At 36.4% G+C, this 288,358-nt stretch overlaps 1 protein-coding gene across 1 annotated transcript; it reads right to left on the bottom strand.

The window, feature by feature from the left end:
* Positions 1-120,798: 120,798 nt before the first annotated feature.
* SNTG1 (syntrophin gamma 1) lies at positions 120,799-265,762 on the bottom strand. The gene is made up of 18 exons (XM_030444688.1): positions 265,758-265,762; positions 257,219-257,336; positions 256,086-256,220; positions 248,195-248,251; positions 240,285-240,342; positions 237,416-237,459; positions 237,269-237,310; positions 215,982-216,084; positions 213,982-214,064; positions 210,972-211,102; positions 205,469-205,598; positions 179,782-179,820; positions 164,315-164,431; positions 161,290-161,361; positions 148,949-149,101; positions 143,088-143,180; positions 132,750-132,860; positions 120,799-120,957 (listed from the first exon to the last, which is right to left on the bottom strand). Exons 1-18 carry the CDS (start codon positions 265,760-265,762, stop codon positions 120,799-120,801), a joined length of 1,650 nt encoding a protein of 549 aa, XP_030300548.1.
* Between the last annotated feature and the right edge of the window lie 22,596 nt (positions 265,763-288,358).

The raw sequence follows: 288,358 nt of genomic DNA, 5'->3' as shown, positions 1-288,358 counted from the left end.
AATCTCACCTGATTTCAGCTTTGATGGCAGGACATGACAAGTAGCTAGATGTTAGGATGTAGCTAGGATATATAGGATGGTCTACCTGACTAGAAATAATATTTACAGCACAAGTTACATCTATTTTGTCAGCAATTGCTACAAAGAAGACAGCCTCTGTGAGCAATGGATTTAGTTATTTGAAGACACTTAAAGCCAGTTCTCTTTCCTTTTCTTTTCCTGCTTGAAAAAACTCGGTTTTCAATAAACATGGCATTAACACAAGAAATTCTTTTTCTCTTGGGAACAAAAAGAAGTACTGTCTGAAAGCAGATATAAGCATTCACTAGATGAGAAGTATTCTTTGTCAATAAGCATCTCTGTCATTATATCCTAATCTGAACTGAGGTATTTGATGACATTTATTTAAATTTAAAGATTCTGATTTTGTGAACCTTTTAGTCACCTTTTCTGAGGTTCCCTGATCATAGTCTCTATTTTTCGGTGATGGATGGAAGACTATATTGTTCTGGACTGTTTGCCCGTTTATCAATAGTAATTATGACAGAGGAGAACGGAGCCTGTTATTTCAAGATTTATGTTTGTTAAAAAGTAAACATGTCTATATTTTTATAACACTATATAGTTAAATTAATATATATATACACATATATATCTAAACATATGTCATCAGCAATAAACATAGCTAAGGTTTGCCATATAGCCAGTAAGTATACTGAAATATCTTCTGCAATGCAGTTTTAGTTCAATTCCGTCAAGGGAATTTGCAGAAAAAACATCATCTTTAAGCTTTCTATTAAGGTTAGATAGGAGAAGAAAAAACCAACAGTGATAACATGTTTTAGGTTGAAGTAAAAACTTCATTTTATGATTTTCAAGTACCATTTAAAATTCCTCCTGTTGGTGAAAACACCAACACAGATGGAGGAGGTGTAGTGCCCTCCATAGCATACTTATCAACAAACATTTCACTATGTTGACTCTCATCTTCATAAATGTGGGCCTTGGTAAGGCAGACTGCTAGAACACATGCAGATCTTCAAAACAAAATCTGAAAGTACAATAAAATTCCCAACAATATCAGAAGACTTCTGTATTTCTTCATGCAAGTTCCTTTGCATGACCAAATTATCCTGGAAGTGAAACCAAACTTGTCATCAGCTACTGCTTCTGTAGCAGATCAGCTTTTAGATGATTGAGTAATTCCTGGTTATAGGAGAACAGCTGATAGCTATGGTACAGTCAAGTCTTCTACAATTATGTTTAAAATTTAAAAACTGTTTTAAATTCTGTTATCTACTACAAATACCATTTTAAGTACCGTTCTGTTACATAATCAGGTTTAGGATTTATCTTTACACAGTCCATCAGATCACAAAATTGTAGCACATGTGAGTTTGTATTTCACTATTTTGATCATAACCCAGATAGTGACATCAGATTTTTCAAATTTAGAGACAAAAATGAAACTATTCTTCAAGACTTTATTTAAACACACATTGAGATTTCATTAATACCCATCCTATGAATCAGTGATGAAGTTAATGAACTGATGAATGTTAGGAGATTACTACTGAAATTTGAAACATTCATGATCTCTGTATAAATATGTAATATTCTCAGTAGAAAACTATTATACTTTAGTCATGGCTGTAAGAAAATCCCAGCCTTTTTCATAATAAAAAACCTTTAACCACTTTTGCTATTTAAAAGCCAAATGTAAAGGAATAACTGGATTTTATTTTTAACTCAGCCTGTTGAGAAATAAGAACACAGATATTAAAATACTCTTTTCCAAAAACTTAGTAGTAATCATATGGCAATTCGAAGAATTTGATTTTGGCAGTTCACATGATCTTGGTCACCAGTGTTAACTGCAAAATTAATTTTACAAGTTCCCAACATGTTATTAATCTTTGAAATTAGAAAACAAAACAAACAAGCTAAAAAAAAAAAGTTACCCTCAAAAATGCAGATTTTTTCCCTGAATGATGAGCCTACTACAAGACTACTGATATGGATTGGTTTAGTAGCATTTTCAAATATGAAATCTTTCTCCTCTTTCTTTAAATCCCAGTGAAATAGTATTGTTCCTGGGTTTCATTTATAGGTGAATAATTTTTTCATATTTCTTATCTGTTAATCAAATGCAAATGCTACCTGTTAATTGAAAATAAACACTAGCTTCTGTACTTTAAAGAGTAAAACAATGCTATTACTTAAGAAATAGTCCAGATGTTATTTTAAGTATCCTCTCATTTTTGTTTTGTAGTGTAACATTACTCTTTCTCTATAAGCTTTTATTCAGTGAATGTCTGGGAGAAAAAACCACTTAAGAAAAAATGCAGCATCCAAGGGCTGAGACAGAAAAAAAACCCCAAAACCTTTTCAAGTCACAGCATTGTGATATTGTCATTAGAGTTATATAAATTTTGTCATTAGAGTTATATAAAGAGGAATACATGTTGGAAAACACCACATCAAATGAGACACACTCCTCCTAATTTTATAAGCAGGAACCCCACCATATTAACTTTTTTCATTAGATTTGCATACTGGAATTTCAAAGTTTACCACTTAAAATTTCTAATTCAGGGAGTTAGTGTAATCACAAAGAAAGTAGTTAGATGTGCTCTGATTTGGCATTATTAAGAGCAATAAAAAAATGTATATCATGCTTTCTATGTGTGATGTGGAACACATAGGGGTGTTCCAGTTTCTGCCTCTCTGTGTCCCTTTAAATCATACATGTTCAGATATTAGGATGATATTAACTCAAGAAGCTCATGTTCCTATTCTATAATATAATTTTTAAAGTTCCTAATTAGCTTGACCTCTGTGTGGAAACCATAATGCCTTGCATGTGAAATTAACCAGTAGCTTCCCTTTCTTTGGAGGTCATAGCTCCACTATTACTGTCAAAACTTTAGCTTTGCAAGACAGAAACAGTTTTTTAAACAATTTTCAAACTCTTTTGAGGCTCTGTGTTTTTAAGGTAAAGTTGAACCTCAGAATAATTTCCTCTGAAGGTTGTTAAATAATTGCATCAAGATTATTAAACTTGCTCAGCACCAAGAATAACATTTGCTTCAACTTTCAAACCATTTATTTGGTAACTTCCAGAAGCTGAAGAATTTATTTAGAGACAGGTTAACAATTATTTAGTTTAACTTTCAAAGACATTACATGGTTTTAAACACTGAAAAGTGCTTATTAAAGTGTAGAAAACTTACACAAAGAATATATAATGTAATATATATATGTTAAGATTAAAAATTCATATATAGTTCTGTTTACTGTTACATCTAATCTGGAGCTACTGTCTCTATATAACATTGCTATGCCATTGGAAATGAGATTCACAGCTCCAATATCAAAGGGAGACAGATTTATAAAGAAATAATAGTTTTGGACTAGTGTACTTTGAAAATTAGCTGAAGAGCAAGTTGTCATTATAGGACCTCACTAAGAAATGTTGGCACTGTCCAAGATTGTGATTCCACAGTAGGAATCTCATGCTTCTCTCCAGTAATGCTGAATTATCATCCTTGGTTCCCTGAGGTGTTACCCTACTAATAGCCAAACTAATTGTGACCTCAGCAAGTTACATGTCTAATCCTTGCTCAGTTCCACCTGGGGTGGTAAGGTCATTTCCTGGCTAGGATAGTGGTAATAAGTGATGCCAGAGGTGCAGGCTGAAGCCTGGCAATTTGCCACTACAGGATTAGCTATTTTGTGATGCTTTCCTTCTTTGAAATGACATCTTACTCCAGAAGCACTGAAATCAGTGCTGACTGAACTTTACAAGAGCCAGAATACCATGATCATGGCTAGTATCTATCATTTTGATGATTTACCCATTCTGCATATTTTGTCACAACATTGACATTGACATTGATTGTCACATCATTAACTTGAGCTATCAACATACTGCGCAAATTTAAGAATATAATCCTCTATTCATTGCACTACATTCAGTAATGTGTAGTGCTAGGTAAGTATGGTATATTACAAAAATTGTCTTCATAACCCATTACCTCATATATTTGTAACATATATATTTGAAATTTCAGCTAGTTTTCATTGCTATGCAAAGTGTTTTTTCAAGTAAATGTTTCCCATTTTCAACATCTATGGTTCTAAAAAATCTATACTTATAATTTCATTAATATTTTCAATTCTAATACCACAGAAATGAATGCTCTTCTTAAAAAAAGGGGGATTGTAGATAAATATGTCTAGCTCTTCTATTTTGTTTTCCTAATTGTTAAATTTATGTTGAATAAAATGTTAATTAGCCTTAATAAATACTCTAAATCTTACCCTGCTTCCTTAAATGAGACCTTTATTGCCTTGATTAACTACCCTATATTTTGTACTGTGAAACTGTTATTGCCAGTTTTTGTTAGGCAGTTTTATAGTCTGTTGCTACAGAAGTTTTGACATTTATGTCTCTATACAGAAGAGATATAACTTCAGGTTGACTTTAATATCTGGAAATGTTGACCTGAATAATAAACGAAAACTGAATAGGAGACTAATTTTATTATTCCTTAAATAGTGTCATTATCACTGTTACCCTTTAATTTGCTTAACAAACATTAAATATACTACAAATGTTTACTATCTTGAACATACAAGCATACATTGTTGACTTTCTTTTAGTGAACTGAGCACACAGAAAGTGGAAACTTGTAATGGGTTTCAATACTATTATTAGATGCTGAAGTCTTTGTTTCCTGTAGAAAGAATATATGATACTGCATCTATTTGCCAGTTGTGCTGATTCAGAAAACAGCAAAATTTTGCAGTTGTTTTGACTCAGAATATAAAATGTTTTGGCTCCATTCTTGTATCAATGTTTTTCATGTAAGACAGATTATTTCTTATCCTTCTGCAAGAGACTCAAAAAATTCTTTTTCCTTAAAATAAGGATAATTTCATTCTATCCATAGGATATTTTCATTCATGCTACCTTCCATGTGAGATAATTCTCAGTAGTTTGTGACTGGCAAATTGAAGCCTGTTGTCATTTATAAAATATAAAATTTATAAAATAAAATTACATTGATTAAGCATCTATATATTGCAGTAATATAAATATTGTGGGATGATATTTCAGCCCTATCATGCATACAATTTAGAATTCCTTGCCTTTATATATTCTAAACTTTATGACTACCATGACAATCAGCCATTCATCTTCTGATTTCTAGTATGCTGAAGTACAAACCCAAGATGCCAAGAGGTGACACTGCAACACTGGCCATAATAACAGTGGAGAATCTCAAAGGTTTCCATGCTTCTTCTGTTGTACGTAGTGAAAAGTGTTGCCTCCAGTGTTACTGGAGGGGCATGGAAAAATGAGAATGTACACTGAAAGAAGAAACCCTGTGAGGACTGTGATATCAAGAATGAATGACATATGTAGGCAAGGCTTAGCAAAATGCAACTGAAATTTATAGAATTTAAAAGTATAGTACAAACAGAATATAAAACAAATGGAAGAATATGCCACCCTTGGGAGCATAAACAATGAGGTCACTAGTTAGGACAGGATGTAACACATATGAAGAGATGAAGACGAACAAATAAGATATACCATGCCAACTGGAGAAAGAAGACAAGTAGAGATTGTGGACGAGGAAAAAAAATTCTAATTTTTCAGTATACCAATATCCACTGGGGATAGACACAAGAATTTTTAAATTTGAGGATGAAGACCTCTTGCTTGAAAGAAATCCAGGACAAAGAGTGTAGCAAACAGGCTTCCATTTGGGCCTGAAAAGTTATGTTTGCCTGAAATCAGCCAGATGATCAAGAGGACATCTTCTGTCCTTAGTTTGTATGGCACTGGACATACAGTGTATTGTTTATAAATCTTGATTTGAAAACTTGTCATTTTGGAAGATTTCAGAATATCTCACTTACTTTCAGTTATCCAAGAGAGTATTAACTACAGTGGGATTCTAGAAGGCACTAGCAAAGATGTCTGCATATTTCCAAATGTATTTATATTTTGTTTGGTTATTTTTAAATTTTTGTTTATTCTAGTCATGGTAACTATGCTGACAACAGACAAGTTAGACAATGCCAAAAAATATTTGGAGAGTCAGAATTTAAAACCGTATAAACAGTAGTTTTCAAAACAGAGTTGATATTCTTTCAGGGATTACCTGTTTATCTTGAAAAAATCATAGAAGCAGCTTACCCTGAAGGAGGAGCTCAATCATACTTATTTATATCAAATGAAAATCAGTCTTGGTATACTACAGCTAGAACACAAAAGGTGGAAAAGTTAGGAAATGTACCATTAGACCATATTATGGGATTCCCCACTTTTGTTTTAATTGAACTACCTGATGAATTAATGTGTAATTCTCTAAGACTATTAGATACTTCTTCATAGAGGCTGGCTGTACAGAAATGTTAGTTTTCATTATTTTTTTTTTTGCAAGCAGTTACTTTTCAAATAGCATTTATCTCTACAATAAAATTAATTCAACCTTCAAACCATAACTTCAAAAAACATGAGTATTATTTTACTTTTTTCTGGGGACTGAATTATTCTTTATAATATGATCTATCTCTACAGATACTATAACTAAAAAAGCCAGAGACATTTCCAATTTTCCAGTATAATCTCTTGGATAAGCATAGAATTTTCTGAGAAGCTGTGAACCATTTATCAAAGACTGTCACCCTGTGTTTTGGCAATACAGATTTTGTTGGATAAGAGAGACTGGCAGGTGCAACCTCGTGTTAAATGTGGAACAAGATAATACCTTTTGATAATGGTACAGACCTCTTATCTTTAAACTGATAACCTATTGTTATGTTAATGAGTACAGATTGGCTTCTGAAATTGGTTGGCAAAGAGATATGAGTATAATTAAAATTAAAAGTCACAATGCTACAAACACATTAATGTTAAGTGTGCAAGACTGAATACCTTCTGGTTTTCTGCTTTTTTTTTTCTTTAATAAAGACACAAAACTTTTTTTAAAAGCTCTTAAGACCTAAGTTGAAAGAATGAAAAGGTAGATGAAGCCCTGGAACTATTCAAAAACTGTAGATGAGGCACTCCAGGACATGCTCTAGTGGGTAAAGTGATAAAGTGATAAAGATAAATACATTTTATTTACTGGGAGGAGAGATGTTAGTGGTTGGGCAAAGTAATATTAGAAATCTTTTCCAACCATGACAGTTCTTTGATTCTGTGATTTTGTCCCTTAAAAGCTACACTTGTGCACTTGTACTCTGCCTGAATATTGAAGTTGCACTCTAAAACATAACTAACCAGCTTACTCAAGATTTTGGAAGAATCTGTTCCTTCTGTTACAACAGCTTTAGAACAATCTTCAAATGTTCTCAGTTCAAGAAAGTAAACAGAAGCATCACCCAGACTTCAGCTGTTTAATAACACCATGAAAACCATAACTAATCCTCTCAGTAATGGTGACAAAGATGACGACAGAAAGTTACCCAGAAAAAAAAAAAAAAAAAATTGATTGTAAAGAAACATTTCTTATTAAAGCCTAACTTCAAGGGTGTTCAAACAGCTCAGTCCATCAAACACTGATTTATCTATTTCAAGCTAAGAAGCCAACTACACCATTTCTACAACTAGCAGGCTGTTGTGACATTGGATGAAAAAATAAGAGTGAAAGCTGACTTGGCTAGAAATATTTCCTCAAAACCTCCTGTTGCTGACTGACCTCAAGGTGCTGGAAGTTAAATTTCATGATCTGACTCTTATTATCTGACTTTCCTCTTAAAAGATATACTTTTTCCCTCTTATGTCCATATGTGCTACTTCTGACTTTCATTCCCATTTTTTCTTCTGCATTCCTACTATTCATATGATTGAATCTCCGAGTTTCTTTTACACAGAATTCTTTGTAATTTTGTTCAGAATTAGGAGAGTTATGACCTACACTGATGTTGCAGTCTTTGGAGCACAAAACCTCCCTCTGACTGAAGGATGATAAACTTGGATGGGTAGGAAGAAGGGCAAACATTTCCATAAATAGGATGAAATTTTTCATCTCATACTCTTGTTGCGACCTTTCATTAGTATCTATGATTGGGTAGATCTTATGATTTATGTATAGCTAAAGGGAGAATTTGAAAGAACATTCATGGCAGAAAAATCACCACCATAAAGTGGTATTTTAGGATTTCACATTAAAAATGTGTTCTGGGCCTGCCTAGGCTAGATTTAACTTTTTTTTTACCAGCCTGTATGGTGCTGTGCTTTGTATTTGCGACTAGTGTTGATAACACTATTGTTGTTTTCTCTAATGCAGAACAGTGCTTTCAATACATCAAAATGTTTCCTCTTCCCACTCCATCCTGTCCCCTTATCTGGATTTTGCCTAGGATGTTGTCAATGTTCTTCATAGAAACTCATATGGTTCTTTGTTTTAGGTTTGTGACCTGAACAGCATTGATAACATGATGATTTTTTTCTTTTTGTTTTTTTGGCCAGGCAGTTTTTATACAACATCAAGGCCTTTTATGCTGCTGCCTTCCTTGGCAAGTTAGGTTAGGGGTCACAAGTAACTGGAAGGGGATACAGTCTGGATAGCTGACCCCAAATGACCAAAGGGTTATTACATACCATATGACATCATGATCAGCAATAAAATTTAGATGGAAAAAGAGGAAGGGAGGGATTCTTGGAGTTATGGTATTTATCTTCCCAAGTAACTTTTATGCACGATAGAACCCTACTGTCTGGGAGACAGCTGAATACCTGCCTGACAATTAGAAACTGTGAATTCGTTCCTCTTCCTGCTTTGTTTTCTTTAGTCCCTATTTTTTCCCCTGTTAAACTGTCAGTGTCTCAATTCACAAGTCTTTTTCCCTTCCATTTTCCCCCTTTTCCCAGGAGAGAGGGGAACTGAGGAAGCAGCTCTATGGGTGTTTCTTGATGGCCAGGTACACTCATCAGGGAAATAGAATAATTACAAATAAACTTTCTTGCCTGTAAATTTTTCCTTCTAACTCTTAAACAGTAAAATACAATTACACCCCTGTGTTGTATTCTTGAACTGTATTTTTTGCTGCACATTTACAGCTTAGGGTATATCACATGCCTTTCCTGCTTTTTCCACCTGTCATTAAAAAGATTCTGCTTCATTAAATCCCTCTTTTTCTTCCCTTTGGGAGACTTACAGCAGCTCAGAATATCCAGAGAATACTGTTAAACAGTGTAGGAGCATTTTATTTATTCATAACCAGACTGGAGGAAGGGCTGTCTGTTAACAGGAGAACATTGATTTCTAGAATATATTTTTTTTTCTAAACCAAAGAATGTGCATAGAAACATAGGATAGAATTATTAATGTTCAAAATTTTTGTAGACCTCTACTGATGTTTATAGTTTTAAGTCACCCAAGAGAGTGATATGTAATGGTCTAATTTATCAATTTTATTATGAAGTTTCAGAGAAATACTCTAAATTTAGTTAACCCTTTTGACTTGCATTTAGATAAACTATTGGCAAAAGTATGTCCACAGACACATTTCAGATGTCAGGCTGATGAAAAGTTAACTTATATCACCACTGACTTTTTTCCTGTCTTCCTGAAAAGCAGTCAGATTCTAATTCTTAATTCTTCACTCTTTTTCATTCCTTTAATCTGATAAAAACAGTTAATTTGAAATATTTTTTGGTTTTTTAGTCCCTCTTATTCAACTTTTAAAGATACAACTAGTTCCAATGAACTAAGTTCCTTTCAATGGTCGGGGAAAAAAAAAAAGGTTTTCTCTTTTCTGTGGGAAAAAAGATAATAAAGTACAGCAGGAAAACAGAAAATTTTTTTCAACTTTTTTTAACTTGTGCAGAACATAATTTATACTGTTTTCTCTTTTTGTGCTTTTTAAACTTTCCCCAACCTCCCTGTTCCTATATCTTTACTCTGATTATTGACGAACAATCTACTTGATTCTTACTAAAGTTTTGTGAGTGGGGCAATTGAAATTCTTAGATATATTTGTCTAGTTCAAAATTTTCACAAGTTACTCATGACTCTGAAAGGAACTTGGGATTAGTACAGTTAACATTCCTCCAGATGGGCATCCCACACTATCTGTATGTATCTTCTGTCTGTGTTGGATGTTTAGTATTCCTCTGATTTTTGAGGGGTTCATATCTAAGAGAACTATTGCATAGTTGATCTTCTCCATGAGAAAAATTGCCACTCTTGTCACACAGTCTGCCTTTCAAGCGCTAAGAGTGGATTTCTACCAGATACAAAGGCATGAGAAAGACCACATTATGTGAAAATTGATATTTTTTTTTTTAACTCAACAGTGTATAGATCTTCAAGGACAACTAATTTGTTCCAGCTGTCATCCTTTCCTGTTAAAATTATTATCTTTTGGCCTACCTTGGGGACTTTTTTTGGGGTAGTCTAAATATGTCTGTCTCCTCCTGTGACCATTATAAATGTAATTTAAGTGAAGAGGAAATCCCATATTCCACCCTAATATATAAAGCGTATAGAAGATGCGTAGTTTCCATTACAAAAGAAAACATCTCCTGTGGGTGACTGGGAGGTCCAGGACATAAGGAAGATGTCCTTTCTAGGGTATATTTAATTAGAAGTTGTTGATATAATGAGGAACCATCTTATTCAAGTTAAACTTGACGAGAAATTGTAACTGGGATTGCCCACAGCCGAATTCACTGGCAGGGTCTTTTTCACCTATCAAATTTGTCATTGTTAACCGTAATGGTAATGTCAATACAGACAGAAATATCTCACACAACACTTAACATATTTTTCTTCAAAATCAGCAATATCAGTCTAAGTATCAGTCTAATATTGGCTAGTCAGAAAAAGAAGGCATAACAAAAAAATCAGATACCAGTTTCAAAATGAGCTTTAAGAATCGAAGCTCTGGTAATATCTTCTTATGATGTTTGACTGCTTGAAGAGGTAAGGTTTTTTGAACTAGGGTTCACAAACCAAGTATTTATCCCAAGCACCGTGTGAAGTAGATAGCTCTTAAAAAAAACTCTACATCAATAAAGTTGATACTTTTTGATCTGTACTCTTTCCTCAAGGGTTTTTACAATGGTAATGAGACCAGTAATTCATTTCCTAACGTGTCTAAGAATAAAAAAGGTTCATTTACTCACACAATATCTCAACTGTAGTAGTCAAAAGAACTCCTAGGAATACAAATTTGCTTTGCAAGTACTCTTCAGCATAGAAAAATCTGTTTTATCCCTCCCTTCCTTTCAGGATTTTCTGAGACTCAAAGAATCTAAAATAAAACCTCAGACTTCAGTTTAAGCAACAACAAACCCTATCCTACTTTGCCTTCCCTCATGCAAATTGAAGTAATGTAGTTTTCATTTTATTGTGTTTTCAGGGACAAAGTGCACTTCATCAAGCCTCAGTTATACGATACCAATTCATCCCTTAGATCGCATTCACAATAGTGATAGTTGCTCAAAGCCTTTAGTTAGATCTTTTATAAAAACAATTTAGGAAACTTGAGAATTTCCATTTGACTTACCAGAGAAAATAAAAACTCACACATAACTATAAGTTTTTGGACTTGGATGGAACAAATTTTTTCTAATTTTGGTTCTTTCCTGGCTTCTTCATGTCATTTGCATAGTGCTGTGCTCTTGGTATTAGGTGATGACTAAATCTCACTGTGTTCCTGATCTTTTTTTTTTTCCAAGAGCCTTCTCCATCTTTTGTTACCTTCAATTCTTTTCCTTATACACAGCCTACTCTAGATCAGTGAATGTTTTCCCCACCTATTTCTGAAAATTCACATATCTAATGGGTGATAAAGCACACTTTTCAGATTTGGCACAAAGCAGAAAAAAGGCAAAATCCTGCCCTGAATTCTTTTAGGGAAGAGTTTTTGAAACAAACAAACAAAAAAGAAACAAAAATTCCCATACTGGGGGGACCGGGGTGGGCTATTTTGTTTTGTTTTCCTTATACAAGACTTTATTTAGCTCATAAGGAAATAGTGGCAACTCACTTAGAGTCCCTCTTGCTTTTTCCTTTCTGGTTATTTCATAATGTATAGCAATCCTTTTTACTGCCAAACCTAAAATCACATTACTGAATGTCCGGATTCTTCATTGTTCAATTCTAAATCTCATAAACTAGATATATTTTAAAACAATGGAGTCCTTGAAAAAACCTCGAATAAACCAAAAATAAACCTGCTAAAAAAGAAAAACAAGAATGCTTTCTGTAATACAAAAGAATTTTGTCCTCCTCATGTCCATATTTCTTATGTAAAACATCTAATATATAGTAGCGGCTCTTTCAAGTGTCCTTACTTAACTAAAACTCGTTATTACTAAAATCATATAAGGCGAGAATGAGCTCTTAATGCCTCATTTAACACATGATGAGAATTATAGGAGACTTATCTGATTTTATACATACAAATAAAGTGTAGTTAGTGACAGAAGATATTTTAAAAAACCTGTAGCTTCTCTGAAATCTAGATAAATATTAACTTATAAATGTCTACCAGCACTTGCTACTCTATTTGGTGCCAGAAAAGAATCTGATAGACTAAGGTAGGATTATCTCCTTAATGCACTAGATAAACTTGGATCCAGAAACAAATTTTGTAAACGGATTAAATGCTTACTCCCAGAAGCATGCTTACTAGACTAAGTAACAGGATTGAAATCCTCATATTTCTTAAACAACTTTGAATTTTTCTCAGCCTCACCCTTCTGCCTTCAAAAGGATAGATAGCTCACAAGTATTTCAGGCTACATTCTGGGGATCTGTCTCTCCAGATGAGATCTTTGTCTGCACAGTGATCATGATTACTGACAATATGTAATCCCTGTGATTTGCTCAATTCCTTTCCCTTTCCTTTCCTTTCCTTTCCTTTCCTTTCCTTTCCTTTCCTTTCCTTTCCTTTCCTTTCCTTTCCTTTCCTTTCCTTTCCTTTCCTTTCCTTTCCTTTCCTTTCCTTTCCTTTCCTTTCCTTTCCTTTCCTTTCCTTTCCTTTCCTTTCCTTTCCTTTCCTTATTTTTTTTCCTTCTCTCTCCTCCTAGCCCCTGCCCAAGTTTCCACAATGGCTTTTACCACTGTTCTTCTTTTTTACAGTCTTCAGTTACTTCACTTAGTCTAAAATCCCATGGTATTCTGGTTGGGTTTTTTGGTTTTTTTGTTTTTTTTTGGTGAAAACGATCTGTTCAGTATACTTATATTTACTGAAATTCCACTTTCTCATTGAAGTGGTGCAGACTGCTCTGTTCACTGAGCCAAGCTGCAACATCAGTACCAGCCTTGCCCTTTATTTAGTTACAAGGGCAGTGGGCCCAACATTCTTGTTTCAATAGTAAATGTAGGAAGCTGAGACAGCCTGGCACTATTTGACTTTGCCTATGGGAGCAGAGAGTCGGGATAACTGGGTACCTTTCTCAACTAGAGAAATACATCCATTTGGGTCTACTAGGCTATATCATATTCTTGCAGTGAAACACTCTTCCTTAAAGCTTCTGGATTAAGTTGTTAGATTACTTTTACCAATGCAATGGTTTAGTTTGATTGATTCTTCTCACACCAATGTTCAAGTGCTTGTTAGCATGCAACATTTTCTTCTTTTGTAGAATAGTAATCTACATTAACACAAACATTTGTGAGGTACAATCTCTTAAAATCAGGCTCACAGATTAATTTAAATTATCAGAGGTCTCTGGAGATCATCTGCTGCAGTCTACTTCTCAAACCAAAGCGAGCTCTAAAGATGGATCTTATTTTGAAGTTAGATCAGGTTTCTCAAGGCCTTTTTGAATCCTGTTTTTGGTACCTCCAAGGATGAAGATTCCACAATCACATTTCCTACTCCCTTATTACTGATAATCCAGGTTAGTTTTTGATGTCTCAGTCAAGAAATTATATATATATATATATATATATTTTGGGATTACACTTCCAGATGCCTACATACCTCTAAAAAACTTTAAACTCCAGTGTATTCACTTCCTGAAGCACAAAGATCACAATTCTGAGTTGCTCTTGTGAGACCAGTCCTCTTCTGGCTTTCTGCTTTCTTTACTATATAGCAGAATAATAGGAAGAAAACATATAATAAAACCCTACAAAACCTACTATGCTAAGAAACTATGATAATATATTATGCTGTCAAGCTTCTTATCGATCCACTTAAAGGGACATTGACCTTTAATATTAATGTGCTTAGCTACAAATGTCATTGGAAAATACTATAATACTTAATCTTTAGTGACATAAAATGTGCATGTCAACTGTTAACAAAACCATGGATGATAGTGAAGAAATGTAACCTTAATTGCATCATCTACCTGTCAGGAGGCTTTTGCCATTAGCTATTTATGAAAAATTGAGATTAAGAGTATTACCAGGCCAAAAGGCTACTGTTCTTCATGAAAAGACATTACTGTGAAATGAAAAATAATTATATTTTTGTTGCAGACAAGAAAGGTGGTTAAATTATAAATTTGTTTCAAGGGATGCTCTTGTTTTAAAAGGAGAAGTTCCAGCATGATACTTTACAGCAGTAAACAGAAAAGGGTCTAATGATTGTTTTATCTGCCTGAAATTTATTTTCTTATGGGATCTAAAGAAGGAAGAAGCGGGAGAGAGGAACTGCTGTGTACTGACCTCAACTCATCCTGATCGCACCCTACTATGTGCAGGGGGAGGTAAGCAAGTCCAGAGGGAAGCTGAGCTTGGGAGTAAAGGAAGGAAATGTGTTGCTTTAATGTTCTTTCCATTTCTTGCTACCTGAATTTATTTCAATTGTGAATAAATTAATTGTTCCCAAGTTGAGTCTGGTTTGTCCATGACAGTAATTGGTAAGCAATCTCTCTGTTTTTTTTTTTCTTCTTTCTTTTACATCAAAAAACAATTCTTAAAGCCTACATATGAAACAGTGTACTACTGAGCTGCTGCTCCTAAACCAAAAACAAAACCCAAGAGAGGTCAGAGGAGGATGAGTTGCAGCAGTGTTCAAAGGATATATGAACACATTGAATCAGTTAAAAGCAATAAATTTTGGATTACCAGTACTGCTTGCCATTTTTTTTCTTTTCTGTTTTTCCACTTACATGTAACTTTAATTTTCTCATTTGGTCGTCTTCATGCCAATATATATTATATTGTCTGAGAAGCCAGTAGGAAGTTAAAAATATTGCCAGTGACAAACATCTTGTTCCTTATTATTATGAAAGAAAGTACTTATCTAACACTACAATGCAGTCATTCTCTTCAAATAAGAAGTTAAAAATGGTCAGTACTGCTAGGTCAAGGTAATGAAAACAGATTAAATCATAATGGCAGTTGAAATGATACACACAAGTGTATCAAATGATACAAACAAGTGAAATTTTAGGACACTGAAAGTTACTTTCTACAGGGTTAACTGGACACTTTAAAAGCTGGCATGTGAGACTTGCTGCAGGGTATGAAAAAGAGTTGGCTGCAAGACAGTTTCCATCTGAAACATGTTGAATAATGCAAGCTGCTCAAGTTCAGTGGCGTGTAAATGTGATATTCATAGTCTGAATATATTTTAAATGACAGCACTGATCATGTGTTTCATTTTTTGAAAATTACATTGAATGTCTCTTATTCCAAGAAGCTACCAGCAAAAATGTTTATGTACTGATTCTTCAGCCATTATTCTGATCCAATATGTTGTTATGACAGGGTAGGTCTTAGAATGGATTTGATGGAGACATCAAGTTTAAAGTAACAAATATAATTTTCTCAAAGTAGCACCATGAATCATAGTCCATTATATGATACAATACAGAACAGGGCTGAACCTAGTGCAGGAAAAGCTACATCAATTGAATTAACATTACTCTAAACGTTTCTGTCATTCCTAATAAAGTAAACCATAGAGACTTACAAAAAACTATTAATGATTTCATGATCCCAGAAGCTCACAGCATGAGCTAATATAAATCCCTGTAGTGCTTTCATTCAACTTTTTTTAAAACCTGCAAGATCTGATAAACATAATTTGTCAAATAATACACTCAGAATGAGAATTTTGTTCATAAATATGTACAAGAACACAGTTATATTTGCTATACTACTAATGTTAGCTGTGCAAAAACTAGAATGACTTGCAGACTGAAGCAGGCACATGAGGTTGTTAGGAAGACCTATTAGACTATAAGAGAACTGTTAGAGACTGTTATCCACATATTAGAGATACTGTGGAAACCTGAAATATTCTCAAGAATGATTTCTTGTTTTCCCTAAAAGGTTTTCTCTTCTGTTTTTTGTAGTCACTCGAAGAATGAAAACTCTGGTTACATCCTAGAGTCAATGCTATACTTAAGATATGAAATCAGTAACATTGCTGGAGGAGCCAGATGCTCAGTTTTCCCACTGAGTTCTGTGGGTTTCAGTACTCAACATTTCTGAAAATCCATTCTCTTTCTTTCACAGTAGATACAGTAGTCATGAGCTTCAAACAGCTTTGGAAGTTTTGAGCTAAAGTGTAATTCTCTTCTTGTCGAAGACTGTAATCTTCCATATTGTATCACTTATTCCTTCCCTCTTTATATAACATTGGACTTTTAGAGAACAAACTATATATAAGCTGATTGAAGAGTCAGAGTGAAATACAGTGTTTCGGTCATGATATCTGCTGTGAAATTCAGCTGTAGGGAGATATAACTGTGAATTGTGGGAGTAGTGGGAGCAGATTTACTTATGTTCACTCCATTTGCTTACTGTCAGTCAGGGCTAAGACACCCTTTAGCTATAACAACAGACTAGGAAAAAAAATAGACATGGTTAATATATAGCTATTCATACATCTTTTGTTGTCTTTATTCAATCCACTCAGACTTTCAGAATCTAGTATGGAAAAGTAAATCGGTGTACTATGATTACCAAGTGCTCTAGGACCAGATAATGGATACTGGGAAGGCTATATAGTATTTCTCTTCCTAAATATGCCTAATAGCACAGTCTGTGGTGTAGCCTATTTTAGCAGGAACATTCTGGAATGATTTTTCCATTTAAGCATAGAGTAAATCATATTTCCTTTCAAACGCAAGGGGGTGACCAGAAAGGAGCTACACAATTCAGGGAATAAACTTACCAGAAATTCAGTACCTCCTGTTCTTCTTGGTTTAATTTTTTCCCCTCTATCTTCTATCATTTTATTTAATCAAACCCTTTTCACTCCACACATTTTTTGCGTATAACTAATTCCAGCTGTCATCTTTCATAGCAGCTACCTGGGAAGAAAAAACATAGAGTCTCAGGGAGCATACTGTGATAACATGTATGGCTCACTGGGCAGCAGCCTAGAAAAAGGTTAATAAAAAAGTCTGATTATCTATCCTTGATATGACAAAAGCAGTTAGAAGACATATAGAAAAAACTGCCTGTAACAAACTATAATCAGGAGCAGTCTCAGGAGGAGCTGTTGAGATTTTAACCTATGGTGAAAAGGTGCAATGGGAGGAAAACAGCCTGTAATGAAGATAGGAAGAAAAACCACAGAGAAAACCTATGAAACAGAAGAGGTCCAGAAATGGTCTCTTGCCATTTATCTTCATTTCTATGACAAGACACCTAAAGAAAAATGTAGGTTTTGCTTTTTCCTCCAAAAGGATATAGAGAGGATCTAGAGACAAATGGCCTGAAATGGAGAGATACCTACCTTGCATTTGTGGAAAATCCTTACTAATTGTGTTATTTGAAAGAGAAAGTGCTCTTTCTTACATTGATGAAAGATCACATATGATGGGAAAGACTGATGGAAAGGCAGGATATGAGACAGGAAGATGCTTATAGACTAAAAGCATATATGCTTATAATGCTTTATATGATTATATATATGAATATATTCTAAAAGGTCGAGAATCCATAGAATCATAGAAGATCGAGAGTTGGAAAGGACCTTAAAGATGATATTGTTCCAACCCCCATCATGGCAGAACACCTCCCACTAGACCAGGTTGCTCAGGCCCCATCCAACCTGGCCTTGAACTCTTCGAAGGAGTCGGCAGCCACAACTTCCTGGACACCTGTTCACTGTCTCACCACTCTCAAATTAAAGAATTTCTTCCTAATATGTAACATAAATCTACCCTCTTCCAGTTTTAAAACATTTTACCTTCTCCTCTCACTACACATCCTTGTACGAAGTCTTACTCCAGCTTTCATCTAGGCCCCCTTCAGATATTGGAAGGTTTCTATAAGGTCACCTCAGAGTGGTGAACAACCCCCATTTCTTTACCCTGTCTTCATAGGGGAGGTGCTCCAGCCCTCTGATCACTTTAGTGCCTCTGTTCTGGACATGTTCCAGGAGCTCTATGTCCTTCTTATGTTGGGGACTACAGAATTGGACACAGTACTCCAGGTAGGGTTTCAGAAGAGCAGAGAAGAGGGGGAGAATCACTTCCCTCGACTGGCTGTCTGTGATTCTTTTGGTGCAGCCCAGGACCTGGTTGCCTTTCTGGGCTGCAGGCACACACTGACAGCTCATGTTAAGCATCTGGTCCACCATCACACCTAAGTCCTTCTCCTCAGGGCTATCTGAAGTCCTTTCTCCTCCCAACCTGTATTCATGCATGGGATTTCTTCAACCCAGATGCAGGATCTTGCACTTAGACTTGTTGAACTTTATCCAGTTTGCATGAGTCCACTTCTTGAGATTGTCAAGGTCCCTCTGGATGGCATCCTTTCCCTCCAGCATGTTGATGTCCACCACACAGTGTGGTGCTTTTATCAAACCTGCTGAGGGTGCATTCAGTTCCAAGAATATGTGGTGATAATGCAGAAATGCCCAAAATTAATAGATACATTCTGCTGAGCTCTTAAATTGACTTTTGTAACTATAGGTTTACTGCAAATTCTCTAGAGAATTGCCTAAATTGCCTGACACTCTATAACCATTTTAAATTGTGTCAAATTAAAATTCAAAGAAAATGTTTTAAGATACACCGTCCTGAAGCTGAAGACAGCCTTTGCCAACATGAAACATTTAGGTGAGTACTAAAGGAATCTTTAGCTGCGAGATGCATGAAAATATAGTTCTACTCATACAATCTGATGCACAAAGTTGTTTATATATTAGATAGTGATTAGTTATTGTGTCCTTCTGGAAGAATTCCAACTGAAAACTTTATTTACATTCTTATTCTGACTCTCAACATGCTTGCATTTTCTCCTTTCCTAGTGTCATCACAAACTAATGATAAATTCAACACACACTAATATTAAAACTAGACAACACAAAATACAACAAGTAACTGTGTCCTCTTACTTAATCGAGCATCTTTTCTAAATCCGAAAAGGAAAGGAATGTTTTGGGTTTTTGTCTGTCCTCTAGAAGACTAAAATCTCATATCTGGCTTCACCTTGATAGTTAACCAATGCTAATTACTCCCTGAACATGGAGGCAAATTACTTTATAATACAGTCACATGTTCCTAAGAGAAAAAATGTCATCACAGTTAAAACATACTAAAGTGTATACTATGTAAAATGTCATTCTTTTCTAATTTAATAGAATTTATGAATACTTTTTGGCTTCTCTTTTGTGGTAGATTCATAAAAGTTCAATTTTTTAAGAACTGAAGTTTATCTAAATAGTCTATGATCTCTGAACTCTTTTTAATAAACAATACTACGTTTACTCAGTTGTTTCAGTCTTGCAACCTCACTTGTCCCACAGAAACTCCAAGGGAACACCTGATAGTTCCACAAGTTAATACAGTTTTCAGAATAAACTGAAGTTAATTTATTCATGCAGGATTGCTTTGAAAATTTTTAATCTAGTTTTAAGTTCCTATTTACTCATTGATGAAGCTACGGTCTGATACTCCAACACAGGGAAGGCTATGATTTGAAGAAAAAGATCTTACAGACATTGGATAGATAATTATCAGGTTTCTCTGTCTGCTAAGAAGGGAGTGGATTTACTTTCACTTGGCTCTTCTTTTAACCTCTTTAAAAAATGAAAAATATACAGGTTTAACTTTGAAGCAATTACCTGATAATTCACATAGAAGATTTATTTTCTTTGTCTCTGAATCTTCTATCTTTTGAAATCTTTAATTAAAGCAAGTTAGCCACTGGGATTCTTATCTAAAATCACTTATATTTGTCTTATTTTGTTCAGAGATGTGACAAAATTTAAGATTGGACTCAGTAAACATAGCCTTGAGGCAGGCTGCAGCTGTGTTAGCTTTCCACCTGAGTCCAATTTTGTAAAAATATCTGATCATGTCTTTAATGTTCCAAAAGTTTAGTATATCAAGGCTAAATCCCAAGAGTCTGACAAGTATCAAGCTGCTTGCTAAATTTTACTGTTGGTTGACTCAAGAGGAATGTAGAGTGATAAAAACTGAGAGAAGTGAATTTTTTGTTCCTTGCATGGAACTGTCTAATTATTTTACTATTGATACCTTACCTAGTTCTTTATTTGCTAGGATTGATTGTACCTACCACTTTTATCCAGAACTGATGATGAGTAGAATCATATTACATATAGAAACCACAGGATCTCAAATGTGGCAAATAAGTCTCTTGACAGAAGTCCGTCCTACCTGCTTTGGTAGTGTACAATGTAGGAAACAATACTGCTGAGCTGGACACACAAGTCTTAAGGACTTGATTTTATTCAGCTCTTACCTTGAATGTTTGCACTGGTTCCTGCACAGTCTTGATAAAATCTTAAAAAAATAATGTAAATAGGAAATTTTGTGAGAGATATTTTACAGAACGAGAAGACAAAATATTATGTAGTTCAATCTATTACCTTGTTTTTATCTCTATCACTGTTGATCCCAGTTAGTTAAGGACAGCCTTCAGCAACAAATTTTGAGGATACAACCTGAGCACAAAACACTTAGGATCATGCATATTTATCTCTGCTAATGAGAGTAAGTGTTCATTAAATTACGTTCATTTTAAATGGCTAAGTCTCGTAAATTGCTTATCTTAAATCATAATTAGGATCTGTGATTAGCTAAGACATTTCAGAAGAGGTACTTGAGGAATCAGTAAAATAGAAAAGATATATATCAAGACCCAATGAATAAAACACTTTGTTTGCACTACAACTCCTAGACATAGAGTGGGAGGGATGGAATAGAAATGTCAATACTGAGTTGAATTTATAACATGACTCCCAATGTCTCAAACACTGAGGCATTAAAACAGTAGCTCTCAGTCTTTTTTTATGGTAACCTCATATTTCTAGTACAAGAGGAAAATATATCATCTTCCAGGAAAGGGAGAATGGCCTGTGAGTCCTTACAGCATTCTCGTGATATTTTAATGCACCATATATCTCAGCATGATGGTACCTGCTTTAAAGTGTAATTACTGTATTGGGATGTATTAAAAAGAAAACAATAAAGCCATCATTTCTGTTTTGCTCGTCTCAAAATGTGTCAGGATAAATACATTCTAATATGAATTAAGTGAAGCCAAATTGGACTATGTTGAACAGGAACCAGGAATTAAACATAAAAGTCTTTTTATATATGGTGAGAATGGATAATATAAGCATTCTCAGCAACAAATTAGGTTTTTGAAAATAAAAGATTGGACTGTAACACTAAGTTTCTTGTCGTTTTTGGTTTTTTGGATCGTTTGTTTTTTGATTATTATTACTTAACATATCAAAGTATCATGCAGGATTTTGCATGTACTAATTAACAAAAATATTGTTTCAAATAAACCAAATTTGCATGTTTGATTTTGAAATGAGTTATATTATGATCAAAATACAGATAAGTATTAATAGCTGAAGAGTCTAGCACAAATTTTGCTGTCTTTTGTATTTTTCTTTCTTGAGTGAGGGGTTTTATTATTCAAAAATATAGTGATTTGTAGTGGAACAAAGCAATCAGACGCCTCTGATTACCGAGAAGTGGGTGTGAGCCGGTATCAAATCCACCTGTGCCCAATTAGGGCAGGCCCCCTATTGAGCATGTGCAAGACCAGGGGGCCAATAAAAGGTGAAACTCACGCCCGCAGACTAGCTCACTCTTGGGTTTAGACGAGAGAGACTGGTAGCTCTCCGAGCAGTTACAATGAGGGTGAGGCTCTCTGTGGAGTCTGGAACCCGGTGCCTTTGGCATTGCAGTACTGGGTCTTAACCAGCTGCGCCACGAGAGCCTCACCTTAGAGGCGATGAGCCCTAGTGGCGCAATGAAGGTAATACCGTGCTCGGAGAGCTACCAGTCTCTCTCGTCTAACCCAAGAGTGAGCTAGTCTGTGGGCGTGAGTTTATTGAGTATGGGATACAGATCTATAAGATTCTGACTGTATATCTAAATATATTCATACAGTACATGTAGGGGATCACATATATGCAAGACACTAAAAAGGAACTGTATACAGATCCCTTCTTTTAACATTCATGACAGAGACAAAAAACTGAGTGCAGCCCAAGTCTAACTTAGAACACAGATGTTGGGGTTCAGCAGCTATTACACATTTGCCAAACATAAGTGCCACAGTATTGGATGTGACATTAAAGAAAACACAAAACACCACAGTTGCAAAGCTCCCAATAGGAGTGCATATTTTTATGTGCACTCAGTGACATGTAGTTCATCTTCTTGTCATTTAGAAAACAAATGATTTAATTTTGTTCTACCTGTTGTTACCTGCTAACTTCTTTCCACCTCTAGAGGAACATGAGAAGAAACTGCAAGAGGTGGTCAACTGCCCTGTTGTTCTGCCAAGATAGAAATAAAAATAATGTTATTCAGTCCTACTTCTGATGTGTTGTCACTGTCCTATCCAATTTTGGTCACTATCAAGAAAATACAATATTAAGAAGAAAACCCAGACCCTAAATTTTTAATATTATATGGCCATTCTTGTTTAACGTAGGAGCACAGTGGTTTTGCAGAGGGAAGCTGAAGTATTGAGAAGGATGATTTCAAAGTTTGATTTCAAAACAAAGACATGCTATGCCACTGCACCTCATCCAGAAAAGGTTGCTACATGGCAGATTCAAAATTTAAACTTAATTATGTCAGAAAAGCATTTCACTAGTTTTGACTGAGCAAAGGTCAGAACTGAAAAAACTGCAAAATGTGAAGGACTTTAGCACTGAAGTGGTCAATAAGGTGAAAGCATATATTTTTCACTCTATGAATGCAAATTCTACTGCTTTAATTAAAAAAAAAAATCAATTTTTCATTTATTGGAATTATTCTAACTCTGGATTTAGAAAGGATATGAAGAAAAGTAAACATATATGTAGCATTTTTCTACCTTAGAATCATAGAATCATAGAATAGGCTGGGTTGGAAGGGACCTCAGAGATCATTGAGTCCAACCCTTGATCAACTACCGCCACAGTCACTAGACTATGGCACTGAGTGCCATATCGAGTCGCTTTTTAAATGTCTCCAGGGACGAAGAGTCCACCACCTCCCCAGACAGCCTGTTCCAATGTCTGATCACCCTTTCCGTGAAAAAATACCTTTGTTAGAGCAAGAATGTTCAATGTTTAAATAAAAAATTAGAAGTGAAAAAGTACATATAAGGAACTATAGCACAATCTCCATGATAACAGAGTTCTCTGTATGATGAAATTAATAGTAGCATGATCTATATAGATTCAGGAGCTGAATGAGGATAATGAAGAGTAGTAGTAAATTATTACATTGCTGTAGTTCTGTGAAGTGGCAGCAGATATCTGTGAGCCAATAGATTTGCTTTTCATGATAACAAAATAAAATTATCTGTAATACAGATTAGCAGCAAATCTAATTTGTTTTGTGTTATCAGTCTCCTCAGGTCTGTGTCATTACCAAAGAGGATGCCATCTTATGCTTTCCTCTGCCATTGTTACTCTGTGAAGTGCCATGATTCCTCTCTGCCCCTTGATTGTACATCAGCAACCTGTGCTCTGTGCTCTCAGTGAGTGGTATGAAAGAATGTAATATTACTTATTGCCCTGTGTCAAGACCCACAAGGTGGGTGCAGGAATGTCACATGTCACAAAGTGAGCTCAGCTCCCCAGATGTGGGTGCCAAACCAAAAATCACATCCCACAGAGTGGGCATGGGTAGAGATCCCCAGAGTCGAGGGGTCAACCCAGGATGATCTGGACTGGATCCCCTTGCTTTCTAAATTCCTCCAGAAAGGAGTCTAGGTGCAGCTGAGCCCAATCCTCCTCCTCTAATTTATCTCTTTCAGCAACCCATTTGGTGAGATGAAATTTGGGAATTCTCTGTGAGATACTCTAGGAGTAAGATTATTACTCAGGAGGTTTGAACAAAAACACATTACCTAAAAGTGAATAAGAGTATAAAGCATGTCAGAATACAACTAGTAGAATTATAAATGATGGTACTTTCAAAGCAATAGATTACAAATAGAAAAACTTAAGGAAATTGTCAAAACATCAGGTTACAACTAACAAGATTTGACAAAGCAATGGGTAATATAACTTAGCAAAGTCGGAAATTTTGTTACCTTATGTGCTGAGATAAGGTTAGAAACAGAGACACAGAAAGAGAGAGAGAGAAAGAAGAGAGAGAAAGATATCACCACCCCTTGGATCAAGGACATGACTCTGACAGGAAGTTGTGATCCTTGGATGGCAGGCACGCATCCAGCATTTCGAGTGTGCCTCTTTCATGCTGCTTTGGCAATATCTTGCAAAGCCAGGGGTTCACTTGGGGCCCTCTGATGAGATGATTGGGCAAAACCCTTATTTCTGCACATGTGCCCTTTTCATTGGCTTTACGGGTGGCAACACAAGATGGCACTCTGCTTCTGAAGGGTGCAGCTTGTCTGCCCTATCCCTTATAAAGTAAGGACAATGTCCTGCCAGTCAGGTGGCTATCCAACAGAGCTCCCCTTGCAGGGACAGTGTTCAGCTGATGGGATAGCCACTAAAGGAGGGGCTGCTCTTGCCAGAATATGACCCCATTTATCAGGGTGGTTACTGAAATGAGAGTCTCTTCTTGAGAGACAGAGAGTCCAGCTGGCTCATGAATGAGAACCCCACCCAAGCACAATTTCCATTTGTCTGGGCAGCTGCTTTGAGACAATCATTCTTTTCAGGATTCTACACCTGAGTGTAGAAAGAGAAGATAACACTGGTACAATGACCCTTTTCTTAGGAATTTTCATCAGTCTTTCCAGGAACTACTTTGCTTCAAAACCTTTTACTGGAGATCAAAGATTAGATATGATTCCTGAGTTTACCTGGAAAAATACTCTCTTTCATCAGCTATTTCAAGTAACTATATGTGTTTGCATGTCTTTCTGTTCTACTGGAAAGAATTTGGAAGATAATAGCAAATAATAGTGCCACCCAGTGACACTTCCATAATGGTAATTTTTTTTTTTCTGCTTGACTGGGAGATAGATTCCTCACTTTAAATTATTTGCTGATTGTTATTATGGTAAATCTGAGTATGAACTCAAAAAGCCAGATTATTTTCCCTCTGTATTGTTACAAATGTTGCTTCATTGTTAAAAATGTTGTGAGATTAATTGCAAGTTGCATAGTTTCGGTGAATCTCATTCTTTTTAAAGCTGAATCTCATCTGGAAAACTTGACAGTGCTCCAGACCTCACTAGTGATGAGTCCCATCTTATTTGCACTCACTGCACATTGCTACTTTTCCTCTTCTATAGAGGAATCTTCTATAGAATCTCGTACATTTCCCATCATAAATTACAGACAAAAACTTGAAGCCTAATTTTGTAATGTACTGGTGCCTCAGCAATAACACTAGACACTTTTGATAGTAAATGAATGACTGATTTTAAACCACTTTAACACTTATCATAAACCTTCACTATTGATTATTTGTTTATATGTTGAAATATATATATATATGTATATTTTCTAGAGGTTTCAAAGATAATTTCTTTCTGTACTTGCCTGCCATTTTGGTAGGATTAATTCCTATACCCTCAAGAAAAAAAACATCCTAATTATTTTTTCTTGTTGAATATAAAGCTGAAGGTAACTGCTTCCGAACAATGCAATACTTAGAGTTTAGTTGCCACTCAGTTTTTCTTATGCATATGATCTACTTGCAGACACTTCCTTGTAAAAAAGTAATTAATTATGATTGGAATACCTGTTGTGAACTGTGGAATTCGAACAGATTGTGTAGCAACTAATAAAAACATGGGTTTTTTTTACTCGCAGTAGGCTTAATTTTTAATTTTGGTTGTTATGCCATAAGCCTTGCCAAGATTCTTCCTTTACTAGTAGGTAACGATTCAAATCAGCCTGTTGGATAACTTCCCTGGGGTTTCTTAATACCTATTTTGTCCACTGCACATAATTACACTGTTATCCAGAGTTAATACGAACATTGCAACATTTAATTAAAACTGTGTAGAACGATTACTATTTTGATTAAACGTAGGTTTAGAACCAGCCAGTTTGTTGGCATGAGCTCAGCATGTCTGGCTTTCTACTAAAAACGTTCATTAAGGTCACATCTGCTTCCCTTGACTCCTTCATCAAAAATGACCTTATTGTTTACTTGTTTTATGGCATAAAATCTCTCAGTGAAGAGCCCTTCATATCTCTTTAGAGTTGTGTTCTTTGGCTTCTTCTACCTCCAAACTGGGAGAATACAGATCACTTCAAGTAAATAAATATACAGCTCATCCCAGAGCAAGAAGCCAACATAGCAACTGAAGTTATCTACAAGTTATTGTTCTTGTATCTGGGAAAAGGAAATTTTAGGGGACTAATATTAACCTGTAAAACTTTTTCCTTTTTTTTTTTTTTTTTTTTTTTTGAGAGCATTAGGGGATAGGGACTGTGGGACTAAATACGCCCTTGCTGTTCTGTCACATAAATCTCTTCTGTTACCCTTTAAAGGTTAGAAATTCCATAAAATGTAATATAAGCATCACTGGTGTACTAATATATTCTAGTATGTGCATGAAGGGAAACTTTACATTCATTCAGCTCAGATTTGATGCATATGTGACTAAAGCTCTTCAGAATATGTCTGGGAAAGTCATGCACAGCAGCCTTACAGTAGTTTAAAAAAAAAACAAACACAAAAAAACCCAACAAAAAAACCTGATTGCCATCTTGCTCTTCGAGTACAAAACCAGCAGGAAATAATCTTTTGTTCTCTCTGCCTCTAAGCCCTCCACACTGTCATTCCTTGCTTTCACCAGTAATTTACAAATTATTACTATGCTAGAGAGTGTGGATGATCACTATTCTGCTATGGTTTTGTAGAGGTCCAATAAAAAATCAAATTATTCCCATTCTAAGAGATATATTTCTATTATTGGTGGTTAGCAATTTGAAAAGTTAGAGTTGGATGGACCTAGGACAATCCCCATTGTACCCAGGTTTCAAAATGGAAATGAAAGTTTCATTAATTGGTGTTTACTCAGAACGGTAAAAAGAAAGAATCTTATATGAAATAAAGACTTTATCACTGCCACTTGTATTCATTAACAGGCATTGTGAGGCTACAGGGCTTTGCTAAACATCCCGGGGATAGCAGGACTCTGGTTTTTAGTTTCACCACACTATTTTTTAACATGCATGTCCTCGTATCACATGCAAGTGCTAATACAGAATCCAGAGTTCTGGAGATTAAAGAGAACTGTATATAAGATAGAGTGTTACTGCTGCAAGTTGCTGAATTGTTTGTACAAATTACCAACCTTGTCCAAAAAATCCCTAAATATCTACCTTGCATGTAGCCCATGAAACTTCTGTCTTCTCCTGCTTCAAGTGGTTTATGAATCTATGTGGGCTGTGATGAATGCTCATCGAGGACAGAACTTCAAAGGCAAAAGTCAGTGCTTGCTCTTACACTCAGACATTGGTTGCTTGACAGAGTCCCCAGTCATATTGAACTAAATGCTTCATATCTCTGAAAGATGAAAAGTCACAGGTCTCACATACCATGTCTGTCAAAATCCATAAAATGTTTGTGCTTGCACCAGCTTTTCTCATATTTAAGATTATGAATTACTCTCACAGGGGCTAAACATGAGATTATTGTCAGGATGCACAAGGACAAAACAGATATATCACCATGGGGGAGCCCTTCTCTTCTTTTTGAAAGATGAGATTGTCTGGTGTTTTCCTTATATAAATAAGTTTTCACTTGGGATATTTATAAAAAAAAAAACAACAACCCTCAGTAGTTTTAAATCCAGTTAACTCTCCAAATATTCTTGATTCCAAAGTTTAAGTATTGGCCCTCTCTAAGCAAGAGAAGTTTTAGAGCCGTTCAGGAAACTGATTGCTAGTTTGCAGCCATTCTTGGACTAATAAGCAGGAAGTTATGAATTAGTCCCTAGAGAAGAGGGTATTACCTCTCCAAATCAACTTCATAGAACTTGAGTTCTGTTTGCTCACATACCAGTACGCTTTGGAAAATTTTTAAAATGATTCCAACAGCAACTTGGTGTGATAACTTCTAGAAGACTACTTATGTTTGTGAAAGATAATAAAGTCAAGACCACATCAGGCTCTCAATCAGATAAAAAAAAGTCAAAAACATTTTTGGCTTTCATGATATTGTACAAATGAGAAAACTATCTTACATGGAAATTGTATTCATCATCTGAAAGTATTCAGTGAAGATCAAAACTAAATCTACTCTGAGTTACATGGGGTGCCAGATGACCTGTAACGAGTCCTGTAGCATCTGGAATGCACATCCATAAGGCTTAGCAAAAGAGTGGGGGATTTGTTTGATTGTGCATAGGTGACAGATACATTACAACAAAATTGGGAAAAAAATAAATGCAAATCTTTAAGAAAGTATTAGAAGGACATTTTAAGGCCACGCTTGCTTTTCATACAACTTGAAAGCCAACTTCTGGGGCCTTTTATTCAAAAGCAGCCCTTAGGTATCAATGAAGCCAACGGAGACAGAAAGCAAAAAATTTATTCCTAGACTGTAAAGCTGTACAGGGAAATGTATTCCAGAAAACATACCCTGGAAAAAATACCCTCCTCATAACCGTAGGTAGTGCGGTGAATTGCACAATAAATTATGCAGTTATTTCTTCACCTCTGAGCAGGTCTCAGTAATATCTTCATTATGACATTGTGATTCTACTCCCAGCCAGTAAATTGAGGTATTTCTGCCCAAATAATACTCTACGATCTAACAGATTAGCATTGTATATTCATCTAGGGCAGTGTAAACATTTCGTATATTAAAGTAACTATCATAGTTACTAAGCTTGTGGGGAATCTTACTTACAATCACTGTAGTAGGTACCAATCATATGCAATTTGCTACTGGAATCATAGACTAGCAGTTTCAATAGCTACTGCAATTTTAAAAATAGACTTGAGGAAAATAGTAAGTACAAAGCATTTCTACACTTTCAGGGCAGCTTTACAGGGATTAAGTCTGCCTTCATTTTTCTACAGAAAATATTTTTAAATTAAAATTTCAACAAAAGATGATTCAAAATTTTTTGTGATTTAATTTCAAGTATGCTCAGAAAACAAGGGTTCTTAAACAGAAAATATTATAATGAAAAAGTATATGTTGTTATTATTACTAATATTATTAGCAGTACTAGTATTGCAAATATTAACTGAAAATATTTTTCAGTCCTCTAAGAATTTTTGAGGAAGAGAAGATACCTATTAAATATCTTCTCATTAATGCACCAAGAAGATGTAGATCAGCACTAATCCAGATTTTTATCTTAATGGAAATGTTATGAAGAGTATTTATTCAGTTAAAAGAGCTGGAGCTAAAAAGTATCAATGTTTCATTTGCTAAAAAAAATCTCAGCTATAACAAAAATAAAATAAAAATACAAAAATACCCCTCCAAAACAGAACAAAAAACCAACCAACAAAAAAACCCAAAGCATAGTCTCTACAAAAATCATTGAGGGGGACATTTTTAAGGAAAAGAATTAAAATTTGTTTAATTTAAAGAAGATTGTGGATATTGTTTTTCTGGAGTAGACACTTTCTATGAGTTGTCCTATAAGTCCCTGGTTGCAGGATATTCTTATCTTATGCCAGGCTACCATCCCTGTCCTGTGTTGACTATGAAGTTAATTGCCTTGTAACACAGATGTAAATAAATTCGTGTGATCATACATTTTTTACTAGATTTTCTGTTTATCAGTTGTGACTTTAAAGACCATGTACTCTTTCAGGAGGTAATGGTGTCTTATGAAGCTATCTGACACCAGTTCACATAAAATACATCCATAATCCATTTTTCATTAAATAAATGAGGTATCTATGCAACTTTTGCAGTTAATTTGACATTTTTTATTAATTTGGAGGAAATTTCCAACATGTTATACCTGAAAGCAAAGCTTACTGAATCATATAAGAGATCACATATTCTTGGCTACACTGAGTGGAGTGTTTTCAAAATCTCTAAGTGATTTCAAAGAAAATGCAGTAAGAAAAAAATCTAAATACTGTATTTTTGATAGCAAAATGAAATTACAATAAACTCTTCAGATTTCAGATTAACATCTGCAAATTTAAGATTGGGATACATTCTATATTAGACTTCATAATGAATTATACTTTGAATAGGGTTTTACTAGAGATGGTAAAAAAGATGTTTTCCACTGAAAGAAAACTTATCTTGCAAACATTAATTGAGAAGAAATAAGTATTATCCAGAGTTCACATCAGAAAAAAATGTTGGAATTCCTCTTTTTAAGCTCTTACTTCTACTTCACCAAAATCTCTTATATGAAAATCTAAATTATTAAGGGCGTTATCAATTATGTTGTGTTTAGTGACTCAAATTTCATCAGTGTTATTACATCTTTTATTAGGTGGAATGCAACAGAGTGAGAAAGGAAGAAGGCAACATCTTGGGCAGGGGAAGAGTGTGGGAGCTGTTGCCAGGGAGACAGAGAAGGACCTGTTGCAGATATTTACTTGTGAGTGTTGGGGGTCACTCTATACAACTGGACAGGGTACCTTAAGGACTTCTATCCAAAAGTATTCAGTAGAAGTGATCCTGCAGTTTTGTATTTTTTTGATAATTGCATGATTCCACTAAAGTCACATGAAATGCAATGGGAGCAAGGTTGAAAAGTGATATGGAAATTTGCATTTCATCAGACAAAATTCAGTAGCATAGAAAATTATGCATATTATTCATAGTTCATGTAGCCACAGACATTCAATAACTCAATTCTATGTGATGTGTAACACAGTTATGCAGTAATAAAATAGGAGAGGATGAGAAATATATAAATGCCAATTATTGCAAAGGAAAAAAGTTGTACTTTACAATATTGAAATTTTAATTACTCTGGAGAGTTTACTAAGTTTTTATTTATTTACTTCATGAAGCAAACTTTGGAGATAAATAATATAAGCTAGATTTCATGTAATGAAGCTTGCTTCCGACTTTCAGAAGAATAGATCTTTACAATCTCATAACTAGGCATATATTAAATGAGCATACCCTGCTATCTTGTGAAGTTCCACAAGAGAAAAACATGATTAAATGTTTCCATTGCTACGTGACTAGTAAATCTAATTTTATTTATAAAGCCTGGTTAAGTACAGAGTCATCATTGTAATGGTTTTCAACTGGATAATAAAATTGAGAAAACAGATTTGTTTCTTTTTTTATCAAAATAATTTTTGTGAGCTGTATTTCAACTGAACAGATGGTGCACACTGAAAAATAATGTTTTGCAAAGTGGCAGGGTTTTTAGCTTTGATAATTTCAAGTGAATATGCACATGTGTTTCAATTTTGATATACTAGCTAAGATCATCCATCTGAAAACTGGCAACCCTGAGATGAGATGAAATGAATAGGAAACTGTAGGTTTGTTCTCGTTCTCAGTTCTGTTGCATTTTAAATAGAAATATCATATTTTTTATTTAATCTCTAATTAAATTTAGGTACTTTTGGCACTTTGTGTTCTGATGGAGGTCAGTTTGCTTCTATCAGAATAGATGAAAATATCATAGCTCTTGCCCTTCCAGCTGTAACAAATCTCCTGCCACCTCATTGTCTGCTATTGCCTCTTTTCTTTTGGAGGACCTCTCTGCTGGGTCTTTAGTTGGAACTGATCACCCATTTTGGCTGATACCTCCTTTTCTATATCCTAGTTTTATCTTTTGCCCCGCATCCTTAATTTTTTTGAACAGGATAAAATAGAAAAAAAGGAAAAGTCTTTTCCAAGAATAAGGTTTCTTGTGAGATCAATGAAAATTAAAAAACAAAATAATGTGGGTTTCACAGCCTTTCATAGTCACAGTAATTGAGCTTGAATGGGACATCAGGAGATTTCTAGTTCAAACCCCTTCTCAGAGCAGGGTCGATACTGAATTCACACTAAGCAGCTTACAGCATTATCCTTCCGTTATCCTTTTAGAGGTATTTTTTTTCATTATAAGCAGTCAGAACTTTCCCCTGTATCAGTGCATGACAATTGTTTCTCACTCTTCTGCTGTGCATGTCAGTAAAGACTCTGGCACTATCACCTCATGCCTTGATTTCACTGGAACAAAGGAGTGACATTTTGGGATGAGAACAGAAATCCATTTAATGCCTTTTATCTTCTCTGGGATTCTGACATAATCATATGCCTAGGAAAGATCTTGGGAGCAACCTATCAGAATATTCCCCAGCAGTTTATGACACAGGAATTTCCTAAGCCACCAGTGATATTTTTGCACCAAAGATCCTGCATGAACCTGGTTTATTCACATTCTCTTGCTGCAAGGACCTCTACAGCTCATCTGTTGTGTGCACAAAGAACCAGCTCCATATATTTTCAACCAACCATCTAATATTTCCATTTGATGACCAGTTAAGGACTAGGAACTCTGCAAGGCACTGAATGATTGTTTTCCATTTACATCCTTTACAGTTTTGCTGGACTGTATTATATAGACCCTCAGCTATCTCTCTTCCAGCCTAAGATTTTAAGTCATTGACTGTTCTGAGATCGTTTCCTGATTTTTTTCCCCTTCCTTGAACATGATGCAAAGGGTTAAACATTCCTAACAGGAACAATGAAATGGCCAGGCATGATGTTGCCAGACAGAAAGTTGCCTGGCAGGGCATTGTCAGCCAGGATACCTCTGATTTAGTGCAAGGGCAAACAGGGGGTGCTGCTGAAAAGCTTAGACAAAAGCTAGACTCAAGTAGCTTTGTTCCTTCCATCAGCATCTCTCAACTTAGTGCAAAAATTCAAGGTCCATAGATAAAAGTACACCCTACAGAAGACTCTGAAGAAGACCTTGAGCCTTCTTCCAAATGACCCTAGCCTATGACCACCAGGAGACAGTGTGCTTTAGAAATGGGTGAAATCTTATGTTAATAACTTCTGGGAGATGATTTGAATTACCCCACTTCTTGTATGGAAATGCAATGTGTATGTATAATTCGTAAGGATAAAAGTGTAACCTAATAATCAAGTGCTGTCTGTGTTTGGAGGAGCAACCCCCCACATACCCAGAGCTATAATAGAGAATACCTTGCTTAATAGTCTTAATCTCTGTGGCTATTGAGTTATACCAAGTTTCTCAGCTTCATAAATTTTCTAGCCAAACTAGAAATGCAGAAGTAAATTGGGATAAGAGGATAAAACCACACAAACTAATGGCATATTTATACATCAGAATAAACACTGTCCTGTTTTCTATGCTCTTTTGGGACAGCTACTCCTTCTGGAGTCTACACCAAAATCTTTGGGATAAAACAGCATAATATTCTGGATTGCAATGGTCTGATTAGAGCCCAGCATTTTGTGTGTAAATTTAGGATTCTGTTTTTCTTAAGAATAACATTTTCGCATTTACATTTTTAAAAATTCTTCAGCCTTTATACTATTCACTAAGTCTCATGGATTCCTCTCAAATACCTTATCACTAGTCTCTACTTATTGTGTCATGGTTTTTAATCTGGGGCTTGGGAGTGTTTCAGCAAAAAGCTTCTCAGGTTTTGTGTGTTTGCAGAAAAGTGTGTGGTGGAATTTTGGATGAGAAGGGAACAATTATTTCTGTAACTTTTAAAACTAAATGTTTGGCTACAATCTTAGACGCAAAAGTCCTTGAATTGTCTGTGTTTACTTTCTTTTAAGCTTTCAGAAATGGACTTTACAATTTCCTTTAGAAGGATTGCATTCTTTACTAAATTTACCATCCTAAAAGAATGTTCCTGTATTTCCAATAAGAGTTCAGCTACATTTCTAATAGATCAGATTATATTCACATTAACTGAGATCACAAAATAACCAAAATTGAAAGGATAACATACTAAAAATAACCAGATTTTTTTTCATTTTGCCAAGTGTGTTTTTAATAATTAATTACACTGTATATTAAGTATATCAACATTTTGGTGAAAGAGTGGAAAAAATATGATTAATTTGTAAAATTGAGACCTCTAGTTTTCTATATTAAGTCTTGAGCAAGAGAAAAGGCTTTTTTACTGTTTACCTACTGTATTAAACAATAAGAGAGTGTTACAATCCACCCAATATATTGGTTGATGTAACTTAAAATTTGCATCCACGAGAACAAAGTGTTGGGTGCAAGCAGAAAGCTTTGTTTGACTAATAACACAGGCAGAGTGAAATAATCTGGTGAAGCTATGGCAAGTATGTTGCAAGACAAAGAGAAAGAAGGAGAGGGAGAAGGAATGGGAGGGCAAAAGATACCACCACCCACAGGTCCAGTGGTGATCTTTCTTCTTCTGGATGCAATTCCAATTCCAGATGGGGCAAAGGTCCAATGCAAGATAGGTACCCATGAATGAAGTCATCGGTGTTCTGTATATGCCATGAGTTTCCCACCACTCAGGTGGCTGATTCAGACTCTGGGAATGTAACCTTCAGGTTTGCCACTGCTCTCAAGGCTGATCCAGGAATCTCTCCCCGCACTGAAAGGAACAGGGTTTTTGTTCAACCTGCCCTCAGTCCTTAGTGATCTATTGCAAGTTTGCCAGGGGTGTCAGCTCACTGCCAGCTCCATCTGGGTTGTGATTCCCCACCCAAACTTTTTAGTCAATGTCTATGCCCCCAGCATTCTGTTTGTCAAATTGCCACTATGAGGCAAAGAAAATTCAGAATTCCACTGAATGGAGCCTCAGAGGTAATGTACCTTTGCATTCATATTTCCAAGTAATATCCTGTCACTTTTACTTACGCATCCTAATTTTAAAAGTTTGCTGAGAAGCCAATATTTATTGAAAAATAAATAAGTGAAGTTCTTGAGATAACTGAGCCAAACAGGATTTATATCATTTCTCAAAATGATGACTGCATTTTTCCCTCAAGTGAATTCTTGTCTTAAGAATTTTGTTCACAAATGCTAGGTTTTTTTTCTCTGTTCAGGTCCACACAAGGTACATGCCTTGGTAGGTACATAGTATGAGAGGTAAGAGTGTTGTGTATCTCCTTTGAGGTTGAAGTTTAGTAGTGCTATATAGTGCTGTGTCACTATTTGTGAACCCAATGAGAATACTATGTGAGGAATTTAATTTGACCTACTGGTTGCAGAAATAGTATTAGGCAATTTGTCACACTTCCTAGTTTTCATTACTTTGATATCATAAAAGTCATCCTTTCATCCATCAGAGATTCCCAGTAGACATGGATGAGGAAAAAGTCATCATCATCTTAGTTGCTCTGATCAGGTGCAGGTATATTGGACTCTGAACACCTTAAATACTTCTAGATTTCTTTGACAGTGTAGTGCATTTTCTTACTTCAGAATATATGGATGGTACAATACAATTTTATTGAGTGAAAGCAAAAGTGAAGTCTTCCTTCAGTGTAACTAGCATGGAAATTTTTTTTTTTTTTTTTAAGAAATTCCCTTGAGGAAGATTTTGATTATCAAGTTAGAACAAAGTTTTCACCTCCTATGATTTTATTGAGTATCTGATTTCACTGAGATTTATACTTTTCTATCTACCACAGCTGCTGAAATTGGATTGTTATCTGAGAAGGCAAGCTTTCTATTTTGAAATGTAACTGCTTGAAGGATGCTTGATTCAGGAAATAACTTGGCTAAAGCTGACTACTCAATACCTATGGGAAAACAAAGAGAATTTGACCTTCTTATTCCCTGTATCTCAAAACCATACAAAAATACAACTTTAGTGAAAACTAATTTATTCATGTTTTATAAATTTTAAGCAGAAGGAAAATAAGGAGAGAAACAAGGTTCCAAATTTAAAGTTGACAGTTTAATAGTTGCGGTTTTTTTTCTAAAACAGCTATATCTTGACTGAACTAAAATAAAAGATAAAGGCACAATTGAATAAAGAACTATATTTTTCCTCTATGCTAGTTTAAGACAACACTAAGCTTAACATGGATTTCTAACCTGCAGCAAATGCTTTGGTTTTTTTGCATTGTGCCAGACTGCATAGATAGAAAGTGTAATCCAGTCTACTAAGTGTACTTAAGCTTCTGAAATCTTAGCAAATTTTAAGCCATCACTTAAAACTTGGTGAGACTACATGCTGCCCTTGAAAGAGTATTAAGCTTTATAAAGAAGATTGGGGTGTGGGGAAACTCCAATAAATACTCTGACACAGTTGATGCCATAAGATGCCCCATCAGCTCTCCCCATATTACGACAGCCACAAGGCCTCTCCATGGCACTTCTAAGATTGAGCGGTGTGGCTACTTACAGGGCTACCAGATTTACCATGAGATGCAGAGGAAAGGAACTTGGGGATTGCACTAGTCCTTTCATGGCAGGTTTAGAAGAGAAGGAAGAGTGGGGAAAGGGAGAGATCAAAATTGCTTGGGAAGGAACAACTGAGGCAAAACCAGGGCCATGTTGACAAGAGGGATGGGTCTTCTGTGAACAGGTTTCAGGTCATTGTGCACTTCAACCTGTGCTCTGCTTGGAATCACTGCTTTCTTGTCTGCCCATTAATCTGCTTTTGTAACTCTGTAGTGGAACAAAGCAACCAGATGCCTCTAATTGCCAAGGAGTGGGTGTGAGCTGGTATCAAGTCCACCTGTGCCTCGTTAGGGCAAGCCCCCTATTGAGCATGAGCAGGACCAGGGGGCCAATAAAAGGTGAGGCTCACACCCACAGGGCAGCTCACTCTTGGGCTAGGCAAGAGAGAGGTCAGTAGCTCTTTGAGCCACAGATTGATTGAGGCCAGTTCCACTTTGTGAGTGGTAGACTTAGAGCATGGCTCACAAGTCTTTATTGCGACACCTAGTTAGACCTTGAGGCGCGGATCCCTAAAGAAAGGTTCGTCTCGCAACATAACTCGGTATCCAGCTCACTTTTTACCCTTGATAAACCCCCCACTCTCCCATTTTGTTGCTTTATTTTATCAGATTTTAGTCCCAGAAATAAACTGAACTGAAAAGGTAAGAACTTTGCAAAACTTTTTGCAACTGGTAGCATCTGTATTTTACAAAGGCTCCTTGAAACATTCAAGCTGGTTACCTCTCAGGTGCACACTTATAGCAGGCTTCAGACAAACTGCCACTGCTTAGTCAGGAAAGTTTTTTCTGTATGAAAGCAAAAGTAATAGTTGAAAATTTTTCTTACTCTAGAAAAACCAAAAGGAGTAGATACAGAATGGTAGTAGGAGGCAGTTGATATTTTATTCACTTTGCAAGCTGAGTTTTGTAACCATCTAATCAGATGTGTAGTTGATAATTTTTATTATATAAATATATAAATAGAAATATTTTTATTTTTGGTCTGTTTAATACTCTGAAATTAATTGAAAATATTCTAATAAAGAGTCTCAAATGGGGTACTTTACATGAAAATCATCTTCATAAGAGACTCAAAATCTGTCTCAGTCATGGAGCAAGACATCTATTAAGGTGATTAATCTGGACTGATCTGCCCCTACATAGCACTGAAGTGGTTCTGAGGTTACCTATGCCTCTGGAAGTGTTGAATCATTCAAACTCAGCAAAGTCAGGTAATACCCACCTGTTAAAGTAATTTTGCCAGTAGAAACCAGATTTTGAACTATAGTTTAGTTACTGGGGAGACAGATGGACAAAAGAATGATACAAGGTTGGTGATGGAGGATAGAATCAACTCAAACTGGGGTTAAATATTTGGAGTTCTCAAGGTAACAGCTACTGAAAAGCAATTTAGTACTCCCTTGCATTCCTGGTGACAAATTGGTTTGACCTTCTATACAGTAACATGGTGTAAAGCTCATGTCAATTCCATGGGTACCTACAAAATAATTAAGAAATAATTAAAACACTGTTGCACAACACTTAGGAAAGATGGTGCTTGTTACAGTACGAGGTAACATTTATTTTTGTTTTGGATCAGCAAAACAAATTTCAACTGTAGAAGGGTCGCGTGCAAGTAGACTTTTATTAGAAAATTGACACAAACAAAATGATAGAGCCAAGCAAAAGAGAGAGAGAGGAAAAGAAAACATATGAGAGAGAGAGAAGCAAGAGAAGTGGAAGAGAAAAGGGCAAGAAAGTGGGAAGAGAGAATGAGAGAGAGAGAGAGAGAGTCCCCACCAGGGGTCCAGCTGTCCAGCGAATTCCTTCAAGATGGAACCGATCCTGGACAGGGGCTGGTGCAAGATGGCAGTGGGACAAGAGATGATCAAGCAGCCACAGCATGGACAGCCATATATACCCCTGAGTTCCTTTAGTTCCAAAGGGGCAGCTGTCAGTCAGCTGCCACAGAGGCCAGGGGCATTGGCATCAGAGCCATTGCAGACAGGCTGCCTGGAGGAGAGCTTCCATAGAAGAGTGCAGTCCCCCCACCCACTGATCAGCATTTATCTCCTTCTTATCACCGCTGTTCTGCTTTGGCCAGGCCAGGTTTATTAACATCAGAACCATTGCAAACAGGCTCCCCCAGAGGGCAGGAGAGGGAGGCTTCCAGCCCACAGGTCTTATCACTTCCCAGGCACCACTCCCTGCTCCATTCCAGCCCCCTCAGCCAGGTACATCAGCATCAGTACAATCAAGGTGGTTTCTTCCACCCTGGCCAGGGTAACCGTGCCTGGAGGGACATCCCAGCATTGCAGGTCCTCATAAAAATGGAGCAGTCTCCACCCAGTCATTAGTTCTTAGCTCTTATCTCTTTCAGGTGTCACCTCCTGCTCAGCTCTGGCCATTTCAGGTCCCCCACCTTAGCCAGGGCTATTCACTTTAAAATTGTTCCTTTGAGACAATTTCCAGTATTTGAGATCAGATTTTCATGGTGCTTGTTAGAAATAGGCCCTCTTTATGATGTTGCTATTCGTAAGTGGAAATCTTCAGACATGTGTTTAAACAGTCAGTAACTACCCTAATGAAAAGTGAGAACAGATGTAATGTATTTAAACTACTTCATAACTACTAGCAGTAGTCAGCACCAGGAGGAAATATGGGGGAGAAAATGCATATTATGAAATAAAAACTAGCAATATAGGAGTCTGTTATTATATACAATTGTCTGAGTGTAAGTAAAACCTTGTGTACATTACAGTAGAATTTTCAGTTGCTTTAATTTAGAAGCTTGCACTATTGAAGATTAACTTTTCTCTCCTGACTTTACCATTCAACCAGTACTGCATTTAGTATTTAAATAACACTGTTTTGCTCCACTATTTGCTGTCAGCCACCCAAAAGCAGATGCTGCTAACAGATTAGACAGGCCTTTCACTTCTTCCTTCTCAGGCTAGTGTTTCTCTGTTATTTAAAAGACAGGAAACAACACCACATCAAATCACACAGTTAAGCCGTTTATCAAGATAGAAAAAATTATGATACTGTCTCCCAGCTCATTGCATGTTACATTAGAGACACCCATGACTGTGGGCTCCCTGCTGGCACTGGACAGCAAAATAGACTCTGGCTGCAGTCCAGGTTAGATAAGACCTAGACAGTTAGTCCATTAATCAAGTGAACAATTTCAGCTCCACAGAACGCTAGCTTCAGATGGTCTAAATTGGCTTAGTCAGTGGAGCTGTGCTGCCTTACTCCAAGGCCACAGCCCCCATTTTTCATCTGATTTGTTATCTGAGACAGTCAATAGGTTAAGTTACACAGGGAGAATATTTTATTTTAGTGCCAGATAGCTGCAGTTAACTTCAACTGATGACACAGTTTTTACTTTGTTCTTGAATGCCAGTATTTCTATTCTAGGAAAATCTAATTTGTCTTGGAATATTGTATTATCTATCATGTTACTGAGGTGGGCTTAAAATGCTTTGGCTTATGAGTGTTCTGGTGGTAGAGATCTGAAGGAATATTGGTGTGACCTTATTCCTTTTTGCCTTTATTGATATCTTCATTCAGTTACTTACAATGGTTTGCCAAAATTTAGGCTCTCTCTAGTGCAAGATTCTATACCTGTAAATCAGATGCTCACCCCATTTCCTAGTAATAGTTCTGCCTGAAGCCAGTATCTTTAAATTTGATGAGACATCAATAGAGAACAGAGAAATCTGTGATAAGAGAGACAACCAGACCCATTCTGTGCAAGCCACTTCATGTCTACATCCAGGCAACAGTCTGCTCCCTGCCAGACAGGCAATAAGTTCAGGCACCTGCCCCAGCACACGTTGCTGTGCTGCTTCCTTGGCAAAGCTTATGTGTGTGGAAGTATTCAAGCCACAAAATGTTGTTATAGCATTAGATAAAGAATTTGGAAGACTGAATATCTCTTACAAAGGGGGGAAAATGGCAAATGGACATTTGCCCAGCATCTTCAAGGTTTTTACATTTGTTTCCTGCTAAATGTGGAGAAGGAGAGATGCCAAAATAGATTCTGGCACTTGAATTTTTTGAGGGAGAACTGCATCCCTGAGCTCTTTCTCCAGCCACTCTCCAAAGTCTGGAAAGAGCATTAAACCTCTTTATTACTGTTGCTTCTATAAAACAACATCTATACTACTTCTTTATTTAACCAACCAAATCTATAATCATGAATATTAGCTTTCCCTTCTTCTGAGTGTGGTTAAGATAACTATAATTCTTACACTGATAGCCATGCTTTTAAATTCATAGAATCATCATAGAATTATAGAATCACCTGGGTTAGAAAGCACCTCTGGGATCATCAAGTCCAACCCTTAATCCACTACCACTGTGGTTACCAGACCCTGGCACTGAGTGCCACATTCAGTCTCTTCTTAAAAACCTCCAGGGACAGAGAATCCACCACCTCCCTGGGCAGCCCATTCCAATGCCCGATCACCCTCTCTGTAAAGAATTTTTTCCTAATATCCAACCTAAACCTCCCCTGGCAGAGCTTAAGTCCATGCCCTCTTGTCTTACTGGGAGCTGCCTGGGAGAAGAGACCAACCCCCCCCTGGCTACACCCTCCTTTCAGGGAGTTGTAGAGAGTGATGAGGTCTCCCCTGAGCCTCCTCTTCTCCAGGCTGAACAGCCCCAGCTCCCTCAGCCCTTCCTCACAGGACTTGTGCTGGATCCCTTCACAGCCTCTTTGCTCTTCTCTGGACCTGCTCCAGGACCTCAATCTCCTTCCTGAACTGAGGGGCCCAGAACTGGACACAGTACTCGAGGTGTGGCCTCACCAGGGCTGAGCACAGGGGCAGAATCACTTCCCTGGACCTGATGGCCACACTGTTCCTGATCCAGGCCAGGATGCCATTGGCCTTCTTGGCCACCTGGGCACACTGCTGGCTCATGTTCAGCTTCCTGTCAATCTAGACTCCCAGGCCCCTTTCTGCCTGGCTACTCCCAGCCACTCTGTCCCCAGCCTGTAGTGGTATTTTGAAAGGGAATTTCATCAGATACTGCTTTGAAGAAGCAGTTTTGACTTTTCCTCCTATGGTCACAAAATGATACAATAATAATGTATTTGGAAAAATTATTAACCAATATTTCATTTCACATGGACAAATTGTTGACTTTAATGTAAAGAAGAAAGACTGTTGCAAATTCTATCACTATGATTGAGGCCCAAAGATGTTAATGCAAGTAAATACTATTACACTGGTGTTTTCCAGCTAAAAATATTGCTTATGATCATAGTGATTAAGGATGTGATGGTCAAAAACTTTGGAGGAGCTCATATATAACTGGAAATGAACCAGTTTTAATTTTATGGAGCAAAAAATGATGCTTAGTAAATAACAACAATTATCTTCAGCTATACTTTATACTCTAACGGAATCAATATAATTGATACATACTTACATAGGCTGATAGATTTTAAAATCAGGCTATATTTCACTGATCTATTTTTTTTCTCTAACATGACATATAGAATGTACAGATTATAACCATCTTTTGTAAAAGTACTTATTTGCAATTTTTCAGTGTCCTAGATGTCTTCAAAATACATATCTCCTTTATTGATGTGCTATATTAATGGCCAGCTGTGGGAAATTTGTAATGTAGAAAACTGAAATAAGGAGAAAAATTACCTGCTATTATTAGAATCCTAGTAATAGGAAAAAAATCTTCACCTCCTAAGTTTTCTACTTTGGTTTATAACAGAAAACACAGTTACTATCCTAAAGGACTGATGTAATTGTGATATGCACCAGGTCAGTTAAGTACTTTAGAGAAGCCTTTCTGACAACTGAATGATAAATTACTAGAAATCAGGATTTTCTTCTGCTTTTACACCACTTATATTATCAGTGAAAAAAAAAAAAAAAACCAAAAACTTTTATATGCACAATTCATAAATTTTAACATATAGTTTTCAGTGTGACAATTCTGAAACACGAGTATACTGGTGAGTTATGAATCGCTTTTATCAACTTCAGCCATGTCCAATTTTTGAAAAAAAATAGCAACCACCACATGTTTTAGCTACGAATGCATCCTCTTAACAAAACTACTAAAAAAATCCATTTAGACACCTCATTTTGTATGCAGTGGAGACATACTATTCTCTCTTGTCATGATGGGTCCCTACAATCTTTTACATTGCAAGTGTGGGAATAAAAAGTCTGTACCCAAACCTCTTATCCATGTCCTACCTTCTATTAGCTAGTGCAGAACCATAATCTGCTGTTTCCAGATAACTGAACTTGCAAAATTCTATCAAATTCAGCTGTTTTAAAGTTTATTTGAAAATCCTTTAATGGATATTTTTTTCTTGTTGAAAGGTAACACACACGTGAAGTCTGTATCGTGTTACTTTTTATGCTGAGGACTGATTTCTTTCTGTTTGTTTACTATGAACAGGAAAATAATGAGACTCAATGTAATTAGATTTTTCATGCAGTATTCAATCTTATAAATGATAAAATAGAAAAAAAAATTTCCACATTAAACATTACTCATGAGCAGATCTTGTGCAGCTGTAATATATGATGTAGTCTGTATAATCAGCACATAGATGTTAAGCTGCAATAAACAATCTTTCAGTGAGCTGACAGACTGATTCCAGTGGAATTGCATCTTTTACTCATTATCTAATTCTAGAAGTTAGGAGTTATCTCTGAATACAGTAGTGATGATATGATCACATAAGAGCAAAGTCACCTGTATGGTTACATAGCTTTATTTTTTGCTTTTTCCTTCTTTATTTTTTTTAGTGGTTTGTTTTGGTTTGGTTTGGTTTTTGTTTTTTAATAATTTGGAGTTTTTTAATCACCATGCGGTAAATTCTCAGGTTTCCTTGGTTCAAACAAAACTTAATTCAATTTCTGTGTTTTCCTAAAAAATGAGGTGATACTGAGATGTGAAAACTTATTACTACAATTGAAGCCCGAAGTGCACCTGGAGAGTTAGCAGAAGGATTATGCACATTTATCTCTGTGAGCGTCTGATCTGACTGATTGGAATTTGCCTCAAAAAGGACAATTTTAAAGTGAATATCCCTGGCCAGGATGGAGGAAGATGCTACTGTACCTGGCCTGACCAGGGGGTGACACCTGAAAGAGATGAGAACTAAGAACTAACGGCTGCGGGGATACTCCTCTTCTGAGGGCCTGCAATGCTGGGATGTCCCTCCAGGCACGATTACCCTTGCCAGGGTGGAGGAAACCACCTTGATTGTACTGATGCTGATGTACCTGGCTGAGGGGGCTGGAATGGAGCAGGGAGTGGGTCCTGGAAAGAGATAAGACCTGTGGGCTGTGCAAAGATGACAGCCTTCAGGTGGAAGACCCCCTCCCACCTCCAGGCAGCCTGTCTGCAATGGCTCTGATGCCAATGCCCCTGGCTTCTGTAGCAGCTGACTGACAGCTGCCCCTTTGGAACTAAAGGAACTCAGGGGTATATATGGCTGTCTATGCTGTGTCTGCTTTATCATCTCTTGTCCCACTGCCATCTTGCACCAACCCCTGTCCAGGATTGGTTCCATCTTGAAGAAACTTGTTGGACAGCTGGACCCCTGGTGGGGACGCTCTCTCATTCTTTCTCCCCACTTTCTTGCCCTTTTTTTCTCCCACTTCTCTTTCTTCTCTCTCTCTCTCTCATATATCTTCTTTTCCTCTCTCCCTCTTTTGCCTGGCTCTATCATTTTGTTTGTGTCAGCTGTCAAATAAAAGTCTCCTTTTAATGTTACCACAGCCCGTAACAATCTCTTACTGCAGTTTGGTTTGCCTGTGTCTTCATTAGAACATAATGTTGCACTAATCAGAAAAATTACCTAAATATGGAGGTGTCTCACATTTAGCAGTATTTGACACATTGCTGCTGACAACTCAATTAAATTAAATGTCAAAGATGAGTATTTTTACTGACAAGTGCACTGAATGAGGAAGATAAGCACTTAATGTTCTTCAGTAATTAAATAGCACTGAAAAATAAGACGCCTGTCCACATTCATTCCTGGTCCTATTCATAATGTAATCAGAGTGAGAATTAATAATTAGAATTGTTTAAATACACATGTGTCTAAGTTCAACCATCACTGTATTTTTCTTGATTATTTATGTGACAGAAGTATAATCCAGATATGCTGGATTGATTTCTGGTAATGTATAATTTTGATCAGATGCTGTTTCAAGCATATTACGAAAATAATTAAAAGCTATTTATTTTTCCTCAGTTAGTTGCACAGTCTTAAGTTATAATAGTTTTAACAGGTCTTTCCTTATCTGAATTTCTTAACATCTTGCCTCATGCCAAAAATTGCAGTCACCCTTCTAAAGGAAAATTCAAAAAACCCTTGATTTTGATTACAATAAGTAGGAGTCTTAGACAGAAGGTTTTGGTCTGCCAGTTTTAAAGACAGGGGGAGGTTAATATCTGTTTGCAGTAGCTATTACATAGCAGTGTCACAGAGAGGCTTGAAAGGAGGAACAGAAACATCACCACAGCCAGAAGCAGTTTGTCAGAGGGACCAAGTCTTAAGGCAGCTGCATGGCTTGTGACTGAGAGAGAAAAATCTTCACTGTCTCAGTTTTTACATCTTTGCTTTGACACGTTTCTTGATAACTGAGGAATTTTCAGGTGCCTCTAGGTAAACCCTTGAATCCACTTGGAAAAACAGATAGCAGAAGTTACTTCTCTGGATATACTAGAAAACTCCAGTTGCCAAATGCCATGTTCTGAGAGACTGATGGGCTGCATCAGCTCCCAGTGATGCATAGCTGTCACTTCACTTAAGTGGATGGATGACAGTCTTCCTGCCACTAAAACTACCTAGCCAGGAATGGAGTGTTACCAGTTATCCCATTAAGTATCCTGAGGCCTGAGTGAAAATAAATCTTTTTACAATACATTTTTTTACAAACAAAAGAAACAAAATTGCTGGGAAGAAATAAGTACTCCTTAATTAGGCATTATTTTTTAGCGAAGTAGACAATCTGTTATTAAAAAAAAAATAAACAGAGAAAAGAAAGAAACACACAACACAAAGAAAGCAACAGAACTGAGGCAATGTGACTTAGAGGTTGCAATGGAATTTTTTTTATAAACTCCCCCCACAATACACCCTTTTGCTCCAGCCTCTTCAAATACATGCAGGTAATATATAACTCTTATGCAAGACCATTCACAGCTAAGATTTGATTTTGCAGGCAATTTATAGCGAATGTCTGAAAACACAATCCATCTTAGAGTGTATCTTAATCTCACTGAGAACACAGTGTTATATGGAGTGTAGCAACCTGAGGTGAACTGTAAGATGGAGGGAAAATGAAACCTCAAGGTCTTATCTCAGCCGTGGTCCTCACATCTGAGGTCCAAAATTCCCCTACTTCAGAAAACTTCAAAGAATGGAAAATGTTAATAGAGCTATGTTGTTCTTTTTCTTAGATCCTTTTCATTTCTGTGGAATTTGACTTTCTGCTTGGCTGAGTGTCAGTTAATATTCAGGTGTAACAGACCTATTTCTTAGGTCATGTGGAGACATTTTAGTCTTGCTTTGGATGTTAATGTATATAAATGTGTGTCTTTCGCAGCTTTAATAACTGTTTGAAAATATGCTTCAGGAATATTTCATATAGTGATAGTTGCCGAAGTATTTAGATAGCCTTTGACAATGTGCTGATTTTGTCTGGGATAGAGCTCGTTTTCTTCATAGTAGCTGGTAAGGGACTCTATTTTGGATTTGTGCTGAAAACCAGTGTTGATAATTCACGGATGTTTTCACTATTGCTGAGCAGTGCTTATACAGAGTCAAGGTATTTTCTGCTTCTCACCGCATCCCACCAGCAAGCTCTCTGGAGGTGTACAAGAAGTTATGAGGTGACAGAGCTGGGACAGATAACTCCAAGTGACCAAAGGCATGTTCCATACTGTCATGCTCAACACATAAAGCTTGGGGGAGAAGGAGGAAGGGGAAGGCATTTGAAGTTATGGTATTTGTCTTCCCAAGCAAGCGTTATGGGGGATGAAGCCCTGGTCTCCTGGAGAGGGGAGAACACTTGTCTGCCCATGGGAAGCAGTGAGCAAACTCCTTGTTTTGCTTTGCAACACTCTTTTCTTTACATATTAGACTTACTTTCTCAACCAGAGAGTTTTCTCATTTTTACTCTTCTGTTCTTTCCTTCATCCCATCAGCAGGGGGTGGCTGAGAGGCTGTGTGGGGTTTAGTTGCTTGCTGGGGTTAAACCACGACAGTGAGAAGAATGAGAACAGGCTATACTCAGACAACAAACTACTATTTTCAATGGCTACTACCAGGGCAGTCCTGGACCTGCCTCTAAGGGAAGCAGGCATGCTAAACTTGGGGAGAACCACAAATGCAAATCATCATTGTGCATGCTCCTGAGAAGCCCTACTTCAGAACTATTGTGCAGAGTTTCTAAGAATTCAAGTAAGCATCAACTGATGAGATGACTTGGTTTCACAAATATGTTCTTTTTTTTCCACCTGATTTTAACTCAAAGCAGATTTCATGCATCAAGTTTTCACTTATCAAAAATAAAGATTTTCAATATGGAACATTCCCAGAAGCTCAGCATCAGATAATTTACTTCCAAAGAGAAAACTGTCCTTTTGGTAGTGATATACTTTCTGTTTAGCAACAGTATTTTGTTCTTTGAAAAGTAAATTAAAGTGGTTGTGCTTATAAAAAATGTATCTATTATTTAGCAGCAGTTATTGCACCACAAAAATCTGTTGAAGATAGTTTGCTAAATTCCTTACAAACTGGACAAATATAGGCTATTTGGACCACATATCTCCAGAAATACATAACTCCATTTTGTGTATATAAGGATTATTAAATGTATATTAATGCATTATTAATCACCATAATATACTGTCATGTGGTGCCTGTGTGTGCTGGCAGTATTACGAAACTGAACATAAAAAGAAAGCCAATGTTTTCTCAGTACAAGTTCCACACTTTTATAAAGCCCATGAAGGAAACAAAGGCAAAGTTCCTTTACTGTAGCAATCACCATCACCATATGGTCACCATCATTGAATCATTGATTCAAATGACTCAATCAAAGATTGATACAGAGTCTGTTCTCATATTGTAACTATTGTAATGCTTGCTAACTAAAACATGCATAAATCCCTCCAAAACTCTTCATAACCCACACCAGGCAAAATGCATGAGTCAAGATCATGAGAATGACACATGAATGACACATCTTATAAATCATGCAATCTACTCAAACTTGTTAACAGATGGATGATATTCATGTACAATGAAAGTCAATATTTGATATCAAATATCAAATGATACGTTCTACTGTGCTAATGTATTGGAGTAGAATGTACATAAGTTATGAAGAAACTATAGAGACAATGTGATATAACCAAGGTGTGCATTGTTCCTTTTGAAGTTTTAACTGAATCCTAACAGCATGGGGTGACAAAAAGATGGTGTATTTCAATTGGGAATGTTACAACACCTCTGCTTGAAACTTATACTATAATTTTTGCTTCCCCTCCCTGTATTGCCTTGTCTTCAAATCAGAATAGATAACCTGGTGTGACTCAGTGTAAATAGCAACAAGTAGGAAAACCATACAATATCCCACTCTGGGAATAGTTAGATAAGTAATATTATGTAATACTTAGATAAGTAAAACTTATTCAATAAAGGAAGAATACATTTGATTTTTGCATGAATGTGAGATGATTGAAGTAACAGTACTATTAGACTCAGAGTATTAATTGTTTACCTGTGTACAGAAAAGGAGATTTTTTAACGGTTTATATTGCTAATTTTCATTCTGTTCTTGGATGATAAATTCTTTCACATTAATTATAATCACTTAATCATTAATTTCCAAATTATTATTCATTAATCATTAACTTCCAAATCTGTTGTGGGAAAGTGAGAAAGTATAACGTCAAAGCATTATGTATAGTTTCTGTTATCCTGCTCTGTATCTTCAGGTTATTTCCTGAGGAAAAGGACTTGAGAGTTCTGGTGGATGAGAAATTCAACATGAGCTGTCAGTGTACACTTGCAGCCCAGAAAGCCAGCCATATCCATGGCTGCGTCAAGAGAAGCGTAGCCAGCAGGTCAAGGGAAGTGATTTTCCCCTCTGCTTATGTGAGACGCCATCTGGTGTACTGGGACCAGTTCTGGAGCCTCTATTACAAGAACTGGATGTGATGGAGGCTGTCCAGAGAAGGGCCACAAGGATGATGAGAGGGCTGGAGCACCTCTCCTATGAAGACAGACTGAGAGAGTTGGAGTTATTCAGGCCAGAGAGGAGAAGGCTCCAAGGAGACCTTATTGTAGCTTTCCCCTCAGATAGAGGGGAGCCTACAAGAAAGATGGTGAGGGACTTTTTAGGATGTCAGGAAGTGATAGGACTAGGGGGGATGGATACGTTTATAGGCAGATTTAGATTGGAAGTTAGGAAGAAGCTCCACCATGAGGGTGACATGGAACAGAGACACTGGAACAGGTTGCCCAGAGAGGTGGTGGAAACCCCATCCCTGGAAGTTTTTAAGGCCATGTTGGATGTGTCCTTGAGCAACCTGATCTAGCAGGAGGTGTCCCTGGCCATGGCAGGGGTCTTGGAACTAGCTGATCTTAAGGGTCCTTTCCAAACCTGAAAATTCTGTGATTCTATGATAATCCTTGTTCATAGGTTAAACACCTCTTCTCACATAGCTTTCACATTTAGGCTTACACTGTATGACTACAATAGCAAGAACATACTGTTGCTGGGGAAGTGTGCATGTAAGGTTTATTTTTACAATTCATTAAGCTTCATGAAGAAGAAGGGCAAAGCTAATATTTTCTACTTTATGCCACAGTCTTTCTTGTAACCTGTTTTATGTTAATCTCTTAAAAATACAAGCAGAAGTAGACTTAGATAGAAATATTTATACTGGTACAAAAATGCTTTCAAATAACACTACTTACATATGATCAATCCTTGATGTGAAACAAAGCCCAAAAGGAAGCTTTCAAGAGTTTGCTCAAGGACATTTGTTTAAACAGTGAAGGAGCTTATTCAGCCATGTCGCCTTCTCTCTGAGTTATGACCTTTGTTTATGTTACAGTCTTTCTGTAACAGCTAAATGCTAAATGCTAACACTAATGTTAAATAAGAAAAAAAAATTAAATTTTTTTTCTTTTACATATATATAATAAAAGTAATCGCATTCATGTACAGTTGTGCTTTTTTTTCCCTTCCTTCCTGCCTTCCTGCCTTTCCCTTCCTTCCTGCCTTCCTGCCTTCCTGCCTGCCTTCCTTCCTGCCTTCCTTCCTGCCTTCCTGCCTCCCTCCCTCCCCTGATGGAAACACCTGCTAGGCCAAATTAATTAAGATATAACTAGTAAGTACTGTGACAGTTTAAGATACAAGCATTCAGATATCTGAGCTTTATTGGTTGAGTTTGGTTTTGTTCAAATTTTTATTGATAAATAATTATTGATAAATAAATGTTGATAGTCTATCTTAATTATATATTGACTATCATAATAGACTATCTTATCTGCTGAGAGACAATTGGGAACTCTGACAGTATCCTGTAATTTGTTCATACTTGCAGAAGGGATTAAATTATAAGAGGAAATGAGATTATACTTCAGTACTTGGAAGAAGTCGAAACACAAAAGCAGGTTTTTGTGTCCTACTCTGATCAACTCTGGTTTATTCTTCTGCCACAAAACTCATACCCAGCTGCAGCTGCATGGGCACAGATGAGATACTTTGAACTTCCTCTTTGTATGCAGAAAATGCTTTTCACAATTTTCTTTTGAAAAGGATCCCAGTGGAGGCAAAAACTAAAGCACAAAGGGATTTCTTTCTTTGCTGGAAGGCCACAAGAGAGAACAATAGGCATTTCATCTGACTTGCTGTAAAACACAGATCAATGAAGTTCAGGCAGGGCTCTTACATAAGCTGACTGGCTCTATTTGTAAAATAAGGTGGTTTTCTATTATTATTGGCTTACAAATTTATTAGACTTACGTTGTGGCTTGGATGGTATTTCTATCACCTGGCAATATGCAGGATGGACAACTGGGGAAAGGAAAGGAGACCTATGGACTGAGATGAAAACAGATTTAATAGAATAATAATAATAAACTAGTATTAGCCCCAATACTGATGTAAGAGTTATATTTACCTGCAGACAGCTGTTGTGAACTGTGCATGTCTAGCAGTGAAGGCCAAATGTCCAATCTTGTGAGCGTGACTGCTTCAGTGAGAACATGGTGGTCACAGCAAGAGGAGGAGGAGGCTTCAGCCACAGGACTACTGCTTCAATAGACAGAATCCTCTTGGGAAGGCCATGATAGAGACTCCAAACATCCATGAAAACTTCACAGAATTTAGTGAGGTTGATGTTTATGGTATGGAATACTGCAATTGGCCAGCTTTGGTAAGATGACCTGGGCTTCACCCTTGCTGGCCCACTGCATCTTCATGCTTAAAACTACACTCAACACTGGTCAGTATAGAAACCTGCACACCAAAGCATCTTCTCTCTTTTGTTCTCACAGAATTGGACTCTGCAGTCTCTCATTCATATATACTCTCTTTCATACATTCTATCCTTCAATGCTTTAGAACTGACAGTGAAAAGAAAGAGTCCCAAGAATGAGTCTTCTCTGTAGAATAGAGACTGGGAGGTCAAAATCTGCAGATTATGTAACAGGGAAGAGGTCTGGCAGCGTTTTTCTTATAACAATAATTAACAAGTCCCTGAGATGTGGTCTGACAGTCAATTTGTGCTGATAATATTGCAGGAAAATATAGAGGAAACGAAATGTGGCAAAGACTAAACCCCTCAGAAATTATAAATGCATGTGTTACAAAATACAGTGAAACCCTGTTATAGAACTCTGAGTAAAATGAGTAATACTAGTATGATGAATCCAGCAGAAGCATTGTTGCTATATTCAGTGTAATCTACATAGCCTAAAATAATTCAACAATAACAGTATGGAGTAAATCCATATATATTGATAAAGTTATAAATACTGTACTATAGAAGTGTCACTTTAAAAAAAAAAAGTGAGAAATTACATACTGGAGATATGACATAGATAATAATTTCTTTGCCATTTTCATTATTAGCCATGTTCAAGTCAATTAGGATTGTAGAAGTCTAGCAAAAAATTTCAATAAAAATGTGGCATTTTGGGAGTACCAGCTATACAATTTTGAATTTTAAAGCACTGAAGTTACAGTTTTGGAGAGGTCAGTAAACATCACCACATAAATAATTCTAATGGCATATGTGAATACCTTTCAAAATTGTTGGTTGACTTCATAGTCGGGCCTGTTAAAGAACTGACCTGACTTAGTGAACTGTGCTTGAAACGAAAATACTCAGGGGTAGTGTTCAAAGCTGTGATATCTGCATATTCATAAAGAATAGGGAAGACGTGTGCACCTACCAGAGTAGTGAGGATTTATCCCCAACCTTGTCCAAAAACAATAACTCTTAAGTCCATCCACTTCAGGGGCATGTGTAACAACATACATTATCTGGGCAACAAACAGGAAGAATTGGAGGTCCATGCCCACTCAGTTATGGCAGGGGCATTACTAACAAAGACAGACACATGATCATTCTGCTACAGAGTGCTCGTAAACCTGCACCTAGAGTTCTGTGTCCATTTTTGGTTACAACAATTTGAGAACAACTCAAACTGCAGCAGGAACAAGAAGGGTCACAACAATGATCAAAGGGATGGAGAACCTGCTTTATGGGGAGCGACTGAAGATGTGTCTCTTCTCCCTGGAGAAGACTTAGGGTCTTCAATATATACTCCATATATATATATATATACTCTCTATATACTCCAATATTCCACTACTTGAAGCTCAACTGCAAAGGGGAAGGAGGCTCTTTTCATGAGAAGTCACATGGAGAAGACAAGAGGCAATAGGTGCAAGTTGCACTGGGATAGGTTTCATCTTAACATAAGAAACAAATTTTTTACAGTAAGAGCAATGAAATAAACTTCCCAAGGATGAAGTCCACATCACTGAAGGTTTTCAAGAGGTGACTGAAAAGGGTGCTAAATAATCTCACCTAGGGTCCCCTTCCCATGGAAGGTTGGACCAGTTAACTTTTGAGACCCTCCCTTCCAACCTGGGCTGTTCTATGTTTCTAAGATTCTGTGAGCTGAAAACCTTCAGAAACTAGTAATAGTCACATCCAGCTATATGTTGGAATTCTCTGCAATCATTTTTTAATAATATATCTCAGTTCTAGACATTTCCAGTAGTGTAGAGCATACTTTCTGTTTTACAATTACTGAAAGTTTTGTGTTTTGTTTTCTGGTCTTCGGTTATAATGCCACCAATTTGAACAAGAAATGGGCTATAATGTTTACTTGATATTCAGAGGTCATCCTTGTTTTTAAAACCAGTCTAGAAAAAGTGAGCTGATAGAAAAAAGAGACCTTGTACAGTTACATTTACAGAACAAGATAGTGAATGAAGTTCTTGCAGACTTTCTTAAAAGAGATATTAGGGAATAATGCCTATAGTTATTAAAGGACCTTAAGTATTTCTTTACGCTTATTTAAAGAATTTTCTGAATTGATTGTGTTCAACCAGTAGTGTTATGTTTTACTATAAAAAATGTAAAATATTGCTTGTGCACAACAGAGAACTTTCTGCTTGTCTTAAGCTTGAACTGACCTATTTTATCATTTAAATTTACTGTAGTTTTTAGAGTTTGAAATCCAATGACCTTTCCTCCAAAGCACTATGCTTATGCAAACAGGCATTTTTATGAATGTATTTCTCCTTTTGCAAAGGAGAAAAATACTATTTGAACACAGAATAAAAGAGAAAAAGTAAGAATATTTAAAATGCTTAATACTATGCATAAGGTTAAATAGTACTCTTTTCTTACTTGTGAGAAATTCAACATTGGTAAGCAGAAAGGGGCAGGTGTCCTTATAATTTTGGCTTCCCAGAATCTGACTGGCATTTTGCTTATTTAATCAATTTTTTAGATAAGAAAATGAAGTTAGAGCATGCAGAACATTGCCTAGTTGATACAAATTTATGAAAGTGTTTATGTAATGCTATTTGCTCACAAATTGTTTAAAAACAGATCTACAATCTCTGTCCCATCCAGTAATATAATCTCTTGAAAATAAAAAATTAACTTACTATGAAGTGTAAATATGAAAGATGACTAATAACTAAACACTGGAGACGGACTTCTTAGTTTTTTAAAAAATAATTTTGTCTGCTACCTTATATAACAGCAATGAAGAGGATAAAATAAAATGGAAAAATAAGTCAAACTAATTTATTTCTGTAGAAGACTATCTACACCTTGGGAATTAGTGACTCAGTAGGAGAAGCTGAATACTGAACAACTGAGTAATGGAGTGTGACAAAGCAGGATGTCTCCAGGAAACTATTAGTTCGGCATACTGGCTTTTAATGTAAAAATACAGTTGCTACTCAATCGCAAGAGATAGTTGCTATGTAAGATTTTAATGTGCTCTGAAGATAATTAGTTCTCTCCTGAAGTCTATATTTTCTTTCTTGACTATTATTCCATAGGCTCCTTCCTTTATTGGTGGTGGCTCACAACAGGAAGCCCCTCAACCACTTTGCCATCAGTGTTCACTGCTCACTCTGCAGGCACAATGCTCTTGATCAAAGTGCCTGCTCTAAGGTTCACTTTAAGAATCTTTTCATAAGTTATTTCTTGGCTTCTTACAAGTCCATGAACTTCAAATCTCTTTATTTCAAGGTGCTTTCACATTGAATAATGTGATAAAATACTCAATGGTTATTATGTTTGGTGGTTAAAGTGTGTGAAGATTGACTGAAAAAGAAGTGTTTAAAATCTTTTCACTAAAGCACAAAAAGTGAGATCTGAAGGGGAAAAATTTCAGGTGTCTAATGAAAACTCCAATATTGCATAAGGAATTTCCTGGGATTAATTTTTTTTTTTCTTTTTTTTTATATATTTATTTTCTCCAGACACATTGACAAAGAAAAATATCACTATTCCAAACCAGCTTTTTGTATAACTTAATATATAAATGTTGTAACCTATATTTTTGTATTCTTCATTTAACTTCGCCTTAAACATCAAGTCTTATCAACTTGGACCAGAACAATCATTCCATTTATTCTCCCTACTCATGCAGAAGTTCAAGTTAACTGGTAGCAGCATGGGGTCTATTTAGATCGTAAAGAATCCAAATTTTATATTCTGGGCTGCAAGACAACATTCTGTGCTCCTGAAAAATTTAGACACCTATTAATTAAGACCATAGCTGTACTCTAGATATACTTAATTACTTAATTATCTATACCTGGACTAACTCAACAGTTCCTTCACAAAACTCTTCCTTCTTGAAACCTCTTTCCTGTCTCCCCAGACAGCCTACTCCATTAAAAAGTGACCTTTTTAGTGTTTTCAAGTATGTTGTGACATTTCAGTGATGTCTGAGCCAAGTAAGTCTCTAGCTAAATTATTTCCATAATAAGCCCTTCCTTAAGAAAATGAAAAACGTATCTGTATACTGTGCTAGTATCTGAAGCTTTATCCTAGTTTTTTTAGTCAAAAAACTGGAGCAACTTTAGAAGAAACTTGTGAATCAACTTTAATTTTCTGTTATAAATATCAATTCCAAATGAAAAGTTTTGAAAAATTTATTTTCAAAACAGTTAACATTTCCCTAATCTCCATAAAATCTTTGCCAATGACCAGCCACCAGTTTCCATCCTGATGTAGTTCTTCGCTTAGGTTGTTCTTCCCACTTGAGGAAAAGTGAATCCTTTCCCTCCTGCTATATATACGGACACCAATGACCTTCTGTCTTCATTCTAAACTTTTCTTAAAACTTGAGATGTTGTTACATCTTCATTCTTACCATCATTAAAAAAATATAAATTCTTATGTGTAAACATATTTGCATAATCCACATACAGCTTTCTACTTTATGCATACATTTATTATATTTACAGTAAATATTTTATTACTATGTTCTGATACTTGTTTTGACTAACATGAACCTGTCTACATTCATGTTGTACCATACTAATGGTACTGCTTTTGATTTGTTTTGTTGTGCCTTACAAATATATTAAAAGAGTTCAGCTGGATGTTCTTGTATCACCTGTCATTAGGTCACATTTCCATGGTAATTATTGTATTTTCTCTTGTAATTCATTATTCTGATAAGAGACTTCACTGGATCTTTTAAATATTTTCATTAATATTCCCACTAAATAATTTGAGTATCTTTTTTCTTTTTTTTTCTTTTTCTATAACAGACATATGCCTGTCAATAATTGACTGTAAGAACTAGGTGAAAAATTAATGCAGTTCTTTAAAGGAGCCCTGAACTTCAGGTTTAGGCACTGGAAATAGTTATGAGAGACACTTAGATCTCCATAGTCTTATTTAAAAACAGATTTTCCATAAATCAGTGAGTCTTCCTTCTAAAAATACTAAATGGGTCAAATTATAATGGATTGGTTAAAGATTTTACAAATACAATATCACAAATACACAGTTCTGAAGAAGTTAGAATGATTTTTGTCAGGTTAGCTTATTGCACTTCAATATTTGTATCAACAGTTCCAATAAACTTATCCCTTCATCTTTTCCACTAATTACAGTGTGCATGCTTTTTTTATTGTTCTTGCACTGGAATATTTAACAACCTATAAATGTTTTCATTAAACTGTGAAAAAAGAACTTAATGTTGATTAACATGATCTGATAATGTCATATGAAATCTTACCAGATGCTCAATATTTTTTCCTGTGGTTCTGGTTGGAAAATTAAAATGGAGGGTTCTTTGATAGGCTTCTTGTCCTAGTGTGTATGAAAGCTGTACTCCTATGCTAGTTGTGATAATCAGATCAAATGGGTACAACCTGCTGAATCACACAAAATGACTTGAGTCTGAAAGGGACCTCTAAATGTCACCTAATTTAACCTCACTCCTCAATCAGGACCAGCTAGACCTGGTGGCCCAGGACCATGTCCAGATGTTTTTTGACTGCGTTCCAGGGAGGAGCCTCCATAACCTCTGCAAGCAACCTTTGTCAGTTCTCAGTCACCCCAGCAGTAAAAAACTCCTGATGTATAGAGGGAATCTCTCTCTCTGAGCCAGTTGTCTCTAGTTCTGTCATTGGATACCACTGAAAAGAGTCTGGCTCCACCTTAGTTGCACATAAGTATCTTCAGGCATTCAGTGTATGCATTGATGGGGTTCCCTCTGAGCCTCCTCTGAAGAGCCACAGTCGCTCAGCCTCTCATGAGGAATACTGTTCACCAGCTCTTCCTAAAAGGGGCCTCTCTAGGGAGCAGAAAAATAGGGAGGCACTCTCTGGATGGAAATGGGCTATAGATCTAACACTAAAATCATCTCACCCACCCTCAGAAACATTAACAGTTTCTTGATTATGATTATGAGACCAGATGATATGGAGACCTGTGGCTCTGTTTTGAGAAGCATCTTCCATTGCAGGAAATGGTTATATAAATTTAATTGCTCTCTTTCCACTTTTTCTTTCCTTTTTATTCTTTCCTATCAATTTTCCTTAATTTCAGTATTGGCATTACCTAGTAGTTAAAGATTTCAGGTTGATAATTTCATTCTAACCTAATCTTTTTTTTCATAAAGGCACTACAAATACATGATCCAGTTAAAACTTAATGTTTCTCATTTTTCACTTTTGCTTTATATAAGTACTAAAAATTATAGGTTAACTTTTAAAATATCAGAAAATCTGGTGTTTAAAGTCATTACCAGACCTCAGAGAATTTTTAATTATGCAAGTGGCTCATTGCAATGCACAAGCTCAGAAAGTGCAAGAGCATGAATTTTTATTGCTGTTAGTTACTAATATGAATGGGATACATTTGTTGAAGATCTGGATTTTTTTTTTACTTCGAAGACCTGATTCCACAGGAGGCCCAGCAGATTAATGGACAGTGTTACTGCCTTGCATCAGTTATTTATGGGAGACTTTTCTTAGGAGTAATATCAATATAATCCCCAGTACGTTCATTATGAAAAATGTGAAGCACATGAAATGATTGTTTCCCTTCTTGGTTAATTTCTCAGTCACTCATTGTGTCCCAGTGTATACAGTTCAACTGGGAGAAGAGTGACCCATATAAAAGATTTCCACATGTAAAAATAAAATCGCAAACTGTTAATGAGAAAATGGCATCCAGTATGCTGGAGCTGCCACTCAGTGGTCAAGCTCCACTTGCTGCACGCAGTCAAAAGGTCTCATTTCCATTCTTCAGGCATTCAAACTTCTCCTGACTTCAGGAGCTTTCTGTGTGTAAAGAATGCAATATGAGCAGCAGGATGCCCAAATTAAATGACAGTGCAAACTCTTTAGCACTGCTTTTGCAACATTACTGAGAAATATCACCATATTGCCTTAGAATGAAGAATGGACCATAACAGCAGATGGAAATAATGCAAATGAATGAATGTACATGAGGAGCTGAAAGTAGAAGTCACCCTGACTATAATTTTTTAAAAAGAACAGCTGACTCTTGTGACATTAGGAAATGTCATATAAGCAGCTGTGCTGAGAGCTCTGTAGGATAAAGGTTGCACATGAGACACTGCTTGGTTCATATGAACTTCTTCCCCAGAAGTACCAAAATCAGCTGAAATGCTATGTATTTGTAATGAGAAAGAAGAAGTTATACAGCCTCCATAAACAAACAGGTTCATATAAATGCACACATTTTTATAAATTCCTACTAGAATTCCAGTGATCGCTGTGGATTCACAGAAATCCTGTTGAGTTCATGAGAATCTGTGCTGATGACCTTGTTTGTAAATGTCTTTTAGAACTACAAGCTGTTGCCTTCAGGATTTTCTATTTTGAAAACTCACAGAATAATTATTAAAAAAAATCCTTTAAACTGAAGTCGCAAGCTGGGGTCAGCAAAGTCTATTGCACAGCAGCCTTGCAATAACCATTAAAATAAATCTAGTCAGAGGTACTAATGAGGTCCTTAATGAGGAAACATTAGTGTTGTAGAATCTTTTGAACTAGCAGATCATATCTAATCAAATGAATAGGTTTGCCTATTCAGTAAAAATAAATACTCTTAATTCTATCATGATCCCTGTCCTATACAAAAAAGCTAATTAATTAAATGTATGTACTTCTTGTGAATGAAAAAAACATATGAATTGATTTCATTTCTTTCAAAATAAGCTCACTTGGGAAATGGGAAAAATATTTTCATTTCTAATATTCATAAATATTATGAATTGTTTTGGGGTTGTTGTTTTCTTCTGTTGCTTTTTGTTGTTGTTGCTTTGTTTTGTTTTATTTTCTTAAATAACCAAATAGGAAATTGTACTTGTTTTTTTGTTCTCAGTGGAAGAAACTCAGGAAGTTTCATTGTAGGGCACACTTGTTCCAGGCACAGACCACACCAACTGCAACCTTGTTATTGTTTACCATACCCATCATAGGAGTTCTCTCCCATCCTGTCATTGACATGCTACCTAGGGAACCACAGTATCAGAGGCTTAGCGGCACAGCACATGGCTGTATTTTGGGAAGATCCTGTCAGGAACAGTTTGTGTGCAAAATGTTTCTCTTTCATCTTGCATTCACAAGGTTTTTTGAAATGACAAGGAAGCAGAACCTTACACCAATGCCAATAGACTTCTTTTCTGTGCAGATTTCATCAGAACTCTTAAGAATTCCCTAATTTGTATCTTCTTCCTCTTGAGCAGGACTGCCAATAAACCTTGTGTGCGTACTTCTGAATATATTAGCTCTGACAAAGACAGCTTCAATGACTCTACCTAGGACTTCCTAGGGAGAGTTCTGTAGCATATTTCTGAACCTAACAAAATACAGCAGCACAGTCCAGACTTCCTTTGGGGCTTACACTTTATATATCATAGAATCATAGAATGGTTTGGGTTGGAAGGGACTTTAAAGATCATCTAGATCCAACCCCCCTGTATGGGTAGGGACACCTTCTGCTAGACCATATTGCTCAAAGTTCCATCCAACCTGTCATACATATGTCCACCTATAAAGTAAAAAATAAATAAAAAATACCATAAAAACTATTTATGGGTAGCCAGATAATGTGAAACATTTGATAGCAGAGCTGAAATTATACATGACTGTGTATTATACATACACATACAAAAACATGTACATATGATAAATGTATGTTTATAAAATATATTTCTAATGATTAACCTACCTCTTTTAAGCATTTGTTTATAGGTATCTTGGAACTGATTTGTTTCTAATATCAAGTAAAAAACTCTATATCTTTGAGTATTGCATGTATAATAGCACTGGTCAACACTTTCAGCTTTGTAGGCTAAATTAATCAGCTATCTAGAAAAAGTTAAAATATATCTTGACTTGTGGGCACCAGAATACTATAGGCAAGGAATATTTTGCTTCAAAACTATTTAATTATAAAGGAAAATTTGTATTTTCTTAAAAAAAAAATAAATGAACACTGATGTGATTCCCCTCCCCACTAGAGTACAGGACACTTATAAACTGAATTTTGCAGCAATACATCTGGGATATACAACCCTCCTCTAGAGGAGAGAATGGAGAAGACATGAAAAATGTGGGAGATATTGACAAACACTTGACTATCACAGCCTAATGAAAATGTTCTAAAAGCAGCCTGTATTCAGTTTCTTGAGCCAAGTAAGCCCTGATTTGTTTTTCTTTTTTCCCACTTTAATTCCTTATATAATTCAAAAGAAAAATACAGTAGTCCAAGTGTAAATGCAGCCATGAGACATATTAATTAAAAAATTTATTTAGCCATCTCTTGGGTGCATTTCTTCTATTCTATAGGCAATTTAAGTGCAGAAAACACTGAAACTTGTGGAGCTGTAGTTTACCTGATATTACTGCACAAATAATATAGTTTTTTTTATCATGAGAATTGCTTATTCCCCAAACTTTTGTTTTCTGCTCATTTGCTGACCAGTTTGAATGTTATATGAGGTACACAATTACCAATACAGTTTGCTTAAACCCCATCCTGGCTTGAGAGGACCATGAGAGAAAAAAACCTGCTTGGAACATCCCCAGCAACTCCCAGCCTGATGTGGCAGCTATAATGGGGAGCAGCTGAGCCAGATGAACCAACCAGAGTATTCTGTCTCATGGTGCTCCATTCTGCTCCCATGGTTCCTGGGAGGGGGCTCTGGTGGCTTCTCTGGCTGGTGTGCTAGCTGGGTTATGGCCTGCCTGCCATTGCTCCTTGTTTCCATCGCAGAGAAAAAAGTCATTCAACCAAACAGTTTGCCCTCTGTCTTCTCACATAGGAATAGCTTGGTTATTCTAAGACTGCTCTGAGCTGTTACTGAGACCCTGTACTTGGGCACCTCCATCTACTGCTCAATTCAGTGTGGGATTTTTCCTGTTGGGAAATATTTGCCAACTGAGGAGGGTGAGTTCTATATTTACATACTTCACACACATTTGTTATTTGCCATTGCTACTTCATTAAACCTACCCTCAATTTTTTTTTCAACCTAAAATCCTCTATCCCATATTCTCTTTATCTTTTTCTGAAAGGCAGTGGGGAATAACAGAGAAAATCTGTCACCTAGTTTCTGTCTAAAAGCATGATATATTTGTTGGTGTCCAGTGTGAGACTTAAATAATTTCATAGGCCTATACTCCAATATTCTCATATTTTGTTTTACTCTGAAAAAATGGAATTTATAATAGTGGTTAACGTGTCATTTATTGACACTCTGCCCTTGCAAATATTAGTTTATCAACATCACTGCACAACTTGCCATATAGGATACCTTGGTTTTCAGCTCTTTCATATGGGTTTGTTTCTTCTTGGTCAGTGGCATATGGCAAAGGGCATTGTTTTTTTGTTGTGTCTGACACCACTTGTCTATTCTGCAGTAAGCTGGGTAGAGGCTCTTCCTGGGTACCTTGAGAAATTTCCAATGAATTGTATTGCAAATTATTTTTTTTGTCTTTTTATGGGAAATTATCCCTCTTGTCTTCATACCAAGATGACCTCATCAAAGTTTGGAGGTTCTGTAAGTAGTGGTCCCTGTTTATATGTGTTATTTATGCTTAATGTGTTTCAGAGGTTGTTTATTATCAGTTGGCACAGGTGCAGATGTAGGAGTTACAACACAAGTACAACCACCACTCAGACTTTTACAGCAGCTTTTGCTGATGTCCCTCCACCCCTGCTGGCACAAGTCAGTGTTTATCAGACCCTGCAAGAAGCACTTTTGCCATCCTTCCACACATAGTGTCACAGGTTGCTCTTGTGATCAAAAAATTAAGAAAGCAAGCTCAGCCCTGTGTTACCAGAATCATAGTGAAGATGGAAAATCTGGGGGAGAGGTTTGAAGATGAAAGACCAAGTCCTTTCTGAAGAGATCAGGAAGAAGAATCCTCTGCAAAACCTTGAGCAGCAAGTCCTTTGAAGGTAGTTCTTCCCTCATCACAAGAGAAGGAATCAGAGCCAGAGAGAAGTACTGAATCCTTTTCTCTGAAAGAGTTGTGAAACCTACGAAATTACTTTGGCCAGCTAGAAGGTGAGGTCCTTATCACTGGGTTGCTTCAGTGTTGGTATGCTGGGGTTGATACAGACTTCTTAATAGAGAAACCAGACAGATGGGGAGCCTGGCCAGAGATGGAGGGATCAACAAAGCAACTGGGAAGAAATTAAATGGTGTCAGCCTCTGGAGACGGCTCCTGGCAGCTGTGAAGGGCACATACCTCTTAAGGATGACATTGAGTGCTGCTCAAGCAAGTGGATCAGCATGGAAAAAGATATTAAATACCTGAGAGAACTAGCTGTGAAAGAGGTGATTCATGGTGGCTGGCAAATAAATGCTGATTCTGATGAGATTCCCTGCCACCCACCCATATTAAAGAAATCTGCATAGAGTGCACCATCATCTAAATCCCACACACTGGTTTGTGGAGAACCTGATGGTGACACAGTAACAATTAATAAAATGGATAGCAGGGTACACCAATAAAAGGATAGTTTCTCCCTTTATTCTCCAGTTGTTGCAGCAATGGAGAAAATGATGGAAGAGACAGTGTGTCAGACTTGGTAGGATGACAGAAGTTAAACTTTGCTCCTGCCTGGACTCTTGTCTCTACTACTGGGAGAAGATTTCTTTCAATGAAACCAGCCCAAGTAAGATGGGACATGTAGTGAAGTGATACGTGGTGCAGCCATGGAGAAGATAAAAGAAGCTTCCCATATCTTCTAATTCTTGGGCAGAGGCAAAGCCAGCATTAGATTTGGGGGGAGGGACCTTCTGGCATCTTCTCAGAGGAGCCATGGCTGTGGCCCCCTGCTTCCAAAAACTCACTGCACTAACCCAAGACACAAACCCTTGTTATTACTTACCAACACAAATAGCTCGTATTATATCCACAGCTGAATAAGAATGAGTTCAAACCCCAACACAAGAACTATCTGTTTTGGGTACATTTACTGTCTGATTTTGCATTATTAGAAAATGTTCCCAGGAAAAGTGGTTGAGGAACAGACTGTTTTCAAAACCATGAAATGTAAGTAATGATATTATCAGATATTTAAGATTTGCTTGTCTAAACAAATCTCTGGTCTTTCATGTGAGCCAGGAGAACATTTTAATATTTCTCTGTTTGCTCAGTTTCAAAGATTACTATCTGACATCCTGTCTTAGGTTCTTCTACCTTTCCTATTTCATTTAGGCCAATGAGAGTTCATTTACGTATTTTACAAAAAACAAAACAAAACAAAACAAAAAAAAAACACATGAAGACAAATTTGTAGTGAAATTCAGGGAATCAAACCTTAAGTTGCAGGTGATGATGATTTGTTGCCCTGCCTTTAAAAGACGATAAGTGTCTTCTTGTCAATTACTGCGGTAGAATATACAGATAGGAAATTTGTACCCCTCCATTGAGCACATAAAATTGAATTAAAAACCTTCTTTTCAAATCTTTGTGAACACAACATTTTGTACTTTGAAACCTATTCCAGTAGTTAGAAGATATTTTGGAAAAAAAAAATTAACCCTGAATGACCTAAGGTAAATTTCTATTTCTTTTTTTTCATACAGTGTTGACCCAATCTGTTAATGAAAGGACTCCAATAAATTCTAGTAAGAGAATACTAGGGAATTATAAAGTTGCCTACCATGTGACTAAAATAAAATAATTTTCTCTATGAAATGAAGATTTAAAATGTAATTTGTATTAGGTTCATACTAATAACAACTATTTTCATGGTCATCAGTCATGGCTTGGCTTCACGAATGAAGATTTCAGAAGGGCTCTCCCCACGCTGATGGCTGATAAGGCCAATGGGGGACAGGCAGTGGGGTTGTAAAAGGCCCAGCACAAAATCTCCTGTGAGGGGACAGCCAAGGCATGGTTCCTTCTGTGCTGTCTTTTCTTCTTGAGACTGATCCTTCTGTGTTCTCAAAGGAGGCAGCAGCTTTATGGATAGTGTCTCCATTTCTCCCAACTGGAGACCAGGGTAGACACTGCTGGCAGTCAATATGGCCAAAGCTGAGGGATTGTCTCAGGGAGTCCCTGTATCTCCTCTTTGGGGCTCTTCTGTTGCAGCAGCATTTGGCAAGTTCACAATTGAGCACAATCTTAGGGAGGTGGTGATCCTCCATCCTGGAGATGTGCCCTGCCCAGCACAGCTCTGTCCTCAGTAGCATAGCCCCATAGCCTCTGCCTGCTCGAGGACAGTGACACTGGTCATGTAGTCAGTCCAGTGGATGTTCTTTCATTGTAATTAGAGGTAAAAAGTAAGGGTCTTTGGGTATATCATCTATCAGAAGGCTCAAAATTCAGGGAGTTACAAAGAGATGGAAACCTATTTCTAGACACTTTTTCTTTAAAATTTTCTTTTCATGACAAATTCCAAGTATTATTTTGATTTCCTCCAATTACAAGAAGGACATCTGAGATTTTCCTTATTTTATCTACACAGAGACATGTTGTTTTTCTCCAGAATTGACTTTGACTCAGAAGAAATTTAAAGAAACTGAAAGGTTCATTTGTAATGCCATTCCAGGCCAAAGTTGCATGTTGTCTGAGTGACTATTTGAGATTAGATCCATTTTGCAGCACAAATGGTTCAGTACAATACATGCTCAGTGTAATAATTTTTAAAACTTATTAAAATTAATTCCAAAATTATCGAGACACTACAAATAATTCTAAGAATAGGAAGTTGATCTTTATAAAGTAAAATATTTCCCCTGAAGTAACTATTACATTGATTGAACCAAAATGTAATAAGATTAGTATTTAAGATTAGTAAACTGTGTCCAGTTCTGGGACTCCCAACACAGGAATAACACAGAGCTGTTGAAGCAAGTCCAGAAGGTGGACACAAAGATGATCAGAGGGCTGGAACACCTCTCCTACAAAGACAGGCTGAGAAAGATTGTTCAGCCTGGAGAAGAGAAGGCTCGAGGGAGAACTTCCAGAAGCTGGAGAGGCCTATAGGAAATCTGGGAAGGGACTTTTGCAGTAGCTTGTAGTGAGAGGACAAAGAGTCATGGTTTTAAACTTGAAAAGAGTAGATTTAGGTTAGACATCAGGAAGAAATTCTTTCCTGTGAGAGTCTTGAGACACTGGAACAGGTTGCTCAAGGAATCTGTGCCTGCTCCTTCCCTGGAAGTGCTCAAGGGCAGGTGGATGGGGCTTGGAGCAGCCTGATGTAGTAGGAGACATCCCTGCCCATGTAGAGGTGGTTGGAGCTAGATGATCTTTAAGGTCCTTTACAATCCAAAGCATTCTATGAATTTATTCAGAGTAATCCACACAAGTCCTGTTCAGTCTTGCATTTTCTTCTATGCAGAAAGTTAAATACATTCTTCCTTTCTTCCTCCTCCCTTTTTAGTATGGGAGGAAGAAAGAGGTAAATTGCTATTTGTGAACAAACAAACAAAAACACCAAAAAACCCCAAAACAAAGCACATGAGCATTGAATATAAAAGCTGGATTGGATACACTCTTCTCAGTTCAATTGACCTAATTTTCTTCTTTCAGAAGAGAAGAGCAGTTAGCACAAAGGAAAAGGTTATTCGAAGTATGAACTGATAAAGAAGGCATCTAACTTGTTCTTTAAATTTATATAAAGAAAATGGTAGTGTAAATTATTCCTGTACTGAATTCCATTTAGTTTAATTTTCAGCATTACTTTCAATTTTTCTTATGAGCCCAGAGCATGTGTCCCTCTTTCTGTTGTTTACATAGGATAATAGTATTTTCAGCAAAAATGGGATAGCACTCGTGCAAAGGACAACTTTTACTCTGACATAAATTGGCACAAATCCATCAGCCTTTAATATCTGTACTTTCCATCTCATTGAAGTCAACTGCTGTGAAACAGCAGATGGGAGATATTAATTATTAAACTGAGCAATAAATAAAAACTGTAATCTTTTATTAGTAATCAAATTAGCAGGATGAATTAATCCTGCCATATGACCATTTTGATACCTGAGGGGAAAAAAGAATTTCCAATTAATATCACATTCCCTTGACATAACAATTTGTGAAAAGAAAGGAAGGAGGGTTCTTCTAATTAATCAAGTAATCAAAACAGAATTATAAAGAAGTAGATTATTTTCAGTTAATTTCTGTTGTGTTCTCATCAATGGAAAGGCTTCTTTAACATTCTTCTGCTCATGTTCCATTCTGAAGAGGTCTAGCCAACTAGAAACCTTTTGTTTCTTGAAGGTGGCAAGAAGTCTCTTATGGGCTATGACTGAGCAGCTTAACATTCTTCTACACCAGAAAACATTTTTCATTTTCAGTCACAAAATACACTTCCTACCTCCTTCAACACATATCTTTGGATGTGATGGAGAAGAATTCGGCAGCAAAGTCAAAGGTGTAAAAAGAAGATGAGACATTTGGAACCATACATATATTTCAATCCCAACTGTGAACACTATACCTGTAGTATTAAGAATGCTGTCCTCAGTCATGATATGTATGAATGATCTTACACCCTTATTTAAATACGCATATCATAGAGTTGTACATGTGTGCATATGTAACTTTGAAGGTTAAAAAATGTTTTGTTTCCATAAGGCTATTTGTCCAACATGATATATTATTACTCATTAAGAGGAAATAGTCATATAAAAACGGAGTGGGGTAAAGGATCATAAAAAAAAATCCTAGCTAAATGTCAAAGATATTTGGGGTTTTTTTGTTGTTTGTGTTTATTGGTGGTTTGTCTTTTTTTTTCTCTTAGATTAAATACAGATTTTCATTATTTAAATATCTGTTTACTTTGTAAAATGAAACACTTTCCTCACAGCATGAGACAGAGGAAAAGATCAAATGCTAAATTATTCCTGCTGTGAGACATTCTTTAAGGCTGAATTTCAGCCTTCTGATCAACTTCCTGCAGACATAGGAGAGAAGGGTTGAAAAGAGAGGTGTTTGAGTGGCAAACTCTGAAACAATTATTTGAAAATGTGAATTGCAGAACTCAAGTATTTTCATTTTTGCAGACTAAGTATGCTTGCCTTTATGTTGACTTTTAGTGCAAACACAAATAATAAATGTCTTACCAGCACTCTAGAAACTTGACTAGCCATCGGCATTTACTGTGAAAGAGTAAAATAGCTTTCAAAGCAAGGCCCCTCAGAGGAAAGTATCTTTTTATTATAGCATGGTGGAAGTAGAATTTAACAACAAACATTATCTAAATCACTTTCAGAATATATTTGTTCTGTTGTCTATACTACAATGAGTACTGGTGACTGCAGTTGATTGAGACTTAATTATGTTGATGAAATAATTATAGAGATGACCCCAGACGTAAGTATCTTGTGTGTAGCACTTGCTCTCATTTTTAGCATAGTCTGAAAATCAATGCCATCACAGCTTATCACTTCTTTTTAAAGGCCTGAAAGGAAAAGGGTTAAGAAGATCACACAGAGAAAATATTTAAAGATTACCAGTGAGATATGATTTTAAGATATCTCTTAATAGTGAATAACTAATTTCAATCAAATTCTGTCCTTAAATTCATTTCTATGAAGTAAATGGTACACAAACTTCATGAGTATAGAGAAGTTAAACAGATGCAAATTTAAAAATGTTACTAGAAATGTTCAGAGGCACTTTCCTAGTTATAAGTGTAAAAGGAACCAGAGGAGCAGTAACTTCATTCCACCAGCAGAAATTTGACAAGAAACATGAATTCGGGTTTTCTGTTTTCTAGTGGTTTTGGCCCTCTTCAGTGTGAATAAGATGTGAAAAGAAGATTCTGTGAGATGTTTTCATCTGGAGAAGCAGTAAATACTATCTGTGATCATAATAGTCACTTTTTGGTTTATTTAGTGAAAGCAATGACAAAAAGAAAGATTCTGTGAATTTTTTGTATCTTTCTAACAACAATGCTTTTCATTGGTGATTACAGAAAATACCATGATCTATCTGAAAAGATCAGCAGATAAATACTGAGGGCTGACTCTATGAATTACTCATAGGTCTTCTGTTTTTATAATGGGGATATAATAAATATTATAGCGTGTCTACATATGACTGGAAGTCATGCAGACCACTACAAAGAAAGAGGTCATTTGATTTCTTATGTCTTTTAGAGAAAACTCACTACCTCAGTGTGATTTTAATGCAACTCAGAATCTGGTATCTGAATTACAGTCACTTGAAAAGTGCATTGCCATCGAGTAGCCCATAACTGACTGCTGTTGAAGACAGTGGGAGCTACAGGGCTTGCAAGAGAATGGAGGAAGAACAGATGGACCATGACTGGAGGCAGTCAACCACCAGCCACATAATGAAGAGCTCTCTTGCCAGGCCATGTCCCAGTTTTTCAGCCGTCGGGCTGTAATACTCATTTCTTCTATCCTCATGAGCTATACAACTGTTTTGCTTGATATTTACTCTATGACTCTTGGGCAAGCTGCCTCTGTAGCTGCAGAAATAAAGCATTCATATGGAAAAGCTTCTGTTAATGATGTGTTCCCAGTCTGAAGCTGGACTCATGATACAAGCACTTGGATTTATTGATTTATTTATTTATTATTATGGTCCTTGCACCTGTACCAGAGTGTATGGGACACAAACAATTCCAAGAGATTCAGTGTTCCCAGTCCTTGAAAATTTGTTATACCAGCTGCAACTAGCACTAGGAACTACACTGGTAAAGAATTAATGAGCCATTGGCAATGGTGACGTTTGGTACCCAGATGTGCAGTTTTCCACAAGGTTGGATGTCTTGGAAAATTGAGCTGGTGCCTTAAACAAATTGCATTAGGCCAACTTCTACTCAAAAGGCAATTAGAGCTAGAAATACTAGAGCTAATATTCTGAGCTGATAAGAATATGAGAAAAGGAGCCATTTCTAAAATATTATCATTTAACCAGTTCTTCCTGAAGAAATGTTCTCTAAAATTTTTTCTGTATACATTTATAAATGTTTCACTGAGTTTAGGAGATGAAAAGATAAAGAAATGGGAAGAAGATAAATTTCTATTGGTCTTAAAACCAAGTACAAATCATAAGAGAAATTTCATGATAGTCATGATGTGTCAGAATATACCCTTGCTTAGATTAGAGGTATAGTTTCAGATTACTTTAAAAATATAAATTTAAGCTGCAATATTATCTACCTTTAGTGAAAGAAATTGTTCAAAAAATTTAATTTGTGCTGTACCATTTACATAGGTATCCCTTAATATATTCTCAGGTTCCAATTCTGTAACTGTACAAAAGTTGTTGCTAAGCTAGATAACTCTTTATTAGTGTTAAACTCAGTTTTGTACATGAACGGCAATTTTTCTGTAAGTGGAAAAGGGAATATTATTCAAAGTGGGAGTTTTTCCTGCAGAAAATTATAATATTTACTAAAAAAACCCCAAACCTCAAAGCACAGCTTTCTATCCTTTCACAATTTGTTTTTTATATGTTCATAGGTAAAATGTTTAAGTCTTTAAAAAAGGAAAAGGCAGGGAAAGTATGTTAATTTTCATGCTGCAGGAGTTGTATTATTTTAGTAGTTATAGGTTTACTTTATTGACAATCGTTTTGTGATTCATTCAGTGAACTGAAACTGCAATTTGTACACACTACCATTTTGTGCTGACATGAAATATATTAGAAAGACATGTGAGGTTAGTACTAATAGGAACAACAGATGCATGGCAGTCAAACAATATCACAATGCAGAATGAAAGTCTTACACACCAATTAGCCCATCTTAACAAAGAAAATTATCTTCCTTATTTACTACGGTGAATGTGGTTGGTTGGTAGATAGATGAATAGTGATGGTCAGAATTTAAAAGAAAATAAAAAAAAGAAAAGTTCTGGGGTTACATTTTTAAAATATCAGACTTGGATGACATAAGGTACTTCTAGGCTAGCTTGTTAGAGTTTGCTGTCATAAATGATGCAGCAGTAGTGATAAGATGTTTCACTTTTGGATAAATCTGCACTGATGAGGCTGTACCTCCAGTACTATGTTTAGTTTTGGGCCCCTCACAAAAAGGAAGAAATTGAGTTGCTGGAGCATATCCAGAGAAGGGCAAAAAAAGCTGGTGAAAGTGTAGAGCACAAGTACCATGAGGAAAGGCTGAGGGAACTGAGGCTATTTAGCCTTGAGAAAAGGATGTTGAGGGGCGTCATTCTTTTCTCTGAAGTAGCAAGCAATGGAAGGTGAGGAAATTGCATCAGCTTATGCCAAAGCAGGTTTAAACTGGATATTAGGAGAATACCTTCCTTGAAAGGGCTGTCAGGCAATGGAGAAGGCTGCTTAAGGAAGTGGTCGGGTCACCCTTCCTAGAGGTATTTAAAAAACGTGTAGATGTGGGTTTTTAGGGCCATGGTTTAGTGGTGGACTTGGTAGTATTAGGCTAAATTCTGAATTTGATACTAAAAGTCTTTTCCTACCAAATTTTCTCTGATGGTATCCCAATAAGCATGAAGAGTTCTTTTTGTGAGCTATTCCAGCCAAATAAGTGATTGGCACTGATTTCATAGTACCATTCAAATTATTAGAGCTTTATCTTGTGTAAGCAAACTGCTTAAGCAACATGTACCTTAAAAAGAAAATGTTAAATTAATCTTCATCTGTTTTCAAGGATAGTTTCATGTGAAACCAGAAGTTTCTTTTGCACCTATGCCTCTTCAGGAAAAATTTGGTATAGCCTGCCTTATAGAATGCTATTTTCCTCTAACATTTTGTAGCATATTTATTCTACTCAGACTCAAGTCAAGCCCTGTAGGCGTGCCTATCAGAATAATGAGAAGAGGTCTTTTGGAAATCAAAATAATAGAGTATAAAATTGATTTTCTATTCCAGTTATGAGGACAGACCTAAATACTTTTAATCCATACAGTTTTCAGTTACCAAAAATGTTTAGACAGCTTTGTAAGAATATCATCGGAGTAATAAATATGTACAACCTGAGGAAAAATTCCTTTTTTTAAATCATACTGCTCATGTTCAGGTGTCCATGAGCTGTGCTATAGGTATGAAAACTTTATACAGAAGCCTAACTGCAGACCTAACTGATACACCTCCTCAGTATAGCCTGCATTGTACTTTTTGGTGTTACAGATTCAGACTGTACTTGATTACATTAGTCCTTAGGTGTGATGTATTATTTTTGCAGCTTATGTCCCTATTCTCATCTTATGTTTTTATAGGTTAATTTATATTTTCTTTTTCCATGATTTGCCTAAGCCTCGTAATCCTCACTTTCCTAATTACTCCAGGCAACTTAGAATTGATTAGTAGTGTTATCAATACAGATATTTCAGTGATTTTTCTTCAGCCTTCACTTTCAATTATGCATTCATAAAATTAGAAAAATGGAATCACAGCGTGTCTTCTACTTAGACACCAGCACTAACCGTCAGGAAATCAGTCAACTGTTACTTGCAAAAGCATCCATTCATTAGCAACTTATGCCTGAATAGCTTGCTTAAATCAGTTTGCAAACAGATGCCCATAAAGAGATGCTCTAAAGAAAATTAAGTTTAAGACAACTGCATTTAATGAGAACCAAAAGACGGCAGCATGACTGGCCAATCTTTCTTCTGAAAGAGGTGTATGTGCATCTGTACAGAAACAAGATAGGCCAGGTGCCTCGAGTTGCCAGGGAGTGGGTGTGAGTCCACCTGTGCCTGATTAGGACAGGCCCCCTATTACCAGGGGACCAATAAAGGTGGGATACACAGCCACAGAGAGAGCTTACTCTGGTGTGAGGCAATGGAGAGGCCAGCAGCTCGTTGAGCCTCAGGAGCAAGAAAGGCTCATCCCGCTATATTTGGTGGAGAATGCAGGCAACTTGAAAGAAGAACAATTTCTGAAAGGCAGCAGTATGAGGAGCTGGCAACAGGAACATTCTCCCTGATTTGAAAAAAGTGCCTGGGCTAACGTTCTCCCTGAAAGGTATGACCAGCAAGCTCTTTGGATTGGAAACCCCTGAGCAGAGGGAAGCCAAGATAAGGATTCTCTCTTTGGAAACCCCTGAGCAGAGGGAAGCCAAGAGGATGGAATCCCATGGTATGGAATCCCATGAGGAAAAGTTAAATCCTGTAATCCCATGAGGAACCAGAAACCCATGAGGAACCAGCAAGCTCTTTAGAAACCACTGAGCAGAGGGGAGCCAAGATAAGGATTCTCTCTTTGGAAACCCCTAAGCAGAGGGAAGCCAAGAGGAGAGCAGATACAGGAGGGAGAAGAACAACTCAAGTCGGAAAGGCAGAGACTTTGTGAAAAGTGCCTGGGCTGACATTGAACGGTTTGCCTAGGCTGCAGCAGTGTATGTTTGTGTCAGTTGAAGCTAGGGTTAAATCCCGTAAGCTATAAGTGTATCCTGTGTTAAAATGTTTGTATCCTGTAATCAGTGTTAAAATGTTTGTAAGCTAGGGCAAACCGGGGTAAGAAAAAAAAAAAAAAAAGGGGGGGGGAAATGTAGAGAAACAAGATAAACCAGGTGCCTCGAGTTGCCAGGGAGTGGGTGTGAGTCCACCTGTGCCTGATTAGGACAGGCCCCCTATTACCAGGGGACCAATAAAGGTGGGACACACACTCACAGAGAGAGCTTACTCTGGTGCGAGGCAATGGAGAGGCCAGCAGCTCGTCGAGCCTCAGGAGCAAGAAAGGCTCTCCCCGCTACATGCATCCAAGTACCTGGTTATTGCAATGCTTTTCTTCATCTTAGTGGTCCAGGAAATATACATATTATATATGTACAATATATAATATATATATGTATACAATACATTATACATATATTAGATAGTTGTAGCTCTTTACCTGGGTTTCCTGCTGTGTGACAGAACTTCTGCTTCCAGGAGAAGGAAATCTTAATGCTCTTACGTTGTATTCCAAAACATCCAAAGCTGTTCCAAAACAGCTTAATCTTTCCAAAAGCACCAGTCCCTTAAGATTTTTCTTTTCTACTATATTTTTTATTCTTGTCTCAGACAGAGATAGAATCCTCTATGAATTTAGGTCTGTTCTTTAATCATCTAAAAATAATACCAAAAAGAGCCAGAATCAGTCTCATGTAATTTTTCTCCAGAGTTTAATTTCGTAGCAAAAAAAGCTCAGAGCATCCTCATTTTGTTGTTTTTTTGTTTTTGTTTTTTTGTGGGGTTTTGTGTGGTTTTTTTAAAATGGTTGCTGAATATAAGACTCAATAAGACTATTTTTGTGTTAGACCTGAAAAAAACATCACAACCTCAACTTGGTTGTCAGTAATTAAAAAGGAGTAAGAAAATATGTAGTGCTAAAGGAAGGTCTTCACACCTTTTATCAGCCCCAGTTCTGTGTGTGAGTCTGCATTTCCCTGGTGTGCACCAGCACTTCTAATAAACTTGCACTTCTGGCCTTGCCAAATTTTTTAATAGAAATAAGGATCACTCTCTATCTGTTTAGCTTTATGGACTAGCCCTGCAAAATGTCTTCAGAAATTATCTGGATTCTGTTTCTTCACAGGCTGTAGACAGACAGTAACAACCCATTGACTACTGCTTTAATGTCTTTCTTCTCATAACCTTGACCATGTTAAGTGGCTGTCACTAACCTATTGATTTTTTTTGCTTTTGCTTTTTTTTTTCCTGTTAAACACAATTAATTACCTTCATTTTCTTTCTTCTTTGTTTACCCAGGCTTTTGTAGCAGTCATCTTACCTGGTGATTAAGAGAAGACTGTCATTGTCACTGAACTGAAGGTGGAAAGCTAGAAGTTATGTTCTCCTTTCTCTTTGACAAAATGATCCTTTAGTACTGTGATTTCTTGTGATAGCTTCTCTTCTTCCACATAAAAAATTTATCCTAAATACTGTAACTGCATTTGTAATGGTCTCCAGTGAGATCTTAAGCTAAAGTGCTCAAATAACACATTCACTGAGGGAACTGTGAAAAGTACCAGTATCTCTGAAGTGGCTCTGTGCTGATTCAGAAGCAACACACTCAGGGATTTGCCTTCCAGTTTTCAGTACTTAGCTCCCTTTGGCTCTTCAATAATTTACTTTTGTTTGCATGACACAGTCTGTGGAGACCCATTTGAGCATGACCAATTGTCCTAAGACCCAGTGAACTCTAAGTCTCTCTCAGATCTGATAGATCTATCAAAATGCACTTTCAGTCCCAGAATTGCACAGTACCTGGCCAGTGGCACATTCTGTCTCAGTTCAGCTGGAAGTATATTAAATGCTATGCAGCACAAGCTTGCAACATTCACTACAACCATATAACAGGTTTAGGAAAAAGACCTTACATTTCTGTCTCTGACCTCTAACAGTGAGGTTTTGGCCTCGTGTAGAATGATTTCTGTTGTTCCATTTGGCCTGGCATTTAAAAATGTCAAGTATCAAAAAGCGTTACTTAGGCCACAATTAGGGAAAAATGCCAAGTTCTGGTTTTGGAAACAAGAATAGAAATTTTGGACAAAATTAAAAGAAGGGAAAAGGAGTGATTCTTAATGCTGTCTGCCAGCTCAGGATTGGGAAATTTAAGAGGTGAACAAAGGTAACTGTGACCCTGAGACAGCACAGCTCTGGGCAGATCTCTTCATCCATTAATTCTCCATCCATTAATTAGTCCCAGCTAAACTCTGGGACTTGCTGCAGTCATCTTGTGCTAGAAGTGGGTGCAAAGCTGTGTCCTAAGTGAGAGCATTTAATTTGTATCTCAAATAGTCCCCCTCTGCAATAGATGAGGTTTTCTTTATATATATATGTAAGGGCATTTGCTGACAGCTTTTTTTTTTCACCTTTCATTAAATAGTGCTACTCACTTTGTTAAATCTTGCATTGGAGAAGTTGCCCAGTTATTTTTTATATTTTTCTTTGCATTTTTGCATTAAATGAGGACAGCTGCTAAATGTCATGCTTTCTTATTTGGTATGGTGACACTTGCTGATAGGTTTCAACTCCAGTGTGTATCCTGCTGAGTAGAAGGAACCAGTTACAACACCCTATTTGCTTGTCATGGTTCACTGTTGCCACTTAAGTAAAACTGACCTATGTGTTAATGGAGTTATAACCTCTGCTTTAGAGTAAACTCTGGCTCAATCAAAACCAAAGATAGAAAAAGAGAAGGCACTGTGCAGCACAAAATGTGAAATATTACTGTGGAAGGTAATACTTTAGCAAAATGCTTGGAGCTTGGCAGCACATCAAAGCACTTGCTAGAATCATGATTTCAAATTGAGATGGAGTTTTTTAGAGCAGTGTTAGTACATATGTATATGTGCCTTAGGTCAGATTAAAGATCCATCTTTCCCAGAATTCTGCCTACGAATGGGGTCATCATTGCTTAGGGAAAAACCTCTTTCAAGCAGCAGATCAGTGAAAAATACCAGAAACTTACAGCATAGGGACTGCCTCAGCCAGAGGATCTGTGTCTATTAGCACTTTCTAGACGACTTTTTTCCATGTATTTACCCAATATTTTATGAATTTATGCTTCTGAACTGCAAACATAGTGGCAAGAACTTCAGCTGCTGACTACCTGCCCATTGAAAAATCATCTTTTATCTGTTTCCAACATTCTGTCTGATCATTGTATTTGGTATGTTCATGTCTAGTTAGAAAAAAAAATAAGTCATTCTCTGTTTTCTTTCATGCCATCACTTAAAACCTGCATCCCTTCTCTTGGTCATTTCACTTCTGAGATGAACTTTCATATTCTATTCAACATCTCCTAGTACAGGTGACATCTTACTCCCCCAATCAGCCTTTATAACCTCCAATATACCTTTTCATCTTTCGAGGTAGAGGGAATGCACTCTGGTCCCTCTAAAGACTGGATATAGTCTAAGTGTATGCAACACTGTATTGGCATTTTCCTTTTTATTCAACATATGAAGTAACTCCTACCATCCACATTTTTTGGACTGATTATTGCACAAACATTTTTCACCTAACTGGTCACAAGACTTGCAAGATGCTCTTGAAGTAATACTAGCTTTTTTATACTTCATCATTTTCTTCAATGTATGTACCTAAAAGCCACGTATACCAAGTTTTTCTAATCTATTTAGGTTCCTTTAAAAAAAATGCCTTTATGGCTCTGTAACTCAGGCAATTCCCTGAAAATTCCAGAAATACTTAGAAGGTCACTCAGTGACCTCCATATTTTCCAAGCGTTATTTATCACTGTTAGTGAGACTTCCAATGTTGTAAAAGATACATCTTTAATGAAACTTAAGTTTTAATCAAAGCGTGAAGCAAATGGTCATACAACTGTATTAGCAAATCTAGCAGCCCTTAATAGTACAGAAATATGGATTTCCCCTTAAAAGAATGTTTTCCACACTGGAAAAATAATTCTATTCTATTTAATTTTAGCTATCATTTTATATGGTTATGCTTGCATTCTGATTTACAACAAAATATGTCCTTCACAGACAAAATTTTTGCTAGATTTGGAGTGAAAAGTTATAAAAAACAGAGATAATGGATCATAAGCATTAAAACTCTAAGAAAACTTTGGTTAATTTCTCAGGAGCCATCACCTCAGTGTTTTCCAATTTTATGTCTTCTTTATTTAAGTGCAGACTTATATTTTGTGACTTTTGTGAAGGTAAGGTTCCTAATTACTATTAAGAAAGATTTTCTTTAGTTGAGCATCTGATAGAATTGGGGAAATAGACAAAATCTCATAATGAGGCAGCCACACATTGGTTCTGACAAGTAGAGAAATAATTAAGCCAATTCAAGACCAGGTTGAGGACAATAACTTGTCAGTTATGTTAATCCATTATACACTTTGAGATTAAAAAGTAGCTGGTGATAGCAGGGTATAAAGAGATACAAACAAGCAAAAAGATTACAGGTTCAGCAAGGGTGTATACAAGCACTTTGTATTTGAGCTTTTAGCAGGGGGTAAAAACCAGCAAAACTGGTGTGATCTTTTGATACCTCCAGTTTCACATCATCTACATTATGTCCACAGTTTTTAACACTTAATGAAATTTCACTCTCCATCTCAACTCTCCCTTAAAGATGTGAATTTTGAAGATAGCACACATATATATATGAGACAGCATATATGTTAAATGTGCTATATGTTAAATGGAAAACATTGTGTGAACCTGTCTCTTATTAGCTGATTATGTGAATTTATCTATGGCAGCCACTAGGAGGGTCTGTGTATGACAAGATAAACCTACCAATTTTCATGAACCCTACATAAGAATGTTATTTTCTTTCAGAAAGGCAAAGTAACAAGCAGAGACTCTACCAGTGAAATTGCTGTGTACCACAACAAATGCTAACAGACAGTCTGTAGAAGTCAGACCACACACTTACTAGTGAAAGAAAACTTTTCACAGAAATACCTCTCCATCTCTGAGATCTCATTCCTGGTTGTCAAGGAGATGTCACCCCCTGTCTCTGTCTTTGTTGTGCAGAGGCTGAATACTTCCCAAAGCTAAGGTTATTGTCCTCAACTTATACATAGCTGCTTATTTATCTGTCTGTGCCAGACCTATTGAAAGTTACTGTGCTTGAATGTTGTCTACTTTTACAGATGTATCAGCTTATTTATCAGAAAGAGACTTCTTACCAGCTTGGCTTTTCTAACTTCAGTAATTCTATTAGATGTCTGGTTTGCCATTTATTTTCTTGTTTCACAATCAAAGCGTAAAAAGTAACAAAACAGAGCAATTGAAAAGGAAATCTTTATAAATGCTTCAAACAAGAAGTCCTGATAGCAAAAGTCTGTATCTTAAGGATGTCATGTATTTAAAAGGAGTCCAAATGCTGAAAAATATTTACTGTATACTTCTTGCTGTGGGGGAAAAAAAAAAATGGAGGGAGAAAAGCAATAAGGCCCAATTTGTTGTTTATATAGTAGTATTAATGAATGGAAAAGAAATAATGGAATGCTACATAACATTGCTTGCCTGGTAAAATATGGAGGCAATATCAATAATTTAGAACATAGCAGAAAGAGTAACCACGTAATTGCTGTTTACAGAAGTAAATGATGAAGTGTGGGAAAGGCTAAGCAATCTAAACAAACAAAATGCAGCTTTTCTGCATGGGAAACAAAACTTCTTTATTCCAAATAATGGGCAATAAAATTTCATGAAAGAAAATTGGTAAAAAAGCCACCCAAAGAGCTGACAAAAAAATATCTTTTTTTTTTTTCCTGATGAATTGAAAGCTGTGTATAGTTGGTAGTCAAGAAATAAGCTCCTGCTACAATTTAAATAGGGGGCTTTTATTAACAGTAACACACTGGTTGTGGAAAAATGAGTCAGTCATTAAAAAAATAAACATAATGGTCATTTATTGTACATTGAGTGTAAGAAAGATAATTGCAAACTGTTTCAAATAATTGATCACTTTACAAGACCATTGAGTACCTCTGCAGTTGTGAAAGCTAACAAATAGCAGATGTCAAAGCATATGATTTGCACAAGCTGGTAAGAAAACTCAGTATTATCTGTTTGAAGAGCCTAGGAAAGAGATTTCAAAGATGCTATCACTTTCCATCTGTGATCAAGGCAATTAAATCAATCATCAAATGACAATCATCAGGGCATTCCTGTATCAACACTGCTTGGAAATGTACAAGCCAAAGTTATTCTGCTCTGTTTGATGAATTTGCAGACCTGAACAGAAAATCAATTGGGCTTCTCTTCTGGGTACAGCACCAATGATAAAAATTTTTTTCAATAGCAAATCTAGAAAAAATGTCATGAGCAGAACCAAAACTTGCAAACAAATTTTGTAGCTCAGGGGAGCTTTGACATTATGAGTGGAGATGGTCTGCATAGGATGATGATCTTATGTATATTTTTATGATCTTGTGTAAATTTAGCTGCTTGAAAAATCATTGACATTCAAATCCAAACAAATGTCCTCAGTCAAAGATACTTATAAAAGGAGTATTCTGTTGCTGATGCACTTACATAGGGTAATCTGTTAGCTGGACACTCTTACATGTCATAGTTACTGCATTGCTGATCTATGTGTTCAAACCCACAAACTGTGACACCTATTTGCAATATGATCTGGTGAATCTTCATAAGTCTCATTAAAAGAAAAATAAAGTTAGAACAACTGTGAAGACCAAAACTGCTCAGAAATTATGTGGCAGTGTAACTCAGATCATGAAAGAATCCCTGAGGTTTACTTTATGGAGGAATCTCATAACACAGTCAGATGAAACATCATAAAAACTATCACAGTTCTGATCTTGAATCATATAAGGTAGCACAATTCTGTACTAAGGATCCAAGGCCTATTTCAAAGGCCACAGTTCAGTTCTCCATCACTGCTAAATTCTGAGGCAGCACTTGAGATCAGAAGTAATTTGAATTCTGCACAGTGCTGAGTGAAACAGGAAATTGGAACATTAAAAAGAAAGTGTTCCATAATGTAGTTTTACCCAAGGGTTGTTCTGCATATATAGATGAGCCCTCTAAGCAAAATAGCCAAGGGAGACAGGCAAGAGCTCACTCATCATTCTAGTGGAACACTCTTCCTCATGGTAAGCTGGTGTCTGTGTTATACTCAGCTACTTCTAACAAACCTCAGTTGAAGGAAGTTGATGGTTTAAAAGGGGATACCAATTTTAGAATGGATTAGATAGATGCAAGGAATGTCACTCCTCTCCTCGAGGTAATTATATGGAAGAATATAAGTTGTAAGGAAAGACATTTCTAGAAATTATTCTATATCTTGAGACTGAAATCAAAGAATGAACTATCAAAAGAAACCCTGGGGCTTACTCTGCTCTCATGTTTCATCAGGTTCTGTCATGTCCCTACCTCCACGCAGACACAGGTTCTTGTGCAGTCCTCAGTGGTGTCCTGGTAACATATAATCAAGAGTGCTGCCCTGAGACAGTTTTTCTCACAAAAAAGAAAGATCTTGTCTGCAGTTTTATGGCTATGCATATGTGCTCTTTGCTTGCTTATATCAAAAATCCCTGAAAACCATTTAGAATTTCAAAAGTAACATAAGTATTAGATGACTGAGAAAATTTATAAACTGATTCTTCTAGCTTATACCCTCATGAATGCCAACAAATTAATTAGCTTTTCCTCTTACAAGTTTTCTGCTTGCTGGAGTTTTACATTCAAATAAACAGCTTAATATGTTCAGTTCCCACTTGATAGGCTTTTTGTTAGATTCTCATTTCACAGTTATTTCTTAGTGTTTCTCGGGATCAGGTCTGGATTTTAAAATCTGGGTTGATAGCATAATATAGAGCTGACTGTGTGTTTTCTAATGTGTCAAAATAAATTTACATGTATAATCTATAGGGGTTTTTATATACAGCATGAGGTATAATACAAGTTTAAGTACTAAATGCACAAGAATCCTTCCCTAGTAAATGTACCTGGAGAGACACCTATTTGCAGTTTTCAATATCAGTTTCATTTTCCACACCTCTGTTCATACTATTCAGTTATTATATATTTATTTCTCGTTATATGTCTTCTAAAACACATAACACAACTATATGTTAATTTCTTTAACATAACTTTCTCTTGGATATCCAAGTATGCCAACTTCTGTACTCAAAATGCCTCATAATCTATCTTCCTTTCTTTTGGCTCCATTATTCATCCTAAAAATTTCATCATGGGTGGCTGTTTTCTCAGAGTAATGAATTCTGGTTTCTAGACCATCCTCATCTTTAAAAATTTCTCATAGCCTTATCCTGGTTTATATCTCTGCTTTCATTTCCTTCTGTGACTTTCACAGTCTCAATATTCTCTACACAATCTCCACCTCAGTATTTTACTCTTCTTTATTAATGTTTTCTACTGAATGCTGAGGTTTATGCCAAGCAACCCCCCTTTAAACTTGCATTTCAACATATTATTTTTTTAGCAGTTATTTTAATCTCTGATGATTTCACTGTGAGAGTCATTATACTGGAAATTCAGTAAAGTATTAGAATACCCAGATTCTTTGGTAGATACCATGTCATTATTATTTAAATCTAATTAAAAGAAAATAACTTATCTACTTTCTATCTGTTCATACTCTTCTTTCTGTCTAATTTTTTATCTCTTTGCCATGGAAGATTGTGTTTATTAATGACAGAGGATTGTTCTGCCTTATAACATGCTAATTTGTGTTGCTATTAGACTAATGGATTAGTCTGATGAATAACTAATCATCTTGTTCATCACTTATACATTCTTTTATAGCAATATGAACCTTATCTTTCGAACCTGCAGATCAAAACTAGACCAGCTGCTAGGTTTGACTTTGTAGTAAGTATACCTAGATCAAGGCTTTTAAAAAGAACTCCTCCAATTAGGAGTAGGTTATCAAAACAAAACCCCACTGCTAACAAGTAAATGTTTGCTTGTCTTGATATATGGTTCTAATGTAAAAACCAAAATTATCATTATGCCACATTGCTGCTTCTTCAGTGCTAGTTTGCCAGTGAAGTTCCTCCTTCCCCCCCTCTTAGCTGAGATGATGTGGTGGATGAGAAATTGAAGTAGTGGATACCTAAATAACTAGATATGGACTGAGATAATAATAAAAAACAATGTACATCATAGAACTATAGAATCACAGAATAGTTTGGGTCGGAATGGGCCTTAAAGATCGTGTAGTTCCAACAAACCTGCATGGGCAGGGACACCTCCCACTAGACCAGGTTGCTCAAAGTCCCATCCAACCTGGCCTTGAACACTTCAAGTGTTCAAGGAGGGGGCAGCCATAGCTTCCCTGGGCAACCTGTGAAAATGTCAAATGCTTTGCACAAGTCCAGGTAAATGACACCAGCTGCACTTCCCTTATCCGCCAGCTCTGTGACCCCATGGTAAGAGGCCACCAAATTTGTCAGGCATCATTTCTCCTTAGTTAAATTATATTGGCTGTCACCACTCCCCTTCTTAGCTTCCATGTGCTTTATCAGAGCAGTCAGGAGGATCTGCTCCATGATCTTCCAAGGCATAGAGGTGAGACTGTGGCCTAAAGTTCCCTGGCTCTTATTTTTTCCTTTTTTAAAAAAAAATGGGGGGTATGTTTCCCTTTTCTAGCCAGTGGGAACTTCACTAGACTGACACAGTTTCCCTCTGGAGCCATGGATGTATCTCATGAGGTCCCATGGGCTTGTGCGTCTTGAGGATCTTTAGATGGTTTCAAACCTGATCTACCCCTACCCTGGGTGTTCCTTCTTTTTTCCAGTCCTTGCTTTTGCCTTCTGTGACTTGAGCTGTATGGCTTGAATACTTGAATTCTCCATATCCCAGGTCACCAGTTCTCCTGTTTTCTTCTGTTGGGGGACCCTATTTTCCCAAGTCTTCCTTTTATCACTGAGGTACCTGTAGAAGCTTTTTTTGTTGCTATTGATGTCCCTGGCTATATCTAATTCTAACAGGGCTTTGGCTTTCCTAACCTGATCCCTGTCTGCTCAGACAGTTTTCCTGTATTCCTCCCAGGCTACCTGTCCTTGCATCCACCCACTGCTCCTTTTTTAATGTTTTTGGAACTAGACATTACTTCTTTATTACTAACAACATTACAGGATTTTTTTTATATTTTGTTAGTTCTTTAGGAGAACAAGTCTTTTCAGGTACAAAGAAGTTTATTTCCAGTTCAGGTCCCACAGCCACTCTCCCAGTAATAGGAAATATGTTTTCTGAAATGACTATGCTTTCTGAAAATATTTCTGAAGTACTAATATTTCCTGTTTAACCACAAAATACCAATATCTATTTCATAAGGCATTAATTATAAAATTATTTTTAAATGCAAGCTTTGTTCTTTTCCAGGAGACACACTATTTAAAAAAATTATTTTCATGTGTATGATTTTAAAAATGTGGATAAAATTGAAGCATCCTTTTAGAAAAATCGCTGCTCATATTGAAATGGAAGGAATATTTCAGGGGATTTCTCTTTTTTTGGAAGATAATTGCCCACTATCCCTCTGTTTCCTCATTTTCCCCTCTAAGAAAAGCTGATAAAAAGCAGAGCAACATCATTACTGAAGAAAATAAAAAGACATAGCAATTTCTCCTTCAAAAAAGAAAAGAAGAGTTTATTTTCTGTGTCAATACTCACAGAATGGACCAATGAAACTCTGTTCAGCTGTAATTGGAGGTATTTTCCTTACAGATTTTTTCATTCCTCCTTTGTTGTTTCATTTGATCTAAAATATCATTGATCGGGCCTGTAAATACATGTTTACACATTGTGATAGGAAAAAACCCAGCAGCAACCATTATTGGTTATTTTAGGAGGAAACTAGCATGTTTAAGACATTTCCAGGAGACTGATCTTCCTTCTGCTTTTATTTAGCAGGAAAATTGGCTTCTGTTCAGCAGATAGATTACTTGGCTTAGCCTGGTAATAAATGAAAAGCTCTACTTAAGACATCTTTGTTTTGTGAAGAACCACGCACTGAGGGACAATGCTAAATAGTAAAATATAATACAAATGGGAAGGATATGAAGGTAATGTTTGATAATACAAATGGGAAGGAGAAATAGGATCTTAGAAAAATTATTAGTACACAAATAACAACAGGCTACAAACACCAAAAGCTGAAATAGTCAGTGTAAAAGGTTGTTTCCCACATGTCAACATTTTCCTAATATAAATTCTCATGCTGTGTGAGCTCTGAAGGCTGAAAATACCCTATATTTAATAAAAGAAGAAGGAAATCCTGCAAAATCATGCTGAAGTGGACTTGCAAGAGAACAACAGCCAAAATCTCTATAAACTTAATCAATCTGTCTGACTGCTACAGGCATTGAATTAGTCAACAGCAATTTGTTTGATGAACACAAAACAATGCCTGACAGGTCAGTAAAGTTCAATTGTAGTTATATATCTAGTTACAACTATTACAGAGTTTACAATCTGACTCAGTGCATGCTCACAGATCTACCCATTTTTTAATAAGAACCCATCCATGTTATGACTTATTGTCTTCCTCATTTGAAAAAGAGTTCCAGGAAAATAGGAGCTTCTGGAAGGCCTTACATTGTGTCAATACTCTTGGCAGCTTTTAATTCAGTTGCAATGATTAACATCATCAGAAAGCAATATGCTGCCAAAGACAATACTGTCTTGAAAATGTAGCCAATTCCTACATGTCACAGTATTCTGTCAAGAGTCAAAGATTTTGAAATGAAGGCAGAATACTGGACTTTGATAACTTATCAGCACTTCACAAGCAAGTCTGCAGTATTTATCCTTGCTTCTTAGCAGAGAACTTCCCTAGCTGAGTCTTAAATTAGTACACTATGCTGGTTCCTGAAGTTAAGTAAGACTCTGATATTTCTATGGACAGCAACTGGACTTTCAGTTTTATTTATTGCCAAATATATACTTGCCAATTATATAATTGTATATCTCTTTGTAATAAACACTTTTTCAATGCCAGATGGAAACAGCTAGGCTGTTCTTACATTCACAGAGCTACTTAAGATTCACTTCGAGTCCAATGGTACACAGAAACAAATGAAATATGGAAAACACCTATCTCAAAGGTAGAAATCAATTTGAATGAGGGGACATGTATATGTTATGGGAACAGCTGTCCATTTGTGAAACCAGTAGGCAAAGAAGACTATTTGTGATATACTTCCAAAAGATTTCTTTCAAAACTCTTGCATCTTTCCATACAATGTGTCTTGAGAAACAAGATACTCAGCTAACTGACTGGGTTGATTGGGAGGCTATTTGCATATGTTTGGCATTTAATGTGAATGTTTCGTTTAATGATGGCTTCCCCAAAGCATGTGCACATGTGGTACACTTTCAGGAAATATTTATGTTACTTGGTACAATTTGAGATTTCTGTTGGAAAAGATTCAGCATTTTAGAAAACAGAAATGTAAGTGTGGCTCTAACCACACCACTCAAGTGCTAAAGGGAAAGACAGGAACTTGGAGCAGCAAGATCTACCCACTGTAGGAGAAGAGCAGGTTTAAGAACATCTAAAGAACCTGCACAAATCCATGGGACCTGAGAAGATCCATCTGCAGCTCCTGAGGTAATTGGTGTATGAAGTTTCCAGGCTACTTTCTATCATTTTGAAAAGTTGTAGCAATCTTATGAAGTTCCCACTGAATGGAAAAAAAAAAACAAACATAACTCCCATCTTCAAAAAGAGAAGTCAGTCTCACCTCTGTGCCCAGCATCATGGAGCAGATCCTCCCTAAAGATCCTACTAAGATAAATGTGGACATGCTTGGAGGTACCCAGTATGTCTTCATCTAGGGCAAACTGTACCTGACAAGTTTGGCAGCCTTATGCAATGGAGTCACATCTTCAGTGAACAAGGGAAGTGCAAATGATTTCATCTACCTGGGCTCGTGCAAAGCATTTGACATTGATCCACATGAAATCCTGGTCTCTAATTTGGAAAGATATGGATTTGCTGAATGGACAACTTGGTGGATATACTCAAAGAGTAGTGGTCAATGACTTAAAGGAACCTAGAGGAAAGGTCGGGGGGAGGGACTTTTTACAAGGGCATGTAAGGATGGGATGAGGGGGGAGTGGTGAGGGGGGGGAAACATTTTCACAGGTTGCCCAGGGAAGTTGTGGCTGCCCCCTCCTTGAACACTTGAACTGTTCAAGGCCAGGTTGGATGGAACTTTGAGCAACCTGGTCTAGTGGGAGGTGTCCCTGCCCATGCAGGTTTGTTGGAACTACGCGATCTTTAAGGTACCTTCCAACCCAAACTATTCTGTGATTCCGTGATATGATTCTACATGTGTACATTAACTTCTTCCCTTCTCAGGTCTTCCACTAGTACAAAGGGGATAATATATATCTTGAAACTGAATGTTTTCCAATTCTATTTTTAGACCAGAATTTGTTTGATGACATCAGTGTCACTCTCAAGAGAAAATGCCTCTGATGGGAAAAGGTAATTTATAAAATTACGGAATGAGAAAAGCAAGCACAGAGTTTGTGAAAAATACTGGCATTGTTCAGAAATCAGGCAGCTGATATTGTATTGTGATCTGACATTAAACAGGACTAAAACCTATTTTTTTCCAGAGCCTACTAAATACTGAGTATGCTACATAATTTAAGCAGAGAGAATATTGTTTTCTTGTTTGTTTTTTTTCTTTATATTATTGGTTTTTATAAGATTCCCTTCAAAAGTTAATTTGTTTTATGCTTACTCTTGGTAATAAGAATACCAATAATAGCTCCACTACTTTTTTTAAAAAAGACAAATGAATAAGAAAAATAAAGCTTCTGAAAGTGAGGTAAGTGCTATTTTCAGTTTAGTTTTTGTCCTTTGACTCTTAGTTTCCATTAATTTTCACTGAGATACAGATAACTAAGTGCTCAAGTAATGTCTGAAAATGATTCTAAGAAACATTTTGCCAATAAAAGCTCTTAGAAACCTGACCTGCACATCTTAATCCTAAATTCTCCTAATCTGTAACTAAATGTGTTATCTCTTCCAATAAAATTACACCTTCTAACAGTGTAAGTGCATTTGGCCACAAGAAATCATGCTGGACCTATTTCTAATACACTTTTAGAAACCTTATATGTGAGTTGGAGCTTATTTGAAACTGCTTCTGAACAGAGTGGAACAAAAGGGGTGAGTGTAAGGGAGATGGAGTTAGGCTTTTCTCAGTAGTGACCAGTGATAGGACAAGGGGTAATGGGTGTAAATTGGAGCATAGGAGGTTCAAGTTGAATATTCGAAAAAATTTTTTTACTGTAAGGGTGACAGAGCCCTGGAACAGGCTGCCCAGGGGGGTCGTGGAGTCTCCTTCACTGGAGACATTCAAAACCCGTCTGGACATGTTCCTATGTGATGTACTCTAGGTGGCCCTGCTCTGGCAGGGGGGGGTTGGACTAGATGATCTTTCGAGGTCCCTTCCAACCCCTAGGATTCTGTGATTCTGTGATTCTGTGAAAAGACAAAGTGTTGAAATAAAAATTGACTTTTCAGAACTTTTATTTGTACTACAAAAATCAATCATTTAAATCCCTGGAATTTAACGATGCTTTGTAAGCCTAGTCCAAATAAATTGTTTTTCTAGTTCTATCTGAGTTATTAGTTTTGAATGGTCTGAACACATCTTAATTATGTAGAAGAAAAGGGACATGGGAGGAAGTATCTGGAAATACATTTTAAGATTTTCCACAGTGGAATTCTAAATTTCACAAAGTAATTTTGAACACTGTGGTTAAGAGGAGAATAAAGTACTGTCTGGAGGGCATGCAGACTTGATTTTTATAGGCAGTGGAATTATGCAGGAATAGAATTGATAAAGATGGTTTCCATCAAATGTCCTTCTGCCTGCTTCTTCCTCCATTCCCCTTAACTGAAATTTAATCTGCAATTTGTTTCATAGGATCTCAGAACTTGGTTGTGTATGATTCCATATAGACACACAATTTGAGAAACTGAGGCAAAAGCCTTGTAACAACATGAAAACATTGGGAGTTTTTATCTATGTCTTTTAAATCTTGATATGAGCAATATTTAAAACAGAACTGTCAAGTAACAGTTTATCGCCAGTACTGTCAACAACCTAGTAGCATATCATTGGAATTAATAAAAAAACCCAAAGCAAACCAAACAAAAACGAAATCAAAACCAGCAATAAAACAGCAACAGCTTGAAGCATTCAAATAATCCCTGTCAGACACTCCTAAGACTACTGTCAGGATTTTGCACTCAGTGTAGAACACGAAGAGCTTTCTGTTCTGCACAGAGCAGCTCAAGCTTGGACTCTAATTCTGAAACCCCTCTGTACTAAAAAACCCAAAGATTTCCCAGTTTACCTGTACACCAAAAATAGGACATCATATTGCCAGGCATGCCCTTGTGTGTTTTACAGGACCTAGCTCTCTGGTTCCCATCTTAGTCCACAGGCTCTTGAAATTGTACTAACATTTTAGGGAAAATTAACCTGGCTATAGGGAGGTAGATGAGAAACTGTTACAAGTATTATCAAAAATTAAAGGAAGCAGAAAAAAACCACAACATGCAATCTCTACTCCATGTTCATAAGGTTCTTGAAAACATGCAATTTCTCTAGGAATTTTTATCTTAGGTTTTTTCCTCTTGGCTTTGCACATAAGGCGAATCCAAATTTCATTAGGAAAAAGTGAAAATTAATGTGAAATTGGAATATGAATTGAAATTTATTTTCCCAAGGCAATTCCCGTACCAATGATACAACTCTCATTTTTTTTTTTTTGCAGAAGAGAACACGTTTGTAAAGATACCTCATGAAAGGTTTCTGTGAGTGATCCTTATTGTTCTTGTGATCTTGCTGGTGGCTAGAAGGAAAGTTGCTCTTTCAGACCTGAAGAAAAGAAGCAAAGCTAAAACCCATCTGAGCCCAAAGTGTTGTAAACAGCAGCACAATGTCCAGGTGGAGTCCAGTAACCAGAGATATATCTCAGGGGTGAATTCAGAGCCAAATACTGTTAGACCTCTTTGATGACTTCATCATCAGCAAGTTTCTGGGTGATAAAAAGCTGGCAGTATTGGGTGATATTCCAGATTCTTGTTTTGCAATTCAGAGACCTCAACAGGCTGAAAGTTGTGCAGAGAGGAATCTCATGAATTTCAGAAAGGAAATGCAAAATTTTGCATCTGTGCAGGAATAACCTCATGTAGCCAAAGCTGTGGAAAACAGCTTTGCTGAGAAGGAACTTGGGATCCTGGTGGTCGCCAAGAGGACCACAAGCCAACAAGAAATATTCATGGGAAAGATGATCAACAGCTTCCTGAGGTGCATCTGGCACAGCATTTCAACAGGTGATCCTCTCTCTCTAGTTTGCACTGTTGAGGCCTCATCTTCAGTGGTGTTTCCAGTTCTGTGGTCCCCAGTACAGGAAAGACAAGGATCTACTCAAGTAAATCTAGCAAAGGATCACAAAGATGGTGAAGGTACTGAAGTTGTTTCACATGCTTTTTACAGGCTGGATAAGAGAAAGCTCAGGCGGAGATTACCAGTGCATTTAAAAACCTGATGAGAGGGAATGAGGAAGAGGGAATCAGACTCTTCTCAGTAGTGCTCATTGGAAGGGCAAGAGGCAATGGATATAAATGAAAAGACATGAAACACCATCTGAACAAAATAAAAACATTTTTAAATGTAAGGAAGATCAGACACTGGAGAAGTGTCTGATTTCCAGGGAGGATGAATAGACTCTGTTTCTGGAGATGTTCAGAATTTTTCTGGACATGGTCCTAGACTATGTGTTCTAGCTGATCCTTGTAGAGCATGGAGCAGGAGTGGAAAGGGAGGGGCATGATGACCTCAAGTAATCACTTCCAATCTCAATGATTCTGTAATTTGGTGATACTGTGATTCTCTAAGAAAAGTTTTCCAGTATTTTTTTTCTATAGACAAAATGGCTTGCTTATAATGATGTCATGAAACTGTGTCAAGAGCTCTACTGAATTCCAGATATATCACATCTGCTGGCTATTCCCTGTCCATAAGGTCTGCTGCCCTGTCACAGAAAGTAATGAAATTGACTTGACATATGTTGTTCTTGACAAATCCATTTTGGCTGCTACTCATTTCCTTGTTCCCTTCTAGGCACTTACAAATAGTTTTTTGATCATTTGTAGTAGTACTGAATGTTGCCCAGCCTATATTTCCTCCTTCTCCTCTTTCCAAATAGAAAGAGAAATGCTCTTCTATTCTCCTGTTGCCTGATCTATATGAGATCTCAAAGATAACACATAATGATTCTGAGAATTCAGAAGCTATGTCTTACATACCCTGGCATGAAATTCCTTCTTGCCTCCTTGATTTGAAAATACATTAAGTAAGCACCCAGTATGCTATATAGTCTTTACTAAAGACAGAGCTTTCCATGATGGGAATTCCTTCTACAAGTAAATTGATCAAAACTGACCATTTTATTAAGTGCTAATGCAAAAAGGATCATTAAACTTCCTTGGTATGACCTGTAGATAGTATATCACTCCCTCTTAGTACTCACACTAGGTTATGATCATGAACATCCAAGTACTCTGTATTCTCATGTTATACCTTCATATTTGACTGTAACCTACCTTCCGCTCCCTGTACTTTAATTCCTGAATGTTCTTCCCCTGAAGTCAAAAAAAAAAAACAAAAATAAGCTCATGATTTAGTTCTTTCCATCTCCTATCTACTTTTTATTTTTCTTCTACATTGGGACAGCATGCTCCTGTGACTTTTGTATCATTTCTATAAGAACCTGCCAATTCTCTTTTTCCTCTCAAATAAATTTTAAACTGAGAAGCTGCCACTTTTCCAAGTTTATTGAAGTTTGCTTTCCTGAAATCTCATGTTTTTCATTTTCCTGATATTAGTTCTTCCTTTCTTGAAGATTACAATCTCTATTTTACAAATAAGAATAATGATATACATAAAGCTAAGATACACAGCTATCATAACATGACTAATTGCCATGGACATTTACATTAAAAGTGTTGTTAAAAGTGTAGACCTGAAGAATAGTTTCTGTAATGCATTCCTGACATGCCTCTTTCCAGATAATTTTTACCAAGTCATATTTGTTGACAGTGTCTCACTAAAGTTTAAATAGAATTTCTGCTTTTGACTCCAGCTTAGTATTGTGCAAGAGCCTGTGGCAGAGTCTACAGCAGTCTCCTTAGCTAGGCACTAAAGTTTGCCTAAAAATAATAACTGTTGGGACTATGCACTGTTATCTACAAAGGAGCATCCATATAGCCTCTCCAAAGCAACAATGGTATCTCATTATCCAGAAAACTTAATAGAAAGTTTTATCATATTTTATTTATTTGTTGCAATGAAAACTAGCAATGTGTGGTCACTGACACATTAGCAGATAGTAACCATAGTTAAACCCTTAGCAGCTCCCCTCAAGGAATTGTCCACTTCCAGAAAACAAAACAAAACAAAACAAATCCCAGTTTCTTTAGCTATCTGGCAATATCTGTGTTAGCCTATTCACTTGTGAAAAGTGACATGCCACTCCAATTGCTATGTTCTTCAAGAGTGGCGATATCCAGAAGATGGAAAGAATTAATTTTTAATCTTCATCTATTAATTTGTAATATAGGCAGATCAGGGATAAGCCTGGTAAAGTTTCTGCTGGAACCAGGTATCAACCCAAGTGTTCATGATGTAAGAATCTCCTCTGAGACTTACTCTAAGGTTAAGTCTAGACAAAAAATTTTGCAGAGCTGTAGTGAAAAAAAAGAAAGTCTATATTTCCATCTTTATCAAGGAAAGTATGATCTCAGCAGTGATCTGTCACTATATGAATAAAATAATTACTAGAATTAATGTTTTTATTCTGAAAAAAAGGATCCTTCAACTCCCTCTTCTTCCTTTTTAGAAAATACATCATCTAAGATCAGTAACAGAGCATTGCAACTAATCACCCAGTTCAACATACATGGAGAGGATTATGACATTTATTAAAACAGAGTTCTCATTGTCTTCTCATCAGAAATGCTAAAATAGAGAGTTCTGATGGTTAGAATTCCAGAACTTAATATTTAAAAATACTCAACTGTAAGTTTAACTTGAGCAAAATTTAACCATCTCAAGGGTGAGATATCTCAGAGGTATTACTTCCAAGTACCTAAGACTAGATACTTAAGTATCTAAGGTTTATGAGCTATAAATGTAAGATGTGAAAAACAATTACAGTCTCTATGTAGGCACCTCTATAGGCTCTTTGTACACACCTAGGTTCAGAACAAAAGTAAGATTTCAGGTGCTCTTTCTTCCACTCTTCCTGATTAGCTGTGGCCCTTTTTAAACCTCTGGTGATTTCCACTTGGCAGTCCATAAATCTCCGATACACCATACAGAAAACCAGACATGATGCACATGTTTACTAACTCTACAAGGAAATGCATACAGGTGAACTCAACCCGTTCACATCATGAATTAGCTGGAACTAACTCTTTAAAAAATTCATTTTCAGACACTTCATTGAGGTGTAGAAATCAATTTTCTATATGATATACCAGGAATGTTTAATCACATGCACTTGTGATTCCAAGTAACAGTTAGCTATTTGAAGCACTCCTCATCTGGCATTTGTTTGTCTTTCATTAGGAACACTAATCAGGAGAATTCCACTTAGGTGTCTGCATGTTATTTGCATAAAAGCTTCCTGGTGTATTTTTGAGTATTTTTAATTTTGGCTACTACAAATTCTCAACTACACTGTTGGCCCCATATACAACCTTATGAAGACTGCACAGATTAAATTACATCACAGTGTAGTCTCATGATAGCCCTAATCTACAACTCTAGACAGGTTGACCTGAAAAAATAACTGAAGAAAACAATAGAAAAACAACAGAAAAACAAATAAATTGTGTGATTTCCTGATGATGAAGAATATTTACTTGTCCAGTAAACCTGATGACCTTAATTTAGGTCCTGTGTCTGCTCAGGAAGATATGAATCTCTCAGGAATCCCTCTGATTTCTTTCGGGAATGTCTTTAAACCTACTCTCAGATTAAAAAAGGAACAATTTCTATTGAGGCTGCCATTGTGCTTAGCAAGTAAGAGTGATTGAGCCAGATGGAGAAAAAGAACAAGGAAGAACATGATTGCAGTTTCACTGTTAAAAGTTCTTACTCAACATGAGATAGACCAATTTTCTATTTTGCTTCCAGGATTTCTTTGGTGGTTTTGTTTCTCTGTTTTCTACTGGAAAATTGTGTGACTCACTTGGGATCTAGAGAAAGGAATCTGACTTTGCTTCCTCCCATCACGCAGTTGCTTTCATTTTCCTTCCTTCAGCCCCATGGCTCATTCTGCATCTACATTCAGCCACTGGGGAAGTGTAAAGGAGGAGGTATGTCCAGAATAGCTAATAAAACCATTAGGTAGGTAACTTGACAGCTATTGCATTTAATAGTTAAATGCACATATTTCAAATATTCCTTAGTTTAAGCTGGGAAAAGGAGCAGACAGTGCAGGAACTATTTCGCCAGTTTTCTCAGCTCTGCTGTACAAATAAAAGAAAGAATTTTGCCAAGTAGATATATGGAGCAGTGTGCTCCCAGCTAATTCAATTAAAATGTTGATCTAGAATGCTAATGCCAGAAGCCATTGTTTATGGTTTTTAAATGTATTTGACAATGAAAAATGTTTTGAGATTAAATAATGTAATTACTGCTGAAAACATTTCAGAGGTGTGGAAAGCACTTGTCAAGAACAAATTGTATAGATATAAGATGTTACTCTGATAACTTCACTCTTATTGCAGAAGAATGCAACAAATAAATAAACTGTTGCAAAATATAACTTTACAGGGACTTTATTTTTCTCTCTCAGCTTCACTGACTGAGAATTGCATTCCATTTTCAAAGAATAGACAATTTTTACATATTATACATATTTTGTCTTTGAAAACTGTCAGTTGCAATATCCAAGGTGAAAATCTATTTTATGTACCTATGCAAGAACATGCTTTTATATATGGACTAAAATGAGGATGCCTCCTGGGTAGCAATAAATATGCAAAATACATGAATTCTATAACAAAATAGAACATTTTTTGGCTGAGAAGAGATGAGCAGAAAATACTCTTTCTTCAACTAGAAAAGTCTGCAATTTCTACCAGAGTGTAAGAAGAGCTTTATGGTGAGTCTTTCTCTAAATGCACACTTCGACTCATTAATAAAGTGAACTAATTAAAGATAGATCATTGCTTACTTCCTAGAGTGTTCAAGAAGAATCTGAAGAGCTCTTATCCTTGTTTAATACTGCAACAGCTTGCCCGTAACCTTTTGTTAAGTTTGTGCTAGAAAAGAGATTAAATGTTTTCACAAGCCTACCCCATGTACACCACGCACATGGAATTTTCCACAAGGCAGACTGGAAATTATCAGACCAACCTAAGACTGAAGTTAAGCTCTGCCTGCAAAAGTGTGAAAGCCATTTAAAACACAGTAACACTGCACAGCACTCTGCATGAGGAAAGAAACTTGTCAGAGCAGCTAGGCTTTACCAAGAGCATAATTTTAACACTAATTCTTGGAATAAAATAGTGACTCTAGGGAAAGTTGCCTAGAGCATTTTATGGATGAAGTGTGGTCAGAGTCCCATATTAGCCTTCATGGTGCTCCTTGTCACAAACTTACCATATCATTACCAGCTATCTCAAGAGAATCTACCGAAGTAAGCACTGCTCTTTCTTGTCTTTTAAAACATGTACTGGGCTTTCATGTGCTGTGGAAAAATGTCAGAGCGAGCTCTTACTGCTGCATCAGACACTTGAACTCTTGGATGTTTGTGTTATTCTTTCCATGTACTCGTTTTTCTGGCTTTAGTCTTTTGTGCTGCTCATTCTGAGAATTGTGGTTTCATAGAATCACAGAATTCACTTGGTCTCCTGTTATGATAATGGGAAACAGTGAAACATCTCTGGGATATAATGGCTGCTTGAAGGACAGCAGAGCAATGTGTGGGTTGTGTGCACAGAGTAGTTCATGGTGACCAGAAACTCAGAATAAAACTTGTGCTATGGGACAAAGCTGATCAAAAAACTTACAGGGAGCTGAGACTCACTGAGCAAGTCGCTGACCAAATATTAGAATCCAGAGCACCTGTAAAATGAGACCTGCCTCCTCAGGAATACAATAGACAATTATAATAATATATCTAAATAATTAGATATATCTAAATAATTAAAGCTTCTCCTGACATAACAGTAAATACAATTGCAGAAACTTTAGTCTCTACAACTATTCAAATAAGAATAGCTCATATGTATCTAGACTGAACTGAACACTCAATATCACATACAAGGTTACACACCTGTTGTCACAATGACTTTTTCTTGCTCTTCCTCGGCAGCATTATCTTCTGAACATGATCCCTCTTAACTCTTCTCCCCAAGGTTCTCTCAAATGCTCACAGAGTTCTGGATCTAAAGGTCTGCATTCTACAATAAAACATTTACACATTCTGACCTGCAAAATAAGTGCCTGCCTCACAGTGTCCTTCTGAAAAAGTTGTACAGTTGTGAGGTGAGCAAATGAGTTGTGTAAAGACCTGGCTGAAGGACACAACTTAAAGGGTTGTGGTGAATGGGGCTATATCTGAGTGGTAACCAGTCACCATTGGTACTACTTAGGGTTCTGTTCTACACAGTTCTGTTCAATATTTTTATCAATGATCTGGGTGTGGGAGTTGAATGCACAATTTTGCCGAGCTGGGAGATGCTGTTGACCCATTTGGTGAGACAGGAATCTTGAAGTGGGATTTAAATAGACTGAAGCATTGGGCAATCATCGATAGCATGAGATTTAACAAGAAAATATATCAGAATCTGCACCTGCAGTGGAGTAATGCTTGATGTCAATATAAATTGGGAGATGAGAGAATGGGAAGAAAAGGATTTGGAGGTGCTGGTCACAGCAGGGTCAATAAGAGCCATCCAGGTGCCCTGGCAGCCAAGCAGACAGATGGTATCCTGGGGAACATCAAACACAGCATTATCAGCAGGTCAAGAAAGGGGATTATTCTGCTGTGTTCAGCCTTGGTGCAGCCTTACCCTCAGTACTGTGTGCAGTTCTGGACCCCACAATTTAAGAAGGACATAAAGGTCTGTGAAGGAGGCCCAGAGGAGGACAACAAAGATGGTGCAAGGGCTGAAAAGGATGTCCTTTGAGGAGCAGCTACAGGCTCTGGGTTAATCTGGCTTGGAGAAGAAGAGATTGAGGAGCAATCTTATTTCTCCCTACAACTTCTTGAGAGAGGAAAGTGGAGAGGGAAGTGCTGATCTCTTCTCCCTGGTATTCACTGACAAAACTTAGAGGAATGGTTCAAAGATGTGCTAGGGGACATTCAGGATCTTCTTTACCAATAGGGTGGTCAAGCACTGGAACAAGCTTCCTAGAAATATGGCCAATGGCCCAGGCCTCAGTGTTTAAGAGGCATTTGGACAATGCCATTAAGAACATGTTTTAACTGTTGTTCAGCCCATAAGTGGTCAGGCAGCTGGATTAGATGATTGTTGCAGGTCTGTTCCAGATGAACTATTCTCTTTTATTAAAATATAAATTAGATATATTATTTTGGAGTCATAATTATAATTGTTTGCCATTATAAAATCAATTCATTTATTGCTTGCTTGATATTTTCCTTCTACTGCACTTATTTAGGTAGCACAAAAATAGTTTTCTCCCAGCTATCAAATTTACCTGGTATTTCTGCTTTCTTTTTGTTTCCATGGAAACAAAGATGTTTTTTTAAAGAGATAGAAATAAATGCAGGTCATCACAAAGACATTCTTCAAAAACAGACATCTTGAGATATTCCAGTTTTGTCCAAGAATTCCTGCCTTGCTACCATCTAAGCAGCATATTTTCCCTACAACATCCTGGGAGGTGTTCTTTTTGTGTCCTTTTATTCATCCAGGAATTAATATGGCACCTTAGAGGGTCTGAATCTAATTAGGCGATGATTATCAAATATAAGTCTGAATAAAATATAACACAAAAAGCTTTATATGCTTCCACATACAAAAGAAGAGCCTAGGGGATTTCAACTAGGTGCCAGGGCAATTGAGAGGAGAGCAACAGATTGCTCACTGCTGCAATTCTGCAGGTTCACTTTGGTCAAAATGCTCTGATGCCAAGTGGAATGTTAAATGTAAAGTTACCAAACTAATCTATCCACCCAAATATACTCAATGATGGTTTTTAAGTGTGATGTTCAATTCCTGTTCGCTTACTACCTTAAGCAGGGACTGCCAGATCATCCTTTCCCTGATGTACCTTGATTTACTTCCAGTTGAAAGTAGGACATCAGGTAAGGGGAAGGTGGGAACAGATGGGGAGAGATGATAAATCTTGACCAGTCCCATTATAGAGTTTGGATGTAATTAAGCTACATCTGAAGTCTGGTATTCTTTCCTGGAAGCTGGGAAGCCCTGGTGAGTCCCACAGCTTGAATGTGTACTAAAAATTCCAGGACCGTGAGCAGCTCTTGGGTAATAGGGATGTGTTTACCCTACAAATGCCTAAACCAAAATTTTTCCCAATAGGTTTGAATTAGAGAATTGTGACACTGAGTTTCATACCCTGCAAGTAAGGGTGTGCTGCTGTTTTCACTATTCCAAGGTACAGGAAGATCATTGTTCAAGACTTTGCATACCATGAAGGTATTCAGATTTTTATGTCCCTATTGTATACTGTAATGGTAATAATGGATGGTAGTAATTGCAGCTCTTGCTTCAGTTGTTCTCCTCAGTGCCCTCTAAGAGGTTTCCATTTCCACACCAGCTGCTCATGAAGTAGCTGCTGACAGCTTAAAAGTTACAGCACTGTCAGTAGTTTTAGTATTTATACAATAGTATTTATACTATAATAATTTAGTATAATAATAATTTAGTATTTATACAATAGAATGCAATTTTCAGTGATTCCAGAGATGCTAAAAAAAAAAAAAAAAGAAAACCAAAAAAACAGGAGGTAAATTACTTTGATTATTTACAGATAAACTGACTCTTATTTAAACTTCTTCAAGACAGTGAGAAATAAAAACCTTGGGACAAGGCAGGAGAATGATCAGGACATGGGAATGGATGTTTTAATGGTATACAGCTATAAGGGAGACCAAGGGGATCTGGGAATTCATGGTCAGAGCCCTTGAATCTATTAGCAAAGAAAGAAGAAATGCCTTCTGGGCAGCAAAATTGCTAGCAAGAGAGCTCAAAAAAGGAAAAAGAGAATATTGTGTCTGGAAGGGGGTTTCCTAAAATAGTTCTTAAGGACTGATCTTGGATATCACAATAGACAGCCAAGTGAAAAATGCAGACTGCAGTTAAAACTAAAAAAGAAAAAAAAACCCAAAGGAAATTTTAGTAAAATTAATAGGTCAGAGAATAATACATACAATCTTTAATATAGCTACATGAACTTATGGTAAGTGTCATAAGGACTTGTATCATTTCAGACAGTATTGCTATGTGAGACAAGATTCAGAGGATGATATCTTGTTCGGAGTTATATTAAGAATAACTACTGCCAGAAAAAAAAGTACTTCTTATTACAACATTTATTCATCTTGTCACCCGAGGTCAGTCTCTTTGATTTTCTCTACACCTAAAGCCAATGAGCTGCTAATACCTGGCTCACTGTCACCTTCTGGCATTATTCTCTTGATGTGTTAGATGGATATAAAGTCACTGGGAGTTCATCTTCTGTGCTTCCTGCTTCCTTCTTTTTTTTTTTTCTTTTCTAGGAAAATGTAAACCACTAAAGCACAGTAGATTTAATCAACCTTTTTTTTCAGGAAAGCCTATCCCATGACAATTAACTCTGCTCACTTTGCTTTCCCTGCACCTATGAGAACTGTCTAAGAAGTCAGAGCTGGGAAGATGCAGTCAAGATCTCACTGGGCAGTGCTTTCTGGTAGGCTTCACCCCATGACATTAAAACAGTGATATTTAGAAAATGAAGCTGTCTGCAAAGCTGATGCCTCTTTTGCTGTAGATGTGGAATGAAATGGCTCAAACAAGATAACCTTGCTGGTAAAGAAAGGATGATCTTATCTCCGAGGCAAATAAATTATAACTGGAGAAGTAGTTTTTTCCTTTTATACCATTCCTTTGAGGCTACCAAAACCAGTGCAACCCATTTTGTATTACATGCATCTTGTTTCCTGGGTTTCTGACATTAGGTCTGAGTGTCTTGCTTCCAGATTCCTGAGTGAGCATCCTTGTGACTGATTCAGACTGAGTTCTGCCTTGAGCACTCACAGATTTGCATGCGATTCAACTGTCCTGAAAAACTGACACCAAATGTGAGTGGAAAATTTTTGCTTCTAATCATTCTGTTTTCAATTTTATGCCTGCAAACAAGCAAAATGCCTAGTGATCTTCTAATACCTTGCGAAAACTAACCTGCTATTATTTCAGCAGTGTTCAGATATTATAGTGATGACTACCATGGGAAACCCAGGAGTTTTAATATGTCTCTCTTCAGAGTGGATTTCAAGAGGGTAAAGTAACAAGGAACGGACTGGACTTTGAATGATGAGTAAAAAACAAAAATTGTGAATAGTTATTTCTTAAGTAGTGTTCATTTTGTGCTCTTAACAAAACAGGAGACCTCTGTAAGAAAGCAGTAGATGATGATATAATTAAAGAGACCATAATTTTAGTGTGCTTAATACTGCTATATTCTTAACAAGATGGGGCTTTGGAGGGTTATTTTCTTTAGCTTTGAGGTATAAAAACCTGTGTTTACCATGCATGAAGGTAATGAAGAAAAGTAAAAAGAGCTTAAAATCCATAGAGCAATATGTAGAAGAGAAGATAAATTGTAAGTTTTCACTCCGTCTTACACTCTAAACAGATAGGAGCAATCAAAGTGATTTAAAAGGGTCAAGTGGTGTCTTTTGAAAACAATCTAAACAATGACAATTTACACATCATATGATATGGAGGCCATGGATGTAGCAGTTCCAAAGGCAGGTTAGACACTAATATAGTTTAAGGAAAATGTAGTCTCATGGTCCAGTGTTAGAGCCTGTCTCTAAAGGGAATTAAAAATATACTTTTCTGGTAGCTGGTTCCTAAAACAGTACTTACACATATGTTGAAGTTTTTGTGTCTCCATTTGAAAACCATGGCCATTGACAGAAACTAACTGAACCTTATGTGACATTTCTGGTGTGAAATTATTTTAATTTTGAATTTATTTTCCTGTAATTTATCTTTATATTTGGAGATTTGTAAATTACATTTTCTATCTTCTCTCACTCGTGCTTTAGTATTTCTTTAATATTGACAAGGTATTGGAAAATTCCGTGATGATTTTTTAACAGTGGTTTGTTCAGTAAAAACATCAGAACAGAAAAACATTTAATAATGAGAAATTTTTATTTGGAACCTCTTTTGGTGCATCAGACTTATCAGTAATCTTGATTCTGTGAATTGTGCTGCTATTTTTCAAATTCATATGAATTCTGTTCCTTTATATTTTGGGCTAAAAAGTGTATGTCATTCATAGAAGTTGATACTAGCATATGAAGTGACATCAATAGCATTCAGTTGTTGCAAATAAATAAAGTGAGCACATTACAAGAACTGTTGTTACAAGAGTTATCAGACATCTGTTAACCTGATATATGTTTGAAAATGAAAAGTACATCTATTGTTTGATTCAGAGCATAATTTACAGTACATTGCAGAAAATGGAAATTCAAGTAAGTCTACATAATTTCATCCATCGCTTTTTATTTCACAACTAAAACATTTAGGATTTGATGCCTTACTCCAGACCCAGATGTCATAATTGAAGATTGCAGTTACCAGACCATGGCACTGAGTGCCACATCCAGTCTCTTTTTAAATATCTCCAGGGATGGAGAATCCACTACTTCCCTGGGCAGCCCATTCCAACCTAAACCTCCCCTGGCACAACTTAAGACCGTGCCCTCTTGTGTTGCTGAGAGTTGCCTGGGAGAAGAGACCAACCCCCACCTGGCTACACCCTCCTTTCGGGTAGTTGTAGAGAGCGATGAGGTTTCCTCTGAGTCTCCTCTTCTTCAGGCTGAACAGCCCCAGCTCCCTCAGCCTCTCCTCATAGGATCTGTGCTCGAATCCCTTCACCAGCCTGGTTGCCCTCCTTTGGACCCGCTGCAGGACCTCAATCTCCTTCCTAAACTGAGAGGCCCAGAACTGGACACAGTACTCGAGGTGTGGCCTCACCAGGGCTGAGTACAGGGGCAGAATCACTTCCTTGGACCTGCTGGCAATGCTGTTCCTGATACAGGCCAGGATGCCATTGGCCTTCTTGGCCACCTGGGCACACTGTTGGCTCATGTTCAGCTTCCTGTCAATCCAGACTCCCAGGTCCCCCTCTGTCTGGCTGCTCTCTAGACACTCTGTCCCCAACCTGTAGCACTGCTTTGGGTTGTTGTCACCCATTATTTTTCCAACTGCCTTGAAAAGGTGGGGAAAAGGAATAGTGACACAGGATAGTTTGAGTTCTCATTACATTACATCTCTTAGTAGCAGATAGCATGAAAAGAGGCTTTGAATTGCAGAGTCAAAGATTATTTCACCTACTTCAGCTTGATGGCTTTTGTAGCACCATGGCTCTGCCATGGAAGTCTCAGTAGGCTGCTAAGATCCATTCTCCTTTAATACTTCCACTTTTGGTGCTGCTGGGGACTGATTCCAGAATCCCCCTTGAAAAGCTGTTGAGACCCTGATCTTATTGTGAGCACCATAAACATTTAAAAACTATCTACTGTGTAAAAGCCTAATTTCCCTAGCCCATTGGTTTTATTTTTATTTTTTATGTTTATGTTTTTCCACAAAGCACCTCTCCCCCAGAAATCAAGTAGAAATTAAAATGCTGCTTAGAAGTAGCTGAGTTCATAAACTCTGAACCAGACATTCAAAGTTAAGTCAGAATTACTAGTGCAGTCTCCACTCACAACACATGCTGGTTTATTTTTTCTTTGGGCTCATTTAAAATTTCAGTCATGAAGACTCTGATATTTACTTGAATAACTGTTCCCCTTTGGTTCGCTTCCAACACACAAAAAAGTAGTCAAGTTAGGACAAAATGATAGCTTGGAGCTTATAACTTGCTGCTTAGGTTTCAGGAAACCAGACATATTAATTTAGTTGTATGCCTGCTGTGATCTTAGTTCTGTTCCCAGACATTCTCAAAGAAAATGATCTGTAACACATCATAAGACAGTGGCATAAGTGGGAGATATGTGTTCTAGCTCTCATTCCACACTAAGCTTCCAGAATGCTGCAATACATTCTCCAAATGGACACAGAAATAATGGCAGATTGTAAGGGACGGGATAGGGGAACCACTCTAATTCCCTTCATTGGACTCACTTAGCACTCCACAGAACTGGGGTGAAGGGAACTGCACCAATCCAGCTTCAAAACCTGCTGAGCAAATCCTCATTTCAAAAATTATATCTGGAGAGGAAGGAGACTGAGATAAGGGTCTACATATGGCCTAGGGCCTGCATACCATATAGATAAGGATTAGAGAGGGAATTGGGCAGAGGTCTTCTCTGGTTGTTCAGTCTAATATGTCTCAACCATGCTTACTGAAATGAAACAGGCCCATAAAACTAGGGGCTGCACTGGTGGGCTTTGCGAATATCATCATCATCAACTGTCCCCTGTTGGCTGGCTCAGTGTTTGGATCTAGGACTGGTAATTTTCTCTCTCCCCTCTCTCTTTTTTGCCCTCGCACCCCCCTTTCTATTTTTTGTTTCACCTTTATAAAAATAAATAAATACATACATGCATGCTTCTTAGAGATCTGTTTTCCCTTAGCATTGCTCCCAAATAACCTTTAATGTTAGATCAATAAAATTACTATTTCATTTATAGAGAAACAGACCTTGTGTGACATTTTCACCTTCATCTGATTGAGGAGGATTTGGACAGCCCCAAGGGGGCCCTCACTGGTTACCCAGAAAGGGAAACCCAGATGTGGAAGAAGTTGGATCAAGCCACATGTAACCTCCTCTCTGAGAAGGAGCAAAGGGGTCCAGTCCAAATCTGTTTTGGTTGCCGTTTAGGTTGGGTCATGGAATGTGACATAGATATTAAGTCACTGAAGTTTGTTTCAGACACAAACAAATCTAACTAACAGCCTCCATAACATATTTTGATATCCCTATTACAGATTTTTAACTAGTTTACATATAGACTTTCCTAAGATATATTTGCTCATCTTGTCTGACCATGACCATAGCTGACTTGGTTTTGCCTATAATATCTTCAGCACTTATTTCAGAAGAACACATTTTGAATGTCTGTACAAGGATATGGATCACAAGGCTATGTTGTGACACTTCCTCTGAGAAAGGTTAATAGCTTTCTCATTAGGAAGAAGCAGTTTATCAGCTGGAAACACATGGATGCGCTTGACCATCTTTCACTTGTGCAGGTTGAACTCATTAATTGTCTGGAAAAAAGCTGTTAAATTATTACATGTTTTTAACAACTTCAGCTAGTGAAGATTTACAGTATTGTTGGTGATAACAGTTTTAATTCTATTACAAGCATCAAGAGGTCATATTATACTCTGAAGAAGTCTATTATGATTGAGTTTTGCTTTATGTTTCCAGTATATGTGCTTATCTCCCTAACTGAGTGATAATGTGATAATAATCCTATGGGATCAAGAAACAATTCTGTATATAAAGTCTACCATGATTGCACTACTGTGATATCATAACCCAAATCTGGCAAGATAGCATAGTTATCAGAGCCATCTGTAGTGTTACTTATCTTCTGTTCTAGTTATTTTTCTTCTGAAGCTCTGCTCCCAAGCAGACTATGCAAGTTGCTCCATCTTCCAGAAGGCTTCTAAAGACCTATTGAATGTAAAGGCTTTGATCCCTTCCTTCTCTTTGTTTTCAAGCACATTTGATACATCTACATGGATGTAATGTTTTTGTGCCCCTGGAGCAGAAGACGGTAGAAAATTCTGAACTTGTATGATTCCCCATAGGAAAGGTCTGACGAAATGTTTTCATACCTTGACAATAACAGTCACATATTAAATGCAAAACAATGAGCAGAAATCACTGGTTTACTGTGTAAACACATTTAAATACCAGTAGACGGGGATAAATTAATCTAGTGCCTTGGTTCTAATTATGCCTTTGATTTCTGAAGTGATTTGCTGTTAATACAGAGGAAAAGGCCTTCAAGGCTATAGCTATCCTACTAAATTAACCATGCCCAATATTGTTTTCTGGCACTGAGACAAGCTGGCATGGAGTAGCCATCACACCTAATGCTGCACTCTCTCATACCCCAACACAGGACGATGACATTAGATCTACTTATGGTGAATGGTCCTGCTCAGTTCTCATTCTGTAATTCAATCTGGAATTGCTTTGGAGATAGCCTGGGCCAAATATATGACAGGGAATGTTTTAATCAATCATGCAACAACATGAGCAGGAGTTTAAGACTGTAGTGGCTGAACATTAAAGCATTTTTGTTCCAGTGTTTAGGAATGTTCCCCATCACCACTTTACTTACATCACCAGCATCGCTTTTGCTGCATAACTTGTTGGCTGACACCTATACTAGATATATGTTTACTCTATCACTTCATAATAAAGGGTCTAAAAAAGTGGAAGCATATATTCAAAGTACTGAAAACTTGAGGGAAATTAAATTTCCTTGAAGTCATAAGAATTGCTAGATCCCCCTTTTACAAGGAGGACATGACAAAACATCAGGTCACTTCAAATATCTCGTTTGTTTGCAAACATTGCGGTATGACATAAATATGTCAAATAAATTGCTGTGAAATTCTATCATATAGATATGCTTATATTTATTTAAAAAACAAAACAAAACAAAACAAAAAAAAAAGAGAGAAGGATAATTAACAACATTTGCCTCACTGTCTTACAAAACTGGCAAAATCTTTTTTACTGTTAAAAAGGTGGACCCTCAGTGGTCTTGTTTGACTCTCACTGACCTTTAAAATATCGATGAACTATCACATTTTGAAAATCAGATGTAAGATTAATGTAATTCTTCAGATGTAATTTTGAATTTTGGCCCCAGTTCTAGCATCTACAATGTCAATTTACACAGATTGCTGAGCAGATGCAGAGAGCTATTGATTTCTGCAAAACTCATCAATGCATTGTTGCTGTTGTGACTCACCTAGAGCTACTCTGAAATAATTTGATAATGCTGTAGGCTGACCTAGTGGTTTTTATACAAATATTTTGACTTAAGTGCCTCTTACTTGGAATTATCTAACATGGGTCAAGCAGAAAATAGGAGATGACTCACAAGAGCCCACAAAATGGTCATTAAGAGATAATGCCAGAACTATTAGATTTGATGCCTCTGGCCTCTGTCGATTTATGGAATTGATTTGGCCTGAGAGGGGATAAAAGCATGCCAACACAAACCAACCAATGAAGACACCTTTGTATTATTCAAAGAGATGTCATCTGGGGCTGACTCAATACCCAGACCAGAAAGAATCTGCCCAGATATACACAGAAATGTAGTAGTGTGTGTGGATTAGTTAGGCCTTCTGATTACCTACAGGGCCATTGGCATTTAGAAAGACCAGAAAAAAGAAAAGAAGGGTATAATTTTCTTATACCTTTAGCCTCTATGTTTTCTAAATCATTTTGGTAACATGAAAATAAAATCACAGAATCATCTGAATTAGATGGGGCCTCTAGGGATCCTTTAATCCAACTATCCCACTAAAGCAGGAAAATAGATAAGGCAGCAAAATAAATAAAGCAGGAAAATACATAATAAAACATAAAACTACTTCATTTTAAGAACGAGTTACCTTATCAGACATAGGATCCTATTGGAAGAAACAGAAACACTACAAAATGCTGTGGGATATGATCTTACACAAAATAAGCAAGAACAGATTCTTCCAGTCCAATAAAGTGGACCAATTCTGGGATTAGTGCATTTCAGAACACCAGGAAAAAAAAACACTACAAAATTACCTCATAATTAAAAACTTTGTTTTAGTTTACCCCCAGAAAGAACAGGATCTGTATTTATCTCCCTAATATTCTTATTGAAGCATTAGAAAATATTATATTTATTAACATTTTTCCTGCCAGCTTCAAAGACACACTTCCCATAAAATTAAGACAAAGTTCCCAAATGCTGTTTCCAAATCCCTCTTGAATATAGTTGCCAGTTGCCAGTTACCTCCAACTTATAAGCAGGTCAACAGAATATTCTACCCTTCTTGTTCACTGCCACTGGTGAGATCTGCCTTTATATTTGGTTATTTCTAGGAAGTCTTCCCACAGAGAGAGTAAACTATTCCTTGACTAATGGTATGTCTATATGTTCCCTCACATTTTCTTTTTCTTATGTGACTTCTAAGCATTTTCTTGCTAAATTTATCTTCTAATCTAATAAAAGCCACAATGTCAAGGAGAGAGCTGAGCTGCCTGAGAAGGAAAAAAGGCATGAAGAAAAGTTATACAGGGCCTGAGGGGAAATACATGGGAATATTTACTGCATAAATTGCACTATCTGGTCATATCCCCAGCATCATGTTTACAGTAACACTGTGAACATCAGCAAAATTTTTTGCTGGCGCACTCCTGAAAAGAATGGCTTGAGAAGGCAAACATGTAAAAGCCTCTTCTTTACAAATATAATAATAAAAAAACATTGGCCTGAGCAGGTCTTAATATTAGATGAAAGAGCCAAGAAAGAAGATATCTGGTAGAAGCTTGTAGGGATGTATGAAGTATGTATGTGACCTGTTAGCCACCAATGCCAGGCAGCAAGACTTACAGAATTTACTCTGGAAACTTCTCCCTCATCCTTTTACTGCCCTCAATATTCCACATAAGGGATCCAGAAGGACTGAATCTATAGAATCATGGAATGGTTTTGGTTGGAAAAGACTTTAAGATCTTCAAGTCCAACTGTTAACCTGCCTAGCCCTGCCTAGTCCACCATTAAACCATGTCCCTAAGCACATCTACATGTCTTTTAAATATCTCCAGGGATGGTGACCCAACCACTTCCCTGTTTTATAAAGCTCTTCATTTCATAACTTTCATTACATACATTTCGGACAGTCAAGATATAGATCTTCCCAAACTTTACTCCATTCATAATTGTTAGGATGGTAAGGAATTTAGCTGACTGCCTTGAACATGCAATTTCTCACATAGGTATTGGAAGGATAAACAGAAACAACCATTTTGACTTATAATGTGGCAATCTGAGGTGAGTTGCTGAGAAGCACTAAGTGGTAAAATATACCATGAAAGAAAACAAGTTCTTGAAAAGGCTCATCGTTTCCATACTTATTATTTCCATACTTATTATTTTGTCTAGGGTACCAGAGCTAACACCACACTTTCTTGTTCTGTGAACATGTGAATTTGTTTCTTTAATTTTAAACATATGCATTTTATTTTATAATTACTGATACTCCAGTATTACTGATATAGTTACTAACACATTGAAGTTATATCAAATTGTAAAGGTCTAACTGAGAGCTGGACTAGGCATAACTGTGGGATATTTAAAAAAAAAAATAGCATTTTAATTTGCATTCCTATAAAAGCTACCTTATTAAATTATTATAAAAATGAAGTTCATATTATGAAAACATAGCTCAGCTGAATCTTCCCCTTCTGCTTAATGAGGAGACCATATTACTGGTTATATTTTCAAAGCACATCAATAGCCACCCCATTAAAAGCAGGTTTCTAAAATCTTAAAACACAGAGGTTAATTTTTTTCCTTTATTCTTTAAAAGAGGAAGAGTATATAGGAAAATTATTTTAATTTTTTTCAAGGTAATTAAAAATCAAAACCTCTGAGCTTGCTGAAATGTGTTTATGAATAGAAGCATGAACAAATTTGTACCAGGCAGAAGATGATACATTTTCTACACAGGCAAGTTTTTATTCATGATGCAAACACCATCAGCATTTTACATTTTTAATAAAAAATCCTGTTACTTTTTAAGCACAGAGGAATAATTTTATATCTTTCTCTGAATATATAATTCTGAATTATACAGCTTTGATATGATAGAACTGCTTGAAGTAATATGTGTCTATTATCTTAAATAGTCATGACCACTAATTTTCAATAGATCTCAAAATATTTTAAGATGATATGCTCATTTTTGAGGTGAGAAAATTAAACCAGTGGCAGTTAACAGTGCCAATAGAAAACAAGTTATAAGATTCAGGAAAATATTCCTGTTTTTCTAAGCACAGAATTGCAACCATGACTGCATAGCTGTCCCTTATGAGAAGCAAAAGGTTTTCTTTCTCAGAAAACATCTAATTGTGGTTTCTGGCATTTGTCATCTTTAATTTAATCAGACAGAGAAAAAAATTAAAATCATGTAATATATTATTGGTAAAGCAAAATAGTCTGTAATAAATTCCTAATCACCAAGAAGTGTCTCCTGTTCTTTCTTCACACTTCATATTGTTTTAAGTGTAAATCAGCAGTTCTCAAACTGAGCTTGGCATCATGAGGAGACTTTGATCTCTAGTAGAGGAGAATACAAATAAGACAACTGAAAACATAAAATAAATGTTTTTAGCTACACTTCCCAAGTCTCCCTACTCCCTGCCCTGAATTTCTGCCATCAGAAAAGGACTTTAAAAAAATAGAAGCCACTTGAGGTACATGGCATACTTTATTTCCCTGCTTCAACTTAAAGTGGATTAAGATCTTATAGCTAACAAGCATAAAAATATTTGTAGACCTGTTTGCAGTTCTAGGAACCATTTCAGGCTGTGTTTAAAACTAAAGAAGTGACATACATAAAAATAAGTCTAGAACTTGTTATAAGCTTGATAAATTATTGTCATCAAACAATTAGGGACAAGGAAATAAAAATTAATCTCAGGGGTAAGAGAGAAAGCTCAACTAACTTTTTGAGGCTGCCTAGGGAATTGGGGGATACTCTCCTCCCTAATACAGGGGTGGTAGCAGATAGGTTGCAGGAGTAATGCATTTTGTAAAAAATATGCAGGTGTGAAACCAAAGTGATGTCACAAGGATAAGCTGGCAGTCACCCAAGGAACACATCTATAAAACTGAAGGACTGCAGCAAAAGTGGATACCATCACCAGCTATCACTGAGACAAATATGAGCACTTTGCTCTTCTATAGTTTGCCATGTTTACAGCTACAAAAAACGGCTCTGGAGGTGATCCTGGGAGCTTCAGGCCACCAGATTTCACCCACTGCTCTGGTGGACAAGCCTCTAATAAAGACTGAATAGATGCATAGAATAGTAAGTGGAGGCAAAAAATGAAAGACAGGAAAAGGGAAAATAGGTGAGTTTTTAGTGGTTTTAAAGCAGGCCATATTTGATACAAAATGTTTTTTGTCACTGGGTTTAGAAAACATAAAATATAAGGATTACTTGGATTTCTTTGCTTCTTGAGTGATTTTTCTTCACAAAGAGACTTGAGGCCTTTATCTGCAATAAAGCTTAAACTTTTTCCTGTTGTTTCAAAGGTACTTGACAGATCAGTTCTGAATGTGTTAATAGGACTAGGCAAAGGATTTTAGAGCATGTGCTTATGACACATCCTCACCATATTAACTAGATATATTTATTTTTCAAAGGTGTGTCTTTCCAATGGAGACCTGGGTCTGGAATTTCAATATATTAATAAGGAATTGGAAAAAAAATCAGAAAAAATCAGAAAAATACCAAGGTAATTTCATGGTCCAGGTAAAGATGTTGCTGAAAAAAAAACCCTTACCAAACAGTGTCATTAGCATTAAAAAACATAGGAAAATAGTTTGTTGAAATAACACAATTTAGCTGTCAGGGCACAGGGATTACTTGAAAGACCACAATGCAAATCTGAGAGATTGATTAAAGTGGCTCTGAAAACATACAGCATTTTTTCTTACAGAACTTGAGAGATTCATCTGGCCATTGAGATGGTGGAATTCAACAAAACACAAGGAAGCATTTGGAATAGATAAACTTGAGTTTCATTTTGGATTTGAGATAGATTTTTTCTGATCACATGTTCACCAAAACTTCAATAACTGAAACAAAGTGAGCAGTATAAAAGAGGAATAACAATTATTTAATGGCTTCATTTATTCCCTATTTGTCACACATGATCTCAAAACAATACTTCATCCCCAGTAAAGTGCATGAAAACATAATACTGTACAGAATTCATTCAATATAAATAGATACATACATACATGCATACACCTGTAGCATGGGGAGGTGGAGGAGGGGGGAGGAGGGAGAGGAAAAAAATCTTCACACACACCAAAAATTATAATCTCACAGAAAGCAGAAATCGTTTTTGTCTGATTTTTAATAAAACACATCCTGTTTTTCCACCATTTAAAAACACTATTCAGTGTGTAAGGCAATCCAAGGTGAATGGAAGACCTTTTATTGCTGGGAGGGCAGTTCTTGTAACAAGACAATCCCTTAAAAACTGATTCTTAGAAATAGGAGTGGACAGATATATGATGGCAAAATGTATGAGTATCACTATAGTAATAAAATAAATGAAATTATTCTAATTAAAACATTAGTACATAGTAAAATATAGCATATGTGACATTTTAGAGGCAGAAATCATTCTACTTGTGTAGTATTTAACAGCAAAGAGTTTGTGAAATATCCTCTTTCTTTTCTGCCCCTCTCATACAGGAACAGACTGAAGATTGTCAACATTCAAACAGCTAGGTAGGTATTACCTGCCATGTAACTGCAGAGTTACAAAAGTAAATTTAGGTTTAGAAAAATATTGTATGTGGAGCTTTAAAACTCTTTCATCTGAGGGAATAGAATTTGGAGTAGGTGTCCTTCTGAGCTAGCCTATGACACTACGACCATCTCTCATCTTTGCTCAGTTTTGTGAGGCTATTGCTTTTTTCAATAAAATATTAGAGAGGAAGAGCAGAAGTCCCACCCACTGAGATTAGAAAGGATCTGATTGACACAGACTTTTATTGAAGGACACAGGGCCAGGACAGCCTCACTCTAGGAAGCTGATGGTTCCAGTTCATACCAACAGATTCAGATTCCTTTTCATGAGTCTGCTCATGGATGCAGCTTGAATAGCTCTCAGTGTTCAAATGGCAGGGATGTGTCACAGCTTTAGACAGCTATCATTTTACAATACAACCATCACACTGTATTTGATTTAAGTTTAGCAAAATACTTTTTTTTGCTCTGAGGTAGTCTGACGCATGATGCATCAGAAGTTATATTTCTTTCTATAGAAACAGATCATAGCTCATACCTTAAAGCTACACTGGATATATATATATATATATATATACATTTAAAATTGCTGTTCTCAAAAACAAATGCCTTTTTGGACAAGTTACTGATAACTCCAGGAAATTCAACAGACTCCTAGCTCAAGTTAGTCCTTGCAAAATAGTTTTTCGTTGATTTTGTAATTATCTGCACTTCTTTTTTTTTTTTTTTTTCCTAAATTCTAGAGACCAATCACACAGCAGTTAAAACAAATGGACTCCCAGGAATTAATTTATGCACAGGAAAAAAGATAATGCCACTGATTCATTGAGCTTTGCCTGCTCATATTTTAAAAGAAAACAAAAAAGAATTAAATAAGAGATTATCTCACCCATTGAAATTGAAAACATTCTTTATTGTTTTATTTGTGTGCCAAAACCTCTGCTTACCTAAAGTTAGAATGGATTTTGAAAAATGTGATTTCCTTGGCCCAAGGAGAAAGAAGTACATAGAATATAGTGCTCTCACTAGTCAGTGGAGTTCTGACCCAACCAAGGCTGCCTAAATGTAATCCAATTGCAGGAGTTTAAAAAAAAAAGAGAGAGAGAGAGAGAGAAAGAAAGATTAATCACTCAGAAAGAAACTGTCTGATTGCAGAGATGGAACAAGACTTGATAAATGCTGGAGGTATTTTACCTCTAGAGACCATGAAGAGAGAATGTTTCCTGTGAACCTTTCATTCTTCTCCTTTGTCCTTAACAGGGCTTTTTGTTTTCTTCTGTTCAGACATGACTGGAAGCCAAAAGATGTGGAAAGCAGAGGACTGGCATATAAATCCTCTAACCTGCCTCCCAGAAAAAAAAATATTTGCATCCAAATCTGCATATTTACCCTGACACCAGGAACTGTCTCCTTGAAAGCTAACTCTTAAAATGACGGTTCGCTTCTCTGCCTCCTTCTCCCTGTAATATAGGGGGGAAAAAAGAGAAAGGCTCCTAGTTTATCTTCTGGGTGATAAACCGAGCTGTTCTTATACCCCATCCTCATTATTGATGAGCTGAGAGCTGATCACACCATTGGAAGACCAAGTAGGTCCATGATATACTGCCTGTTCACAAGATGCCTGTGAGTCACCAGTGCGATGCAGGCATGGAAATAACTCATGCAACCAGTCACAGCCTTTGCAGACAGTTGGCAAATATTATGGCCTCAGGGCAGGACATAAGGTAGACCAGATCTGGAGCATGGTTTGAGGTGCAGAAGTAGTCACAGCCAGGGAAAAAAAATGTCAAACTGGAAGAGATTTAGTGTAAGATTGTATCTCACTGGGATGGTATGGAAACAAGCCAGGGAACCTGATTAGCAAATGTCTGCACAGAGCAATGAGGAGGAGTGCAAAGAGCCCTGAGCTGCCACGGACTTTAATGCAGTTTAAGATAATAAATACAGCCCATCAGCACCACACTGTGATATACTGCTTCTAGAGCAGATAAAGTGGATGAACTGCTTCTGGCCCTGAGCTGGTATTGCTGCAGCACAACAGGTAGACGTATCAGCTAGAGTCAGCAAGAGCTCAGGAATCTCTGCACCAAATTTCACTGAGCTGCATAGAGATCTTCTGTATGAGCTTGGCTTATGCATTCAGGCAAAATGAAAGCTGTCAGGGCATATGATTGCTTGCTATAAATATATCGAGGAAAGGAGGGAAAAGGGGGACTGACACTAGTGCTGGAAAAGAACTATTTAAGTTAGGGGGTAATGTTGGCACAAAATCAAATAGATATAAACTAGTTACAAATAGGTTCCGTCTGGAAATTAGAAGACAATCTGAAGCCATCAGAGCAGTATGATTCCAGAAGGCTTTTCAACAAGAGGAAGAGAGCCAAAAAGCCTAATTACTTTTAAGATGAAGTTCAAACATTTGTGAGAGGGGTTATATGACATGACTGCTTGAGGAAGATGGATAAGATGCAGTGACTCAGGCTATTCATTTTAAATTTATATTCCTCTGCATATTTTCCTATCATCTCACAAGCCCCTTGGTCCTTGGTCCTTCACAGTAGGACATTAGGTTCTCCTAAACTCTTCAGACAGCTCAGATCTCTTTTACATTGCACCAGCACTGGGGCCCTTCTCCTCCCTGTCAGGAAATAGCCCCATTCCTCCTGTGAAATTGCTCCTAGACACATGAACCACCCAGACATGAGTTCCCTTTGTCTGTCAGCTTCCATGTTAACCATACTCTGAGATCCTCTTTTTTGTAAAATGATGGAAGGCCTTAACTTCATGATTCTTGAAAATATTTGTATTCTTGTGTACAGGCATAAGCTGTTCGTGATGGTGCTCTGAGCCTTTGCTCTGCTCACTGGTATTGCAGTGCAAAAACCACAGCCAAGTGCCCCACCATCTCTCTTCCTTGCTTCAAAGGGGTTTGACCTTTCTGAGACCCTTTTTCTTCCCTGATTAACACCTGAAAGAAAATAGGAAAGGAAAAGATAGGAAAGGAAAAGATAGGAAAGGAAAAAAAGGGAAAGGAGGAGGGGGAAAGAAATGGAAAAGAAAAGGGGGAAAAAAAGGGAAATGGGAAAGAGGAAAGGGGAAAGGGGAAAGGTCTTGCATTTATTCAGGTTTTGCATCTGCTCAAAAGAGAAAGGTAAAAAGTTTGGATCTAACTGCATATCAAGACAAGTTTAATCTTTTGTCTTTCCACTGAAGCTCATGGTACGATTGTGGGGTTTTTTGCCTTTTTTTAAACCCCCCAGCTTTCAGAGAAAATTTCATATGACAAACTCAGCATCTTGTAAAAAACCTTTCTAGGACTCCACTCTGCAACAAAAAAGTCAGAAAAAGGTTCAGGTTGCACCTTAGGTAGTCCATTACTATAAAGCAGGTAAAATACTGTTATTTTCTATGCTCACCATTCTGCAAGGCAAAATAAAGGAGTGTAGAGTAGAAGTGCCGCCACAGACCCTTTTCCAGATTCTATTCTTTCTATTCTATGGCCTTTGGGAGAAAGAATAAATCCCTGTTTAAAGCTTCTTGAGTTTTATATAATCTCTAGGCTGGTGATATATGTTACCATAATCACTGGGCAAATCAGTGTTTCCTCTTCACCATACCAGTGACACAAGTATAAATACTTTAAGGTTCCTCAGCTCCCTCTGAAAGGAGATTTTTTTTTCTAATCCTAGTAAGGAGCTAAATTTATCTTTTGATTTACAGTATGTTATCAAATGACAATGAAATATACTCCCTTTTCCTCATTCCCACCAACGTGAGCTCTTTCCCACACCAGGGGTACTCAAAATTTTCATCCTCGTGGTAAAAGTGCCATACAAAACACCCTACTTAATTTGCTGAGTTCCTGAAAAGTCAGGCCAACAAGAGACAGTGCCACCAGGTAAGGAGCAAAGACAGAAGGGTTCCTGCTGGAGTACTGGAAGGTGTCTGGTTGTTCCTCCCAGTAGCAATAACAACTCCTTTTGTTAACCCGCATCAGCTACATCACATCTAGGAATGAGGACTGAGGATTTTTTCAGCACAAAGTCTTCATCACACTTAGAATTACAACCAACTTCATATTTTTTCCCTTCACTTTAAGATGTTGCAAGGGATATATCCTTGGGTAGAGAACTAAGGAAGGTGACCCCAGGCTGAGGTCCAAGGAGGCCCTGATGATTGCTTGTGGAGGGGATGGAAGAGAAAGGTGACAGCAGTACTGTCACGAAGGAGTTGACACAGCTTTTCTGAAAGGGGAGCACAAGAGAGGGACCAAAATGTGCCTGTGAGGTGTGCACTGCAAACTCTTACCATAAATTGATGAAAAGGTACAAAAGTACCTAAACAAAACCAGACATTTCTTCCAACTTCTCTTCCCTCAGTCAGAAAAAAGACAAACGAAATTGAATTTATCAAAGTTGGTTTTGTTCTTGTAATTGCAGCAGTATTTGAAAGTTGTCTGATTGCAAAGTTATACCAGCAAATGCCTTCAAGCACTCCAATATCAGGCCCAAATTCATTCCAACCTACACCAGGCAATTAAATGTCAGTGGCAAAATAATCTGGTTGTAGGCGTGCTTCATAGCCAGGCAGACGTTGCCAAAATCCTATTCAGGCTTGCCTTGTGGAAATGATCATGCAAGTAAAGAATTGTCATGATTTCTATTAAATAAACAGTTGGATATGGTTTGGAGAAATAATAACTTTACCACCCCCAGGCTCTTCACGCATTTTCTTGGTCTCTCAGGCTTGGCTTTCAACAATATAAAACTCATACACTGTATGACCAAGTGCAAAAGATTAGTTAAAAAATTATTTATTTACTATTTTTTCTGTTATGTTCCATTACAAAAAGAAACAAAACAAAACAAAACATAACAAAAACAAAACAGAAGATAGCATTTTATTAGTGGTACATTAATGAGCTTAAACAACTAGGTGGCTTATGTTTGTCACAAATACATATTACAAACAACCACAAAACCATAACTAAAAAGTAAATAAATAATTTGAATAGTTTTTTCTTAAATTTTTAATATTTATAAAATATATAGCACTTTCTATTACATTTTTTTCAGTAATTTTTATCCATAACAAATTAAAACTTATGACATATATTGTAAATATGCTAAAGGGAATAGAATAATTAAAAAAATCAAAGTTCCTGGAGGTATGAAATAGTAAATTGGTTAACATTTATCAATTTATCTTTGTATATCCGGATTGTGCATATCTGCAAAAATAGCCATTTTTTTCAACTAATATACATATTTTCCTTTATAGCATTATAAGAGTAAGTTTTTAAACGTAAAGCTTCATGGATTTATCCTTCTGTTTTATAGTTGTGCCTAATATTTAACTTTCATTAATATATACTGAATATCTTCCATTAGTATATACTAATATATACAGACACACACACACATACACACACACACAATGCATTATATATTAGTATATACTGAATAATAAAAGGATTTCCATAATATAGTTGGGCTTATCATGAAGAAGTTGTTGAAAGTGGAAGGCATTTACACCATAGTGAAAACTGACCAGGTTATGTAAATGAAAGCATTTAGTTTTACATTGTTCAATGTATTTTAATACATTATGTAATGTACTGTAATAATATACAGAATACAAGCAGAAGTTTCTTTTTATTCTGGTACTCCTATGCTTTTCACTATGATTCCAACAGAATTTGAACTGCTGTCTCTGCTACGCTTCCTTAAAATTGAGCCAAAAAAGTAGAAATGTGTTATTCCAGGAATAGACTAACATTGCACCCAAGAACTCTACAAGTTAGGAATGCACTTAAACTCAGATATGACTTTATTTGCTTTAACCTGAATGTTAATCACAGACTCAAACACTCTTAGTGCTACATGGATGCCCTTGCCATAACCCTTACTACAACCCCCGGACTGTTGTGAGCAGCTTATTTATGTAGCTGAGAGTATCACTTTCCCATCTGTCTGAGGAAAGGGGAGGAGGTGACAGAGGAGTGTGCTTGAGGACCTCAGAGCAAATATTCAGGTGTGTATTTGGCATAGATGGGGACAAAGATGCAGCAGGGAGAGGGCTGACCAGAAGGGGGTAGCCTGCTCACTATCAAAAAAGTGCCAGTGTAATAAGGGAAAAAGGTGATGCAAATAACCTGCCTTGGGCACTCATCAGTCTTCTTCAGCTTCACTTTGCCCCTCTGTCTGGAAAGTCCATCAGGACCTGGAACTCAAAGAGGTGTGGTAATTGTTTAGTTTCATCCTAAAGCCCAGTTCATGTGTTTAAAGACAGCTCTGTGATACAAAAAAATAGCACGGTGAGTGGCAGAAACCCAGAGCCTGGCTTCAAAAGCACATTCCTGATAAAATGGAAACACTGACATAGAAGCATCTCTAGCTCCTTAGTATCTCTCCTTCAGAGATCCTAAGCTACATTCCTGCCTTTTATTTCCCTTTTGAGAGCCTCCAGTCCTACTGTAGGCATCTAAAACAGGCATTGAAATTTTGGGAGCTTGAGTGACTCTCTCAAGTTTCTTATCATGTAGAATTGGTGAGAGGTGAGATTTGAAAGTATGGACTCATATTTACCCAAGGTTGAAGTTTTTAAAAAGCTCAAACTTTTTACCAGATACTACACTTTTTCAGAGATCAGAACCTCTAAGGAAAGGGAAAGTGTAAGGATTGCAAGGATTAGTATTTAATATTAATAAAATCGCATTTTCCAAAAGGTGCCTTGGAACTGCCATACCAAAAGGAAAACTGGTTCTTCTTTTTTGTCAGAGGGTATACGTGAGGTTACCTAGACAATAAGTATCAATGGTGATGAATTTCTAAGGGCAGAAACTGTACATTCACAAGATCTTCAGGTTTCTAGAATCTTTTTGTGTAAGGAATATCTTAAGGCATTGAAAAAACAAATCACATTTAAAATAAGTCTGCAGTATTGACAGCTACCTACTTGTGTTTAGCTGTCCACTTTGAGGTGTTCTGATAAAACCAATGTGCACAAAGTAAATAAATACATTTCTGTGGATTAGAAGACTAATTTGGAAAATAATATTTTTCATGGTTTTCATCTCAAAGTACTGATTTTAAAAAATTAACCACTTACAGCTAGTTTGCCTCCACAAGCTTCTTGATGTATAAAAAAAAAAGGCCAACATTTAAAAATATCTTGATTTTTATTTCAAAGCTGGAAAACAAAGCTCTTTTGAAAATTGGGAATTGTATTTTTAAACATATGTAGGAAATGTATTAATTCACTGGTGCAATCCAGAATAATATGTTCAAATCTGTAACACTGTCACAACAAAATTATGGTCACTCTATAGCCTAGGAAATGGTTAGTTCTGTGAAGGTTGGATCATCTACTATTTCTGTAATAAAGTAAAGCAATTAAAACCAAATATATTCAGTTATACTTAAGAGTTCACTTTTTTTTGGTATACATTACATCACTTCAAGAGGCACAGTACAATAAAGGATTTTGTCTTTTTTTAAATTAAACTTATTTAAGAATGTCATGACATAAAGAGAACAAACATTTTATGCTATAGGTTGGTTGGTTTGTTCTTTTTTTGTTAAAGTATTTGCTTCAGCTTGCGTACAGATTTTTAGCAAAAGATGACAGCTCATTTAATTGGGATTTTTCATTGACCACTATTGAGTTGTGTTGTCTTACAAAATACTTATATTCATTGTATGTTGTGTGTGAAATGACAGGCTGCAGCATAAAGCCTGAGTTTTCACACAACCACGTGAAATTCACTATACTTTGAATGGGAATCTCCTGTAGACATTTAAATGAAAAAAAAATCTAGTTTGTTTGTAAATTATATTTTGCTATTTCAGAATTAATTATAACAGCAATTTAAATTTTTCCCTCTTTGGTTCCTAGAATAACCCCAGCATCTGACAGGGCTAGCAAGATCTGTCAGTACCTTCCAGGCCTGGTACACTCAAATTACATGTGCTGTGATGTTGAAAACTATCACAGAATCATAGAATGGCTTGGTTTGGAAGGGACCTTAAAGATTATCTAGATCCAACCCCCATGGGTGGGCAGGGACACCTCCCACTAGACCAGGTTGCTCAAGGCCCCATCTAACCCGGCCTTGAACACTTCCAGGGAGGGGGCATCCATTATATGGATCGTGCTTCAAGTTATGCAGTTTAAAAGCAATTGATGGCCAATGTGTTCTCACTCCCTTTCTCAGAGGTTTGGTTGGAGACCTTTAAAGGTCATCTAGTCCACCCCCCCATCCCCTGCAGTGAGCAGATTCAAGCCTGAGTATCTGCTCACCTTGCTCTAAAAGGGCAAACCTGGATGCAGACTCACCTCTGAATATTCTGTGAGGTCAATGCACAAACCCCTGCTGCATTTACAAACCAATTCTGACCTGCAGTCAAAGCTAGGGCATTTTCTATTCTCATAACACAATTTTTATCTTCTTGAAAATAAAAGCATTGATTTAACTCTATTAAATAAAGGGGTTTAAAAAAACAACCAAAAACCAACCAACCAACCAACCAAAAAAATACAGGTTCATGTTTGTCTCTCAAATGTTGTGTATTTAATGCCCAGTTACAAAAGTTTCATTGATCTACAGAGCAGTGCTACCAACAGAATACCTGACAAAGATTTCTTAGGATGCTCAGGTGGAGTCCCAAAAGTTCATGTCATTACTTCAGTTATGCACAAGAAGTATCTTTTTAAAAATTAGGGAGTGAGGCTTTCATTCTATAGAACCCCTTAATCTACAGCATTTTGCTATGCCACACTTTCTGCTGGCTTGGGTAAATGTGATGTTCATTTAAGCACATTGAAAAAAAATCTCTTAAACAACTCTTGGTTTCCGTGGTAAAACTGTACACTTAACATAAATGGTTGAACAAAAAGCACTCAAGTGACAACTGATAGATTCTGCTATCACCCCCAGAGCATTTACTGAGGTGTTAGCACATGCCAGCATGGTGATAGCTGAATGCCACAGCAAAGCACTAAAAGGATGGAGATGATTCAGAAGCACAGAGGAGAAGAAATGTCACTGACAGATATTGGGTGTCTGTCTTCAGCACTGTCAGGGCTCTGTTAAAATTTGTGTTTCCAGTATATGCTTCCTTGCCAAGGACAGTGCCTGACTTCCTATCGTTAAGCTCCTTAGACTGCTTCAGTTTTGGATTCTGGGATTTGTACTCTCCCAGGAACAAACTCAGAATCACAGAACTGTTCTGGTTGGAGACCAGAGATCATTGAGATCATTGGAGACTTTGAGATCATTGAGTCCAACCATAAACCTTTCTCTACCAAGTCCAGGATAACTCTACTCAAGATCCTAGGGACAGCCATGGTACCTTTATGGTCTGTTCAGAGACCAGGGTGCAAACCTTTTATTGAGGGATAGCTTATATAAACAAATACATGATGATTAACTGAAAAAATGAAAAATTATTAGGAACTCAAAGAGTGAACTCATTTTTCAAGCATTTTATAGAATATCTATTTTGTTGAGAGCCTGAGTCGAACAGAGGTTCTACACATAAAGGAATTAAATAGCAGACATAATATTTTACTTACTTGCAGTTAATTTGTAATTAAAATTAAATTCTTATCACATTATTTTTACCTGAAGAACAGGGACTTACCCATGGAAAAATGTTTTACTTTCTGTGTTGTTGTTTTGTTTTTTTTTTTTTAATTGTATCAGTCTGATATGACTATCTCATTATTGTTGTTGTTACTATTGGACCAAAAGAACAAAATAGAAAAAGTAGCATGACTCTATGTATGGACATTAGTATGGATTTACAACATTGCTTAAAGTGCTTTCTTATCTGAGGAGATCCTTACACAAATATCTTTTCATGCTTATCTCCTTGTCACCAGTTACTATATGCTTGTTGCTTTCTCTTATGTAATTTATAATATAATGATAGGGTGTTAAAATTCATACTGAGAGCTTAGCATATTGTTATAAAAACCATCTGAAAACAGGAAAACGACAATTCTATTTGTGTATTATTACAGCAATTTGAAAATTTTATTAAATACTGAAGTGCTTCATCATTTATTCCTTTGATTCCAGTGTTGCTTAAAGCACTATGTAAGTACAAACAGATCATACTAAAAGCATATCCATCCTATTCTGGGGCTTCAACTAGGATTATTTACTGATGTCTTGCAGAACAGAGATGAATTTGTGATCCCACGTGACCATTTATCTGCTGATACTGCAAGATGTCTTCTTGCCTCCAGGATTGGTTTCCATGTACATGGTTCACCAAAAGGTCTACATCATATGAATATTTATACATCATTATGTCTTGCTGTTAAGTGGCAGTGCTGTAATGTGAGATGTCAAGTAGTATACTTTAATTTGCCAGTACCAGAAGTTGTGGGAGCAGAAGAAGCTGTGGCTTGACTGCCTACATACAAAGGGTCCAAACAAGCCACTTTGGCTGCAAAGAATGAGTGGATACAGTGAAGAACTGCAAACAGGTTGGAAAACTCCAGCTCCTGGAAGTGAAAACAATAAGATTAAACATGAAACAAAAGAACAGCTCACAAACATATACCCAGCAATGAACCATTCTTCAAATAGCAGTAATTTTAATAGTTTGATGAAATTCTGCTAATGTGCCTGACAATTCTCCATCACAGAGACTTAGACATTGAGCTACACCTACTCTGTAAATAATTATTTTGAGGGTACGGTGAATTTAAGTGCCCCCATAGAGACAATGACAGTACATTTTTTTTCCCCTTTTTTCCTCAGGTTAATGGAAATCTGGCAATTTTGCAGGTTAATATAAAAATAAATGGAGTGACTGCACCATAACAGTCTACATATCTCTGGGCAACTAAGGTGTACCCAGTGTACCCACAAAGATCATTAACACTGAGTCTTACATATCTTACATTTTTTCACCATGTCATCACATAATGGTAGCCACTGTCTTACCTGTGCTGATTCTTTCACCAGAAAATAATAAAAACAAACAAACAAACACCAACTAACCAAACAAAAGCAAAGAAACTCCCCACAAAACAAAACCAAACCAAACAAACAAACAGAAACAAAAACAACATCCAAACCAAATGTGTTTTCAAAAAAATGCTACTATCACATAGTGATATTCTGGACCTGTTTTCAACGAGAGGGTTACTGGTTTTAGACCAAAAAAAAGGAACAGACTCCATATTTTAAACTTACAAGCAACATTACACAGAGTCCTTCTTTTTCTACTTTACAATTGTTTATTTTTCTTCAACATGTCATCTGACCAGCTATGACTCTTGTAGACACCACTACAGAGGAAATTAATCAAAATGATATTTTTTTACATATATAAATTTTCTCTTTGTGTCTCACTTTATCTGATCAATCTTTTTTAGATTATCTTCAGTATGTGTTTTTGGTGTTGGCGTTTAATCAATAAATATCTGTTTTACTTGAAAGCAAATATTGAGATATTTGAATACATTTAAGTGTAGGGATGGCGGTGCAAAGTTGCCTTCTGCTTTGATTCTCTGAGATATGTGGTATATTCTATTTGTCTTTATGTCCCGCACTGGTATTTCAATAGTATGTAGCATTAAGGGGTTTGGGGTTTTTTTTTGTTTAGAAGAATATTGCTAATGTTGTAAATTCAAAAAAGATTGCTAAATCTTTCAAAATGACATCAACCTGCAGTTTTATGACTCTTCAGATTCCCTGGAAGATATTGCTTCAGGTAGTTCATGGAGAAGTTCACAAATCCCTCATGTGTGAGGGAGAACTGCCTGGAAACAAAGAACTGCATCTACAGAGTGTCCAGTGATGCCCTGAATGGGTGGAGCTCTGCTCAGCTCTCTTACAACCTAAGCAGATGTTCTTCAGACATGCTAAAAAATTAACTTATAACATCCCATGAGCTTCTTTAAACTCCCCTAACTATAAGTTCTCAACAAAGAAGATAAAGTTCATGCCAAGTTTCACAAGCTTACCATCTGTGTCAATTTAAAACAATCTGTTTAGAGACATTCTCATTCTTAACATTGGCAGAAGGGCAAATTTATCACTGTGACAAAGGTTTTGTTCCTCCCTCAAATTTCAAAACAAAAAAAATTATTATAGATAGGAAAACTGGAAATTCAAAAATGATGAAATAAGGAGTTACAGAAAATATTTCAGGCTAAGAACTATCAGTCACTGAAATCAAATTACTTTTCAGTTAACTCCTTTTTATTAATATAATATTATTTGTCCTTCTCGTAATAAAAAAAATAAATCTGAAGCTTCAGATGAGAGACTAAATATTTAGTGGAAGAGCTAATATTCATAATGTTAACTCTATCTGCTATCTGTAGAAAGACTACACTTCCCCTGTACCTCAACAGAATAAACCCATTAAAATAAATATGGCTGTTCAAGAATTGTTTGAGTCAGTTATGTAATGTCACTGGCAGAAAGTTATTACTATGATAATTCTGGCTACTGCACACTGAAGTTTCATATTGTATTAGTAGAATTACTACCAAATAACTACTGTGTTAACTATCCCGTTATCACAGGTGTTTCTACCACAGTAACACATTGAGGAGATCCAATGCTCATTGGACCCTCAAGGAAAATGAGTGAGGCAATAGAAGAGCCCCTGAAAGGCCCATTGGATTACTTTTACTAATAACACAGAAATTATCTTGACTGCAAACATGAGTACTAAGCAGTCAGTAAATGCCTGGGGTTTTTTGTTTTGTTTTGCTTTTTTGTTTGTTTGTTTGTTTGTTTTTTGTTTGATTGATTGTACTGATTGTTGTTTGGTTTGTTTTTTTTTTCCATGAAACATTATTCTTTTTTCATGATAGACATACATATTTAACTGGAAATTACAGCAAGGTGAAGCTGGGATGAGTACGTGAAGGCCTGACTGATGGCTGCAGTGCAATTCACAGGAGCCTGATTGGGAACATGATCTATCAGGAACAACAGTTATCTGGCAGACTAGCCTCATCAGAAGAAAGTTGAAAGTTTAACAAACAGATAAGATTTCATGCAGAGCTGCTGACAAAACATTCCCTCAGTTCTGCTGAGAACTTCCACTTTTAGCTGCCCATGGGTCTGCCCTACTGCCAGCAGATGGAGGGGAAGCCACAAGCTTTTGTGGACACCTAGCCATCCATAGTTGTTTTTGTATATACTTTGTCATCATTCTCTTGTTTGAATACACTTTCACCTAGGCAGGGCATTGTGTATTGCCCACCCAGATAAAGTTCAGATAAAGTTTCAAACAAACAAACCAGAAAACCTTAAGAAACGTGAGGGAATATGCAGTGAAGCCATTAAAATTGCTACCTGTAGGGAAAAACAAATAAAAAAATCAAAGAAACACAACTTAAGGCACATCTACTTGCCCATGTACAAGCACACAATTTACTGTTATTCAGATTTTCCCACTGTTGTCTATACCCCTCACATAAGAACCTACTTAGAAATATCAGTGTATCTTTTGGTCTTCAAATAGGCTTTCTAAGCTATCTCTTGAGCAAACTACTCTCACCCTGCATTGTTGTCATTATGCCAGACATTTTTAATCTACAAAATCAAGCAATTGTAAATTAATAATATAGTTAAAGAAAAAATACTTTTTCATCCATATATAAACTACTGAAATGAGAAGATATTTGTTCTTTCATCAAATGCGGTGTTATATAATCTCTATTAGCATAGACTCTGATCTAAAATAGATATTAAACAGATAATCTATCTGCCAGACATCAGGAAACTAAAAACTGAATCACACAAACCTACACAGATCAGAAATCTGAACTCAGACTGCTGTCACTGCTATCGAGCATTCACTCAGTAAAAATCCTAAGGATGTATACATGAAACCCATTTGAATATTATATTCTATAATTTGAAGAACACAGTGAAACTGATGGAAAAACACTCAAGGCTAAGAATAAGGATTCATTTAAAATTGTATTTCGGAGAATGTACTTGAAATGAACAGAAATGTCAGTCTTGAAAATGGTGCAAGCATCCACCAGGACACCTTGCAACACTTGAAACAGCATTTTGTTCACATTACAGCAGTAACCCAGCCTATTTGTCTTATTTTTTAATTGGATTTCTATACGAGTTAATTTCAAGTACAAATCAATTTACATTACTTGCTATTAGGGTAATAATAGTAAGAGGGACATTAACAGGCTTGAAAGTGGGCCCATGACAACTTCATGAAGTTCAGTAAGGCCAAGTTCAAGGTCCTGTTCCTGGGTCCAAGCACAAAGACAGGCTTGGTGGACAATGGATTAACAGCTCTGAGGAAAAGCACTTTGGGTGTTGCTCAATATGAGCGAGCAATGGGCACTTGCAGCCCAGAAAGCCAAACATGTCCTGGGTTGCATCAAAAGAAACGTGGCCAGAAGTTCAAGGGAGGGGATTCCCCCCTCTGCTCCACTCTGGTCAGACCCCACCTGGAGCACTGTGGTCAGTTCTGGGCTCTCCAGTAAGAGAGGACAGAGAGTGAGTTCTCACTGGGAGTGAGTCCAGAGGAAGACTACAGAGATGATAAGAGAAGCACCTCTCTTTGGAAGACAGGCTGAAAGAGTTGGGGTTGTTCAGCCTGAAGAAGAGAAAACTCTGGGGAGATCTAGCAGCCTTCCAGTGCCTGAAAGGGGCTACAGGAAAGCTGGGGATGGGCTTTTTAGAAGGACATCTAGTGATAGGACAAGGGATGATGCTTTAAACTGAGAGAGGGTAGATTTAGCTTAGACATTAGGAAGAAATTCTTCACCATAAGGGTGGTGAGACACTGGAACAGGTTTGCCAGGGAAGCTGTGTCTGCCCCCTCATTGGGAGTGCTCAAGGCCAGGTTGGAAGGGGCTTTCAGCAGAAAGGTTGGAACTATAGGATCTTTAAGGTCTCTGTGAGATTCCACTGATGATATCACTGACTGGAATTTTCTTTTCCTCAAAAGACAATTTTAAAGTGAATAGCCCTGGCTAGGGTGGGGACACACAGCTTGATTGTACTCATGCTAATGAACTAGGCCAGAGCAGGACCTGGAGTGACTCCTGAAAGATCAGAATTGATGGCTGGGTGGAGACTTCACCCTTTCCTAAGGGAGAGTATCAAAGGCTGGAAGCCCCCTCCAGGTGAGTCTGCCTTCAAGGGCTCTGGCTAGGGTGGGGAAACACCTTGACTGTACTGATGCTAATGAACCTGGCTTCTGCAGCAGATGACTGACAGCTCCCCTTGGGAACAAAGGAATTTAGGGGTATATATCGATGACCATTCTGTGGTTGCATCATCATCCTGACCCACCACCATCTTCATCAGGCCCTGTCCAGGACTGGAGCACCATCTTGAAGAAAACTCACTGATCAATTGGACCCCTGGGGGTGACTGGCTCTCTCTCTCTCTAATTCTTTCTTTCCTACTCTCTTACTCTTTTCTCTCTCATTTCTCTTTCTCCCTCTATCTCTCTTTCTTGCATCTTCTTCCTTTCCTCTCTCCCTCTTTTGCCTGGTAACATATTCCCCATACCTTCATGGGGTTCTATCATTTTGCTTGTGCCAATTGTCAAATAAAAGTTTATGCTTGCACTTGGCCCTTTGTGTTTGGACTTTGTTCTTGTGGATCAAAACAAAACAAAACAAAACAAAACAAAAAATTTTATGTTACTCTGGACCATAATCCTCTCTTCCACCCCAAACCATTCTGTGATTATATGATTAATAAATATTAATGCTAAATTCTTGAAGCTACATTTCTTCCTTTGATGATACCATATTTCTGCCCTCTTCTGTTCTCCATATTCACAGAATCACAGAATCACCAGGGTTGGAAGGGACCTCTGAGATCATCAAGTCCAACCCTTAATCCACTACCACTGTGGTCACCAATCATGGCACTGAGTGCCACATCAGTCTCTTCTTAAAAACCTCCAGGGACAGAGAATCCACCACCTCCCTGGGAAGCCCATTCCAATGCCTGATCACCCTCTCTGTAAAGATTTTTTTCCTAATATCCAACCTAAACCTCTCCTGGCAGGGCTTAAGTCCATGCCCTCTTGTCCTACTGGTACCTGCCTGGGAGAAGAGACCGACCGCCCCCCGGCTACACCCTCCTTTCAGGGAGTTGTAGAGAGCGATGAGGTCTCCCCTGAGCCTCCTCTTCTCTAGACTAAACAAATAGGCAAATAGGTGAATATTCAAATAGGTAAAGACAATTGACTGGATCTGCATCTTGATAGGCTGATTTTTGCATTCACTTCAGTTTTATAACACTCAGTTTCGGGGTTCAGCTAGTCTGTCAGCAAAGCTAATCTGATGCAGCACAGCTGCATGACCTTGCCCAAGTTCTTCTGACAAAACTATTGTGCTGTGATCATAGAACTATAGGAAAAAAAAGTGTTGTAAGTTAAGAAAGGTGAAAGCACAGACCAAAGTGTGGCAATTCGGTTATACATATTATTTTACAAGGCACATGAATTCTCCGTTCACAGAAATTGCTCATTGGTGTGCTTACTTACAAAATTCAAACAGAAATTTCATATCATAAGAAAAACAGCACTGATGCTGATTTTTACATGTATTAAATACCCCTATGTTTAGAATTATATATTTGGTGAAACAGGACTTCTGATAGATTTAAGATACTTTTAATTTTTGCCAGAAAAATATAAAGCAGTTTCTATTGCAGTGTCCCAACACACAGCTGGGTAAAATTGAAGACCACAGCACAGTGAGTTTACTACAGTCCTGAGACGCTGCTGAGATACTGGAGATTCTTATTGCTGTGGAGATACTGGGATTATTAGCTATAGGTAGACAAATAGGTAAATAGATAGGAAGGTGAATCCCCTTCTTTCTTACAGACAAGAAGACTTTGCCCTTCTGTGCTTGCTTTTTTCAATCCAATCCAAACAACTCCGTAAGAACAAAGGAGAGGGACACACAGGCTCTGTGTTCTGCCAAGCCGACAGCTCTATTTTGCAGCTTTCAGTCAGAAAAATTCTGTCTGACTGTGCAAATTTGTGCAATATCTGCTGCTGAGTGACAACTGGGAAATAGCCTAGAGATTGGAATGTCTAAGGGGTATCAGTGATTAATGTTGCCCCTAAGTGTTTTACTTCTCAGAAACCACTTAGACCTTGCCATAGAGACCTTTAAATTTAGGTGTTTCCATCCAGGCACCCTGCCATGAACCCACTGGTGTGACCTATGGTAATTACTGTTCAGATTTTTCAGACTGAAATGGCTTAAATCTACAAGAAAACACTTCTTTTACACTGAACTATATATCTTTAGAGAGTAACACAATATTACTTACAGAGAAGCCAAACAAAAGCATCCGTACAAAGTCTCAAAGGAAGAAAAGTCAGCATTTAAAAATATCTGAGAGAATGACAAAAATGTTTAAATAATTTCAACTATTGTCAATCAGAAAAGAAGTCTATCTGGATAAACTGTAGGTAAATCCATAAGACATGTTGTGTGTCTCAAAGCATGGCATTTTGAAATTTGTTAAGTCAGCCATGAAATACATTGTAAAAAATTCTGTCAGTATTATAAAAATATTAGTTATTCTGTGTTGCTGAAGGAAAATAAATTCTGGTGGCAAGTGTGTTTCAAAACCAAAAAAAAAGATGACTGAGGAATTGATGTGGTTCTGCATTTTTTTCTCAAGAAGTATTTTTTTCTAGATTCTTCTAACATTAGTAGGGATATCTCTGTGCATTCCACCAGAACACAGAGGAACTTCTGGACAAGTATCAAGATAGCATGGCTCAAATTTAGAATGCTCATGCATAATTTGGTTTTTTTGCAAGCAAAAGAGGTCTGAATGTATTTCTACAATAATAACAAATTTATCTAAATTTTGGATCAAAATTAAATAGCTAAGCACTCTGAGACTCTTAATTTTCTAGATGAGTAAGTGTTCTAAAACTACATTACATTATGGCACAGACACATGCTGTAATCACACACATCTGGGTAAGCATGAGATACACAAAGTGTGCAGCATTGTAAATGAGGCAAGCCAGGAAGCATTTGGATTTATATAAGTCATATTTTTACAGGAAGGAATTATATAGACTCATAGAATATTATTTTTTTTAAAAATACCTTTAGGATCACTAAGTCCAACCATTAACCTAGCCCTGTCAAATTCATGAATAAATCACATACCTATATAATATCTACAGGTCTTTTAAATACCTTCAGAGATGGTGACTCCACCACTGCCCTGGGCAGTTTGTTGCAGTGTTTCACGATCCTCTCAGGAAATAATTTTTTTCCTAATATCAAACATAAACCTGCCCTGGCACAACTTGAGGTCATTTATTCTTGTCCTGTAACTTATTACGTGGGAAAACAGAGCAACCCTCAACTTGCTACAACCTCCTTGCAGATAGTTGTAGAGAGCAGTCACATCTTCCCTCAGCCTCCTTTGGTCTGGTCTAAACAATCACAATTCCTTCAGCTGCTTCTTCTAAGACTTGTGCTCCAGACCCTTCACCAGCTTTGTTGCTCTTCTTTGGACTCACTCCAGCACCTCAGGATCCATCTTGTAGTGAGGAGCCCAAAACTGAACACAGTACTCAAGGTGTTGCCTCACTAGTGTCAAGTACAGGAGCATGGTAACTTCCCTAGTCCTCCTGGCCACGCTAATTCTGATATATGACAGGATGCCACTGGCCTTCTTGGCACACTGCTCACATTCAGCCAACTGTTGACTATGATGAAATTAATATTACTTTAAATAAAACCAACAAACAACATCAACAAAAACCTGTGCCCAGACCACCTAACATCTGTTGGGAGTAACCAAATTACAATGGGTTAAATACATCAACACATTCTGTCAGTGTCACAGGTGAAACTCAGAGGTGGAAGAAAATAAAACTTAGAGGCAAGAAAAGTAATCAGATCAGGTATGTATATGCCATAACAGGTTCTGCAGAGAACGTGTTAGTATTAATGACAGAGAAGGAAAAAAACCTCTCTTGGTTCTAGTGACTATCCTGTCAGTTACCTGCCATGCTCTTCTTCCACATTACTGATTGGGGATGCAGAGGTGAAGCTCCCTAATATGTTGAAGCAATGACTCCTCATTTTTTTGGTTTTGCTCTCGGCTGTGAGCTCTCATTTCACTAGATTCTGATTATTTGCTGTGTAATGTAACTGGCAAAAAATTACCTTTACTTAAAGCAAACATTACTCTGTAATTCCCCTTACAACAGGGGGATCTCCAGGCCATATGAAGCACAGAGCTGCATTTATCAGGCAATGACAGCTGTGGCCCTGAATACCCATCACAGCCTTTAACAGATGTTTTACAAAATTCCCATCACCTGATTTCAAATGAAGTCTGCCATGCAGTATGCATGAAACCTGGCATAGCAAGCATTTCTGAAAATCTGATTAACATTTCCTAATGACTCAGGAGTTCCCCAAATAGCTATACCTCTAACTCTAATGCTGCTAAAGTACAAAAAATAAAGGCTAGATTGTTCCTGCTCATCTCATGCTGCATGGTCCATGAAAGGCTTAAAGGATCCTGAATGGGCCTATCTGTAGAATTTTAAACTAATCAAAGTTGAAAAAATATGTAAACAAATTGGAATGGATAGAAGTGCCCAGCAGAAATGCTGTAGTGCTTTCCAAAGACAACATAATCTGACATTTTTTTATTGTGGTAGTGGTATGATTTGATCACCAAGAACATAAACTAAAAGTAATAAATTTTCATTTCCAAATTGATCCCTGTGAAAGCTTAAATTTATAATACAGAGAAGTATCCAGTGAACACAACAGAATACAGAATATTAATAAGCATGCTAGCAAGTTTGTACAATATTCTGCCTTCTTAAGGCAGAAGGTAGAAATTTCCCAGAAATAAAGCTCTGTTCAGTTTGAGTGGGATTAACAATCGGTAAGATGAAGGTACCAGGATACCTCTAAAGCTTAAGAAGTAATTTGCATGACAGATTTAATTTAAAAAAAAAACAACTTGAAAAATGTTTTGATGAAAACTATTTTTCTTCTTCACAATCTCTATTTTATACTTTTTTTCTTTATTTTTAATTTTCATTTAGTAATAAAAATATTTGAATGTTGCAAAAAAAAGAGAGAGATGGAAAGAGAGAGAGGAAGAATGAGGGAGAAAGAAAGAGAGAAGGAAAGAGAGAAGGAAGGAAAGAAAGAAAGAGAGAGAGAGAGAAAGAGAAAGAGAAAGAAAGAGAGAGAGGAGAGAAGGAGAGAAAGAGAGAAAGATAAGAGGAAGAGAGGAAGAGAAGAGAGAAGAGAAGAGAAGAGAAGAGAAGAGAAGAGAAGAGAAGAGAAGAGAAGAAAAGGGAAGAGGAGAAAAGAGGAGTGGAGAGGAGAGGAGAGGAGAGGAGAGGAGAGGAGAGGAGAGGAGAGGAGAGGAGAGGAGAGGAGAGGAGAGGAGAGGAGAGGAGAGGAGAGGAGAGGAGAGGAGAGGAGAGGAGAGGAGAGGAGAGGAGAGGAGAGGAGAGGAGAGGAGAGGAGAGGAGAGGAGAGGAGAGGAGAGGAGAGGAGGAGAGGAGAGGAGAGGAGAGGAGAGGAGAGGAGAGGAGAGGGAGAGGAGAGGAGAGGAGAGGAGAGGAGAGGAGAGGAGAGGAGAGGAGAGGAGAGGAGAGGAGAGGAGAGGAGAGGAGAGGAGAGGAGAGGAGAGGAGAGGAGAGGAGAGGAGAGGAGAGGAGAGGAGAGGAGAGGAGAGGAGAGGAGAGGAGAGGAGAGGAGAGGAGAGGAGAGGAGAGGAGAGGAGAGGAGAGGAGAGGAGAGGAGAGGAGAGGAGAGGAGAGGAGAGGAGAGGAGAGGAGAGAGAGGAGAGGAGAGGAGAGGAGAGGAGAGGAGAGGAGAGGAGAGGAGAGGAGAGGAGAGAAAGAAGAGAAGGAAGGCAATAGGAGAAAGATATGAGAAATAATAATGAGTTTCATCCTTCAGGTGTACTTAGGAACATGTTAAAAGTTTCCAATTTTTTGCTTAGGAGAAAATTATCTTCATGACATTACATTATGTTTTCCTAATATTTCTTATTAGAGATTAAAATAAATTATGTACTGTTAAAACAATTTCTGAAGGAAATGAGAGGAAAATATTTTTCTTCGAGATGTAGCAGAACATGAAGGTATTAAAAACCACAATCCACCACATTTCATTCCTGTTGATTTAATGAGACCTTTTACATATCTTCATTGTATTAAATACAACATGCAAAATTTTAGCAAATAGCTGTTAAGTAGAAAACAATTAATACTAAACATAGAGACATGTAAGAAAAAAACCTATCTGCTTAATGGAGCTATTTGCACTAAAACTCACAACTGCCCCTGATAAAATGCCTTTTTTTCTTTACATAATTTAGCATGCTGTGTATATTTGGCCCTTTTAGACAACAATTTATTTAGCCACTTTCTTTTTGCTCAAGGAACAGAATTGTTATCATATTCATTGATCAATTTTCTCTCTGACACTCTCAGGAACAATTCTATAGCAAATGCTTCAAATGCTTCAAAACCAAGGCTTAAAGGTAGCCAAGGAGACAGTCTTAAGGTTTAAGCAAAAACTGGGATTCTAGGCCAAAAAAAACTTTGATTCAGAGTTTAAGGCAGTTCCAGTTATCAAAGATCCTGAGAGATGACTTCTCACACACATTGGCACAACAAATCCCCTGGTCTCAAAAGACTTCAATCAAACTAAGCAAATTTCTCTCAGGTTTACCACTTTTATCGATGAACTCTTGAATTAAAAGCACATTTGAAAATACATTTTCTGATTTTGAACTAGACATAAACATAAAGCTTCAGTCTTGTAAAGGAATCTTCGTTTAATCCACACTTTTTTGTGTGGATTTTTTTTTTTTAAACAAAAAAACCTACCAGATTTTAGAACTTTGCTGGGATTTGTCCCCAGGTTGGCTTAAGGATATATTTTTTTTGTGACATAAATGCAGAGTAGAAAAAAAGGCATTAAACTAGTCAGCCTCCTCTATCAAAATGACAAAGAGAAATGGCAAATGTACCTGAAATAATATATAATGAGTCCTGTTTTTAATTGCTATTTAATGTAATTACACCTTCCAGAAGACTCTGAAGTAACAAAAAAACAAGCATTGATTCAGTTTTGTTTTTCTGGAACTTCTTTGGTTTTCTTTGCATTTTACAACTCTGTTGATTAATCTAAAATTCCTAAGTAATGTGGTTTAGTGTATTCCTCCATTCCCCTAGATGAGTTGATAACTGTTTTTAAAGGACACAGATTTTAGAAAACAAACAATTTATTGTTTTTACCTTTGCTTCGATTTGTTTAGTGTCTTGGTTTTGGAACAAAAATTTGATTTTGCTCTTCCCATCATCTGAAGAACCTTTGAGCTGGGAAAACTTGTACCTCCAAAGTACAGCCTAGAGGAAAGAAGAAAAAAAAAAAAACCCAGAAACATAAAAAAGCATAAACATGCAAATAAGTGTAGTTATAATTGAAAATTGTATTAGAAATAGCTGATATCCTCCAAAGGGAATTTTTAACCCTTCTATGACACATAATCAAAACAATTTAGTGTGGTCTGATGTGTCTGATCATATCAGTGTATTAGACTTTGGCAATGTCTGATTCAGATTAGTCAGACAACATTTGTGAAATTTACTGTAAAATTCCTCCACCAATCATTTAAACCTGATTAAACAAAAAACATGACATTCAAACAACCAAGTAGTTTTTCCACTGATAATCTCTGAATTCTCTACTCCATCTGAAGTGATAACCTGTTATGGAAGTCCTTTCTTTTTCTTCAAAATTAAATATATAGCTGCATTAAGATAAAGAGCATATAATATTAAAAGAAAATATATTTTTTTAAATTAAAAAATAACGAAAGGAAAACTAGTAATGAGACTCTATTTTGAGTGTACTTATGAGAGCACTAGTCAGGAATTTGAGCAGATTATTAATTCTAAGCATATGAGTGGCCTTTCAAGTATATTAATTACAAATTACATTGTGTCTTGTTGAAAAAAAAGACATCCTGCTCTACAGAATAATCATACAATTAATACAATTTACAGCTCGCTAGAAAAGCATTTTTTTTATACGTCCAATGTGCATTTATGTAGAAAAAAACAACATCTAAACTACCTTGCTTAACTGTGGAAAAAACCTGTTTTATTGTGTTTTCAGCCTCATTTAAAGATATCCCACCTCTCCACCCTCCAGATATTCTGAAGCACTGGTATATTTCATTGTGATTTCAGTAGTCCTTACTAACACTATGGTGTTACTTTGAGTAGACGTAAATTTCACAAGAACTGCACAACACAGAAACCTAAGGCAAGAAGTGCTGTTCAGTTTTCTTTTGTCCAGGGGTTTGTAAATGAAAAGTAAAACTCAGTAGTGTAGGATGACACTTCCATCTGTCCTTTGTCTATATCTCTGAATGATTTAATATTGACTTGATATTAAACAGAATATGAGGGAGGTAAAGATGTTTAACTGTCCCAAATCTCTGCAGGACTTTTTTCTTCAGGATGTGTTGATCTCTGTATGTTAAAAACCTCTAACCTGCAACCTGCAAATTACTTAAGTTTGTTGTGTTTGTCTTAGTAAATTGAAAAAGGAAAAAACCCTCAAAAGAACAGTATCTTAACGGCGTACAGTACACAAAGCAAGTGTTAGAATTATTTTCCCTAAAATTCTCTCTATATTTGCCCTTACTAGATAAAAAAATTCTAATCTCAGCACCCCATTCATCCCCTGTACAAAACAGGACAGCCCCCATCTACCATAAACAGAGTTAAGAACATTCACTTTCAGACAAACCAGAGGAATTTGACCATTTATGTGAAACCATATCCTATTTGTTTTAAATGCACCCCTCCTGAGCCCACCAATCTATGCTACAGAAAATAGAATGGCATTCCTTGTCTCTACATCTGTGCAATACCTTTCACCTTGTTTGATCAATGATGTTTACTTATGTCCTGTAGTGAGTTAAGAAAAAACACAAAGCCAAACAAGCCAGTACACCATTCAGGTGGCCATACTTCATAGATATGTTGTAAACTTCTTTTTTTTACAGGCCTGTATAACTCAACAAATCTTGTCAGATCAAGACCATTGTCCTTCTGTAGGAACAACAAAGTTCCTTAAGCATGTGATTTCTTAGATGAGAAATGTAAAGGGCACTGATGGTCTTTATATCTCAGCAGAACAATCACAGCAAAGAACTATAATTATCTCTTCTCTGATGAATTATGGGGATGCTAGGAGAGGGGTGTAGTAGTAACAAGGACTCAAAATGGGCAGGAAAGACCCAGCATACCTGTCCTTATTCCCAATCAGATTACGTTCGAGTGAAGATGGAAGATTTACAGACTCTTCAACATTTTCCATGTAATTTTGCCAATTGCTTCTTTCCACTCAGAGGAAAGAGAATGACAATAACACCAAACCACAGGCATGATTCAAGAACACTCTTGAAGAGCCTTCCTTAGCAGTGGCTCTTACTTAACTACACTGCAAAGTCAGCTCTATAGGATGGAGGGGACGAAATGCTTCTTGGGACTAAGCTCAGAAAGACTGAACTTTTTTCATCAGGATATCAAAACAAAGTTCTAGAGCTGACAGTTCAACAGCATACTTCAGAGATACTATTAAACACTCTGTGTATAAAGTGTGAAGACACATAAATAAATAAAATTAACTTCAAAGAATACCAGAATGCAATTTAAACAAACAGTGCAGACAAATATGATTTACAAATATGATTTAAGACTTCTCTTGAGATGCTATTAAATTATTGTAATAAGAAATCATCAACAAGCAAAATCCTGTGTTCACTGAAATTAATAGGATTTTTTTCCTCTGACATACTTGGGACCAAGATTCTTCACCAATATTTTTAATGAGAAATATTTTATTTATAAGTAATCATCTAGGACTCATTTGTTCTAGTCTTTGTAACCAAATTACTATTATCTTCTGCTAGTGCCATTTTGCTATAATTACCCAAGGATGCTCTCTGCCTGCATATTTTTAATTTACAGATGGGACATAAATGCAATGCATAAATGACACATGGAAGAAAAACTACTGACTTCAGTACCTGTAATACTTTTCTGATATTCTCCACTGTCACACAAATGAAGAAAACTGTAGTGTAACAAGGCAACCAGGTGCCCCTAATTGCCAGGGAGTGAGCATGAGCTTGTGTTAAGCCCACCTGTGCCTAATTAGGCTGGGCCCCCACTGCGCATGAGCAGGACCAGGGGGCCAATAAAAGGTGAGGCCTAAGACACAGGCTCAGCTCAGTCCTGAGCAAGCCAGCAGAGAGGCCAGCTGTTCTTGCAGCAACAGCACCTATCTGGGCTAGTTAACTCTGAGAGCCATAGGCTTAGAGCATTGCTCACGAGTCTCTGCTGGAACGCCTGGTTGGACCTTGAAGCGCCGTTCCTTAAGAGAGGTTCGTCTTGCTACAGAAAACTACATGGCTTCTATTCTTAATACTAGTGCTAAACCTAGAAGACATATTCTGCAAGAAACCTTGAAAAAATCTTTTCACATTCATATCCAGTGTCAGTTTGCTACTCATTCCTATTATTTCAGAATCCAGGACTGAGCTACATACAATTTTTATGAGATGTAATCAAACAAAATCACTTCCCATCCAGATATTTGCTTCAGAAAAGTGGGAATGGCTCATAATTACCTTATTTTAGGGTATGGCTAGAAGAGCTCACTCCTTGCTTTGTCTCAAGGAGTTTTAATTACCCTGAACAGAGACTGGGTTACCTAACAAACAGAATAAATAGGTGTCTCTGTAATTTTATTTATCACGCTCTAAGATAAATGTATAGAAATGTGAATGACTAGTCCATAGCTTTGTGATAGCTACATGATTTAGCAAAGATATGCAGGCCAGCTTACAGTGGCACTAGGAAAGAAATGCTCTATTTTGTCAATGTGAGAGTCTCTAGCCAGAACAGAATTAATTTGTGTCCTATGGCTTCAATGACTAACTACCTTCAATTTATTATTAAAACGTCTTGGCTCTTCCATATAGTATTAAACACTGTGAACCAATTCTATCCTTGCAAAAAGACAATTTGCACTTAACAAACTTGTGAGATAGTTGTTTGGACCACATACTGCAATAGCATCATTTCACCTGGCAGTGCACATCACCAAATACAGGTTTTCTCTCTATCTTCCATTGACCTGAATCACACAGTTTTATTATGTACTCGTAAAATAAATCTGGCTTGCTAATGAGTGGATGTTGTGCTGAAAACTCATTGCTCACTGAGCCACAATGTGATGTCAACACCAGCCACCACCATCCTTGATTTTGTTACAAATCCTTGCTTTTGCAGTGGGTCCAACATTGCACTTGTTTCAATAGCAAGTGCAGTAGGGTGAGGCAATCCAGCACTTTCTGATCATGCTTACAGGAGCAGTGACTTGAAACAACTGGTTATCTTCTTTTCTTAGTGCAAATAGTGATTACAGGTGATAAGGCACTCCCTAACCATATCCACAACTCTGTGGTTTGCAAAATTTACCTGAGACCCCCTCCTGTGCAGATTACACGAACATTCTGAAAGTTGCTAAGGATCACCTGACTCTAATTGTTGCCACCATGGAAAAATAATTACCAAAATCAATCATCTCATAATCCTATAAATACCAATCCTGAAATGAGGCCCTTTAGGGCTCTTCAGGATCACACCAAGATGCTATGCCATATTTCATGAAGGAATTTGGTGTATCCGATGGAAAAGAATAAGTAGTCTGCTACTTCTCGTTTTGCTGCAAATAGATCAAATTGTAGTAATTTACTACACTTGCATCTCAGAGATGAATTTGCAGTATACCCTTCATTGCAACTTCTCTTTGAGCAGTTTGATGAGCACTAGGTACCAAAACTTAAGATCTTAACATAGATTAATCTCTGTATCTGTGTGTGTGTATGTACACAGGCAGTTTAGATTAGAAACTTTATTTGAACCTCTGTACTTGGTTATAACAAATTGCTTATTATTGATGGTTTAGCTAGTGGTAGAAAATCATATAATCCAATTTTGTGATTCCTTATCATGTCAATCAACATCAGTTTTTTTGCTATTCTGAATCACAGCAGATCCCTAATTATATGCTAAAGGACTACACTGAAATCCCTACAGTTAAATCCTTTAGTTGTAAACTGTTGACCAAGTTTGGGATTCAGAGTGGATGCAGATGCACTCAGACTCCTCTTTACAAAAGAGTTAGAAGGCAAGTGGGTGCACTTTGCACCTTGTGACTCAGCAGGAGGCTTTCCTCATTCTTCTCTGTTGTCCCTGTGCAAATCACTCAAACCTGATCTTTTTGCAATCTCCCCTTCCCCTGGATAAATAAAGTCCTCTGATACCTATCTAAATCACTTAAATCCAATGCCAAGTCTTACACATCCCTTCCACATAATAAGTAATAGAGTGAACCTTGTCATCAAAGTCACTCTTTCATAAACCTCTATTAAAGTCACCTTTTCCTATTATCTTCTTCAGTGATTCTTTAAACAACTTTTGGACTTTTCCATCTGTGACAGTGGAAAAAACCTGGAATTCTGTCAGTTTTATCATGATTAGACTGCTACATCTCAGACCACCTGTAAATGGTGGAGTAAATAAAAAAACCAACTTCATTAAGGGTGGCAGAGATCACTTTTCAAATATTAGTTTCAGCAAATCCCTTTTTTGTCTTTTCTACCACATATACAAAAAGCTACAGCTATATTTTTCCAACAACGTCTTTTTTTGGTTTCTTTTGTTTGGGTTTTTTTTATACTCTGGCTGATTAAATCATTCTTCTGTTTGGCTTTTTAAGGAAAATTTTATACTATACGTATTACAGAATTATGCTAAATTTTAATGGACACCTTACAACCTAATGTTGTTTTTCATCTGACTAAAGGAAGTGATATTTCTAAAAGTCAAACCAAATCAAGAGCAGGTGCCTTGCAGGTCCTTATTTGAAGAACAAAAGTAATTAGGTCTTCTGACACCTGGGATACACCTTGATTTGGCTGTTTGTCTCATACCTAATTGGAAAGATTGTATGCTTGCAAAGTGACACTTTGTCCATCCTGATAGCAGCAGTAGGGATCTGAGTAGGATTAAGATTTTGTTCATCCTCAATTCTACTGTGTTACCAATCTCTGGAGAGTGTCTTTCTACAAAGGAATTATGGTCCAAGGCAATTTCCTTTGTCAACCCCTGTGGCTTTATAACTGTCAATGGAGAGACAGGGGAGGACACAGAGGGTAAAGAACAAAAATGAGACAAAGGAAAAAACCAAGGATGTCAACTCTAATAAAAGAACTCTTCTTATCCATTACTAAAGTTGCATCGAATGCTAAATGACTACAGTTTATTTGCTTAGTACTAATGGATGACCTACCAAAATTTGTTTCTGGCAGTGTATAAGACTATACAAACCATGCTTGAATGCTTATATTACTGTTATAGTAGCTATTTGTTCAGCATTTCAATTTCTAAATAAATATTTGTTCACAAGTGTTACATTCTGAAATCTCCACCTTGAGGTGAGCCTTGTAACATGCCTTGTTTTGCTTTTTAGTTCGTCAGTCTCCATTCTTAATTCTGAAGGTGGCTACACTGGGTGCAAGGTGTTATTTAAAAATGTTTATCATAACATCTGTGTACGTCCATATCAAAAAAAACATTCATAAAAGAGGTTTTTTTAAAATAATTTGCTCATTAACATATTTACATCTCTATACTAGCCAATGTTAGAGGAATGTAGGATCTGAATTGATGTGCTGTAATTATTCAGGACCTGGGAAAAATGTTTTCCCCAACAGACACTGATATACAATGCTGCAAAAATGACCCAGGGTAAAAATTTGTTTACAAATTCTAACACCTGCTACAGAATTTTTGCATTCTTTAAGAATTTTATTTTTTTTTTTAATAACACTCAGCATCTAAAATATCTCAAAAGAAAAGTATGTCTGGAGTAAATGTATACTAAGACACCTTGTAGTGCAAGGAATAACTAAACAGAATCTGGAGAAGTTTATTAGCCAGGCTAGAGAAAGAATATCCCAACTGTATTCCTAAAGATAAATTAAATTCACTTTTAGTAGGATACCAGCCAGGACGAAAGACAGAAAGAAGTTCAGTAAGAGGATGTTACTTGACAACTTGCATTTCAAATAATGCAAATGAAGTTGCATCAAAGCTGGTGGGCATTTTTTGAAGAAGATCCCAATGGAATAAATTCTGTAGGACACTCACTAATGATCAAGTTTAAATTTCCATGTACTCTATACACTAGAAGCAGATGGCCTTTTCGCTCCTGTTATATCATTACTACAAATGAAGGACTCCATGACAGAAACTTAATCACAGTCAAACATTTGCCAGTGTCTGCTTGGCCTATATGTTGCAGTCTTCTTTTAAAATATATATTGGTAATAAGAAAATGATGACATCTAGCACTGGAACTTTGTCTCTAGACAGTGCCACAGATTAACAAGACCACAATTATACATGTTACTACTTTTAGTGTGCAAGGAGAGAAATTCTGTGTACATAATTACATTTAGTAGTTTGCAAACAAATTGTGTGAAGTGTTGGAAGAACAGATTTTACAAGGCAGACTTAAAAACTGTTCATTCTCCTTTCAGGAAATCACAATTGTTTGTTATAAAGAAACATAGTAAATGCTCTAAATGATAAACTATAGTTGGCTGAAGATATCTCAATAAATTTTTGGCACAGAGAATGGAAACAGTTATCTTTCCATAAAATAACAGTGAATAGGCAATGGTTTACCTGTTCAGGTACCCACTAAGATGTGATTGACACAGGGCAGATTGATGCAAGTTTTCATCCTATGGCTTTGTTGATTTCGGCCATACCAGTCACTTGGCAGCAGGTTCTGCACTATTGTTCCTCTGCTAATGATTAGAGCCATCCTTATAATCTTACACTACCTAATGCCTGATTACCTAACAAAACATGTTGTCCCTTTTCTCTATGGTGCTACACTTTATTCTAACAAACAAACATAATAGTTTTGCAGGGTGATAATCACTGCAAGACTGGCAGGATAAAAGGAAAAGGAGCAACACAGTATATCAGCTGCAGATGATGTAAAATGTACTGCAGTTTCTCTAGATACAAATCCAGCCTATTGACTGCAACAAAAAATGTCTTTCCACCAGTTCATGAGGCATTCTACACTTGTCTGTTCTGTCCTCATGCTATGAAACATTTCCCTTCCTGAAGGAAATCCCCTCACACATCTGCTACTCTTTCACACTTTGATGAAATCTCTTTTAGATCATGCTAACATGTCCTCTTTCACCAGTTTTTAGACCCTCAAGATCCCCAGTGCAGTTAATGCTTGGCTTAAAATGTCAGAATTTCTGGATGTTGAGGATAGATTCCATCCCATAAGGAACAGCTTTACAGATAAAGTAGAGAGGAAAAAATTACAATGCTTTATGGACCTTCTCAAGGTAGGGAGACCTGGAAGACAGAAAATTCCTTCTCGGGTTTCTTCCGGTTGTCACCAAATCATCAAAGATTCACGCCAATGATCTTGCATTGTGTATTTGCTGCATATGGTTTTATTTGAACAGGATATTATTTATTTGTATCCATTCAGGACTCTACTAGCTTAAAATTTTCTGTAGTTGCTTTAATGTTGGAATTTATCAGGTATTTCTAGTACCGCTGATGTGATTTGGTACAGAACATAGGGCAGCAGGAAAAGAAGAGCTGAATGCGTATCTGCAGGCAATGCTAACATTAGTTAGGCCCAATACAAATAAATTTTAGGGGCTTTCAGGCTTTGCATTTCCCAGCACAGCTACCAAAGGCTTTGGAAAGGAGCTCTGTGCTGTTTGTTTTTCTCAACCTCAGTGCAATTCAGTAGTCAATTTAAATACCTGAAATATTTTTCTGCTCTTTGAAATGAAAGAAAAAAAATAAAATTAAAAATCTATTTGTGAGGACAAAAAGGAATCTATTTTATTATAATATTGTTCACTAGTGTGATATCTCCAGAATTTTTTGTGCAACTGAAAGGTTCAATGAGTTATCTGAGAAAGCAAGACTGTGAAGTTATATCTCTACTGCAGCTTTTTTCCTATATCTGGAAATTTGCTGTACATGTTCTAAAGACACAGCAAAAGGGTGCCACACTACACTCTTCAGCCATGGCAGCATGAATGAAAACAGTTATGTTTTGCTATCTGAAATTTGGCGGATGCTTGTATTTCAGATAATGGCTTTGAAAGAGTCTGATACCTTTTGAGAATCAGAGATGTTCAAGAGCTTTGAATGAGATGAAATTACCTTTGTAAAATAGCATTCCTATTATATTAGAGGGTGGGAGAAAGCTATACTTTTTTTGCTTTTTTTTCTTTTTGCTTTTTTTTTTTTTTTTTTGAGTCACATCATTTTATTTCCATTGCTCTGATTTTGTGTGTAATACCTCCTAGAAATGACAGTCTGATAATGACATGATACTATTGGTTAACAAAAAGAAATATGTATAGACAAATATTTGAATCTCAAATTTACCACACCTTGTGAAAACAAACTGTAGACTGGAGTGGGAAGAAGAAAGGTTTCTGATTAGTGGAATAATGCAGAGGGAAAGGTTAAGGTAGAAGATGGGAGCATATTTTGTGGAGTAAATGGCAATTTACTCAGCCATTGATGGTGGCAATGTTGCACCATCTCAAAGGAAAGCAGATATTGGAGAGAACTGGAACCCAAAAGAAAATATTTCACCTTCTCCCACAACAGCAGCATGAAGAAGTAGCAATAAAGCCTGCTTACATTGTAGCACTTGTTAGCAGTTAGTGCAAACTCAAACTTACACTGGCTTTAGATGATTTTGGTGAGATTTGGACTTGCATTAATATAAACTGGAAACTGATGCCATATTATTCACTTGATATAGCAAACTATTCCATCATAGAATCATAGAACGATGGTTGGAAGGGCCCTCAAGGATCATCTGTTCCAACCCTTCTAGGTAATACCACCGTTTATTTGTGATGTCTCAGCATTTGATCAGTTGTACTGGGCTTTTTTAAAGCTCATGAGAAAAACATGAGACATGCAGACCATGGCTGATTTCTTCTTTTACAGACAACACAACAAAAATACCTACCACATAAGTTGAGAATTGCTGTAATCACATACACTCCCACCCATGAAACAGAGGAATAGAAAGGCAGGATCTTCTCAGATCTTCTAAGATATATTCTTAACCAAAATGATTATTTCCTCTCAAAACCAAATATTTACCATTGAAAGAAATGACAAATGCAATCAGTCTGCACTTTGCTGCAAAAATTAAAGAATGAGGACTTGATGCTTGCTTAAGATTGACGTTAGTATTGACTTTTCAATAACAAGCATGTAACAATACAATTTCTCATATCACTTAAAAATCACCTCCCAGTTTAAACTAAAGCCCAGGAGATGTGACAAGAGATGATCTCTTGTGATATAAAGAAAGAATTTAATTTTAAGGATGTACTACTCATCCTAAAATACAAGAAATAACTAGGAATAACAATACCATGATGGAAGCAAATCTTAGAACTTTACCTTTGTGGCAGCATCAAAGCAGACAAAGCCCATGCTGAAGTCAATTGTAAGTCCCATAAGATGACTTTCTAAAACACAGGCATATGTCTTGCACTACAAAAGAAAAATCAAATGAGTTATTTACCACAGAATATGTTTCTTCAATTTATTTCTAGGATCAGTGTTTCTGTGTTTTTATTCTAATGTTTATATATCTCAAAATTATTATAGTAAGTCATAGGTGTGTAAATATATCGATTTATTCCCATTGTGTTTCAAATCAAAGGATTTATATCAGTGATGAACTTTTTAAAATATTATAAAAAAGGCTCTGGTTCCATAACGGAAAAAAATAAATCTGAATCAGAATTATCTTTGTGGTTTACCAGTGATAACTGCTAAAAGGGAAATTTCATTATTTTTAAGCTCTCTTATTTGCTTTGGTATGTGGTAACTTCCTCTAACATTAATATATCCCTTTTAGCTGTATAGTAAAAATAAACACATTTTAAAAATACATTTTTTTTGTGTTGTCCTCAGTTCAAGTGAAAAAGGTAGTATTTCATACCATTTAGTAATTGATATAATTATGGGAAATATTTTTTTTTGCTTCACCTAGTAGACAACTACATCTCGAAGGTTACTGTAAAAAACCTTACAATCCTGAAATACTTTCTCATGCTATGATTTTTAATTCTACACATATATTTATTTCCATAATATACATCCTGTGAGTCATCTATTAGTGTTATTTACAGAATCAAAACTATTGCTGTGCCTGCAGGACAGCTACAGGTACAAAATTATGACCTTTACTTTGCATTACATAATATGTAGAAAACCAAAAACATTTTCAAATCTGATGTAAATTCTTTAAAGAAATCACTGCTATTTTAGAGAAATTTTACCCTGCAGATAAAATGAAATGCAGCTAAGTTCTTCAAATACTGCTTTAGCCACTAAATACATGAAATGAGAACAGACTTCCCTAGTCTATACAAAGAACCAAAATATAAATCCTGAACATGTGGACAATGTAGTTACTGAATTATCCATGTTACAGAAGGAAATATGTATTATTATTTTTGGCATTTTGATTGTCAAGGATAAATCACATCCCTTTACTAACATGTTCATTGTTTGGGCTCTTTCGATCCTCAATGGTCTTCCTCAGAATAAAAGAAGCTGAAAAGCTCATTAACAGCTTCTTAAGAGTTGAAATAGACGTAATGAAGGAAAATGGGAAAGTTCATAGCTATATAGAATCTTGGGTTATTTTAAATTTTACTTCCTTATACTTCAATATAGTTTTGTTTTCCAGAACTGAAATATTTGAGTCAATTCTTTTAATTGATCAAATCAGGTCTTCACTATATGCAAACTGTTGTTTGTTAATTGTTATGCACACATCTGGAGCTCTAGAACCCAGGTTTCACAGTGCTATTTATCAATGATGCTGAAGGAAACTCTTAATTATCAGTTGGGCACAAGTGCAGCATTTAAGCCAGACAAAGCATGGCTATCTATAACTCAGAAGGAAAACCACTCCATGACAGGTGTCTTGCAAGATGATTTTGAGTTATTGTTGAGTAAATCATGTTACTGTGTCATTCAACAAAGGTGCTGAAAAGCTGCTACAGTCTATCAGTAAATTAAAAGTTTCCTGATGCTGCCACCAAGGAGGAAAGCAATGACTGGTCTACTCTTGCAGGTTCCAACACTGGAAGAACTGTATATGATTCACTCACTACATATATAAAATCTGAATTCATACAGTATAGAGGTGCACTTGGTCATTATAACTATTAATTCATAAACCTCCAAATTTTAACAAAAATCAATGACTCAGCTCTGTGGTGTTGCAGTCATATGGTATTTGTGTTATTACTGGCAACTAAAAGTGGCTTTTTTTTTTTTTTTTTTTTTTGAGCAGCTACACCATAAAGCTGCTATGAATATGTAAACTTTGATTGTAAATCAATGTTGTTAGAAAAGGAGAGGATATTGCCTTTGCAACATCTCATTAGCAGAAGAAAACAGTGTAAATTAATATATTTCATAGTGATTTACTACTTAATGATTTCACATAAGCAAAAATGTTCAGATTTTTTCAAATATTCTCCCTCTGCTTAAGCACAGCCCTGCGTCTGGGCTAATTAGCCTCCCTGAGAAGTTAAGAGTCATAAGAAAGAGGACATATCTGTCTTGCTTCAATGCTGCACTGAAAAAAGAATCAGCTTCCCAGACTGAATGTTCTTTCTACAAAAGGCAGTGTACAGTTTGTAGAGAAATACCATCTAATTCAGCTGAGTTGGTTATGGGTAGGAAGAAACTGCATTGTAAAGTGCACATCACCAGCAGTTACTAATTCTTTTCTTATTCTTACTTATATTTAAGATCAATGTATGACCTTTGACCATGTATTCTATGATGTTGAAAACAAGTCAGAGAAGCATATAGGTGAATATAAAAAGGATATCTGGACAATGAGATTTCAGCTTCCTTGGAGAAAAATTTCCTTCACTTTATGCATATGTTGTACACACTTGCACACGATTCTGGTCACAGGTCAGAGTAGGAGTGTGAACTTTCAGACACTGACTAACTCTGTTAAGATTTTTCTCATCTTTATTATGAAGAAGGTATTTCAGCACACATTTCTTGTTCTCTCACAGAATACAGGATATTACACTATGTACATGAATAATTCAGTGGTCAGGCAGGTGCTGAAGGAGACAACACAAAGTTGTTCCATAGATCCAACTCACTCCATGCATAGTTTAGATTATGGAAAAAATGATTCATCGCACACTTAGCGTAAGCTACACCTGAAGCTAAGAAAAAACATAAATTCAAGATTTAATTCTGACTTTCAAATTCAGATTCAACTTCAATGAAGACCAACATTAAAGTACTGTATCACAAAGCAGCTTAGACAATAATCCTTACATTAAGGAACAAGCAATTACAATACAAACAAGGACAACAAGAAAAAAAATCGAGATGGAAGTGGTGAAAATTTTAGCATAAAGTAGCAGGAACACAAAGGGAATCTGACAACTATGTATAATTAATATAACATTAGAGTAGTCTCAGATTCTTCATATAACAATGCTATGAGATAGAAAGGAAAAAAGGATCTCTGCTTCAACTATTTTTTTTTAACAGGTAATTATGAAAATGGGTTAGCATCTCTACTGGTTTCACTGGGACAGAATCAAACCATTTCCCTCATGCTCATTATAAAGTTTTAGGTGGGCTGAGCACAGGGAATTCTGGTTCTTGGGGCTCCTCCTCAGCCTCCTGCTCCCTCTACAAGTCTCGAGGACTGGGCTGAGTATAAAACTATAAACTTTATGTTGGTTTTTTGTATTATTATTATTTCATTAAATTGGCTTGTATTTCAACCCCAGTTTCTCCTCTCTCTGATTCCCCTTCTCACTGAGGAGGTGTCCTTGTGTGAGAGAGCAGCTGCTTCAGGTTAGCCCCAGATAGGAACTAAAGGAAGGTATTGGATTACTCTGAAGAAACCCAACTAAGGAGTGACTGTATACACCACAGTGGCATCATTACAGGATAACATGTTACTGATGAGCTATTATCAGCTTAACCATCTCTTTTCTAATATACTTCTTCCCCTCTGCAAAAAGCCTTATTTTTGTTTTAGAAATACCTCTGGCAGAATTTATGAATTAGGCTTAAACAGAAAATTTATTGCGTACCTATGGTGAAGTTTTTTATATGTATTTTTATTTTTGATGTATCTTTTAGAATTAAATCTGAATAGGGCCCTTATTAATTTCTCGTGGAAGTTAATGCCAGTTTATGTTAATGGAATAGCTCTGTTATTAATTATACAATTCTGGAATAATTCACAACACAGCTGAATAATTTTAATTGGCAGATTTAAACTACAGTTATATTTTCAAAATGGTATGATTTCATAGTAAGACAGACCCCACACAGCTGGATTATCATTCACATGAAATATGAATATTCATATGATTATGATTGCATAAAATACAATTTTAATAAAAATAGGCAGTTGATACCTCTATTGTGAACCTGTCATCAGATTCCTGATGTCAGTAACATCAGGAACCTGTATGTCATTAACATAACAACGAAAAAACTGTTGGAGACAAATACACAGCTACTTAATCAATCCAGATCTTTTCTGAATATGCACATTGGTGGATAAAAGCAGTGACAACTTGCTAAAATAAAAATGAGGAGGCCAAGACTTAAAAATTAACATTCTGGTTGTTTTTTTTTCCAAATTGACATATAGAGGTAAAAAATATACCATGAGAAGCATGTTTGTCCACCTTGAAAAGCTTGCTATAACCAATCAGCCTCAGGAAATCATTACTGCAAGTTCATAATTGCTACTCTGACCATCAGTAGAGTGAAAAGAAAGGTGAAAAGGCTAAAATTATTCTCAGGTTAAATTTTTCTAGGGAAATTAGTGCTGGGAAACATGGGAGCATTTTTTTACTAAATGCAATTCTAAAACCCAAAAGAAAAAAATCTAAACTACAATATGTAGTTTAGTACATTCAACTATGTAGTTTAGCACTATAGAGTACTACTGCTACAGTAAGAATCAATATTAGAGAAGAAAAAATAGGAAGTGTCTTCTGGGCAAAAGTTACTCAAGAAAATTGCCATGTATTCTTTCACTGATAACACAGTAGGGCTTCTACAAGCAATGTCACAGCCAGTTATGAGATAAAGCATCTCAAATATTCAGTAGCAGAGGATATATATTGTTGCAATTTTTAGACTGAAAAACTATATGTACATTTTTCAGCATAACAAATCAAAATTGAAAAGGTATCAGAGTGCATGAACTTAAAGATAGAATTGAGCCTTCTTCGACTCCTCCTCTAAAAAGGTAAAATGCATCAAAACTGGCAAAGTAGATTGCAACTTGCAAAGTTGCTGCAAAGTGGATCATTGTTACTATATACTAATTCAAATCATCTTAATGAATCAGTTCCTTGGTCAGAAGAGAGCTAATATGTAATTAACAATTTGTCTAAATAAAAAACTGCCAGTGCTTGCACTTGCACAAGGACACAGAAGGAGTGCAGGGAAAGTGAGCATTAACCAATACTTGCATGGGCTAATATGCTAACGTGACTTTTGTTAGGTATGTGTATAGAATAATTCATGGCAACATCAACTAAAGCTGTTCCAACTATATGTGTGATTAGAACATCATTATAACATCTAGGATTAGGTGAATTATAACTGTGCTGGGTATTTTTGTTGGATTCTATTTTAAATGAAAAAAAAACCACCCACATGACTTTTTGGTCATGTGAGGAAAACAGGGTTATCTGATACGAAACTTTGCTATAAAAATATTCTAGTAATCTGGCAAATGAGTAAACAAAAAACTAGATGTGGAAAAAAAGGCGATGTGCAGTTTCATTCTTGCTTGCAACCAGTAAGTACTCTCACTCAGTGTGCTCTCCTTCTGTGATGAATACAAAACAGTTTAATTTCTGTGAGGTTCTCCTCTGTTTTTCAATAACAAATAAAACAGCACGTAAGATAATAGGTAAGAATATCCAAACAGATGTATTTGCCCCTAATCTGTAGTGTTTTCCCTTTTCCGTTCCTGAACTTTAGTTAACAAATATGTATTGCCTAGTTCTAGTAAGTCAAAGAATGTATTTGAGGTGATCTCTTCTGTAGATTAGATTGCAAGCTGTTTGGGTACACCAAAAGGGATTTTATGCAATTACATACATAAAGTGATAATAATTTGAGAGTAGCAGGAGATCTGAAAATTTCTTAAATTGCATCATTATTTCACACAGATCTAATTTGTTAATGTACCAAAATGAAATCATTGAGGCAGTCGTTCTCACCTGTATCCGTTCAACTTCTAAAAAAGTTGCTGTTTGGAAGGCTTTTTCCCATAGTGTTAGGTCAGACTCTAATTCCACAGAAAAGTAAAGGTCTTCTCCAGATTCAGACTGGACACTGAAGCAATGTTTCCGCCGGTCCAGCAGATCACTGTCCTGATGAAAACCTGAAGTTATATAATCTGGCATACATCAATTAATATTTTTAATTGCAAACATCTATGCCTAAAACCTGGTATTTTAAAATGGCAATTTTAATAATAAAACACTGTATTAACTACTGAGAGCTGAGGAACTGAGAATTAGGGCTTTGATCTAAACATTTATAACTCAATGAATTTTAAAGGGACATCTGTTCAGAATGGCACAGAACAACACTGCATATCTGTCATAGATTCAAATATTTTAACAAACCCCTTCTGAAAAATGTTACTGGCTATATATTTTAATATTAGATTAAGTCTATAAAAGGTGTCCATTTTCTGGCAGGCCAAAGGAAGTAAGAGATTTCCTTAGGCAATATGAAAAGTCCACATGTCCTCTTTTCCCTCTAGAGGCTAGACAAAACAAGTTCCCACCTCTGATGGATAACAAAACTCAGCATAAAATTTGTCTACAGTTGCAGACTACCCATAGATACTCTAGTAGCTTACAGCTGTTAGGTTGCTGGCTTTGAACCTTGAGGACGGAGTTACTTTTGTCTTTTCTTTCAACACAACACTATGCAGTGGATATCAGGGTATAACTATATCAAATTTAATGATTGATAGCATTCGTAATAGACACTAAATCAATTAATAACCAAGTTAATCAGGAAATACAAGACCAAAATATTTTCTTTTTTTTTTTTTTTTTTTTTTTTTTTTTTAATATATACAGGATGCTTTATGCTAAAATTCTGGCATGCAATTTGTCCTTGTGAAAAATGCACTTGCTGAAGCAGTTTTAATTAATTTTGTCCCTGCTATGGCAAAGCAGATGTCACAAACCACAGGTCCACCAGCTGTCCCTGTAAATACATCTGGAAATTTGGGTATATGTAGCTTCATTACGATTTCAACAGTGGTACCCATAGCAGAGGGCACAGTTGACATCAGTAAAGGAGACTCGAGGGACAGTACCGCCTTCTGGTCATACACAACTTGAACAGATCAAGGTGACCAGAAATAGCTGATACAAGCTGGAAGGGCAGCTTGTGTTGTTCAAGCCAGCTCTCTCTGGGGCAGAGAATCAGGAACCTAAACCTTACCAGAAATGGAAGTATATAACAGTAACTGCATGAAACTATAACTCTCAGGCAGCGAGCAAGCACTATTTTCCTCTTTCTTCTCATTCAGTGGACACGTGACAGATTGGCTCAAGAAAGTCAGTGTATTGGCTTTTCTTGTGAACTTTCTTGCACATCCATTTATGAATGTTCCTGGTTTAAGGGTTAAAAGCTGCTTGATGGTTTCTAGAAGTATCAGCTATGGAGGCAATGTGCACTCCCTTTTTTGTTTTGTTTTGTTCCACTCCAGCCCTTTTGCTAAAAGTAAAGTGTCAGTTCTGCTCAAAGTATGTTTTGCACAGTATTAAAAAGAAAAAAAAAAGTGGTCATAAGATCTACGTTGTTGTTAATGACACACACACTGCTGCACACTCAGTCTCAGTGCAGAGAGCAGCAGCACCGTGACAAACATTTAATTTTGTGGATATGTGTAGCAACAAAAAACACATTACCCACCAGTAAGATCTGGATAAGCACAAACACTGGTCAATACTCACTCCCCCAGGGAAGAAAAGCTACTTTGTATAATGTAACAGGGATGCTTGTGCAACAGGTCTTAAGTGAGGTCTTAAATTCATTAGTCTCCCAGAGCTGCACCTGATTGAATGGACCTGTTGGTCCATAAATAAATGAGTCTATTCAGTATGGATGCAGACAAAACTTGTGTGTAAAGTATATATCTTTTCCAAGAAAGGTTCTAATTCTTCATCTCAGAAGAAACTAAAAATATTTGGAACTAATTTTCACCCATTCTTGTCAAAAATCAGTAGACAACCATTAATTATTAGTAATGCAATTGTGTGCAAAGCTCTTAAACTTTATTTGAAATAAGACTCCAGCTCTGTGTTGGATCACAGGAATCACTGTCACTAAAACAAATTGACCTAATAATCCCTATTTTTAAATGGGAGGAAGCTTACTGCTGTGCTTAGTTCCAGATTGTGTATCTCTATTTAGCTGCACACAGTTAAGTTTTGATGCTTTTTAAATTACGTTGTTAGACTAATATTTTTACAAGCTTTTTTGTATTCAGAAGAATACACTGGTTATGGAAAAGAGATGAGCTCTTATTCACACTGAGAAAAAAAGAAAGTTTAAAAGTTTTATTGAGACTGATCTCTGTTAATCTGTGTTTAAAATATTCTATTTTAATATAAAATATTCTATTTTAAACACAGAACGATCAGAGTAGTCTCTTGGAGCGATTAAATAAAAGCTTGTTTACTTTATCACCAACATTGCTAGCAGTAATTGTACTAGATTTTACATCAGTCCTAGAGGATGAAAAGAGGAAGAAGAGGCAAAAGGGATCTACAGTATTATATCACGTTTCTGCCATTTATATAATAAAATGAGAACACACTTTGACTTAGAAAAGACTAAATCAACACAAGGTAGTCTTTCCCCTCAGTGTTTAACATATAAACATTTTAGAATATTTCAAGTAAATCAAATTGTGACAAATAACACGCACGTTCCTCTCATTAAAATAACAGAGTAAAGCAAAGTAATTAAAAAAACAAACACTTCAACATATGCAAATAAAAATCTAGAAAAAATTTCTGAAATATTATTATTATGGGAATTTACATTTTGTGGACTTCTTATTTAGAATGAAAAAAAATAAACATTTCCAGAGAAACAACAATTACCCTACACAATATTAATTTCATTAGTTGACTAGTTCTAATTTGATGTTCTGTATGTACTTCTGATTTTGATATCCATGTCCATGGTTAAGTCATTAGTAAGAAAAAGTCTGATATATGCAAATGATTTACTCAAAATTTAAAATTGTTACCACACTTATGCAGTACTGATTTTCTTTTTAGTGATATGTCATTCTGCTTGTAAAGAATAACTTGGTGCAAGGGTCCCTTTAGTGTTGCTGTTACTCCTTTTTGCTGCAAGACTTTTCTTTGCTTTTTCATTTGCTCAGGCATCTAAAAAGTGAAACCTGTATCTAACCATGTTTCAACTTGTACAGTGGGTAACTAGGAAACAGATATCAAACTGTCCTAAAGATAGAAATTCAAAGCAAAATTTTGTCTTACAAAGCTCAAAAGTCTCTGCAGCTTCAAGATAAACTTGCAGTGAGTTTTAAAAACAGGTCTGAATTAAACAGGAATCTTAATTAATTAACTTTCACCAAATGGTTATTTCAGCTAAAATAAGAAATGCCATTCTGTCCATTAAAGCATCTGCTACGACACTGTATTTTTATAATCACTTCCAGGTCAATGATGGACATGAGCTGATTTCATGTTGATTTTTTAATAACTCTTTCCTACTGTTAAGCATTAGCTGCACCATTTGCCCCTGATGTTCTCAATGTGAATTAATACAGATTCTCTGAAGAGCAGCAGTCACAAAACTTGGAGCAGTACTGTAATTCCCTGCTGTAGTCCTGCTGAAGGATGTGGTGTGAGGAGAGACTTTGGCTCACACCCAGCTTCAGGATAATACAGCATCTCTACTGACAAGATGGTATGACTCCTGCTTGCCTAATTAATAATGATGTCCATGTTAAGTGAGAGCAATAAATTTGTCTAAGGGAACCAAACATGGCTCATTAGGCAGTGCCTTTCAAATTAAGGCAGAATGGTTCCTTATCACTAAGCAGTGACATTACCTTCTTTTCTGCACAGGTAATCTTTTCTCTTTTGAATGACTTCCCTCTTCAGAAGCAGTACTGCTCCTTTTTGATTACTTGCATCTTTCATATTTATGTATGATGAATGAATTAAATACTTTTATTTTCACTATTATTTAAGCTCACTAAGATGAAAGTGACCCTCAAATTTAACTAGAGTCAGAGGGATGACTTGCTCAATACTGCAATGAACTTAAGCCTACCAGTTTCATGTTCATGGCATGATTTTAACTTCGGTGCTCAAGAACTGTTTGGAAATCTGGCTAATCTGTAATGTTATATGTAATATACAGAGTAATTTGGTGCTGGAGTTGTAAATATTAGTGACACTTCAGAGCAGTTTTTGACATGAACAACTCATGTAAGATGTTTAAAAGCACCTTGACTAGAGTTGTATACCTCAATGGATAAAAAACGACTTTGACTTATGAGATTTTATGAGTTTTGACTTATGAGATAGTTTTATTTCAGCTGTTAAGATGAGTTAATACTCATGTTTGTGCTAATAGTTATAATTGAAAATACACAGATGAGAAAACAAAAACTGTTCTCTTTTTTCACCAGTTTAGACAGCCCCTCAAAAAAGAAATACGCCCTAACATAACGGAGTTTCAAACCCAGCACCTTAATTCTCTGGAGACTAAAAACATCCTCCCATTAATTCAAGGGTACAATACTGCAACACAACTGTAAAAACTAATCACATTATGCCTTTACACATGATGGCATTGGTGCCCTGATTATTTTACTCTTTGTGCCTCCTTTCACTTATCAGCTTCATCTACATAAACATAAATTCCTCTTTCTAAGCAATTCTAATGATCTACTTCTTTGTCTGAAACTTTAGGAACAGTTTTCTTGAGTATTACCATTAGTTTCCATGGAGATGGTTCTAATGGCATTTATAGGCAGCAGGGAACAGTTTCACTCCAGATTGAAAAAGTGATAGAGCTCCTCCAATATATCCTCATTAATCAAGCAATAATAAAAAATGACCCATGAAGGCAAGCATATATTTGTACATATATTATTTTATCATTTTATTTGCACTCTTTTGAATTTTAATTAAGAAATGTTAAAAAACATAAGATTTTTAAATTGCAGTATGTATATATGTATACATATATATATACACCAATTAAAATAAACACAGAATGCCAATTAAATTAAACTTGATAGAATTTATGTCCAGATTTTATGAAATATTTTTTCAAGGGGAATAATAACTACATTTACAGGATAAACTTTAATTTCAATTAAATTTCCTCTAGGAAGATTTGTCTAATTGCTTGAAAGAAATAGAAATATCCATTCCTTGTAACTTATTAGGTACAGCAGTAAGCTTGAATTATTTTCTTATTCAGCCTGAACAGTAAAATTAATTTTGTACTCCTCCTGATTGTACTCTTCCTAAAATACTCATTTGAATTAGAGCAAGAATCTGAACACAGGTTTTTCCTGAGCCAGTGCCCTAATTGTGCCTCTTTCCTAATGACTTCCACTCAGAAATGTGTTTATTTTAATGACATATGAGGAAAACTTTCAAAATTTTCATAAAATGAGATAAACTTTTAGGGAAAAAAAATTCTAGTACTATCCAGAGAAGCATTGCTTTATTTTGTTTTGTTTTCTGCTAAAGAGAAAGGAGAGACTAATGTTCCTACAGAGATTAAAAAATATTCTGATTATCTCTTGGAGAGTTATTAAGGTCTTGTACCCCTCCAGACTTTAAGTCATTGTTTGCTGGAAATTAAGTTTAAGAACAGAACTCAGAAGAGTAAACATTATAATAGATACCAATGCTAAAGAGTGATCCAATCTTTCTATTGTGAGCTCTTGTTTAAAACTTTCTCAAATTTAAATAACTGTAGCTGAGTTAGATAGCATGTTAGTTGCCTGCCTGAGGACGTTTGGCTTTCATGTTGAATCAGTCCTGTGAACTGACTCTTTTTTCCCCCAAAAGGTTATAGTTTATACTATTTTAATAGCGTATTAGATGTGCTAAAAACGTTTGTTCTTTTTTTTCTTTTCAAGAAGAGAATTTTGTCTGAAGTGAAAGAGAAAAAGACTTATTTAAAAACTTTCCATTTCAAATATTGTTCCTAATTCCTTTTCTGAATAAAATAAAAAGTTAACAAGCTTTTATACTGTGTCAATTGTCATACATTTAACAATAATTCCTCCGATTTTGAAAAAGGTTCCTACAAGATGCTGCATGGTACAGAGACAAAAGCATCTTTGACATTCAGGTCCCATTAAATTTATTCAAATTAACAAAGCACAGATGAAGGAATGTGTCACTATGTATATGATGTAACAACTGAACAGATATCACATACAAAATCACAGAAAATATGGATGACTGGGTCAGAGGTATGGTCATCTGGTGCACATCTCTATGTAAGCAACACACTGGCCAATGTTTATAAGGATCCGGTGACGGAAATTCAATGGCTTCATAAGGAGCTCTGTTTCAGAGCTGAAGGATACTAAAGCCTGAAAAGTTTTATTTTCCTGTATAACTGAAGCCAACTTAATGATAGTCTTAATGTGTGTGGACATGGAGATCATTTATGATTTACTATTTTTTATTATTTATCTGCGGAAGCAGATTTTTTTTTTTTTTGAACATTAAATGCTCTTGAATTTAGAACAGGAGATTAGGCAAAGGCTGAGAATTGCTTCAACTGTTTCGAACTGAAGCGCTCAGCCTTTTAGCACTTTTTTCCCAAGGCCTGGCTGAAAAGCCCTGGGTGAAAATCTAATTTACCATGGATGTAGCATTATCCTAGTCATAAAAGAGATTTATTAAATCTGCCTCATAAGCAGTTTTGAGTACATGTGAAGTGTTTTAGTAGAATCACATCAGGATTCAAGTCTCAGACACTGAATAAACTAAATAAATTACCAACCTCAAAATACATACTATACCTTCACTTTATATGTTTACTGTCTGTTAGAATTAATTAAAACATTTATTTGAATATATAAACATTTTCAGGAGTGTCCTGTGCTTCCTATATTATCCTTTCCCCACTGGAAATGGAGAACAAAATTACAAGAAATTTAAGTGGGAAAATTAACATAGCTGCATTTGAAGTTTTTACACACACTCATCGAAGGACAAAAAAAAAGTCCCTTGAGACATCAAGCTGGTCTGGATTACTACGGTAAGAAAATTATAGCTCCACCGATGTGAATGATACTGGCTGTAAACTTCAATGATTCGTGATCCTGACATATTGCCAGCGCTGACTGCCTTCGACAATTATCCTCACATTTCATTTCAGAGTTGATCTGACAGCCGAATATGTTTCCTGTTTTATGCTAAACAAAGTGTGTTTTTTGTTGTTTTTGTTGTAAATCTCAAAATATTTTTTCATGACACAGTGAAGTTAGAAGAAAAGTGACTGAGTATAAAGAGCATTGTCTCGAAACTAAAAGGAGATGCTCGGATTAAACTGAAGAACATCAATAACTCAAGCAAAGGCAAACTTCCTTGCAGAGAAGTGCAAACTTCTCTGTTATTTTCATCATTTACCTAAATTTACATAACCTATCAAAGATACTTAGCTCTCATTAAAATACATATACCTATACATGCACATACAGGCACATATACTCAAAACACACTCATTAAAACTGTATCTCAAAAACAAGAGGTACCAAAAAAAGACATATACAGTTTAGCCTGCTTGGAATCACCGAATAAGATAAAGCCATCTGCCCATTTCTGAAGCTTTCTGAAGTGATATAACTATTTGCTTTTATGGAGTATTTTAGATTTGATCAGTCCTAGCACTGGAATTAGTCAGCTGTAAATGGGACTCTACCCCTCAAAACAGAGGATGGGATGAAACAAGCTTCTTCTAGAATAAATAAGAAATAGTTATTCACAACAAATTCTACCACCAGTTCTGTGGCAAATGACTCATAAATATATTTTAATGCTAGAAGTAGTTACATTAGATTATCTTGCCTGACAAATTGCTTAATATGGATCACAGATTTTTATATATATGGTAGAGCCTCTGTTGCAGCCAGCATCAGTTTGAATAAAACTGGTGGTAAAAAAACAGAAAGTAGTTTAAAAGCTATCAAGATTTCTTGTTAGTTCCTTCCACTGATTAATTCATCTTAGCTTTTACAATTTTTAACTACTTTTCAATTTTAACTTTCCTGACTTTGATTTCTGCATGCTCTTTCTTTTTACCTGATTCTTAGCATTGAAGAGCTCTTCAGTGCCTTGCATTTTCTCTCTGTTAAGGTACTTTCACCTCATACTAAACAGACCTATTGAATTTTTAATAAATTATTTCATATCCTTATCAGTATGTGTACCTTCCCCCTCAAGACTGTTATTTGCATCACTATATATATTCCTTTTACATCATACATAGCTCACTGCTGAATGTCATCACTTCACAATGAATAATCTAATCCAATATAATTAAAATGTGACTTTTGTACTATCTACTTTGTGTGCCAAAAAATTATATCAGTCCAAAAACCTCGACAATTAAGAGCTTTACATGTATGAGATTTGCATTTTCACATGACATTTGAATATTTTCTACAGAACACTTTTTTATAACCTAAAATTGTATTGGTAGAGTATGAATGTGATTGTCAGGGTTTGGGGGTTTTTAAATAATTTTTAACTATCTAAAACAGTAAATTCTGAAAGAGGGGATCAGGGCTCCTTTGCTGAATTTATGTCCATAAAACTGTCTTTCACACAGTCAAAATCAACTTTATGCCTCAAATTTTAATGTTCTTCTTGATTATTTAGAATAACCAAACACATTAAAAGTAGTGACTTATTGCCTTGCTTAGAGCAAGCCTCCTCCTCTTTCTTTACCTTGTAATCAGATGGGAGGAGAAGAATACAGTAACGACAAAGCAGTGGTTAAGTAGAGGGCTGTTGTAAATATGAATCCACTAGTTATAAAACACATAATAATCTCTAGCATATCTAATTAAGGTACAGAAGATTCTGCCTTCTAGGTTTTTTGAGGCTTAGAGAACTGTAAACATGTAAAATAGCATCCCAGTTTCCCAAACGGTTCTTATGAAGGATCAGAGCCTTTTGGGTGGATGCTATGGAAGAAAGTACACTCCACATATACCAGCAACTAGGAAGAAAACATAAGCTGAGTTCTGAGTTTTATTTAGCATGTTTCAACTGTATTCCCTTTTGACAAATAAATCAGTGAAATTCTCTGCCGGCTGTAGACATTAATATTTATTTAGTGTTTTAATATTTTTACTGTCACCAGAAGTGGTAGTATTCTCTCATATTGAAACACTGAAATATTAATGTGTATTCAGTAGGATCTGGCAGTTCATATTCTCCACTGTAGAGCTTTTGTCATAAAGAGAAGCTCAGAGAAATCTCTCTGAGGAAAATAGCAATTCTACTTTAAAAGATAAACTTAAGGTAGCAAGTCTCTCTAATCAAAATTGTCCTTGTGAAGCTGATCAGAATTTTAGTGAGAATTAAGGAGTATATTAAGGAGAAAAAATGCTTGCAGACAGATTTAGTAGTCAGCCCTGTCCTTGTGGCATGAAAGGCAGTTATTGACAGCAGGAAAAAATATCAGCATGTTTGGGTGAAAGTTGCATCCTAGTTTATGGGTCTAAATATGAAAAAAAGCCCCATCTCATTCCAGGCTAAGTAAGCAAAGTAAAGCAGATAAATTTTGGTTAGTAAGGGTTAGGACATTTACTAATGCACTGTGACAAAGAAGACATGAACCAAGACCTCTATGTTCTTGAGTCTAGAGGTGTTGTGTCCTGACCAAAACACACAGTCCTGCATACAAATCTTCTGCTCCTTCTCAGGACACCCTCAGCAATATAGAAGGAAATATACTTTAGAAATTAAATGAATTTTAAGGCACTTCTTCCCACTCAAGGGCTAATTCATATGAAGGTTAATACAGACCACTTGCAAGTTCTTCTACTTAAAGTAAATATTAGCCACAAAAGCTGTATCCATACCAATAAATTAAGAATGTATGAAACTGTTTGTTGATACTATAGGCAGTTGGCAAGGATCAGACTGCATATTATGAAAATCTTTATCCCCTTAAACAGGGTGCTCACATGCAGCAGTTCATTAGAAATTCTCCTTCCCCCATGGTAACCCAAACTAAGCCAGGAATTGTTTTGGAGAGTGACAGATAGATGATTTGGCCCAATAATAAATTGATAATTCTAAATAAATTGATAATTTTAAAATAAATTAGGAATATAGATGATGGTGTTTCAGTATCTGAAACTGCTCTGATATTTTCTTCTAGTACGCATGTAGACTGAACAATTTGAATTTAGATGAAAACATGGAACTAAATCCACTTAAGAGACACTGAGTGATGATACTGTCCTGCAGAGGCATCACTACCTTCCTAGATTTATCTCTGCCCAATGACATGTGAATGTCTCTTCCACAGAAGAAACACAGAGTAATTCTATCTTCTCCATTTTCTTTAAAAGAATGACATGAACTCAGACTCTACCATTGAAGGATGAGAAGTGCAGAAGAGGGAAAACTCTGTGGTAGCAAAGACAAGGTTTCTTCTCTTCATTTTTTCACTAGGTTTATGGAGATATCTCTGAAAATCTCACTTTGAATCTATCTGAAAATGTTATCTCTGAAAATACAGTCACTTCAATACCTATTAGCCTGCCCTTTTGCCCTTCAACTCAGTCTCCAAGGAAAGCAAATTTATAAGAAAGTAGCATGTGAGGTATGACGGAGGGAAAGAAGTTTGAAGGTTATCACAAAGCACCAGAGTATATTTTTTTAAATTTCCTCTGTCTCAGTAATATCCATGGAGGTTGTACAAATGTGTCCAGAAACAGAAGATGCTAAAATGGGACATTTATGATGCTGACATGAAAGTTGAAAAAACTTTAAGTCTATACTTCAGGTTCAATGTAGAAGCAGTAGTAATGGGAAGCTGTTTTTCTTGCTTTTACTTGCTTCTATATATAGTGAAAATGTGGTTAAGTCCTACAGAAGAAAGTTAGAATATAGTGAAGATTATTTACCTAGCTGTTTACTGTTTTCCAGGCTCAAGGCCTGAAGTAATCCAAGGCTATCAGAAAAAAAGTAGGCTGTGCAGGGCACAAATAAGTTTTTTTGTCTCCCCCAAAGACTAACTGTGCTCAGAGCATTATTCACATTATGCCCCCAGTGCAATGCCTTCAGAATGACTAAATTTTCCAGTTCATTCTCTCCTACATGACCACTACTAAAGAGTCAATGTCTGCTCACACTTGGTAGTTAAAGGATATACTCCAGTGATGTGACATCTTGCATTTGGGATTCTCTTCTCCATGATGAAGACTCCACACCTCACAGAAAATGTGGCAGTGAAGGAAATCTTTTTTCTTTCGAATTGCTAACACAGAGGGGTTTTTTCCCAAATTTTAAATTTGGCTTCTTATTTTTGAAAGCTCTGATGTAAAAGTTTCTGAATTTTATTGAGCTGTTCCATCTGTAATCTGCTTCCCTAAGGAAAATATAGTGCATCTGTGACCTACAAAAACTGGGAAATGTACCATGTATGTCAGTATAAATTATTCCAATGGGAAACACCTTTTAAAATATGATTTTTGGTACTTCTTTTTGATACTATTCTTATCTTGTTGCAGATGGAACTTCAGGAAAGATGAAATTACCCTTTACATAATTTTGACTTAAAAACCCCAAACCAACATACACAGTAAAGTACTGCAGATGAATGGAAAGAAGAAATTTTTTTCTTCTTCTTCTTTTAATCTCCTTTCCTCTTCTTCTGTTTTAATACTGTGGATTTGGAAAAACGTTTTCACTGTTTTTAAAACAGAGAGTAAACCATATATGCTAATTCTGAATGAATTCAGAATTAAAAACGAAACAGCGTGTACAGAGATCATAGTTTTAACTTTCTAAATATTTTTCATTATCTTTTCCCATCCATTACAGTTAAGAAAAACTAAAGAAGCTAGGAAAAATAAAACAAAGTTTTCAGAATGATATTGCATATTTAAAGTACTCCTCTGCTCTCAGTCTTACTGAAATCTTGCACTGTAGCCACAGTTGGTTGCATCAACATGTTTGAAAGCAACCAAATTGATTGCTATTTCTTTAGCTCCTGTGTTAGAAAAGAAATGTTAGACTGTTTAAACATGACATTAAAGTAAAGCTATAAAATATTTTCCTAGTCAGGATCAGTTTCTTTACCTTTGTGCCATGCCTTCTAGAATTTGACACTGTATCTACTGACACCAGGACTTCCCATATTGACTTAAAAGGGAAAAAAATTCACCTGTCTGTGTACATTAGTCACATGCAGTTTCCAGTTGCAGTGTTATGCTCTGGCTTGTCAACTGGTCTGACAAAGGGGTTAATTATTTTATACAGTTTCATCATACCTTGAGAATTTTGCACATTATCTCATAAACTGAAAATGTTTTCTCAGCTCGTGTCCAATCCCAGGTTGTGACCTTGAAAAAACCAAAAAACACAAACAAACAAACACAGAAACAAACAACAACAAATGCGAAAGGAAATGTTATTTTTGTTTATTTCAAGAATTAAGTGTACTTTAAGAAAATTACAATCTATCCCTTAATCTTTCATTCCTTTACATACAGTATGACCAAGCACTGCTTCAGAGCAGCAGCTATCAGGGAGCAGACTGTTCCAGCCAGGAAGGGCTTCAGATTCATCCTGGTTCTCTGCTTGTGTTTACAGACAGTGCCTTTGATGCTCAGTGCAGACTGATGAGGCTTCCCCTGGGAGCCTTCTGGCCACACTGGTGAGAATTGCATTGAGATCTTTAGAGGGTTCAGCCACTGAATTCCTCCTTGACTATAAGAGGTCATGTTTCTCAGCACTTTCCCTCTTGTACCTGCATGCCACAATTTGCTGCCATTTACTTACATTTTTTGCATATCCACAAAACCAAAGTCTCCAACCTTGCAATGTTTTAGACACTTACCCCACATGCATTGAAATCCAGGGGGGGAAAAAATAACACGAAACAACAGAGGCAAATGGACGTTTTCTTTTTTTCTTACTAAACTTAATCTGCTCCTAAATTCTGACAAACTAAGATTTGAAGAACTATTTCTCCTCTTTGCCTTGGTAATTGTCAATTGACATAAAGATATGTGGAAAGCAAAAGCAACTAGAGAATTAAGGCACTCACAGAAATTGCTCGCCCCATTTACTTTTAACCTTTAAATTTAAAAGCTTGAGCACCAAGAGAAAAGGTTTCAGCAGCTCCTTCTCAATTAAAGTCCATTTTCTCTGATATTTCCAACTATAAACTGTAAGAAAGAGAAACCCATCAGACTTTGGACACCTAACAATTCTAAAGGAGAAAATGCACTAGAAAATAACAGAGAAAATGAAAAAAAGTAATTTTGTTTAAAGCTTTCAAAATGTGAATAAGTTAGAACCACTCATTTATCTGAGTGTGGAAAGTAGAAGTACCATTGATCAACCAGATAAAAAAAGAGGCAGGAGGAGGCTGCTGATATGCACTTTTTAACACAAGCCTCTCATGCATTAGGCATTGACAGAGACCATGGAAATACTTCCATTTGATTTTCTGCATTAAAAGTTTGCAGCACATCTCTTCAGTAAACAACTTAATCCAATGAGTTTACACTGCAAATATAATTAAAACTGTTTTTCTTCTTATAACACTTTACCCATCTCATAAACCGAAGCCCTGAAACTGTGGCTTTGAAAGTTTGTTCTAAATCTTTTTTAATCCCTGGAAGAGATGAAGACATGTACTTGCAAAATGGTAAACATAATTGTATGTGTAAAAGTCTGAATATAGAAAGCAGGACTTTAAAAGCCCTTTTAAAAGGCCTACTATATTTGACAAAATAATATTCCTAGGTATATATATGTGCAATTATTAGATCTAGTACAGGTTTTTAAGGTTACTGTATAGGAATTCTTCCTCTGTTCGTACTTTAAAATGCATATTTGTCATTTCGGTTCCCTCTTACTCTATGGAGAGAAAATCCTCTTTATGCTTGAACTATCTTTTTATTTTAGAATAAGAACCAGTACCAGGCAAAATGAAATCACATTGTGCTTGCAGCTGAAACAAGATCTATAAAGACTTCAAGGACCAGTGGCTTGTCTCACAACAGCAGCTTGCCAGTGTCCTAACTCACATCACCCATGGTTCACAGCCTGTTGAGAACATGTTCCTTCTGCACCCATTTGTCATCGTGCATTACCCATTTACCCACCAGCAGCATATTACTCCTGGAAACTTATGATAGAAACCCCCAGTAAAGAGGCTTGTAGTTCCTTTCATAGTGCTTACAAAAGAAAAAAAAACAAACTCCTTTTTGTATTGAATAAGAGCTCTCAGAATGTTTTACTTCAAAGGGAGCAAATGGGTCTGCCAAAGCCAGGAGACATGTTTTTGGGTTAAGATGTTTGGTAATCTTATCCTGAAATATATCCTGGAATATATCCACCAACAGAACCCAAACTGTTATTATGTTATGGAAGAGCCAAACTCCCATACGAGTGAACTAGTGTACAAACACTGAACATACAAAGATTTCAATTCATTTTTACTTCCATTTTTTATGTCTTTCACGTGAATAATTTTGCTAAACACACACAAATAGTGACTGATAAATGATGTAAAGGCTCTCAAGCTGTCTTTGAACTACCTCAGGAAGTAAGAGTTACAGCCTGGATCTGGCAAGATAGCACTTAGAAAGGTCAAACACAACAAATTAATCCTCACTACCACCCCTGTTTCCTGTATGGGACTGCTCCTGGTCCTTAAATGCTGGCTTAAAATTTAGCTAGAGGATATCTCTGTTTACTGCAGTTTAGTGGTATCTTAAAACTGTGAAAGTAAATTGCTGAGTATGAGACAACAGCTAAAATTTTTCCCAGTGTTGCTAGTTGGGTTCCAATTAATATCTATAACCTAAACCATTCTATTTGATTCCCTGCCTTCCTTTTGGTGCTGCCAAGGAGAATAAAAGCTACATTCAGAATGAAATCTAAGTACAGAGATATTGCCATTTCCACAGCATGTACAAAGCTTTGATATTATCTCAGCAGTTTGACTAGAATGATCACTCATTTTAAATCTACCCATCTAGGTTCAGGCTTGTTCTGTCTGCCAAGGGGAAATGAAAACAAATATTTTAGTACAAGCAGATTTCTCTTGAATTTTTCTATGTGCCCAAGTAAGTGGGGGAAAAGAAATTAGATGCTCAACTGTCTGATGAACAGCTATTTTCTGTCACTTTATCATTACATTCTCTGGAATGTGTCAGTGCTGTAAGTTTCAATCCTGTTATCTCAAGGAGTGATTATCTCCTTGGGAAAGCCTTGTAAATATGACATGAAATTATTTTATTTAATAACATTTATTCCACTAGGCATGAGAAATATACTTACTGGAGGTGCTATAAATTTATACAATGAAGATCCCCTCAGTGCTAGAAACTTTGGTGTGTACATTCGATCCTGAAGGGAGTCTTGTTCCCGTTCTTCTGTCCAGCCCATGTAGACTATCTGACAGAAAAATCAATAGTGTTGACAAATTGCTCAGACACTTTCTTCAAATGAATTGCAAATATTTCATGCAAGTAAACTGATGCCTGTCAAATTTTACACAGTTATAAACACTGAACCACAATATGGTGTACTGGCAGTTTGCTTACTATCACACACTTGTAAAAAGGATAATGACAACTGAAATGCATCAGAGCAAATGTTTATCGTGCTGCCAAAACAAAAAAGCCAAACCACACACTCAGTGGATGTTAAAGGTCTATTATCTCATTAAAAGTGCCCCGAATTAATTCTACATATTTGCTGACAGATCATGTCAGAAGAGTTTAATGAAAGCAAAGTGTAAGGAGCCACTAGGCAGAAACACACACACAAAAAAAATGTTAGCTGTTACTACACCACACAATGTAGATAGCTTCCACATACCTGTTCCCAATTATGCATTAAACAACATGATGTCACAAATTCTATTTCCAAATGACTAGTTGTTTATTTATTTATTTATTTATTCTCTAAAAGAACTTGCATAGGAGTTTTGAGCATCCTTACTGAGGAATAGTAAATAAATAGACTGTTTTCAGACACTATTTTGAAGAGAATTCACTGATACCAAAGAATTAATCAGAATTATGTCAACACTTACCACCCCTTGCATATCTTTTGACATAGATGTATGAATGAGAACTTATTCAAACTCATTTTAAGATCTAATTCCCCACCTATCCATCTATTATGTTTGAGTAATTTTAATATCAAATCCTTAAAGAGTAACAGAGTATGAGTCACCATTCTGCCAAGTCCTGTAGAACATCTGAACAAGGAGTAGAAATATTATGAAACTTAGGATTTAGAACCACACCATTAGTAATAAACAATTTCCAGCATGCACTGGTTCACTACTGATATGGGAAATAGATCAACCTGTTATTCACACAGTGCTGCTAATGGAATAGATATATTTTAAAATCTTTTTGTGAATCTGATTTCTATATTAACTAGGCATGGAACATCCTCTGTGTTAAATGGTATTAATTAACATGTTAGGAAAATGGTTTATAAAAAATAAATACAATAATTTATAGCAAATTCATTAGTAAATTAGTCAGTAAATTTACAATTATATAAATTTACCTAAAACAAATGTTGGTACTGTATGTTCTGTTCTTTAAGGTTTTGTGTGCCATTTACACATTTATTTCATCAGTGTTGGGAAGCAGGATTTCCATCAACAGTTCTTCATGGAATATTCATTAAAAAAAAATGGCAGAGTCCGATGGTCTTTTTGTCCTTTGGATTTTGTTGTAGTACAGTGGAAATTAATGGCTTTTTCTAATCACCATGTACAAAATCTACCCTACTGTTCTCCATCACAGTTCATCAAATATTTTATGGTCTATAAACAAAGACAGGGAGAAGGTCCATTCCTCTAACACTTACTGTTAAACCTCAACATTTAATTCACTTTCCAAGAGCAAACACTAAGAGAGTAATATAGTCTCAGGTCCAGTGACTAACAAGTGTTTTAGTAGCTTCGCTTTTGCTGAGTAAACATGTTCATAAAATTCAAAAAGAAGGGAGAGCTATACCACAATACTCAAGAATCAAGCAGAGTGCTCAACAATGCATTGCCATGCAGTAACTAAAAAGCCACATTCTCTGAAATCTCATTCTTTCCTGAATGAGCATTTAGTCACAAAAAAAAAACACCTGACAGGTACAGTGAAAGACATTATAAGTATTTTCAGTTCAACATTTATGGAGATTTTCCTCAGATCTGCTGGTTTATATGTAAAGCAATGTTGGATAAGTATGAATACCTATCCCTTTAACTTGGTAGAAAAATTTAGAACTCATTGGCAGAGAGAAGCTACACAGAACAGTAAAATTAATTTTCAGAAAAATATACTACTACGTGCAGAAGTTCAGAGCATTTTCCTCTCTCTGTAACTGAAACAAAAGGAATGATCTCTAATTTCCAGGAACTTAGATGTCTACAGTTTTAAACTAGTTAAACTGAATTAACTCCTTTCCATCTTTGATTTGTTTGATTAAAATCAGACACACAATAAGATATCATCTTGCTTCATATTTAATATCACTGTGGCCCCGTATGTGATCTGTTTTCAGCTAGTGATTTTCTCATTCCTAATTTCTACTTCTAATATTCATCAGAATAACAAGATACAGTCAGTCATGCTGTGCAGATGTTCTGATATTTCCCATTTGATTGCCTTAATACTATAGCTGCAATAAAATTTAAGGCAATCACTCCTTTAGACATTTCTCCCTTGCCTCTGTACATCATGAGGAGAAATTAGATTGATTTTTCAGGCAAGCTGCTGTAGTAGTAAGGCTTTATTAACAAAAAGGCGTTTCTGCCTTTTCTGGTATAAAACATACAGAAGAATTGCTAAGCAGTCTGTATGATTATAATCAGGAACTTGAAAAGCTGTCTGAGCACATGAGCATATTCAAATGTCCGTATTAAAACAAGGGCTAGTTTCTGGAAAACAGGACAAACCTGAAGAAATACTTGATAACTTCCAACTTTTATTTATGTGTTCCTAAATTGATCTCAGTTATCAAAACACATTGAACATGTGAAGTTAGGTAAAATATTGCAATTTTTCTTAATGAAGCTGAGAATCTATTGAAGATTTTCACACTTATGAGATAAAATAGAGGCCAGGTTCTTGAAACATCTATGTTATTGGCAAGCATTTTGATTTCTAAAAAAACTTTGACTATTTAACTTCAGAAAAAATATTTATTTGGAAAGGGATCTTAACTTTAAAAATTAGAAGTTGATGTGTATATTTACAGATTGAAAAATCACACAATGATTGGAAGGAACCTCTAGAGAAAATCTAGTCCAACACCCCAGCTAAAGCAGGATTTCCTAGAGCACATTACACACAATTGTATCTATGTGGGTTTTGAATATCTCTAGAGAAGGAAACTCTAGAGAAGAAACCTCTCTGGGCAGCCCTGCCACCTTTACAGTAAAGAAGTTTTTCCTCACGTTTAGGTGAGACTATCTGTGTTCCAGCTTGTGCCCACTGCCCTTTGTCCTGGCTGGGCACTACTGAAGAAACTCTCCATCCTCCTTACAATCACCCTTGATATATTTATAGGCATTGATAAGGTCTGCTCTCAGTGTTCTCTCCAGGCTAAACAGCCACAGGTCTTTCAACCCTTCCATGTAAGAGAGATGCTCCAACTCCCAAATCATTTTTGTTGCCCTCTGCTAGATTCCCTTCAGAGTTTCCCTGCCTTTCTTGAACTGGGAAGCCCAGATTTGGACACAGTATTCCAGATGGGGCTTCACTAGGGTAGAACAGAGGGGGAGGATGACCTCCATCCCCCCATCAACCTACTGTCCACAGTCTTCCTAATGCATCCCAGGATACCTCTGGCCTTCTTCACCACAAGGGAACATGGCTGGCTCATGGTTGACTTATTGTCTACCAGAACTCCAAGATTCTTCTCAGCATTGCTTTCCAGGAGGTCAGCTCCTAACTGATATTGGTGCATGGGGTTGTTCCTAATCAGGTGCAGGACCTTATATTTGCCCTAGTTGAACCTCATTAGGTTCTTCTCTGACCAACTCTCCAGCCTGTCCAGGTCACACTGCATGGCAGAACAGACATCAGCTGTGCAGGTGTATCAGCTGGATGATACAGATGTATCAGGAGGCATATCAGCTACTCCTCCTAGCTTTGTATCAGTACAATTGCTGAGGGCACACTCTCACTCTTCTCCTCCATCCAATTAGTTGCTGAACATATGACCACTACTAGACCCAGTACTGACCTCTGGGAAACACCACGGGCTACAGCCCGCCAACTCAACCCTGCACCACTGACCATGACCCTCTGAACTCTGTTAATCAACCATCTCTCAATCCACTTTACTGTCCTCTCATCTATCCTGCACTTCCTGAGTTTCTTAATGAGTTTCTTAGGAAAGTCAAGGCAGATTACATCCACTGCTCTCCCCTCATCTAACCAGCCAGCTATGATGTCATAAAAAGCTATCAGATTTGTCAAACATGATTTACCCTTGGTGAATCCATGCTGACCACTCTCAATAACTTTCTTTTCTTTCACACATTTAGACATGATATCCAGAATGATTTGTTCCATCACCTTTTCAGGGACCGAGGTGAGAAGAAAAGGAAGACCTTATGCAGCTGTTTCTACAAAGATTAATTTGAGGTTTGTGTGTGAAATCACTAGAAGGCATCAGTATAAAAAAAGTTCATGCTAGCCCTGGTTTTCAGGATATTGACTCGCTAATTTAAAAAAAATTAAATAAGTTAATGATCTACTAGTGTAGCTAGCCAGGTTAAACCCCCTGAACTGCATAAGGGATGTGTACATTTTACACAGGATTGACTTAAGTGTTCTGATTAATAGGAATGGTAGTTAGATGATGAGAAAAAATGGATGTGTTATCTGGAACTATCTGCCTTCCTCACTTGAATGAGACACCTTTGTTCTGCTAGACACCTCTTTTTTTATGTGCCACATAACTCACCTTTGGCACAATTTAGCACAGCCCTAGGCAATTTTTTTTGGCTGCCAGGTTTATCACTGAGAAGACTCAACCCCACTGCCATCCAGGCACTTCACAGCTGACCTTAGAAGCTTCAGGCATCCTCTGTCGTTCTCAACAGAGCAGCTCTCAACAAACTCTTTGACAATGAGCCTGTCTCACACACATCCTGATTTAAAAAAATTTACTATGTCTCACACTCATAATTTCCCTTTTTTGCAAGCAGAAGGATTCTGGTTTCTTTACTGGGAAAACTATCTCTGATATATGGTCATGTCTGAATTCCTGCCTGTCCACTTTTCACCTACTCTATTTACAAGCAGGCATAAGGAGGGCTGTAAATTTTAATCCAGAGTAAAATTCTCATTTTTTGAGGGTTTTAAAGAGATAACAGTGAAATACAGAAAGCTCAACACTGTGGTGCCAAGAAAGTAAACATCATCTGTTCTAAAGCCTAGTAGCTTTACTGTGTTAAGGACTTATCTTTTGATTAATGACTTCTTTTTCGTCTTCTATATGTACACGGTAAGTGTAATACATTTTCAAGGCTAAAAAAATAAAAATAGGTCCAACAAAAAAATATGTTCGATGACTGAGCTGGAGGGCATGGGAAACATTCTGAATGAAGAAAAAGATTAAATTATTGCAAGTCACTAGACAATACCTTCCAGACTCTTGATGATGCCATCAAGCAAAGAACTGACATAATCGCCCTTCTGAAGGTACCACTGTGACTGAATCACTTAACAAAGATATTTATTATCATACTTAATTTGGCCCAGGAGTAGTTTTTAATTCAATTTCAAAGACTGGTTTCAGATATTGTTTTGATTTTCACTTTCTCTGACTAGGACTGACAAGAAGAACTTGGACAAGACTACAACAATTTAAGCTATCTGGCTGTATATCTGAGAGCTCACTACTTTTGTAGCTCCTTCATTTACATCCTGAAAGCCTGCTAGATTTCTGCTTCATCCAAAGGAGAAGGCAGCCATAAAAGTGTAAGAACCCCAATTGTCTGAGTAAATAGCAAATATAGAAAAATAGACATGTTTGACAATAGCCCCTCTTATTGTAGCAATGACTTCACAAGACCTGAATTACAAATATTTTTATAGCTTTGTTAGACTGAAGTTTAAAGTTGATAAATGATTGGCACAGATACATATGTTAATATAGAAAAGCCTGCTTAGGCTTAAAGAATCATATTTAAATACTTGGTCCTCTGATGAAACCACAATCAAAGTTCTAAGGAATAATGCTTTTCAAGAACAAGAAAATCTACAGATGAGAAGTATTTGATGCACGTTCACACTGACTTCAGTGGACCAACATTACCAGTGCCAGTTAATAATCAGAAAAAAACCAAGCAGTATAAAATGTTAATTTTATTACATCCATTAGCTACACCAAATAATCTGTTGTCTAAGGAATGGACAGGTTCTGAGGTTATGCTATTAAGCAATAGAATAAACTGAATTTTGAAATAGAAAATTATACTTTTCTCCATCTATAAAAATTGAGTAAAGTGGTTAAACTCTTTCTGTTCATACCACATCATAGGAAATTGTAAACTAATACATGAATTTATATATGTGTATAACATTGTGATTGCTTCTTTATCAGACATTTATCCTGAAATTTTCCATAAAGTCAAAGTGTGTGTCTGAGATATGTATATGTAAAGAAATTATCATTAATAGGTGAAATAGAAAACAAAATTCTGAAACTAAGACATTTCCACAATCATATTGTTCTTTTATTACTATCTTAACAACAATAATGGAAATGACTGACTTTTTCTTTTTTTTTTTTTGTTAACCTCTATCCTGATTAAAATCTGACAGATGAGACTTCACTGTTGACAATATAAATATTATTTAAAGTACAAATTCCAGAAAATTACCAGATTTATCACACAGGAAAAAATTCAATAAATGAAAATAAAAGTTAAAAAAATACCTCTAAAATATTTTCACAAATATACTTGGCAAAAAACCACCTAATACAAACTTTTTCTTTTTTTTTTCTTTTTTTAAAAAAAATAATTCTATATGTAAATCTGAATGCCATTAGGAAATCAAGCTTGTATCTGTACTTATTTCATTTTTCCTAGATGTATAGTCTCTCAGAGACTTTTGTAAGCTACAGATTTTTCAGGTTTTTTTTGCTTTTAAAACTTTTTTATTTTCAGTGGATTTTGAATGGTTCATGAAGACTACTTCTGAAAAAATTACAGCTGAATGGATAAAGCTTACAGCACTTTAACAAATTGGTCCCAAAGAGTATTCATATTCCAGTCATATAGAGATAACAAGTGTCACAGCTTTTCTCCTTCACCAGCCTTCAGATTTTGAAGTTTCAATCACCACAGCCTGAAAAATAAACTATTTTAATAAAAACGAATAAATGATCTCTAATTGAAATCCATAGCATGCATCTTGCTAGATCTACAAGAAGAGATTTATTCACTATCTTGTAGCATTAGAAGATATCATATATCAAAGGACCTTTGATGTCTTTTAGTAGTTAAAGTATATGGAAAAATTTGAATTATTTATCTTAGTGAGATATGAGATCTCTATTCTTAAGTGTATTCAGAACTTGACTGAGCAAAATCATGAGCAACTTGATTTATGTTGGCCATTTTCTGAGCAGGTTTTTGACCAGATGGCCTGCAAGAACTCTAAATAATTCCGTTGTTCTATGATTCTTTGATCTCAAAGCAGTCATACCTGTTTTGGAATCTCTTTTAAAACAGTCCTGACTTACTGTTCTTAGTAAATCAGCTTCAGCATTGTTTTTATTGCAGTGCCACACTATTCTTCAGTGGCACACATGGTAGTGCATACCAAATGTAATGGTTCACATTTCATAATCCAACTGTAGCTGCCCAGGTTTTTCTGAATATCTACCTTCATTTTCAACGGGATAGTGTATCAGACTTCTCACTACAGACTTTCACCCTTAAAATACACTCTAAAAAAGGACTTTCAGTCCAGACTGCTTTCAGGTAAGGCACCCTTGAGACTGAAGACAGTCGGACTCTTACTCATAAACAGTTATTGAAAAATGAAAGACAAATCTTAGCATCCCTTCTCTGTTGGTAACAGGGGGACAGGAAATGGTTATGACTTGCAAAGGATTCAGATGTTCTATGGAAACTGGGGAAGAAGGGAAAGAGGAGGTGAGAAGTCAGATGAGAAGGATATACAGAAGCTAAACATCTTGAAATTAGTCAAAATTCAGTTGGCTTACTAAACAGAACGGAAAAGCTGGCATATAAAGGACTAAAGTAGTGATGCCCAACACACTCTTCATGTAAATAATGATTTCCTGAATCAATTAATAAAAAGGAAGGACAACTAAAGCCACTTTCAATGTTAGTTTTCCAAATGAGGTATCCAAAGAAAAATCTGTTGAGAGATTCAAAAAACAGTCCTATTCTGAAAGACAGTTAAGTAGAGGAAAACTGCTGCTACAATATTTCTTCTAAGAGCTGAGAAAAACCTTAGGCATTATTAGATCAAGAACATGATATTCATTATACTCTACATAATATTCTTTTCATGCTTCTCCTCATAATGTAATTTTTAACAAGAATCTAAAATTTTGCTTTGTTAGAAGAAAGCCTACTTTAATTTGACTTGTGTTTAGATTGGAACTGGGATATCTTAAGGATTTATTACTGGTCACATGACAATTTCCTCTGGCAGAGAGTTAGCAATAGAGTTTGTAACATTTATTGAACTCATGTTGTACTTAATTATTTATAAATGATGGAGTAATGCCTGTAAATAGCTGACTTGCCTCTGTCATCTCCGTGTAGTTTCATTTTTGTACTTTCACTAGAAAACCTCAGTCTTTCAGGGCTACTGGGTAACAATTATTTTACAATAATATCAGAGCTTTTTTCCATTATTTTTTTTTAACGCGAGGTTTCCCCCCACCATGAATAACCAAGGGATACAACCCATAAAGGATGTAACTGCCCCAAGATTAACATTGGCTACTGAATGAAGTGCTAGATGCTGAGGTTCCATATCCACAGAGAGATCTAGAGGAACACGAAGGTTCCTTTACTCCCAGAGAAGATGACATAAAAAAAAAAAATCCACTGAGGGTATCATCTCTGTGGCTGAAAGAGGGATCCTGACAGAATAGTTCAAGGCCCTGCGAAGGACATTGATAGCAGGGACTTTATCAGACAATTGATTGATGTAAGCTCATGATTAATATATGGATAGAAGTCTCTCCTCTCACAGTGGGCATAGTCTCAGGGGGGCTTTGTGCATAGTCTCAGGGGTCTGGCTCCTTTTTACATACTCTCCCACTCTCTGGGGTTGCTTTTGAATGGCAGGCTGCTTCAGATGGAGTGGAAGAAGATGCTGCCATGTTATCTTATCTACCACCATAAGGCCAGGTTTGTGGGAGCAAGAGGTTGGAGTGATGAGTGAGTGCTTCTTTTAACCAAGTAACATCACCAGTAGGCTGTTAAACAAGTAATAGAAAGCAGAAGAACTTCTGGATGTCTATTTAAAGAAAGCAGCTAGAAACTGCATGCTGCTGTATATTGATCCTGCTGGACTTCAAGGATGCTCTCAGTATGCCAGTTGGATTGAGTGCCTCTGGACACTCAGCACCTGCATGTTATCAGAGTTCTGGTTTTAAGAAGAAAGAACCCAGATGTCTGATTTCACCTTGGTTGGGAGCTCTCAGCCACAGCAATGCTTATCTACCACATCAGGCCCCTTCACATCTCCAGATCAGCACCATTTACCAGAATTATTTTTCTTAAGTAAAGGTGGATATTTTAGTGGTTCTAAGACCAGCATCAGTGAGAGATATTTCAATGTGGAAAATGTTTCTAATCAAGTAAGTAAATAAAGTTTTCAGTTGTCAGTGCCAGAGAATTATTTGTTTGTTGTTTTATTTCCATTTGCTGTTCCATAAAATAGAATGGATTTAGTAAGTTGGTTTACCAAAACAGTAACATTGAATGTAAAAGTTCTCTAAAATGCCAGATATATAACAGACATCGCTCATTAAACAGTGTCTCCTTACCAGGAAATACAGCTGTTTAAAAAGACAAAAAAAAAGAAGAATTTCTAGGGGATGCTTTGCATTTGAAATTAACTATATTTTTAAAAGATTTTCCATAATTTTAAATGTCAATTTTCCTTCAAACATTGAAGGATGACTGCTTCCTGGGTTCTTTTTCCTTCTTCACTGGTAGGCAAGCCAGAAATTGTCTATTGGTTTCTACTATTTTACTATTCTCTGAAATTCAGGTAGCAACTGTAACACCAGTACCATGGACTCTTATTGTGACAAAAGGGAGAAGGTCAAAGACCATCTATGGTCTCTGATTACCCACTCTTCTTAGGAGTTCAAGGCATGAAATAGTTTCCTTTCATATGGTGTGATGTGAAGCATGCATGGATGCTTCAAGAAAAATGCAACAAGAAAAATGAAATGCTTATTTACCTCTCCTCTTGAAGGAAACTGTAATAAAAAGTGCTTTCTTTAAGCCTTTTCAGTCCCATGTGCTCCTTCAATAGAAGAGCTAAAGTCATTCCTCATTGATTAAAAATAATTTATTTAGATGATGCAGTTCCCCAAGGAATAATGTGTATATAAATTTACTGAACATCTACATTTTAATCTGCTAAAATTAATGTTATTGTGAGACATTTACACTCACATGATACAGTAGAAGAGACATTACAATAAAACATTACAATGTGTAATTTCTAGCCTCAGTCATCAATGTAAATTACAAAATGGCCAGACAGAACAAATCCATAACTGGTAAACTATGGCACACACAGTTCCGAATTTAAGGTGAAATTAGAAAAAGAAAAAAAACATTATTCCCCATACTTAATCTTTCTAAGTTTAACTATAAAAAAGATAAGATTACATATACATTTTGTGGATACAGTGAGTTAGTTTATCTCCTTTTCTTATTTCCTCTTTCTGTTACCACTTTTGAGGAACTTGTCAGAGAACAGAGAGGTACAGGACGTAGGCATCTACTTCTAAACAAGCATGGTAAAATTTGCTTCCTGTCCTTCTTTGTTGGCCAGACAATATTTATAAATTGTGCCCAAGAATAACAAATATGAAGTAGATGCAAGCATTTAATCCATTAGAATTAAAAATGGCTATTTCTTGGTTTAATATTTGCTACTTACATTTCCAGTTTCAGACATCATAAATATCAAACTGTCCCTAAAAAACAGTATTTTAAATTGCAGGTAACCTTTGTTACAGATCCCATTTCTTGAGTAAGCAGGAAAATATCATATCCAAATATGTTTAGAGACTTAAGAGTAGGATTTAATTATGCCATGAATATAAATATAACACAGGGATAAAATGGTGTAACAAAAGCAATTTCTTTGATTGGCATTTAAATTCAGTGGTTTCTCATCATCTGACTTCATCATAGATACAGAATTATGTTTCTGGGAAGAAGTGCAATTATAGATTCATGTTAAAACTTTATTACAAATCAGGAAGAAATGATTCCTCTGAATATTTATTTCTTTTGTGTGGTGGGGGTGAGTGAAGGGGTGTTGTCTGATTTGAAAGAGCCCTGGATGCATACAGGCAGTATCAGAAAAGCCTGTGTTACATCAACCTAGCAATTAAAGCACTCATGAACTCCATTTGTCACACCTGTATCTTTTATCTTCTAAACTAAACATCAGGCTAAAAGCTGAGGAATACAGAAAGCAGTAGATCAAGCTGTTCACTGGCCAGTTGAATACTTTTAAGCCATGACTGTCACTCTAAAATATTCATAAACATATTATTTCATAAAGTATGTCTGTCTGTCAATTTAGAACAGGAACTTCCAGCAGTGTCTTAGAAAGTGTCTTTGTGGAAGCATTCAGAGCTTGACATGAACCTGACATGAAGGAAACTATGACTCAAATCCCCAAGCCACAAAGAGAGAAGGGCTGTCAGATTTGACACTGAGCAGTATAAGTTAGTGCTACACCTCAGCTGTTTTGAATCATAGGAATTTTTTGGTTGGAATAGACCTTTAAGATCATCAAGTCCAGCTGTCATCCTAGCACTGCCAGGTCTACCACTAAGCTATGTCCTTAAGCACCAAATTTGTATTTCTTTTAAATACCACCAGGGATGGTGACTCAACCACTTTCCTAGGTAGCCTGCTCGAGAACCCTTTCAGTGAAGAAATTATTCCTAATATTCAACCTAAACCTCCCTGAATTTTGTCCCAGTGGTTCTCCATTTTTCAGGAATGAAATGGGTAACAGCTGGGTATCACATCACTTCCCCACAGATTCCAAAGTAATTTCTATAATCTATCCTTGAAATACCACTAAAATATGTACAATAAGTACTAACTCTTCTCCCAGAACCAGCAGCATTTTTTAATCTGTTTATCAGTTTAGGATTCTACTTATTAACATCTAGTTGTGACAAACGTGTTTTATTTCACTCAACTTTAAATGTCTACAACAGAATTAGGCATTTAGCCTCCTCTCATTCATCTGCCCTATTTAAGCTCTTACTGAAGAATAAAGGACATTCATCCCTTTATTGACTGAAGTCTGAATACAGTTTTAACATGGATGTGGTCACTAAATTTGATCAAGCAAAACTAACCCCCAGTAAAAGCAAATCTTAGGGAGTGACATTAATATCACAATGAATAAAAGTAGAAAACTAATACTTATTTTACTAAAGAGTTATTGCTAGCAAAAAATGCAAGAAGATAAAAGAGAAAAATATGTAAATGAGGATGAAAACTATACTGGAGGTAAAACTGAATTTGCTGGATATGCAGAAATTATTTGATACACAGCTTGAGACTTATAGTTTGAGAATTAAATAAGAACTTGATCTAATCACTCTTTTCTATCATCTAAATTTCCAGCAGGTGTCTAGATTACTTTCATCCTCTTGTAAGCTATAGGGTATGAAGCCCTAGGATATAAGCATTGCTATCCAATAACTGCATCAAGTGAATCACAACATGGATTTTATCCTACTCATCAGGTAACCCACTATCTTCAGGAAATGGTCTGACCTTCCTCTCAAAAGTCAACATGTAGGTTTCCCAAGCCTAAAATCTCTAAAGATCTATGGTGTGCATTGCTCTTCTAAAACTTTTATGTCCTGAAGTTCAAAGGCTACTCTGGGCTACAATGTAAAGAGGAAAAAAATAAGCTTTTATATGCCACAGGAAACTTTTTTTTAATAGAATAAAGAGTGCCTCAGAAGCATTAAAAGCAATTAAAGAAACTTCTCAAGGAAAGGTTTGTAATGTCAACCAAAAAAACCATATTTTTAGATAGATAGATTAGATAGATTAGATAGATAGATAGATAGATAGATAGATAGATAGATAGATAGATAGATAGATGGATGATAGGCAGACAGACTTACAGATATTCCTTTTCTTTTACAGAAAGCTCAATAAAGTATTAATAAGCAACATAAGCCCTTTTGAGGGTTTATGTTATGGAGTAATAATCCATGCTGTGGGCCACAGACAGCTGACAACACGATGTGGGGAATTAGCACAGCATAATTTGCACCCTGTTGTGCACTTCTGCTTAATTTAACAGCAAGAGCTTAGCTCCCCCTGTGTGTTTCTATAAACATTCAACAATAGAAGCTTCTTTCTAGAGATTTTCCTTCAAAATAAACTTGATCAAATTCTTACTGTGACAACAGATGGTGATGGAGCAGATGTACCATAGGAACTGAAAGTTCAGTAACTGACAGTCAAGAGCTGCAGTAGCAATGGCTACTCTGAGGAACTCCAGCAATGGCATATTGAAAGAATAATTAATTCAAGTCATGCAAAATCAGGAATAAAAAACCCAATCCATAAATCATACCCTAAGGACAGTGAATATAAACACTGCCCTGAATGCACTTCTAAGTAATAGCTTGTCCTTGATGACACATCACCTTTCAGTAAAACACCCTGCTTAATTAGTCCATTGTAAATATATTAATACACCAGCAATCCCATATTTGAGGTTATTATTCTGCAATTAAAAAATAAAATGGAGTGTGCCATGTCTCATACAGATGTTGATCACTACAAAAGATGTTCTGTCAGTCTACCTGAGCAACAAAAATCACCTTTTTAAGTGTAGTAGAGATGCAATACAGCTGCCACACAGGACAGTGCCTTGAGTGACAGAAAAGCCAGACACTCTGACATTTGTGTGTACTCACCTTTATACATTTAGGTTTTATTAAACAAACTCACTGAGCTGAATTTTTAGAAGGTACTGTAGATGAGATTGTTCTGTGTAACTTAAGTTGAACAGCAGCCTTTTAAACCACAATATGATATGATATTACGTAGCTGATCTGGTACAGCTGTGTGTAGTTGTTTTTATTGCATTCTATTAAAAGCAAGAGAAAATAGTTATATCCATGTATATTTGTGAAAGTTTCAAGAATGCAAATATGTCTGCAAAAGACTGGGGTTCATGACAGCTGAGTTCTGTGGAACCTAACGTGTACAATTTTACCCCAGTTTCTTGATCTAGTGTGATGTCAGTTCATGACGTCATGATGTTGTTTTAAAACACAGCTGTGGACAAGGTAACACTGTCTCATGCTCATATAATTCTTATTATAAACTGTTAACTGTGAACAGGACATCTACCAATTATTTTCCCATAAACATAGTAAAGTTCAAGAGGGAAAGGGCTTCTTCAAATGAAAATTAAAATGTTATTATATAGTATCTATAATATTCTTCCACATTATCCTTTTTTTCTGAATTCAGCATTGATTTAAGGTGGAGGTTTATACCCTTTGAATTCATCATATTAGAAATGAGACATACACCACGGGAAAAGAAAGTTTTACATATACTGTTCTGCCAAGATATTATAATCTCTGTTTAATGTGAAACCTTGAGACTTGACTTCTCTCTGTTTAGTAGAGAAGCACGACACTAATAACTTATAAAATGGTTTGGGTTGGAATTACAGAATAATGGAAATATCATTGTTGGAAAAGACATCTAAGATCACCAAATACAACCATCAACCCAGAAAAACAAACCACCATGCCACTAGAGCATGTCCTGATGTCCCATGTCTATGTGTTTTTCAAATACCTCCAGGGATGGTGACTCCACCACATCCCTGGGCAGCCTGTTCCAGTACCTGACTACTCTTTAAAAAAAGGAAATATTCCTAGTATCTAGTCTAAACCTACCCTTTTTCAGCTTGAAATCATTAACCCTGCTTTTATCATTACATAAACTTTTCATTTGTGAACACATATGTTAACAGAACTATAATCCCATTAAATGGATGGCAAGTAACTTGATGAGTAAAATAAATTAAAATGGTAATCGAAAATCTATGACTTTTCCAACTGCAATCTTATTTTTTATGCTTTCATTTGGACAACAGAGTTCATACATTTTTAGAAGAAGATTGATGAATACAGACTAATCCTGTAAAGTAATAATCCTGTTCCCTATGTAGAAAACGTGTAAAATACAATCTGAAGAAAATGTCCAGATACATACATATTTGTGACATATATATTTGCATTCTTACTTTAATTGGGCAATATTAGGCATAATCTTACTTTGACCAAAAATTCAATTTTTGTCTGATTTTTAGACAGAAATACCTATTTTGAGCTACCAAGGTACTCTCTAAAGAAAACTGACCAAGAATTCTTGACATAGAATAATGCATAGTCACCACACAATTAAGAGTCGAAATCAGAATTATAAATGAAACAACTCAAATTTTTCTTTTTCTTACCTGCTGGTTTACGGGAAAATTCCTGTTGATTTTTTTAATCTATAAAAATGAATAAAGAAATAGATTAACATTCAGTCACTAGAATTAAAAAAAATAATAATCAAGCATTAGATTTTAGATATATATCAGACCTCCCTATGTGTGACATTGTGGAATTCTGCTGTTTTGAATACAGGAAAGGAGAATACAAATATTTTCTGAAATCTATAACTCTACAGCTTTCTTGCTGATTAGAATCTGTAGCTTAGAGTATTTTAATACGTAAGTAATTCAGAACAATTTACTGCCATCCATCAAAGTCCACCAAAGTCCACCAAGCTTTAAAAAAATTTATTTACTTAGATTATGAGGGAAAATTGGACCGTAATAGCCTTCAAAACACATCTTACTCTACCCTTTTTTCCTACATTCAAAATCAAGTGTGCAGTATTTGGATAATTAAGCAATTTTTCTCTTAAAACATTCAACACTAACCCTGGATAAAAACTAAAGAGAAAACCAGTCTAAAACCTGTGATGAGTTTATATTTAGCCATGAAAATCATTGATTGACTCTACGTAAATAAACACTGCCAGCTTTGTTACACAAAAGTGTCCAATGCAAGGAAAATTGTGTGGAACACAACACACCCGTGCCTTTGATTATTAGAAGAAAAGTATTCTTTTTCTTATTTTAAGCATAAGCCCTGAAAACTTCTAAGTAAACCTAGCAAGTCCACCATGTGCATTCATAGCAGATTATATGTTGACTTTATTTTTTGCTCTCTTACATGAACCTTTCACAATTGTTTTTGTATCTCTGTCTAAATGAATAAACTGCCTCTTTCATTTAAAGACACTGACAACTAGGAATCTTTTGTATAGCCAACCAACCCCTGAAACCCGTGTAACAGTTACATTGCTTCAAAGTTATGACATCTTTTAGAAGAAGAATCACCACTGAATTTCCTCCAGTGCTTACAATTTCATCTCGAAACAACTATATACAGAGATGTACGAAGCACTGCATTTTGCAGGCTTGAAACCCAGAGTCCTGCAGCCATAATCTCTTTATATTCTTCAAGCAAATACAGAGCAAGTCTGGAAGTCTGTCACTGATATCATATAGCTTCACTATCAAAGGATAATTCTCACTGTCAAGAACACACTGGCAAGCAATTACAGCTGGTTTTCAAATGTAACCTGAATCAAAAGTGTCAGAAGAAGATTTCCATCCTCCCTTCTTGCATGTACATCAGCTTCAGTTTCTTCCTTTCCTCTGTGTTAAGGGGAAGCATTAGAGGAGCTAAGACAACAGGTGGGCAAAGTTTAAAATAAAAAAGAAACCACACTTTAAAAGATAACAACTATCTTAAATGATTTCTTCAGTGGTGGGTGACAAACGTGAGGATTTTACAGAAAAACAGATTCCAACACCTTAGGAATTTATTACTAAATCTGACATGAAATACTCTAGCATGGTAAATCCTTGGTTTTGTTAGCAGGGACTGCTAAAATACTTGTAAAAACTTTGTATTGCTTTCTAGTTTAAGCAAAGACAACAGACAACATGATGACAAAAGTAAGTTATGAAAGAATATTGTCAAGATATTGTCTTGCACTGCTCTTGTACAGGAGATCGAATTATTCTAAACAAAAAAATGAAAACATCTCTTTAGGGGAAAGTAACTATTGCATATTAAGTATTTTTATTATATATTGTTTACCTCATATATAGAGATTAATTTTTTTTTTTTTTACAATCTAGACACCGACATTGCATAGTTGTTTTAATTGTTGTTACTTTGATGAACTAGAACAATAATGTTTATCTCTCAGTAATATGGTGAAGATTTCCTTAAAAGCATTCATTTCAATTATGTTTGCAAATAGCACTGCAGGTGTTCAGTTATACCTGGAACTAAAAATTAAGAGTAATTTGTATAGGAACATCCTAAATGTCTATGATTCTCATGCATAAATATCGGATGTTGCATAAAACCAAAAAGTTCTGCAATTATGCAGCAGAAAGGACTGATTTTAAGATTATCAGACACACTGTCTTGAAAACACAGAAAGAAAAACATTAGCCAATATTTTTTTTCCTGGCATGTTACAAAATATACTGAGTAAAATATAATCTAAGATGATCCAGATCCACCAGTTCTTAAGAATCTAAATGTAAACTTGATAGATTACCTAACAGAGAAATATTCTCTCCATCTTCCATGAAGTTATTGAACTTGTAATACTAATATTTACAAAGCACAATCACAGCCCACAACACTATGTAACTTGTATAAATGACTAACATTTGTTTTCAGCAGAAGACAGCAATATGATAGACTGTAAGCATCTATGCAACTAATATTTAAAAATAAAACACCTTAGCAGATACTACAATAAGAAATGGTCAAGATATTGTCTTGTACTACTCCTGTACAATGGATTGAACTGTTCTAAACAAAATAATGAAAACATCTCTTTAGGGGCAGGTGCTCAAAGCAAGTGCTTTCAGAATATTTTTTTTTTAGAATTATGTGTTTATCCAGTGATAAAACATGAAGACTGGTGAAAAAGAAGAAGCTAGTAGACAAATTCTGTTCTGAAGGCAAATATATAGGAAGTATTATGAAACCTGAACTAAGGCTAGCAACAACTACCTGCTTCTACTTCATGTTCAGAAAAACAGGTGCTGAGGGGTGAAATTCTATTCCAGTTCAACTTCCATAACTGCAAATTAGGAAAAAAAAAGTAAGAACACTGTAGAGAAAGTAGTCTGAGATTTGGTGAGCACCTAAACATGGAAGGAGGGAGAAGGGGTCAAAAATAAGGTCTCTGCAGTATGTTAGAATAGAATCATAGAATCATAGAATTGGCTGGGTTGGAAGGGACCTCAGAGATCATCGAGTCCAACCCTTGATCCACTACCACTGCCTTTACCAGCCCATGGCACTAAGTGCCACATCCAGTCTCTTTTTAAATATCTCCAGGGATGGAGAATCCACTACTTCCCTGGGCAGCCCATTCCAATGTCTGATCGACCTCTCCATAAAGAAATTCTTTCTAATATCCAACCTAAGCTTCCCCTGGCACAACTTAAGACCATGCCCTCTTGTCTTGCTGAGAGTTGCCTGGGAAAAGAGACCAATCACCCCCTGGCTACACCCTCCTTTCAGGGAGTTGTAGAGAGCGATGAGGTCTCCCCTGAGCCTCCTCTTCTCCAGGCTGAACACCCCCAGCTCCCTCAGCCTCTCCTCATAGGATCCATGCTTGAGTCCCTTCACCAGCCTAGCTGCCTTCCTTTGGACCTGCTCCAGGACCTCAATCTCCTTCCTGAACTGAGGGGCCCAGAACTGGACAGTTGTTGCATCTCATTAGAAAGTAAGTATGATGTTAATAGAAGACATAGCTTAGGACATAGCTATGAAGAATACTGGATGACAAGATGCTATGAAGTGAGGAATGTACCATGGCCAAAATCACAGTCCAATTACGTGGAGTGTATCAGTCCTCAATGGAGTGAAAAGATGAGCAGGCTTTGACTTCAGGTCTGTACAACAATTGCAATATTTGTTTGTTTTATTTTTTGTAATTTATATTACTGTAGTTATGCCAGAGAAGTAATCCAGAATACCTGTCAATAGTTTTATCATTTTGTGTGAATCACACCCTATTAGCATAGACCTCTGCCAGAATGCAGCTGATTAAGATCACAAAAGCTTGGTTCTAAGCTTTTGCATTCAGTTGAAACTGAACTGATTTTTTTCACTCCTCTGAGAGATATTATTTTAGACCTTCTTTGAGCAAATTACACAGTAACTATTCTCAACTTCCAGAAGAGGACTTTAAAGTGTAATCTTGAACCCACTACATATTAGGGGTTGGTTTGACCTTTTTTACCTATTTAAATGGAATTTGCTGTTCCATGGTAATCACAGGACCCTCATGAGATCAAAAGGAAATGTGCCTTTCAATGAGCACATGCAGCCCTAAGGACCATTATGATCTAGAGATGAGTGCACAGGTTTCTACAGTTCTTAAAAAATTTAATAGGAGCAATTGTATGTTTGAAAAATCTGTGTGCCCCGTGCTTGCTTTAATTCTATTCCTGAAAAACTGAACTGCAAATGAGAGGCTCACAGTTGCCAATGTGATACCAGGAAAGACAATTAATGGCAGGTATCAAAACTGGTCCTCTGGAAGAAGCAATAATACAATAGGTTTCAGTGGTGAGAACAAGAGTGCTTAACAGAGACCACTCCTTCAGAGTACCTACAGGAATAGCCAAGACTGAAGAGCAAAAATTTGGAATGAGTGGTCATTATCGACCATGAATATGGTCATCAGCTCCTGCTCAGTATTTCATTGACGTAGACAATAAATCAGATTCTCTCACACTTTCATATATGATTTAATCCATTATTTTCTTGCAGCTTATAGATCTCCTTGCAGATCTCCTTCCTTATCAGAAATTTTCCAACTAAAAAAGAATCCTTTATTATTTCTATTTATGCAGCCATATATATCTGGATTTCCCCAACTAATTTACACTCTGTGGACTTCTTCATCTATTGTTTGCATTTTTTAACTGCTGATTAATATTCATCAACAGCTAATTAAAACATAATGATAAAACTGTAAATTCATTAAATAGTACTTTATCTCATGTTTTAAAGCAACAACACAGTTCATACTATTGGGATGTTAAGCAATCACAAACAGGTAAATAGATCATTACAAATTGGAGCACTTAGGGAAAAAATTAATCTATTCTATGATAATCTTATGCCAATGAGTGAGTAAGAAAAAGTAACATTTGGACATTAGTTGGTTAATCTTAAAAACAAGAAACCTGTCCGTACTCAACATAATAGGTAAGTTGTGGTAAGACTGTGAAATGTTATGCAAGAGTAGACATGCACTGAAAGACAGCAGATAAACAGAGAAAGTTTGAAGGAAGCATGCAACAGCTTGCACAAGATACATCATACAGCAGTGAACAAATTCAAATGTATGTATAACAGCCTATAGACTGAATGTAGGAATTCCTGATGCTGGTTTTACAAGCTGTAGTCGATTTCATAGTTTAAGCTGAAAATACATGTCAGCTGCAATATGAAAAGTGATCTGTCAACACGCTCTGGAAAATATAGGAGCACAGGAACTATTTAATGCAATATTTATGTCTATAGCATGGTTTTATCCAATAATCAGGTGACGGGTGCTCTCCGTTATTCCCTTACTACCTTCCAGAGAAAGATAAAGAAGTGAATAAGGGAGAGAATTTAAAATTGGGAAAAAAACCCCAAAATTATAATAGCTTTTTAAAAAATAATAAGTAGTAATATTGGTAATGGTGAATTACATGCAAATATATAGAACTATGTAACTATGTAACCCACACTCCTCAGTCGGTAATTGCTTCCCACCAAGCAAAGTCCCAAATTGGACTCTACAGCAGATGAGAGTGACCAAGTCCAGAGTCCTTGTGACAGCCCACAAATAACTCAGAGAAGTCACAAAAACCTCAGAAAAGCTGCACTGGTCCTAGACCGGCACCTGCCTCACAGAACAGTGATCTCCTCCAATCTCTCCTCCTTCCTACATCAACAGGCTGAGAACACCTGGTGGGGTCCTGAGCAATGTCAAGTCTGGCTGTAGGCAATTTTTATCCTGGTCCTCTCAAACCAGGACACCCTGCTTCCTGACCTACCAGGGATGATGCCATTCTCTGTTGATCACATTATCCCAGATAAATGATTCAAATGATAGAAAGATTTCAATTATTGCCATGATTCCAAATATTTTCATTCGTAACTCATTTTTTTTCTCCAAACTAGATGCACTGGATTGCAAATGCCCTCACCCTGAATGATGTAAGCACCAAGTTCCTTAGGGAAATAAATGGAAAAAAACAGAATATATGACCATTTTTATAGAGGGGAGGCTTGATGCAACACTGAGTAATGCATAAGCATAAATATGACCTCCATGGGTGATTTTACCCCTCTACTCAGCTCCTGTGAGATGCTGTATGCACACCACCTGGAGTAATGTGTCCATCTCGAGTCCCCAACACAGGAAGGACATGGGACTCTAGGAGTGAGCCCAAAGGAGGGCCACAAAGATGATCAGAGGGCTGCAGCACCTCTCCTAGGAAGACAGGAGAGTTGTAGTTGTTCACCTTGGAGAAGAGAAGGCTCCATGGAGACCTTATAGTGGCCTTCCACCACCTGATGGGGGCTTATACGAAAGATGGGGAGGGACTTTTTACAAGGGCATGTAGTGATAGGACAAGAGGTTGATAGTTTAAATTGAAAGAGATTAGATTTAGATTAGGTATTAGGAAGACATTCTTTCCTGTCAAGGTTGTGAGGCACTGGCACAGGTTGCACAGGGAAGTTATGGCTGCCCCCTCCCTGGCCGTGTTCAAGGCCAGGTTGGATGGGGCTTCGAGCAACCTGGTTTAGCAGGAGGTGTCCCTGCCTATGGCAGAAGGCTTGGAACTAGGTAATATTTCTTTTCCCTTCCAACCCAAATCATTCTTTAATTCTAAGAGATTTAATAAATACTTGTGGAAAAATCAAGGATCCCTAGTAAGACCTAGCAATGCTCCCATTTCCAATGCTCCTAGCAATGCAAATAATTCCTAGGAGAGGTCTTGAACTGATGTATGGAAAAAAATTATTTGTATATTAAGAGTTATTATCAGTTTATAGCATGTAAGAGCACTATTGAGAGCACCATCTCAACTATGATTGCAAACCTGCATACTGTCAAACTTTTATTTGGTTTCTGATGCAAAAGGATTTATTTAAGCATTGAACAGCAGCAGCACAGTAGTAAAGGATGGATATTACAAAGAAATACTAGATTTGTGTCTAGTAGCATAAAGTATATCAGGATCCCTAAAGACAAGCTAGACTTCACACTTCTGTCATGTTCAAGTCACAGTACTTCAATTAATTATTTTTTTTTATAGCTTCACTTTACAGGTAAATGACATTATTTAATCCTGTTATATTTAACACTTATTCCGGTATTTGGACACTACCAAAGGAAAACAGTTTGCAATGGAAATTCAACTAAATATTTCACATGCATGCAAATCCATGTTACTTTTGGTTAAAAAAGCATACATAAATTCAGGACTAAATACGTAATGTACTTAGCAACCATAAGTCAAGTCTTCCTTTGAACATATCAAGCACTACCATCTGAATTAATCCAGATTCCCCTAGCTAATCTGTTTTAAATTATGCATTCTAATTCACTTGTATCCAAAATACTTTAAAAGTAAACCTAACGTATCTTCTATAGCTGGAAATATTAGATTCTACCAGAGCCCTTCAGAATACATATTTTGTTATTTTTCTCTGAATTCTCAATATTCAAGGAAAACTTTTTGTAAATCTACATGATTTTTCATTAAGGTATGGCTGAAAAGCACCTGAGTAGATCAAAGCTGTCTGCCCGACCCATTTGTACAGTTCTGTCATGATGACATTCTCAGTGTCTTCTGATTCAACATATTAGCAACTGCAGCAACGCTTAGCATTAAATGTTTTCCTTGCATTAAAACAGAATTTTTCTGGTTACATTTTATGCCCATTACTTCTCATGCAATCCATCACAGAGACAAAGAAGAAATTTCCTGCTCTTTCTGCAGCTTTTTAAAAGTTGAAACATTACTCTTTCCTTGACTAAGCAGTTCCATTTCACCCTGTATTTCCTTGAGAGTTCATGCTATTGTCAAAGAAGCCAAATCTTCCTTTGATGACGCTGCTTCTGTACATGAGCACTGTAGGACAGAAACATTTTTTTGGCATTACCAAGTGGACTGTGTAGTACATTGCAACAGTTCTTACCTCCTCAGCCTTCATCTAAGAGTCTCATGGTTTCTTACAATCTGCTTAGAGTCACACTGAAATTGTGTGACTTTTAGAGTCACACAATGAAATTAGAGTCATGCCTGCATGAATGAGCAGTCCCAGTTAATTGTCATTTGGCTAGATGGCTTTGGAAACATCCCTCAGATTTTAGCTCCCAGGAGAGAGAGGTCTTCCCACACTGTTAGCTCCAGTCACTAGACCTAATTTTTTATCACACACAGGAGTGAGTCAGTCATGCCTGATACATCTCTTCCTTATGGGAAGGGTGACCATTAATCTCACAGCTTTTCCAGCCTGACGGGTTTTTGTTTTATTTTTTCCCCACTTTGTCATTAGGCTTAAAAGTTCAGTTACTGAGGGCAACTCTGTAATACTTTGCTGCTTGAGAAGTGACCATTTCCTTATGAAGAAGAACTGCAAGTAGGAACTTATTGTCAGATAGGTTTCCTCATTCACAGTAGGTGCTATTTTGGAACTTCCTGTCTTTTTGCTTATCATCTCATCCATACCCTCTGATTCCAGATTCCACTCATTTTGACAACTTTTTCATGTAATTTCTCTACCTCCTTTTTAAACAGATTTCTCCGGCAGATAAGCTCGCTCCAATTGATGCATCTGCCCTCCTCCTCAGACTTCTTTGAGAGAGGAAATGAAAACTGTAACTCCTAGAAATTCAGTTTAAGATTTGGTTTGACACACTTATAGCTTTGGTTCCCATCAAAAGTTTCCACTTGCACCATTATTAGGTGCTGGGAGAAAAATACACCATAAGAGAATTTATATTCTCATCATCAGTTTGCTGTGTGTGTGGTATACTTGATGAAGCTCACTACTTGTTTTCATTCCTCCTATGAGGAATTACTTGTCAGGAAATCATGGCTTGGCCCTCATGATCCCTCAAATTTATACTGAGTATGACGTATATGGGATGGAATACTCTGTTTGGTCAATTCTGGCATCTATCTTGTCTGTTTCTCCCCAAGAAGGGCTGCAGGTGGGACCTCTTTATCCTCTTGGATGGTAAAATGTTCTCATCAGAGCTGAGCAGTGTCCTTGGCTCTGCATGCCAGTCTCTAGCAGTAACTATAAACATCGAGTGTTATCAGTTCTAGAAGCACACACTGTCTGAGAAACTTGCTGTTAATTTCAGCAAGTGCAACTACTTAAAGAGACTCAGCTAAAAGCAAACGTACAAGACAGAAAATCACCTTTATCCGGGCCCAAACCAGGACAAAGTCCTATTCACAGTATTTGAGTTGCTTCTTTAGTCAGTCACATGTCTCTTTGCTTTTTAAGACCCTCTTGCCAACCTGGCCGATTCACTCTGACTTGTCTGAAACTGAGAAAACAGCAGGTAGACCTATTTTGTTACTATGCATTCAGCCTATCAGCAGGATTCTGACCTTGCCATGACAGAGTTCACTGTTCACCAAGGGTTGCATTATTTCAGGACTCTTCACTTTGGCAGAAATAACAGCATCTCCAGTTCATACTTTGGCATTCAATAAGATGAAGAGGGTAGTAAAATGGCAGAAGAAATGAGGAATTTTACACTTATATATAGTAATTTTACATTATACATGAGACAATTAATGCTCTTGACAGAATCTAATGCCCTCTAGAAATGCAGCTAGTGATTTTTAAAACACATAACTATATATATTGGTCTGAAGGAATTTCTGCCAAAAAAGTTCAATAAATTGGCCTGTTGACCAGTTCAACTGAGGCAATGAAGCTAAAGAGGTCTTCTCTAGTCTTTACAGGTATTGTATCTTTCAAGACCCCACCACCACCTCAAGTTCGTTTACTTTAGTTTGAGTGGATTGACAACAAAATTATAGGAACACCTAATCTTTGTTGTGTTGTGTTACATTTTGCTTCTTCTGCCTAAAGGATTACACAATTTTATTCTCTTGGCTCTTTCAGGAAGAGCAGCAATATTTATGAGACAGTTTGTCTGACAGCAACAGATAAAAAATTGCATGTGACTAAGCTAAAAAAATCACTTGATATTACATTACTTAAATAATTGGGTTGACATTATATGAAATAGCTGTTGAGACATTATATTCACATGATAATCAAGTAGGTATTAACACAATTGCTAAATGTCACTGTGAGATAGGCATAAAAACCTTAGTTTTTCAGTGCTTGTTTCTGCTGAAGGCTCACAATTCATTTATATAACTAATAATTTTAAATTGCATTTGAAGCACTAAAAAATTACTTTGGAGCAATTTTATATTTAAAGGTCATGTCCTCATGTTTTGTAAAATACTTCTGGTCCCTCCTCCTTTTACACTGTGGGGCGCAATGTACTCTACATTCAGATCAAGCACAGACTCACCTTAGCACTTTATTTAGTTCAACTCTGAGCTGTTTTTCAATGAGAAATCCTTTTGCAATAAACCTTCTGCTTGCCTTAAGTAGGAAAGACCAGACTCTCCTTAACCTTACTTTTCTTAACAAGCTGCTGAGCCATTAGTTTGAAAAGTCTTGAATTTAGTTCCCTTCTAAAGAATGCAGTTTCTTCGACTTACCTCCAATTACACCTCATAACTAAGACCTAGTTATAAAATGCTAAGCAAAAGTCCTCATAAATATGAGTTTTGTCAAGTATCTTTTGGTATTTCTGAAAAGAAATGCTCAAATACTAAGCAATATTGTCACATGCAAGTTTAAAGAGCTGTGGGACCATGGCTGAAAGGCAGGCCAAGGGGCAGAACATGTCAAAGTACCGAAAAGGTTAGGGCAATGTTTTGTTTTTGTTTTTTTTTAAAAACTAGTACATTTTTAAGCCCAAACTTTATTTTTTTTAAATGAAATTTGTTAAATACTGAGCTACATATGATGATTATTTCAGTTTTGACAAGAACAATGTTAAATTGACATAGTAATAGTATATTTTTCTTGCCTTGGATATGACCTTGTAATACTAAACAGGAAGAGTTTTGAATAATTAAGAATCAACAGAATTTTCCTCAGGTCTCGTGAATTATTAATTTCTCAGCATTAAGGATGACTGAGACAAACACTGAGGATACTACTAGTAGTAAATTTAAAGATGACTTTTGCTTGAATGTGCATTTCAGACTTGCCTATGAGAAAACTATGAAATCTTATTGAATTTCCATGCAGTATATTGGGATATCATCCTAGAAAATAATTTTTCAACAGAGAAAAAAAAAAAGTAAACCAAATTTCAAATCCATTTAAAAAATGACATATTCCTGCACGAGTGAGAGTTGTCACATGGTACATAACGTTCAGAAAACATTTTTAAGATCTTTCATTGAATGTGCATCTATGTCAATAGATTTCAGAAGAGCAGCTCACTGTCTAATTGTAAGAGCATTAAATACTTTGCCTTGCCATTGTCTACCAATATTTTTTTTCTTATGTGCATTGAACCAACCCTTTCCTTGGCTTCCCAGTTATCACTGCTGTATATCAAAACAATTTCTTTTCACCCGTGCTGCTTCCCAGCTGAGGAAATCTCTTCCAGTCTTACCATATGTCTGGTCCTAAGTGCTGATGTAATACCTCTTGATCCCATGCTTAGTAACAAATTCTCTTCTACTGTTTCTTCCCTCTGCTTTAGGCTAATGAAGAGTTTATGTCCCTTCTTTTATTTCTTTTCAGTGGACTAGTACAGCACTCATCTTATAGAAAATATCACTATCTATTGATTTTTTTTTAATTATGTAAGTATACATATATGAAAATGCAAAGTAGGCTCTTTAGTATTACTAACACTGTATTAGTAGACTCCCTTGTGCTCCACAGAAAATATTACTGAGATAACAGTAATAGACACAGCAACACAGGTGAATAATACAAAGAACTCCTGAGAAGCTGATCAGAGACTGGTAAAAAGAGTGGTGGTATTGAAAATAATCCCAGTATTAGTATTACTTTCTTGGTTTCTAATGCTTGGGATAGAAGACACCAATATCCAAAAACGTAAGATTTTTGTTAAGCCAAAAGGTTAATGCTATTGGAGCTAAAGTTTTCTTGTCTATTCAAATAAAAAATAAATCAAAACAAAATTGAAACAAACAAAAAATGCTTTGGAGTTGTAGTTCTATTCATATAAGAATAACATGGTCAGTGGAGCTACACAGACCAGTAATTGGTCAAGTCAATTTCTGTATTTGTTGATGAGTTGGTTAAGATGCAAACTGTCACTCCATCTCACAAAAAGTGGGAAGTTTCTTTTAGCCTGTCTTTAGGGTTTTGAAAAATGTAAACATAAAATGCATAAGATGTGATTTGTTCTATGAACATACAAAGGTAATGGGAAGTGGGTTTTGGATCAGAAGGTTAAGTAGAGGTCAGAAAGCTATAATTTCTTTAAATTAGGTTTGGCCTGCAACTTATCCAGCTATGTAAATGGCGGCTTAATTTACTGGAGGAACCATTTGAAGTGTCAAAAAGTTCCAGTTATTATCAAACCTAGGGACTATTTTTTTAATTTAAATTGCATACTATATTTTCTTGATTACTGTTCATTATGTTATGAGATGAAAATGCTAATTATGGTTACTGTTTGGTAAATGAGTGTGCTAATATCCATACAGCTGCAGCAAGAATAGCTACCTTTCTTAAGTCATACTTTGCTTAACAGTGAGGGGGGTATACTGACTATCTTTTTAGGTAAATAACTTTAAAAATCATCTGTTTTGAACAGCTTTTAGAATGTTTTAGATTCTTTTTCCTATAGTATTTTAAAATGTCTATATTATATTTACACAGCAATATCAAGATCCATTTATTTTAATCTGTACAAAAGGAAATAATTGTGATGTAAATCATGCATTGAGACAAAAATTTATCAATTATTTAAAGAGGAACTGAAATAGACTGTTAAGCTCCACAACTCTATAGGGATTGTGTTGGCCTAAGGACATATTTCTTCTTGTGAAGGACCACATTTATGATGTTAAAAAAACCTCCACACCTTTAAAATTGATATTGCTACTGCTATAAAATGAGACAAACATTTCAATAGAATGCACAGACTATTAAAATATAAGTTTAAGAGTAGTCTGTGTGGTTTTGCTTGGTAAAGTACAATACAAGTGTTAATATACATATATAAATATATATAACATTTTGTATCAACCTGGCTTCCATAAAGCAATGTAGGCTAGTTTAACAGTAGCAATTATGCCACAGATTAAGGAGCCTCACCACTCCAAAATGATGAGGAACACCTCCTACGATGTGCAAGCATCTCAAGAAGCAAAAATTTTAGTTTAATTTCAAAACCTGAGAGAGATTCTTGTTAGATTTAAAAACTTCTGTGCATTGCAAATAAGATCTAAGACAGAAGGGAAAAGGATGAAACAGGCTTATCTGACTGTAACATTCCCAAATATAGAAAATCCCCACTTGCTCAGTTGAAGACATCTAGATGAGGCCTGCTTTTGCTGATCTTTCTTTCATGGCAAATTTGGCTGCAGAAGTTTGTGCTGACTTTTCTCTTCCTCCTCGTATATCCACCCTATGTTCCCAGCCTCTTTACTCTGCTAAAAAAAAAACCCAAACATTTGGGGGATGGCAGTGTTGAAGACATTAGTCAGCTGCTTGGGTTTAAAGATCTGCAAAATGAAAAGTTACACTGTAGTACAAAAGTGTTTGAGCCAATTTGGCCATGGTAGGTAATACCAGAGTACCAAGCAGCAATATTGGACATAAAAGAAACAGGCAGATAAGCATCTATGTGTTGCACTTCAGCAACTGGATGAATCCTATTGGAAATGAGAGCCCTTCCTCCTGCTAAATGGGATTTGCTGAGTTTTACATGTGACTTAATAGATGGCAAAGACAAGAGCCCCTGGAAGGGTAGCAGAGCCTCAGCCCTGCTCTGTCCCCAGACATCTTTTGGCCAGGAGCGAGACAGATGGCACCAGGCCTGCAGGCTGAGTAGCATGGAGAGCTCCTGTCTGTCATGTTAGGCTGACTTTTCCCACCTGTAGGCAATAATGCTAAAGTATCCTCTTGCCATTTCCTATTAGAAGAGGGAGAGGTAGGTACTTAATTCAAGGAGACTGAATTAGCCTCTGGAGATGTCTGCATACCTTATATAGTTAATGGGATAGAAGTGAGTGCCTAAGTCAGGAGTACTGGTTCATTTCCTTCAAGTCTCAAAGACATTTTCTTCTATCAATTGACTATGTAAGGAGTTTGCTTGGAGAGGATCTTGCAAACACCTATTTCTGTCAGATTACTTAATGCCTCTGCTTTTAGAAAAAAAAAAAAGTAGTTGCAAGTCTAATTCCATGGAAATCATAAACCAGAGAAGTACTGCTAAAACTCCTTTGACAACTTTAAATCAGCTAACTATGTGAGAAGCTGCAGCATATTGACATGCCATAAGTTTTTCAGAAAATATTTTCTCCTAGGCAGATAATAGATTATCCCCTGAAGAAAACTGTCATAAGTTTTTGTAATCATTCAGACACAGACTTAAAAACATTTTTGTAGTCTGGATATACAATGTTTTACTCTGTTTTTTATCAAGACTTCATGTCTGTACAAACAGGAAACCTATAGAACACGCAAATAAATAATTTCTATATAGACTTGCTGCACATATCAATTTGATGTAAAGAAAAAAAAACTTTGTCTTGCTATTTACACGGTCAGTATATTTTTGACATAATGGAATACAAAGAATACTTTTTACTGATATTCTATGTAATTTCAATGCATCTCACTGGAAGAGTAGTAGAATATCTATCGGTAATTTGAAATGGAAATAAAGTTCATGTCATGACATTCAAAAAGCAGCCTCATTAATAAAACTGGATTTTAACATGCCAAAGTGCTCAAGTGTGTATCTGCACTGACCTTAAATCGTCCTTCTGCTAACATAGCTAAAAGTAAGTTTAAGCATTAACATGCATCCAGTTCTCCCTCAGTTACATTTTATGTTGCATTTTACAATACTGAAAAATTAAGTAGTCACAGGTGAGATGAACAGGCATTCTTTAACTACCTGGTTGCCTCCTTTCCAATAGCATTTTATAATTTCCTCATTCTCTACTTCTAGAAATTAGCAACTACCTTTACTATCACAGGAGATCTCAGATCAAAATAGAATTTAGGAGCTCAGAAGGTACACTATAGTAATAAATTACTCTCTTGACAAACTGCTCAGGCATAACTGGTAATTGGCTCATAAAAGAGCAAAACTGGAGAATAAAGAACTGATTACCTAAATCAACTATAAAAATATATAGTGATATTAATATACATAAAATATATGTGATTAGTACCTTCTGTAACATTATTCTACCTAGCAAAGGATTACAGGTTTGATTTCAGAAAGAAATGAAGCAACAAAAATTCTTCTATGAGTTTTTAACAGATTTAATATATTTTTCCTTTTTAACAACATCTATTAAATCTTACTCTTTGTGTACATATTTGTATGCATATGTACATAAGTATACATACACATAAAATTAAAGCAGCTTACTTCTTTTTTCCCCTTAGTCTTAATGAATGGGTTTAATTCCATGGTCTCATACTGTTCTTTCTCTAGGGTGAAATAATGGCGATGAAATTCAGGATTCTATGAAGAACACTACATTTTGAGGATCTCTGTTTCACTTATTAGCAAAGTTCAAAGTTATTTGTATTGAATAATAAGGACAAATCCAGAAAAGCAAAAAGCCCCTCATGTTTCAGGCAGCTATGTTCACTGACAAATCCATTTCTATCCACTCTTTGCCAGAGAGTTCCTAAATTAATTGAATTACTCATATATATGAACTGTTTGAACTAAATATTTTGATTCTGACCAACAACTTTATAGGATTCCTAACCTGACACAATAAGAAATTATTGAAAATCATGTAGTAGCAAAGAAGTCAACGTAAACTGTGCTTTATGTTACTTTCTAAGCAAGTTAGCTTAAGACCATAGTTATCTCAAGTCATTCCATATAAACAGTAAACAAAATTTTCCCTTGTTTTTTTCTGCTAAAAAATCTACTACAGATGAGGGGATCAAGTGCATCCTCAGTAAATTCACAGATGACACCAAGCTGGGTAGGACAGTTGATTTGCTTGAGAGTAGAAAGGACCTACAGAGAGATTTTGCCAGGCTGGATTGATGGGTTGAGGCCAATTGTATGAGGCTCAACAAGACCAAGTTCTGGGTCCTTCACTTGAGTCACAACAACCCCATGCAATGCTACAGTCTTGGGGAAGAGTGCCTGGAAAGCTGACCAGCAGAAAAGGGCCCTGGGGTACTTTCTTCACTGACTGGGCTGTCAGGCATGGGAACAAGGTGCCCAAGGGAAGTGGTTGAGTCACCATTTGTGGATATATTTCAAAGCTGTGTGGATGTGGTGCATAGGGATGTGGTTTAGTGGTGGACTTGGCAGTGCTAGGTTAATGTTTGGCCTTGATGATCTTAAAGGTCTTTTCCAATAGAAACAATTCCATGATCCTATGATTCTACAGTTCCTGGTAGGTACAAACTTCCCATCAGTTCAAAAAGGTTAAAGTTATCCAAAGGAAATTAATAACTATTCAGTGCAGTAAGTCACAGAGCACCACGAACTGTGAAATAAGAAACAAGGTGCTTCTCCATTTTGTAAGCTGTACTTCATGACAGTCTTTGAAATAAATTTCATATGTAATGACTTCGTCTTTTGAAATAAACAATTTGGTGATAAGAAAACCAAAACAACCCTGCAATCATGTTGGTGCCCACAGAGGCAATCAGCACAGCTATAAATTCAGACTTTTCAGACCTTCCCCAGAGATGCCTGCCACTTAGTTACACAAGATATTTTAAGGAGATAAGAAATCTGTCACAGAGTTTCATAATATCTTCTTTTTAGCAGAGAAATGGTGAGTCCAAAGGATTTGGGGCTCATTTCCTGTGCCTAATGGTCATTTGTTATTTTGGCTGTTTCTGTCAGCTGGGCTTGCTTGCCTCGACCTCTCTGGGGGGAAGTGTCGATCAGCTGGAAGGCAGGAGGGCTCTGCAGAGGGACCTGGACAGACTGGAGAGTTGGGCTGATTCCAACGGGATGAGGTTCAACAAGGCCAAGTGCCGGGTCCTGCACTTTGGCCACAACAACCCCATGCAGCGCTACAGGCTGGGGACAGAGTGGTTGGACAGCAGCCAGACAGAGAGGGACCTGGGAGTCTGGATTGACAGGAAGCTGAACATGAGCCAACAGTGTGCCCAGGTGGCCAAGAAGGCCAATGGCATCCTGGCCTGTATCAGGAACAGCGTGGCCAGCAGGTCCAGGGAAGTGATTCTGCCCCTGTACTCAGCGCTGTTGAGGCCACACCTCAAGTACTGTGTCCAGTGCTGGGCCCCTCAGTTCAGGAAGGAGATCGAGGTCCTGGAACAGGTCCAAAGGAGGGCAACCAGGCTGGTGAAGGGACTCAAGCATGGATCCTATGAGGAGAGGCTGAGGGAGCTGGGGGTGTTCAGCCTGGAGAAGAGGAGGCTCAGGGGAGACCTCATCACTCTCTACAACTCCCTGAAAGGAGGGTGTAGCCAGATGGGGGTTGATCTCTTTTCCCAGGCAACTCTCAGCAAGACAAGAGGGCATGGTGTCAACTTGTGCCGGGGGAGGTTTAGGTTGGACATTAGAAAGAATTTCTTTATGGAGAGGGCGATCAAACATTGGAATGGGCTGCCCAGGGAAGTAGTGGATTCTCCATCCCTGGAGACATTTAAAAAGAGACTGGATGTGGCACTCAGTGCCATGGTCTGGTAACCGCAGCAGTGGTGGATCAAGGGTTGGACTTGATGATCTCTGAGATCCCTTCCAACCCAGCCAATTCTATGATTCTATAACTCTTGAAACTGTCCCAGAATAACCAAAATTCTTGTCTTCTACCCCAGCCCTCTATCACTTCCTCTGAGTCCATTCCCTTCCTCAGGCAAATATAAGCTGTGCACTACCAGAATGCACTGGATGTCTATAGCACTTTATGAAGCAAGACAACCAAATGGAGAAAGTGCTTTCAAGACATTAGCCTACTAATAATGTATTCCCTGTGGTGTCTGATGGCTTTGTGAGTGCATTTCAATTTCTTTTAATTCTTTTTTTTTTTTCTTAGTTGTTTGTGGAAGGAAGGCAAAACTTGCAATGTAACCACCTTATATTAAAAGTAAGTAAGATGAAAAGAATATGAAAACACGCTAACCTTGCTTTAAAATACAAATAGTAAACAAATATTAATGTTTCAGGGTGTTGTTTTTTGTTGTTTTTTAATACAATAAAGAGGAGGAATACAAAAAGAAAGGTTGTTATTGCCTAGCCTCACAGTTCCAACTTGCTGTTTTATCAACAGTAGTTTGTGATTCACCACTTTCAACACACTCTTGCTTAATATAAACCAGTTGTGGAATATTGAAGAGTTTACTGCTTGTCAAAAATAGCTTAAAGTAGCTGCAAATCTCCAGCTGCTACTTAAAGGGCACCTTGGCATTTTGGCAAGAAAGGAGAACTTGGAATGAGTACTTTCTTTTAACATGTTCTACCTCCCTCCAAAAACCCAAGTGGCTTTCCTGCACTATTAGTCTCAGACTGCTCCTACTTCTTGTATTCTTTCTTTATTCATAATTTCTTTGCCCCTTCAAATCAATGATTTTCTTAATTTATTTTTACTTTCTTTTTTTTTTTTCTTTCTTAATTACAGGTTCCTTGCTACCTTTCACCAGGGTGGGATATTGAGAGCAAATATATATGACATCCCTCCAAAATGTCTCATAATTCAATAGATTACAGTTTTTTATTATAGCATGTCAACTTAAGCCTTCAATAATAATGAAATGAAGGAAAAGATTCTCAGACTCAACATAATTCCTTCATAGACTAAAGAATACATTGAATACTTTGATGTTTTGCTTTTATTTACATACTAGCACAAGGCTAGAATTTAAAATGAATCCATACAAATTGGATGAATTAGGGGGATCTTTTGCTCTGTGACAGCACCATTGCAAAATAATCTTTCTGCAAAAGTGTGGCTCTTTTTTTAAGGTTTACATTTAACAGGTAAATTGCAGTTCAGTTTGAAGAATATTTTAAAATAAGATCTTTTGATCTTATTATCTCTAAAGTCATTATTTCTCTTAAGTAGCATTTTAGGACTATATAGTGCTAATTTATAGCAGTATAAATGGTAATATTTTACTATATATTATTGACTGCTGTAAGACTTCTAACACTATGTACAGCAAAAGTGGAATGATACTGTTAAAACCAGCATTAATAGATTTAACATTTGGGGCAAGATTAGCACAGAAAGGCAATTTTATTTCATCTGTAAAGCTATCATGATGAATTGAAATTTATAAAGTATACTCTGAACCAAAACTATATGTCTCAAAAATGAGTTTTGTAACCATAACCAGAATGTGCCGTAACAAATGCTCCAACTATAAAGACAGCAGTTTTTTGCTACGAACTTCCCAGACAAGAGAACTATTCTGGAAGGAATATTTCTCAAAGAAATATCCTTTTCTAGCACTGTTTTCCTGACCTGCAAAATGCTACATATAGTCCTTTAAGATCAAATACATTATGAAAGTACAGGTGAAACACACTGGAGCAACAGTAATACAGTTTGGCAAGACTTAACTTTTCTTTGCAGTTAAACCAGTAGTGCAGCTATAGCCAAAAAGATATAAAATATTCCACATTTCATCAGTCAGCAAGTTACAGGCAACAAGCTAGAAAAAAAAGACACGCAGCAAGTTGCCCAAAATGTAAGAAAATATAATACAAGGCCATATGTAATGCTTGATAACAGTGACACAGAAACAGATATGGCTTCAAATGTCAGACGGGTAGCATCCCACGATTTATGTAATTCTGATGCTGCATTGACTATATTTATTGATTTAGATCTATGTGTTTTAAGAGAACCATATATGGAAAAAAAAATTAAAGGCAGTATGATTCTATAAGCATATCTAGTTTTAAGAGATCCTATAGAGACCTAAATATCAGTTTTGGAACGACTACTATAGGCTTCCCTTTACACAATCTAGAATGAGATGCAGAACAAAGAAATTAGTGTCAGAGCTCTGTAAATGTTTAATACTGCTTAAAAACCAGTTGAACATATATTTATTTGATAACGCTCAATCTATCTGAGTAGTTCCATCTTCATTCTGCCTTGGGAAAAGTAAACAATATATTTAAAATTATTCTATCATTAACATTTTGAAGACTTCCTATATTTTTTTTGTTGTCTTGGTCTTCACTTTACAAAGCTTTTACCTTCTAAATGATAGAAAAATTTTTCTTTTGCACTACTGCAGAACGTACCACTGTATGAAGTTTAATACTGATGCTGATCATTTTGGACACACTCCAAACATACATAGCTCAGAAATCAACAAAAAGCTAAATATTATTGCAATACACAATTCAAAGGGCATCTAAGAGCATAAAATCCCTAAAAACTCCAGAATCACTAGCATCAAAGGAACCTCATGATCTACCACGGTATTTCTACTGGAAAAATTGAAATGAGAAATCTGTTTACTTCATATGAATGACACTGATTTATTCATGTGATAAAAAATATCCACAGAATGTTCTTACTGGTGGTAGCATTTAACAGAAAAATGAGACATGTACTACCCATTTATTTCTGTAACTTACTAAGCACTGAACGTTGTCCTGTGATATTTTATTCTTCCCACAAGTGGAACATTATATTATTCTGCTCTTTTTTCCTCATGTTTCATATTTTTTTTCCTTTCCCCCTATCTAGCCACTGTCAGAATATACTTGTCCTCTTAATAGCAGTTTCTTTTATTAGGCATGACATTTTAAGGATGTGATTAAAACCATTTCAACTGAGCTTTTGAACTCTGTTCAAAATAAAGGCTTAAGTTCAGGAAAATACATACATTGGGCCAAACTTATACTTGGTTTGTATACCTTTTCATCCTACTACTTTCAGGCTACTTCCATGCTTCAACCATCAACACATGTGCCTCAGTAATTTCACAGATACATGTTATTTTAGCCAGAAAATGTACCATGCTGGAATAAAGTTAAGCCACTGTGAATTAAACTTGCAAAATTTATGGGTATTCTCAAGATAAGTTTAAAACTAACTTTTTGACACCTTCTGCTTGACAACCTTACCTCAGTTGCCTGTTATTCATGTCTGATGAAGTTCATGTTGTTCCTTCATTGTCAAGTGCTAGCTTCAAGGTAAGAGGTGTAAATGTGCAATTGCTGCAGTGTCTCCCAAGGAAATGATGGAAGAGGAAAGGGAAAAGAAGTATGATTGCACTCACTATATAAGAATCTGCCACAGAGGAAGCAATGGGCAAGAGTGACAACAGGCTGGGAGGATAAATCCTCAAAGATTCTATTAAGCTACATGCTAGAAGATACTAACAGCAATGCATTCATTTTTTTTTTATTTTTTTAACAAAACAAAAGGTCTTTTGGCAGCACTTCAATAGAACATTATGGCAACAAAATAATTTTCACTTGAATCATGTTTGAAAAGGACCTTGGGTAAAATCCCTGCTAAAGCCTTTAAAAATTTAATTTTTGAGCCCCTTGAAAACTGCAGCACATAAATTAGCTATGTAATGGCCACAGGTGGTTCTTTATAGAGTACACAATTTTGCAATATTTTCTTATATTCTTCCAGAGTGTAGTTCCCTTAAAAGTTACGTGACCCACTGGATGCTGTCATTATAAAATTCTTTAATAAAATACTGGTAAAGAATTGAAATCAGCATCAACTACCACAGAAATTAATACAGTTTAAAGTTAATGCAAAGAAAAATAATTCACAGCTGAATTGGAACTGCAAGATTGAAAATTCCTACTTGCAGCATGGTAAGAAAAGGTAGAAGCAGGACTAGAGGTCTTTCAAAGGTGATGATGTGTAGACACTTTGATTTTGCTTCAATTTTCCCTTTTTGTTATTTTCTTGCTCTCTGGTAGGTACCAGCTACACTAATCATTCTGCAATTGTGTCATACCACCTTTGTGTCAGATTTGAATATATTAGATCATGACAGAAGAGATTTTTACATTTTCCTTAAAAAACTGTAATTGAACTACAGACTCAAACATGAGATTTTGGAGCCAGAGACTCACATTTCCCAACTGTAAGATATATATAGGCACATAGGGAGAGAAAATTATGCTCCTCCTGCACACATTTGTGTGGTTTCAGCCATCAGATATGGGGTTTTTTCAGAAAAGGTAAAATATTTCAGATGTCCTGGTTGATGAGACTAGTACGCTTTTTGTCAAAATATTCAGGTGGTTTTTTTGGTAGATTTATTCAGATAAAACCTCCCTGACCTCTCAAAGACACCAATGACAGGATGTATATATTCCCATCACTGTTAGAAGAAGGGACAGGCAACTTAAGATGAATACATGGATCATGAAGGAAGGCAAAGGCTCAGGTGGAGCTCAGTCTGGCCACTGTCACATGCGACAATTAAAAAATTTTTCACAAATGTATTAATAATAAAAAGAGAGCCAGGAAGAAGCCCCATGCTTCATTTGATGGGAGGGTGGAATACTGCAACCAAGGACCAGGAAAAGGTTGAGATACTTAATGCCTTTTTGCCTCTGTCTTGAACAGTCAGACCTGCTACACCCAGGGTATTCAGGCCCCTGAGCTGGAAGACAGAGATCAGAACAACAGCCCCATAATCCAGGAGGAAGTAGTTAACCATCTCCTGTGGCACCTGGATGATCACAAGCCTATGGCGCCAGATGGGATCCACCCAAGAGTACTGAGGGTGGTAGCAGAGGAGCTTGCCAAGCCTCTCTTCATCATTTATCAAGTCTTGGTTAACAGGGGAGGTCACAGATGACTGGAGCTTGCCAACATGATGCCCATATATTTAAGTTCAGCCTGGAGAAGAGGAGGCTCAGAGGAGACCTCATCGCTCTCTACAACTACCTGAAAGGAGGGTGTAGCCAGGTGGGGGTTGGTCTCTTTTCCCAGGCAACTCTCAGCAAAACAAGAGGGCATGGTCTCAAGTTGTGCTGGGGAAGGTTTAGGTTGGATATTAGAAAAAATTTCTTTACTGAAAGGGTGATCAGACATTGGAATGGGCTGCCCAGGGAAGTAGTGGATTCTCCATCCCTGGAGATATTTAAAAAGAGACTGGATGTGGCACTCAGTGCCATGGTCTGGTAACTGCAGCGGTAGTGGATCAAGGGTTGGACTTGATGATCTCTGAGGTCCCTTCCAACCCAGCCAATTCTATGATTCTATGATTCTAAGAAGGACCATAAGGAGGATCCAGGGAACTACAGGCCTGTCAGCCTGACCTTGGTACCAGGGAAAACCATGGAGAGGTTTATTTTGAGTGCACCCATGTGGCAAGAGCAGGACACCCAGGAGATCAGGACCAGCCAGCATGGGTTCAGGAAAAGCAGGTCCTGCTTGACCAACTTGATCTCCTTCTATGTCCAGGTGACCTGACTAGTGTGTGAGGAAAATCATCCACCCATGGAAATTCTGCGATTTTTTTTATTTCCATAGGTATCAAAGTCTCAACTCACCACACTACGGTTCCTTACCAGTCAAAGGAAAGAATATATGTCCTGAGGGAATCAACCTCACCATAAAGTAAGTGTCAAAATTAAATCATAAGGATCACTCTTCAGATATTCTGCTTTAAGACACCTGAAGTTAGGCAAGAAAAATCCAACCCAAATCTAAAGAATGCAAACTTGACACAGTGGAAAAGGAAATCTTTTAAAAACAATTTAGGTTTTATGGTCTTTCTTATTTTCATCTGCTTTCTTCTTTTCTAAAAGGCAGATATGAGAAAGAATGTGTAAGCTAACATTTCTTTAAGCTATCCAGTACTTAAGTGAGGCAAATTATTTTCCAAAGCTCCAGACAGATGAGAAGGTAACTGGAACTAAAACCAGAATAGTAAATACAAGTTATTAAAAATTTAAAATAAATTCCTGTACCCTTTTTGTTTCTTTGGTACTGGATCCCAGAGTAAGAGACAATGACTGTGAGCAAACATCTCTCTCAGAGGAAAAATGCTAACATCAACAGCATGTGTTGGTCAATAACCATCTTGTAAGGAAAGAAAATACAGGGACCTCTAATCACATCTAATCAATGTTCTGAACAACACTTGTATTTTTTTCCTCTCTGTGTTTCTAATGTTTGTTATATTCATTTATCATGTATGCTGTCATATAACTACTTCTTTCCAGCAACTCACAATTTAAAAGAAAAGAATATTACAGAAAAGAAGGTCTAATTAGTTTCCATAAATTCATGTGGGCTACAAACAACGAGGACAGTTTTAAAAATAGATCAATACCTAATTGTCATAAGCCCTAAATCTCACAGTTATTTTATGAGATGTCTTTGCGACACAGGAAATACAAATTTTGTTATCATAGTTGTATAATTTACAATTTCTATCTTTCAAAAAATCAAATACATTGACATGTTTTCTTTATTTTCATGAAACTACTATAGTTATAATCTGTACTCATTTCTAAAATACTGAAAATATATTAGCAACTACAGTACATTAACAAAATTCCAGTTAAACTAAACAACCATAATTATAGTCTCATCAAAGCTACATATAGGGTTACTAGACAAAATTTAGGTGCACCTGTTTATTGTTTATTACTTTAAGTTGCAAGAATCATTAATAGTCTGAACTAAAAAAAATAGTCTGAACAGGAAAAAATGGCATCCTAGACTAGATGAGACAAGAAAGGTTCTAATACAGCAACAGCATGGTAAGGATGAATAAATAGCCATAAAGTTGGCTTGTACTGCGTGGAAGCTTGCAGATGGTGGATGAATTCATGTCTGTCACTTATTTATAATACAATTACTTTTATGTATTGCTGCCAGATGGAACATATTTTGCATCTTGAATATAAATATCCAAGCAATACAACTTTCTTCAAAGTGTTCCCTGTTTTTGAAACAAAAGCAAATGCAGAGGCAGGTTTCGGAAGCTAAAAGAGATTTAAGGAAATCTTAGAGAATATAAGTAAAATCCTCAAGGGCTTCTTTGTTAGAACTCAGTTCAAAATAATGAACACCCTTGTGTTCTGTATTTTTTTTGAGGAAAAATAGGAAAAGTATAATTTAGACTTTTACAGAAAAAAACCTACACATCATCTAATCCAAAAATACATCCTACGCAGGTCCAGAAGACCTTTCAACTGAACTTACAAGTATTTTCGCAAAAACTTTTGCATAAGATTTATTCTTTCTTCAGTAAAGAGAGATACCTGTCCCATGACATCTAATCAGATCAGAAAAGTAAAATGCATAAAGCATAACTGCATTTAATCTTTGCTGATAGTGAACATCTGTATCTATACCACAGAAGTACTTTCCAGTTTTCCTTATGTTAAATGATACCCAAACAAGCCTAATATCTATTTCTGATCTGATTATAACAGTCTTTATCTATATGTGATTTCTCAAAACTACCAAGAAAGTGCAGAATTTTTTGTGCTTGTCCATCACACCTGCCTTTCTCCTGCTTGTCTGGTCTTTGTTTCTAATCCTAGCTGGTATTGCTAAAAAGCAAATGACTCTGATAGTGATGAAGTGAACTATATGACTGCAGGGGAGAATATTTTCCCATTCAGTGATTTCTCACAAAGTCTGATTTGATGACAAACGTGAGCTGACTTCTCTCAGACAGCCTCAAGCATTGTTTATATGCAGATAATTCTGTGTGTGAACCCATTAGGCTTTTATGACAGTTATAATCAAATATGATTGGGAAACCTTCTGGCTTACTTGGATCCATACTTACATTGTGCTTTGTGAGGCTGGAAATGTTACTTGCTATTGCTTGTAGCCAGTCAATACAGTCTTCAGCAGAGAGACACTGAATTATTCCACTGCAAACCCCATCCACAGCAATTACTTGGAACGCATTTTGCCTATAGACATGTCATAACAGATCAGGTCAGAAGAAAATTTCATCTGTTCTGGCATATCATCTTAACAATACTTGCAGAAATACTTTTCTTTCAACTACAACGAAGGTCATCCACTGAAGAGCAATAAATTGCTGGTTTTCCTGTTTTGTAAATACCTGATATGTAAAAACAATCATGGTGAATGGTCCAAAAAAAAAAGGTCCAAAACCGTTATACAAAAATCCACAAATTAGCTCCATGGAACCTTGACCAACACTTCAGAAGCTAAACAAGTGAAAGAGATGGTGAATACCAAAGAGGTAATATTGTAACACTGCAGATCACAGAAAACAAAAGTGTGCACTGAACACTGTAGGCAACGATTTGTGAAAATCTGTGGATTCCAGTGCCTTTTTCTCAACACCTTTTATTTCATTTTTCGAATATATTGCTTAAACACATTAAGAGTCCTCTTTAGATACCTGTTCATAGATGGTCTTGGTTATACAATTTTGATGCTCTTTTAAACTACTGATAGAAAGGCTGGAAAATTCAAAATCAATGAAGATTTTTAAAATTGTATTTCTGTATATAGGTCTGTTAGGCAAAACAAACTGGAATGTCAGGAACCATGTAATTACAAAATCAGTGTCCACCTGGGTGCCTCTACTCCAGCACCAGTCTGGGCACCTGTGCATTAGTCTGGCATGCATTATAGAGTGACTTATACAGCTGAGTGCTGAGGGATTACACAACAGGAGAAAACTTTCAGATGCTTCAGCAGCAGTAAACCTAATTTCTTCAGTAAATTTCCTTCTAAGCTAAAAGCCTTTGAAAGGCTCCTGGCTTCAGAAGCAAAAAACCTCAATACTAATCCATATCCCTGAGTAAGAGATTATGAAGCATATAGAGATTGCACAGTTCCACTGCTGGCATTCTGCTATAAAACTATATGTTAAGGATCAACTAATGGTTTAAAATTAAGTGCATCACTCAGATTATTGCAGAATGGTTCAGGCAAAGTGAGTGCTACTTTTAGTGTAAAACTGTGTGTAACGGATGATGGTTTCTGACATCTCAAGACAGATACCCATTCTGCAGTTATTTTTACCTCTTAAAATGAAATTGTACAGAATGTATAGTTGTATAGAACGTAGAGCTAATATCTGTATCTACCAAAAAGGCCTTTGCTGCATCCATGTCAAGTACAGGCATTTCTTTCAGTCAGGAGAAACATTAAAAATTAATTAGATCCATGATTCTGCTTTGAGATCATGCAAACTATCTCTTTCAGAAGGATAAGGCTTATATATCCTAACATGGTGATGCAGAAGCCAGTGGTTAATCTACATCCATCAGCTAACTTATTAGTTTAGTTGTCACACAGGGAGTGATTCTTCTTCAAAATACCAAAGGTAGAACAGAGAGCTGCTTTCAGTGACTCATTTTCACAATAAGTTGGGTAAAGATTTTGAGGAAGATTTATTTAAATCATCTTTAGGCAATGTAACTAGCAGTTGTTTTCTATATCCTTTATTTTAAATGGCTACAAATATAAATAGTAATTTCTTCCAGAAGAAAATAAAGTCATCAATACATGAAGAGCATAGCATGATGTTTGGACAAATTTTCAGGAAAAACTGAATTATTTTCAGGACCCCCCTGCTTTCAGCTAAAATTATTGTAAAACAAAGCAGGAAACTAAAGAATCTGTTAATATGTGACATTAACCTGTACAAGCAAAGAAAACCCAGTACTTTCTAGATTCAGTCCTAATGCACAGATTTCCCTTATACTACAAACACTGTGAATCTGTGTTCAGACTGTTGCTAGTGTTCCTAGGTATTTGAGTTGTGCATGTACAAAACCATTCATCCAGAATATTTTTGCCAAATTATCAATAAGCAAAGACTATAAAATGCATGACTATCTAAAAAATTATGTCTGAATGTCTGGACAGTAGATATCCTTAGGTTTACATTATTGTAATAGTATTTTCTTGAATTAGTCTACCAGCCAAAGTCCATACTACCAAACAAACCTGAAAAAATAGGGTATTAAATATGTGTTTTGTATTAAATAGAACATATAATAGATTAATCACTTTATAATACAACAAGAAATTGTTTAGAGCAGATTACTTCTTATTCAACTTCACATTTCAAGTTCTGTGCCTTCCAGAACAGAGTTATATCTGAAATTTATAAACATTCCAAAACTAACTTGAATGTCCCCTATAATTTTATATGAATAACCTCTGGAATTAATGCATCCCACTAGAAAAGCTATACTATGGTTATGAGGTGTAATAGTGTGTGTGATAATGATATGGCATATTTCTGTGGTTGTCTTTCCAAACTCTGAAACATAAAAAGTTATTAGGCTTTAGAAAGTGAAAACAGGCTTGTAAATATTAACTACAGAAAATGTAATGTGTTGAATTCCATTCCAGGTTGTTTTGTTGTATTATTTTCAGTATCCTTTCCTTAATGTTGCTCTTTATAGAAGTTCCTGTTAAATATTATCTACCTTTGTTTCATAAAAAATGTTGAGTCACATTTTAAAATGTTTACACTAGTTTAAAAGACTTATAGATGGTAACAACATAAAGTTTTGGTTCTATTTTTTTTTTTTTAAGAAAACTCCATTTCCTCTCTTATATTTATATTGCAGTTTTGTTTTCTTTAAGTACTTCCTCATGATAGCATAGAAGGACACAAGGACAAAATTATCAGCATAGCTATTCAAAGTCTGAGTATGAATTCAGATATTTTGGGCTTTATGAATATACTTTTAAATTTGCTTTCTGAAAATCTTACTGCTACCTACAAATCTTTGTAATATACAAGGTCTAGAACACATATCCAAGGCTGTGCTTTATCAATAAAGAAGAATGAATTTTAAAACCCTAGATCTATAAATAGTTGAATATGCCCTAATTTTCCATGTGAGTAGTTCTATTGAATTCAATATCTTATCTCAAGTTTACAGTAGAAGAGATCTTAGATTCTGGGCACTTTATTCTTCATGCTTTTAATTGTTTCTGTTTCAACCACTGTTGTGCATTGAGCTGGAGGTTTTCACAGAATTTAATAGACAACTCCCGCCTCTGTGGTGACTACATCTTCTTCCCTTTCAGTTCAGCCAATAAGCCACTGTAGCCTTTGGTTTGCAATTTGACTTCCTGGGCCACCCATTGTTCTTCAAAGAAATAAGGACCATGAAGCCAAATAAATATGATTTTGCTGTTACTCATCAAAAACTGCAGGCTGTTTTTAGCTTCACAGTAATTTAGTGATGAAAAGACCTATTGCCTGACCTTCTCTTATTTCAGATTCGTGAATACTAGCTAGTGTACTTCCCAGAGACAACATGCTTAGAATTAAGTGAGGTTATGAGAGGCTCTTGTGCAACTTTCAAATATTGGCTGAGAATCAATAAGAAGGAAGCAGGCTGTGAAAAAAAAACAAAAAAATTCACCCCATGCAAACCCCAAATTGAGGCTAAAGAATACTCCTCTTCCCCTAGTTTTTGGGGGAGATCTTAACCCCCCCCCCCCCCCGGGGGCAGATGGTATCAGTTGACTGAAGGACCCATAGAAACACTGGAAGAGTGAGTGTAGCAACAAAGAAAAGATCCTGAGGAGGTTCTTTCTCAAAAGAGTCTTTCCAGAAATATTAATGAAGCTTTTCTCTATTAGTTGTGTAATTTTACCTCTATATGAATGGAGGAACATGAAATTTTAAGTAGCTAATGCCTGATGAGCCATCAGAGTATAAGATAACACTGATCTTCCCACGCTTACACATCTAAGCTGGCAGACATGAAGGCTACACAGGAAAGCCATTTTTTCCCCATTAGTAATGCTTCACCACCTCAGAAATGGTAAGACCTTTGTGCTTTTGTTAAGAGTTAATTTTTCTGACAGGTTAGAAGATGAAATAATGGAGAAACATGATCTATAACTGTAAACAGATGTCCTTCAGTTAATGACTTTTTTGCTGGAACTCACAGAATTTTTTAGTATTAGAACTGCATTCCTATATATATAAATTATTTCACACAAGACCTAGGTATTTTTTAACAAGTATGACCTTATTTTTATACTCTGCCTTGCTGCATTTTGTAGCTTTCTTTTAGATTTAAATGCAAAACAAATAACAGTAAACCTTTCAGAATATTCTTGTCTTTCTCATTTCTTCTGATTTACTAGATTATATCCAATTAAACAATAAAAAGTTGTGGTTCTTGATTATGTAATAAATATAAAACTGACAATGAGGTTTGGACAGCTTCCCCAGTGACTAGGAGACAAAATGAGAATGAAATTAGAAGTTAATAAATGCCAAGTAACTCCTATGGGAAAAAATAACCTTGGCTATGTAGCAACAAAGCTACATTACTGTAGCTATAAATATTGAAGAAAGAAATGCAAGAGTTACTACAGTTTTCTGAAAACCATCACTTTAGTGTTCAGTGACAGTCAAAAGATAATAGGTTATTACAAAGTATTAGAGAAGTGAGAAAACAATGGAAAACATCATAGTGTCTTAATGTAGTCCTCTTTGTGGTCCTGACCACTTTGTCTTATAGAATATATATTCAAATTACAAGGGAGAGAGAATAACAAGAATAAACAGAGCTATGGAAGGGTTTCCCTAAAAGGAGGTAATGCTAGGTATCCTTCAACCTGGAAAACAGAAGACAGTAATCTGAAATTATAAAAAACTAAATCAAGAATGCATTTCCCTTGATAAAAGGTTCAAGGCCCTGAGTCCACCCTCATCCCTCTCCTGTGTGCCTGGCTACCTGTGCTTGAAGCCAGCTCTGTTATGGCATGGCTGTGAGATGTGGGATAATGTTGATGTCAAAGAGCTTGAGTGAGGAGCCTGTTTCCCCCTTCATCTGGGAGCTGCGTGTCAGCTCAGGCTGTTGCCTTTGGTCCTTCCCTGAGCTTGATTTGAGCTACACCTGTGCCTGGACATGCATTCCAGTGAATTGGATCTAACCTGTGGGCTGACTTTCCCACCTGACCTGAGTTCCAGCTCGCCATGATAGACTCATCTGAAGATCATGCCTAGGCCTGCTCTGGTCCTCCACTGGGTGTAGGTGGATAGGGCCCTTGTCTAAGAGGACACTGCCTCATCCACCTCCACTGCCACCCTCTGCTCTTGGCTCATTTTCCCCAAGGGGCAGCCAGCCAGCCCTTGCTGATGTTAAAGTAGAAAATGGGCTGAGGTGGACCTAGATAGACCATCTGTATGAAAGCTCTTACGTCCTGTGTCTCTAGCACCAGCTGTGCACAAATACTGACTTTCCTCTAATAAGGTAGGTCCCTCAGGCTTTAATTAGTCAACAAGAAGAAAATTTTTGGAACTTTCTGAACTTCTTTACCTGCACAGATCTGATCCTGGAAGGTACTGGGAGAACCGTGAATGAAGAAGTGGAATTAAGCGGAGATCGCACCACCTTTTTTCCCACCTAAGTCCTGGGGATGCTGGCCATGAGGAACATGATAATGTATCCTGAAAAACATTTAAAGATCCTTCTCAGTTTTGGGTTTCATTATACACAGTCAGCAAATCTAGAAAGTGAGAGGTAGATTTCAAAGATGATAATTTTCATTTTGGTATCATATTCTACTTTCCCAAGCTAGTTTTACCTAGCACCAGAGAGATTCCAAACTTTTTCTCAGAAACAAAAAAAATCTAAATAAACTCTAAGATCAACAAGCTTAGAGCAAGTGTGAGAAAGAAAAAAAACAACTTACGGATAAGATGAGAGAGTCCTTTTTTTGAAATGACGGATAATGAATTAAATTGAATATTTGCCACATATCACGTTATCAGTTATTAGTTTTATACCTCAGCTCTGAATAAAGGAGACATCTAAATTATTCACTACACAACCATAATTCTGTTTTTTACTGTGGCTATGTTCACATTTGCATATATGTCTGTTCCAATGACATCACCTCAAAACCTTGTAGTTAAGAATGAGATTGAACAAGTCAAACTTACATGCTTATGATTGATACTTAAACTTTACCTGTTTACACTAGGTATTACTTATATGAAAATTAAACTTTATCATGTCTATGATAATATCTACAAAGAATGAGTATGTAAATATGCACAGATTAATTTCACTAGTATTTGTACAGAATACAGTTTTGAATGAGAAATGTTTATAAACATAAAAACAGTGAAAAGATAATCCCTTTTTCTTTAGAAGATGCTTTACAAAATAGTGTTAGCAATGTTATTTTCCGAAGAAGCATGATTGTCACAGAAATCCATGCAGTACTTTTAGAATATCAGTAAAACTGTACCTGTCATTCCTTCATAAATTTTTTTCTCTTACCTGTGTCGTCTATAAAATAAACCTTAAAAATAAGTACACCTTTTACTATTCAAGGGTGTGATTTCTGCATCAGATCTATGCAATTTTAAAGCTTCGCCTATCTGAACTTTATTTATACAGATGTGTTCATAGATCTTTTATGTATATATAAAAAAAGATCACTACGTACATCAAGTGAGCTGCAGAGCAGGCTTTTTGTAAGTACAGTCAGTAATTTAAAAGACTGAATCTGTGGTGAAACAGTCCATAGATTCAATGCAAATAAATAAATGATTGCCTAGGAAGACTAAGCTAGGATGTTGTTTTGAATAATGCCTTGAATTTTTAACATTCTCAGCCTGCTTTCAGTATCCATTCTTCAGCTGTTATTAAACTTGGCAAGAAAAGCCAAAATTAAGCAAAAAGTCATAGGCCTAGATCTTGCTGCAACAGAAATGTTAGATCTACATATAACCACTTTGAACTTATGTCAAAAGGCCAAAACCAGTCCTGTCTACTCTGAATTCTTAGTAAGAACTCTCCTCCTTGTGAAGCACCAAAGCTATAAAATAAGAAATAGATTCTGGCCATAATTCATAATGAATTCTAGACAATATTCTGAGAAAACAGATGGATGAGAGCTGTACATAATTTAGGAATCCATACAGAGGTCCATTTGGTTTTATGAAGCATTCTATTCTTGTGACAAAGGGACATATGAGATGAGAACCCCATTCTGGTCTTCAAAAGAATTTAATTTAGGATGAATTATAGACTCATGATGCCTGATTATGTTATTTAAACTGAGAGAAAAAAGGCTTGGTTTCAGTAAAATATTATCAGTTCAAATAGAAACTATAGTGAATTTAGACCAGTTTCAACACTTGCAGAAATAGGATTCACAAATGGAAGCATGCTTTTTATCCTACAAGTAAATTTACAATAGCAAAAAAAGTTTAGGGCCTGATGCAATAGCCTTTCTACATACATACATATATAGACTGTGGAGATAAGTCTGTTCTGCTTCTGACATTGTTGCATTCGTTATTTATATATTTATATGTACATATATAAAATAAAATAAAATTATTTGATCTGCATTAAGATGCCAATTTTATTGTTTTTATCAGGTTTTTGTGAATTACAGATCCTATAACTGTGTATAAATCATAGACATTACTTATTTTTAAATCAGGATGAAAATCTGTGCTATTGACTTTATAGTCTCTAAACTCCTATTTAAAACCTTTACCAGAAAAGTATGAAAGAACAATAAAACAAGCCCAAAATGAGAAAAGCAAAGTCTACTGAACAAACAATGCCTATGTTTTCCTTCTTTTTTTTTTAATATACCTGTAACAATTACGCTTTATACTGCTTTATTTATTCAGTACTTTTTACTTTACCTGTGCATTTTCACCTATCACAAAGCCAAAAAATGCAGTAAAACCCCCATAAAAGCTATATAAAGTAATGGGAATTTTGCATTACCTGAATATAAAAATTGTTAGAAGCCCCTTGATGCACTTCAAAGGCAACTTTTACTAAAAATTTGATCAAACATCTGTACCATTTCATCCTAGAGAGATTTTGCTCCATAATGCTATCATGCCTGAGTAAGATTTTAAGTGTAAATTACTCAAAGTAAGATGCTCTCACCTTAAAAGTAGGCAAACGCATGCACCTGAACTAATCCTTTGCCAAATGTTTTAAATAATAAATGAAATAATAATAATAATGGAATAATATTCTGGAAAAAAACCCAACAAAACACCTTTTCTTTAATTAGATATTTTATTTTTTTTTTTTTGCAAAATGCCTAATACCCAGATAAAAACAGTAACCACATCCACCAGGATATAGTCTCAGCTGGTACAATTTATCATAGTTTAATACCTTGCAATAATATCTGGCAATTCTTTTTATCATCTATAGAACTGTTGATCTCTAATGCTAATTAGAGCTTCCCCCATGTTGCTTTCCCTTATAAAGTACTTCCATTTAGCTGTTATAGTGTTATTATTCTTCTGTGTAATTCCATCCAAGAAATATAGGCTCTTACCGTGTTGTTGGGATGGTAGTTGAGGTGCAAACCACTGTCACACAGGGGAGAGGATGTGCCACTGCTTTGGTCACTGGGGGCACCTAATTAAAATATGAATTCATAAAAAAGTCTTCATTCATCTATAATGCTAAAATTCAAATTTTGATATGTCTGCATGAATGTAATTGCTTCTCTGCACTGGTTTTGTCCTATTTATCTACTTTCTCCATTCAGACAGTTTCTACACTCTGGTTTGAGTGGAGTGCCTTTTTAAGATGAGTGGGAGCTCAAGAAACCCTCCAACGTGCTTTGCTTAACTGAGTTAATAGTCTGCTTGATAAGAAAAAGAACCCAACAGTTTTGGAGATTTTATAATGAAAGGAAAGTGTTTAACTCCTCACTTTTACTTACAGAGCTACTCAAATAATCAAAGAATCTGACAAGTTGGAAGGGGCCCATCAGGATCACCAAGTCCAATTCCTGTCCCTGCGTAGGGCACCTGAAGAATCTCATGGCTTGGTCCCATAACTACTTCCCTGGGGAGCTGTTCCATGGCTCAGCCACCCTCTGAGTGAAAAACCTTTTCCTAATATCTAACCTAAACTTCCCCCAGTACACCTTCCATTTCCTTGGGCCCTATTGACGGTCATCAGAGAAGTCAGTGTCTGCTCCTCCTCCTTCCCTAGTGAGGGAGCAGGGAGCTGCCATGAGATCTCCCCTCAGCCTCCTCCAGGCTGAACAGACAGACCCAGTGCCTTTAGCTGCTCCTCACACAGCTCTCCCTCTAAACCCTTTACCAACCTCACATCTCTCCTCTGGACACTCTCTTGTAACTCTGTGTCCTTGCTGTACTGTAGCACCCAAACCTGCACACAGTACTCAAAATAGGGCCACACCAGTGCAGAGTAAAGTAGGACAATTAACTCCCTTGACCAGCTGCCATGCCCAATGCTACTCTTAATGCTTTTGTTACTCTCCATGAAGTTTATAGTTTTAAGTGTTCTTGTAATAATTTAGGAAATTACAGTGCTGCATCTCAAAAGTAGTATGATAGGTTTAAATGAAATGCACATTGGCTTGCATTACTCAGGGTACTCTGTGGTACACAGCACTACATAAAAGGAACCAATATACGGAGACCCATTTTAAAGAACATGGTGTTCTAAATTTTTCTTATCTCACTAGATTTTAATACCTTGGCAAAAGACATAATTTACAAAATTGTTGTAAAAAAGACTACTTCATAAATCTAGTTTATTTCATGCTCACTAACTTAAAATCAAAAGCTAAAAAAATTGAAATAAAATATTTATTGTTTTGTTGCTTAAAAAGTAGACAATAGTTTTACCCTCTTAGGACCAAGAAACAGAAGGCAAGCAGCAGTGACAAAAAGCAGACATATAAATATGCTTAGACATACTGCAACTGTCTATAATTATGCACCCACATTTACAATTTAATATAATTAAAGGAAGACAGTTGTCTCCATATGACTCTCATGGGGCTAGTTGACTACAACTCAGTTGGACTTAAACAAAATACTAATCATGTGAGAGTAATTTATTTTTAGGTAGACAGACATCTCCACCAAAGCATCTGAATTTTAAATAGAAAAGTTAAGCTCTCCAAATACACACACACAACCTCATTTTCACATTTGCAAGACAGAACTGTTTCAGAATAAAATGTTGTATGATGCCACCTGAACAAGAGCTTTTAAATACTCTGCATCAGAATGTAAGGTCCTGTAAACTAATGTCACACCACTGTTTTACCTGCAACTTTGCTGATTCATGTCAGTCAAATGCTTGCTGATCTGTTTCACAAGAAAACGCTGTGATTTGTTGCTTGAGGTGAAAGTTACTGCTTAGACCTGGCAGTATGAGCAGCTCACTCCCAGGCAGCAATTCTGACTGAAAAAAGCTGCTGTCAATCACCCTAAGTGCACAATAGGTTTGGAAGCTGCAAGAGTTGAGTACTGAATTGAGTTTTCTTCTAGCCAAGTAATAAAGGCTTACATGCACAATCTTCATTCAGTGGTAGCTTGAGAAATGCGGGTGCTCTTTTCAGAAAGGACACAGTTAGGGTCACCTCTTCCCCTGCATTGCGAAGGACCTGAACCTAAAAAAGAAATACAGACAGGGCATTTTGAAATAAACATTTTACTAAAATGCATCAGCAAATGTACCCAGTGCCACACAGCTTTCACATATCAGAACATAGCTGCTTAACAAGTTATTGCAATGACTTTTTTAAAAAAACAGAAGGCAAGATGTAAAGCTTGCTAGACACATGCTTGTTGTTTCTGATCACATATTCAGGTAAGGGAGGGAAAGTGTCGGCCTCCTAATAGCACTGTCTTTGCTACTGCACAACTTGCTCCCTGACACTGTTGAGCTGTGCACCTCCTTCTTTCAGACCTAACATCCTCTACATTTCAGACCTAACATCCTCTACATTGGCATGGATGGATACAAAATTATATATTTTCTCTCCCTCTGAGATTGTCTCATAAATCTCTAACCAAAACAATAGCAGCAGTTTCCACAGCTGTGCCATAATCCTATGAGTAAGTCTTTCCAGCAGCTAGAGTTAAATTTAGCTGATGCGTTCCAGCAAGGATGAGAGACCTAATCTTCCTTGCAGCCACTGAGGAAAAGTATCTATTTTAATCCTTAAGTCTTAGATAAGCACAAGCCTGGGGTTTGCCGGAGGGCAGCTTGCATTTTGGTCATAGGAATGCGTAAATCATCTGTCTACCTATGAATGCTTCTAGCCTCCCTTTACTCTTCTACAACTGCTCCTGAGGCTCTTGTTCATGCCTTTAGCTTTTGTGTGGTGTGGTATGGCAGACAGACAACTCAGAACGCACAACAGAGAAAGTGAACACCAGGCACCTCCACAGAGTAGCACAAAAGAGGCACAAAAGAAACGGAGAAACTAAGAAATATGTTGTACTTAACAGTAGAGGAGTAATATCTGGATCTGTTTACAGCATGAGAGCCAAAAAGCATCAGGTCACACAACTCTGTTCCAGAGAACAACCGTTTCCTGTTCTCCTGGCTCTGTAACTTCAAAACTCATCAAGGGCTGATTTTATTTGGGTTTACAAAGATGGAAGACAGCACCATGGCTCTGTCTGAGGGACTGCACTCACACAGTACAGGAAGCCAGCTCACTGGGAGCAGTGTTAAAAGAGCTGCTACACAGTGACATCTTAGACAAACATTTTAAACTAGCATAAATCTGCTCCCTTACTGCTGTGTTTTCATGGTAGCTAGATAACACACATGAAACCCTACTGTCATGCTGCTGCTTGCAAGAAAGCCTTCTAAATAATTTACGGAGGATTACAAAGCTTGACTGTACCTATCAGCAATTTACAGATTTAGTTACATGTATCTATATAACTACTTGCAGGGATGCTTTCACACGGAATCGCTGCATTACAATAATCTAAAGCAACTCTTCAAGAAAAAAATGTCTACTTTGCATTTAAACACAGTACTTCCTACTTCACAGTGTTTGCTACAGAGTGAAAACATGATGGTTTGATTCAGTATCTGAAATATACTCTCAAATTTTAAGCACTTCATTATTTAAAATAGCCCAGCAAAAAGGCACAGTTTGCATGTGACCAAATAAACACATGCAACCCACAATAAATGTAATCAACTGCATGCCTAAAACTTACAGTTCTGTAATATAAGCCTCTCCAATGAGCAATTCTGAGTTCTGACATGTTTTATATCTTAGGATTTGTAAGTAGCACTTATTTCATAGAAAGAAGGTGATGGGCATCTCTAATCACTTGAAAGAAAAGAGGGTTATCAGGAGCAGCCAACATGGATTTACTAAGGGGAAATTTTGCTTCACTAACTTGATATCCTTTTACAAAGACATGACTAAATGGGTAGATGAAGGGAGAGCAGAGGATGTCATATACCTTGGCTTCAGTAAAGCTTTCAACATGGTCTTCCATACAGTTCTCATAAAAGAACTCAATAAATGTGGGACAGACCATTGGACTGTGAGGTGGATTGATAACCGGCTCAACAAGAGAGCCCAGAGGGTTGTGATCAGTGACACAGAGTCAAGATGGAGGCCTGTGGCCACTGGTGTTCCCTTGGGATCATTACTCGGTCCAGGATGAGGGGATGGAGTGTACCTTCAGCAAGGTCACTCCTGATACAAATCTGGGAGGGATGGCTGATACACCAGAAGGCTGTGCTGCCATCTAGCAAGATCTGGACAGGCTGGAGAGCTGGGCAAAAGTGAACCTCACAAATTTCAATAAGGACAACTGTAGAGTCCTGCATCTGGATAGGAATAACACCAACCACCAGTATAGATTAAGGGATGTCCTGTTGGAAAGCAGCTCTGTGGGGAAAGACCTTTAAGTCCTAGTGGACAGTGAATTCTCCATGGGTCAGCAACGTGTCCTTGTGGCCATGAGGGCCAGTGGTATCCTAGGGTACCAACCATCAGTATAGATTAAGGGATGTCCTGTTGGAAAGCAGCTCTGTGGGGAAAGACCTTTAAGTCCTAGTGGACAGTGAATTCTCCATGGGTCAGCAACGTGTCCTTGTGGCCATGAGGGCCAGTGGTATCCTAGGGTGAATCAGGAAAAGTATGTCCAGCAGATCTAGGGAGATTCTCCTCCCCCTCTACTCTGTCCTGTTGAGACCACTCCTGGAATACTGTACCCAGGTTTGGCCTCCCCAGTTCAAGAGAGACAAGGATCTACTTGGAAGAGTCCAATGGAGAGCTACGAGAATGATTAAGGGACCTGAGCATCTCTCCTATGAAGAAAGAGTGAGAGAACTGGAGTCCTGAATTCCATCAAAGAAACCATACCATATCCTTAGACTTCACAGAAATTTTATCCTTCTCCTCTCTTATGTAGAAGTCTCACAGTTCAGTATAGTCATAGCCAAAGCAGACGCTTACAGGCTTGCTTTCTCTATTGCAACACCAGATGCAGATAAAAGAAGTGCAGGAAAAATACAGCTACCCTCTGACTTTTAAAAATTATTTATTTTTTAAAAAGAAGAAACAAGTGGAAAAATCACAGCATTAACAATTATAATTTATAAACTCACCTTTTAAGATACCTAAAAACATGTAGATAGTATTTATGAAAGGAGCCAAGACAGTAAACTCTACCCCTGAAACATTCTTTTGCTCCGAGTCTACATGACTTCATTTGATAATATATTGTTTTGCAAAGGCTAGAACTTGCCATAAGTAGTCTACTGTGACCTTTTTTCTAAACTCTCTATCTCAAACTTCTTTATCTCACAGGATGAAGAATTTAGACTGGCACATATTTTAGTTGAAATCAGCAATAGTTATTTCTTTTAAGCGTACTTTGGAGTGTATGAAGAATATAATTCAGGAAGTGACAGATTTTACCATGTAGAATAAAGACTAAAAAAAGATGAAAGGTTAAAAAAGAAAACTACTAGGTATGATTACAACAAAGAAGAGAAGAGCTATTGATCCCATTTCCCTTACTTTCTAGTCATTAACGAAGCCATTCTGGGAAATAAGGTTAGCTGAAAAAAATGGGATTTTTAATTAAATTTATTAATTGCCTTTATTGTAGCTTTGAGTTGAAAGCTTTACTATTACTTTATTTTTTTTGTCTTACTTTTGCATAAGAAATTAGCAGTTGATAATCTGCTTTAAATCAAGTATGCCTTATAGGACTAATTTATTTTGTGTCCTCATTCAATATGTACACCACACCCTACTGCCATCCCTCTATGTAGAGAGATAATGAGGTACATTAGGAAATCTACTCATATACCACAGAACAGCTCATGTTCATGAATGGAAAATTAAGTTATAACTTCTACAAATAAAGGAAAATATGCAAAAGTAATATTCCTAATTGCTAGTGAGTTTGGTCTATGGAAAAAATACTTGAAAACAGGGAGTCAAACAGTTTGCCTGGAAGATAAGATACAGTCTTAATTTCTAGAGTTTTACAAGTATGAGTGGAACTTGACCAGAGAGAATGGCATATGAATCACTTCTCTCTTCCTCATTGCCTAAAATCAGTTGATCTCAGAACTTTATAGAGCTATTTTGGTAAAATGAGGACTGTGTGAATGTAAACGTGTTTCTTGTTCAGGCTTGGAAAATATACATTCATGAAAAATGAGTGTATCTGCACAAGAATATCCATGTGGACCTGAAAAACTGGTTTGAGTCAATAATGAGAATACTGAAGAAACCAGGTGTCAATCAAGACACAATTTTTAGATGAAGAAATGGGTAGATATCTGCTCTGCCATCCTACACTCTTACAACAAAGCTCTCTCACATTGCTTGCATATAGGTTGCCAATACCTTGCCAGTCAAGCCCTATAACTGACAATGTACATGTTTGGCTATTTCTTGCAGTGATAATTCAAGAAATATTTCTTTCACTGTGAGGGTGACAGAGCACTGGAACAGGCTGTCTGTGGAGTCTTTCTCTGGAAACATCCAAAACCTGACAGGACGTGTCCTGCTGTAAGTGGCCCTGCTCTGGCAAGGGGAGGCGGTGGATTAGATGATCTTTCATAGCCCCTTCCAACCCCTAACTTTGTGTGATCCTGTGATTTCTGTGATTTCAAAAATAAGAGGGAAGTAGACTATCTATATCCTTTATACATTTTTTCCAGAGTTGCAGCTTTATAAGGAAACTCTAAATCTCAGTCAAGGTTGATCAGAGTAAGTGATTTCTTTTTTTTTCCCCGAAACCATCACATACTGTACATTTCTAAACATAAATCAAATAAAAAATATTCGAAACATTTGTCCTAGTATGTGAAAAGATACAAATAAATCCAATTTCTAAAAAGTTGAAAAGAAACATTTTTTGGAAGGGATACTAACTTTGAATAAATACAGAGACATTATTTCAGAACAAAATATCCTACGATTTTTTAAATCATATATGAAGAATTTAGTGAAGGTGAGATAAATTCACGGTGCCAAACCCATGGAATATTTTCCTGACAAGAATTTAAATCAGTTAAACCTAACATTTCCAGAGTCTAACAAGATTATATCTCCCCACTGTATATCTCTTTCCTATGGAAGAGATCTATATGTGTGTGTGTTTGATTTTGATATGTGTTGACATGGTTTAGTAGTTAGCTTATGGTGTTAGTCAAAGGCAGGACTGGATAATCTTGGAGGTCTCTTCCAACCCAAAATATTCTGATTCTGCAATTTGACAGCTTTTAAAGCACTGCATCCCAGATTTCAGAAAATGCATAATAAGGCACCAATAAATAGATTTGTTTATTCTCTGTATCAATGAATGGAAGATTTCCAGAGGCTATACTGACTATTTGGGATATATGTTTTGGTTTGGTTTTATTTGTTTTTTTGGTTTTCCTATAGAGCCCTAGATTTTTAATATTTTGCAGACCTAGAACCCTAGATTCCAGGCATATGAATTCACCTACTTTAGGTTATCATTTTAGTAGTTAACAATGAATAGTAATAACTCTGTGTGGATACAGGTGTTGAATGGATTACACAGTAAAAAGCTATTTAGTTTTGCTGTTACTGCATGACTTAGTTTTATTTTTTTTATTTCATCTAGGGAGCAATACTCATTATTGATTTGTGTGCTCAGTGTCTAATTAATTCACCTCTGTAACAGGAAGAAGACGTGATTTTGAGAAGTCTTAACACCTCCTCATCAACATTAAGGCTATATATTAAAACACTGCTCATGTCTGAGAAACCAAATATGTATTTAATGTAGAATGAGTTGTTGAACCACACCAATAGAAACATTAAATACATTAATTCATAAATCATAAGCTTACTACCAGTGGGATCAAGAAATAATTTACTTCTACCACAAATATCCCTATATTAAGATATTCATGTTAGAATATTCATATAGGATATTCATGAGTGAAGTGACACAGGCAAAAGTAACATGTGCTTGTCTGAACCAGTGTTAGCAACATAGTGAAGAGCCAGTGTTTCTGAAGACAGTCTTGATATTTCCAAGAAATTACTGTAATGACACTAGGGGGACCATTTGAGGAAGTGAATTTTATGGTCATGTGTGATACTGCTGAATAAAATCTCTACATACGAATAACACTATTCTGAATATTTAGTAATGTCTACAATGATATTGTCTTTTAATTTTATAAAACAGTTTCATGTCCCAGGTTGAAAAAACATTTGAACATATGGTGAAGTCTCTCTTTTTATATTCAGGAAACCACTGAAGTGTGAAGTCCCTCAAATTTCAGTATTTTTTCCTGAATTAGTCTGTAAATCTCCTTTTAAATTACCAGAGAAATGTGGCCATAAATGAAGTAGGAAGGATTTGAACAGAAAACTTATAGTCCCTAAGATCTATGTTCCTCTGAACTGGAGAAAATTCTGCTCTTCAGTAGGCTTTAAAGGAAAATTCAGTTCTTCAATGAATACTTTGAAATGTAAATATCTGGGGAAAAAAGGAAAAGAAGCAGCCTTATTGCACTTACAAAATGCACACATTCAAGTACAACAGTGGATACCACAACACGCATTCTGGTACAAGCACATAAAGGCTCAAAGCCAGAAGGCCCAACGCATACACACAACTGTCTTCAATTATGGTTATCTTAAAAAAACAAAACAAAACTAAACTATTTTGTTCAGTAAGAGCCATGCAGTTGATGCTGAATATTTACATTAAAAACACATCATCATATGGAGAGCTTTTACTTCCTATGATCTAATATTTATCACAGTATTTATCAACAATGGAAGTTAATAAAGGAATATTTTCCATCAAAAAATTCTCATACTGATATATAGAGCAAACTAGAATATCCTTTTGTGATAATGGTTCCAACTCAGGTTGTGCAACTCTAAATATACTTCAAATCATAGTCTGACCTGTACACAGATGAATGTTTTAATTTTTTGCTGTCTGGTTCCAGAATCTGTATTATGTATTCAGATACAAACCCAAATAGCTGCACACTGGAATTGGGAGCTTGCTCAAACAAGGCACAAGGAAATGCAAGGCAGAATGGTGCAAATGCTGAGAAAGTAGAAGGATGTGCCCACTTAGAAACTATTTTGAAAAACGGGAGATGAAGGTTTATGGCTTTTCAAGACGACACAGGAACCTAACTGAGAGGGAGCGCTTACTAAGGGAGTACTCCAGCTACTAAGATACAAAAGATAGTTTCAAAGCAACGTACACCAAGAATCAGGATTTGATGCTTTTTGACAAGTCCTACCAGACAGATAACTTAAAAAAAAAAAAAAAAAAAAAAGTATTCTTGATTCCAAGTGATAGAACTCATTTACACTAGACCATCAGGTGGCTTCTCAGATGGACAAGGTCATATGAGTCATCTCATAGCTCTTTTTAGGCTTCCTTCGTTGGTCCTCACCCTGCCTGTTTTCAAAGCTCCATGGGTTTTAGATGCAGAGGTACCAGAACATGAAGCCCCAAGCATTATTAGAACACTAAATAGTTCACCTTTAAATATAGAGAGATTTCATCATGTTTCAAGGCTACCTGCAAAGTAGGCCATTTATATTAGCTGACACTAGGAAAAATATACCGATTTCCCTTCATAGGAAACTACTAAAATAATATGTGAGAAACATGAGTAAGTGTAATGGTAAAGTAAAGGAAAGATATTTCAAAAATAATTTAATGGAAATATAATTAAATCACATGAAAAAAAAATCCATCAGGCAATAAAGAACTAGATGTAGGTCACATAGAGGATACAGACTCCCGTCAATTTTTTCTTCAATGTAGTTCCAAGGTAAAAAGAGACTATTGCCACTACAGTGATAAATCTACATTCAAGGTGGAAACAAGAATCTGTTTTTAAACTTTTAAGCCTAAAATTATTGGAATGGAGTATTAACAAGTTTGTCTAAAGGATGTGATGACAGCTTTATGGAAATCTTTAAACTTTTTTATGGTTCATCATCAATACAAAAATGCTTAGTAAACTTTCAATAGGAATAGCAATCGATTGCAATTTTTGCTTAGTTGCGTGTTTATCTTTTCAAAAGTAATACAGGAGTGCCTCAGCAAAAGATTTCAGTGCAAACACCTGAGGAAAAAAAAAAAGAAGGTAGAAGTCTGCCAGAACTGTGTAACATTTTCCTGCTCTTCTTTCACTAATCTTAGAATCATTAATAAATATTGCCCACAAAAATATTAAGATAGTACTTAATTTGCATTTTTAGGTTATGTACTCTAATTTTTTATTCTGTTTCACTAAAGATTGGCCTACTGGCCATCACAGTTCACAGTGAAACACTGGAATGCCATTACACCCATATGGAGACTATGAAAAGCAAGGGATGTTTACAAATACTTGTTAAAATTTGAAGTCTATCAAAACTGGGAATAGGATACCCTTGCGTCCTTGATCATAGAAAACAGAGGACATCACAGGTCCTTGAATTGAAACATTTCATACCATGTTCTACAAGATGAAAAATATGAATTCCCCATACATATTACAATTCTAATACGTTATTTACTGTGATCAGTATACTCTTGGACTCATGACAGATAAGCTTCAGACTGTTGATTCTAATTGAGCGATTCTCTTTAATGTTTCCCAACCTATATTTAATGGATTACTAGTGGTCCAGGACTGTAGTCCACAGAAGAAATTAATACACAAAGATGAATTTATTAGTCATTCATCTCTACATGATATGCAGTTAACTCATGAAAATAAAATACCCATGGAAACCCAAAAGAATTCAGAGAACCTGTAGATTCCAAACCAAATTCTTCCCAAGTTTCATCAGGTTTTTAGTGCATTTATATGCAGTAGGTACAGGCCATAGTTTGTAACTGCCTGTCTTTGTTTTCACATTGCCTACTTCAAATATGGCTCTACTTCTCTAGGATCACTCAGCTACACTTAACAACCTGGGCAATTATACAGTCTTGAGAAGTCCTTTACTTTAAAGTCTAACAGCTGCTCCACTTATTGAATGCTGCTGCATATTCAACTGCTTGGCACCTACTGTCTCTCTGAGCTAAATGATGAACACATATTTTTGTAATTATATATTTAATGAGTTCCAAAACAGCTGTCTAAGAGGAACTAGCCAAATCCCTGAATAATACTCAAAATGTTAGAAATACCAGCAGAACTGCTCCTATTATGGTTAAAACTAAAAAGTATTTATTCCACATTTTTTAAAAAGATATGTAATAGGAAACTTTAATTCTTTTGAACAACAAAATTTTAAGATAGTTTTCTAATTGTAAATTACAACTACAACACAGATAAAATCACTACCACGTATTTTCATCATCAGAAAAAAATTATAAATCCAAATAAAGCCTAATTCTGTTTTAAAGTTATATTTTGTCTTGTATCAATAATACACACTTCTACTACATTAATATATTTGGGCAAATGTCTCACTGGTCTGATAGCTCAAAAATTTACAGAGGAACCGATTTTGTTTGGGACTGATTTCATTGATATTGTTCAAATAAAATACTTCTCTGAGAGAAACGTGTGATCCTCTAATAAACAAAAAAAACCTACTAAAATGGAAGAACCATTTACACTGCTATTATAATGGCATCTACTGATTTCTACACAGCTTTGGCAAAAGGTTGAACAGCATCCTGTTTGCACTGGTGTGTACAACCAGATGAACAACAGAGAATCCATCTACAGAATATTTCTTATTTAAGACACAAGGTTTTTGGACTTCATAATAGCTGGAAACCAACTGTGACAGTAGGCTATCATCCAGTAATTTGCAAACAGACAGGTTTTACTGGACTGACTCTTTTTGGTGGTTAGAGCTGCCACAAAAACACTTGGTGCTGGATTTAGGCCAGAGCTTCAGCCATGAAATTGCTAACAAATTAAATAGGAAAAGCAGTGCAAAAAGTAATAATATCAGTATCACTAACAGAATAATTAAATTATAGCATAATATTAAAGTATAGAATACAGTACATAGTAATACAATCAGTGTTCTAGAAAAAAAAATGTCTGTTGTATCAGAACACAACAGATTCCAGCAGATAATTTTAATACGAGATGAAGAGAAATGTCTTTCAAAATCAGTAACTCTTTTTCAGTAATTAGCCAGGAAAACCTTAAAATAATGACTTCGTCATTTAGGAGTCTCCATTCCCTATACTAAATTTATTTAAAATATTCAGCATAATGAAAAAGACTAAATACATTAGCCATATTTCATGAGGAAAAGTAATATCAGCTGTATTTAAAGAGTAAACTAAATTGTTCCATATTTGTGTGCATGACTCCCTGAGTATCCAGCTGCAATTGGAAAAAAGATCACCCAGCTATAACTGGCATAAAGATCACTAGAAATTTTTACTAATGGCTACATAGTTTTCTTTTGCTAAAAGAAACTATGGTAAAGCAAAAAATCTTCAGATAAAAGCCTTTTCTTTTTCTTTACTTTTCAATACTTTTTTATTTGTTTGTTTGTTCTGACAGAAACTTTTGTTTCGATAGAAACTTGGATTTAAGAGCTCCCAATGTTGAAGGCAATGTTTGCCACTCAATTCCTCAATAGGGGGAAATAATTCCTATCAAATGTGTAATTTTAAAGGACCTGGAGTACTTCCTTACATAGCTGATCATATTGCACTTTTTTTTTTTTTCATTACAGCAATGAACTCAAAGGGTCTGAGTTTTCTAGCCTTGGCTATTAACAAAACAATGAGGCTACTCGATTAAATATTAAATATATAAAATTCCTCTATTCTTTCAGTCAAGTTGTTCCTGCACTTCACATTTACCAGAATAAGAGCTGTCACGGATGAGCTTTATATGAGATATCTAACATATTTACTACACAAATACACAAATACAGTTATGAAATTATCATTAGCAATATTAAAAAAACATACACAATACTAAAATACATGTCATCTATTGTTTCATTGTTCTGTTCCTAATGTTTGAAGACTGAAAGTCACCAGGTTGACCAAGCATTTTGCAGCCCATTCTTAATTTTTAAAATCTTTTATGAACAGAGATAGGTTCAAAAACAGGGCTTGAATAGTTTCCCAGACTAAGCAGAGCTTCGGTTCTGGCAGAAAAAAGCAAGATCAGTCCTAGGGTAAGAGTTTCCTCACATTAATCCCATTGGAAAGCTTGAGTCAAACACACAGCTAGTGGCAAATTTCACATTTACATATTCAATATAAAATTGCTGTTGGCAAATATGACCTTAACATTTACTTTTCATGAGCAGTCACACTAATCAAGCACCAGCATATAAATGCTCATGAAAAATGAAAGCAAAATGGTCTTTAAGAGTTGGAAATAAAATTTTAATTCTAAATTCAGATAAATATTAATGTGCAAGCCTTCTCCTATTTTTTCAATTCTAAATGTTATCAACTTCACAATGACAAGAAGAATAATACCTGGACAAATTTGTATTGTAAGTGATGTTTTAGATCAATATATGCAGTTAACTCTGCTAAGCTTCTCAACAGCTCAGGATCTAATCTCTAAGAAAGATATTTTACTGCTTCATGGGAAGTGAACAGCGATAAAAGATTTCAGCTGAGAAAAAGAAAAAAAATACACTTCCATGCCATTTAATGGAATGGTCACCTTTCTGCTGCAGAATAATTGTACTGCATCTAACTGAAGTTGAGAGGATAATCTTGATATTCATAAACATTTGTAAAAAAGGAAGTCCCCAATTAAGAAAAATATTTAAAAGCATACTTCCAGGCAAATACAAACATGTTTTGCTTGACTGGGATCCAACATAGCTATCCTGTAATGCAAAATTTTCAGAAATAATATTGCTTCAACATTTCCAGGATCAATTTCATCACCATCTAAATCATAAGGGTCAATTTTTTAAGGCAAAGCTGAGTTTCGTGGTATACACATTGGATATTGTTATTTTATTGCAGCATACCGATGAAAATGCACTGAACTACTATCTTAAGCAGTTTAAATCATAAGTTCTTCACAACTTTCAAAGGTAGCCATAACTGATATATATTCATGCTAAATGAGCAGGTCACTTATTCTATTGTAACCTTCATTTTACCTTTCCTTTTTTTCTTAAATTAGACAATAACCCCATGGGAAATAATTTTTGACAACAGTTAATTATAATTTGATATTAAAAAGTATTATTAACCCAACAATTTATAGACTTTTATAAGGAGAGGATATGTTTTCTGAAGGAAAAAATTGCAATGCCAATATTAAAAGAAAAAGATGCTTTGTAAAATTCTGTTCTGTTCTGATAGGTGACTATCAGAATATCACCAATGAATGCACAAACCACGGACTCACTTTTAGAAAGTGTAGACCCCTCAAATATTAGTAATTATAATTCTAAAAATTTCTGTGTTCATCGGTGTCAACAAAACTTCAGCAAATAAGAAAACAGTTCTGATGCTATGTAATTCAAAGCTATCTAAGGAACATATATACAGAAAGATGATTCAACCCCTGTTAGATAAGACTTCTATATAATAGAGAGATTTTGGTTTTGACACTTTCGGGGATATTAAAATCTGTAATCATAGCAGTACAAGTAAAACTTTAAATATCTCAGTAAGGTTTTTTAATGAGAAAAAGAAAATGTGTCTCACAGATTTCTTGTTGTCGTTGTGCAGGTGATTCATTTTACTCTAAAACCTCTGCTCATTGATGAAAACGTGGTTTATACATTCTGTAAAACACTGTAATCTTTCAGGGTGAAAGATGTTTAAATAAAATATTTTATGTGTTAGTCTTTGTCATGGTAAATGTTAGTGCTCACCGATGCTTCTCTCTACAATCAGTGATACAAAAATAATACATTATGACCTGAAGTTCATAGGGGATTTTGAATGTATTTTCTATAAGATTTTTCATGTAAATATGACTGAAGAAAAGATGTCAAAAAAACCCTTAAGACAACTGAGATATGATGGAGATTTTGTGAATGTGTCTGTCTATCCATTTAACAAATACATTGTATTTGTATTTGTATTAACAAATACAAATACATTGTAATCAGAACAGAATAAGAAGAGAAGGCATTTCAGGGAACATAGAAATATCTTTATTGCTTTCTGATGCACACCAACATGTTAAAATATGGGAGGTTTTTGATGTAGAGCATTCCCTTGAACTTTTCTTTTTAATGGGTCAGGATAATTAGAATCTCTGAAATATTCTGAGTCAGTATTGGCTTAACAAGGGTATGTGAATTGGAACAGAGCTATGTAGATGTGCTAGACCTCATTTTAGGAGATGTCATTATCCTGGTAACGCTGTTTCAGCCTGAGCACCGACAATTTCACATTTTGCTCAAAAAAGTACTAACAGCACAGGGAGGCAACAACTCCTGCAGGTCTCTGCACTAAAATCTAAATCACCTTTGTAATTTTTAATGAAGAATTTCTTCCCACATCTGTACGAAAGCTTTACTTGTGCTGTGTGAATATTTCACTCCTACAAGCTGTTTTCCTGGCCTCAGTCTTGCAAAACAGCTAATGGGAAACAGGTAGTGCCAAACTGAACTTGGAGAAAGACACTAGCACTATGAGGGCAACACTAAATAAAAAATACACATCTATAAATAGGCCCAGTGCTTACAAACAAATAGCAAAACACCAGTACCATACTGTACCATACTAGTGGTTCGAGAAGTATGGGGTGGGCCATCTGGAAACCTCCATGTATCTGGCTGGAACAGTCCAACACTGGATACTATTGAAAAATACATACAGTCCATTCTCCTTTCCTCTTCCTCCTCCACCGAACAAACTGTCAAAAGATAAAGACCCATTGTAGAGGGGGGAAAAAAAAAAAAAAAAAAGAAAAAAATTCCTGGCAACCATCTGAATTTACTATAGCCAGAACAATAAGAATTATGAAGAGTTGTGTCAGGTATTGTAACTGCTGGAAAAATGTCAGAAGACTATGTGTGTGTACATTTGCACTTCTCTGAGCACACCTCTTATTTATGAGTCCTTCTGGCCAGCTAAATCAGTAGACATGCTCCACTCCGTTCAATGTGCTCACTTGGGCCCATGTCAAGCCTTAAGAAATACAGAGGTTGCCGTTTATATGTGAACATTTGCATTCAGTCTATGCCACTTGGTTATTACCTACTTAAAGAAAACACTGTTGTTGCCACTCAGAAATGTCTAGTCCAAATGGGTAATTTTTTAAATAGTTACCAAGGAAGATGATTTTCATGCCTATAGATGGTTTTGGTTTTCCTATATTAGCCTGGAGTGCTTTGGGTACATTTCATTTGTCTGCCCTCTGGAGGTTTCTGATGCTGTCTGTGCTATTCCTGTCTAATATCACCAGATTATTATGGAGTAGTTAGTCCAAGTAAAACAAAAAACTCATAACACCTAGCCAAAGCAGACTATGCTTTTTCAAATATAAACCACACAGAAACAGAGTGAAAATTTTTGACTCTGGTACTTAACCAGGAAGCCAAACCCATTTTTATTTTTTTAAAACTATTGTACAGTATTGCATCTATGCACAGCAAAGAAGAAATGGAGTCCCTGTACCAAAGACAAACTGATGTACAGCACCACAACTGTGAGATGCTGTCCAGAATGAAATCTCTCAGATAGTCTTTTGGAGAGTTAAAACACCCATATGTATAAACAAACAGGAAAATATTTTTATTTGCTTCCAAAGGAAGGAATGAAACCCCGAATCCTTACAGTAAAATGTGAATGTAAACAAAGACACAAACAAAGCATGACTCATGGTACATACTTTAAATCTGCTGCTCAAATGTCTATTTTCTTTGTAGCTCAAGCTTTCAGGATTGATAGAGCTGCATGACAAAGGTAGAACCAAAAGCACTTATTTGAAGGATGATGCATCATAACCATTGATTCAATATTTCACTCTATCCCACTAAACCCTAATGGATTTTTGCTTTGAGTGTCATAGCAATGTAATGAAGAAATAACAATAGTAATCATATATATACTTAACTGTTAGTCATGATGCATATTTTACCCATTTCTAAGTAAAAACCAGTAGTACAGATGAATACTTATAAGAGATGAAATCTTAGTAACAAATTTAAGCCTTTACTTAGCTTAGCACACACAAAAAAATATTTAAACACTAAAAAAGCATAGCTAAAACCAGATTAGAAAAGCAGCTGAATACATGTTATGAATAATACTTGAGGATATAACCCAGTCCAAGGAATTTCCACCACACAGAAACAAAACACAGCAAAACCAGCATTTACACATTCTAGGTTCTTTTCTGCTTGATGTACCCCTTGTTTCAAAACAGTGCTGAAATATTTAACAGACTATTATTTGCTCCAAATTTCATCAACAATGAGGACATTGTAAACACTTGGTAAAAGATGTTTTCATTAATTACACCAAGGTAGCTAAGGTGACATTAGTACCTTTTTTATTTCTCAAGTCTCAAACAGAAAAAAGTACTTACTTGGCCTCTTCTTATGAAGAATATATTGCATTTGCAAAAAGTTTACATTTAACTTTTACATTTAAAAGGTACAGCTTGTAAATTGATTATGGTCTCTTGCAAGCACCAACTATGAAGCTTTAATATTTACAGGTGCCATTCAGCACACAGAGTAAAGGATTAAACGGGTGTACTATGACGTAGGCAGTAGAGGATCTATGCCACATAACAGGTGAAGGTGGCAATCTGTATTTGCAGGTTGCTATTTTCACCATCACCAAACAGTACAGTAGTATTAATGTAGAGATCCTTTGCATAGCAGATTTCAAATTACTTCATATAATTCAGTCAGCTAAACCTGAGAATAGTCTCGGTCTCCATTTCCCATTTAAGGAAGAAAAGATAACATAAAAACATGTTACCAAAAGATACATCTGCAAAGATGGAGTGAGATTTCAGATCATCCCCTCAGTTCAGGAAGGAGATTGAGGTCCTGGAGCAGGTCCAAAGGAGGGCAACTAGGCTGGGAAGGGACCTGAGCACAAGTCCTATGAGGTGAGGCTGAGGAAGCTGGGGCTGTTCAGCCTGGAGAAGAGGAGGCTCAGAGGAGACCCCATCACTCTCTACAACTCCCTGAAAGGAGGGTGTAGCCAGGTGGGGGTTGGTCTCTTTTGCCAGACAACTTTCAACAAGACAAGAGGGCAGGGTCTCAAGTTGTGCCAGGGGAGGTTTAGGTTGGATATTAGAAAAAATTTCTTTACTGAGAGGGTGATCAAGCATTGGAATGGGCTGCTCAGGGAAGTAGTGGATTCTCCATCCCTGGAGATATTTAAAAAGAGATTGGATGTGGCACTCAGTGCCATGGTCTGGTAACTGCAGCGGTAGTGGATCAAGGGTTGGACTCGATGATCTCTGAGGTCCCTTCCAACCCAGACAATTTTATGATTCTATGATTCTACTTAAGTTTCCAGTCCAGTTTAACATATACAGTATGCTTGTTCTGCTTAAAAAGATTTATGAAAAGCATTACCAAAACTATTCATAACAGATTTTAAAATCAATTTAAAAGAAACATTTTTAAACAAAGACTCAGAGTAAGAATTTTATCTGCTGCACATGGCTGCAGTTAAGCAACCTACAACAAAGCAGGAGAGGGACTTTTACAAGAGCATGTACTGACAGGACAAGGGGTAATGGCTTTAAACTGGAAGAAGGTATATTTAAGTTAGACATTAGGAAGACATTCCTCAGACTGAAGGTAGTGAGACACTGGCACAAGTTGCTCAGAGCTGCTGTGGATGCCCCCTCCCTGGAAGTGTTCAAGGCCAGGTTGGATGGGGCCTTGAGCAACCTGGTCTAAGTGGAATGTGACCTTGCCCATGCTGGGATGTTGAAACTGGATGATCTTTAAGGTTCCTTCCAACCCAAACCATTCTATTAATCTCTGAATCCCTGTATTGTCAGTGTCATATATCATATATGGCTCATGGAAAGCTAGTACAGCTACAGCCCTGCTATAAATTGCAGAGAAAATGGGGAAGCAAAACATACAATGCAGTGCACTGGACATACCAGGTCAGCCATTATGCTGGAAAAAAAGGTGTCTTGTGAAAAACACAGCTGGTGGCTGTGTAGAATATGTAGAAAAGCATTTCTACATATTATAGCTAGCTCTACATAAAATCCACCAAGGTCTAAATATCCATGATGTCTAGATACCTACCAACCTCTACATGAACTTTTCCTCTTGCTTTTCAAGGAATGTTCAGAGGTTGTGGTAGCTAATACATGAACTCTCATTTTTCATTAAAACATTACCTGAATTTTTCCTAAATACAAGAAAGAAGATTTTTTTTCCCCATCCATATTAATTTAATTGCATTTTTGTTTCCTAAGAGAAAAATAGATGCTAAGATCCAAAGAAACCCCAGGGAGATACATATTTCCTAGTACCACCTGGGAATCTTTATTCATGTTAAGAACAGAAACATAATCTTAAACTTATCAGTGTTTGTTTGATCTAAATTCTTCCTTGCCCATGGCCACAGATGCTTTGGTGCACAATAACCAAGGAAACAGTAACAGCAGTAGATCCAACACAAGATTCTTGCTAACATGCACCGTATGAGTGAATTCATACTCTGCTACTCTGAGCAACTCAGGAGTAGCTCAAGGGAAGTAGCTCACACTAGGGGCTCTCCCCCAACATTTTGCCAATTGTTAGTGTACAGAACCACAAAAAAGAACATCTGTGCCTCAAGAACATAATTATTTTGGTGACTACCTATCTATTCTTTTATATTTGGACAATGAACAGACGTCAGGGCTGCAGATACATCAGTTTCCAGACTACAGACATATAAGTCTCCAGCCTTATAAATAATCATATCCATTGTGAGTTCTTAAAAGATTAGTGTGTGGATTGAAAAATAATGCAGTGTTAGATGTAGATTAACAAGGCAACCAGGTGCCTCTAATTGCCAAGGAGTGGGTGTGAGCATGTATCAAGTCCACCTGTGCCTGGTTAGGGCAGGCCCCCTACTGAGCATGAGCAGGACCAGGGGGCCAATAAAAGGTGAGGCTCACACCCACAGTGGAGCTCACTCTTGGGCTAGGCATCAGAGAGGCCAGTAGCTCTTCGAGCCACAGGACCGATCTAGGCTAGTTCCACTCTGTGAGCTATAGACTTAGAGCACCGCTCACAAGTCTCTATTACGACACCTGGTTAAGATCTTGAGGCGCTGATCCCTAAGAAAGGCTCGTCTCGCTACAGTTAGACCAAAATAATCAGAGGCTTTTAAAAAGCAGTGTTGTAAAATGCGAAGTATTAGGTGACTGGGTAGAAAGAGCAAAACCATGTAAATTAACAGCTGTGATGGACTATCCTCCAAATTCAAATTCAGACTGCTTTTTTGGAGATAAATTGCTAGCATGATGTTGAGACACATCTTTTAAAGAGCATTGCTAAGTATGTTGTTCTCGACTTCCTCCGATGCTGATACTTTACCACAGAGAACATGAATTTACCTTAAGAGAGCACAAAGAGTGAAACAAGGTTGTGCTGTACTCAGATGGGAGTCTTTACAACCCAAGATGAACAACTAGCTGACATTCAGGCTTTAATATAAATTCATAATATGGTTGCATGGCAGTGAATAATATTTTTACCTTGTACAAGCAGACGACTAACTCAAAATTAAGCAATTCACCTAAAAGAAGAAAAATTATAAAAGAACTGAATAGAGGCCTGCCTTCCTTCCTTCCATCTTTCTTTCTGCCTGTTATATTAAGCCTTCAGATTATAGTATATTTTCTGGATAACATTCTCTGTGCAAAACTGAATGCTATAGCTAAAAGAAGAGAAATAAAGACAACAAAGGAGCGAGTGCCCACAACTGTTAAGCAAGATAGTGATTAGCCTGCAGATCTTGTCATTGCAGAGCTATAAAGATATGCTTAAAATGTTTCTGCAAGCAGCAAGATGTTTTGGATATAGAAAAAAAAAATGAACACTCACAGCATGCACACTGCAGATACAAGTCTGGATAACCTATATGTATCTTCAGATTTACACACTGCAAAAAATTCCACGTGGGTTTACAATGAGTATTTTCTAACACATTCACACAACCAAAACCACTAATATATACTCACATACTATGATACCTGCTAAGCCCCAGTTACTTAAAAAAATCAGAAAGAAACAAAGCTCTGAGCTGATGTACTTCACGTAGCCATTTGAAAAGTACCTACGTGCAATAAGGATTGAAAATTTCCACTACTATTCGACTCCCTGCTGTAAGAAAGTATTGTCCATACACTTCCTATTTTCTCTGTTACCTTGAGATTAGAGTCACAGATCTGGCATTTGATAAAGGCTGTGAGACAGAAGTGCTAGAACAACACAAACTGCAAAGGGCGTGCTGCAGACAGAATCCCCCCCATTAACTCCTGTTGGCAGACCAGCTGATGTACTTGCTCCTTACTCAGGGCTACATCTAAACCCACAGATTACTTTTCAGTGCATAACTATATCTATCATTACTACAGCAGTGAGGATTAGAGTCAAGCTTTACAATAAATTTACTACACATATATATACAACACATGGCAGTGAATGCTTTGGGGGAAAAAAAATATTATCAGAGTTCAATCGCTCTGGGTTTATTATTTACTTTGAATTTTATATTTATAAGTCCTCTGCATATTTTAATTTATAAACTATCATATGGAAATTTTACTTATTTAAATATTGCTCAATATTTGTTCTTGACACTTAACAACTACTGTTACTTAGAACAAAGACTTAATTTTAAAAAATCAAGATTTGATGTAAAATTTATCTGCTTCTTAAACTATGTAAAACCAACGCACATACATAAAAGAACATTGAAAACTGTTACTTTAAAAAGTTACTTCTTTTTTATCTTCAATGAGAATTAGCTACAAGGAGTTTGATAAGCAGATTATGCTAGACAAAGTATAAAACCAAATTTAACATGATGACACTAACTATGTCAATCTACAACTTTTGACTTTTCCTAAATATTTTTTTCCCTACGGAAGTGTTTACATCTGATCATAAATAGCCAACAATTAAATATATAATTGTAACGGTTAAGCAATCATCTCAGAAAAAAAAAAAAAGAAAAAAACAACTTAACTTTACCAGTTTTCAGTATGCCTTTGAGAAGGCAAGTCTAGATTTTCAGTAGTATTTTTTACTGATACCGTGAAATTCCAACAGCCTATTTAAATCCCATTGAGGGACTTACCATATTAATGCATATTAAACAAAACAACTGTGGTAAGATTATAAAAGATTAAAACCTGATCACTGGTGCAAGGCCAAAGCTTAAAAGTACAATACATAGGACTATTAGCTTGTGCATATGGAAAGCATAATGAAGCCTCTGAGGGGTAAAGCACGATTTTCAGCACAAATTTCCAACTTGAAACCATTGCAAAAAAGCACTCTGAGAGGAGGACTAGTGCAGGGATCTCATGTTTCAGTCTGCACTAACTTGTCTATCAGAACTTCGTCTTTATTAACTCATTCTTTCTGCACCTGAATGGCCTGTATTTAATGATCTCTGATGTAACAGAATGCAGTATGAAATATGAAGCATCCTTGAACTGGTAAAATTTGAAAAAATTAAACTTTCAGCTACCTTATTTTAAAAACACAAGTACAAATTCTGTGGAGCTACACAGGATTTAAAGATAACTTACTTGATAATCCTCAAGTTTCTGTAATTTTTACTGTTATTTACTTTTAAAATAATAACAGTCAAAAAGTCAAATATAACATAAGTACATGATACTTCTAGCAAAGATGACTTACTAAAGGAACCAGCTTACTATGGAAATCTTAAATACACGTGGCTTCTCTGGAAGGAATCTCCTTAATGCATTGTTATTTTGAACCAGTATAGATAACAGCATAACTGAAGGAGGAGAGAACCCTCATAAGAAAGAGCCACAGAATGAAAGGTAGACAAATAGTTTTGTTTCAACAGGATTAAAACCAACCAAACAAAAAACTTCAATCATACTGCAAATTACAGCTTTTCAATAACCTCACACAGCCAGAGAGCTGCAGCACTGCTAAAATTTGATAGCCGTAAGCCAGAAGTAATGTTGGAATATATACAGCTAAATTCTGCATAATAAAATAATCACCTTTAATATAAAAAATATTGCACTAAATCTTTGTTGATTGCCACGCTAGAAAAACTCATATTTTTTTAGAAATACCAGTATTAGAATCGATACCATCCCACTGCCACCAACATCCACCATCATCTTAACCACTACAAAAGACAAAATGTAGACTAAAAAGCAGAAAAGCTCACCACTTCTTCATGTCTGCATTTTCTCACATTAATTCCATTAATCTGTTATTAAAAAGATAAAGAGAAGACTTACTCTACATTTCATAAGTACAGATTTCATTTCACTTTTCTAGAAAAATATAAACAAAGACTTGCAATTTTACTCACCTGTAGAATTGCATCTCCTATAAAGAGCAAACCTGAAAGTTCCGCTGAAAACAGAAAGCATATTTTTCACTCATTTTGTACAAAAATCCTACATTTAGTACATGTATTCCTATTAACGTATTTTTTTTACTTGATCTGTTATAAAAAAAAAAAACCCACAACATAACAAAACACACAATGCATAGCTTCCAAATAAATTATATTTGATTTTTTTGTTTTGTTTTGTTTTGTCTTTTGGTTTGCTTTGGTTTGGTTTTGTTTTTTAATCCCAGTCTACTGGTATTTAGTGGTTACAGTGAAAGACTCTACTCAGTCCATGTACAAGACATATTAAGAAATAGTAAACACTTTTCTGAAAAGAAAATTGCTCCAGAACTAGGTTCTACTTGGCTGTGAGCAACTATTCCTTACAAATTCTGAGGAAAAAACCAATACAGAAAATCCAGAGCTACTTAGGAATGAAAAATTTAACTTGTAAGGTTTTACCAAAGCTATTTTCAATCACACATCTTTGATAAACTCAGGGGATTATTTATGCTGGATAACACGATAGGTGCTGAAGAGCTAAACAATCAGTAGATTTTAAAACATCAGCCAAGCTGAATTTGATTTTTATAATAAAACGATACCTTTTAAATGACAAGGCAGTTTATAAAATCTAATTCTACAATTGCAAATTTAAAATAATGCATTGTGTTATGGAGCTATCTGATGTAAATAACCTTTATAAATACACAAGAAATATATATGTATATAAAAAAGATTATTTAACTGTCTATACAGAAATAAATAACCTTTAATATGAGAACTAGGCAATGTTAACAGACCATTTAGGCCTAATTATGTACAGTATCCCAAAACATGAGAGAAGACACTGCTTAGAAAAGATGACAATTGGACTTGATCAAACAACTTTACTTATTTACACGAGTTGTAAATCTGAAATCAATATTGACATAAATTAAAATACTCAAGCATGTGTTTGGAGAACTGGTCTTAAGAGCTGGATGTAGCAAAGGATGATTAAATAATTGGAAGATAAACATCCTAATAAATGCATATTTCAGCATTCTTCTTCAGAGACAGGGCTTGCATGTAGTAACAGCTCATATGTGATCTAATGTGCCAAGGAACCTAGTGTGTATCATTTGATTTAAGAATTGCAACAAGTCTCAGCTCCTTGTTCAGAAGGCCAAACAGCTGGAGTTAACTGGGCAGAGGGCATAACCAAGGCTGCAACAGCTTTGAGATACAGGCTCTGAGTCAAACAGCATTTTCTGTAATGATGATCACAAGTATAGACACATGGCATGACACTTTCTGCACCACAAGACAATAATATCATTATACACATGAGATGTCTTCCAGAACTACCTCTCAAAAAAAAAAAAACCAACAGAAAAACCCACAAAAAACCAAAAAAACCCCAGCCAAAAATGAGCAGTATTTTTATTGAAAGCAGTAATGCTCGTTATATCTCAGCTAGGTATTGAGGTTAGTAATAATGCAGCAGTAATAATACCATAGCAAAAAAATTGTGACAAAACCAAGAGAAAATTGTGACAAAACCAAGAGAAAACTGTGCACTTTTGTGTGCTCAATTAAACCTAAGCCTACGTTTCTTATTTTTCCTGCAGTGTTTAACAGAACTTTAAAGACAGTGTAGGTAATACATATGCCACATTATTACATTATTATTATTATTATAATATATAATATATTATATGATTATATATATAAAATATATTTTATATATATAATCATATATATTATCATATATTATAATAATAATAAGTACATTATTATGAATTACATATATCTATGTATATTGAAGAGAAACTCAATTCTTAAAGTTAAACTTGCTGCTTTCCATAGGGGCTCATTCCATGCTGCTCTGTAGCCTCCCTACATAAAATTCTCACATCCACCTTTCAGGGCTGGCTTTCAGTTCTCAAGATACTGATTCCCCTGTATCTCTGTTTGTGTGGGTGAATATGAGATTTTCTTATGCTGGCACATTTAAATTGTGCAGAAGCAGCATCACAGAATTGCTGACTTACAGATGGAGGGAAATGCTTCCAAGTTTACGTTTCTGACCTTATGTGAATGTACACAAGAATACACAAACATTACAGAGACATTAAATACACCATACTACTACTGACTCATGGCCTTCATCTCTCACCACTGCACATATGATGAGCTGTTTAACCATTACCATTCTTCCTAGCTCACATTATATCATTCTAATAATTTCAAAAAAATATGGGGATAAAGCACCAGCTCTCATTGCACTAAAAGTATGGTTAACACTTTATGTGGTATTAGTTTTGTTATACATTAATTGCTGCAATGGTGACATCTAATGCTGAAATAACAGGGGTATTGTCAAAGTTCTGTCATTACTCATTCTTGTATGAGCATTACCCTACTAATAGATATGAAAAGATTACATTCTCTTATTGGTTTACCATCCTTTAATGGCCAAACATTTGATCTGCTAAAGGCTCCTGGCAACAGTCATTTGAGAATAAAAGACACAAAATCATTAAATTTAAATTTGTTAAATATTTTCCTGTTATAAATACTTTACTATTCATCTCCTTAAAAATAATGATTTACAAGCACTTTTTTGTTTGTTGTGGGTTTTTTAATTATTATTTTAAATCATGTTGAAGACTGTTTATAAAATATTCCAAATACAGATCCCATGCTTTTTCAAAGAATAGTTCTGAAGAAGACAGAGATCATAATGATATGGGAAGACAAATGGTAACCATTTATTTGACATTTTGTGAAGAATATCAAGACCTAATGCACCTTTCTTTAAGGAGCACATCCAAACACACTGTACTAATCAGACACCCACCTCTTTGTTCTTTGGAAATCTTAGAAATGACCACTGGAATATTATGTTCTGCTCCACCCTGAAAATAGAATAAATAGCAATCTTATCAGACTTTATGCTTAAAATCATATTTTACCCTTTTTCAAACTGCAGTTTTCAGAGATCAAGGAAACAACACAATTTTCTTTTCTGTTTCTGTTTTTTTTTAAAAAACAATAAATAGTTGATTTGGTTTAATTACTTATTGCCTCTCATAAAGGAATTCTCAGTTTCCACCATCAGCTCAGGAAGTGAACTGCATGATGTTCAAAATTCTGCAAGGACAAGGTCATCAGTTTCTGTGAATTTTAGAGAACTTGATGTATGAATTGTGTCCTACAAAATCAAAATGGCCATCACACTGTAAGGGCAGCCATGCTGTGACCACTTAGTTTTCATGCTGGCAAGAAACAGTAAACAAAAGCCCAAGAAAGGAAGTTTGGACTTTTCATCTGAAAAGCAGTCTTTATTTGTTTCTGTACCTGTCAGGCAAGCACAAAGAGTAAGCAAAGCAGTGGGATAAGTAACAAGGAGCAGAAAAAGAAATATTAAGAAATGGAACAGTAGGTGTTCAATAAATGAAAATAAAAGGGAAATAAAGAAAGCTGACAGCAATTCAACAAGTCAAAGCAATTCAATGCTCTTGCTTCATTCAAGCTATCCTGTTGGAACTAGAAACATTCATGGTGCTTAAGAATAAAGCATTAAAAAGAACCTTAAATAAAAAGGAAACTTAAAGGGAGAGAGAGGCAAATGTACATAGGGATACAAATATTTTTTCCTCTGTAGAGAGCATAATAGTATAAGCCTGGATGTAACCTGTACAATTTCAGATCATCAGAATTTACAGTCTGCCATACTGTTATTTTGCCTAGGAATGCTGGTTGAGGTTTACTTGCTCTTCTCCGAAGCAAAGAAAGAAAGAAAGGCTTCCTTAGGTTCAGACATCCCATGTTAAGGTGTGAAAAGAGCTGACATGGATATTTTGATGGTCTAAGGAAGAGTACATCTCCCTTTCTCATGCAATAACAAATTGTTTGAAATGGAACAGACTCCCAGACTTCAGCTACTTCTGCCATGGAAAAACAATGAGCTTCCTGTGAACCCGTAGAATCTTAAATAGGATTAAAGTTTCTTCATTTAGTGTCTGTCAACCCAAATGATCCATAAACACTGAGTTAATGGGGATTTCAGTAATATTGCAACATTATATGTCTACAGGAATATCTCCATTGGCATTGTGCAAGATGAGCATTTCTACACAGAGAATGTCTTGGCATCTGTAACACGGACTGAGTATTCACTCCACAAAAACCATGAAACTACCTTTATTATAGACAGGCATAGAGATGTATTCAGACTAAATAAATTGTAGCATTAAACCTTGAATATCTTTCAGTGGTTTTCACAGCGAAAATAAAAGATAGCTTCACTTAAGACAATTGATTTAAGCTCACTACATTTCTAAGATTTAAGCCACAAGCTCCACATTTTTCCTTAATCACATGCACATTTAATTAATTGCAAATTTATCAACTAAAAAAAAATTTCAGTCAGTTATTCAGTTCCTTTCCTAAGCCTCCAATATTACACAGATATTGCACTACCCAGGACATTTCAAGCCCAGCAAACTAGTGTAGATTTTAAAGCTCAGCACGTGTAACATTGGTCCTTTTTTCTGAGTGAAATGGCCTCCCTTCCCTCTTAAGACTCAGATCTCCAGTAAAGAGGAAAATTACTGTTATTACTAAGCCAGCCTGCAATACACACAAAATGATTATTCCTCTCTCATTCACTGTATCTAGTTAAACCCATTTACACTGCAGATCTAAAGAAGCATTCAGTAATGTCCTACTGAAAAAAAGTTATCTTCTCTCAGTCTGGCCCATGCTCATGATTCCTTTTACATTAGTCATAGGATGTATTGCTTATCATTCTAAAAAATAAAAAAATCAGAATGGGAAAAAGAAAACAGTTGACCATCTATCTATATCTAGTCATTGGCAGCAAGCTAGAAAAGCTGTATATAAATTCTTGCAATATCTTGTTGAATACTATTTCAGACTGACATTGAAGCCTTGCATCATGAATCCTCAGTTCTTGATACTCTGTCCTACAGAAGAAGTTTGTGTGTACCTTAATTCTGACTTTATAGGCTTAGAAGAAACTCTGCTGAAGAAAACTCTGGGAAAAGAGGCCATTTTTCCATTAGTTCAAATTTTCCTTTTCTCTAGTTTGAATGTGTAGTCCACAACCTCAGCCCAGAGGAGGGAACAAACTCATGGTTCAGACCTCTGTCATACTCTGTTCTTTGGAATTCAAATTTTCTTTGACATTTTTCCTTAAGTAAGAAAGGATGAACGTGGAATAAATATAGCTTGCCACTTGAAGAGTGGTCCTACTAGAAGACACAGAGGAAGCTCTAATCACTATCTTTCCATCTGAAAAAGGGTGACTTTATACATGTTGCCTATTGGAAGCAGTCCATGTAAAGCTTTGGACTGTGTTCACAGACTGTCTTAGGGAATACTAGGTGGTTTAAGCCAAAACTGTGCCAGAAATCATACTAGCAATTAAACTATATGGACAATAATGTGCCAATGTTAACTGGCACTTCTAGACTTTCCTTTTCAATAGAAATGTGTAGCTGGAACCAAAATACCACTTCCAAAATTTGTTCAACACCAACTTCTACAAATAGACAAGTCTTTAAAGATTAAAAGATAAAATTTTATACTTAAAGCTAGGTGGTTAATTTATTAAATAAGCCTCCTAAGCCTTTTTAAAATGCTTTTATTGTTTCAACTTGAAACACAGGGAAAATGTGTTAATAAAAAAATTGTCACAGAATTCATGCAGAGAAAGAGAACCATCTAAATATGTACCTAAGTGTAAGAAGGCCCAGTGCACATACTTACTTTAGAGATTTTTTGATTGAGTCAAACAGAAAACTAAAAATGAATCTCTGCAGATCTGTAGTACCACAAGTCATTTAAAAAGAATGGTCAAAACAGGCAGGAAAATGGCACTGTATAGAGTCCTGGTAGCCAGGAGTCAGAATCTAACTGCAAAGCTTTTAAATTTATTTAATGAACTATTAATTTTATTGCCTATTTGCACAAGAACACTCTGCTCCCATTACTGAGAAACATGATATTCTTTCAGAAGTCAAACACTTAGCACTTTCTTGTGTCAAATCTCTGCATCTCAGGCTTGTCAGAGATGTGATAAATGATTGAAATGCTACACTACACACATCAATTTCTACATCTAACTCCATGGTATTCCTTCACACAAAGAAATTTATTACTAAGGGCTCTAAAAAGGCTTCAGAAATTAGAAAATAATTCCTTCTGAAGAGTAAATCATTTTAGTTCTGCTTAAGAGTCAGCCACATTTTCACTTTTAAATTCAGTAAAATAAAATAGCAAAACACATTTTTTTTTTCTTTTTTGTTCTTGAACCTTTAAATAGTAGATGATACGCAATTTTTAAAGAGCTCATACCTTGTGCAAAAATCAACATTCCAAGCAGGGCTCTTTTAAGCAGTTAGCTGAATCTTTGATTTTTATAAATACAGTTGGAACATCCAGGTTCTAACACTAAAGAAGAGAGTTCCTCTCACCGACAAGTCACTAAAAGAAAAGTGCATGGTTTCATTCTGCAATTACTAACATTTGATATTTTGCTCTTCAGGAAGAGAAAGTAAAAATCCCAAGCATCCAGAACACTTAAGGTGGGATAAGATACTTCAAAAATGTACTCAAGAGAAAGGTAAAAGATTATTTGATCATGCAAGGTTTCTGATAGGAAATAATTGTCAAATTTAGCATTAAAAAACATAATAATGTTTAAGAGCGGAAAGCAGGATTACTAATAATGTAATCTAGAAAAGAGGTTCCATATTCATTGATTAAAAAAAAATAAATTGAAAAGAAATCATACTATTGATAAAAATCAACACAATACCCTAGACCACACAATTCTGCTCATCATTTTAATTGTCTAGTCTACAGCATCCAAGTAAATTTGGATTTACTTTGGTGAAAGATATATCTTCTATTTACACGAGAATTTATATAGCTTCATATTTTCACAGTTTAGAATGATTTTGATCTATGAAATGAAGTTAGACAATATGTTCAAATGAAATAACGTAATTAGATTTAAAGCCTTTATTTGTCAATTATGTTGTAGTTGTTTCTAATAATTTGTTTTCTTTCGCAAGAGGAAAATAAATTTAAAAAATTAAAAAATAATTTAAAAAACCCTACAAGGCTGAGTTCACAATCTGTTCTGGTAATTTAAAATTATTTTGCAACTTCCAAGAATTTTCTTCAGAAAAAATTACATCTTGCTCTGAAAATCTAAGAATATCTTGCTCCACTAATTTAAGAAAGGCTATTTCACATTCACTATTAATTTGTATTTCCCGATTATATTTTATTTTATACAATGAAACCCCTCCTTAAATGATGTGGTCTTGAAATTTTTAGCAATTTTAATTCTTAAAGATAACCTATTTGAATGTGTAATTAAAAAAGTAAATTTTAGTGACTCTATAAGATTTGCTCTCCAAATCTCAAAAGTCCTTATTGTAACTGGGTAACTGTAACTTCTTATCACCACCTAAACAAAACCTCATTCACCCATATGTATGACTTTACACTGACAAACACAGCATTTCGTTATTCCATGAACTGGAAGGCTGTGGATGTGGTCTACCTGGACTTCAGCAAGGCCTTTGACACCATCTTCCACAGCATTCTCCTGAAAAAGCTGTCAGCCCAGGGCTCAGACAGGAGCACCCTGTGCTGGGTTAGGAACTGGCTGGAGGGCCGGGCCCAGAGAGTGGTGCTGAACGGTGCTGCATTCAGTTGGCAGCCGGTCACTAGTGGTGTCCCCCAGGGATCAGTGTTGGGCCCAGTTCTGTTTAATATCTTTATTGATGATTTAGATGAGGGGATTGAGTCCACCATCAGCAAATTTGCAGATGACACTAAGCTTGGGGGGAAGTGTCGATCAGCTGGAAGGGAGGAATCAGCTGCAGAGGGACCTGGACAGACTGGAGAGTTGGGCTGATTCCAAGGGGATGAGGTTCAACACGGCCAAGTGCCGGGTCCTGCACTTTGGCCACAAAGTGCAGCTCCAGGCTGGGGACAGAGTGGTTGGAGAGCAGCCAGACAGAAAGGGACCTGGGAGTCTGGACTGACAGGAAGCTGAACATGAGCCAACAGTGTGCCCAGGTGGCCAAGAAGGCCAATGGCATCCTGGCCTGGATCAGGAACAGCGTGGCCAGCAGGTCCAAGTAGGTGATTCTGCCCCTGTACTCAGCCCTGGTGAGGCCACACCTCAAGTACTGTGTCCAGTTCTGGGCTCCTCAGTTCAAGAAGGAGATTGAGGTCCTGGAGCAGGTCCAAAGGAGGGCAACCAGGCTGGTGAAGGGACCCGAGCACAAGTCCTATCAGGTGAGGCTGAGGGAGCTGGGGCTGTTCAGCCTGGAGTGGAGGAGGCTCAGGGGAGACCTCATCATTCTACAACTACCTGAAAGAAGGGTGTAGCCAGGGGGTGATCGGTCTCTTTTCCCAGGCAACTCTCAGCAAGACAAGAGGGCATGGTCTCAAGTTGCGCCAGGGGAGGTTTAGGTTGGACATTAAAAAGAATTTTTTTGCCAAGAGGGTGATCAGGCATTGGAATGGACTGCCCAGGGAAGTAGTGGATTCTCCATCCCTGGAGATATTTAAAAAGAGACTGGATGTGGCACTCAGTGCCATGGTCTGGTAACCGCAGCAGTAGTGGATCAAGGGTTGGACTTGATGATCTCTGAGGTCCCTTCCAACCCAGACGATTCTATGGTTCTATGAACTGTACCATGTAAAGAAGTCAAAGGAAAAGAACTTGTGTGCTGTATACTAAACTCATGAGAAACTTTGGCCAAAGAATAGCAATTATTTTTGGTCTTTAGTGAGTCAACAAGATAACAGCAAGTGTACCAAGAGCTTTTTTGACAACCGGTATTGCTATTCAGCAATATTCTTATCAATGACAAATGCACATTAATCCCTCTTCCAAGTCACTTCTTGTAGGGGCAGTGCTAGCAGATGTTCACGGGGAAGTTTATACTTTCATTTTCAATGTGTGGTTTGGGTTTCTGCAGCTGTTTTGGAAGAAGGGGGGTGGGGAATTGAAGGCGGCTACAGGGGTGGCTGCTGTGAGAAGCTGCTGAAAGCTCCCTCATGGCTGAGCAGGTATGTTTCGAAAGCTGGATGTGCCTCTGAGAGTCACGTATTCAAGAAAGGGAAAACAGAACTGTGAAAAAGACCTGGAGAGCAGAAGATTGGAGGTGAGAACAATGGTGGGTCAGACGAACCAAGGAGGAGGTAAGGAAGGAGGAGGAGAATGTGCCTGAGCAGAGGTTTCCCCGCAGCCCATGGTGAGATGGCAGCTGTGCCCCTGCAGCCCATGGAGGAGGGCGGTGGAGCAGTCCCCAAAGGATCACAGTGGGACAGAGGTGGACATGCATCCAGTGAAGGATCATAAAGTGAGAAAACATGATAGACCCCATGCCAGGGGAGGTGACTGCTCCCGCAGCAGCCGTGACTCTGTGTGCAGCCCGGGCTGGAGCAGTCTGTGCCTGAGGGACTGCACCTGTGGGAGGGACTCATGTCGGAGGGGTTCCTCAAGGACTCTCTGCCATGAGAGGGGCCCCGCGTTGGAGGAGGGGAAGGCTGTGAGGAGTCATCCCCCTGAGGAGGAGGAAGGAGTGGCAGAAACACCGTGTGGGGAACTGACCCTAAACCCCCCCTGCCCCTCCCCTGTATCCTGAGGGGGAGGCAGCAGGGAAGGGATCCGAGACTGGGAAGAAGGGAGGGGTGCTGGTGGGGGGAAGGTATTTTAAGATCTGGTTCTGTTTTCTTTTTCTCCTTATCTGATAAATTAATTTTATTTTTTTCTCCCCAAGCTGAGTCTGTTTGCTTTGCCCATGACATAACTGGTGAGTGCAATTCTCCCTCTCCTTGTCCCATTTCGCAAGCCTTGAGTTGGACTTTTCTCCTCCCTATCCCATATGGTGCAGTGCAGGGTGGTGAGCAGAGGTCTGGTTGTTACCAGCTGGGCTTAAACCTCGACAATACATAATTTAAGCCTCTTTGCATTCACGTAAAGCATACTTCACTTTTTCCATTGCTATCTTGAGACTGAGGACTGTGCTTGATAGAACATGAAATTAATGTTGTTTTGTCTACACTGAGATTTAAAGCTAAGGTAAGGTTTTCAAAATCATAGATAATGGTGACAGGAATTAACTGTTTCTCCCTCTCCTCATCCCTTCCTCCCTCCTTCAAAAAGGATCACCTACACTTAGATTTGTTCTTAAATATTACTGAAGAAATAAAAAATACAGTACTATGATAAATTGCTGCCTTTGCTTGATCTACAGCAAAATAAGCAATATGAGAAAGCAATAACATTTTCTGTCCTAATGATTTGCAATGAATGAAAATGATTCACTTTGTAGAATTGATTAACTTATTGGCTGTTCCATGTGCCTGCCACTGTAACTTACCAGTCATTAATAACCACTTAAATTAGAGTGCTGTTAAACAAGACCACAGTCTGTGAATTCACAAACACTTTTCAACTCTCATATCAAATCTTATTACAGAGCTGCTCAGCTTGAATCTTCACATTGCCTTCCATTCCATTGGGCAGTATAGACACTGATTGCCTACTGTGACAGTGTCTTAATATTCTAGAATATATTTGCTCCCTTGTTTCTTGTCACCTAAAATACAGTTTGTCCTCATTAAAAGCAACATGAACTATATACAGACACTTCTTGTGTCACATGGAATAATAACATAAAAATAATAATAACAAAAATATTATCCTACCTTTATACTTAAACCAAATCCTCCTACAGTCTGTCTTCTAATCGTTACTGTTCTTTCCTGGAAAAAAAACAAAACAAACAAAAAAAAAAAGAAAAACAAAAACCAAACAAACATCAAGCTTTGTTATACAAAATGTTTTCTGCCATAACATTTATATTCCTACTACAGTAAGTTTTTTCTGTGCTTCCATCCTACACTGATTTTTCTTGTTTTAATAAACTTGTGAATTCCTGAATGTGAAAACCACATGAAAACTATGCTGTAGAGGAAAAAGACACCGTTTGGAAGAAAAGCAGTTCATAACACATTAGCAAGTACTGCCATTCAGTAAGAACATAGGTGTGGACTCACTACACATTACATTGATTTCAGAGATCTTAGCCTTGGCTAGTCCTAAATTGGTCCCACATGCAGACTGATGACTCCACGCTGAAGTACAAAAATTGTGCTCTAGTAGAACATTTTCCAGTTTAGTTTCATGTAAAAAGAATACTGCTGGTGTACTCCAAGACTGCCCATTGATGCAAACCAAAACATGGTAAGCGCACATGATCCAACAATTCAGTTTAAAGCACAGTAGTGATCCAAATTAAAAAACTAATGCAAACACTGCCACTGTTGGCCTCTGAACTATGCTTGAAAATTCTAACCAAAGATTTAAAGGATATTATTGCAGACAGAATTATTTAATGTAACCCATGTTTTTTTCCTCTTACTGCTCTTCTTATAAGTTGTTCTATAAGTATCTGTCTTAGACATGAACATTTTCAAAATAGACTTTTTTTTTCTAGTCCATCTTGTTGACTTTATTTCCAAAGATCATTTACTATTAGTCATTTTGGTTGGTAAGAAAAAATCCTAATAGCATATCTACCAAATGTCAATGGCATAAATTCATGGAAGATATGATTTTTTTAATGCCATCTACATGTAGCAATTACACTAATTTTATCATATATATTGCACAGAATAAGTCTGCACATATATTTTCTCAACATATGTTCCTGTATTTCAGCACAATCAGTATAGATAGACAGGGTCAGTCAGGTTTGGAGAAGTCTCTCATCAGAAAAAGAGACAGAAGGTACAATCACTATGAAACTATTCCAAACTAGATCCACTATAGTGATGCATTACATGTAATGAAGGCACTGCATTATATCTAACCTAGGCTAATTCAAAACACTTTTCAGTCTTACAAACTTTGACAAGGAAACTGAAGCAGATTACTTTGTTCTGAAAGCTTTAATCAGCATTTTAACTGAAAAAAAAAATAGCAATAATAAAATGTTTTTCACTGGCCTAATAACTTTTACTTCTTAAAAGGCATTACAACAATTAATAAATTATGGCATCAGCTCTGGAAGGCAACACATTTTGGACTAGTAAAGAAGTGCTCTGAGCATTCTGTTTGATGATTTATGCTGTTCTAGGTTAAAGTGCTGTTCCGGGTTAAATTTAGTGCTACTCCATTGTTTCTAACTAACTGCTTAAAATAAAACCTAACTAAAAGTCTGTCAGATGTGGATTTGTCTATTAATGTTTTCCATAGTGTTTCTTTCTCCTCAGTTTGCATTTTCCTATGATATAATTTGCAATGATTTTCCAAGTTCAAAAAAGCAACTTCATCTCCAATAAAAACTAGAATTTGATTATGATGGAATGCTGTTTAGTTCAATACCAAGAACTAAATGTCCTGTCAGCTTGTAATTTTAATATCACATTTGCTACCTACCTTACACCAAAAAGAGGGGCAGTTAGAGCTCCTAGGATCTTTAAATGCAAGATTCAGAGCAGTGTTTCAGCTGCTTCTTAGAACAGAACAAAAGTAGTTATCATTTTATTGAAAGACTCAAAGCTGCTGCCAAGCTGTCAGCATTTTCCATGCTTCTAACTCAGAAAATTCCTGATCCACACATATGTTCATTGACTGGAAAGGAGATCTAAGAGTTTTGCCAAAAAATTATTCCTCAGAGCTACACAGTGAAACAGAAGCAATGTTTTTCAGGCTTTCATTAAATATGTATTAAAATATATCCTTAAAATCTGAATGATCTTCTTGAGATCATGGAGATCATCTTAAATGAGATTAGAAGTTAAGAATGACCTTGTGAGCACATAGCAAGAGTAAAAAGTCAGGAAAGGAAAATAGAGAATCCTTTGTAATCACTAAGTATTTAGTCAAGAGTTAATGTTATTTGTAACTCTTTAATCTTAGGACATAGTAAAGAGTCAAAGATTTCATATTGACTGGTATGTGATGTAAAAAAAAGTATTTAATTGCCTGATTCTTAACAGTGATGATGATCAGTAATACTTTCGAATTACTTATTCTCTATAAGCCTGTAATCTAATGTGATCTAATAATCTATATGAAAGTAGTCAAGTAACAGTTGAACAAAGGATAAAGACATTTCTAAACTTCATAAAATGGAGTTAACAGTGTGTGTAACTTCAGTATTCCATAACTCAACTTTTTTACCAGGATATAGATGTAAAATTTTCAGTTTGGGACACCAGTGTGTCTAGTTATTCATCTTATAAGAGTAAAGGTACTAATAATGAGAATTAATACAGATAAAAGATTAATACAGATAGAAAAAAAGGTCTTTTCACAGTGGCATAAATAATATACAATAGCACAGCAAAAATGGGAAAAAAGGAGAAAAATGTTAGACTATAATTTTAAAAATGTGAATATATAAGTGAAAAAATAAATACAATATTAAGTAAAATATGAAGATATAATCAATACATTGTCAGCAACTTCACAGATCAACCTGGTAGTATTTAATGCCACAATATCTTCAAGGCCATGCTCTCATGCAGTTTATCAGCTACCAGTGATCCTACTACGAAATGCCTTGAGGTTTTTTTGGTTTGGTTTGGGTTTTTTGTTGGGTTTTTTGTGTTTTTTAATTTTTATTTCATATATTTTCAGGACGAGAGGCTTTATATCCTCTCTTTGTAATGCTTTTCTTTTTTACTGGCATTTCTTTGAGTTAATTGACATAAGCACTCAGCCCTTAACAGTCATTCTGAGTATAAAGGACACAGGACACAGGTCAGTCACATTTCCAGTTTGAATTAACACTGTTAGCAGGGTTTGCCAGCAGACTTGCTCAGCTGCTAACAACTTCTGCCATGTGACATTTGAAGCATGTCTCCTTTCAGTTCCTCATGCAACTGGAGAAGGCTGGCAGTGAAGGATGGAGGCAGAATGCCTGGGCAATTGCAAATTCCCCTTCCTCTGCAGCCATGCTGGAGATAAACTCAGCCATCCCGTGTAGCCTGTTAACCCTGACTTGAACAAGCAGGAGCACCCAACCCTTCTCTTGTTCTGATCCTCACTTCAAAATGATCCTCCAGTTCTACAGTATATGCCTAAAAGCAGAAACATTCACCTAAATATCTACTTAGAAAGATTCTACTCCTAGGAGTGATTTATTTCATAACTACACCTTCATAAGTAGTGCGTTTCTTAATCTAGAAATAAACCTAAAGTCAGCATGGATCTGAATTCCCACTAGACATGGTAAGAAACACTGTAATTTTTTGATAGACACTGATCAATGCTTTGGGTTCTCCAAGTGTCTTCTGGTCTGTAATATTTGTCTTTTTCAGAGGGGAAAAACTTCCCTTTTCTATCAAGTTTGGCATCACAAATGGCAGCCCTGTGTTTGAACCTCATTAAATTGCTGTGCTTTTTATTTTTAAGTAGCTGCAGAAAAATAAGCTGGCTTGGGTTGTCCCCAAATAATCATATTTGCATCTGTCAGTTTTGGGTTGTCTCTTAAAAGCTGTCCAGATTGACAAGGGGAAAAAAAAATAAATAAAAGCTAACACCATCTGATAGATACTTGATGATTCCTGTGCAAAAAAAGGATTCACTCCACTGAATAGCTGACAGATACCAACATGATTTAAAAAAACCCAAACAAACAGATAAAAAGAAATTGCCATTCTTAAAGGTAGCAAGAATGGAAAACAGTTGAAAGGTGACCTGTCTGTTCACATATTTGCAATTCTCTCCAGGACAGAGAGTTTCACTTTGGCACTGTTCATACTATTCAATCAGACAGAATCAAACCAGTAAATGAATAAACAAATACAACACAGAAATCAGTTTTATCCACACCACAATATCTGGAAAGAAAATTTTAAACTTTAAAAAAAAAGAAGGACCTAATGTAACAGATATATAATTCACTTTCAGGAAGCCTCAGAAACTCTAAAATATGAAAGTAAGGGAAATGTAATAACTTCATTCGAATGCTCAGGAAAGTTACAGTTAAGTTATAGGTTCTGAATTAAAAGTTACACTTAAAAGTATACCACCTTTACCATTTAAATATAATTACCTTATTGCACATTGTCATCTGGAACAACATATAGCAAAATTTTGTGAGTATAATTTCATGTAATCCAATAAATGTTATTAAAAGGAAATATAAAAAAATGTTGTCTGCCATAAACACTGGTGATCTTCCTACATTATTTAATTCAGCAGTTTTCAGGGCATTTCTTTTTCAGATGAAGAGAATAAAATCATTAAGTATTCTGTATCACAAGAAACTGTCATGGAGATTTATGACAAAAGCTGTCTGTTGGCAAATCCAGCAGTATGAGAAAATGTTTTCTGAGAGTACAGCAGTTTGGGGGAGGAAAAAAGTTTAGCTGACCCAGTGGTCACCTGTCTTATCTTCCAGTGGTAGAGACTCATGGATATCTTCAGGACACAAGCTACTCTAAGTCAAGCATACACTTCCAAAATTATAAAGCTTCTCTAGAGGCAAGATTTTCATTTGGATTAGTAAAGACACTGTCTTCTAGGTTTTGAGTTTCACAAGATTTCTCATCTCACTTTTGGTCATTAGTACTGGAGTTCAAATCTCCATCAGATATCCCTAGCAGTAGTGCAGTGAAGAACTCACCATGTTTCTACATATCATGGAAAGCAACTCTTGTTACACACTTGAAGAAAACTCATAATACTGATGCAACTGATGCTTGAATTTAGCTCTAATCTGTGGTCATCTGAATCATTTCTGATGCTTTATGGAATGGCTACAAGTACAAATTCTGCAAGACCCTCATTAACACTATCATTTTATGCAACCTATTAAGAAACAAATGCTTTCTTTTTCAGTGTTTAACACTGTTTATGCTGTTTGTAATCCTTTATGTATTTTATTGTCTTACTCCAAACTGCATACAATGAAAGAATAAACAAGATTCCTTTGCATCTCTTAGATTTTGGGAAACTTGAGCTGTTTTCCACTGAAAAGGAAGTGTTCCAGTGCACATTAAGCAGGACCTCATTCGTAAGGAGCCATTGATTTTATTTAGATTATTCTGCAGGATGCAGATCAGGATAGCACTGGAACGTTAAGTGCCTGTTTCAAGTCTGTCTTACACAGAGGGGCATGGAAATTGGTTCATCCCCAACAAACAGAAGAGATACTGTTCCGGATTAAAAACATAATAAGACTCTCATTCCTTTACATGCAGAGTGATTAGCAAAACCTTACAATTATTTGGAGATTATTTATTAAAAGATTATAAAGAATTATAAAGAATAAAAAAACAGATTAAAAAACTGCTCCTGTAGCTGCTTGTCTCTAAGAATGCTATTGTTCCTCAGTTAAAAATTCTGGTTTTATTCTTTGTAGCTTGTTCTATGAGGCATTCAGTGTTACTCACTAATGAAAACACTTGCTCTTAGTCTGTAGAATTCCTGTAAAAAAATAGTTGTGGTCAGTCATCTAGAATGGCAGAAAGAACAAAATAAAAACAACCAAGCAAAGTAAAAATATAAGTAAAGCAAACAAACTTAATAAATCGGGAATAGAAATGGGAAAAAATGCCCCCCCCCCCAAAAAAAAAAAAAAAAATGATCCCTGATGATTTAAATGTCTTGTGACAAAAGGACAGTAAGCTGTCTGTTAAATGCCAGTCATCCTTTGTCGGAATGAGCCTACTGATTCAAGACCTCGTCTTCATCGCAGAGGAAATCTGTGTAAAGTGCTCAAAAGTCACTAGACTAAAAACAGCTTCCAAAACCTCTCCTCATCCCCAGACCAGTATCAGTTAGTGATTATGCACTCAACAGGCAAATAATATAGGAGGAGTGTAATTGTTGTTGCAAATCATCCGCTGTTTCTTACAGTGCCATTGCTAAACTGTAGCTCAAAACTGTAAGAAATATTGCTGTGAAACAGAAAAAATAAATTAAATATGCATTTCATTAAAATATTCAAATAACAAGTTCAGCAGATGTAATTGATATTACAGCACAATAATGGAATTCATATTTTTGAGTGATAAAATCTTTTAATAAATAATGCTAGAATGAGGTTGGTATAGCAATGGTGCCGCAGTGTGTTGCTAATTGAACAACTATAGCCTGAGCTTGAAGTCATAATTTCTCTCTATCTGGGCTGAATGTTGAGGAGCAGTACATCTGATTAGCAAAGAGTATCTATATTCCATGGGAAGAGCACATATCTATATTAGTAAATTGTATTTGTACAGCACGAAACTGTCAAAAACTAATGTCAAATTTGCATTACAAATATACATTATATTTGGAAATAACCCTAGCCTGTATAGCAACAGTGTAGGAAGCCTGTTCTCCTGTTTCAGAGGAAAACTCAGAACCATTCACCTTGTGATGTTCTTAACAGTGAGATGAATTCTCCTATAGCCTTTCCATTAATCTTCCTCCCTGTTAGCACCACTAACATTCTATTAATTTACTTCTGGTTTCTGCTTTGTTTCATTTTATTATACATGTATTTAGAGATATGCGGATGTGGCAGCAGTAGCAATTAATTACTGAAGTAGACATGGAGCAGACACATAACATTTACATAAACAGATATTATACTACTACCTTGCCCAAGATTAAGATTTAACATGAAACCCTATCATAATTTTACTTGGCTCACAGGGAGAGCGGAATGTTTTTCAAAGTTTCTCGTGAATATTAAAAATAACTGTACAAAATATAATCACATTATTTATAAAAATGTCTATAGAAATGGATAGTAAATATTTTCCTTTTCTGCTAGGTATCTTCTAGAATTAAACAAAAGCTTAGAATTACAATAGGTTCAAAACCTCTTATACGATTCTAAATAACATTTTATAGATCTTCCAAGTAACTGTCTATAAAGCTTACTTTCTTATCCACAAAACCCAATATGATGCTTAAATAAGAAATCTGACGCATCGTGTAGAAAAAGTACTACATAAATCACACTACTACACTGTTACAGCTAAAGTCCACCTTTATTGACATGATGTGTCAATAAAGCTAGCTAAAACTAGTGCTAAAACTAGGTCACTAGCTGCTAAAACTAGTGACCTTCACATCATGGACTAGCAACACATGATGTAAAGGCTGATGTTGCGCTACCATGTGAAGCATCCAAAGCAACAGAGGATAGCACATAATTCCTCTCCCAGCAAACTCCTGCCATAACAATGACTGGGAAATGTCTTATCAGCTCCACAGAAAAAACTCAGATAATTAAGTGCATTTAGGTATCTGTACGCATGACAAAAATCACTGATTGTGTCATTCCTGTCACATTCAACAGCTCAAATATTCAAGGCTGTGTGTTGAGAAAAAATGAAGTACTTATGCATATAACTTATTTGTTGTCTTATTGATGTGTCTTAGATGAGTATTACTAAGATTTACTCTCAAAAGACAATATATTAAAATACACTTAATATTAACACTTTACACTCTAATATTAACAGTAGAAAATGATATATCAAACTGTGCGAGTAAATGAATACACATGCATGTGTGAGCACACACACACAAAGTATTTTTTCTTTGTATAAAGTACATCTTAAAGAAAAAATAAAAACTACTTACACCAGAATAGAAAGGCTCACCAGACACACAGATCACATCCTGCTCCTGGATCATCAGTATATCTTTGGCTAAGTGCAGTCGCACCTTGAAAGGCTCCTGGTTACCATCCTGCAGCAAACAAATCCCTGTCTTTGTCTTCAAAGGAAGGAATAAAGAAAAATTTTCTTCATTAGAACTTTGCATTGACAGAAGCAGTATTTTGAAGCAGAAGAGTTGACAGATAGGTATAGTTACCATAAATATCTCCATGAATAGGCAAAACTATTACAAGGGATCACTTCATCTACTGTGCTCAGGCAAAAAAAGAATGATGGTTAAAGTAGCAGATAGCAAAGGCAGATTTTCCAATAAGATGCTATTCTGCCCATGATGAATTTGTGAAACTCCTGTCAAATTGCTTCAGAGCAGCTGCACTCATACTTTCCATCTTTGTATTGAATGATGACACCTCACTTAGACATGAAATAAAAGCTGATGTTCCACACATTACACAAATCTTGACACCAAAACACATGCAATACCACCTCCAAACTAGTCAGATATGAGCACTGCATGATATGAGCAATCTGCATGAACCTATAGCAATTCCCTCTCATACATTACTTCTTGCTTCAGTTGTGTATTTTACAATTATGATTAGAGATCAGGAATTCCATACACAGTAAGTGACTTTCCAACAATTTAAGTGTCTTTGTGGCATTACCTATTTGTGTTACTCATTTGGGCATTATACATAAGGGATTTTAGCAGTGAAAAAGATTGCATGTGTAAGCACCTGAATTTTTTAATAATTCTTCCCTGAAGGCTGTTTTGAAGGTAGCAATCCCTATAGCACTTCAGAAATGGACAAAAGTTATGTTAGTAGAACATTTTTTCATATGAGAAATCTGCTTACAGTCTAAAAATTTAGCCTTATAACATCAAATTTACCAATATTAGATCCCTACACCTACTTGTAGATATGTAGATATATGTATGCAAATATGAATTTCAGAACAAAATTCACATATAAAAAGTATTTAAAATCTTGGACTCAGTGTCAGTAAGAAACCTTCCCCTGTCTTCATTCAGGTCATATATCAATCCACTGTCTGTAAAAAGTTGGCTGGAGAGGAGAACAAGGAAACAAAAACCTTGCTGTGGACTTTAACTGCCAAGGCTGACCTGGATGAATCTGAGGGCTCTTTCTCAGACAAGAGTTTAAAAGAGGATTTGAAAGATGCCCCCATAATGTGTTCCGATAGCTCACATCTATAGCATGGAGAGAAAAAACACAAATATGGTACTGACAGTAGGCAACTGGAAGAAGAAAAGTTTAAATTTCTCTCAAGAGGATTTAAAAGAGGTGGAAAGGTCGAGGACAACCTTTAAATAGCTCTATATGATGTTCTCCACTGACAAACTGTTCTGTCACTTCTGCTCTGTGGTCAACAGTCAAACTTAGGAAACTGTTTTCTCCTGGACACCAGTAGCAAATCTGTATTACTCAGCCACAACTTTGAAAGTGGCTCTGATGCTGGTTTTATTCCTTTTAAACTAAGTAAGAAGAAGCAATAATGAAGCATTTCACACACCGAACTCACACTGAGGTCAGCAGAAGCTCTGGTCAGAAGGCATCACACTGCCTTGTTCTAATATTAAGCTTCCCTTTTTTTAAAGCAGGATGAGATAGAAACTGAGTGACATGGACAGACAAATCAAATAAATGGATCATCAAAGGAGTAAGGATTTTGGCACATCTGAAAAACTCCCTCTCATATCACACATAAAATGTTTTGACATTAAAATAAAGAAAACATAAAACTGTTGAACTCCCTGGGTCCTCATATCTTCTGCTTTACTGACTAAGACCACTCCTCTTCCCATGGAGATATGAAGCAAACAGTAAGTGACAATGGAAGTTGAACAAAGTGAGCTGTAAATAACTATGGCCAAATAAAAAGGGCTAGTCTAAAAACATCTGCTGTTTATAAAATGTCTTTCTCCTGCAGCAGTTTGCATATGAGCCTTTCTTCCTCCCTGGATAGCTGGCAATGGAATAAAATCTACCTCTAATACACTATAGTAACTCTGCCTTACTTGACTGCACATTTCTGATTTGGTCAATAGCCCTATAAAATCTCCAATAAGCCTTTCAGCAAAAGCTGAGGGGCTTCTTTGTGGGAATTATAGGAAAATAACCATAGCAGGCACAATTAGCTGTTAGAATAAAATTAAAATTCAAGTCGGTTTCTAAATGTATGTGGGCTGAACTTACTCAGTCTAAACAAGGAAACTAAGCTTGGAAATAGGAAAACATTTTGGCCCTTGGAAAGATTGATCAGAAATACTCAGGGATCTTTTTTACATCAGTCACTCTAAAATCTAATGAACCACTTTACTGTTGAGCTTTATGAAAGCTGGCTTATGATAGTGTTGAAAACTAAATCTTGAGCTATGCTACCTCCTTCTCTCTTCTACCTGAAAGCAGCATTAACAACCATGTAAAGGGGAAGAATACAGTTCAGTTTCATTAGATGAGCTCAAGAGAAGTCTTTGAGAATGAAGACTGGAATTTATTTATTTATGTTTCATTTTTGTCTGCTGAAATTTATTTTTTCTTCCCTCCTCCACGCCCTCTGAAGCCTCCAGAAAACTGGATCAAATGACGCTATGAACTCCTGCATCCTTTTCCAGAGCTGACACTTAGGCAAGATGCCCTGTATGTAGGTTTTCATGTAAATTACTGTGCACATCAACATTTTTCATTCGTGGGGCCCCAGTAAGTTTATTCTGGTTGGAGAGAGAACATCTGTCTAGCCTGTGCCCTGATACCTATTACATTTGGATGGTGTGCATGTGTGGGGGTGATTGAGTGTGGAGCTGCAGGGCTGTGGCTGATGCATGCTGTTGTTCTCTTCACCGATTATTAAGGCATTCCATGAGAGGGTGTGCTATAATTATCCCTTCAAGCCTTCTACTTTTCACTGGCAGAGTGATCTGCCTTACCCCCAACTTTCAGCAATAAAACTGATACAGCATGTCAACTGAGTTACTATGACTGCCAGTGTGAGGTCAAGCAAGGCATCCTCTTGTGCTCAAATGTATGATAACCTGCATCACCTTACAGCAGACATGGACAGAGAAGCATAATACAGTACAACAGTACATACAACAGTATAAGGTTGTTAAGCCAATGCACCTTGAATGTATGTTTGAGCCAGAACTGTAAGGCACAAAGCCCTGCTTACAATTTTACCATCCTTCTTTCATCACCCTATTTATAGAGTTTGGCACCTCTAGTAATGATGGCAAGAAAACCAAGTACTTAAAGTTCCACAAGTTTATGAAGTCGATGAGGTAGGCTAAGGAATGGATATGGAAGTGGTATAGAGTGGTGAAAGGAAGAGCTTCCATATGGGAGAAGAGTCAGTGACTTCAAGTGGAAGCAGAGGCAGGGACAGGTAGCTGTGACCTGAGTGACACGCAGTGAATGTTGCAGCTGCACAGTACTGCCTCTGCTCTCATTCTATGCTCCTTTAAGCTGAGCTTGACAAGAACACTGATGTGTCAAGAACTGATGTCCTTGGCAGGTGTTTATAAACTACTTACTGTTCCCAAACTAATAGCCAACAGAGGCTGAAAATTGATCCCTCTTTTCTTTTCCGCACCAGCCTGTGTTGAACTTTCTGCTTCAGATCACTATCATATAAAAGAAGAGGTTGGCAGAGCCCTCAAGACAGTTTCAACACAGAAAACGGTCACACTCAGACCATTAGAAGCAACAAAGCAGTGAAGAAAAGGCTGTTTCAATATCTTTTTCCATTATTCCCTAACTTGTAAGTCTATATTGGCTCTGTATAGGGTCCGAACCTAATATCTTGCATAAAAGGATTTTAGAAACACATACAATAAAGAGTTTGTTGAAATATAAATGGCCTTCACAAATGTCTAAGAATTAATTTCAGAGGAAACAGGTGTGAAAATTACAGTTTATACATTTGTGTTAGCAGAAGCATCCCCATGAAAAATGCACCAAAATCGGTGTTGTATGAAACACACTTTTGAATTTTCCTGCTGGTTACAAAGTCAATATCCTACAGGACTTGTTCTTTAATTTGTCTGACCTAAATAAGGCTAGTTGCAGATTTTCTGTTCATGAATTTATTTTTTTTACATTTTTCTCTCTTTTTGATTTTCTTGTCATTTTTGATAAGAAAAAAAAATGTAAAAGATTTTTCTGTGTTTTGTTATGAAGAACACTTGTTCAGTATTTCAGGAAATTTTAAATATACTTCATGGTTTTCAAGAGAGGACTACATGTTTCTCTTTATATTATTTTATCTGTTACTTTTGTCTTATAGCAATAAAACAGTTTGGATAGCTTTGCTTCTTCTGGTTTCCCAACAGTAAGAACACTTCAACATATACATCACAATAGTTTTAGTCCTTGAGCCAGTGAAAGAAAGGAAGAAGAAAAAGAAAATATCTGAAGCCATTTTTCTATGCAAGGTGGCCTGTATTTCTAGTTTCCACTTCTGCTGGTATGTCCTAAAATAAAATAAATTCCTGCAATTTAATTTTAAGGCCTGAAATCTGATTTTAGCATCAACAATCCAAATCTAATAAGGAGAACAGGTTGCAGAAACTGCTTTAATATGTAGGTAGTTCACTTCAAATAAATATCTACACTTTCCAGTGCTTATTTGAACGGAAGCTGACCTCTGAGTATTTGGAGATACACCTGTCACTGCTCTATAATCCCAGTATAATAAAAAAGGAAATTGAGTCAGAAGCTTAAGGCAGTAATGGCAATGAATACAAGAGGTAGGAAATGTGTCAGAAGCACATAAAGGATGTTTCTTGAACGGTCCAGCTACTCATTCTGTGGGGGTGTTGCTAGCATAAGTGAAAAGCACTTATATTGTCAAAAAACTGGAATGCAGCCCAGATACAAAGGGATGTGTTCAGCTTGTCATTTGATATCTGTTCTACAAGGTACCAAGATTTTTCAATCCTGCACAAAAATTTTACACTCCAATCTTAAAAAAATGCTGGAAAATCTTGAATTTTGAATTAATCTTATTTTTCTTTCATTTTTTAGGACTATTTGCCTATGGCATTCTTTATAAGTAATTTTCTCAAAAGAGTGAAATCTTACAGGTAATATACATGTTTCATACAATCTGATTAATTCAACTTGTAAATTTGATATTTGGAAAATAGATATATACATATAAAAATATATATGTATATTAATTTCTTATTGAATTAAGGTTCTTTTTTTGAGAAAAGACTTTCCTTTTTAACACTATAAGCAAACAAGCTTTGATGTCTGTATTGCCGATGAGCTTACTGGTAATAGTTTCTATCATTACAGTTGATGATGAAAGATAGCTTAAAACTGAAGGGTATTAGAAGAACATGCATGTTTCCTAAGATGTCATACTATTTAAAATTTAAAACACATTCTGTTGCAGGAAAAAATGAAAAAAAAAAACAACCACAACAACTAGGTGGAATTTAAGACAGAGGTAACTAGAACTGTGGTCAACAGAATATATTAATCATAAAATCTGTGAAGTCTACAAGAATATTCATTGGATTCATATATAAAAAGGATAAACAAGAGTTTACCAATTCAAACTTCAAGGAAACAATGGATTTGCTAATTTAAATACATTTGATATTATATTAGGGGAAAAAAGCCAGGGTAATAGAAGTAAAGAATGAGATTTCAAAAGCTAGAAGGTTAGAGAAGTCAGAAAGCTGCAGCTAGTTCATAAAATACATGGAAAATATAAACACAAAAAGAAAAGTATCAAAGGGGAAAATGTTCTTATGTATTATAATCATCGTAAGTCTTGCATTCCATCAGAAGGGTACTTTCAATGTAGAGGACAGTATTATGTCAGATGCTGAGTTTATCTCCCAGAGACAGTTTTCAGGATATAAAATAAGGTCAAGTGAGTACAAGAGAGCATTTAAAGAACTCAGTGACTCTATGATTTATGCTATTGTAAAGTTCAGAAAGCTCAGGCTAAAGGCTACAAGAGGAACTGGGTAGTCTTATGTCTTGGAAATTGTTTAATAAGTACAAGAACCAGTACAATGGATACATTTGCTGATCAGTGAAGAAAAAGACCACAGAATCCAGAACAATTAGATATGAAACAATGGAAAAATCTCCACAAGTATCAAGTGGGCAAGACACAAGAAAAAGATTAACTCTAGCTTTCCAATAATCAGATACCAGGTAGCTTCTCTTAGAAAAAAAAGTATGAATGTGTGCAAGACCTCATCTTTTTGTAGTGCCATTTGTATTGTTTATCACAGAAGGTGTTTAATTGCAGATTAAAGTCACTTTTAGATGCCTTCAAAGGCAGCACAGTCTACAGATAATATGTTTAGGGGAGGAAAGAGTGACTGGGATCATATAGCTGAGCCTCACTCATTCTCAGTCTCAGTTTCCGCTGCAGTGGTGATTACAGCACTGGATGATGAGGAAGAAGGGCAATAAGATATTCAGAAGAAAGAAAAAAAGGAGGGGAAGAAGAGGAAGACCAAATAGACAAGATGCCTTATGACAGCTTGCACTGTCTCTACCAAAAAATATCTAGTAACTATTTTGCCATGGAAGAGCAGATATTATTTTTCACAGATACATACTGTAATGAGAACTTCATGCAGTAGGGGGTAGGGGGAAACAAGGCTGAAAGTTGTAGATGTACTCACTAGATAACTAATTAAACAAAAGTATATGGAACAAAGCCTACACGTTTTATTTTTTGTGTCAATAGTTAAAAAAAATAAAACAATACCAAAACTTCTGCGCCTTGGAGTGATTGAACTGATAGTGAAGATGTGCTAATGTAATAGAATCACAAGTTAATTAAGGAGGCAGTACCTCCTTAATTTATTTTCTTTAGTTGATATTGTCAGTTTCATAAGAAGGTCAAGTACTAGATGAGTTTTTGGTGATGAGCCTGGAAAAGGTACTAAGAAAGGGTATTTAAGGTATTAAAAAAAATACATTAAAATTAAGAGCTGAACTGTATATACTGGGAACCAACATGCCTGACAGAATGGATGACTACACCTAATGCTGAACTCAACTGAATGATGATATGAAGTAATTACTTAATACTTGCATGGTGAAACTTGAAGGACTATCTCGTCTATTGGAGAAGCAAAAATGAAATCAAGAAGTAGATAAACACAGCTGATAGATTATGTAATAAATCCCTGTCTGCAAAGGAGTGTACATGCAGTGGAGTACAGACAGACTGGCAGATGGGAGAAGTCCACCCTAGGCACTTCAATCAAAGGAGACATCAGCTTATTGAAGACCCAGCACCACAAACACAGAGGAGCACAGGAGCACAATAGCAGGTGAGAACCCAAATTAAGGACCCAGAGGAAGGCACAACCTGGTCTGGTTCCCTGACAGGGCTGTCCCTCAACAGCCTCAGGCCCAGCATCCAGATGTGGAATCCATTATGATAAGAAAATACCAGAGCACCTTTTGGACTGAGTGAGGGTCACTGCCTGGGGCATGAGACACATTATGTGAAGCGGTCTTGGACTGCACAGGATTTATATTGGATGTTTAGTGGAGGGACCAAAAGAAGAGAAGGGGAGGAGATTCAGTGATTTGTGGAGGAAGAAGTAGGGGGAATAGAAGGTTAAGGTGAGAAAAAGAAGCTGGTCTGATGCAAACAGCTTTCTGGTCTCCACACTTGTTCAGCCTATGCCTTCAGATGTAAATAGCTTTCTGGTCTCTGTGCTTGTCTGGTCATGTCTTATGCCTGACCAGCACAGAGGGTCCTATCCCCTTACTAAATCCCCATCTGGGTGAGAGACTCTGTATGTGTGACAGGGTGTGTTTGAACATCTGTATCAGCAGCTGGAGAGGAGTTGAGGCCTCAGGATTCATATGCCCAAATCCTAGCAACTGGGAAGACTGGGGTACTGGGGGAGCTGCTGGGCAAACTAGGTGTCTAAATTCAGCTGTTGGAGGCCTCCACAATGTACATAAATGTGCATATTTTCTCACTTAGTGGATCATCATCCTGCTTAGACAGAGAGGGGAGCAGAATGAGGCTGTTGGTACTGCCTGTGCTTGTGCAACTGCTCTGTGTGCCTCTATGTGATCTGTGTGGTTTGCTGTGCATGAAACTATATATATATATATAAAAATATATGGATAACTGAAGTGTGTACATGTGCTGTGTGTATATAAGCCTCTCTACATCTTCACCCTATCTATTGGTTCGATCTGGGGTCACAGAGCTTCAGCAGCCGCTGCTCTCTTGGGCTTTCAGATCCAGCTCAATATATTTTGCCTTGAATAAAAGTAAAAGTAGATGAGGCCTTACAATGATAAAGTCAAAGTTGTAGTTAAAAATTACACTATGTGTAGGCATAAGGCTACTGATAATTTATTTAGACATAGGAATTTGATGAAAGCAGGTTCAAAGTCTGTATTTTATTAACTTTCATGGGCTTGGGTAGAAAGATGTAGACCATAGTTTTCAGAATTTTTTGGAAGTTATTGATTCTGTGGCACCAAGCTTATTTTACAAAAAGCAGATAAAATGGAGTTGAATGCATAGAATTTTAGTTCATTTAGTTGAATGCACATCTTTTGGTTCAAATCTAAAAGAGCTACTTTAGGATCTCCATATTACTGAGCTTTTTTAGGATATGAGGAGTAATCTCCTCCCTCTCTTGTCTATCAAGGAAGCTCCAACAAAGAATCTGATTTTTAAAGAGCTAAATTTGAAATCAATGTCCCCATTAAAGGCTAGATACAGAGTGATGCAGATCTGTCAAGGTACTTTCACTGACTAAAAATGGATTTTCAAAGACTAAAAATGGATTCATATGCCAGTCATCTTTCTGTGGTTGCTCTTTTAATTGCTGCTACTGGGCACAGAGTGAATTTAATTGCTACTACAAAATGTATACTAATTTGCAGTTTAAATAAAAACATTAAAACCCTTATGAAAAGAATATGTATCCTTCTTGTTTTCTCAATAGTGCATTCAAAAAGATACTTAAAAAAAAGAAACAACCAAAAACCAAATATCAAAATTAAAAAGAATGCTTTTTTTTGCAGGCAAATATCCTGAGATTTACTGTATTATAAAATCTAGACTGAGCATGGATCATCTGGGGAATTAAAGCATGTTATATAGCAGCCTAGACAACCATCACAGTATCCTTTCCAAAAGGCAAGTTTTGCTTTAATATTAGTTTTTGATCCTACTACTCCTTTCAGAATTCTGTCATGATTTAATGCTACTTATGTTCCTTTTCCCCCTAATTTATACCAACTGGTTCTACTGCTGTTCCCATGTCTCCACTTCTATTTTTTTCATGAGGTCACGGTCACACTTAAAGAATGACCAGTTTTCTTGTTGCTAGACATAACTTCCTTAATATTGTTTAGGATTCCTAGTGTACAGGTGATTGTCAGGATTTTTTTTAATCTAATAACGTATCAACATCCTTATGTAATTTGGTGCAAATGGTTATCACTGTGTCTCACCAGCTGAACTTATGAAAACATATTAGAGCAATTGATTCATAAACAACCATTGAGTAAATATGATGCCCCTTCTAATATCTACAAATACCTCTCATTTACTTTCTATAAGGTAGTACGAACACAGAAGGGAAAGCACTTACGCCATTTCTATTGAAGGGGCACTGAAATATTTTGGATTGACATTACAAAACTCCTAAGTGAAAATAACTCTTATGTCATCAAATCAAAATGGGATCACTTTTCCTTCTGTTCCTCCTAGCAGAGCCCCTCTTCCCCTCCCTTTCCTTATACTCCTACTTTTTCCCCTTGATGTTGCTAGAAAGCACTAGACAGATTTCTGGTTCCACTTATGTTTTTCTTCATGTGAAGGCTTTCAGGTATAAACATTTCACTAAGAGCATACTTCACATGAAACACAGCTACTTACACCTACATTGTGCCTAGACAGGCAAATTGGAATGGACTGAGGTGAGGGCTAACAATGAATACACCTGGGTAAATTCTTTCATCTTGCATTACAAAGTCTGTCTGATCTGTGATCAGCTGAATAACTTATATCTGATTATATAATTCCTCTTATTTCTGAGAAGGGTAAAAAAAAAAGAAAAAGATTTTGCATATAAAAAAGGATTAAAAGTTCCTTGATTTTGATTCTACTATTGTTTGAACAGAAATAAATATCTGCTCTTACCTCTTCACAGGCAGTCCTGAAATCCATGTGCTATGACACAGCAAGTGATATTTGTCTGAAACAGAGAGAAAGATTTCATTAGAATGAAAAAGATATTGCAAAATGTAAAAGTTACCTCTCTGAGCTGAGCAATTGCACTCCTCTTTGTTAGGACCAGTTACAGTCATTGCTTAAAAAGAGAAATGATCAAAGTTGCAACAGGATTAGGAACTGTAAAGTGTCAGAAGTTCCTCCTGGTTCTTATAAAATACACAACCCAGTGTCACTGAATTGAATCAAAGGAATACTCATGTTCCCACAACTAACTCCCTTTCACAAGGCATTCAAACTTACTTTTCTTACTGCAAGTGCGAGAAGTTTTGGTTCTTTTGGTGGGCTTTTTTTTTGTTTTGTTTAGGATTTGGGTTTTTTTGTTGTTGTGTTGTTCTTTTTTGGGGGGGGAGGGAGGGGCTGGGTAGTGGGTATAAGGGGGTGCTGGTTTAGTTTGGTTTGGTTTTTTTTCCCCAAAAGTAAGTGCATACTGGAAAGTAAAACTTCAGATGGAGCCAATTAAGTGCTGCTCTTCAGAACGGCCTCTGCCTTCTAAAAGACTTGATTTTTACAAATTTTCTCACCTACTTAAAAACCCTCATGAGCCAATACCTTTTGTCTCATATTTATTAACACATATAATCTCTCCAAGGAAGCCAGTGTCATTTAACAGTGTGCCTACTTTGCAGAAATATTTATGAGTTGAAAAAAACAAATGTTAGAAAAGTCAGGAATATGTGTGAGTACTGGCAAAATGTCACACCAAATCCTGTGATTATTACTTTTCCTGGCCTTTATCTAAAGTGTATTCATCCCAATGCACATTTATGCATTCATTTATTTATGAGATAAAGTCACTGGAACGGGGCTGTTATCAGAGGATAACGATAGTGTCCTGGTGCTGCTTCTGCAAAAGAAATACTCATGCACCAGCCAAAATATTTCCAGGAAACACTTCTTAAGCAAAACAGAATTTTATTCGATGGCTAGAGAAACAAGACCTGTAACAAAATCCTCTCCATCAAGCATTTTGTTACAATTCTGAAATAACTATGTGCTTGCAATTGTTCATATAAATATAGTACTGAAAAGCTCAACACAAAATTTGCCCATCAGCCTAAGTTTAAAATAACATAAAAAACCTGTATGTCACATAGTACAAAACCATGTCCTAATAATAACAAAACTTCTTAATGTCTCAAGTAAGTCTCTTATTTTGTTTTGCTGCCCTTGATGCAGTGCTATTAAAACCAACATGCACACATATGAGGTTCTGTATTTACTGAGCTCTGCCAAATCACAGCCTGTGATCTAGACTAGTTTCTGGCACAGCTTGCCTAAATTGGCCAGGTTACAGTGCAGCAATACAAAAAGAAACCCTCATCATTCCTTCTTATCAGCTACCCAAGTGCACTAAGATCAATATCTGTAATTCTGCTTTCAAAATGCTCACAAGAAACAAGATCGTTATTACAATCTCATCAGGTGATTTTATTCTGAAAGGCAGGAACCATGGTTCTTTGTCTTATGTTGTGAGGGCTGTAATCTCAAGCAGAGCCCTTGGCCTTCAGAGAGACAGTCTTCAAACTATAAATATTGCCTCCCACTCCCTGTTGATATTTGGTAAATCTACCTGCAAAAAAATCTTGTACCTTGATGGTGCTTCCTTTTCTCCTCCCTATTTGTTAAATTGTTAAAAAAAAAAAAAAAATATATAGAACCAATACGTTCCTGACATCCATCTTCTACTGAAACAACTTTTCAGTAACACACAAGAAGTTTAGACATAAGCATTTCCTCTGGAAAAGATGTTTTCATGACCCATCACATGAGCTTTAACTATTAAAGCATTGTCTAAAATGTCAACCTGGAACTAGATAATTCTCAACAAAATTCAAACTCATTGTAGTGAGTCTACTGGTTTTCAGGCATTCAGCTACTCAGTTACTAATCTTTGCAAGATAGCTGCCACTTCTGCTGTATCCCCCTATTTCCTACCAATCCTCATCTGCAGCTGCACACAGAGAATTCAAGCTCATTATCAGTGTGCTTTTTCTGATGATCAGCAATTTTCTAACACTTGGTATTTTAGATACAGCACATAGAAGGTTTTATTACAAAGTGCATTACCTCATAAATCAGCTCAGAAACATCATTGTTTCCAGCATTTACACTCTGAATAAACACTCCAGATGATTAAATTACAGGAATACATATCATGCATCGTGCAGAAATTTTATGATCTTATGCTGGTAAAATGCCCCAAAGATTAGTAATTGTCTCTTCCTGTAATGCCTGAAAAAAGGCAGAATATATAAACACAAGCAGTTTTAAAAAGATGCATTTGTAAAATGATAAACCATGACACCCAGTGCTGAGAGATATCCTCTGTTCAGCCTCTGGCTAGCTCTTACCTTCCAGTCACAGCCACTTTAACCTGAGCATCTTTCCACATCTCCCAGGATCTTCCTTCAGTCTCACCTAGACTGGTTACCAGCCCACAGTCTCCCTCAACCTCAGTATTTGATTTTTCTCTGTCCCTCCTTACCCTCAGGATGCTCTGGGACAAAGTGTCCTCTGGAAGGAGAGAAAGGAGCTGCCCATGGCTTTGAGAGGATGAGGTGCAGTGAAAACAGCATGTGTCTGGGCAAAGTAGGGTGTGCAGACACTGGCAGAGGCATGAGAAGTGTGCAGTACTCAAAAAGAATGTCTTCAACATTAGTGAGGCTTCCTCTGAAAGGGCTGGGAACCATTGCTACCAAAGATATGTAAACAAGCAAGCTTTATCAAGTTACTTTCCCTCTGTTCGACTTAATTTGCAATCTGCACTTCCTCCACAACTGAATTACCAAACTTATTCAGCTCATCTCTACTGATAGATACAAAGGATGTAACAAATAACAGACAGATTGGGAACTGAATTTGACACCCACCTCATGGAAAAAGCAGCTATTCAATAATGAAGAAACATTTACCAAGTAGCATTATTACAGCATTTGTGTTCTAAAGGGAAATCAATGGCTAAACAAGTTGAAGGCTGTGGCAGCCCTCAGAGACAGAGCTTCATTTAGGATAATGCACCGAGCACTTGAGCTATGCTCTGATCTTCTTATAATAAATCAGGTAATTTTCCAGTAGTATAATAGATGTAATTTCACAAAGTACTTCCATGAATGAATACTCCAGTATACTTTCTAAAATAAGGTAGTAAACAAAAAGAAAATTGCATGAGCAACCAAAAAATAATAAAAGATACTTTGTAAAGTGCTGGGAATATCACAAGCTAAATAAAATGTTACTAAAGCAATACTAGGAAACACTTTGTTCTCCAGGTCAAAAGTGACAAGTAAGAATACAATATTGTGTGCAAAAATAACAAGTTCATGGAGAACTGGTATATAATCAAAAGCAATTTAACTTAGCATATCATATCACTGCACCTTTTATACTTACTTGATGAAGATAAACCACATGAAATTTTTGTTGTCTAAGAATTGTCTCAGTTGCTAACTGGGAAACAGACTAAAACTGTGTCTCAAAGGCACAAAAAACAGATCTGCAACTAATTGTGCTAGTAGTTCACTACAAAACTTTTATCTATTTAAGTCTTTCTCCTGCCTCAATTCTTACCAATACCTTCTGTGATCTACTTTTTGGAGTTATCTGAAGGAAATTATATGTGTCATTTACTACGTTTTAGGAAATTAACTGCACATTTGTAACTTTGCAAAGCCTTTTTAATTATTATTTAACAATAATAATGATAACTAAAAATACCCAAAAAACTCAAAAAACAAGGCCACTGCTTTTGTAAAGAGGGAAAAGGCTTAGAATTTATCCTTACATATAGCAGAGCTGATCCTTTGTGTTTCAAGGGAAAGAAAGATATATTGGGGGGAAAAAAAACCCACATTACTTTAGATGCAGATTCCATGAAGGAGTATTCATTCCATCCAGCCTGAAACACGATGTTTCGTACTGGAAGAGTGGTCAGATGCATGCAGACAGCACAGTAAATCAAAGGAGCCACTTAGTAACCAGAGTATTAATAAAACCCCATTAAGTTACTGTTTTCCAGAAGACTTGAATTATACTTCGTATGAACACTGAGTTACTTATGGTCAGTTAACATAATGATTTTTAATAATTTATGATAGTAACATATTGGACTCATCTGGTGAAAAATTTCTCAGTGAGCCAGGAAGAGTCTTTAGATTTCAACACAGCCTCATACTTCCCTCATAGAGTTCAAGATGTACCCAGCACTTTGAGGCTGCATCTTTAACCCTAGTTCATTTTTGGGTCACTCTCTGCAAGGAAGACACTGAGGTGCTGAAGCTTCACTGTGAAGCTGATGAAGGGTCTCGAGCACAAATCTCACAAGGAGAAGTTGAGAGAATTGGGGTTATTTATACTGGAGAAAAAGAGGCTGATGGAGACCTTACTGCTCTCTCAAATCACCTGAAAGGAGGTTGTAGCTAGTCAGGGGTTGGTCATTTCTCTCTAGTAACAGGAGATAAAAGAAGAGGAAAAGGCCTCAAGTTGTGCTATAGGAGCTTTAGATTGGATATTAAGATAAATTTCTTCATTGAAAAGTTTTCAGGCACTGGAATGGGCTACCCAGGGAGTCAATCAGGTGAAGTCACCATCCCCAGTAATTAAAAGACATACAGATGTGGTGCTTAGGGACATGGTTTAGTGGTGGACTTGGCAGTGGTTAGTGGTTAGACCTGATGATCTTAAAGGTCTTGTCCAACAAAAGCAATTCCATGGCGGATCCATATATCTCCTGCAAAGCTTTAATACATAAATTTAAATTGAAAGATGCTTAAAAAGCTGGAGGCCCATAAACTGCATGTACACTAATCTACCTGATAGTTTAAGGGCTGAGATGAACTTTGAACTCAGCAAAGCTGTGAACTCCTTTTCCAGTGAAGAAAATAATCACCTGACAGCTTTTTAACAACATGTCTAGCTCTAAGCAAAGCTCATGCTTCAAAAGAATTGAAGTTGGCAATTAGTAGCTAACAAGGTTTTTAATGTTTAATTTGTTTTACCTCGGTTAAAACAAGAATGATATTTACCTGCCAGTCATAATTTGTTATTTTAGTTACAAGCATTTGTAATCAGCAAGCTCAATTAAGGATTCACTGTATAACCATCAATTTTTTCAAGAATCAGTGAGCCACAAGGCAGTATTAATGGCACGAATGTATATTGGGATCCTGTTTTTATATTCAGTATCACTTGCACAAACATTTATCTAATTCCCCCAGAACAAACACTCACAAAATAACAAGTAATCCAGTCCGTTCTGTCTTGGCAAAAGCAAACTGGGGGCAGAGTTTACATAAAAAAACCATAAAAAAACCACAGCATAAACAATGCAAAGCATAATTTTTAAGGGGAAAACACAATTATTTCAGGAGATTCAGCTGAAAATTGTGAGGTTAAATGCCAGTGGCCTGCTACTGCATATCTCTATGTGAAGTGCTCTATGGCTGTCCTGGTTTGGGCCAGGATAAAGGTGATTTTCTGTCTTGTACTTTTGCTTTTAGCTAAGTTTCTCAGATAGTGTGTGCTTCTAGGATTGATAACACTTGATGTTTATAGTTACTGCTAGAGACTGGTATGCAGAGCCAAGGACATTGCTCAGCTCTGAGGAAAACATTTTACCGTCCAGAAGGAGTAAAGAGGTCCCACCTGAACCCTCCTTCGGGGAGGAACAGACAAGATAGATACCAGAATTGACCAAACAGAGTATTCCATCCCATATACGTCACACTCAGTATAAATTTGAGGCATTACAAGGGCCGAGCCAGATCTTTTCCTGATTTCCTGCTTCCCTTCCTTCACCCGGCATCCTGGAAGGATCCCGTCCGTTCGTCTGCCTGTGGTCCTGATCCATGCCAGCCCATATCTGTGTGTGTTCCTGCCTCCGGTTCCCGACTGCTGCCGACTCCAGGAGTCCAGCCTGGACTTTCCCAGGGCTGCCCTACAGCCTCGGTGGTGACGTGAGAGTTATTGGGGGAAAGGAGGGGGGAGGAATGTGGTATCCATTTTCCTGTATATTTGTATATATTTAGTAATTTTTCCTATTTATCATTACTGTTTCATTAAAGTTGTGTAGTTTAGTTTCCAACCCATAAGTCTCTCTCCCTTATTCTCTCTCCTTTCTCTATCAAGGAGAGAGAGACTAATAGAGAGCGTCTGTTATTCGGTTTAATTGCCGGGCCAGTGTTAAACCGTGACAATGGCAAACTGGAAGAAAAGTTTCACTTTTAGTTAAAGCATCAAAAGCTGGGAGGAAAAAAACCCCTGATCTCTCACTTTTCTACCATTACCTTTTGGTCATTCACTGGAAGTGTCTGAATATAACTATGTACTTTGTAGTTTCAAAAGGAGATAGGGCACATATCAGAGTCCAAGCAGAGACTTAATGTCTCCTTATTCTTTCCTGCTATGGAGGTTTCACAAACTGTTTCATGATTTAGGATGTTTCCCAGTTTTGCCTAAATAACAGTGCCTTGTATCAAAGATTAACACAAGTTATTCTCTGACTATGTCTCCCTGATGCCTGATTTTTTCTTGCAATATTTCTCAAAATATAATTGCTGTATAAAAGAGATAGTGGCATTCTTTTGCCAAGACATTGTTTCTCAGTCAAGTGTAAATGCCACACTTTTTTCATTGTGTCTAATGCCAATAATTTGGAGTAAGACTTTTCAAGCCATATTGCTTGAAATCTTCTGATTTCAACTAAGTTAAAAAATAACAAGTAATAGGGAGGGAAAATAGGGGGTAAAGTCATTGTGCTAATCTCCTGAAGGATCTAAAGAAATAAATTAACAGTTATGGATATCCAGGAGATGTTTGCAAGGTTCATCAGAAATGCTTGGATACTAATGTAAGCTAAAGACAGGAATTATTCTGTTTCTTCAAATACCAAACGTTTTTCCAAGTTAACAATCAAGGAAGATAAAACTTAATGACAACACCACAACTTAATGAGATTTTTGTCTGTGCCTTACCCTCAAATTTATAGAATCATACAATGTTAGTGGTTGGAAGGGACCTCTAGAAACCATCAAGGTCAACTCCCCAAACCTAGCAGAATAAACTAGGTTAGGCCACACATCCAGGGAGGTTTTGAAAGTCTCCAGAGAAGAAGGAGACTTCACACCCTTTCTGGGCAGCCTGTTCCAGTGATCTGTTACCCTCACAGTAAAGAAGTTTCTCCTCATGTTGAGGCGAACTTCTTATGTTCTAGCTTCAACCCAGTCTTCCTTGTCCTATTACTGGGTACCACTGAAAAGAGATTAGCCCCTTCCTCTTGACACCCATCCCTCAGGTATTTATAGACATTAATGAACATCCACTCTCAGCTTTCTTTGTTCAAGACTAAACTTGGGACTTTTATTCAAAAGGCCAACAGGAATTTTGGCCATAAAAACAAATTGGAGATTATAGGAGCAAGATACCAGATTTCTTATTTGAAGTGGTCTAAGGCATCTTCCTGTTGTACTGAAGCTCAGACAAACTGAGTTTTTTACTGTGTCAGGTCATTGTTCCTTGAAGGTTTTCTTCAGAACTTTTTTGCTTCATTTTCTAAAGTATGAATTTATGAATTTTCTATAAATAAAGAAGTTATTAGCAAAAATATAAGGAATAATTTGAAAAAATATTGAGAAATATATGTAAATTGTTGTGATTAAGTGATCATTTGATAGGCTTAGGTTGAAGTCTGAACAGCAAATTAGCTTCTACTACCAGGTTCTGCAACCAAGTGACCTTCCCATCTAAAAATTCCTATGACAACAAGCATGAATATGCTTATAGTGTGCAGCATTAAAAACTATGCATTTTGCTCTTTCTAAAACAGAACTACGGCAAAGAGAGCTCTAGAGTGTTGCCTTATCTTCAAAGTCACTTATAAACACTACCATTAGGAACCAATTTTCCTCAGGTTAAGAAAACTCCCAAAGCCAAGCAACCTATTTCACATAGTTGCCCTCAAAGGAAGATGCAATAATACTGAGCATAAATTAGGAAATTCCAGCCATCACAGATATGATGGTGGTTTGCATAGCTTTCACATTCCTCTTTCTACAGAGCAGAAATATCTGTATAGAAGAATTCAGTACTTATCAAAACCAAACACCAATAACATGGCTCAATATTAATCAACATAATTAGATCTTCCACTTGAGTTTTTATATGATTGCAGCAAAAGCCTCTTTAACTCCTCTGAAATCCAGAAAGAAGGAATTTGTAGCAGTACTGTTGAAATATCAAGTCAAGTTTATTTATTGTCAAACTGTTCCTGCAGTAGTACATAGTCAAAATGTGTAAAAAGAGAACTTGAGATATGCAAAATATGCCACACAGGAAAACACAGCACTTAAGCTACTGTAAAATTAAAATAAACAAAGTTAAGTAGCCAGTGAAAAACACTGAAAGCTAATCAGAAAATATGCCTCTGAGAGCAGCAGCCCTCACTGAAAATCTTTCTGAATGGGACTAGATTGGATTGGGATGGTGAAATCATCATCCCAGCTGTCCATACAGCCTTTTCCTTCAGGCTGCTAAATGTGCCACAGGGCTACAGCAGGAAGCTGCAAAGAAACACCAACTACAGCCTGACTCACTTTTTAAAAACAGGGGTTGATTCAGACAAACACTGTCTAGTGGTAAAATGTGCTGGTCCAGGAGCACTGAGCTGCAACACAATACCTGTGCAGGGCAGATATGGGTGTACAGCTATAGATGCCATCTCTATTTAATCAGTCACCTCATGGGAATTACTCGTTTTGGTTATCTCATTTTCTTCCTAGTTGGCTACTGCTCAGCTTAGAATTTACTTAATGTTGTCTTGAACACAGTGAGAAAAAGGATGAGAAAAACTGAAAAGTCATGAGAAATTTTTCTTTGCCTGTAAAATGTTGGACACTCTCATGCTGCAATATAATAATTATATGTGTGGGACTAATATCAGTAACTGCTTCTATGATTGCCTTTCACACTCCACTAAATGTAGATAGCAGATGATGATGAAAATTTGAACTGTACAGTCAAGCAGATTGGAAGAAGCTGAAGTCATATTGAAAAAGTGTAACCAGGAATAAAAGAGTACAGAAGAGTATTTGAAACTTGATAGGTCAGCAGAAAGAAGTTTGAGTAGGGCCAACAGGAAGTTTGCAAATCCCAGTTTTTCAGAACAATGGGTCCACGACAGAAAAAGAGCTAAAGGCTGCATCCATCTTAACTAAGGATGAAAAAGATATTTTTTGCAAAATGCTAAGTATGGTCTAGAAACTGCTTATCAAGATAGGAAGAATAAAAATAAAAGGAAGTAGGAGCTAAAAGAAGACACAGAAGTCAGAAATTAATTAATTATTGTAGCAAGATGAACCTCTTTTAGGGAATGGCACTTCAAGGTCTAACCAGGTGTTCCAGCAGAGACTCACGAGCAATGCTCTAAGCCTATAGCCCTCAGGGCTAACTAGCCTGGATCAGTGCTGCTGCTCTGAGAGCGACTGATCTCTCTGCTGACTTGCTCAGGACTGAGCTGAGCCTGTGACTCAGGCCTCACCTTTTATTGGCCCCCTGGTCCTGCTCATGCGCAGTGGGGGCCCACCCTAATCAGGCACAGGTGGGCTTAACACAAGCTCACACCCACTACCTGGCAATTAGTGGCACCTGGTTGCCTCATTTCACTACAAATTAATACTATGTTTGAAATTTGAGCTTCTGAAGAAAACTGTTGCAGAAAGTTAAGGAGAAAACCCAGTCGTTAGAAGAAAAGGTTAGAATGATGCTTATGAAAATGCCCCATCCCCCTGGAATTATACAAATTAAAAAATTAATTTCATTCCCTGAGGAATGGGAAACATAAGGAGTAACACTGATGGTAGCAAACTGAAAGAAGTTTTTTTGTTTTCCTCATTTTTTTTTCAGAATAGGAGAGTACACCCAACATTAAAGCAGGATATATTCCATGCCAACTAGTACTCTCCAAAACAACAGTCTATATGATTTAGGATTTAGCATAAGGATCATTCTCAATAGGCACTTTTCTCATAGCCACCCTGTTTGGGAGGATTAGCAGTTAAATACTATGGATATAGCCTGTTTTATGCAATTCACCTCAATGACAGAAGCTGATTTCATTGATAATGGTAAATATAAACTAGGAACTCCATCTTTTAGAAACTCACAGAAAGTGGGAAAGAATTCCAGCTTTTAGTACCCTAGCCCAAATGACAGCTCCAAAGCTTCCAAGCCTACCTGTGACAGTAATAGAAGATACACTTAAATAAAAAGTAACCCATAATGAGGGGTTTTTTTAAGTGTGTTCAAGTGGAAACTTTAGATTGTGATTGTGTAACTGAAACTGAGTCATGGTGTATACACAAAAATGTGGTGACTTAAGCTTGCATAGCTAGGCTTAATTCAAATATTATCTAACTTTTAGATTACCTGAAAGACTTTAAACCTAAGTCTTGAAACCAAATGGGATTCATGTTAAAAAAATTCCAGTGATATAACCAGAATTCAAAGATATACTAGGTGCACAGCTATACTGGTGCACTAAACAATATCAAAGGACTTCTTCACTTCAGACACAGTCAGTGAAGCAAAGCAGGAGTTTTGCTCTTCCTTTTTACTTCCTGGGACTCTCAGTCAACAGAGTAGCAGAGAGGACAGAGTTCAGGTCAAAATTCCTTTATTCACTTAAAAATCTATTTTGGGGAATAGAAAGGTTACAGTTGAAAGACTCCATCCCCTCAACCCGTGGGGATATGGAACTAGAGGAAGAAATAGGGTTCTTTTTGAGCATACTTTTCCCCCAGGGCAATGGAAGTAGGAAAAAAATTCTCCAAAGTATCCACAAAGTGTGTGTGTGTTAATAAATGTAACACAGTGCCAGTCCAAGAAGACTGATGAAAGAGGAGAAAGTGCAACAAGGGGAGAGAAAAACATGAAAGAAGAGGGAACAGATTGTTGTTCAGGAAAGAAATAGATGTACATTTCCCCATTACATCTTATTTTTCAATAATGTTCTTCTATAAAAGTCAGCTTGATCAAATCCATTTGCACTAAGAAAAACTTTTTCCATCAATAACTGAAGGAAAAGTATCTTAGATATCTGAAAGAACCAAACTTCATTTTGCTGACTTTTTTTCCTCCTTTATCCTCAACAGACCTGGAAAAATGAAAGATTAAACTTGGAGAAAAAGAAGTAATTTAAGTCTTAGGCATAAATGGAGTATAAGCAGTAATTTTGAGAAGAGACAGTAAGAGATGCATTAAGAGGCACTATCCTTACATCTTCAGTCACATGGTTATGGCAAGTCTGCTGTATTTTAAAATAATTTCAGGATATTATCAGAACTATCACAGTTCATTGCTGTGACATAACTACTGAAAACAAATTATTTAAGTGCAGTTTTTGTACCACCTGAATCACAGTTGCTGAATCACAATTTCTATAATTTCAGAAATACTCAAGTGAGAGAGACATATGTAAATAGAAGAGTGCTGTACAGAAGCCCAGAGACACACCAAATCAAAGGAAATTAAGTCAGTGCTAGCATAACACCGATGCAGGAAATTAATATAGGTGTTGTGGGGGTGTACAGCATGTTTGAGGATCTGGGATTTACCAAACCTGTCACAAAGGAATGATTAAGGCACCAAGCTCAGCTAAATTATGATCATGCAGCAGAACAAAACATGGGACTATTTTTAGAAACTGTTGACTTCCACATAGCCCAGGGAAAGGACTAGCCTCTTACTTTCAGTGTGACAGCAATGTCATCAGGGTAAGCTACAAGGCCATGGAACAAATGGCAGACAACTTAAATCTGAGACAAAGACAGGACAATGCGGAATGATGGTTTAGCAGTTCTGTAAACTTAATGTCAAGGAGTATGCTGCCCTGACTCCCCAGAAGATAAGCTTTTTTGCTAGCTAATAAATATGTCAAAGTGAAGTTAGTCTATGAAATCCTGGTGTCAATCAGTTCTATCTGAGCTTGAAACTGTATAAACCCCCCCCCCCAACAATTTGTGAAGTTTGGGAATTTTTTATGATGGTTACAGCTTCAGAAGTGTTGTTCTAGACATGTTATGTTTGTGATGCTTGATCATATTTTAAAAGAATTCTTCATAAATCATAACTGACTGAGCGTGATTTAAAAAGAAGTGAAAACTAGAATGCTAAGGGAGATACTAGGGAATGTTCCACTCTTTCTCTGAAAACTGAGATTTCATTTGTGAGATGCTGCTATTACCTCTCCTAGCAAAAACACAGCTTCCAGGTTCTTGTAGTTTTTCATGGATTTAGGAGCCATCAGCTCCAGTTTAAAAACATTTAACTCCATGAGAAATATTTAAGTTTCTTGCTGTTCAAACCAGTCCAAAACGTTTGGGTTTGGGTTTTTTTTTCCCCAACTGTAAAAATAGCAGCAGTTTTCAGGCAGCAGTTTTAACAATCATTAACAGTTAACCTATAAAATAGTGTGAGAGTCCAGAAGTATTGCTATGAGAATTTGTCACCTTGCAATTGAACATGAGGATGATTGGGATAGATCATAAGTACTGACAACTAGTAAACATCCACTAATGTTTTCATTCACTGTTCTTTAGGATACTTCCAATCAGGAGATGGAAGAAACAGGAAAAAAAAGGACCCATCTGTTAAAAACATGAGAGAAAAAAGTTTCAGTACTAAATTTTATTTCTTTAGATATGACATGTTAATATTTCAAAAGATTAAAAATGTTCTTAATACAAATAGTCCTATCTCCTCTGACCTTCCAAGTATCCGAGTTTTTTTATAGTCCATCATTTTAAGCTCAGCTTACAAAAATTAAAGGAAGAAGGAAATGAAACTCCAAACAGCCTCTCTTCTGTCTGAAGTTTTGAACTTCCGTTCGCTCAGTATTGTCCCATAAATAACTTCCTGTATGGCTTTCTTTTCAAGGACTAAACCTTTTTTTACTCCACCTTTCATCACCTGGGATCTAAAGCTTAAGCCCTAACTTTCCCTATTCTTAACTTTCCCTTCCACTGAGCAGGGCTTCTCCCTTGCTGGATTCTCCCTGCATTCCTGATACTGAGCAGTTATGAAGAGGTCATATGAACACACAGCAACATCTTATGTAGAGGAGAATATTTATAAAAGGATTTAGACTACCATTTGACAATCATTAATTTGTAATACTGAACCCTTCTATTCAACAAACAGAAAACATTTAACAACTTTTCACCAATTGATTATTATATATAGAAATGGGAGAACTTTTTACTCAGTGCCATAGTCTAGCAACCGCAATGGTGGTTCAAGGGTTGGACTCGATGATCTCTGAGGTCCCTTCCAACCCAGCCAATTCTATGATTCTATGATACTTGTGAACAGAGTAATCTTGTTCCAGGTTTGAGACTAGTGTTATGTATAAGATTTTTAAGAGGATGCTAAAACAGCAGTGAAATCCTCAAAAATTGTTTAGATCAGGTAGTCCAATTAATTTTTTTGTTCTCCTTCATGAGAACAAAGCAGGAAGACAAAACTTGTACCTTCAAACCTTCACCAATAGAAAGCTGTAGGGTTTTCACACTCAGGTTGCCAAACTACACTTAGCCAGACTGTACTGCTTGTCTTCAAATGAGATGAATACAATGTCTGTGATCTGTTTTTGTGGGATATCTTTATAGAGAAACATGTTAAAATGTAAAAAACACAATTCTATTAACAGCAGGGTACACATTGCAGTGCCATGTTCACTCAAAGAACTCAGTCACATCATTTGAAAGTCTAAACAACAAGCTAAAAAGAAGCCTTTTCCCAAACTGACTTCCAGCATCATGGGATTTTTCAGCCTCTTTCAGTATATTTGACAACACTCAGCTGCCTTAGGAATTCCTGTCCCTGGACCAGTTGCCTGTAAACCCTCAAGGTACCAACCTTCCAATAGCCAATACAAAAATGCAGAATGCTGTCAAACTTATCAGATCACCTTCACTGCCTGTGCGTATCTCCTACCACTCTATCTTGAAGCCTTTCTGCATTTCCTGGGAAAGTAGCAGTGGTGGCCCCCAGATGGATTCACCCAACACCCTTTCCACACAGCAATAGTCCAGGTAGGTCAAGGTTGGGCAAAAACAGCGTAGTAAAAGAAACAAGTTCTATTCTGAGATCTCTTTCTCTGTAAAAAAATGCTTTTAATGAAGGCTTAGGATCCAGCCTGTAGAAGATAAGAACATGGCATAGTTATTTGCAGACCAGTAGGGCTTGCAAAAGGCTTAGATGACAAAAGTCTTATCTTTCACTTTTTCATCAAAACTTGTAACCAACTGTTCCATTTGCCCTACAAACTTCAATTCTCTTGCTCAGAAACTTCAAGACTTATTTACAATAAGAGTGTAATTTATCTGTTCATCTGGATACTTTCACAAAAATTTTACTGTGTAGGCCCATTCCTAGTTTTGTACTCTGGAATTAAAAGCATCTCAGACTTGAAAGACTTACGAAGCCATGCCAGTAGATTTTATTCCCATTTTCTGATATTCATCATTGAAGAGTCATAACACTTGTAACTATATAAGTCTGCTGTTAAGGGAAATCTAGGTAACAGTTTCTCCAATGTGTATTAAATTCCAGGTTGAGAGGTACTTCACTAGCCTCTGATGCTCTGAGTGAGATCACTTGCAGCGACTGCAGTAATTTTTAAGTTTCTGTAAAAGATATATGCTTCAAAGATATCATTTCTTTGGGCTTCAATGCAGTTAAAAATGTGGCATATATTTTATGATCTACAGTTCTTGGTATTCCATATTTCAATGGAGGCCATTAAAAAAAAATTAACAATAAGAACAACAACAAATCACACATAGTATATTAATACAGTACCTTAATCATACATAGTACCTCCACAACCTGTCAATATTATCCTTATTTCCTTAAAAAAATTTATGTCTCCTAATCTTTTTACACGTTACCTTACGCATTAGGTCTTGGCATCTTTTTCTGCTGGAGATGCTCTGTACTCAAATCCTTACTATTTATGACTAAAAGTAATGTAACAAAACCCTGTATGTGGTGTATTTGAAAAGCTTTATTAGCATTCATTCTTCGATTACATTATGAGAAATATCTTATTATATGCAAACATGCAAAAGCTTGACTGAAATAATTTGCTGTAATGATCGAGCTACAGTTTTCTAAATAGTGAACGTGACATAACACATTTACCAACTGTTGGAAAAACTGTAGGTCATTTATTCTACTATAACTGAAGACTTGTATAAACATTTTATTTAATCATTCAGAAAGAAGAACCATCTCCTGAAATGAGGGTAGTTAAAAAGCAGAGAATAAAATGACTGAAATACTACAGCTGAGTGTGATTCCCACAACCTTAAGAAAGGGAAAAAAAAAAAAAAGCATATTTAATTTTTAAACTTGCAGACTGATGGACTCTAAGTTTAATCAAATATTAGTGGGGAGAAGTTTGAAAACTATCCTATAAAATGATGAAAAGATCTGCTTCAGGAAGGGAAGAAAAACTGCAAGATGTGATACACTGCAGGGTCTGCTGTGCAAAGTCACTAAAAGCATAAGTTTCTTGATATGTAACCCACTGGATGGATGTGTCCAGGATGAAACCTATTGGTCATAGATATATTTGGTACAACGTCTCCTTGAAAACAATGCATAATAAAACTGGTAATGCTTAGCAGCAAACTGTTCACCTATTACACTGACAAAGGATGCAGTATGATGAATGTGATTTAAACACTGCAACAAGTTTGAGAAATTACACTCATGCTTGTTAAATCAGGAATAATGTGCAGCTTTACCTCCACTAAAGTCTCTGCCCTGTAATCCCCCAGGCAGACACTTTCAGGGATATTGCTCTAAAATATGGCACAAAGCATCTCAGAAACATGTGCTCCCTTGAGATTAAAATTCAGAGGGCTATTAAACACAAAACCATGTCAACACGAGTCTGCAGAAACAGAATTAGAATTCCAGAGAGAAGACTTAAACTGCTGAAATGTTAAACACTTCAGTGTGTTAAAGATACTGAGTTCTCCTCTCTCCAATAAGCAATACAAGGTTTAACTGCTTCTCCCTGATCCTCAGGTGAAAAGAACAATTGATGTCAGTCCCATCCCATAGGCACCTACTTACTGTGTCTTACTCTAGCAATCAGGGCTGAAATTCAATGCTGCAAGGTATTCAGAGACTCAGAAACAGCCTCCTAAAGGAAGGCACAGTATATTAACTGAAAAATATATATACAGCTCACGTATATTGAAAACTTTTCTTTTTTTTTTTTTTTAGTTTTCTGAAGGATTCTTTTCTGAAGCTTTTCTAAAGCTAATTCCAGAAAATTAAAAAAAATAAAAGGTCAATATATACAGTTTAAAATAGAAATTAATAAATTAATGTTATATTTTAAAAATGTTCACAGTTTCTGCTGTGAGGCTCAGAGTTTGAAATAAATTCCAAATCAATAAATAGGAACTCCTACCTGCACGTAATATTTTGACTCAAAATCCAAATGCCAAAAGTCATGAGAACAGGTGCAGAAGTGTCTCATGAAATAGTCACACCACATAACACTAGAATAAGCAACACATTTTTATGCATCTCTCAAGCGGGTAATGCAGCTAATTTAATGGTGCTTTCAGTATCCTAATGTTAATGCACAATCACCTAACCAAAAGCTAAAGGTCACCAGTTCTGCAGCTATCAGTCAAAAAGCTCACTTAAGATTAAAAATAATCTATTCACTTTTATCTGTTGCAGATAAAAGGGAATCAGTAAAGAAAATTAAGCACAGCAGGATTTGGTTCAGGTTCAATTCACCTTTCTGTTCAAGAAAATCCATTAGTTTTTTTTAATGGGTTTTAATAGTAAACTTGGGGTGACAACACAGTCACAAACCATAGTTTTGGTTGCTCCCATTTTTCTCCCCCAGGCACACAGACACTGCAGGATGCCTGGGGAGCCAGAGATTAATACCAAGCAACACCCCAACAATCACCTTTCCACGTGCACATATTTATACAGTAAGAAGGTGGAAGAGTACATTTAAAGTCACCCCACACCAAGGCACAGGATGTGAAGACCACTCACATGTCCCACTGAGGACTGTCCCTCTCCTCCTGGCTACATTCTCCCCTTCACACATTTCCTAAGTGGATGTGCAAGGGAGAGAGCATGAGGCAGAAAGATTCGACAGACAGATCCATTTTGTTCTGGCTATTAGAACCCAGCAGTTTACATGTTCACAGTTTTCTCATGGAATGACTTTTAATCTATGCCACCTGTAACAAACAGTAAACTGTTAGCTACTTCTTTCTTAATTAAAAAACAAATAGAAAATCTCTTATATGCGTAACCCTAGTGACAGCTTAGCATGCCAAAACATCATCTTCAACCCATTCATTTAATTTAAAAGTGTTTCTTTTCTAACAGAGAAATATAAAATTGTTCTCCTATATGGTAAATGTAACTAACTAAATAAAGAAATTAATTTCACCTTCACAGATAATAAAAAAACTGGCATGGCCCTGAGAGCAATGACAGCCCTGAATGTCCCTGACCAGACACTTCTTGATCCCTACAAACCTGCCCTCCTTGGACCTCCCCCTACCTTGCCCAGGTCCTAACCTCATTTCATCCCAACCAGACCCATCAGTCCCTGCCCTATTGATGCCACAACAGGGCTGATCTCCAGCTTCCCATAACCCAGCCTTTCCTATCCATGGACCCTGTCAAGGACCCTGCAGCTCATTCCTGTCCCCGGGGAGGTGCTCAATGTCCCAGGCTGGGGCTGCCCTGGTACTGGTTTGGGTGGTGGGACAGGACAGTACAGTCTGCCAGCCCCTCCCCTGCCAACCCATGGGCCCTCTCTGCTCCCAGCCCCCTGGGGAGCAGCTGATCTTCATGGTGCCCTCTCCAGACACAGGGCAATTATACAGAAGAACATAATTGCAGCAAGATGGTAAAATTACTGTATTTTTTTCATGGCAGTTTTAGCTTATCTGAAGACTTTAGGTTGGTTAAAAATTGGATTAAGTCTCAGAAAAGGACATACTTTCTGGCTATTAAGGTAATTGGATATACCTTTTTGTAGCATTATAATGCAGATGTGCAGAGGGGATTTTGACAGGGCTGAGTTATATTCTCATCTACAGCAATAATGAAACTAAATCAAGCCCATCAGAGTAACAGCACTACTTCCAGTCTCACCAAAACACCTGAGAGCTGAACCTACAGTGCTCTGCATTTTATTTTGTTCTTCACTTCATCTCCTTGGAGTTTCAGCACAACAGAGGGATGGATGCTGCAGCTGGCTGCCTGCTTGGTTAGGTGACACTTTTTTTTTATGCTAGTGTTTTTTGACAAAATTGGCTGTACCCGTATCAAACTGCGGCTGCAATTTTTGTATTCCTATCTCTATGTCAGAATTTAACCTTCATTTCACAGAATAAACTCCACTTCAAATTATCCATCAATTTTGAGCTAAATGATGACAGATACTGAAAAAACTGACTCAAGATGCCAACTGAGATTGGTCTAGGGGCATTAGCTTTGCCTTTCTTCAGACAGTGGATGATCACAAAGGGAAAACTACTTTATAAATGAAATTGTAAAAGATGGAGGCAAAGATATTATGTGTGTCAAAAAAAAAAAAAAAAGGAGACCTTATAATTAAAGACTAAAATTGTATGAAGAAAGAAGTCATCCAGAACTACACACCAGATAACCGAAGTGGTGAGAGAGGATGAAGAAGGAGAATCAGCTGTGCCAAAGACCCTTACCTGAGATAATCATCCCTTTTGTGACACTATCAGGAGAGGGAGTGACTCTGAAAGGAGTCACTGCAGCCACAACAGAGAACTCAGCCTCAGCCCAGTGCACTGAGGTAAATGGGAAGTGACAGTGGACTGGTTCAGTGCATCAAGATGTGAACTTTGGCAGTGGAGGACAAAATGAAGTGGCTGCTCATTTAGCCCTGATACTGAACACTGCCTTCTGAAAGAGAGGTAGTGGACAACAGGTGGAAGCACCATTGCAGAAGCATATCAGTGCAAAAGAGTGTATAAATGCAGCCTTTTACATCTAGAAAAAAACGGGGGTAAGAAAGTTCACATCTTAATTTTACCATACAAAAATCTGCAGCTCCTTCAGATTTTCAGAAATATTAAGAAATCAATTTATGAGACATAGATTTCAAACTTGTCTTGCCTCTGATAAAAGTTTGGATGTACCTATGGTGTAAAATACACAATTAAAAGTTGTATTTAGTAATTGCAAGTTTTATTTACCTTTTTTTTTTTTTTTTACTATGCTATACATCATTCAGTTTGCTCAAAAATACCTTTTAATAGGTCTCCTCTTCATTGAGGGTATTATATATCCCGTAAAATTTAAAATATTGCTGCAGCTGGAATAATGGCTACAATTATGGAGAATTGTTTAGTGCCTTCAGTAATGGCATAATATAAATCGTGCACAATAATTCTATTTCTTCTCCAAATGTTCAATCAAATTAATTTACACAAGTAGATTGCTGCTTTCCATACGTGCAACAGAAATGGTTGCCCTGGAGTGAAAGATAATTGCTCTTAAGATTCAGTGTTGTGCAGCTGGAAGGGGGGAGACTTTCTCATCAACATTCAATGGCTGGACAGCCAACTGTTGGACAAGCCACTGGATGAAAAGTAGTTTCTATGAAAAAGGTGACTCCTGGTAAAAAGATTTTGCAGCAGCAAGAAGAAGAAAAATGTTTTCACAAATTAAAAACTTCATGTGAAATAACTACAGTAACACTGAACACTTTCACTACGTAAAGGAAAATAATGACCGAGTACAGTAAAAAACTAATCTCACTGCTAATATTGATTCATAAATTTAAGCTGTATATTCTTGGTTTTGCTTCAAACCTTGCTAACAGCAGCTTTTGATAGACTTAAGAAACACTAACATTAATCTTGTATCAATTTGTGCTTTCAGGCAATTCCCTGTGATTTTGAAAGTTCTAGACTAAAAATTAAGTGGAAGTGTCCTCTTTTTTTTCTTTTTTTTTTTTTTTTGCTTTAGCTTTCCTACACGTTTCAATTTTTGAACACAGCTGTCTTTCACTGCATATGATATGCATTAGTGACACCACTACTAAGCAGAGGATGGTAATTCTACAGTCTTTCTCAATACTCCCTTTAGAACAGCATATATATATATCCTACGTTATCTACTGTAACATAAAAACTTCACAGCAAAAGTATGAAGACAATAAAACTTTAAAAGATTGAACTAGTATTTAAGTAAGTATAAAAAGGTTCTATTGTGATAAGATAACTTCAATAATAACTCTACATCTTCTCAAATGTACCATCAAGTCAGTCCTTGCCTCGGGGAACTAGAATTCCCCAAAGCACTGATCACAGACTTGTTAAGCTGCTCTGTTTGCATGGTAACCCACCAAAATCAGTGGGGTATCAAATAGGAACAGCAATCTGGCAATGTGTAAGAAAGTGATAAATGAGTGCCTAAAAGACAGACACGGAAGATAAGATATTCTGCAAAAACTGAAAGAGAACATAATTGAAATGATTTTTTTTTTCCAGCAGCAAGCTTTTAAAGGTTTGAGAGACCTGCCTAAAAAAGATGCACAACTGAAAAAAACCAACATGTGTTTTGATTATATGTGACTATTTTGGAATATATTTGACATATAAAAGCAATCTAGATTTTTCAATAAGCAGGAAATGTGAAACAGAGTGGATTTTTGCAGTTAGCTTAGTGCCCTGAGTCTCTAAATTCCAAATATCAGAGCAACAAACACAGACTCAAAATCACAGTTTTATTGCTAGACTTTAACTTAACCTTACTGAAAATCCCATTGAGGTTGCCCATTCCTCAGAGATATAATTTATCTTTGAGAAGTAGAGTATAAAAAAAACAAGTTTGCCTTAACTGATGAGTATTTTTGTCCATATGAGGAAACCTACCAAAGAAATAAAAATGTAAGGTAAAACCTTATATTTACATATTATGTGTTCAAGTTAGTGAGAGTCCTCTCCCTGTCACACAGTCATATTCATGATTGAGCCATGCACTCACTGAAAGGAGAATAAGGATTTCTTATTCTGGTGTGCATCAATATCTCAATAAACAGACAGCATCAATCACAACAGTGAACTGAGCTGAAGTGCTACTAGGAGAGGTCAAAAGCTAATTAGACATTTTCATTACAGTGGAAAGAACACAGAAAATGGAAACTAAACTGTTTCCCATTTTTAATATACATATACATAGACAAAGAAGCAATAGGATTAATCCACAGTGAGGAAAATTTAGTTTAGGTACTAATAATTTTTCAGTACAAGAAACCATCCAGCAATTCACAGAAATCATCTCTCTAAGGAGGCTGTGAACTTCTGTTACTAGAGGTGTTGTGTGCTATTTTTCCTAAGATCTTAATAAATAAAAATATTCCAGGAATTGTTTGAGTACAGGTGATCTCATGCTCTAGGGAAGGATTGGACAGGATGATCTCTCAAAATTGATTCAAACCCTTGTTTCTAGAGTCCTGCAGTTTTTGAAAGCTAGATTTCAGGTAAATTCAATTTCAACTTACGTGTTTTTTACATGAAGCAACAAAAAATAAGCCAGCATTACATTCCCCTGAAATAAGACTATGCAATATATTAATTTTATGTCACATAGTAATGTACTCTAGATATAGATTGTGCATACAGATCTATGGTTTTATTTTCATTTAAATAAGAAACATATTTTAAAAAAAAAAATGATAGTGATTTTCCCAAGTGTTACTTTCATACAGGAAAAGAAAAGAAAAATTAACTAGGTTGATGCAGAGTGTTTTGAAAAGGCATTTCAAAATATTTAGTCTGTTCATTAAAGCTGACAAAAGGGAATGAAGCAGACACCAACTTCAAAGTGTTCCATTTACTATAAGCAAAACCAAGAATGTGTGAA

The sequence above is a fragment of the Calypte anna genome, chromosome 2 (assembly GCF_003957555.1).
Source record: "Calypte anna isolate BGI_N300 chromosome 2, bCalAnn1_v1.p, whole genome shotgun sequence".
NCBI classification, from domain to species: Eukaryota; Metazoa; Chordata; class Aves; order Apodiformes; family Trochilidae; genus Calypte; species Calypte anna.
This window is presented reverse-complemented; position numbering and strand designations above follow the sequence as displayed.

Excerpts from the sequence above, each read along its gene's own strand:
- SNTG1 (XM_030444688.1), bottom strand. Across the intron at positions 240,343-248,194 it reads GATTTGGTTTAAGTATAAAG|GGTGGAGCAGAACATAATAT; the intron begins GTAGGATAATAT and ends TTCTATTTTCAG. Across the intron at positions 211,103-213,981 it reads ACTACCATCCCAACAACACG|GATACATTATCATGTTCCTC; the intron begins GTAAGAGCCTAT and ends AATGTTTTTCAG.